Source organism: Schistocerca serialis, chromosome 7 (assembly GCF_023864345.2).
Source record: "Schistocerca serialis cubense isolate TAMUIC-IGC-003099 chromosome 7, iqSchSeri2.2, whole genome shotgun sequence".
NCBI lineage: Eukaryota > Metazoa > Arthropoda > Insecta > Orthoptera > Acrididae > Schistocerca > Schistocerca serialis.
The window spans coordinates 8,372,421-8,660,778 of record NC_064644.1 but is presented as its reverse complement, the minus strand read 5'-3'; the positions used below and the strand labels follow the sequence as shown (position 1 = coordinate 8,660,778).

The following is a 288,358-nucleotide window of genomic DNA, read 5'->3' as shown; positions in this document are numbered from 1 at the left end:
CCTATACCAAATAGTCAGCTTATTCTTACATAAAATGTATAGGTACTGATAGATCAGCACTGTTAGAATATTTGTTTTTGCACACACACACACACACAGACGCTTAAACGTGTGATTTGAGAGCCAGATACAGCAGTCACTTGCCTCTGCGACAATGGTACCTATTATCTCCATTTTTTGTGGAATGCGTTTATGTTCTGCAGCGATGGTGGTTACAACGTCAGCATCAACAAGTAACTCTTCTTTCGGAAGTTTATATGCTATTATTTGCACAGTTCCACGACTTCAGTCTAGTACTGATCACCTCATCAGATTCAGGCTTACCCTCAGAGCTGCTGCGTAAATCCGAGGTAAATTCAAAACAAAAGTTTTCACATTAATGATAAAGATAATATTATCCACAAGTGATAACCAGTTTTTAAAAGAATTACATGCAATTTATCTTTAGGCTAGCTGTTAGCAGTGCACAATAATGGCTGACCACAAATAACAAACACAGTCATAGCTTTGATCTCAACGACCGATCCTACCACTAGCACTCTTCACTGAGCCCGAGAAAATTCTGAAAAAAATCGGTAAATTGACTCTTACTAAAAGTTCTACACCTAATTATTACTACTACTTGCGAATGCTACTGAAGCACAATAAAAACAGATGAGGCTGCCAATGAATTTTATCCATAGTGGATGCTGTTGAACCTCGTGACTATTCCTTTACAGAGTGTAGAAAAATTTCCACTACCACTCACAATAAAAAATTATTTATTTGTCACATCAACGGTTTCAGGCTTGTGCCCATCCCCAGGTGTTTATACATTCATGTACATGTTTATATTGCTCGAGGTCAGTGTATCAATACAAAAAAAAAATTGCTGGTCACTAAACAGATACAAATGGGACAGTTGTAAGTGGCAAGGCAGCAGTTGTCGAAAATACATCTGTACTTACATAAAGATGAAGCATCACTATTATAATTACGCTGTGGAGACAGTTTTCCCACTTAGTTGCATCGGTCGTGTGACAGATAAATAATATTTCATTGTGACTGGTAGCGGAAATTTTTCTACACCTTGTAAGTCTCCCAATTGCACAATTTTTTATTATTGTCTTACGTATAGGTCCACTGAAGATTTATATTGGTTTGAATTTTGTATCCTTCTGCATTTATCCTTTGGTGTCTTTTTCTGTCTTTCTCTTCCCCAGTCCGAGTTATGCACTGTACAACAAAATTACAATATAAATTTTAGACAACTGACAAAAAGTGCATCTGTAAATACATTTCCATTAAAACTAATTATCTTACATACTAAATGATGTATTTCGTAGCTATGTAATTTTTTAATAAGATCCAGCCCTACGGTTTGTGAAATTTAATATATGATTCGTAAGCTGCAGGAAAAGCAAATGTAATAAAAAAGTTATTTGGACTGTGGAGTTGAGACGGCATCTGGAAACTCTGTTTTCAATGGGATTAGTGTCATTTGCGAAAGAAATGCTTCATATATCTTTTTTAGTTGTTTTCCAAAACTCGCACAAGATTTGAGTATGCGACGTCTAATCTTTTCTCACTTCAGAATTCTTAATTTAATCCGTCTTAATTAATATCATCTCTGTCAGCTTATCCCGGGGATTAAGAAGCCGCTTCATTTGTATTTAAGTTTTCCTTATCAGACCCGATAATACAAAGATTAAATACTGCTGAATCGGTGTCTTAATCCCCAAGATGATTAGTCAAAGCTGTGGTTGCCCTGTCCAAAAGGTTTTTGTCAGCTTAATTCTTTAGTCAGTATCATGATGGCTACAGACCAACTGCATGAGTTTGTGTCTGATGACGGAATTGAACTTTCTCTCAGAGAATGGGTACAGATGAGAAAACAAGAAGGCAGGCATCCATATGAATAACTTTCCATAATCTTAGGTCGACGTTACTCAATTACTACTTCGATATTTTATAAAAAAAACTATGACGTAATTCCTACATAGTATGGAAGTGGGAAACATACGATATGTAACATCAGCCGCCGAATATCTTTTTATGATGAAGTTATCGTCTGTTCTAGTTGGCTGTGTGTCAACAAATAACAGCTGTGATATTTCGTTGTCAGGCGTTTGGTTGACAGCTGAAAGGGATGGGCTAACACACTGTTTCCTTAGCTTACTCCATAACATGCTGTTAGCTGGGGTTCCCTGGAAACTGTTGTTTACAGATTTTGTTAATTCATGTCCCTAATTCATTTCGGACGTTGGGACTGACAGCAATAGGCGCTTACTGTGTTTATTTAGTTAAAAGCTTTGCAACAGTATGAGTGTCATTTGAAAGCAGTAAAATAAGAATAAAATTTTGCTCAGAACAAAGAGAAAACACTTTCTCAATCCACGTACGTATATTTGGCTCAGCGAGTGTACATCGTTTTAATTCCGTTGGAAAAATATCTTTTGCCAAACCTCCGGAAACATTTTCTGACAGTAATGATCACTTCCTTATCTGTTGCAAATTCTTTTCCGACCGAGGCCAGTTTCCAAGTCGGAGAACAGGAATAGGTCATTAAGGTAAATCTGGCGAATAATATCTACATCTACATACACAGTCTGCATACTTTCATAAGGCGCGTGGCGGAGGGTTCCTCATACCACGACTAGTCTTTCCCTTACCTGTTCCTCTCTCAAATAGACTGAGGGAAAAACGAATATCTATATACCTCCGCGAGAGCCCTAATTTCTCTTATCCTGTCTTCATGGTCCCTACCAGAAATGTTCGTTAACGGCAATAGAATCTTACTGAACTTCAAATTCCGAATCTCTAAATGTTCTGAATAGCGTTTCACGAAAAGAACGTCATCTTCTGTCGAGGGCTCCCATTTGAGTTCTCGAAGCATCTTCGCAACACCAGCGTGTTGATCGAACTTATCGGCAACATATCAAGTATCACGCCTCCGACTTGCTTCGACGTCTGCCTTTAAACCGACTGGATGTAGCTCCCAAACGCTCGAGTAGTACTCAAGAAAGGGTCGTCTCTTTCACAGATGACCCACTCTTTCCCAAAATTCTCCCAGTGAACGGAAGTCGACAGCTCACCTTCCCTGCCACGGTCCCCACGTGCTCGTTCCGTGTCACATCGCTCTGCAGCGCTACGCCCAGACATTTAAACGACTTTACTTGTCAAGCAGGTCACTAGTAATACTTTATCTTCTTACTCATCCTTATAAACTTACATTTTTCCACATTTATAGCATTCACACCAACTAGAAATTTTGTCGGTCTTGTATCTTGCTACGGTCACTCAATTTCGATACCTTACCGTACACCATAGCATCATCAGCAAACAACAGCAGACTGCCGCCCAACCTGTCCGCCAAATCCTTTATGTACATAGAGAACAACAGAGGTCCCAGCACATTTCCCTAGAGCACTTCTGACGCTATCTTAGCCACTGAAGAATACTCGCCGTCCAGGACAACGTACTGAATTCCATTACATTAGAAGTCTTCGAGTCACTCATATAAATTATGACCTATTCCGTGTGCTCGGACCTTCATCAACAGTCACTGTGTCAAACGCCATCCGAAAATCTAGGAGTATGGAATCTGCCGGTTGCCCTTCACCCGTGGTTAGCATAATATAGTACGAGAAAAGGGCAAGCTGAGTTTCGCACGAGCGAAGCTTTATAAATTCGTGTTGACTTTTGGAAAGACGTTTCTCTGCGTTGAGAAGATTTAAGGTATTCGAACTTAGGATATGGTCAATAATTCCGCGGCAAACCGATGTTAGAGATTCCTTAAAGCGTTTATTAACGATTCAGTATTTATGTTCTTGACATAATCGTTAATAAATGCTTTAAGGAATTTAATAAAGTTGCTGGTTTCCTGTCAACAAAATGTTGAAAAAGATTTTAGTGATATTGGTCTGCGATTTTGGGGTCCGTTCTTATATATAAAAATCAAATGCACTTTCATCCAGTCGCTTTGGACGTTGTGCTGGGCGAGATTTGCAATAAATGCAAGCTAAGTGAGGAGCCAATGCCGAAGAGTACTCTGTAAATTCGAATTGACATTCCATTCGAACCTGACGACTTCTTGTTTTCAACGATTTTAGAAGATTCTCAACGGCAGGGATTCCCATGTTTATGTCCTCCGTACAAGAATGTGTGCGATGGTCGAACAACGATGTACCAGAACGAACTTCTTGGGTGAACTATTTTTTAATATGAATTATGTCCCAGTTCCTAGTGTATTACATGCCACTGCCCCAGCTGCATTGTAAAACAACATATTGTCTTGGCGAAAGCGTATCTTTCACGTGCTAATGTAAGTCTCTCTACAATGAGTGCATCTATGAACGATCCAAAAGACTATTTGGCCCTTGTTGTGGCTCAGCCCCTCTTCCTATGAGGACTGTACCATTGGAATCCCAACACAAAGAGATTATCATCTTAACAGCACGGTTACTGGATTTTGTGCACTGACTTTTGCTTCAGTTCTGCACTGTAATGATGGATCCAGATTTCATCTACAGTCAGTAAGTGACCAAAAACGTCTTAGGGATTGCGATTAAATTACGGCAAACACTGTGTTCCAGCATTTTCCCGACACATATTTGGTCGGCAGTCAATTACCGCGGCAACCATCGTGCAACAGCGTTTCCGAAACCCGTTTCCCGTGCAGTTTATTGTGTACCTGTTCAACTGAGATCCCTGCCATCCTAGCTATCTCGCACAATACAATTACATCGGATGTCATTCCAACCTCGTCGTTACATTTTCATCCATCTATAAGAATCCACTCTAATTTTTCTAATGAAAGAGGAAGCGAGCAACAAGGGGACTGATGACCTCAGATGTTAAGTCCCAAAGTGCTTAGAGCCATTTGAACCGAGCGACAAGTTTTAAAATTGTTATTTTTTAATAATTTTCAGAATAATTATAAATAACATCTTCTTAACTTAGTGAACTGAAAACATATCCTAATGCCAGTACAGTTAAATATAGCGTGCTGCAGTGTCACCCACTCCTTTAATGAAATTAACTCTTTTGCAGATATGAAACTGAAATGTTTGCTCATCTGGCAACGGACCCTGCTACTGCAGCACATTTTTAATATTGTCAGAGAGGTCGACATTAAATAATGTTCATGAGAAACGTATTACTACTTTAAACTCATCTGTACATTAGCTCAAAAGTCGAGGAACCCTGCCTTCATTTATTAGGAATGAATTAGAGGTTTTGAGCCTTCTAATTCAAAGTAAAGAAACAGTTTCACAGAGACAACGTATGATAATTTATTTAACATTTGACATTGTAATTAGAACACTGTAACTTTACAATGAAATACTTTTATACTAAAGAGATCTTTTCTACCATTTCGGCTTTTTCATGATAAGCTCAATTCAAACACCACAAATATAAATATAAGATGCATGCATATTGCCAACTATTGACTTAGGCAAAGAACATGCACTTGATGCACAAGCGCAATCACTGTAAACCAACTGTGTGCTTTAGCATGGAATTTGTGCTATATATTAGAACATGACTTCCTGTAATGTTCTAGAGATGGTAATGGTTCAAATTACTATTTTATTTACATCCTGTTTTTCAGTAGTGAGTAATATAAACAAAACTATATCTTTTGGAGTTTACAAAAATGAAAGGATAAAATATGTAGCATGTATTGTTTTAAATGATTATGAAGTACAATATTTAAAATTTCTGTACATACCACATCTGTAAGACAATAAATATTTAACTTGTTCAACCATGTGAATGTACAAATATGTTTGTGGTACGCAACAACATGTTTCTATTAACTGAATAAATAAGTTTTGTAATCATTGATGTAGATGAGATTTTGGCAATATCTGAAATACAAGGCCTTCTTCTAACTCAATGAACATATTTTACACACCCATATTGAAACATGTAGAAAATAATCCTATTTTCATAATAAAGTACATTTAAGCATTCTCATAATATTTTTTCAGACATTATCTTACGAGTGTATTATAGAACAGCCAGGATCACTCAAAAGTTTGTTCACCTCAATTATATTACAAACACAATTTCTTAACATTTTTCCAACACCAACCAATCCCATTTTTTCACCACTTTCTTCATGTTAAATAATCTACTATTTTTATTTATGTGAATATATGTGTTGAATATATCACACATTTTCAAAATTTATAATCAGGTAATACCTATTTGCAGCCAACTACATCATTACATACAATATTTCACAAAGATCATCACACTACTTTTCTCTTCCTGATATTGTGTCATTACTATAAATTTATCAACTTAAATTTAAATACTTCAAACAAGTCAGATTCATAGCAACCATGCCATAAGAATTAGCATCATAACCACAGACCAAAATTTAACTTCAACAGATACCTTAAAGTCATGTTACTTATTTTCCAAAACCTTATACTGTGTACTGTCATAAATGAGAGTAAAACAAATCATAAAATGGAACAACAATAAGTCCCTAACACATCATCATACTCATGTGACCATAGTTTCCTTGTAAACATCATGAATGTCAAGGAATGTATCCCCAAAGTCAGCAAACCTTCATACACCTCATCATAACATCATAAATCTCACAAAATACATTTCTATAGCCTTCACTTAACTCATAAAGCATCATCATATCTCAAATATAAAAGTGTACTGAATTTAATTCTCATACTCCCACATCACAGAATATTCTTAAAAACAAGAACTTCTCATATGGCGACCTATTTTTCAAGCATTTCACAATACTGATCTAGCTTTTAGTTTTCATAATCCACTCACTCTTAAGTTCTGATGTACCTCCTTCTCTACCTAACGTTTCTCTCACAATGGCACAGTCACAAGTTGACATATTGTCCAAGAAAGCTAACTTCAGTATTTCCATTTTCATCAAATTCTTGCACTAATCCTTCAGATGTTTTTACACTACCAATAACAGCTGACTATAGTTGTAATAAAGCAGTAAAATTTCAAATCCTACTTTTCACCTTATAAAACCACATTTATTTTGAAAATTTCACTGAAGTTCCCAAAAAAACATTAAAATTTCATAACCTTCTGCTTCTCAGTATTACAACATACTCCAGCTTTGTTTAAATAAATTGGACTAATGTAAGTTTTGTTTGATCAGAGCATGTATGTTTTCCATATAAACTCAAATTTTGTTCATATAACTGCACAAAATGCAGACAGAGACAAAATTCAAATTGCAAAAAATTTCATTTCATATCCCAAGGGTTTTCCAACATAGATAGCAAAAATATAATTACTCTTAAAACCTCAGAAAATCCTTTTACACTTCAGTCACAAGAACTCACTTTCCCAAATACTGTGAGATTATTAACATATTATATCTATGCCTTTACTGAATACTTTGGTATCTACTGAAGCGAGGACAGAGTGATAGTGGAAGATAATTTGGAAAGTTAAACAGATGAGTTGGATACAGCATGTAGCACAGAAAAGGAAATTGTAAATATAATACTGCATGACACCATGGTCCTAGGTTCACTATACACAAAAAACAAACAGAACTTGTGATGCTCTGGGAATATTTTCATTGATGTTAGTTGTTATTACCATTTGGCTTGATGCCATCTGGTTCAAACACTATCATGGCTCTATACTGAAACCCAAGTTTCAACACTTCACTGTTCAGTACCTTCAGCACAGAGTTTCAAGAAAAATACCCTCATTTTCTTTCACTGAACCCAAATTTAATCTGCACCTTTCCACACTTCAGTTTTCAATGTTCTTTCTAAACATTTGCTCTGATATTTCAGTATTTTGAGCAACAGGTAGGTCTATAGTTGTTGAAGTCGGCTCAACACATACACTGTTTAATTCTGTAGTTTGAGACGCTTTTAACCTGAATTATATCTTCAATTACTTTGAGTTGATCACATAATTTGGATGCTGATTGTTCACTATTGTTTCATTTCTAATTCAGTTCTGATATTAAGTGGTCATTTATAACCTTCTTTTCAGATTTCAGTTCTGATATTAACTAGTCAGTATTGGCTTTCAATTGTTCACATATCAGGAAAAGAAGTGTTTTAATAATTACCCAGTGTGAATATTTTACTTTTCCTGTCTTTCTCTATTCTGATTCACATTTGACACTCCCCTCCCAACTTCTTCACTTTGAACTTTTTTCGTTTTGAATAATTGCGACAAAAAAATAAATAAACATCGTATGCCTACCTTTATTTTCTTCCAAAGATCAGCTTGACGATCTTCTGCTGCATTTTAACCTTCATTAGGTGACAGTATTTACTCTTGATATATATCCTCCACGTTCTTTACATGTTACTGTTAGTCCATTTTTCCCCTTGTTGCTGATTTTCACATAAATTTTTAAACATTGGTATTTTTCTCCCTTCATTCACCTGAAACATAGAGTTCTATTTGCCTCTTTACGAATTTGTAACTGATTCTGATCTCTGCATCCACATATAATGTTACTCACTCATTCTTCTGTTTTGAAATCAACACTTTTGGAGATATGAAATTGAAATACATACTTTTGTAGCCATGCTACTAAAGTAAGTTTCTAATATTGTCAGGATGGTCAACACTGAATAGAGCTCACAAGAAAATTTTTCCTGAGTAAAATTTTGAACTCATCTGTATATTAATTGCAGGCTCTTCGTTTTTTTTTTTTTATCTATCGACGACCTATAGTTTCATAGTAAAGATATTTTTCCATGATGACAATGTAGGATGATTTATTTTACATTTCTGTTTCTTACTACAACACTGAAATTTCACAAAGATATCTCTTTTCCTACTAAACACAGTTTTTCTGTAATTTCGACCTTTTTATGAGAACCCCAATTCTCAGAGCACAAATATACACAGAAGATCCAATATTCTCATATACATGTTGCCAGGTACTGATTGAGGCAACTAACATGCACTTGGCACACAGGCTGCATACTAAATGTAGCCTGAACAATGACTGTAAACCATCTGTGTGCTCTGGCCTGGAATATGTTTTACAGAACACAATGTTTCAGAGACAGTAATGGTTCAAATTACTTGTTATATTTACTTCCTGTTTTTCAGAGGTAAATAATTTAAACAAAGCTACATCTTTTGAAATTTAAAAAATGTAAGAAAAATTAGTAAAATATTGATTTAAATAATTAACAAATTTAATTTTTAAAGTTTCTATTTATGCCAAATGTATAAGATAATAAATATTCATCTTTCTCTGCCTTGAGAATGTATTCAAAAAAAGTTAAGTATGTTGATAATACACAACAATGATTTTCTGTTTATTGAATAAATAAGTTTTATAATCAGTGACATTAATGATATTTTGGCTATCATAGGAAATATGTAGTCTTTTTGGTAACTCATGTAAAATGGAATCTACAGGGTACCTAACTGTCTTATCAAATATTAAATCACAGAACAATGCAAAATTATTATTATTATTATTATTATGCTGTGCACTCATTTGGAAAGACAGAAGGTTTAGCAAATGCACCAAAATATAGTGCAAATATGTGGAAAACACGAGTCTTATTATTTGTAGCTGAAAATTCAGGATAACCATTACTGGAGAAGAGGGTGGTACTGCAAATTTCGGTTATCTCAAGGAGTTTTGATAAATCTGGATTCATTATAATGTGTGCAACGGAATGGTCACCTTTTTAGGAATTAAAACTGAAAAAGCTATTTTGATTCACATACCAACTATGTTAAGATGACACTGAAATTAATCATTTGAAATATTTTAAGAAATCGGAATAGATACTGCTGATACCAGTAAAAACAATCGATTCAAAAATATCATTGACTAAGAGTCCTCGAAAGGGTGGAAGCAGAAAATGAGGTTATTAATACGTTTTAGTATCATCTGTAGAGAGTTTTGCTTACAAACAGTCATGTCTGACGTTCTTAATGGGCATATTGCATCGTTTGCAAGCTGCCAATATGGGGAACAGTGACTCAGACGAGTCCAAACAGTATACAGTAGAGATGCTATGCAGGATATTTTGTCACTACCATCCCTCTGCCTGCAGGAAGCAAGTTCTAGGTACTTATGGGTCTCCTCCTCTCCCTTGTTCGCTCTGTCCTTGTACATCAAGCTACAGTTCGCCAATAAGGCGCTCAGCATCAAAGATACTTTGAGTAACCTTATATCATGCTTTCTTCAGTAACTTGCAGAGTTAAAGCAACGAACGAGCCTCAGCTAATAACTTGTTATTTTGTGACTCTGGCTGGGAAGTAATTACACATGGTGTTCCATCTTAGAAACCTTGCTTTTTCTTGTGTACACTAATCATCTTCCATCAGGAACATTGCCAGATGTCAAGCTTGTTTTGTTCACACATGATAAAAACATTCCAGTAACTAAGAAGTAAAGTGTAGGAAGATCCATAAATAAAATTTTTATGGACCTAAGTAAATAGGTACTGGCTATTTCTTTGTCATTAAACTTTGGAAAGCGACACCATATGCTATTCAAAAAGTGGAAGAAAGTTTCCCTAAGTATGTGTGTAGAATATGACTGCAATCTGACAATGGAGGTTGACAGTGTTAAATTCTTGGGATTACAACTTGGTAATAAAGTCACTTGCGAGGAGATTACCACAGGACTGCTGAAGTGGTTAAAACAAATCTTTATTTGGAGTGTGGAGATTGACAAACATAGGTGATATACAAATAAATTCCATAAATGCCACAAACCCCATTTTTTGGGGTAGCACACGAAGCAACCTAATATTTTCCGATTCCAGAAGCATGTAATGTGAATTATTTGTAGTATGTACGAAAAACATCCTGATGAAGGCAGTTCAAGAAACTAGGAATACTAGCTACTGCTTCCCGGTGTATTTATTCTTTAATGAAGTCTGTCATAAATGGTATTGATATTTTTCTCAAACCAATAGGTCAGTTAACAGAAACCGTGTTAGACAAAATAATAATCTTCACGAAGATTTAATGTCAGTTACTTTGGTCCACTAAGGTGTCCATTATTCAGGGGTATACATTCTCAATAACTTGCCAAGAGCCACAAAAAGTTGAATAATTAATTAAGTTCAGTTCAAGAGGAGCCAAAAGGATTTATTGATGGCCAACTAATCCACTGACAAGTATCACAGTATGAAACGTCCCCTTTGAACAATTTATACAAGACTGTGCTTATACTGACACACAATATTTTTAGCGCAACGCAATCTGACTTTCAAAATTCCCTACTAAAGAATGGCCCTGACTAACATTAAACTATACCTTTCACAAATCACTTACCTCACAAAAATCTTCGCTGCTCAAGCTACTGCAATACAGCGAGCGCCACTACTGCCAGCTTAATAAAAGATTCAAACTATGGAAGGCACTAACTACTGATAGGGATAGTTAGCAAATGAAAGATATTAATAGAGAACAAACAATGTATTTACCTTAATATCATCACAAGCCATAATATATATATCAGTTCATGACAAATTACAAAACTCCGCCATCTCTCTCCCCACATCCACCACTGCTGGCGGCTCACCTCCAACTGCGCAACGCTACGCGCTGTTCACAGCCAGCTGCCTAACACTACAATGGCGAGTATTACAACAATGCAAAGCAGACACAGACTGCCCACAGCACAGCCAGTGATTGTCATACAGAGGTGGCGTTACCAATAAAAAACCTAAACAGCCTACTTACATAGAGAAAACATAAACAGCCTACTTACATAGCCCCCATGCTCCCCAAAAAAATTTTTACAAATGGTGTTGGGCACTGGCCAATACAGATTTGACAAAAATTTTTCACAGTTACAGTAACAAAGATATAAAATGCACACACTTATTGATACAATGTTGGTCAAAAGCTAAAATTTTCTCACAGTCCATAAAGACAGTCCTAATCGTACATAACAGGAGAATAGCATTGTTTTTCTCAAAGTCTGAGCAGTAAAAGATAATGCACACGGAAGTAGTGGATTTCCATGCAGTCTTGAAGAAGTAGTGTTGTCCTTCCAATGGAAAGACAGTGCTGACTCTCGACATGCAGACAGGTAATGGGTGCAAACCTACAGCAGAGTCAATCGAAGTTTTGAAGAGTATTGGTAGGTAGGTCATCACAGAGCAGACCCACTGGAGTCCTGGTAGAGATTACGGTATTGGTGGGCCACCAGAGGTGCAGACCCACTGCAGTCCTTGTAGAAATAATGGTATTGGTGGGTCATCAAAGATGCAGACCCACTGTATTCCTTGTAGAAATAATGGTGTTGGTGGGTCATCATAGATGCAGACCCACTGTATTCCTTGTAGAAATAATGGTATTGATGGATCATCAAAGATGTAGACCCACTGTAGTCCTTGAAGAAATGGCCAGCAGCCATCTGTTGTGACTGTGCAGGTGCACAATCACCACTGAAGAGTCTTGCGGGTAATGTAGCAAGTCCATAACCACCACTTGTGCGCTCACAAAGTTTTTGGAATTGTCCTTAGAACCAGCAATGCTGTTATCCAGTCCCTTGCTGAGTTATTAACACACGTGCAAACACTAACATTCCCAACTTCTCACATATTGTCCATATACTATGACCAACAGAAACGTGTGCAGTGAAATGTAACTTAATTTGAAGAACTGGTAACAATTACAATTTTATAACATGAGAATACAATAACAAAGGTACACAATACATCATTAAAAACATAACAATATAGATAACATTTGTAGTAATAGGGGCTTTACAAAAGAATAGAAATAGACATATACGTCAGTGTTACAGGAATTATGACATGAGTACATACATAGATCAGAATAACTTGCGAAACATCAACTTCACACATGAGCATTTAAACAGAATGAATAATGTCTAACATCTTTACAAAGTAAATAACATATTATTAATGCCAATTATATTTGAGGATAACAGTATTCCTCATCATAGTGAATGTAGCTTAATATTAAAAGAAGAAAAAAATTCTATGAAACTACACAGAGACAGGAAGAAAACAAATACACAAGGGTACACAAACACGTACTGGGATAACACAAAAGGAAAGGACAGGGTTCGTTTTCAGTGTAACATTTGGTACTGCAGTCCATCCCAAAACTTCATTCTATAGATCTTTCGTCTTATTTCAACCTTTGCTTCCACCAAAGAAATCTTATCCAAGCATGCTTTCTGTATTCTGTTCATATTTCTTTCAAAATAATTATTTCTCATTGTAGAATACTCATTTGGGCCCAAATCCTTTTTATATAACTTCGCAATGCATTCTTTACCTATTCTCCATAGTCAGTTTCTCATATAGTCTACCCCCTCTTAAGCTAACTTAAATCTACTGAGCTCAGATGCTAAACTAAGGGACGAGGCAATGCAGCAGCACGTAAAACAATTATTATAAACAGCAATGAAAAAAATGGAAAATTGCAAAGCAAGCTACAGTATAAATTAGCAAAAGTCAAATTCAATAACACTATGCCTGGCAAACAGCAGCAACTTATACCTAAACATGACATAGCGCAAGCAGAAAAAATATTACACTAAAATGGCCATGTCTAATACCTATGTCACATCTTAACATTAGAGTGATGCATCACAATTTATTCTACAAAAGAAATTACCAAGTACTTGAAAAGAAAATTATAGATGCAGTTACTAGTTCCTTCTTATTGTTCTTTCCTTTCCAAGTGCTCCTTTTTTAAAGAATGTGGATCATAAAATAATTATTTAATAGATCTGTTGACAGAAAGTGTTCACATTAGCAAATGCATTTCATTTTATAAAAGCAATGCTGCAACACAGCTGGAAACCAGATATCAAATGAAATAAGCAACTATGAAAAGCAAAGTATAAGAACATCGTTCAATAGTCATGTGGCATTTCATAAGTCAGTAGCTCTCAACTCTCATAGAAAGACACTTGTCATTATCAGGTTTGCAGATGTACGAATATTTCCCATCAATTCATAAGCATTTCAGCAATTAGCACAAAGTGCGAGTAATCATATGTTTTCAAGTAACGAGGGTGTCGCATTAGCGATGAAAGGCACACCCTAATGGCTTGTTCTCCAGGTGTTTTCCTGTGCTCTGAAAGGCACGCGCTAATGGCTTTTTCTCCAGGCGTCTGACACAGCTGGGTGCCCACGACGCATTATGTGTAGGTGGTCCGTTAACTTTCTTACGGAAATATTTACGACAGCAGTTTCCGCTACAGAGACAGTCGCATATAAAAATATTTCACAGGTCAAGAATTTGCGTTACAAATCTGTAGAAACAAAATGCTATTGATATAACAGCGTCCAAAAAAAATTTTCGTCTGCATTGTAATACATTCACGAATATACACACATTTCATAACTCTTAAAGTACGTTTCTTGGTTTCCAACATCTTTTTCATAAATCAGAGTCCCTAAACACTACTCATTATTCCTTACCTCATTATACATATACGTATTCATATTCATCAACACGTCTTCAATATTTCATCATTATAAATATGAAGCATAATCAAATAACTCATATAGCCTCAGCCTATTAATCATAAACATACCTCAGCAGCATAATACACATCGTCGTCTAAAAAATAACATCATAACACCTCAGTCAAATCTCAAAATCGTCGTAGCTTTCTGCAATAATTCCAAACCTAAAGAAAATTCTCTGCTCATGTCAAAAGTGTCATCTGCCTCAAACGTACTTTAAAAATCATGCTCCCATACCAAATACATCATTCAAAGCTCTCATAGTATCACAATGGTTCCGAAAAAATATGAACAGTTTCACAAAGTACAGACAAAATACAGTTTCATAAGTGTGAAGTTATCCAGCTGTGTAATTGCGTAAACATCTGTCACTGACGTAGTAAAAAAAATGTTTATCTCTCAGTGAAATGATCAGATAGCTGTGTAATTTGTGTGTTAGAGAAATATGGTACCGATGTGTAAAGTTGTATAAGCAAATACCATATTAGCTAGGGTTCCTTGTGGTTGCCACACACATGGTACACAGAGTAAGCGTGTACCCCCCTGAGGATTAATGTAATTATACCCTCAGGTGTTACAGATTACACCAATGGAATGAAATATATCACGGAAAACTTTCTTTGTAATTCAAAAATCTTTAAAAATAAATGTTTTAAGTATAAAATTGATCACTGAAATGCGTGTACTGTAGCGCTAAATGTGCGTCTTGTTGCAACATAATCTGTGTGGAAGTGTCGTAGTTATCGTCCTCCGAAAGCTAAGTTCTGCAGAAGCCAATGTACTTACCTCATGATAAACAAAAGTGAAATGCTTTGCGTATAGATATCATACTTATTACGCTTATTGCCGTGATGAAGAAAGTACTGTACAGTAACGTATTGTTGTGCCACAAAAAAAGGCTGTCTCATTGTTGCTATACCACAAAAGTTACTACTAAAACCTGTTTTACTTTCCAGAATAAAACAGAAAACTGTGCAGATATAAAACAGATACACCGCAAAATCAACATTGTAAATTGTCACTCATTAGTAGCGTCGTGATAAAATCGTGTAGCTGTCACATAAACTAACCACTGTGTCATCTGGTATCTCACAGAAAGTACTTTAAATCCAGAATATATTTTCAAGTAAACCAAAATGTTGCATTAGAATCTCATTAGCAGTACTGGTAAATGTTCTAAGTATGTAAGCCTTATAGTCGTTCCATAATCGTGCAACTAACAAGCAAGAATGTACACACAATAACACTGTGACGTCTGTTCACTATAACAATGCATTCGTCATTTCTGTTTAAGTAAGTTCTCTTGGTTCTTGATTGGATATTTAACTTCAAACATTGTTGTATGTTAACAGATTCTAAGTCTGACAAGCATACTAGTAATGTAAAGTGAAAAGTTATATGGCAAAGACAAAGTTAAAAAGCAGATTATCTTTCAATAAACGGTTTTACATTTGAAATGTGGTGTAAACCTTTACTCTTCATAGTACTCCGCGTTTGAACTTGAACGCAATTGTCAGGCGGTATACGTCGGTAAAGAATGCTAAATCTTTTCTCAAGGCTAGCGTCTTTGTTATTTTTCCCTGAGCCAGCGGCCGCACGCAGCTGCCTGCTGTGCGAGTCATTGTCTGTCTCTTTGTTGGCGCGCGTCGTTACTGGGATTAGGAGGCCTAACTTCCACAAATTCGCCTTGCCGAGAGGGCCCAGCTCTGTTTAAAGCTCGCCAGTTCTGATGGAATTCAGGTCTGTCGTTTTGTCGGTAGTTTACATAGTTTCTTGTTTGTCGGTCATGTGGTGGAGAATTTCTCCCTGAGTCGTAACTGCGCGCTGAACTGTTGCGTCTGAAGTTATTCTGCCTCCCTTGATAATAATGGTTCTGGTTGTCATATTGTCTATTTCTCTGATTGTCTCTGTGATAGTCATTACCACGGAGAGGTGATCTTTCCCTGTAATTATTACTACTCTGCCAACGGTTGTCATACGGGTGGTGTCTGTTTTGGTCACGATATGTGTTGTGAGAATAGCCTCGTCGTGTCCAGTTATTATTTCTTTCATCGTGGAATTGTGACAGATGTGACCTGTAATTGTTGTGCTTCTGTTTCCGAGTTCCCCGATTGTCAGTGTCAATTTCCAATTCTTGTAACAGACCCTGAAATGCTTCAATGTCATCTTTGCAACGTCCTGCTAAAATAATATGTCGTAAATGTTCAGGCAATTTGAGTAAGCAAATGCGGATGAGTTCTGAGGGGCTGTATGGGTTTGACAGGTACTGATTCTTGTGCAACATGTCTTCAAAATATTTGACAAGACTGGAAAATTCAGATTGTTCAAAGTGTTTCATCATCATGATGCTATGTTTTACACGGTCTTGTGTCGCTTGAGACCAATACGCTGAGAGGAAGGCATGATAAAAATCTCCTTCACTGTGGCAATCGTGAATTACCGATCGCATTCTTACAGCTGGTTCATTCTCTAAGTAGCCACACATAAATTCTAATCTGTGTCCCAACGACCAGTTGGGAGGAAAACAATGAGAGAATTGATGGAGCCATGCTTGTGGATGAATGTCGTTGCCAGAATTCTTAAATGTTTTGAATTTACGTGTAGTAATGAACAGCTTATAGTCAAAATCATCATGTCGGCGAGTAGCATATCGGTCATTGTTACGTCGTGTCGGCGGTTCCATATCGAAATTCGGTGCACATTGCCAGTTTCTTTCATAACTTACGAAATGCCCTGTGTTATTATTTTGCGTCTTTTCCGTATTTCTAAGTCCCTCTTCCCGTGTTGGAGCGCGAGTATCCTCTGAAATACGTAATTCTTGTATTACCTGTGTCAGCTGATCTTGTACTTCCCGGATTTCTCTTTGGTGTTGTGTATTAATTTGATTCTGATTTTGTTTGAATTTTCTTATTTGTTCATACTCTTCTGTGTCAGTGAAGGCTAGGGGTCTTGTGTCATTCAGATCATCATCTACCTTTGTAGATAAGTTAGTGACCTGATCCGAAAGTTCGGCTACTTTCTCCGATAGTGTACTTATTTCTTCAGTGTGTTTTTTTGAACCAAGTTTCAGAGTATCTACTGTGTCCTTTAAGTTATCCTGAGTTTTTGCAAGTTGCGTAACCGAATCGGTAGATGCAACTGAGTCAAATTTAGCTTGCAAGGTGTCGTGATTTTCATGAACAATGGTTTGCAGTTCTTTTATGGCTGCTTCGTGATTCTGTAATACATTTTCATGCCGCGAAAAAATAGGTTGAAAATGCTCACAAATTTGTGTTTTTACGTCATTACAGACTTTTTGACATTTCGATTCAATGTTATGTAACTCAGTAGTTAAATCTTCACGTGTTTGTTCAAGCGTGGTGTGAAGATTTTGTTCCATTGCGTCTAACTGTTGCTGTGTTTGTCTCTGATGTTGTTCCATTGTGTCTAACTTTTTAAGATTTTGTTCCACTATGTCTGACTTTTTAAGATTTTGTTCCACTGTGTCTAACTTTCGAAGATTTTGTTCCATTGTGTCTAACTTTTGAAGCTTTTGCTGTGTTTGTCCCATTTGCTGTATTAATTGTAATAACAATGCACTGGTGTCTGGAACATGTTCCTCAGTGCTTTTCGGCAGTGAATTTGCACCGGCAACATTCACATTTTGACAAGCAGAAAATGTGTCTTGACTTATTTGAGAAAACGGTGAGGAACCAAAACCTGAATCTACAGTATTTGCGAAATTGTGTCCTGTCATTTCGGATTCCTGAGGCGAGCTGTTGCCGACCGATCGATCGATAATGCGTCCCTCTTCACTAATTGTTTCACTGTCCACGCCATTGTTTGCCGCCTGCTCCATTTCCCTATGAACAGTTACCAAATTACTACTTTGAACATCAGTTAATTCATTACTCGGTGGCGCTAACACACTGCTTTCATTTTCACTGTCATTTCTCAGTTTACTTTGGAGCCTAGTATTACGTTTTTCACACGCCATTATTGTCACAGTATTTCACACGACAACACAGAAAAACACAATTTGAAGATCAAAAATAAGAGAACACATTAACATAGCACTGAAAATAATATCTAGTTAATTGCAAGCGCAGCTGCGAAATACTTGGTGCAAATCTACATGCATGCCACAACTGTTTTACTGTACAACAATGAAAAACTACAACTACAAAGGAAATTCTCTCTATGATTACGCGCTACCAATAAACAAAATCTACACTAATTACACAAACTACAACAAAAATCAGAAGATTCCAGTGAGGTATCCTAGGCTAAGGGTCGCCATATGAAACGTCCCCTTTGAACAATTTATACAAGACTGTGCTTATACTGACACACAATATTTTTAGCGCAACGCAATCTGACTTTCAAAATTCCCTACTAAAGAATGGCCCTGACTAACATTAAACTATACCTTTCACAAATCACTTACCTCACAAAAATCTTCGCTGCTCAAGCTACTGCAATACAGCGAGCGCCACTACTGCCAGCTTAATAAAAGATTCAAACTATGGAAGGCACTAACTACTGATAGGGATAGTTAGCAAATGAAAGATATTAATAGAGAACAAACAATGTATTTACCTTAATATCATCACAAGCCATAATATATATATCAGTTCATGACAAATTACAAAACTCCGCCATCTCTCTCCCCACATCCACCACTGCTGGCGGCTCACCTCCAACTGCGCAACGCTACGCGCTGTTCACAGCCAGCTGCCTAACACTACAATGGCGAGTATTACAACAATGCAAAGCAGACACAGACTGCCCACAGCACAGCCAGTGATTGTCATACAGAGGTGGCGTTACCAATAAAAAACCTAAACAGCCTACTTACATAGAGAAAACATAAACAGCCTACTTACAAGTAAACCCAACAGATGTGAGTATATCATTGTTAATATCGAATAATGTGTTACTAAGGTCTAAGATCTGTACACCCTCAGTTCAGTAAAGTGACTGATTTAAGTATTGATTCTGATCTTCTCTATGATGATTTATATCTAGAACAGACTAAGAATTGTCATGTGCATGCATTTACATGTTTTGTGACCAGTTTGCTGTTACTGATAAAATCAAATAATCTATTACTAAGACCTGAGTTCTGTACACCATGATGATTCATATCTACAAGAGGCTAAGAACTGAGATGTGTGCATCAGTACATTGCACATTTACATGTTTTGTGACTAGTTTGCTATTACTGATAATATCAAATAATGTATTACTAAGATTAGAGTACTGTATGCCTCCAGTTCAGTAATGTGATCAGTGTAAGTACGTACTAGATTCTGATCTTCTCCACGACGATTCAGATCCACAATAGGCTAAGAATTGTCATGTGCACGTCATCGTGTGGAAACAGTGCAGTGAATAGCAGTCGATCGAGACACCAGAGACACGTAACAGGACGAAAAATGTAAGTACAGAAACGTAAATAACGTCTACCGACAAAACAGTTCTTAACAAATATGCGGTAATTTTCTACATGGCTAGTTTCCAGATGAAAAAAATCAAATGGCTCTGACCACTATGGGACTTAACATCTGGGGCCATCAGTCCCCTAGAACTTAGAACTACTTAAACCTAACTAACCTAAGGACATCACACAAATTCATGTCCGATGCAGGATTCGAACCTGCGACCGTAGCGGTCGACGGTTCCAGACTGAAGCGCCTAGAACCGTGCGGCCACACCGGCCGGCGTTTGCAGATGACATGTTATCAAAAATACTGGTGCATAATTATGCAGTTCCTTTAACGATGTAATTTTGAGATGAGCTTCTAAACAAAACAAAACAATTTGCACATACTTTAGTTCTTAGGCCTGCAACAGATAAATTATTATAAATTTGATATTGTGCTGTACAAAAATAAAAATTTTACCCACAGACGATAACACATAGGTGTCAAAACAATATCTGGGTAAATATAAAAATAAAATAAAATAATTTGTTTGCACAAGGGTGATTTTCAAGACACCCTAATTTTTAGTATATTGTACATTTACCTGTTTTGTGACCAGTTTGCTGTTACCTCTTAAATGGAAGTACGTTGAAAGGTCTCTGTTGGATTCCTTTCATGTTAATTTCTTAAATCTGTTGTCATTTACGGCACAAATTCCTCTTCTAAATTTACTGTGGTGTTTCTGACTATCTGGGAGGAGACTGAGCAGTGGAAGGTGTTACTTTTACACATAAACAAGAACGATCTGTCACACTACTACACTTTAAAACACAGTTTATATGCAATTCATGTCACACAGTCTCATACGGAACCTACATCTGTTTTTTTTATATACTGTATATGATAAGATACTGTCATCCCCCTTCCCTTCTGTGTGAGAGGATGAATGAGCAAATGTATTTCTAGTTGCTTGCTTGATGGAAGCAGACAAGCCTGTCTGCTAGGGAACAGTAGGACCAACTTCGCAACAGGTAACTACGGTTTCTAAAAGCAGAGAGGTTTCTACTCTTAGTATGGTCCTGTCCGTCGCTTGTCATGTTGGTATAGGAAGCTGCCTCTCTGGCCACTTCCGTTTCCTATCTGGAAGCACCCTTGGTGGGGGCCCAGGTCAGTCTGTCCGCGGCGAACATCTGAAGTGGTCAGATCTCCGGCTAAGCGCGTGTCTGCTAAGTCCGTAGGACAATGGATTTCTTAACTTCAGCCTAACTGAAAATTTAATCACCTTTATTTCAGGTTTAGCTCTAAAATATCTAATGTTATCTTAAATTTCAACGTAGTGTAATTCGAGTGTGAAGTTCAGAATATCTTCCGGTAGTTGCTTTGTCACTACTTTGTGAGTAAAGTGGAACCACGTGTTGATCAGTAACTCTAACTAAGATCATCAATCTTAAATGTGAATGTGCGTGAGATTATAACGTCTCGTCTTGACAATATTTTTCAATATACCAACTTTTCTTTATGTTCAACCCATGTGGGGTGTACTTTGTGAGACCAGTACCACGTGAAGCATGTGGTGTAAGCATCAAAGTAGCCCTCAGCTATTCTTTTCGGGAAGATTTCACAGAGAGTTAGTATGAATTTAGTATACCAGTGTGTGGTAATTTCATGACGGACCGGATTGCGCTAAGAACGTAACTTCTTTGGGTGAAAATTGAATCGGTTGGTTGTGGTTAATTTCCTATTGGATATGTTTCAACGTTCTTCGTGTGTTATTTTATGGATGCAGTGTTGTATGTAGCCCACAATCTTGGCTCCCTATTTGATGTATTCGGTAAGATTACAAACTCACATTTTCACAATCCTAAATAAGGCACCAGTTTAGTTATGAATGAAGTTTGATATGCTGAAATTTTAACGGAACAATGATCAATGTTAAAATAAATGTCCAAATATAAACTGATTTATTTCTTTTTATTTAAATTGTCTTTATATATATATATATATATATATATATATATATATATATATACATATATATATATATATATATATATATATATATATATATATCACCGGTTATCGTAAGATGAGTACTAAAAGATTATAATTAATGTTAGTCTGGTTGGGAATTTGGTAAGCTAGACTGGATACCTGGTGAAACAGTTGCGCAGTAATACAAGGTTAACTTCCTCAGATAACTCACAGCTTTTAACCCACTTTTATGGTCTTGAATATCAGCACCGCTTTCAGAACAAATTAATGCAACAACATTACAAAGTTTAGATGTATTTTACTTTCTCCGCATTCATGAGGACCAATTCACTTGGGATTTGTGAAAGGGACATTATCGTATGTCTTCATTTTGTAAATATGACGTATGTGTTATTGTTTTATGACACGTCGAATAACTGCTACCTATGGGTTTATGGAATAAGAAGTACGTCTAATTTAATCATTGATGTTGCCGATCCCACTCAAAGGCAGGTCTGTTGAAAAGCAGTTTCTTAAAATGCCTCTGATTCCCACTTCTATCAAATCGGTCTTTCCACTCCCGCTTGCGCTCCTAGGTATTTCCATTTACTGGTCGTCTGTTCAGATCTGCCCTGACTCGACAGCTCATCCGAACCGATGAAATGTCCCTCGCACCAATCCCGCGATAGCTGCAGCGGTCCCTTGATCTACCCCTTCCTGGAACGAGGCCATTTGCCGTCCCACGCGGCTGTCGTGACGCTGTAAAACTTTATTCCGGCCTCTTTGCACGTCGTGCGCTAATGTCCCGGGTTATACTGCAAAGCTGCCCGCAGTATATTCCGCAGCAAGGGCATAAAGCGCGAGTTACACGACGAGCGAACGGCTGCACTACGAGAGTGCCGCCGGCGGCCACTGCAGGCTGGCCGCGGCTCGTCAGCGGTGATGGCGGCGTTAAGCCGGCCGCCCTTCTTTGTGATTGTCTGGGAGACTGCCGGCTGTCCGAGCTTTCCTTCCCTCTCTCTCTCTCTCTCTCTCTCTCTCCCCCCCCCCTCTCTCTCTCTCTCTGATCCTCACAGTCGCCCACAGCACGTGCTCTCCATTCTCTTTTCCTGCTGAACCACAGTTGTTCCACAGCTGCGACAGTTTCTACTCGTATACCGAATAAAATTACGTGTTTCCGTCGTTACACACCATCGTCAGATGTTGTGTTGAATGAATTATTCGTTTCCGGGGACGGCTTTGATACAGCCCTCCATGCAAATTCATCCTGTGCTTGTCATCTCTTCATAACTCCTCCACACAGGGTGACAATTACTGAACTACACTACTCGACCTTAAAATTGCTACACCAAGAAGAAATGCAGATGATAAACGGGTATTCATCGGACAAATATATTATACTAGGACTTACATGTGATTACATTTTCACGCAATTTGTGTGCATATATCCTGAGAAATCAGTGCCCAGAACAACCACCTCTGGCCATAATAACGGCCTTGATACGCCTGGGCATCGAGTCAAACAGAACTTGGATGGCGTGTACAGGCACAGCTGCCCATGAAGCTTCAACACGATACCACAGTTCATCAAGAGTAGTGACTGCCGTATTGTGACGAGCCAGTTGCTCGGCCGCCGTTCACCAGACGTTTTCATTTGGTGAGAGATCTGGAGAATGTGCTGGCCAGGGCAGCAGTCGAACATTTTCTGTATCCAGAAAAGCCCGTACAGGACCTGCACCATGCGGTCGTGCATTATCCTGCTGAAATGTAGGGTTTCGCAGGGATCGAATGAAGGGTAGAGCCACGGGTCGTGACATATCTGAAATGTAACGTCCACTGTTCAAACTACCGTCAATGCGAACAAGAGGTGACCGAGACGTGTAACCATCACGCCGGGTGATACGCCAGTATGGCGATGACGAATATACGCTTCCAATGTCCCAAACACGGATGCGACCATCATGATGCTGTAAACAGAACCTGAAACCATCCGAAAAAATTACATTTTGCCATTCGTGCACCCAGGTTCGTCGTTGAGTAGACCATCGCAGGCGCTCCTGTCTGTGATGCAGCGTCAAGGGTAACCGCAGCCATGGTTTCCGAGTTGATAGTCCATGCTGCTGCAAACGTCGTCGAACTGTTCGTGCAGATGGTTGTTGTCTTGCAAACGTCCCCATCTGTTGACTCAGGGATCGAGACGTGGCAGTACGATCCGTTACAGCCATGCGGATAAGATGCCTGTCATCTCGACTGTTAGTCATACGAGGGCGTTGGGATCCAGCACGGCGTTCCGTATTACCCTTCTAAACCCAGCGATTCCATATTCTGCTAACAGGCATTGGATCTCGACCAACCCGAGCAGTAATGCGCGATACGATAAACCGCAATCGCGATAGGTTACAATCCGATTTTTATCAAAGTCGGAAACGTGATTGTACGCATTTATCCTCCTTGCACGAGGCATCACAACAACGTTTCACCAGGCAACGCCGGTCAACAGCTGTTTGTGTATAAGAAATCGGTTGGGAACGTCCCTCATGTCAGCTCGTTGTAGGTGTCGCCACCGGCGCCAACCTTGTGTGAATGCTGTGAAAAGCTAATAATTTCAGTATCACAGCATCTACTTCCTGTCGGTTAAATTTCGCGTCTGTAGCACGTCATCTTCGTGGTGTAGCAATTTTAATGGCCAGTAGTGTAGTACTTCATTATAGATAACTGCATCAACTGCAAAAAGTCTGAGGTTACTGCGTGGAGATAAACCATTGTGTCTGAACTTAGGATACTGGATTTCCAGAAAAGCCGGACGTCGTTGATATTGAACGGTGGTTTCTGAATCGTTTCTGTTACCCTTCTTGTAGGCAGATATGAAACCGTGCTTTCTTCTAACCACAGCGCCCAGTTTTTTATTCGGATGATCTATGGTATCTTGTGGTTCAAGTGGGACGTAACTCACCTCAAAATGGGCTCTGTACCTTTTTTAATTTTAGCTATTTCCGCTGTTTCTTAATGTTACCAATATCTGTATCGCCCATCTTTGCAGTTGTGCCAAGATGAAGCTGGGCCAGTATTTCTGTATGTTGCTTTTTAAAGAACGATTTGAAAATGGAATTCAGTATTTCTGCTTTTGCTTTATTATTCTCAGTTTCTGTTAGCCTGTAATCCACCAATGTCTGGACACTAACGTGTCACTGAAGCCTTTAGATATGAATAAAATATCCTCGCGTGGATTGACTGTTCCGTAGTTCTTGGTAGGATAGTTTATACATTATGACCGTGTATTTTCTTTCGTACAATCTTCTCGGCTTTCAAGCGGCCTCAGTTCGAATAAAATACTCAAGCTTTCGATGAGTAGCCATCGACATGAAAACCAATACGATTTCATTCAGACATGACGCCGCGAAAGTTTCCGAGGACACAGGCTTTAGATATGATCAGAATTTCTTTAGAACTTTCTACCCTGGCAGGTTTGAAAAGCGAATTACCTACTAAAGAAAATCCGAATATACCCTGATTATGAAAGAATGCTCTCTCACATATAAGAATTCGACCCATGAATCAAATTAGTAATGCGATCTGTCTGCAAAGATATTGTAGACAGTTACCTAGACAGTGAACACATACTTCTTTAGCTCAACGATTTATAGTGGGTATAGCAAAAGGAAAATTGAATTTAACTGAACAGGAACAATCGTACCAAATATGTCACCAAGGATAAAAGTGTGTAAGCAACGTCACTTATAGCCATTTGCACTGCAAATGGGCATGATTGAGAAGGGACTGAATCGGTGTGGTTGCGTCTCTCCAATGTTATTTAATCTGTACATTCAGCAAGAAATAAATGAGCGCAAAGAGAAATTTGGGAAGGGAATTAAAGATGAGAGGCACCCACATGCCTTGCTTATACTGTGGCATCAAGCAGTCAGGCCTGCAAGATGAGTGGTCTGCCAAGCGAGAGGATTTGTTTTTATTTCTCGTGTAACATCAACGACATTATGAGCTCTAGTACCCACAATTAAGCTACAAATTATTCTCCTGTTTGAATATTACCCAACGGAAACGGATAACGCAATCTGACTATTAGTAATTTACACAGCTCTGATTGTTCACTACGCACTGGCAATACCACATTTTCTTTCTTTTGTCTTCTTTTTTACGGCTTTTGTCAACACGTGGCCATCTCACTGAATATGAATTGCGCACACATTATAAATTCTGGGTATCATGACTACACACTATTTGAAGAACAAGGCCACCAATTTTTTTCTTTTCACTATCTTTTTTATTCCTATAAATTCTATTATGGTTCAAAGTTAACCTAAACACACCATTACATTTTATTCAAAAATTACACGTGCGAAACGGCACCCAGTGGGCATGGCTTTACATTGGTGATTCTCTATCTTATGGTCTCGTAATTATCTAACGCTACAGTGCACTTTCTGGATAGGATGGTGTGAAACGTCCCCTTTGAACAATTATACATGACTGTGCTTAAACTGACACACAATATTTTGTTAGCGCAACGCAATCTGACTTTCAAAATTCCCTACAAAAGAATGGCCCTGACTAACATTAAACTATACCTTTCACAAATCGCTTACCTCACAAAAATCTTCGCTGCTCAAGCAACTGCAATACAGCGAGCGCCACTACTGCCAGCTAAATAAAAGATTCAAACTATGGAAGGCACTAACTACTGATAGGGATAGTTAGCAAATGAAAGATATTAATAGAGAACAAACAATGTATTTACCTTGATATCATCATATACACTCCTGGAAATGGAAAAAAGAACACATTGACACCGGTGTGTCAGACCCACCATACTTGCTCCGGACACTGCGAGAGGGCTGTACAAGCAATGATCACACGCACGGCACAGCGGACACACCAGGAACCGCGGTGTTGGCCGTCGAATGGCGCTAGCTGCGCAGCATTTGTGCACCGCCGCCGTCAGTGTCAGCCAGTTTGCCGTGGCATACGGAGCTCCATCGCAGTCTTTAACACTGGTAGCGTGCCGCGACAGCGTGGACGTGAACCGTATGTGCAGTTGACGGACTTTGAGCGAGGGCGTATAGTGGGCATGCGGGAGGCCGGGTGGACGTACCGCCGAATTGCTCAACACGCGGGGCGTGAGGTCTCCACAGTACATCGATGTTGTCGCCAGTGGTCGGCGGAAGGTGCACGTGCCCGTCGACCTGGGACCGGACCGCAGCGACGCACGGATGCACGCCAAGACCGTAGGATCCTACGCAGTGCAGTAGGGGACCGCACCGCCACTTCCCAGCAAATTAGGGACACTGTTGCTCCTGGGGTATCGGCGAGGACCATTCGCAACCGTCTCCATGAAGCTGGGCTACGGTCCCGCACACCGTTAGGCCGTCTTCCGCTCACGCCCCAACATCGTGCAGCCCACCTCCAGTGGTGCCGCGACAGGCGTGAATGGAGGGACGAATGGAGACGTGTCGTCTTCAGCGATGAGAGTCGCTTCTGCCTTGGTGCCAATGATGGTCGTATGCGTGTTTGGCGCCGTGCAGGTGAGCGCCACAATCAGGACTGCATACGACCGAGGCACACAGGGCCAACACCCGGCATCATGGTGTGGGGAGCGATCTCCTACACTGGCCGTACACCACTGGTGATCGACGAGGGGACACTGAATAGTGCACGGTACATCCAAACCGTCATCGAACCCATCGTTCTACCATTCCTAGACCGGCAAGGGAACTTGCAGTTCCAACAGGACAATGCACGTCCGCATGTATCCCGTGCCACCCAACGTGCTCTAGAAGGTGTAAGTCAACTACCCTGGCCAGCAAGATCTCCGGATCTGTCCCCCATTGAGCATGTTTGGGACTGGATGAAGCGTCATCTCACGCGGTCTGCACGTCCAGCACGAACGCTGGTCCAACTGAGGCGCCAGGTGGAAATGGCATGGCAAGCCGTTCCACAGGACTACATCCAGCATCTCTACGATCGTCTCCATGGGAGAAAAGCAGCCTGCATTGCTGCGAAAGGTGGATATACACTGTACTAGTGCCGACATTGTGCATGCTCTGTTGCCTGTGTCTATGTGCCTGTGGTTCTGTCAGTGTGATCATGTGATGTATCTGACCCCAGGAATGTGTCAATAAAGTTTCCCCTTCCTGGGACAATGAATTCACGGTGTTCTTATTTCAATTTCCAGGAGTGTATAAATGTAGCAGTTCATGACAAATTTCAAAACTCCGCCATCTCTCTCCCCACATCCACCACTGCTGGCAGCTCACCTCCAACTGCGCAACGCTATGCGCTGTTCACAGCCAGCTGCCTAACACTACAATGGCGAGTATTACAACAATGCAAAGCAGCCACAGACTGCACACAGCACAGCCAGTGATTTTCATATTGAGCGCTACGTAATGTTGCCAATAAGAAAACATAAACAGCCTACTTACATAGAGAAAACATAAACAGCCTACTTACATAGCCCCCATGCTCCCCACAAAAAAATTTTACAAATTGGGTTGGGCAGTGGCCAATACAGATTTGAAAAAATTTTTCATAATTACAATAACAAAGAAATCAAATGCACACACTTATTGATATTATGTTGGTCAAAAGCTCAAATTTTCTCACAGTCTATAAAGACAGTCCTGATCATTCATCACAGTGAAACTGCTGTTTCTTTTCTCAAAGTCTGAGCAGTAAAAGACAATGCACACAGAAGTAGTGGATTTCCATGCCGTCTTGAAGAAGTAGTGTTGTCCTTCCAACGGAAAGACAGTGCTGACTCTTGACATGCATACAGGTAATGGGCCACAACAGAGCAAACCCACAGCAGAGTCAGTCGAAATTTTGAAGAGTATCGGTAGGTAGGTCATCACAGAGCAGACCCATTGGAGTCCTGGTAGAGATTGTGGTATTGGTGGGCCACCAGAGGTGCAGACCCACTGTAGTCCTTGTAGAGATAATGGTAATGGTGGGCCATCAAAGATGCAGACCCACTGTAGTCCTTGTAGAGATGGCCAGCAGCCATCTGTTGCGATTGTGCAGGTGCACATTCACCATCGAAGAGTCTTGCGGAGAATATAGCAAGGCCATAAACCACCACTTGTGCACTCACAAAGTTTTTGGAATTGTCCTTAGAACCAGCAATGCTGTTATCCAGTCCCTTGCTGAATTATTAACACACGTGCAAACACTAACAGTCCCTACTTCTCACATATTGTCCATATACTATGACCAACAGAAACGTGTGCAGTGAAATGTAACTTACAAGTTAATAATAAGATGAACTGGTGTCAATTACAATTTTATAACATAAGAATACAATTACGAAGGTACAAAATACATCATTAAAGAACATAACAATACAGATAACATTCGTGGTACAGGCTTTACAAAAGAATCGAACTAACATATACATCAGTGTTACAGGAATTATGACATAAGTAAATACATAAAAGATCAGAATAACTTTCGAAACATCAACTTCACACATGAGCATTAACACAAAACAGAATAAATAATGTCTAAACACCTTTACAAAGTAAATAACACATTATTAATGCCAATTGTATTTGAGGATAACAGTATTCCTCATCATAGTGAATGTAACTTAGTATTAGAAGCGAAAAAAGTTCTATGAAACAGTACACAGAGACAGGAAGAAAACAAATACACAAGGGTACACAAACATATAGTGGGATAACACAAAAGGGAAAGGACAGGCTTTGTTTTACTGCAGTATTTTGCATGGAGATCTCCCTTTGTTCATCATTATTCCCAAAAAGTCCTATCTAAGCCTGCCTTCTGTATTTTGTTCACATCCTCCGTCAACAATAGTTTTTCTCCACTGTACAGTATCCTATTTCTTATAAATTTATAATAGTTAGTTTCTTATATAGTCTACCCCCTCTTAAGCTAACTTAAATCTACTGAGCTCAGATATATATACTAAGGGACGAGGCAATGCAGCAGTACAAAACAATTAATACAAACAGCAATGACACAAAAAATGGAAATTGGCAAAGCAAGCAGCAGTAAATGTAATAACTTATATCTAAACATGACAAACCCACAAGCAGAAAAAATAGTACACTAAAGACAACAATGCAGTTAAGGGAAATGTATAATCACATCTTAATGTCTATGTAATTAAAGTGGTGCACCACAACAACTTATTGTAAAAAAAATATTACCATGCACTTGAAAAGAAAATTATGTGTTACTGTTACTAGTTCCTTCTTATTGTTCTTTCCTTTCCAAGTGCACCTTTTTTGAAGAATGTGGATCACAAAATTATTATTTAATAGATCTGTTGACAGAAAGTGTTCACATTAGCAAATGCATTTAAGTTTATTTTATAAAACTAATGCTGTAACACAGCTGGAAAACAGGTATCAAATGAAATAAGCAATTACGCAAACCAAAGCATACAAATATCATTCAATAGTCATGTGACATTTCATAAGTCAGTAGCTCTCAACTCTCGTAGAAAGACACTTGTCATAATCAGGTTTGCAGATGTAAGAATATTTCCCATCAGTTTATAAGCATTTCAGTAAGTAGCAGAAAGTAGGCACTCCACAATATAATCATATGTTTCCAAGTAATGAGCGTGTCTTATTTGCGATGCTTTCCACAAAGGAATGTCAATAGCGAGGTTAATGGTCTCTCCTTTTTTTTTTCTCCACCTGCGCCTCTGAAAGGCTAATGGCTTTTTTTTTTTTTTTTTTTTCGGGCGGCTGTCGCCCAGGTGGGTGCCCGCGACGCATTACGTGCAGGTGGTCACTTAACTTTCTCACGGAAATATTTACGACAGCAGTTTCCGCTACAGTGACAGTCTCACATAAAAATATTTCACAGGTCAAGAATTAGCGTTACAAATCTGTAGAAACAAAATGCTATTGATATAACAGTGTCCAAAAAATTTTCGCCAGCATTGTGATACATTCACTCATATACACACATTTCATAACTCTTAAAGTACGATTCTTGGTTTCCAACAACCTTTTTCACAAATCAGAGTCCCTAAACACTACTCATTATTCCTTACGTCATTATACATATACATATTCGTCGACACTTCTTCAATATTTCATCATGAGAAATACGTAGCATAATAAACATTCCTCAACAACATAATACACATCGTCGTCGTAAAAATAACATCATAACACCTCAGTCAAATCTCAAAATCGTCGTAGCTTCCTCCAATAATTAAAAAAATTCTCTGCTCATGTCAAAAGTGTCATCTGCCTCAAACGTACTTTAAAAATCATGAATCCATACCAAATACATCATTCAAAGCTCTCATAGTATCACAATGGTTCCGAAAAAATATGAAGAGTTCACACAGTACAGGCAAAATACAATTTCGTAAGTGTGAAGTTATCCAACGGTGTAATTACGTAAACATGTGTCACTGACGTAGTAAAAAAAATGTTTATCTCTCAGTTAAATGATCAGATAGCTGTGTAATTTGTGTGTTAGATATATATGGTACCGATGGGTAAAGTTGTATAAGCAAATACCATATTAGCTAGGGTTCCTTGTGGTTGCCACACACATGGTACACAAAGTAAGCGTGTACCCCCCTGAGGATTAATGTAATTATACCCTCAGGTGTTACAGATTACAGCAATGAAATGAAATGTATCACTGAAAACCTTTGTATCATTGAACTTCAAATATCTTTAAAAATAAATGTTTTAAGTACAAAATTAATCACTCAAACACATGTCCTGTAGCGCTAAATGTGCGTCTTGCTGTAAGATAATCTCTGTGAAAGTGTCGTAGTTATTGTCCTCTGAAAGCTAAGTTCTGCAGAAGTCAATGTACTTACCTCATGATAAACAAAAGTGAAATGCTTTATGTATAGATATCGTAGTTATTGCGCTTATTGCCATGATGAAGAAAGTACTGTGCTGTAACGTATTGTTGTGCTACGGAAAAGGCAGTCTCATTGTAGCTATACCACAAAAGTTACTACTAAAACATGTTTTACTTTCCAGAATAAAACAGAAAAACTGTGCAGATATAAAACAGAAACACCGCAAAAGCAACATTGTATATTGTCACTCATTAGTAGCGTCGTGATAAAATCGTGTAGCTGTCACATAAACTAACCACTGTGTCATCTGGTATCTCACAGAAAGTACTTTAAATCCAGAATATATTTTCAAGTAAACCAAAATGTTGCATTAAAATCTCATTAGCAGTACCAGTATGTGTCCTAAGTATGTAAGCCTGATAGTCGTTACGTAATTGTGCAACTAACAAGCAAGAATGTACAAATACAACACTGTGTCGTCTGTTCACTATAACAATGCATTCGTAATTTCTGTTTAAATAAGTTCTCTTGGTTCTTGACTGGATATTTCACTTCAAACATTGTTACATGTTAACAGATTCTAAATCTGACAGAGCATACTAGAAATGTAAAGCGAAAAGTTTTATGGCAAAGACAAAGCTAAAAAGCAGATTATCTTTCAATAAACGGTTTTACATGTGAAATGTGGTGTAAACCTTTACTCTTCCTAGTGCACAGAGTTTCAACTTCAAAGCAATTATCATGTTGTATACATCGGTAAAGAATGCTAAAATTTTTCTCCAGGCTAGCGTCTTATGTAATTTTTCTCGGAGCCAGCGGGCGCACGCGGCTGCCTGCTGTGTGAGTCATTGTCTGTCTCTTTGTTGGCGCGCGCCGTTATTGGGATTAGGAGACCTAACTTCTACAAATTCACTCTGACGAGAAGGCCCTGCCCTGTTTGAATCCCGCCAGTTCTGATGCAATTCAGGTCTGTCGTTACGATCACATCGTCTGTCGTCATGTCGGTAGTTCCTGTAGTTTCTTTCTTGTCGGTTAAGTGGTGGAGAATTTCTCCCTGAATCGTAACTGCGCGCTGAACTGTTGTGTCTGAAGTTATTCTGTCTCCCTTGATAATAATTATTTTGGTTCCCATATTGTCTGTTTCTCTGATTGTCTCTGTGATAGTCACTACCGCGGAGAGGTGATCTCTCCCTGTAATTATTACTACTCTGCCAACGGTTGTCGTACGGGTGGTGTCTATTTTGATCACGATTTGCGTTGTAAGAATAGACCAGTCGTGTCCGGTTATTGTTTCTGTCGTCACGGAATTGTGACGGATGTGACCTGTAATTGTTGTGTCCTTGTTTTCGCGTTCCGCGAATATCAGTGTCAATTTCTAGTTCTTGCAACAGTCCATGAAAAGCTTCAATGTCGTCTTTGCAACGTCCTGCTAAAATAATATGCCGTAAATGTTCGGGTAATTTGATTAAGCAAATGCGGATGAGTTCTGAGGGGCTGTATGGGTTTGACAGGTACTGATTCTTGTGCAACATGTCTTCAAAATATTTCACAAGACTGGAGAATTCAGATTGTTCGAAATGTTTCATCATTATGATACCATGTTTTACTCGGTCTTGTGTGGCTTGAGACCAATATGCTGAGAGGAAGGCATGGTAAAATTCCCCTTCACTGTGGCAATCCTGAATGACCGATCGCATTCTTACAGCTGGTTCATTCTCTAAGTAGCCACACAAAAATTCTAATCTGTGTTCCAACGACCAGTTGGGAGGAAAACAATGAGAGAATTGATGGAGCCATGCTTGTGGATGGATGTTGTTGCCAGAATTCTTAAATGTTTTGAATTTACGTGTAGTAATGAACAGCTTATAGTCAAAATCATCATGTCGGCGAGTCGCATATCGGTCATTGTTAGGTCGTGTCGGCCGTTCCATCTCAAAATTCGGTGCACATTGCCAATTTCTTTCATAACTTCCGAAATGCCCTGTGTTATTGTTTTGCGTCTTTTCCGTGTTTCTAAGTTCCTCTTCCCGTGTTGGAGCGCGAGTGTCCTCTGAAATACGTAATTCTTGTATTACCTGTGTCAGCTGATCTTGTACTTCCCGGATTTCTCTTTGGTGTTGTGTATTAATTTGATTCTGATTTTATTTGAATTTTCTTATTTGTTCATACTCTTCTGTGTCAGTGAAGGCTACGGGTCTTGTGTTATTCAGATCATCATCTACCTTTGTAGATAAGTTAGTGACCTGATCCGAAAGTTCGGCTACTTTCTCCGATAGTGTACTTATTTCTTCAGTGTGTTTTTCTGAACCAAGTTTCAGAGTATCTACTGTGTCCTTAAAGTTTTCCTGAGTTTTTGCAAGTTGCGTAACCGAATCGGTAGATGCAACTGAGTCAAATTTAGCTTGCAAGATCTCATGATTTTCATGAACAATAATTTGCAGTTCTTTTATGGCTGCTTCGTGATTCTGTAATGCATTTTCATGCCGCGAAAAAATAGGTTGAAAATGCTCACAAATTTTTGTTTTTACGTCATTACAGACTTTTTGACATTTCGATTCAATGTTATGTAACTCAGTAGTTAAATCTTCACGTGTTTGTTCAAGTGTTTGTTCCAATGAGTCTAACTTTTTAAGATTTTGTTCCACTGTGTCTAACTTTTGAAGCTTTTGCTGTGTTTGTCTCTGATTTTGTTCCATTGTGTCTAACTGTTGCTGTGTTTGTCTCTGATGTTGTTCCATTGTGTCTAACTTTTCAAGCTTTTGTCCCATTTGTTGCATTAATTGTAATAACAATGCACTGGTGTCTGAAACATGTTCCTCAGTGCTTTTCGGCAGTGAAGTTGCACCGGCAACATTCACATTTTGACAAGCAGAAAATGTTTCTTGACTCATTTGAGAAAACGGTGAGAACCCAAAACCTGAGTCTGCAGTATTTGCAATATTGTGTTCTGTCATTCCCGATTCCTGAGGCGAGCTGTTGCCGACCAATCGATCGAGAACGCTTCCCTGTTCACTACCTGTTTCACTGTCTACACCATTGTTTGCCGCCCGCTCCATTTCCCTATGCGCAATTACCAAATTACTACTTTGAACATTAGTTAATTCATTACTCTGCGGCGCTAACACACTGCTTTCGTCTTCACTGTCATTTCTCAGTTTACTTTGGAGCCTAGTATTACGTTTTTCACACGCAGCTGCGAAATACTTGGTGCAAATCTACATGCATGCCACAACTGTTTTACTGTACAACAATGAAAAACTACAACTACAAAGGAAATTCTCTCTATAATTACGCGCTAGCAATAAACAATAGCTACACTAATTACACAAACTACAAGAAAAAAAATCAGAAGATTCCAGCGAGGTATCCTAGGCTAAGGGTCGACATATGAAACGTCCCCTTTAAACAATTATACGTGACTGTGCTTAAAATGACACACAATTTTTGGTAGCGCAACGCAATCTGACTGTCAAAATTCCCTACAAAAGAATGGCCCTGACTAACATTAAACTATACCTTTCACAAATCACTTACCTCACAAAAATCATCGCTGCTCAAGCTACTGCAATACAGCGAGCGCCACTACTGCCAGCTAAATAAAAGATTCAAACTATGGAAGGCACTAACTACTGATAGGGATAGTTAGCAAATGAAAGATATTAATAGAGAACAAACAATGTATTTACCTTGATATCATCATATATAAATGTAGCAGTTCATGACAAATTTCAAAACTCCGCCCTCCCTCTCCCCACATCCACCACTGCTGGCGGCTCACCTCCAACTGCACAACGCTACGCGCTGTTCACAACCAGCTGCCTAACACTACAATGGCGAGTATTACAACAATGCAAAGCAGCCACAGACTGCACACAGCACAGCCAGTGATTTTCATATTGAGCGCTACGTAATGTTGCCAATAAGAAAACATAAACAGCCTACTTACATAGAGAAAACATAAACAGCCTACTTACAGGTGGATCTTTTGCTGCATCTCACACTTCGACTCTCACACCCATCATCACGAAAATTTACTCCAGACCGAGCGGTACAAAAAGCAACATGCATAACCCACTGCCTCTGAACCTATCTTGCTACTCTCCCATGCAGACCACACATACTTAAACTACGTGAAATACATCACACTGGCAACATACATCACAAAGAATGATCACAACGTTAGAATCACTTCACTTTCAGCTTTCCCGCTTCAATTAGTATTCATACCAGTTTCACACGACACTGCCCCACTTCGTAACTTTTCTTTCCTACTACGAACTCTGGAGGAAATATGCACGTCTTCCTGTGCAATGCAAGCCAAGTGGCGTTGCTGGATAGACGGCTGACTCACCTTGCTTCTCTCTCAGAGTATTAGAGTTTGAATCAAGCGTCGCACGGAAACATAACACGCAAAGTAATATTAAGAACATATTCGTCACACACGCGAGTCCTCAACTGATACCATGGACGAGTACTTCTCTTTATCCTTTGTCTCATACACAGATTGAGACTCACACAGTACTCACCACGTGGAAGTACTCGTCACTAATTTCAAGTCCTGCACACGCCATTTCTTAAACATTTCCGACTTATAGTACACACGCCAGTAATTCAGCTTAACTTTAGCGCTCGGAAGTATTTCAACTTATTGCTACACTGACCGTTGGTCACTTCCGAAGATTACTATGATCCCCTTAATATTACCTGCCTGACATTTAATTCTCCCCACAAAAGTTCCTGAAATAGAGAAACTATTATTCCAAACTACTCTTAAGTATTTCACATGCATACCATTCTCTCCACTCTTTTGTCTTTACAGAGCACAACTAAGACAGGTCTTACCAACACAAGATCCAGCGCCAGAGTGCTGAAACATGGCCGTTCTTCAGGTCCTCTCGCACCTCGGCCGAGGTGGGGGAACACCATGCTACCGTATTGGTCAGCCACATTTCAGGCGCTCAAAGCTCAGGTAAATTTTATCTCTTTGGTTCTACCAAAGGTGACCAAAGGACCGTCTCAAAGATGATCATATATTGCACATTCACTATGCAGTAAGCAGACGACTATACATTCATTCATTTCACAGATCTCACCAAATTGGATGTAGGGATTTATTTTGTGGTAGTGCACATGTGATCAATTAAATAAATAAATTGTCATTCTTTCCTACACAGGTATCCGGCTTTGGTGTATTAGGTGAAATTGAGTTATTATTACTAAAAATATGTTGTTCTGACAAGAATAACGAAGAATTTTGTACCTATTTTCAATGTCGGGCGGGACTGTACCCTTTCAAAGTTTAGGCAGAAGAAATAAAAACTTTAAGTTTGTCGATGATATTGTAATTCTGTCAGAAGTGGCAAATGAGTTGGAAGAGCAGTTGAACTAAATGGATAGTGTCTTGAAAAGAGTTTGTAAGATGAATACGAACAAAAGCAAAACAAAGCCAATGAAATGTAGTCGAATGAAATCAGGCGATGCTGAGGGAGATTAGGAAACGAAAGCCTAAAAATAGTAGATGTGTTTCACTGTTTGAGCAGCAAGAAAACTGACGATGGCAAAAGTAGACAGCCGGCCGTTGTGACCGAGCGGTTCTAGGCGCTTCAGTCCGGAACGGCGCTGCTGCTATATGGTCGCGGGTTCGAATCCTGCCTCGGCCATGGATGCGAGTGATGTCCTTAGTTAGGTTTAAGTAGTAGTAAGTCTAGGGGACTGATGACGTCGATGTTAAGTCGCCTAGTGCTCAGAGCCATTTGCACCATTTTGAAGTAGACAAATATAAAACGAAGACTGACAATAGCAAGAAAAGGCATTCTGAAAAAGATAAATTTATTGATATAACTAATTTGAAAAAATATAATTCTGAAGAAGGAAGAGGGGGAATTGGAGCTTTCAAAATGTGGTACTACACAGGAATGAGTAGATGGGTACTTCGGGTAACTAATGAGGCTGAGTTTGCTGTGGTAATCTTGACTACAAAGACTGGACTGATAAAGCTTTCCACGTTACTCTATACTCCGTAAGCCTCCTCATCTCCGAATAACTACTGCAACCTAGTCTAGTTGTGCCACAAATTTATTGTCTCCCCAGTTCTGTTCACTGCCTCCTCATTTGTTACATGATCTACCCATTTGTATACAGCGTTTTTCTGTAACGCCGCATTTCAAAAGCCGGCATTCAGTTCTTGTCTAAACTATTAGCCGTCCATGTTTGATTTTCGTACAAAGCAATAGTAGAGACAACAACCATCAGAAGAGACTTCCTAATACTTAAATTTATATTCTATGTTAACAAACTTCTTTGCGTCAGACGCTTTTCTTGTCGTTGCCAGTTTATATTTTATAATCTCTCTATTTCGAACTTTAATATTTATGGTACTACCCAACTTGAAAAAAAATTGTGTTAGTTTTAGCGTCTCATTTCTTAATCTAAATGTCTTAGTATCACCTCATTTACTTAGACTACATTCCAATGCCCGGGTTTTGCTTTTGTAAACTCTTGTCTTATCTCCTCCTTTCAAAACACAGGCCATTCCGTTCAACTACCCTTCCAAACCCTTTGCTGTCTCTAACAGATTACAATGTCAGCGGTAAATCTCAAAGTTTTTATTTCTTCTATCTCAACATTAATTCCTTCTCCAAACTTTTCTTGGTTTCCTTTACCGCTTGCCCGATGCACAGAATGAATAACATCAGGGATAGGCTAGAACCCTCTCTCTACCCTCTTCAATCACTGCTTCCCTTTCGTAACCCCCTCATCCTGTTACTGTCGTCTGGTTTCTCTATTTTATGTTCATATAAATTTTTTCTCTCTACATGATTTTTGAGAGTAAATAATTTAGAGTATTCAAGCTGCGATTCATCTAGTAGCACGACGACAGGAATAAATGGGTTTGATTTGCTAGACCGAAGTGAAGTAAAACCACAATATCATACTTTGTTTTATGGAAATACCTATGTGTAGGCTGTCAATGGCAGGGTCATTTTAATCATTTGTAAGCGTGAGAATCCCACTGCGAGGGCAACCACACTCGTACACACGCTGTATGTTACGAACAGCACAGGGGTTTACATCACGTATAAATCTCTTCCAGGTCTCGCACAGTATCTTCTCCAAAACGTCTTTGTGACAAGGAAAGTGGATTTTTTTTTTTATTTTACAGCAATAAGGAGTTTCCGTAATGTCTACACTGTCTGTTGATTTATGTGAAAGTCCTCATCGTTTGTCGAATTAGCGAATTTGTAAAGCTGTCTATGAATATGGGTTTCCTCCCAAATTTCGTAGCACTCTTTCTTAGTGATTGCGGTAAACCATGTGGTTTATTTTCGCCTTCCTCTCTGATGCGTCCTTTTGTGGTATGACTTTTATATAAAGTGTGGCTCTTTTGTTGGGACGAGCAATACATATTAGCCAACACTTCTTCTAATGTCGATCCTTTAATACAAGCTGTAACTACGTTAGTGCCGACTGAACGCTCTTTACAACGCAAAAATGCAAATATCTCTTTTTTCGTAGTGTGCACATTTTCTTGCATTACAATACGCTTATCCATCACTGCTGAATAACTAGGTATATTATTAAACATACAGACTGAACTGACTGACCCCGGTAACTAAAATCAAACGAACAGGCTCGACATAAATCACCACACGCTGCGCTGTATTGCAAGACAGGAAACGGACAACTGATTTTTGATGTGCCTATAGGCCAGTTGCAGAGTTCTCCTGGGAATGACCACTTCACCCACCTAGCAAGCAATTCCGCACAGATGGTCTTTCGTTACTCTTTACGGTTTTCTGTTAGGAATTGAGGAACCCAGAGGACACATGCGTTTGAGCAGCAGCCCAGCTGGTGGACAAGCGTGTCGACGCTACCAACAAAGACGTCGACTTGTACAGGGTGGCCTTTGATTGTGATCAGTCGAACGCCTCGAGTGAGACTGTCAGCACATTTCAACGTTGCAGGAGTCACAGCTGGGTGCGGCCAGCCGCCACGCGGTTTGCGCGACCTTGTCGCAGTGACAACAGACACCTCGCCCAACGACTCAGCGTGCTTTTGTTCACTGCCAGGCCACCGTAGACATTATGGAAGAGCCTACGTATATCCACAATGCTCTGGTCGAAATGGCTCTGAGCACTATGGGACTTAACATCTGAGGTCATCAGTCCCCTAGAACTTAGAACTACTTAAACCTAACTAACCTAACGACATCACACATATCCATGCCCGATGCAGGATTCGAACCTGCGACCGTAGCGGTTCCAGACTGAAGCACCTAGAACCGCTCGGCCACACCGGCCGGCCACAATGCTCTGGTTTTCCACGAAAAAAGACTCTGTGACAGCTCTCTCTCTACTACATATCTCTGCTACATACGCCATTTTGATGCCTATGTATAGCGCCACCACCAGTCGGAACTTAATGAAACTATAGGGGCTGAAGTGGGAATATTCCACGATATTCCACAACAAATTCTGCATTGTTTCAACGGAAATTGGCCGAGAAAAAGAATTGTTCCGTTACTTGTTGAACTCCCTTGTGAATAAACTTTCGCTCCCTGTATTTTACATCTGCTACCTTCAGAATTTCAAGAAGTGCAAAAGCTTTCTCTAAGTCTACAGAAGCTATAAAAGTAGGCCTGCCTTTCCATAACCTATCTTCTAAGAGAAGTCGTGTCGTCAGCATTGGCTCGCCTGTTCCTACATTTCTTTGGAATGCAATCTGATTTTTCCCACAGTCGGCTTCTGCTGGTTTTTCCATTCTTCTGTAAAGAAATTGTGTTAGTATTTTGCAGTCATGACTTATGAAACTAATAATTGGATAATACTCACTCATGTCATACCTTCTTTCTTTGGGATGGACTCTAACGTTCTTCTTTAAATCTGAGGGCAGTTTGTCTGTCTCACACACGCTGGATGGAAGAGTTTTTCATGGCTGACTCTCTCAAGAATGGCTGTAGCTCTAACAGAGTGTCGTCTACTGCAAGAGGTGATAATGAATCAAATTGGGGAGAAAAGAATTTATGGCACAGTTCCACTAAAAGAAGGAATCGGTTTATAATACATCCTGAGCCATTAAGGAAACGACAGTTCGGCAGTGGAATGAAGTGTGAAGGGGGGGGGGGGGGGGGACTTGGTTTGACTGTAGTAAGCAAGTTCATACTGAAATATGCCAAAGCAGTTAAGCATGTACAAGATATACTGTATTTAAGCATGTACAAGATAGACTAGTGTGGGGATATGCATCTAACCAGTCCTTAGACAGACACCACAACAACAAGCTTCGAACACACATACAACTGGATCTCAGCTCTGTGCCCAGAATGAGATTCTCACTCTACAGCGGAGTGGATGGCTTAGCCACAGCCTGGGGGTCTTTCCAGAATGAGATTTTCACTCTGCAGCGGAGTGTGCGCTGGTATGATACTTTCCTGGCAGATTAAAACTGTGTGCCGGACCGAGACTCAAACTCGGCACCTTTGCCTTTCGCGGCCAAGTGCAGTAGGTAGGAGACGAGGTACTGGCAGAAGTAAAGCTGTGAGGACGGGGGGTGAGTCGTGCTTGGGTAGCTCAGTTGGTAGAGCACTTGCCCGCGAAAAGCAAAGGTCCCGAGTTCGGGTCTTGGTCCGACACACAGTTTTAATCTGCGAGGAAAGTCTCAGCTCTGTGGTTCGAACTAGCAGTTGGGTGCGAAATGTGTCCGCCCAAATCGGTAATTCTGTGCGGCGTGAGTAGCGGCAACGCTCTAGCACTTGTCTGGTGGTGGCCTCATTTCCCGTTCAGCACCTGCAGCTGGTTGGTGTTCGGATCCTCGAGAGTTAAACACCGCCAGCATTATTTACACAGCCATACACCGTACTAACACCACATTCATACAATTTGATGAATGAGCGGCCTTTGATAGCGATCAGCAGCTGTGTCAGCGGAGAAGGAAGCCGGTCGCGTCCTTTTGTGTCTCGCAGCGGCCGCAGACAGAGGGCAGGAGGATCGCTTTCACTGCTGCTCCCTCCCCCACCCCCGCCATTCCACATCCGGAAGCGACCGCAGCCTTTGTGCGGCGGGGCAGTCCCTCTTCCACTTCCAGCCGCCTTTCCAGGCGAACAGGTGTGCACTGGCACCCCAGGCCGTTCTCCGCAGCTGCCTAACGACGTCTAATGACTGTGTTCCCTTTACACTCCAGTAGCAGCCGTCACTGTCATAAGCCTATTTTTTAAGTCAGCAACTGATGGAGGTGTTTTTACCCCCAGCCTGTCGAAATCCGGAACGTTTCTTTCCATTCCGATGAATCAGATCCCGTTTCCTGTCACAAATAACGCAGCTGAAGCCTCAAAATAAAATTTAATTCAATTAGAATTGTATTGTATGGAACCGGGGGACCTAGAGACAACGGAGAGCCTTCGTCCCCGCTGTAGCTCTCAGTGAATAGCCACAAGCCCACAACAGGCTACAGCAGTCCACTCACTACACCGCCCCCACACCGAACCCAGCGTTACTGTACGGTTCGGCCCCCAGTGGAAACCCCCCAGGGGAAAGTCTCACACCAGACGAGCGTAACCCAAAATGTTTGCAAAAAATGGTTTAAATGGCTCTAAGCACTATGCAACTTAACATCTGAGGTCATCAGTCCCCAAGAACTTAGAACTACTTAAACCTAATTAACCTAAGGACATCACACACATCCATGCCCGAAGCAGGATTCGAACGTGCGGCCGTAGCAGCAGCGCGCTTCGGGACTGAAGCGCCTAGAACCGCTCGGTCACAGAGGCCGGCCCAAAATGTTTGGCATGATAGAGTAATTATACTGTACGCTTATGTGGAACAGTGTTTGCCCAGCAATAGCCGACATAGTGTAACTGAGGCCGAATAAGGGGAACCAGCCCGCATTCGCCGAGGCAATTGGTAAACCGCCTTAGAAACCTTCCACAGACTGGCCGGCACGCCGGACTTCGACAGTATTCCGCTGGGCGGATTCGTGCCGAGGACCGGCGCGCCGTCCCGCCCGGAAAGCAGTGCGTTAGGCCGCACGGCTAACCGGGAGGGACAATTAGAATTATCTTCATCAAAAAATGTAAGTAGCAATATGAATACAATGTTAAGATTTTTCTGAAGCACCAGCGTGATAGTATCCAGCTTTATTAACACTGGATCTTTTCAAAAGACACCCGAATGCTCTCTGGAAGAATGTAAATTGAGTTACAAATCACTTTACAAAGTCTGGGCATCTCACAGAAGGGGCATACACTGGACAGCATCGACTTTTGATCCCGTTATGATAGAGAACTAATGATAAGAAGCAGCCACAAGCTGCCAAACAGACTCGCAAAGTTTGATTTACGGAGTGCAAAGGCAGCGCGGATGCTAAACGTGACATTTACTCTAAGACAGCTAAAGGAGCGCCACACTGGAGCATGGCACCAAACAGTGACAGTCATCGTCCAATGACGAGACGCAAACCGCCGCTGTATGCTGGCCACAAAATCGACAACGGACTGTGTACTCTTGTAAGATTTGTCATAGTGACAACCGAATATGTTCCTTTCTCTTCCTATATGCAGGGAAAACTTGCAGAATTTTCTTTTCCAGCACTTGTTGTAAACTCTCAACAAAGAAAAAGTTGGTAATGTATTGGTCCTTGCTTTCTGACGGTAAATGCAGCTTTCTTACCATGTTGTTTACGGAAACACAGGGGTGGCTCTGTTCTCACCTTCCACTTTTACGACAACCTGTGGGCTTTTGTCGAAATCTCTCGTGAGCTCCCGTGGCTCGCACTGCCTTAAAAGACAATCCTGAAGTACTCGGGCTTAAGAGATACCTAAAGCAGTTTTGTCACGTGACCACTGACTGTGAGAGTTGCTGGTGGGAACCCTCCTCAACTTCCGCCATTGTCTGTCCACCGCCTATACCTTGCAGGTGGCTCGTCTCGCCACATTCCAACAACTGGCAGAAACACGAGCAAAAATGCCAGAATTTACATGCCTTGCTCCTCCATCCAGTAAATTGACCAGAATACAACACAAAATGATTATATCTATTTTCGTCTGGCGAGTGTCGTCACATCAACACGGTACAAGTAGTGAAAACACAAGATAGTTGGGGCTAAACATGAATGCTTGTGTCCATTATATCTGAAACTCACGTCGGTGTGACCATGTCAGCAGCTCATGTGCCCAGCTGGAGCAGCTACAGCCACACAAGTTAACGAGACTACCGCACGCTATGTCTTCTTCACCGGCTCCTAAATGGACAGGCATCCCAGTGCCGCATTCAGAGATTAAACATCTTTCGTGCAGTTATAATACAAACTGCACGGTAAATGATGACAGCCAAAACAGTTGCAGGATAAAGATTTATCAGTTGCATACCTTCATGAAGGTATATTTAGATATACCGAAAACGTGATCAAGAATATTAATAAATTTTTATCCTGCAACTGTTTTGCCTGTCATCATTTATCGTGAAGAATTTCAACAGTTGCTGTTTCAGCCATGTTTAAAATCTTGATATAATATAAACACAAATTTTCACTTATATAGTGTTTTAGCTGTGCTCACTTATAAAACAAAAACATTTGCAATTTCCTTTGTTTTCACTGTGTCCACCTCTGGGACAAGCTGCCGTGTACGCTTCACACAATTCAACATCCTGCTACTTTTAAGAAAAAGCTGAAGAAATTCTTCGTGTCATCCTCATAGCGCCTCCCCAAAATTAACGAATATGGCCTACCTCCCTTGTGTCAAAAAGCAAAGCCAACATTCCTATCTTCTTCGAGCTACGCTCCTTCCTCTTTCCCCTTCTCTACGAGTAACACCGCCTTCTCGCCTTCTCTTTCCTTATACTCTTTAAGTCTGTGTTATCACATTAATCTCTCCCTCCCTAGTCCATCCCTTTCTCCGAGCCCATTGCTGCTAGCAGCTGTAAACAAAAACCTGCCTTACTGTACCCTCCAATTATTGTTGTATAGGATGGCATTTGAAAATGTGTTAGTTCACTGAATAATTTAGGTAGGGAGGTAAAACTTGACACACCTCCTCGAAATGACGTGAGGTTTCATTGAAACCAAAAACGAATAAAAAAACCGGCCAGCGGATGGCACTGGACAGCAACAAGTCAGTGACGCCGGATGAGAACCGTCAGCGTGACAGGTGCGAGGTACAGAATTTCAGCACTCCTAGCCTGGCCGATAAACAGATGACAAATGCTGGAAGGTACGACTTAAATGCAGGATGGCGCGCAACCCTATATTGCCACAGGTGTGAAAGATCTCTTACGCACATCTCTTGGTGAGGCTAGCGTCCTGAGCCGCCACTTCTATCGTACACTACTGGCCATTAAAATTGCTACACACGAGAAATTCAACCGACAGGAAGAAGATACTGTGATATGCAAATGATTAGCTTTTCAGAACATTAACACAAGGTTGGCGACGGTGGCGACACCTACAACGTGCTGACATGAGGAAAGCTTCCAACCGATTTGTCATACACAAACAGCAGTTGACCGGCGTTGCCTGGTGAAACGTTGTTGTGATGCCTCGTGTAAGGAGGAGAAATGCGTACCATCACGTTTCCGACTTTGACAAAGGTCGGATTGTAGCCTATCGCGATTGCGGTTTATCGTTTCGCGACATTGCTGCTCGCGTTGTCGAGATCCAATGACTGTTAGCAGAATATGGAATCGGTGGGTTCAGGAGGGTAACACGGAACGCCGTGCTGGATCCCAACGGCCTCGTATCACTAGCAGTCGAGATGACAGGAATCTTATACGCATGGCTGTAACGGATCGTGCAGCCACGTCTCGATCCCTTAGTCAAGAGATGGGGACGTTTGCAAGACAACAACCATCTGCACGAACAGTTCGACGACGTTTGCAGCAGCATGGACTATCAGCTCGGAGACCATGGCTGCGGTTCCCCTTGACGCTGCATCACAGACAGGAGCGCCGGCGATACTATACTTAACGACGAACCTGGGTGCACGAATGGCAAAAAGTCATTTTTTCGGATGAATCCAGGTTCTTTTTACAGGATCATGATGGTCGCGGTGAACGCACATTCGAAGCGTGTATTCGTCATCGCCATACTGGCGTATCACCCGGTTTCATGGTATGGGTTGCCATTGGTTACACGTCTCGGTCACCTCTTGTTCGCACTGACGGCGCTTAGAACAGTGGACGTTGCATTTCAGATGTGTTACGACCCGTGGCTCTACCCTTCATTCGATCCCTGTGAAACCCTACGTTTCAGCAGGATGATGCACGACCGAATGTTGCAGGTCCTGTACGGGCCTTTCTGGATACAGAAGATATTCCACTGCTGCCCTGACCAGCACATACTCCAGATCTCTCACCAATTGAAAACGTCTGGCGAACGGCGGCCGAGCAACTGGCTCGTCACAATACGCCAGTCACTACTCTTGATGAACTGTGGTATCGTGTTGAAGCTGCATGGGCAGCTGTACCTGCACACGCCATCCAAGCTGTGTTTGACTCAATGCCCAGGCGTATCAAGGCCGTTATTACGGCCAGAGGTGGTTGTTCTGGGAACTGATTTCTCAGGATCTATGCACCCAAATTGCGTGAAAATGTAATGACATGTCAGTTCTAGTATAATATATTGTCCAATGAACACCCGTTTATCATGTGCATTTCTTCTTGGTGTAGCAATTTTAATGGCCGGTAGTGTACGTAGCCTGCCAGGTTCCCACACACCAGTTCGTGTGATTATTGGTTATGGGGTCGTGAAACGTCCCCTTTGAAGAATTATACACGACTGTCCTTAACCTGACACACAATATTTTTAGCGCAACGCAATCTGACTTTCAAAATCCCTACAAAAGAATGGCCCTGACTAACATTAAACTATACCTTTCAGAAATCACTTACCTCACAAAAATCTTCATTACTCGAACTACTGCAATACAGCGAGCGCCACTACTGCCAGCTAAATAAAAGAAGGAAGGCACTAACTACTGATAGGGATAGTTAGCAAATGAAAGATATTAATAGAGAACAAACAATGTATTTACCTTACTAGTCATAATATATATAGCGGTTCATGCAAATAACAAAACTCCGCCATCTCTCTCCCCACATCCACCACTGCTGGCGTCTCACCTCCAACTGCGCAACGCTACGCGCTGTTCACATCCAGCTGCCGCTGCCCAACACTACAATGGCAGACAACAATGCAAACTAGCCACAGACTGCACACAGGTGGCGTTACCAATAAAAAAACCTAAACAGCCTACTTACATAGCCCCCATGCTCCCCACAAAAAATTTTACAAATTTTTTTGGGCACTGGCCAATACATATTTGTTAAAAATTTTTTCACAATTACAATAACAAAGAAATCAAAGGCACACACTTATTGATACAATGTAGGTCAAAAGCTAAAATTTTCTCACAGTCCATAAAGACAGTCCTCATCATTCGTCACAGTAAAATTGCAGTGTTTTTCTCAAAGTCTGAGCAGTAAAAGAAAATGCACACCGAAGTAGTGGATTTCCATGCAGTCTTGAAGAAGTACTGTTGTTCTTCCAACGGAAAGAGGGTGCTGACTCTCGACGTGCAGACAGGTAATGGGCCACAACAGAGGAAACCCACAGCAGAGTCATTCGACGTTTTGAAGAATACTGGTAGGTAGGTCATCACAGAGTAGACCCACTGTAGTCCTGGTAGAGATTACAGTATAGGGGTGCAGACCCACTGCAGCCCTTGTAGAAATAATGGTATTGGTGAGTCATCAAAGGTGTAGACCCACTGTAGTCCTTGTAGAGACGGCCAGCAGCCATCTGTTGCGACTGTGCAGGTGCACAATCACCATCGAAGAGTCTTGCAGAGAATATAGCAAGTCCATAAACCACCACTAGTGCACTCAGAAAGTTTTTTTTTCTAATTGTCCTTAGAACCAGCAATGCTGTTATCCAGTCCCTTGCTGAATCATTAACACACGTGCAAACACTATCAGTCCCTACTTCTCACATATTGTCCATATACTATGACCAACAGAAATGTGTGCAGTGAAATGTAACTTAATTTGATGAACTGGTGTCTATACAATTATAAATTTACAACATGAAAATACAATTACAAAGGTAAAAAATACATCATTAAAGAACATAACAATACAGATAACATTTGCAGTAACACAGGCTTTACAAAAGAATGGAAATAAACATACATCAGTGTTACAGGAATTATGACATAAGTACATACATAAAAGATCAGAATAAGTTTTGAAACATCACCTTCACATGTGAGCAACAAAACAGAATAAATAATGTCTAAACATCTTTGCAAAGTAAATAACATAGTATTAGAAAAATTCTACAACATAGCTCTCATCAGCTAAACACATAAAGACAAGAAAAACACAAATTCACATAGTGTAATAACACAAGGGGAAAGGAGAGGGATTGTTTTACTGCAGTATTTTGCAAAAAAAAAAGAAACATTCTTTACTTCTTGGAGATCTCCCTTCGTTCTTCATTATTCCCAAAAAGTCCTACCTATACCGAGCGGGGTGGCGCAGTGGTTAGACACTGGACTCGCATTCGGGAGGACGACGGTTCAATCCCGCGTCCGGCCATCCTGATTTGGGTTTTCCGTGCTTTCCCTAAATCACTCCAGGCAAATGCCAGGATGGTTCCTCTGAAAGGGCACGGCTGACTTCCTTCCAAATCCTTCCCTAATCCGATGAGACCGATGACCACGCTGTCTGGTCTCCTTCCCCAAACCAACCAACCAATCCTACCTATACCTCCTTTCTGTATTCTATTTATATTTCTTTCAAAATAATTATTTCTCAGTGCACAATACTCATTTTTGCCAAATCTGTTTCATATAACTTTTCAATGCATTCTTCCAATTCATCATAGTTAGTTTCTTATACAGTCTACCCCCTCTTAAGCTAACTTAAATCTACTGAGCTCAGATATATATACCAAGGGACGAGGCAATGCAGCAGCACATAAAACAATTAATACAAACAGCAATGAAAAAAAATGGAAATTGTCAAAACAAGTTGCAGTAAATCTAAATTACCACGCAATGCAACATTACAACTAATATGAGCCAATGTGCAGCAACAAGATAAATAATTCAGTAGTAAAGCTAGATTAACAGAGTAATACAAAGTCAAATTCAGTAACACTATGCCTGGCAAGCACCAGCAGCAAATGCTTTAACTAATACCTAAGCATGGCAAAGATCAAGCAGAAAAAATTACAGTAAAAATGGCCATGTCTAATACCTATGTCACATCTTAACACTAGAGTGATGCATCACCTTAACTTACACTACTAAAAATTTACCAGTCATTGACAAAAATTATGCATGCAATTCCTGTGAAGGGAAATGTCTTTTTGTGCTCCCTCGTTTTATTTGAAGTAGATCATAAAATTATTTACTGGATCTGTAGGCATAAAATATTTGTATTAGTACATCCATAAAATTTTATTTTAACCAATGCTGCAGTGCAGCTAGAAACTAGATATCAAATGAAATAAGCAACTTTGTACAAAGTGAAGCATAAAAATATCATTCAATAGTCATGTGGCATTTCATAAGTTAGTAGAAATTCTCTCAACTCTCATAGAAAGACGCTTGTCATAATCAGGTGTGCAGATGTAAGTATCTTTCCAAGTAATGAGCGTGTCGTATTTGCGATGCTTTCTAGAAAGGAATGTCAATAGCGAGCATAATGGCCTCTTTTTTTTTTTTTTTTTTTTTTTTTGCACCTAAGGGCTTTCTTTTGTCAGACGACAACCTCTCAGCTGGGCGCCCAAAACGCATTACGTCAAGGTCACTTACCTTTCTTACTGAAATATTTACGACAACAGTTTCCGCTACAGTGGCAGTCTCATATAAAAAATTTCACAGGTCAAGAATTTGCGTTACAAATGTGTAGATACAAAATCTTATGAATATAACAGTGTCCAAAAAATTTTCGCCGGCATTGTGATACATTCACGCATTTACACACATTTCATAACTCTTAAAGTACGATTCTTGGTTTCCAACAACCTTTTCCACAAATCAGAGTCCCTAATCACTACTCATTATTCCTTACCTTATTCGTCGACACTTCTTCAGTATTTCATCATAAGAAATACGTAGCATAATCAAACTCCTCATATATGGTATCATCATCTTATTGATCATAAACATACCTCAACAGCATAATACACATCGTCGTCGTAATAATATCATAACATCTCAGTCAACTCTCAAAATCGTCGTAGCTTCCTCCAATAATTTCAAAACCTAAAAAAATTCTCTGCTCATGTCAAAAGTGTCATCTGCCTCAAACGCACTTTAAAAATCATGATCCCATCACCATGGTTCTGAAAAAATATGAACAGTTCACAAAGTACAAACAACATACAATTTTGTAAGTGTGAAGTTATCCAACGGTGTAAATACATAAACGTCTGTCACTGATGTAGTAAAATAAATGTTTGTCTCTCTCAGGTAAATAATCAGATAGCTGTGTAATTCTGTGTTAGAGAAATATGGTACCGATGTGTAAAGTTGTATAAGCAAATACCATACCAGCTAGGGCTCCTTGTGCTTGCCAAACACATGGTACACAAAGTAAGCGTGTACCCCCCTGAGGATCAATGTAATTATACCCTCAGGTGCTACAGATTACAGCAAAGGAATGAAATGTATCACGGAAAATCTTCATATCATTGTACTTCAAATATCTTTAAAAATAAATGTTTTAAGTACAAAATTAATCACTCAAATGCGTGTCCTGTAGCGCTAAATTTGCGTCTTGCTGTAAGATAATTCTGTGGAAGTGTCATAATTATTGTCCTCCAAAAGCTAAGTTCTGCAGAAGTCAATGTACTTACCCCATCATAAACGGAAGTGAAATGCTTTGTGTATAGATATCGTAGATATTACGTACATTACTGTGATCAAAAAAGTACTATACTGTAAAGTATTGTTGTGCTACGAAAAAGGCTCTCACATTGTAGCTTACTACTAAAACATGTTTTGCTTTCCAGAAGAATTCAGAAAAACTGTGCGGATATAAAACAGATACACCGCAAAAACAACATTGTAAATTATCATTCATTAGTAGCGTCGTGATATAATCGTGTAGCTGTCAAAGAAACCAAATGCTAAGTCATCATTAATTCCACAGAAAGTACTTTAAATCCAGAATGTATTTTCAAGTAAACCAAAATGTTGCATTAAAATCTCATTAGCTGTACTGGTAAATGTTCTAAGTATGTGAGCCTTATAGTCATTACGTAAACGTGCAACTAACAAGCAAGAATGTACACACACAATAACACTGTGTCGTCTGTTCACAATAACAATGCATTCGTAATTTCTGTTTAAATAAGTTCTCTTGGTTCTTGACTGGATATTTAACTTCAAACATTGTTGCATATTAACAGATTCTAAGTCTGACAAAGCATACTAGTAATGTAAAGTGAAAAGTTATATGACAAAGACAAAGTTAAAAAGCAGATTATCTTTCAATAAACGGTTTTACATGTGAAATGTGGTGTAAACCTTTACTCTTCCTAGTACGCAGAGTTTCAACTTCAACACAATTATCATGTGGTATACGTCGGATTCTGTAAGGTCCATTCTAAACTAGAAAGAATTTGTGACTCAAGTGTTTCTTCTTATGTGACAATGAATGAGCTTTAATGAGAACTTTCTGACCAATGTACAGTTTCTTTGCATTTGCTTTACCGTGTAGTTCTCTCCTTTTGTCTGCTGCAGATTTTATATTTTTTAAGAGCCAAATCAATTATGTCTTTGTGTCGAAGTTTACGTGTATTCGGAAAAGGTACAAGCTCTCTGATTCTGTTCGGTGGTTCTTCATTCTTTAGTACAAGAGTAGGTGGTAAAGCAGTGGAATCATGAGGCATTTCATTCAGCACGTTTTGAAATAAGTGTAAATATCTGTCCCAATGCTGATGCTTTCTGTGACAATAAAGTCTGCAAAGCTTATTGATTTCTTTCATAATCCGTTCGGAGGGGTTGCAATGTGGTGAGTACAATGAAATAAAAACAGGTTTGATTTTACGATTCCGAAGCGTGCGTGACCAAACAGCAGATCTAAATTGCGGTCCGTTATCTGAAATGAATTTAGCAACGTGGCCAACTTCACGTAAGAAATTTTTAACAAAGGCGTTGGATACAGATCGTCCAGTGGCTTTACGTAACGGTGTGAAAGAAACAAATTTTGAAGTTCAACAGCGACTAGAACGTACGAAAATCCATTAGATGTTCTCACAAGCGGTCCCAAGAGATCAACAGCAGCAAATTCTTTTAATTTGGAAGGAATAATAGGAAACAACGGAGCACGATGTGAGACAGTAGATGGTTTCGCTTTTGACAAAGTTTACAAATAGACAAGACTCTTCGAATTCTCTTTTCCATATTGTTAAAATAACAAGTCGTTCGAGGAATATGATAACATTTTCGTGGACCAAAATGTGCGTAGCTGAAATGAATGTACCAAATGAGCTTATTAACAAAATCGTCTGGAATGCAAAGTACCCATAGCTTGTCATCAACAGTGCAGCGTTTGAAGAGTATGTTGTTTCTAACCAGGTAATAATGCCGAATCTGTGTGTGTGTCTTTTCATGCCATTTGCTCTTGATGTCTTTCCAAATCGGATCTTTATCTTGTTCATGAGCAATGTCCTTTAAGGATGTGGTGATGAAGTTTTCAAAGGCGACTTTCTGAATGTAAAGAATACTGAAATTTTTCTCGAAGTTGCCTTCTGTGTTACTTTTCTCAAGCCCAGCCGGTGCGCGTGACAGTGCGTCCGCTACAATGTTCTCCTTGACGGGAATGTAGACTATTGTGAAGCGGAATTCTTGCAGAAACAATGCCCAACGTTTTAACCTGTCATGATTTAATTTTGAAGACATAAGAAATTGTAATGCACGATGATCACTGTATACTTTTACATGCTTACCTGAAAGAAAGAAACGGAATTTGTTAAATGCCCAAACGATAGCTAAAGCTTCTAATTCAGTAACGGAATAATTTTTTCCAGATTTTGTTAGCACTCGGCTAGCAAAAGCAATGGTTTTCTGAACAATAGTGTCATTTTCTGTGGCTTCTTGAAATAAATGGGCACCAAGACCGACTTTAGAAGAATCCGTGCTAAGGCATAAATCTTGTGACAGATCTGGATGAGCTAGTATTGGCGCGTTAAGTAGCGATTCTTTCAAAGAATTGAATTCCAACTGTGCTTGTTCGTCCCAGTTCCAAATAGTATATTTTCCAGTGAGAGAACAAAGTTTTGGTGTAACAAGAATTTGCATATTCAGAAAACGACGGTAAAAATTTACGAGACCTAGAAAACTGCGGACTTGTCTTTTTGTGGATGGAACTGGAATGGCTCTGATTGCTTCTAACTTTTCACGATCCGGCTGAATGCCTTCAGAAGAAATAATATGTCCCAAAAACCTCACCTTTGACCTACCGAATTCAGACTTTTCCAAGTTAACTGTAATTCCAGATTCTGCAAAAATACGTAACAAACTGTTGAGGATGCGATTATGTTGTTCCCATGAAGCTTCTGCTATTAGAATGTCGTCCACATATAAGGTGATGTGACGTTTTAAGAACTCAGGTAATATGGAATTTAACCCGCGAATGAATGCTGCTTAAGAAATGTTCAAACCAAAAGGAAGTTTCCGAAACTGATAACAAACGCCGAAACAAAGGAAAGCTGTGTATTTTCTACATTCTGGATGAAGTTCGATCTGATAAAAGCTGGATCTGAGATCAATGGAAGACAACACTTTTACACCATTAAAATTTTGAAGAAGTTCTTCCAACGTTTGCGGCCTGTCTGTTTCAGGAATAATGATAGTATTGATTAGTCTCGAATCTAAGACAAGCCTGATCGATCCATTTTTTTTCTCAACATCATGTAATGGATTGTTGTATGAGCTTACTGCAGGCTCAATAATGCCCTCGTCAAGCATAGATTGTATTTCTGTTCTAACACGGTCCCTATAATGTGCTGGAATTACATATGGTCTAACACAAAATTTAGTATGCTCACGAACACGAAATTTGTATTGAAATCCCTTGATTGTTCCTGTTTTATGAATAAAAACTGTGGAATGTGCTTGTAAAATCTCAAAAAGGTCCTGCCTATCAGTGTCATTACAATTCTCAATTGTTTGAATTTTATTCTGAATTAACTCATTAATTTCAAATATGCTGTCGATATCATCCCTGTCAGTACTTGCAGAGTGATTGTTAGTGTCTAGTTCTGTAGAAAATTCCGAACTGTTGTCCAACAGAAGGTAAAGCCGATTAATTTCTTCGTCATGGTTTGAGAGCCAATCTTCAAATTTCAAAGCTATTGACTTACCTTCCTTCTCTAAACTTATTTCAGCATCGTGAAAGTTTAAGATTGCTTTGTATTCATTCAAAAAGTCTACTCCCAATATAATTTCCGTCGACAATAATGGAACAATGAGAAAGTTGATAGAGAAGCTGTGGCTTTGACAAAAGAATTCTAAGTTGGTTTGTTGGCGTACATCTACACTTTTTCCAAAGATTGCACCTTGTAATTTAATCTTACTGCCGTAAATTTTACGTCATTTACTGTAATGTAAATCACAGGATATGCAATGTTGTTATGTTTTATGTCGTGTTCCTGGAGTAAGATGTCCCTAATGTCTTCCATTTTTACGTAATTACTAGCTACGGCAGCTGCGTCATCAGTTTCATAAGTACGTTTTGTGGCTGCCAGCGGTATGAGTCATTGCCTATTGTCTCTTTGTTGGCGCGCGTCGCTATTGGGGTTTGGAGACCTAACTTCTACAAATTCACTTTGTCGAGAGGGCTCTGCTCTGTTTGAATCCCGCCAGTTCTGATGCAATTCAGGTCTGTCGTTACGATCATATCGTCTGTCGTCATGTCGGTAGATTCCATAGTTCCTTTCCTGTCGGTCACGTGGTGGAGAATTTCTCCCTGAATCGTAACTGCGTGCTGGACCGTTGCATCTGAAGTTATTCTGTCTCCCTTGATAATAATTATTTTGGTTCCCATATTGCCTGTTTCTCTGATTGTCTCTGTGATAGTCATTGCCATGGAGAGGTGATCTTTCCCTGTAATTATTACTACTCTGCCAACGGTTGTCATACGGGTGGTGTCTGTTTTGGTCACGATTTGCGTTGTAAGAATAGACTTGTCGTGTCCAGTTATTATTTCTTTCATCGCGGAATTGCGACGGATGTGACCTGTAATTGTTGTGTTCCTGTTTTCGGATTCCGCGGGTGTCAGTGTCAATTTCTAATTCTTGTAAGAGTCCCTGAAAAGCTTCAATGTCGTCTTTGCAACGTCCTGCTAAAATAATATGTCGCAAATGTTCAGGCAGTTTGATTAAGCAAATGCGGATGAGTTCTGAGGGGCTGTATGGGTTTGACAGGTACTGATTCTTGTGCAACATGTCTTCAAAATATTTCACAAGACTGGAAAATTCAGATTGTTCGAAATGTTTCATCATTATGATGCTATGTTTTACTCGGTCTTGTGTAGCTTGAGACCAATATGCTGAGAGGAAGGCATGATAAAAATCTCCTTCACTGTGACAATCGTGAATGACCGATCGCATTCTTTCAGCTGGTTCATTCTCTAAGTAGCCACACATAAATTCTAATCTGTGCTCTAACGACCAGTTGGGAGGAAAACAATGAGAGAATTGGTGGAGCCAAGCTTGTAGATGAATGTCATTGCCAGAATTCTTAAATGTTTTGAATTTACGTGTAGTAATGAACAGCTTTTAGTCAAAATCACCGTGTCGGCGAGTCGCATATCGGTCATTGTTACGTTGTTTCGGTGGTTCCATCTCAAAATTCGGTGTGCCTTGCCAATTTCTTTCATAATTTCCGAAGTACCCCGTGTTATTATTTTGTGGCTGTTCCGTATTTCTATGTCCCTCTTCCCGTATTGGAACGCGAGTGTCCTCTGGAATATGTAATTTTTGTATTACTTGTGCCAACTCATCTCTTACTTCCCGGATTTCTCTTTTGTGTTGCGTATCAATTTGATTCTGATTTTGTTTGAATTTCTTAATTTGTTCATACTCTTCTGTGTCAGTGATGGCTACAGGTCTTGTGTCATTCAGATCATCATCTACCTTTGTAGATAAGTTAGTGACCTGATCCGAAAGTTCGGCTACTTTCTCCGATAGTGAACACATTTCCTCAGTGTGTTTTTCTGAACCAAGTTTCAGAGTGTCCATTTGTGTTGAAATCGCATCTACTGTGTCCTTCAAGTTTTCCTGAGTTTTTGCAAGTTGCGTAACCGAATCGGTAGATGCAACTGAGTCAAATTTAGCTTGCAAGATCTCATGATTTTCATGAACAATAGTTTGCAGTTCTTTTATGGCTGCTTCGTGATTCTGTAATGCATTTTCATGCCGCGAAAAAATAGGGTGAAAATGCTCACAAATTTGTGTTTTTACGTCATTACAGACTTTTTGACATTTCGATTCGATTTTATGTAACTCAGTAGTTAAATCTTCACGTGTTTGTTCAAGTGTGGTGTCTAACTTTTGAAGATTTTGTTCCATTGTGTCTAACTTTTGAAGCTTTTGCTGTGTTTGTCTCTAATTTTGTTCCATTGTGTCTAACGTTTGAAGCTTTTGCTGTGTTTGTCTCTGATTTTGTTCCATTGTGTCTAACTTTTGAAGCTTCTGCTGTGTTTGTCTCTGATTTTGTTCCATTGTGTCTAACTTTTGAAGCTTCTGCTGTGTTTGTCTCTGATTTTGTTCCATTGTGTCTAACTTTTGAAGCTTTTGCTGTGTTTGTCTCTGATTTTGTTCCATTGTGTCTAACTGTTGCTGTGTTTGTCTCTGGTGTTGTTCCATTGTGTCTAACTTTTCAAGCTTTTGGCCCATTTGTTGCATTAATTGTAATAACAATGCACTGGTGTCTGAAACATGTTCCTCAGTGCTTTTCGGCAGTGAATTTGCACCGGCAACATTCACATTTTGACAAGCGGAAAATGTGTCCTGACTCATTTGAGAAAACGGTGAGGACGCAAAACCTGAATCTACAGTATTTGCAAAATTGTGTCCTGTCATTTCGGATTCCTGAGGCGAGCTGTTGCCGAGCGATCGATCGATAATGCTTCCCTGTTCACTACCTGTTTCACTGTCTACGCCATTGTTTGCAGCCCGCTCCATTTCCCTATGCACAGTTACCAAATTACTAATTTTAACATTAGTTAATTCATTACTCGGTGGCGCTAACACACTGCTTTCGTCTTCACTGTCATTTCTCAGTTTACTTTGGAGCCTAGTATTACTTTTTTCACACGCCATTATTGTCACAATATTTCACACGATAACACAGAAAAACACAATTTGAAGAACAACAATAAGAAAACACAAAAACATAGCACTGAAAATAATATCTCGTTAATTGCAAGCGCAGCAGCGAAATACTTGATGCACTTTAACATGCATGCCACAACAACAATGAAAGACTGCAACTACAAAGGAGATCCTCTCTACAATTACGCGCTAGCAATAAACAAAAGCTACACTAATTACACAAACTACAAGAAAAAATCAGAAGATTCCAGTGAGGTATCCTCGGCTAAGGGTCGACATATGAAACGTCCCCTTTGAAGAATTATACACGACTGTCCTTAACCTGACACACAATATTTTTAGCGCAACGCAATCTGACTTTCAAAATCCCTACAAATGAATGGCCCTGACTAACATTAAACTATACCTTTCAGAAATCACTTACCTCACAAAAATCTTCAGTACTCGAACTACTGCAATACAGCGAGCACCACTACTGCCAGCTAAATAAAAGATTCAAACTACGGAAGGCACTAACTACTGATAGGGATAGTTAGCAAATGAAAGATATTAATAGAGAACAAACAATGTATTTACCTTAGTAGTCATAATATATATAGCGGTTCATGACAAATTACAAAACTCCGCCATCTCTCTCCCCACAGCCACCACTGCTGGCGGCTCACCACCAACTGCGCAACGCTACGCGCTGTTCACATCCAGCTGCCGCTGCCCAACACTACAATGGCAGACAACAATGCAAACTAGCCACAGACTGCACACAGGTGGCGTTACCAATAAAAAAACCTATACAGCCTACTTACAGGGTTAGCTGTCAGGTCCATCCGAATTCGTTTAGGGATGCTAAAAGCCAACGTCCGACGGCAATTTCTCACCGTACCTGCTAATGTACTGTGCAGTACAGTTCACAGCATTGTCCCTTGACTACACTTACTGTTGATGAGTAATGGCCGACATGTTGAGCATTTGTTATAAAGTTCATTGTTTTTGGTAAAAATCAATTGTTGGGCTAATTATTGTTTTTGTATCATATGAAGCGCCGTCTGTTGGTTACATTGTGCACTTTCTTTGGTTACAATAAAACCACACCTCATTTCTAACATGTGTGTCATGCCCTCTACCTACAATATTCTATGAAATATTTGATTTTCTAATGTTAAAAGCTTTTGTATTACCCAGTATTTACTATTTACGAATATAAACTGTGGCTATGTTTTTCCTAACCTGTACCCTTGTAACTCTTACACTGAGGCGTCAAAAGTCATGGGACAGCTCCTAATATCGTGTTAGATCTCCTGTTGCCCTGCATACAGCAGCAATTCGACGTGCTAAGGACTCAACAAGTCGTCGCAAGTCCCTTGCAGGAGTATTGAGTCACGCTACGGCACGTCACATTCGGGACTCACCTGAGCAGGCCACGGTTTGCCAGTCGCCTGGGGTCCAACCGTTTTGGTCACGAGCGCAAGCGACGCGTACAGGTGGTATCGTGCTCTTAGCAAACGCACACGAGTCTGTCGTCTGCTGCCATAGCCCATTAAAGCTAAATTTCGCCACACTGTTCTAACATGCGTTCGTCGTAGGTCCCGAATTCATTTCTTCCTGTGTTTCACACAGTGCCGCTGTGTTGTCCGTGGTGAGAGGCGATGCCTGGGATTTGGTATTCTTGGCTCACTCCTGACACTGTAGATCTCGGAATATTGAATTCCCTCATGATTTCCGAAATGGAATGTCCCATGCGTCTAGCTCCAACTGTCATTCCGCGTTCAAAGTCCATTAACTCTCGTCGTGCGGCCATAATCACGTCGGAAACATTTTCATACGAATCACGTGCGCACAAATGACAACGTCTCCAATGTACTGCCCTTTTATACATTGTGTAAGCGATATCACGGTCATCTGCATATTTTCCTATTGCTATCCCATGACTTTGCCACCTCAGCGTATTTTTCTAAATTTGGTACAACTCTAACATTCTGCGTGGTGTCTGTTTGTTCTGTGTCTCCCTACCACTTTCGCGCAACGACGCTCTGAGCTTGTTTTTTAGGGAATTGATTAGTTTGAACCTGGGACCTGTTGCTGGTAAGGAGACGCCAGACCACACATGACGTGTAGAGTTCAGAAGAGTTCAGTGAGACTAGCGATGATATAATCAAATACTTAATGATTTCGGCGTCGGCTCCACTGCACTCCCTGTAAAAGAATCTTAATACTAACTAAATTTAGTGGAAGGGGTTCAAGGCTTTCCTATTTTTAGTTAGCTGGTAAAATAACGTCGAAGAAGCAGTTAAGTTTACCATTGGAATTTTTATTCTACTCACAAAACATTGTTTATAAAGTGTACTATTGATAAAAGGAAATATTTTAATACAGGATGATAAAAACCAACTGCGTCCAACAAAAATGTGAAAGAATATTCCCTGAATGGGTTTCCAAGTTTTACAATGGATTGAAGGATGACCTACGCCATATCACATCTATAATCTAGGTTTAAATTAAGTTTCATAAAAGAGAAAACTATCAATAATGGTCTACAGTGACCCTCAATTATCTTTAATTACTTATGTAACTTGTCATAAATTACAGTGGTTGATGTGGCTTCTCAATAATTATATAACAGAAAAATCATTGTGTTTCAGATTTTAACTTCAAGTAGCAAATGTGAGTACCACGAAGAATTGACGATCGACACTAGTATTACGTAAAAAGGGGATGTAACAGATGAGACTTCTGCAGTTCTGAGTGAAGCCTTATGCGCTCTTATGTGGCATCGCATGTGTTCATTACCTTGTCGGTGGTTAGGCAGTGTCAGGGGCAGCTGGCGGCGCAGCTCCACACACCCCGCCGTCTCGGTAGCAACTCTCTCGAACTTATCCTTACTTCTGTTTACCGAAGTTGGTTTAAGAAAAAGGTATCTGGCTGTGATTTCAACTGACCAATCAGCGTCTCAATGTTAACCTTAAGCTCCACCTACAAAAATTTTGTCTATCCATTGAGAAACGTTATACTTTTCGTGGTGGGGCAATGTTTTTAATGTTTGCTACGTAACAGAGACGCGTATAGTCTCACGCTAAAACTTGTAGCTGGTGTGGCCCTTTTAGTGTTATCATAAGATCTACACTGTTCTTCTGGAGGGCTCTATCTTTTAACATGGGGCTGGGGGATGGACCTCTTGGCAGTCGGCCGAGAATGCGGGTGTCCCATTGTCCCGCTCTTATCGTAGGGCCTTCTAGCCTACACAGCTCTGTTCTCGGCTTCTGTTCTCGTTTCTTCCCTGCTTCACGGTGGGAAGGTATGACATGCATTTAGACGTTCTTGTGTTAGTTTGTAGTATTCTGTTTGCTCACTCGTTGATCGTGTTACTTTCGTTAATTTAATGTCAGGATTTATTCGGAGCTATGTGACATATTGCAGGATTTGCTATCATGTCAGGGTTTTCATGGAAGGTGTTGGATTTGCCTGACACACAACATTGTTACTGTAATATATGCAAAGTAATACGTAGAACGGCTGTTTAGGTATAAGAGGAGGCCTGATGGCCCTAATCTTGTGACGTTAAATAAATAAATAAATAAAAGACATTGAGGCCAATGTGAGGCGCGAGTTGAACAACTTCCGAAGAATGAGTTCCCTGACAGTTTAACACGGTTTCATGAACACTCTGTGCACTGTACACAAGTGGGAGGAGACTATGTGGACATCGTGAAGCATTAAAACTATCTTCTCAACTTTCCTCTACTTTTTATTGATCCAGTCTCGAAATTTTTGGGAGTGACGGGGTTTGTATTAACTTGTGCGTATTACTTGACAAATGTGTGGTATAAAACACATATGTACATTTTTGTGATTACCTCAGTGTTTTTTTTGTTCATATTATTATGAACTCTGTGTAACGTTTCCTGCAGATTCTCCGTCTCTCTTAATTGAACTAAAGAAAGCAGCCTACGTCAGTTTATGAGACTGGCTAACGGATGAGAGTCATCGGCTCGGAAAGGGAGAGGTTACAAGGTTATTACAGGGCCGCATGCTAATACTAGCGTAAATTTACAAGGTGTACAAGTTTGCTTCCGCCGTTTGCCGATAGGTGGCGACAAAGGTAAGTAGCGGTCGAAAGAAACAGATAGCAGACGTCAGGCAGTTAGCTTGGACCTCGGTCGAGATAACCTCACTCAAACATTAGTCGATTTGTGTCTGCATCATAAAGTTGATTGAAAATGTCAGTTTACAAGCCTAAATCTCGTCATTTGCGGGAGGTGTTACTGTTTTGTTTCAATATGAAGAAAAAAGCGACTGAGTTTCGTCGAATGCTCTCAAGTACGTATAGTAAGGACGCTGTTAGTGAAAGAACGTGCCGTGAGTGGTCTCAACGCGTAGACCGGCATAGTGGTGGAAGAGAGAACGTTTTCGAAGATGCAGAATTGGAGATTGCTGAGTGAAGACTCGCGTCAAACTCAAGAAGAATAGGCACGATTAGTGGGGATGACACAGGAAGCCATTTCAAAACGTCTATGGCTATGAGCATGACTCAGAAAGAAGGAACTTGGGTCCCGTGTGAGCTGAAACCAAGAGACGATGAACGGCGTTTGTGTGTTTGTGAGCAGTTGCTTCAGAGGCACAAACGGAAGGGATTTCTGCATCACATTGTGACCAGGGACAAAAATGGGCTCACTACGATAACCCTAAAAGCAAAAAGTCATGGGGATATCCCGGCCATGCTTCCACGTCGACGGCCAAACCGAATATTCACGGCCCTAAGATCATGCTGTGCATTTGGTGGGACCAGCTCGGTGTCGTGTACTGTGAGGTGTTAAAACCAAGTGAAACAATCACAGGTGTTCGTTATCGAACGCAGTTAATGCGTTTGAGCAGAGCATTAAAAGACAAACGGCCGCAATACAGCGATAGGTACGATAAAGTGATTTTGCAACACGACAACGCTCGAGCCCACGTTGCAAAAGAGGTAAAAACGTACTCGGAAACTTTAAAATGGGAAGTCCTACCGTCATCCGCCACATTCTCCCTCTGACTATCACCTGTTTAGATCAATGGGTATGGCCTCGCTGACCAACACTTACGATCTCGTGAAGAAGTCACAAATTGGATCGATTCGTGGCTCGCTTCAAAAGATGAACAATTTTTTCGACGCGGGTTTCGTACACTGCCCGAAAGATGAGAGAAAGTAAAGGCCAGAGATGGAAAATACTTTGAATGATACATGTGTAACCACTTTGTTTCATTAAAGCCTCAAATGTTGGGGAAAACACGGCGGAAGCAGAGTTGTACACCTTGTAGTTCCCATGGAAGTCAAAGTCACTGTTGGGTTTGAACAAACACAAATGTGAGTCACATTTTCGTCTCTTAAAAGAAACAATGGTTAGTTTCGAGGCTGGCTAAAAACTGAAATAATAATCGTAAAATGTCGCTATGAAGTTGTACTTAGGGTGTCCCAGAAAGTAGTGAAATTCGGGGACGTGACAGGAATGACCATTCACAGCAAAGAAGCCTAACATCACTGGCTCTAGAATGCATAACTTAAGAGCCGAAGCACTCCATCTTCGCTGCTGTGAAATGCACCTCGTCTCCTGTAAGCTCTTTGATTTGTTTGTTTTGAGAAGTGAGAGTAAGGACCAAAACAAGAAAGGAAAGCCCAGTAAACATGGGCTCCGAAGTGCCTAAGTTACCTTAAGATCATTGAGCACTTGTTCATCTTTGCGTATGTGAAACACATCTATTCTACTAAACGAGTGCTCATACCTCTTAAGAAATGCTTATTAGATCCCATGTTTACTAAACATTTTTTTCTTGTTTGGTGCATACTATCTCCTCTCGAAGCATGGGAAGCAAACAGTTGCCTGTAGAAGAGGATCGTTTCACAGTAGTGAAGATGAAAAACAGCTCATAACTTGTAAGTCATGCATTTTAGAGCCTGTGTTTACCGGACATTTTTGCTTCGAATGATCATTCCTGTTGTGTCCTTTAATATTGGTCACTGCTCCTGGGACACCTGGTGTATACACAGGGTGTTACAAACGATACCAAAAAACTTCACGTGGTTGTAGAGGGTGTCTTGAGGATCAAATTGAGGATAAGAACGAGCATCCTGAAACGTCATCCAACGACGCTACAGAGCGTCGACGTTATAGGCGCCAGTGCCTGCAGATAGGCCACCCACTTGGCAGCAAACATGACTGAACGCTGACGGACTGTAGGCGGAGGGCCTCGCAATGTCAGTAATAGCTACTGCGTAGACAGGCCTTGCCTCCTGTGAATGCAGTGCTCTATTGCCAAAGTGGATGAGGGTTTCAGACGATCGTGGCAATCCACTGAATAACAAACAACATAGCAAGAGGTTCTATCTACAGTCCTAGAGCGTAATAAGTGGCACATTTGTTGCGAAAGAGATGTCCTAGCGGCAGGCACCTGCACCTTCGCTTCGACGCTCTGTATCGACGTTGGATGACGATTCCGGACGCAGGTTCCTATCCTCAATTTGTTCCTGAAGACCCCTTCTAAAGCTCCCAGGCGTTTATCAGTATCGTAACATCCTATGTATCCAGTTCTACAATCCAAGATACAGCACAGTCCGAAATTATTGACACAGTAGACGCGAAAACTGCTGTTACATCAACCCATCTAATATTCACTCAGTTCTCATTTGTATCCACTTTTAATAAAAATATACCTTGCCGCTGATCGCTGTAATTACAGCCATTGTTGAGGATGTGCCATTGGCGAGAGCGACGTGTTGAACGCTGTATATCGAACGGCTCCACCGCGCTGTCCGCCAGGACTGCTCGTAAACAAACATCAGTGTTACAGCGCATCGATTTCGACAGTCGATAACTGCACGTAGTTGTGACCTATGTGAATAAACTAGTAGTTGATACTTCACGACTGATAAAAAATGTTTTCGTAAAAGCTCGACCATCAGAAAAATCATTTATCAGATGCCTCCCTGTCACCCAGTTGTTTCGGATAATCGATTCTCTGCTGTTTTAGTATTGTGTGCGATACTTGTCAACTCTGCGGATCCAGTGGCTATGCATGGATGAGGCCGTTGCAAAACAGAATGCTTGTTTCATGAGCACATCGGAATATTGGGCAGCAGGTACTCTTGCAATTTGACTGCTGATATTTTGAAAAATATCAGGAATCCGATATATCGATTTTTAAAATGTATCGTAACGGCGCTCGATATATTTGTAACGCCGGAAATGCATATCCTTCTATTTCCATCTATTGTACTATAGATTTTTTCTTATTTTGTTACCTGAAGATATGGCATTTCTATGTCTTTATATATTGTAATTGTTTTACTATTTGTATATATATATATATATATATATATATATATATATATATATATATATATATATATGTGTGTGTGTGCATTTATGTCGATGTATAATTGGTTTCTTTTGTAAATACTATTTGCATTTCTACGCTGGGTCTTGCCTAGGGAAGACTATGCTATCGAACGAATACATCGATAGGTCTTGTGGAGAACCAAAGTGTTTAGGATCTTTGGTAGTGTTAACTCTGCCGCGTGGAGCGCAGGGAGAGCAGACAGAGTCCGGCTGGAGTAGGACAGTGGAGCAGGTGTGTTGTGTGACGCTCCCGCGAGTTGCCGCGCTTTCGGGGTTTGGCAGCATGTAACTGCGCTCGATTTGCCATGATAGTTTCTGACATGGTGTCGCGGACGGGAAGCATTAGCTGGCGCATATCAACAGCCCGTTTCGTGTGGTGACCGTGTCGAGAAGAAGGCGCGCCAACATCCAGCTTCTGCAACAGCGGCGGCCAACAATGAGTGACTGTCGCCGCCTCCTCGATCGACGACTGCAAACTTTCAATCAACCAACAAGGAAGACTAAAAACACGTAAAGTTTTAGAACTGTATGGCAGACCTCAGCTTTTCAAACTGTTTCAAAATTACAGCAACGTAGCGTGAACCTTTGTTGCTCATTGTCCCAATTGCATTACCAAGCAGGGTCCCTTCCTTTTCCGGAATGAACCCGAGTGTCGTTGAAATTCAAACGCCAGCATTAAAGTAATATCATTCGATTTCACTGCTTTAATTTCAAAGTTCAGTTAAAGCATTCATGGCTGGCTACAATATTTAGATTACACAAGCAGAAATTAAGAATGCGAGTTTTGTTACCATATTTTAGCTTACCTGTGACTGCAGCTCAGCTTAGTATGTACTAAATTTTACTATTGTTAATTGTTCAGAATCATTTAATTCAAGTTCAAAGTTAAGTCTCTTATAGCTAAATTGCGTAGATTCAAGTAGCTTTTGAAATGATTGTTGAGGTAGCCCAAGACTAACCTTATTTTATGGAATTTCGTAGTGCTTCAGAAACAAAGTTCACTATTCATTTCAGTCACTAAATTAATCTTCAATTTTCCTGTTTTATTAATTCTTTTGCTAAATTAAGTCAGAGGGTAGCGAAATTTAGTACTTCTGAGAAACATTCGGTTATCGCACAACACGTGTCAACCTTCAGTTGCCACGCTTTTAGTGCTAATTATATGTGCATTAATCTTTCATTTTCAGTTATTATAGTTGTTGTGACTTGGCAAGACAGCCAAGCCACTAGGAGGAAGCCGAAAGGCACGCGTTTAAGCTCACGCAGGCTGGCGTGAGGTCTGGAACAGCTAAAGTAATTGAGACTAACAAATAAAGTACGTAGCTGCGGGAATACTTAACTTTAATCCATAATTGGTGAACATCGGTCTGACGGTACATGCATCACAAGATAAATAGCAAATGATAATGGCGCCTTGCTGGGTCGTAGCAATTGACGTAGCTGAAGGCTATGCTAACTATCGTCTCGGCAAATGAGAGCGTAATTTGTCAGTGAACCATCGCTAGCAAAGTCGGCTGTACAACTGGGGCGAGTGCTAGGACGTCTGTCTAGACCTGCCGTGTGGCGGCGCTCGGTCTGCAATCACTGACGGTGGCGACACGCGGGTCCGACGTATACTAACGGACCGCGGCCGATTTAAAGGCTACCACCTAGCAAGTGTGGTGTCTGGCGGTGACACCACAATAGTAGTTGTCCATAGGACCGTAATTTTCCCCAAACCTCAAATATGTAATTAACGCCAATTAATTGTTAACGTAATGACCGCACATTTACTTTCTTTATTAATTTTACCCTTTTCTCAAAATTCATTTGCATTTTTCCTTTCATTTAGATGTAACCCTTTCCTCCCTCTTTACCGACAAATTAACTTGAGTGACGATTGCTTTTCCCAAATTTCCATTAGGTGCACGCGGTTTAAGTTTTCACTGTCATTAAGGTCGATAAGTGAGGGGGAGGTTACATATTGAGAAAACGTATCGACGTATCGATGGAAAAAATATTGACGTACCGGACTACAAAAATATCGGCTAGACATTTAAATATACTGCCGGTTCTAGAGCTATATATTTAAGTAGTGATTTATTATTAGGTATTGGGTATATCAAAAAGCTAGCAGCCTGCTTATTCCCGTTATAGTAGGAACTGAAAGGAAAATGATGCACGTTCAAGCTTGGCGATAACTACTTGGCTAATGAAGTGAGTGAGACAATAAAAGGATCCGTCGTTGGGTTACGTCACATATAAGACATGTTCGGAAAACTTCGTCTCGACTTCAGCGTGTTTCATTCCTGTAATCGCCAGCGACCTAACAGTTGCAGTGTCAAAATTGCGTGGTGAAGTTAAACGTTGCATTATCTGTTGGTACCGTAAAGCGCCGATGACGTCAGCATTTTCACTCGCACGTCTCCGTCCACCGCAAAGACCAATCTTATTACTTAGATTTTTGTCCATCATTTTGCAGCAGTTGTTTTTGACACAACTGGTCTGCTATTTCTTCACATCGGAAATCTTGTTATTCTATTGACACACCCTCCCCAACCCCCAGCGCAATCTGAGTACTTCTTTGTGCCACCTGTCCTTCCTCCACACAGTCAAAGACAAAGGTGGAAGGCGGAGAAAGCTCAAAAACTGTTAAGACTCTTTACACAGCGAAAGAAAAATTATATTCTACTACAGTTTGGAAAGAACAATTTCATTTATTATAGAAAACTGCGAAAAAAGGTAATATTGAAGAAAAATACTGGCACTCGATACTACCATTTCGATATTGGTTTATCGATATAGCGGTGAGAGGAATGTTACCGATATAGATCGATACTTTTTGGAGGAAATGTCGGTATACAGAAATATCGATATCAACAGCCCTACATTGCAACACTGTAGTCCTGTCGCCTCAGTGGGAGTAGTACGCCGTTGTGCAGTAAGTCCACACTGAGAGAGAAGACGTATGTCGAAAGGACTTAAGGGATTGTGAGAGGAGATCAATTCGACTCGCTTTGCCTTGAGAGGAATCGAGCACGACGCAAAGGACTCGGCCGCTTCCGCCCGCTTGTCGTGCAGCCACGTGCTGCCGCGGGCGCAGCGCCCGCTCTGACACTTCCCACCGCGGCTTTTGTCGGCCAGATGACGCACGTGCGATACGCAGTCGCCGGCCTTTACGTCCGTGTAGCGGAAGTCACTGAAAGGACACGGAAGCGTATTCAAGTTGGGTCCCGCCGGGCAAACCACAATTTCTGTGTCTGGGGCGTGCGGACGCACGCAAATTAGGCAGAAAATTGCTCTGCGGGCGTAGGCACCGCCTTATTAAACGGGCGGCAGCAGGTGGCCGGCCGCCGACGTCACCAGATCCACCTTGCAGAGCTCCGCCCGCTGCGCTACTTCCGCCTCCACGCCTTCCTGTCCGGGCAGGACAATTAAAGAACACACTCACTGCGTGACTCCCTGCGATATTCTTCACCTGGATCCTCGTCGGCCGTCGGCCGTATCTTGTTCGTTTGGCTAGGTATTTATTTTTCTGTTACGGATGACATCTGTTTCACTTACGTGAACGCAGTGCTGCGGTGAACAGTCAGCTTCGCTCAAACCCAGTTAAATCTCAGCTGGGTGCTTCGTAGCTTAGACACAGACAGGCAGATCATAAACTCAGCGTCTCATGGCAAGGAGTACGATTGGATGTTACACCACGTCCAAAATACGTAGCTGTTGTACTTGATCGCACCTTGACTTACACACAACAGCGCCATAAAGAGAGCTGAAAGTGAAATCCAGAAATAACAAACACAATTTAAAGAAATAGACGCTCACGAAGGAATTATCCAAATGGGACGGAAGTCGGTAGATGTACATGTGCAAACAAATGATTATAGTTTCAGAAAAAAATCGATGACTTATGCAAGAGAAAGAGCTTCGCAAATTGAGCAAGTCAGTAACGCGTTCGTCCACCTCTGGCCCTTATGCAAGCACTTATTCGGCTTGAAATTGATTGAGAGAGTTGTTGGCTGTCCTGCTGGGGGATATTGTGCCACATTCTGTCCAACTGGCTAGTTAGATGGTCAAAATCCCGAACTGGCTGGAGGGCTCTGCTCGTGACGCTCCAAAAGCCCACAATTGGGGAGAGATCCGGTAAGCTTGCTGGCCAGGGCAGGATTTGGCAAGAAGAAATACAAGAGGTAGAAGCCCTCCCCATGTGCGGGCGGGTACTATGGTATCTCGCTGGAATGTAAGTCTAGGAGGGACTGAAGGGCAACAAAACGGGACGTACCACCGCACTGCAAGTGTGCTGCGGATGATAACCAAAGCCCACCCGCTTTCCACCCCACTATATCACACAGCTGCCTTTCCTACATCACCTCCCGTGGCAGCAACTCCTCTTTGGAACGACCATCCTCACAATACTGACTTTAACTGCAGACGACTTGTAAGGCGAATTCCGTAACTCGAAGACCTCTCCTAAATATTCCTAATTTGTATTCCCTCTGCAGCATTCGCAGACTGCTGGAACATTTGGCTTAAAAGAACCAAGTTCTGCAGTTGCCCGCCCTGCTCTCACGAGTTGGGAATGAAGGATGTGATACAGAAAAAAATACTCGTAAACTTCCTAGCCACCAGAAGCGTGAATGATCTATGATAAAATTCGGTACAAAAGGGGTTCTCACACATTTTCCCATCATATTTCAACACTGAAAGTTATTGTCCTTAATTTTCATGATATATTTGCTTTTTTAATGGTTAACATGCAAGTTCCATTTGATTCTTAACTGGTCGGTGTGCACCTTAGTGCACAAACAAACACCACAATATCAACATTCATTAGGATAGATGCGGTCAATTATTAGTATCGGTACTTATATTCCTAAGGTGGTTCTAAGTTCCGCCAGCAATCCCTTTTTCTCGTCTTTTGGGAGAATCCCATACACAGATCCAAAGTACCAAGAAGAGTAACACTTGGGTGGCCATGTAATGACATTTACTTACTTCTTTTACTTTAAGGACTGCTGTTACCAGATCATCAAATGTTTGTATGGTAGGAAGTCAACAAGAAATTGGATTTTCGAAGAAATATATATATATATATATATATATATATAAGCTGAGGAAACAACTGAAAGAGTAACTAGGTGACAGTTTCTATCGTGCTACTATCATCTTCAGGTTATTAAAGCTCTGAGAAAAGACTGATGTAAAGGTCCAGAGGACAAGACTTAGGTATAAACCAATTTAAGTGATGCAACTAATTTAAGATACTCTTTCATATCTACCCATGACAGCTGCAGAGGCAGTGCGAAGCGACGATAAACACTGGTGGCTAACTGACACATGGAGGCTTGGAGTTAAGTAGGGGAGGCTCTTCCCACTGACTCGCGCATAACGTCATTTATAGCCAATGATTACAGAGTATGACATACTTTCATTATAATATTGCAATGAAGTGTAATAATTATAGGTGTAATAGCAAAAAAAAAAAAACAACGTATATATATGATGATATTTATTTTAAAACAAGGGGAGTTTCTGTGAAGTTTGGAAGGTAGGAAACGAGGTAATGGCAGAAGTAAATCTGTGAGGACGAGGCCTGAGTCGTGTTTGGGTAGCTCAGATGGCAGAGCACTTACCTGCGAAAAGAAAAAGTCCCGTGTTCGAATCTCGGTCCGGCACACAGTTTAAATCTGCCAGGAAGTTTCATACCTGCACACACTCCACTGCAGGGTAGAAATCACATTCTGGATATTTATTTTATTTACGATAGAGAATCGAAAAGAAGAAATAATCCGCAACATGCAATATTTCAACGAGGTCTGCCCTCTGTAGGATTTTCCAAAACATGGCCTACAGGACGGAAGTGGTTACCCAGGGGACGACACCTGAACTGACACATACTGTTACCGATCGGCGCTGTTATGGAATATGTAATAGCCTGACGCAAGCTAAAATAAACAGTAAACATTATCTATTGAAGTTTCTTTTTTTAATTTTGATAGCTGTTTCCCAGTAATAATCTGCGAAAAGAGATTAATACTTTTCCTTGTCAGGCTCATGGAAATTAATCAGGACAAAAATTATGAAATTGAACACAAAAACAAACTCCAGTAGGTTATGTTTACTGAAGAAACTTATTCCGAAATAAATTAAAAATAAATTTTAACCTCGATTCGAATGTTGGTGACTTTGTGAAATGAAAGACGGAATATGGTGGGTTAAAGTCGAAATTAGGAATTCTCACAAAGAAAATGCGAATCTCAGTAATTAAATGTATGATTTACAGCTGTTACAAGGGAAACAACATTCTCCCCTGATGCTTGACAATTTATTGTTCTTGACAAAAGAAAGAATTAACTCTATAAGGAGACTATTACCGACAAACATCAGAAAAAGATAGACGCATAAATGAAACTTCCTGGCAGATTAAAACTGTGCGCCCGACCGAGACTCGAACTCGGGACCATTGACGATATACATCCATTCTATGCTAGAGTATCCTACCTGACTAGCAACAAGCAAACATTGCTAGGGAAAGGCCTTAAATACAGTTTGGTTCCTCCAGTTGACCATTCAAATATTAAACGTTTAAAAGCAGACATTAGAGCTGCAACTAAGTTTTCCAGATGCAATAAGCCTGAGACCTGTCAAGTAGTTCTCAAAACTGAGGGCGTGACTTTAAGAGAGAAAAATAGGAACAAACATAAAATGTATTATGATGCAAAAGCGGCCAAAAGATTACTGATAAATTAAAAAATAGAGGCGATATAGTCATAAAATCAGGTAAGGGAAACACTCCTATTGTATGAGAAGAACAGGGCTATGTTCCCAAAACTTTAAAATTTTTCAGGGAAAACTTCATCACAGAAGTCAAGAAAGTCCCAACTCCCAAATTTTATGCAGCCACTTATTCATGGCAATTCTCTTTTGGTACCTAAAGAAAAAGTTGCTCTTAAAATGATGAACCGTCGGTTACGAAAGTTAGGATCCCAAATTAAGCTTAATAAGCCTAATTTATCTATTTGTCCAATTGTAAATAATAGAAACAGTCTATCTTACAGTTTAAACAAAAGATTGAATACTATTCTGAACTTCAGTATTAGAAATGCATTCCAGTTGGCCAAGCAAACTTTTGAAGATTCCTATTAATGCAAGATTTGCGTCATTAGATATCACCATATTCCTATTATGGAATCTGTTATTATTATATAGGATAGTTTTATTAAACCTAAAATCATGAGCGCTGGCGAAATTTCAGGATTCCTCCTTAAGTGTGTTTTATCCTTTAATTACTTTTTCTTCAAAGAATGATGTCCTTGTAATGTACAATTCTTTACAGACACAACTGTAGATTTTTTTTAAATCTTTTAGAAGTATAACTTTTTATAAATAATCCTGATACAGCTATAAAAGTCGTCTACTATAAGAGATACGTAGATGATCCACTCATGTTGTATGAAGGTTCTCAAGAGGAAATCATTCCCTTACTACTAAGCTGAACAACACGCATCCCAAGTTGAAGTTCGTGGTTGAACTTCAGTCCAATAAAAACGTAAAATTCCTCGATAGCACTATAATGAATTACGATCGTAAACAACAATTCCTCAATTACAGAATACCAATAACTACAGACATTTACTTAATGCCTCTTCTTGTCACCAGTATCGATGCAAAAAAGCATTCTTCCACACTATGATCTCTAGAATTTTGAAACAGTCCTTATGAACTGGTGCAATCCAAAAAGAAATAAACATTATCAAAAAAATTGCTGTAGATAATAATTATGAGTCCAACTACTTTGACGTATTTTGAGCACAGATTACAAATACTAATAAAAATAACTACAAGTTCACAAAAATGATATATTTGGGCCATAATTACGATATAATTAACAATCTGTTTAAAAACACATAGCTTATAACTGCATTCTCTACGAATAATCTTTTGCAAAATAAATTAATTGTAGGCATCCACAATCAGGATAGCGAACTCTCAAACTCTCATGTTTATAAAAGACACCTGTGATAATCGTTGTGTTTCCGAACTGGCAAAAAAATCAGATTTCATGAGCATATCTCTGGGACAACAAGCACTAAATATGTTTTTGGGCAACAGATTAGCTGAAATAAGCATTCTTAAGGATAAGTTACTGACAATCTCAAAATTCTTCACACACATCCCAAAGGTATGTTGCTTAGCACATTAGAAGAACTCGAAATCTATATATGTTAGAAAAAGGAACCAGCACTTCTCCTCAGCGAACAACTAGACTTCAAAGAAAGGGTTTTCTTTGACCTTTTCTGAAAATATTCATTAACGACATTGCAGTTCTTCCGTTTCATTTGCTTTTAGTATGACATAATCAAATCACTATTTTTATAGAATTCCATCAACTTCAGCAACTTTAATTTCATTCAATTTATGTGCTTTTAGCGTTATACGCTACTTCATATTTTATTTGAATGAAAGAATATAACTTCAAAATAAACAACATTTCCACTAAATTTCTTGTAAGTTTATGTTATTAGCGTCAAATTTAATGTACATTATTCCGTTTGTAGAGTTTTTCTGTAGTTGTTGTTTATTTCGCTGATCCAAGCTGAAACAGTTCTATCATGCTTTAATGCACTGACATGCGTTGGCGTTTTGTGATGTGAGGCGTTGTACGTTGGCACAAATACCTGTGATGATTTGTGAATGTTAATGACTTTTTTATGGTGCTTCACCTTTCAGGCGGAGCAATGAAAATGAAACAGTTCCACTATGCCTTGTTGCCTACATAACCTGTTGATGTTTGTGCGATACCATGCTCTATACACTCGTACAAATGCTTCTGTATGTTACACTGTATACGCTCTGTCAGTCGACAAGAAGCAATACATCGCTTCCTTTTTTTATATAACCGTTGACGTCTTTTTTATTTCTCTTATTGCCACCTCTCATTATTTCAAAAAGTCAAATACGCATGTACACATCATACACATTTTGTTAAAGTGCTAGAGGAATATGTAACCTGCACTTCTGCTTATAACGTTACAGATTACATTTTCACTTACGTAATTTCACCTTCGTTTTTTTTTATATATATATCACGTATTTTGACGTATATTTTTAGCTTATCGTATGTTATTAGTAATGGCATACAATCATATATTATGGCAACTTGCGTCAGGCTATTACTGATTCCACAATATCGCCGAACAATAGCAGTACGTATCGATTCATTTTTCATATCCTAGGTAATTACTTGGCGTTCTGTCAGCCATTTTCGAACTGTGTGTAGCTATCGTAACCACCTACACATGGAAGGTCACGTAGAGACCCGATGTTCAGGGAGAGAGCGGCCTTTGTGAAAACGAACGTGATTGGGTGATCAGCTGCGACGCCATTTTCTTGCTACAGGTCTCTCTCGATCCGCACGATCGCAGTGCTTTCTAGAGTTCGGTTATTGTTCTGAATATATTTGGAAAACTGTTTCAGAGTATAGCATACCACGTATACAGATTTCTTGTCTTTGGAAGAGCAAAATTGATTTCGAAAGTTTCTGGGCACCATTATCAACAAACCATTTCTGCGGCTGCCTGTCGTAATATCTCGTGTAGCTCAGTAACTAACATTCAGTGCTGTCGGCAGCTCGGTTTGCACTGTTACCAAATACGTTTTTCTTACTTTTATTTGAAGTGCATTTATCGAGCCGGCCGAAGTGGCCGTGCGGTTCTAGGCGCTGCAGTCTGGAACCGCGAGACCGCTGCGGTCGCAGGTTCGAATCCTGCCTCGGGCGTGGATGTGTGTGATGTCCTTAGGTTAGCTAGGTTTAACTAGTTCTAAGATCTAGGGGACTAATGACCTCAGAAGTTGAGTCCCATCGTGCTCAGAGCCATTTGAACCATTTTTTTAAACCATTTATCGAATTGCATTTTCCATTAATAAATCCTGGATCATAATCATTTTATGTGTAGTTACTGATCTCGTGATGCGAGTATCCATAATGATGGAAGACCCGTCACCGAAAGTCAGCTACTGTGGAATTGTTTGCCATGCTTTCAGTGTTTAGCGTTCCTAAACGGCGTTACAGAAGTATGCCTTCTGGGTTTTTCCGCGATAGGATACAGTTTCTACACGCACAATGATCTCATCTAAAATATGTTAATTGAGACAGAAAAAACTATATAACGTTTAGTGATTATTGAGTTCAACAAAAGCCGGCCGAAGTGGCCGTGCGGTTAAAGGCGCTGCAGTCTGGAACCGCAAGACCGCTACGGTCGCAGGTTCGAATCCTGCCTCGGGCATGGATGTTTGTGATGTCCTTAGGTTAGTTAGGTTTAAGTAGATCTAAGTTCTAGGGGACTAATGACCTCAGCAGTTGAGTCCCATAGTGCTCAGAGCCATTTGAACCCTTTGAGTTCAACAATGAATATCCAAGCAGAAGAGTTTGAAATCGCTTCAGAGTGTCTCTAGTAATACAATTGAAACTCTTTTTTTTTCTTGGTCGATTCCCATTTTTTCTTTGGAGTGTGTGATAAATGGCTAATACACTGGGGGATCCTGGTGTATTTTCATTTATTCCACATTAAATGTATAGTATTTGTGTATTAAACCGGGGAGCTAGAAACGACGATGAGGCTTCGCCCCACCGAAACCCTCAGTGGTTCACAAGCCCACAACAGGCCACAGCAGTCCACCCACCCCACTGCCGGCCCACACCGAACCCAGAGCCCCCAGTGAGCATCACCTCCCCCCCTCCCCCTCAGGAACATCTCACACCAGACGAGTGTAACCCCAGATGTTTGCGTGGTAAAATAGTGACGGTGTACACGTACATGGAAACGGTGTTTGCGCAGCAATCTCCGACACAGTGTAACTGAGGCGGAATAAGGGGAACCAGCTCGCATTTGCCGAGGTGGATGGAAATCCCCCTTAAAAATCATCCACAGGCAAGCGCAGCTAGCCGGGAGGGCTAAATGTATAGTAGTCGTATACTAAATAACAAGACATAATTCCTGCTGTAATGTGAGGGTCAAATCCATGTCTTGTGATAGTCAACAGGCGAAAGTATTTCCCGCGCGAATTCTGGCAAAAAATGGGCGCCGCTTGTGGATATTATCTACGGTCTAAGGAGCACTGACCACTCTCTCTCTGCACATAGGCTCTCTAAAATATCGTACGTTGCGGAACATTTCTTCCTTTCTATTCTCTCTCCTAAGTAAAATAAATATCACCTCTTATTTATGTATTTTTGCTGTTACATCTATAATAATTACGCTTCATTGAAATCTTATTGCGAACTTATGGCATACTCTATAACCATTGACTGCGAATGACGTCGTGTGGTAGACAGTGGACGGGGCCTCTGCCAGAGTCCCCACAGGATACGGTGGCCGACTGCACAGTGACCTGTCTGCGTCCAAAGCGCTGAACGATTTCGTTCTTTTGTTCGGGAGGGGAGGCCAACAAGCGTTTTCCACCTTTCGAACGGTCGGCGATGACAAAATCGAGGCTCACGCCCTGCAATTTTCCTCAAATGATTTTACAGAAACTATTCGGTAAAAAAAAAAAAAAAAAAAAAAAAAAAAAAAAAAAAAAAAATTTGCATTACTTATAGCATTGTATGTTAGGTTCATTATGAAGTGCCTATCATTTTGTGAATGGTCATAGTTATTGTGATTTTTACGTGGCAGTAATACACCGCTCGAAATTCGAGTTTGGAATGGAAAATAGGTTTTTTTTTGCGTTTGGTGCATGTCACTTAATAAGTTGCTACATATGAAATTTAGCTAGCTTACTGAATTTTTCTTTAACTTGAATGGAGGTCTCTATCTGTCACCAGTCTCGAGAAAACTGATCTGACATAGTGCACTCATTTGCGATCGTCCGCTCCAGCGATGAAGCCAGAGTGACACATCCACAACATTCCTCATACTTCATAAATGGTTTGAGATATCGAAATGAGATTTTGGCAAATGATAGCGTACGGTTATTACACAAAACTTCATTGTCTACAGTCTTGTTCCACTAACAACAGAATGCTATATTTAAGGGCTACAGATAGCACGTGAAATGAGAAATGGTTTGGGTTTTGGAGCAACATAATCGGGAAATCCAGGTTCGATTCCGGGTCGAGCACAAATTTTCATTCTCGTCATTCCATTCTACAGCTGACGGCAGTCATTACCCGCAATTGCAAATTCATTTGAAATGCTCTGAAAGGTGCCCAGGAGTGAAAGACACTGGTCTGAAGTGGTAAGAAAGCAGGAAGAAAAAACAGTGAACAGATGGAGGTGTACTGGAAGGAAAGATCCAAACAACGAATAAGAAATTGAAATTGGCATGTGATCCATACATAGTTGACCCATCCGAGAATAAAAAAAAGTTTAAAACAAAAATTCTCAGAGGGGAACTTTTTAGTCTCTTAAAAAGTTCCTCGCATATGAGCGTAAAGTGTGCCCAGTAATTGTAATTGTGTTAGACATGGAAGAGAAGCAAAAATTGTGGAACATTCATTGTGCATTTCGAACTTGAATTTTTTTTTTTTTAGGGTAGTGGACTGGATTCTCAGAAGTTACCTTACCGCCCACTGAGATCCACATCCCACACCTCAGCCAGCTATCCCCTCCAGTTATCAGTTACTGCACCACCACCTCTAACAGGTTTACTATGTGATGCGAAAGAAAATAAAAATAAACAGGACATTATAAAATAGCAGTGCGAATATGAAAAGGTGACTGCAGTAAAAATATACAGAACAACACATACGGAGACGCCAAATTTTAGGACTACGCAACTTCCACAGCACATGGATAATACAAATAATATTGTCAACTGCAGTGAGCTGCACATGGAAAAATGTAACAGGTGCAGCGTTTCTGTTATTTAAATGAGATATACATCTGACACAATGTCAAATGACATTCGCTGGGGACTTGCCCGAGACCAGCGAGCTGTCAATTTCTTCTATGATTGGAACCATCGATTAACTGGACGTCAGACGCCACAAATACGCCGTTTTGATAATAATAAACACCCTCACGGGCAGCGACAATAGGGACAGCAGAACGGTAGCAATCTGGACGGGCACTCAAAAACGCAGAAGAAGAGTATGAAAAACTATGCCTTACAAGGTGCTGTCGTGATATGGCCTTATCCTTGCTGAGAAACAATTAAAACCTTAATGATAACAACTCTTATAGTTGGAGCATTTTGAGAGTTGAAGAAAGGGTGGTACGTATGTGAGGGATGAAGCTTTCAAAGTAATGCGAAGACAGACCGACTAGCAGAATAAGCGGAGAGTGTGAAGGGCAAGAGCATGACAAAGAAATTCAGACATCGAATCCATGTCAGACGTAACACAAAAACTCAAAGAAATGTTCTGATAAATATGGCAAAGACACGACCTAGATAGCGGACAGCACTCAAGATACGTACAATCAGAGGCCCCACGACAGCACTGGAGTCGATAACTGTATGTTACAGAACATTTTATAAGTATTTAGAGGCTGTAATTTAATTACAGGTATTACAAGAAATTTTTATTCCGAGTAGATGTGATGGGTTCCTCCCATAGCAGAGAGTAGAGATATAAATGACGTCTTGCGTTTGTGAAAAAAATGTCAGCGAACATCAGTAGATTAATAAACACCTTGTGACCCTAAATTGTGAATCAGCAGCTTGCCTGATTTCCAGGGTCATGATATGTTACAGAGTAATATGTATTCATTGGACTTAACGCCTGATGGAGCAGATTCTACGTTATGTGTATTAAAGTTAATGGAATTACGTGATGATACAGAAACCACTTTTCATTGTGATGTAATAAACAATTTAATATAATCAAGCGTGCATGTGTGTGTGTTTGAAGCTTTTCGAAGTACTAATAGTAACAGATACAAACAAATTGCATGGCTGTAAGCACTTGTTTTCAAATGCCAAATAAAAAAGAAGTACCAAGCAAACATTACATCGAATGTAGATTGTTCATTAAACATGATTATTTCAGAGCCTACAGGCTCTGTTACATCACGCCAGGTTTTAAAATATTCGAAAGTTTTATGATGGGCGTCCAGTTCTGATCGGTTGCAAAATGGAAACCATAGTGAAAATCAGATGAAACTTTGCACAGATGTATTGGGCGGTGTCTGAGTCTCTAGTATGCCCGTCGATTGTGTCATATTACACATTCTGAGGGCATATTGCACTTGTAAAGAAGCCTAGAGACTAGTGTCCACTGGCAGGTATGGGTGCCTGCCGAGACATTTCGCCTGATTTCATGTAACCTCTTATAAGGCGCCCGCATTTTTCGGACCTTACATAAGCCTCATACAAACGATACAGAAAGTGAACGCAGTGTTCAGGCAGACCAGAACACGTGGCTAATGTAATTGGGAAACCCCAATTAACATTAACAAAAAAAGGCCTAGCTGCAGTGCAAAAAAAAATAAGGCGAGTACAATATAATACCTTTTAGAATAAACACAGCCGAGACCGTGAGTAAATGACGTTACTAGCAGCGACCCGGGCAAGAAAAATAAGAATTCACCTACAACGAGGAAGCAGTTGGTCGAAGCCATACTGTGTGACTTGCTAGAATCGCGGTGGGGAGAGTAACGTCATATAAAAGCATTTGGAGAATTGAATTAACACGCAGAGAGCTCTCGTCTCGCGGCGGGCCACACACATGCGTGTGGTAAAATTAGCGAAGGCGTTGAGACTCAAACTTTATGTTTGTGAATCCCGTATCGTGGTGACAACCGTAAAGCGGTAGTTCATATTCCTGCGGGAATTTTTGCGGACTGAGATTTGTGCACGTCGCTCCATCCCATAGCAAGTGTGCAGTTGCCAGCAATTTCGACTAGGGAAAATTTAACGTTCGACGGAACGCAGGAAAGTTCAGACAGATTGGATTCAGTCTAGGCCAGAGTAGGGAATTAGCGTTTCAGATCCAGCATGGAGACAACGCTGCCACAGTTCCTGATTGGTAATGTACCAACGCGCTTTTGGGCAAGGTTAAATGTTGAGTCGAGAGTTTGTTCACTCCAACCTGCGTACGCTTTAAATATAGAAATTCAAGAGATAATTACTAATATACCCTCCATTGAGTACATGAGAGTTTTGATTAGTTCAAAAGATAAAGTTAATTCCCCACCAACTTAGCCCATTGCTCAGCTACGACAACATAGATGTAAACATCATTTATAAAGGTTTAACTGTTTCATTTGTCAAAATTGTTTCATACACTCCTGGAAATGGAAAAAAGAACACATTGACACCGGTGTGTCAGACCCAGCATACTTGCTCCGAACACTGCGAGAGGGCTGTACAAGCAATGATCACACGCACGGCACAGCGGACACACCAGGAACCGCGGTGTTGGCCGTCGAATGGCGCTAGCTGCGCAGCATTTGTGCACCGCCGCCTTCAGTATCAGCCAGTTTGCCGTGGCATACGGAGCTCCATCGCAGTCTTTAACACTGGTAGCATGCCGCGACAGCGTGGACGTGAACCGTATGTGCCGTTGACGGACTTTGAGCGAGGGCGTATAGTGGGCATGCGGGAGGCCGGGTGGACGTACCGCCGAATTGCTCAACACGTGGGGCGTGAGGTCTCCACAGTACATCGATGTTGTCGGCAGTGGTCGGCGGAAGGTGCACGTGCCCGTCGACCTGGGACCGGACCGCAGCGACGCACGGATGCACGCCAAGACCGTAGGATCCTACGCAGTGCCGTAGGGGACCGCACCGCCACTTCCCAGCAAATTAGGGACACTGTTGCTCCTGGGGTATCGGCGAGGACCATTCGCAACCGTCTCCATGAAGCTGGGCTACGGTCCCGCACACCGTTAGGCCGTCTTCCGCTCACGCCCCAACATCGTGCAGCCCGCCTCCAGTGGTGTCGCGACAGGCGTGAATGGAGGGACGAATGGAGACGTGTCGTCTTCCGCGATGAGAGTCGCTTCTGCCTTGGTGCCAATGATGGTCGTATGCGTGTTTGGCGCCGTGCAGGTGAGCGCCACAATCAGGACTGCATACGACCGAGGCACACAGGGCCAACACCCGGCATCATGGTGTGGGGAGCGATCTCCTACACTGGCCGTACACCACTGGTGATCGTCGAGGGGACACTAAATAGTGCACGGTACATCCAAACCGTCATCGAACCCATCGTTCTACCATTCCTAGACCGGCAAGGGAACTTGCTGTTCCAACATGACAATGCACGTCCGCATGTATCCCGTGCCACCCAACGTGCTCTAGAAGGTGTAAGTCAACTACCCTGGCCAGCAAGATCTCCGGATCTGTCCCCCATTGAGCATGTTTGGGACTGGATGAAGCGTCGTCTCACGCGGTCTGCACGTCCAGCGTGAACGCTGGTCCAACTGAGGCGCCAGGTGGAAATGGCATGGCAAGCCATTCCACAGGACTACATCCAGCATCTCTACGATCGTCTCCATGGGAGAATAGCAGCCTGCATTGCTGCGAAAGGTGGATATACACTGTACTAGTGCCACATTGTGCATGCTCTGTTGCCTGTGTCTATGTGCCTGTGGTTCTGTCAGTGTGATCATGTGATGTATCTGACCCCAGGAATGTGTCAATAAAGTTTCCCCTTTCTGGGACAATGAATTCACGGTGTTCTTATTTCAATTTCCAGGAGTGTATGTAGAGATAAAGTTTTAATAATCACATATTCAATGTCTAAATCTTTGTTGGGAGTTGAAAGTAATTAAACCTTCTTGTTGTTTATGACTTGAAGCTTGAAGACTTTGATAAAATAAAAAAGTAGATTGAGAAAGGGAGAGGTTGTGTTATCATTTTAGGATAAATCCCAAACTTTTCATATTAATTTGTGTATTCTTGTAATGTCACGGTGGCATTTCAGATAGGGCCAAAAATTATAGCCATGTGGAATGCCTGTTTACCACCCCGGGCTTGAGACGACAGGTAAGATACACTATCCACTGGCGCGTAAGGTACGTTATCCACTTGCATAGAGACCGTAAGAAACGACAGCCCGCTTACAACCTCACACAACATAGCTGTCATGCATTTCCTTTTACGTGACAATTCTAGTCCGCGCAGTGCAGGGGCAATAAAGACGCTCCTGCAGCGTTTTCGATGCGAAGTGTTTGATCGTCCGCCATACAGCCCGGACGCGGCTCCCTCCGATTTTCATCTCTGCTCACGTGGACCGCTGGCCATGAAGATAGCATTTTGGCACAGGAAACGGGCTCTGTAGCGTAGAGAGTTGGCGGAAATCGCAACCGGCTGCCGTCTGTGACAGATGTTAGTTCGAGCTGCGACTATGTGGAGAACTAGCTGGAAGGTATAACTAACTCTTGCGACTACAAATAAAACATTTCTGATCTTCACTGTGGTTTCCATTTCGCGCGCCGCGCGGAGTGGCCGCGAGGTTTGATGCGCCATATCACGGATTGTGCGGCCCTCCCGCCGGAGGTTCGAGTCCTCGGGCATGGGTATGTATGTGTTGTTCTTAGCACAAGTTAATTTAAGTAGTGCCTAAGTCTAGGGACCGATGATCTCAGCAGTTTGGTCCCTTAGGTGTTCACACACATTTAAACATTTTCCATTTCGGGCCTTGCTGGAACTTACTTTCTGGACAACCCTCGTACTTTACAATTTAATTAAGCAATGATAGCACTATAAATACGTAATAGGGAATAATAATGGCGAAAACGTATTTTGGACAGGTTTTATACAAAACTACCACTGATACAAGCAGGGGAATCATTGATGATCTTTCCACAGAGGCTGAGAAGAAATAATATAGCGAAACGCCAAAGAAATTAGTAAAGGCATGCGTATTCAAATACAGAGATATGTAGACAGACACAATACGGCGCTGCGGTCGGCAACGCCTATATAAGACAAAAAGTGTCTGGCGTAGCTGTTAGATCGGTTACTGCTGCTACAAAAGCAAGTAATCAAGATTTGAGTGAGATTGAATGTGGTCTTATAATCGGCGCACGAGCGAGCGGACACAGCATCTCCGAGGTAGCGATGAAGTGGGGTTTTTCCGGTGCGACCATTTCACAAGTGTACCGTGAATACCAGGAATCGGGTAAAACATCAAATCTGCGACCTGGCTGTGGTCGGAAGAAGATCGTCCAAGCACGGGACCAACGGCGACTGAAGAGAATAGTTCAGTGTGACAGAATTGCAACCCTTTCGCACACTGCTGCGAATCTCATTTCTGGGCCATCAAAAAGTGTCAGCGTGCGAATCATTCAACGAAACATCATCGATATGGTCTTTCTGAGCCGAAGGCCCACTCGTGTACCCTTGATGTCTGCACGACACAAAGCCTTACGCCTCTAGTGGGCCAGTCAACACAGACATTGGTCTGTTGATGACTGAAAACACTTTGCCTGGTCAGACGAGTCTCGTTTCAAATTGTATCGATCGGATGGACGTGTACGGGTGTGGAAACAACCTCATGAATCCATGGACCTTGCAAGTCGCAGGGGACTGTTCAAGCTGGTGGAGGTTCTGTAATGGTGCGGGGCGTGTGCAGCTGGAGTGATATGGGACCCCTGATACGTGTAGATACGACTCTGACAGGTCACACGCACTGCATCCACTCATGTCCATTGTGCATTCCGACGGACTTGGGCAGTTCCAGCAGGACAGTGCGACACCCCACACGTTAGAGTTGGTACATAGTGGCTCCAGGATCACTTCTCTGAGTTTAAACACTTCCACTGACCACCAAACTCCCTCGACATGAACATTATTGAGCGTATCTAGGATGATTTGCAACGAGCTGTTGAGAAGAGATCTACATCTACATCATACTCCGCAAGCCACCTAATGGTGTGTGGCGGAGGGTACTTTCTGTACCACTCTCTGATCCCTCCAACCCCGTTCCACTCGCGAATAGTGCGTCGGAAGAGTGTTTGTCGGTAAGCCTCTGTATTGGCTCTAATTACTCGAATTTTCTCCTCGTGGTCACTATGAGAGACGTATGGGGGGAGGGGGGAGGAAGTAATATGTTGTTATATGTTGCGTGACTCCTCTTGAAAAGTACTGTTCCGAAATTTCGTTAGTAAATCTCTCCGTGATGCACAACGCCTCTCTTGTAACGTCTGCCACTGGAGTTTGTTTAGCATCTCCGTAACGCTCTCTCGCCAGCTAAACGATACCGTGACGAAACGCGCCGCTCTTCGTTGGATCGTCTCTACCTGTATCTGTCCTACCTGATAGGGATCCCAGATAGATGAACAAGACTCAAGAATGGGACGAACAAGCGCCTTTTAAGCCTCTTCTTTCGTGGATGAGTTACATGTCCTTAGGATTCTTCTGATGAATCTGAGTCTTGTGTCTGCATTTCCCTCTATCTGTTTTATATGATCATTCCACTTAAGGTTGCTGTGGATAGTTAAGCCTAGATATTTCACTGCAGACGCTGTCTCCAGCTGTTTGTCATCAGTAGTGTAGCTGTACAGTAGTGGATCTCTTTTCCTATGTATGCGCAATATGTTACATTTATTTACATTCAGAGCCTGCACCAGTCATCAGTTCTCTGCAGGTCGTCCTGTAAATTCTTATTATCTTCCGCCTTGCTACTTTAGTATAGACAACTGCATCATGTGCAAATAGCCTTAAAGAGCATCCGACCCATTCTACTATATCATTTATGTGTATTGTGAACAGCAACGGTCCTATCACACTTCCCTGTGGTACTCCGGGTATTACCATTACATCTGTCGATTTAGTTCCGTTAAGAGCGACGTGTTGAGTTCTGTCTGCAAGAAAGTCTTGAATCCAGTCGCATGTCTGCTCCGATTTTCATTAAACGGTAATTCGGGACGGTGTCGAATGCCTTTTACTGAAATCAAGGAAGACGGCATCAACCTGAGCGCCGTTGTCCGCTGCTATGTGGATCTCATAGAGGAACAGAGAAAGAGCTGAGTTTCGCGGGATCTCTGTTTGCGGAATCCATGTTGATTTTTATAGGGGAGCTGTTCATTTTCCAAGAACGTCGTAATTCTTGAGCATAAAACATGTTCCATTACTCTACAACACATTGATGTCAACGATTTAAGTCTATAATTGTGTGGATCTGTCTTACGGCCTTTCTTAAAAAGGGAATGACCTGTGCTTTTTTCCAATCGTTAGGTAACTTTCGATGATCAAGCGATCTATGATAAATTACTGCTAGAAGGGGAGCGAGTTCTTTCGCATAATCTTGATAAAATCTTATAGGTTTCTGAAGCCTTTCCACTAATAAGCGACTGTAGCTTTTCAATTCCGCGATCGATTTTCTTAATATCCACCATTTCGACGTTCGCGCGACGATTGAAAGGAGGCTCTCCACCCCCTCGCCCTCGAAATCTTACGGATTTGTGGACAGCCCTGCGGCATCCACGGTGTCAGTTCCCTCCAGCAGAGCTTCAGACTTTAGCCGAGTCCATGGTGTCAGTTCCCTCCAGCAGAGCTTCAGACTTTAGTTGAGTCCATGGCACCACGTGTCGCTGCACTTCTGCGTGCTCGCGGGGACCTACATAATACTGTATTAGGCAGGTGTAGCAGTTTTTTTGACTTTTTATTGTAGAAGAACAACAGAACCGTAGAGAAGTTGATTTAATGGTCAGGAAAGTTAGTCAACACGTTACGGTATTAATGAGATATACGAAAGATAAACGTAGTTAAACTATCTCACATTTAAGCTTCAAGATATGGGGAAGGTTTCGTGGTGAAGAAGCTTGATCTGTGGTAAAAGTAAAAATGGTGCGTTAGAAATAAAATTGGAAACATCAAGTCGTCTTGTAGCTAACAATTAGAGCCAGGTTTGGGTGGATGAACATTCCAAAGTCGGGTTCTGGATATAGAAGATAATTTAGGAAAGGCGACAATGTGATGTAAGGGGGTAAATGGGACTTTGCTCTGATTGGAATGAGTATTCCTGGCGTATCTTGTGGATAAAAGTGTCTCGGTCGAGGGGAGATACGAGAGGCTGTGTACAGACGAGTGTACGGGACATCGAAGGGAATCGAAAGAGACTTATGATCATCGACCACTCCTCTGCATTTTGTGCTATCCTCTTAATTTCTCGATAATTTCGACAATCGGTTACCTCCAATAGATGTGCAACTTTCTTTCTTGACCTTCCATTTGTTTTATTTCCCGAAATTATTCCTTCCAATTATGGCAAGGAGAAAACGTCAAATTCGTTAGGTAGACTGCATAATTGAATATGCAAACGATTACAATTTTGTAACATTTATGGCAGATTGCATCAAGCCAAGTGCAATATATAGCAAGCGGTACTGTTGGAGAGTCTTTTACTAGGTGGAGGTATCATTGTGGGGAGTTACGGCGCAACGAGGTAGCTGGAACGAATATAGTCTCCTTCCACTGGCTGAGAGAAGCAGATCCTTATTTGATAACCAGAAATCTACTGGCCCCTGATTGGCTGAAAGGTTTGAGGCAGGAACTCCTGTGTCTTTGCTGATGGGAGTCAAATGTCGGCAGCCGTAGTGTGCGGTCTCGTATGTAACCCCACCGACATGAAATATCGGTTTGTTAAGAGTCGGGTGGCGACCAAGTGAACAGTCGCCGCCACGTATTTGACGGCTGTGTTATCAGCGTGGGCGCGGAACGCTGGGAAGGGACGCGTCGACAGAGGCAAGTTTCACTTAAGCATAATCAAGGACGATCGTATTAACAAGTGTTACATTATTTGCAAGCATTGTTAGTCCTCACTGGATTCGTGTGTTGATGTAATCATTTTGCATAGAATCAGTGCTGTGGCAGCCCATAATAAAACAATTCTCTCCTTAGATAGCTTTTCTGTAAAGCATTCTCTCATTTTCCTACAACCTAGCAGCGCCACTTCATAAGTGAAGCAATGGCAGGGCACGATCTTCTGCAGCGTAGGCAGCACCGACGTCTGCCATCTTCAGAAGACACCAGGTGAGGAAAGAAACAGAATTATCGTGAAGTGTGCCTGGTGTTCTAAACTTGTAATTACAGCTCTCACTTGTATGATCAATCTGTTACAACCAGCTACCAAGGTCACATCCCACGGAGGTGGTGTATTTTCAAAGCAATCCTGAGTAGGAGAAATGCCAACAACGTACTGCATAGAATGGAAGAGTATGCAGCGAGTTTCCCATTCAGAAATCACATTTCAGTGATGTTCGTTTTTAAGAAGATCGTGTTATGCCTTGTGTAATAAGAGAGACATTTACCAGCATGTGTCGGAATTTGACAGTGGCGGGATCGGGGCCTATAGATAGAGACTGCAGTTTATTGTTACACAATAATGCTGTTCACGTTGGTCAGGATCCAACCAGTGTCACGTGGATAAAGAATGGATGGGCTTGGCACGGCCGTACTCAACGTGATTCTGGATCTCAAAGGCCACACGTGAACAGCACTCACCTTGGCCTTGCACGACCGTACAGCCACTGAAATGCATCAGGTTGAAGCCAGCCTCGTGTTTCATCCTTTTTCACCCAGCAAATTTTATTCCTCGATGTGATGGGAGAATATCCTCTGTAATGTCTAATGTATATGCAATAGTGCATGATGATCGTAGAGGATTCACATTTTTTTTTTCAATTAATTCTAAAATGCATGATGAGTCCATTTCTCTGGCAGTTATCAGGGTGTGGAATCGTGGCCCACCAGTTTCCCGGGTGGGGGAGCACCGTCCCGCCTCAAACCCCTCACAGGACGCCGTCGGCCCATTTTCTGCGGATGAGGGCGGCGTCAGGAGCCATGGCCGGATTAGCAATGCTCGCACAAGACGGCACTTGTATGCAGTGGGTTCAGCGAGGCTCTCGCTGCAGCAGCGAACACGAGCTGTCTCTGAAAGGAACTCGGCCACCCTTGCAAGTCTGTGTGCCTCATAAAGATAACATCTCTCCGTTGTGTAGGAGCCACAGGACGCCTCCAGTGGCTAGTCTTCTGTCTCGTGACATTTGGCCGCTGGCGCCAAGATCGCAACATTGAGAAAGGAAATTTACAGAAAGTTTTGGCGAGATGGCTTTTGGTTGGTTGATGCTTGCAATTTAGGAGCGGCAAAAATGGAAATGATCATATGGCATTGTCGCCCGGGAGGCGGCCGAGTGCAAGTCTTATTTCAGTCGACGCCACATTGGGCGACTTGTGTGCCGCTGATGACGATGAAATGATGATGAGGACAACACAATACACACTCCACGAGCGGAGAAAATCTCCAACCCGCCCGGGAATCGAACCCGAGCCCGCTGCACGGGAGGCGAGCACCCAGCTAAGCAGGCGGACTTAGGAGCGGTGATTTGCCGTCGGTCAGCATTGGCAACTTCTTGGAACGGAGAGTTGTCACAGGCTCGCGCTCGCTGCCTTCCAGAAAGTGCCGCTGAACCTTCGAGAATAAAACTGATAGAAGTTGTCTGATTGGGAGTATAAGGTACGTGGCATCAGACTGGCTTAAACTGCAGTTCTGGCGGGCTCACACGGCGAAGCAGCAGGGAGCACAAGGCTACAAGGACTCGATGTTCGGAGTTCGGCAGAGGCGGTCGTCTGGAACTTGAGAGGAGCAGTCGATTCGGCTTCAGCAGTTCAGAGGACAGCCTGCCGTTTTCTGGACAGCACAGGGCTGCTCGACGCCCTTGCTCTTCACCGCTTGCGACCTCGCCATGGCTCCTCTCACCCAGTTGATGTAAGTTTCGCAGTGAAGCGGCACACGAAAATCCTGCAGGATGACAGGTGCACTGCTTCATATTAATTGATCAGTCACTTTTAAGGTGAGCGCTCCGCTATGATTTTGCTCCTTGGGGTTCTCATTCTCTTAACACTAACTTTCCAATGAAATGATCATCACCAGTTTCATTTCAGAATCAATCCACTTGCTATCCATTTGGTTTATTCTGTTAGAACATTTCTTGTCCCTTCTTTCGCGGTGATCCATAATTATCAGGCGCAGATATGGATACCTGCACTCACTCTCTCATAACGTGTTGTCCGACCCAGTATTTGTTCTGAGAAGTATCATTTGAATTTGCAGTCAATAAATCTACTGACAGGCATAGTTAGCAAATGAAGTATTTTGATGGAGTACAAACAATGTATTTACCTTAATAGTGTTCAAAAGTCATTATAACAGTTCATGACATCCAGTCTTATAAATTTCCTTTTTCTGGCGGATACACGTCCAGACCGTCCGCTCTCAAAACTCCGCCATCTCTCTCTCCACATCCACCACTGCTGGCGACTCACCTTCAACTGCGCAACGCTACGCGCTGTTCACATCCAGCTGCCCAACACTACAATAGCAAATACTCCAACACTGCAAACCAGCCACAGACTGCACACAGCGCTGTCAGTGATTCTCATACAGAGCGCTAGGTGTCGTTACCAACATAAAAATCTAAACAGTCTACTTACACTGTGGTTGATGAACTCTGGCATAGATGTTAAACAGTATGGAGAGACGTACCCGCTTCTGTCATTCAAGCTCAGTTCGACTCGACGCCAAGCTGAGTTAGAGACGTTGCTACTGCCAGAGGAAGCTGACTTTTGCACTCTCTACAGCCACAAATCATCCACGTGTTAGGACCAACCCTTCCTTCCGGGGCCGAGGGAGGTGGCGCACTGGTTAGCACACTGGACTGGCATTCGGGAGGACGACGGTTCAAACCCGCGTCCGGCCATCCTGATTTAGGCCTTCAGTGATTTCCCTAAGTCACTTCAGGCAAATTCGGGGATGGTTCCTTTGGAAGGGCACGGCCGACATTCTTCCCTAATTCAATGTGGCCGATGACCTCCCTTTTTGGTCGCCTTCCCCGAATCAACCTACCTACCAACCAACCTTTCTTCCGTTTCCTTGGGCATAATTCATTTACACACACCTGGACTTTAGTGGAGGGCTTGCGCCTTCAGTGGGGACGCTCACTGCGTGTCAGTGGCACGTTAGATTGAGTAGTGCCGTAACCGCAGTGGCGTGTTGCACCACACCACATACCTTGAGTCAGGAAATGGCCTTGTCTGGTTACAATATCTCCGGATGTAATTAACATTTTACAATGCAACAAACGGCACTGATTACGTATTTGTTTATATGTTCAGATGTGCTAACAAAACTAACGTGGTTCCATTTTAAAAACCGTAGGTTTGTGTTAAAAAACATACTTCCGTGCATTTTTGTATGGTTTGTATTAAACAATTACACTAGCCCCTCTCCTCACGTTCGGTCTGTGGAATCGGTTCGTCAGTATTTGATGTGGTTTACGAAATATATCCAGCGGTAACGTTAGGTGACTCACCCTGTATATATATATATATATATATATATATATATATATATATATATATTCCGCGTAGTCAGCGCGTAGACAAATTTCCCACTAGAGCGCGCCCCACTAAGCACAACAGCGCAAGCGCAGCGCTCGTCCGTCTCCGCACTACGAGATGGCGCTGCCATAGAGACGGACCAAATTCTGCTTCCGCCAATCCACGTATTAATATGTAACGCAGCTAATGAGATTGCTGCTAACGTAGAACCTTTTCTCCTCGCGGATCACACTCGCGCAGTGATACCTGAACGTGCGAGGTATTATAACGAGTGTACAGACCTCCGATCAGTCAGTCTGCATTTGTTTGCGCCAGTCTGTATCAGTCTGGAGTAGTCTGCATTTGTCTGCACCAGTCTGTACCAGTATGCATTAGTCTGTACAGGTCTATACTCAAGTTTCAGTCTGCACCTAATAAGATTACCATATTCCTGTACATAGCCATGAAGATAAACGAATAGACACTTTGTCAAGTATCAGAGCTGTGTGAGAATAAGTTTAACGTACCAAGACCAAAGGAACTTCAGATTGTCAATTGTAAACAGCATCCAGAATCAAGTTACGTAATGTCTATGCTTTTTATTATTATAATAAATGTGTGTGAAAATTAATCAAGTTCTGTTTAAAGTTGGTCACCGTTAATCTGCTACCTTAACCGTGCAAGTGGTATTTCTACCGTCTGACCTAACGGCAGAAGATAAACACGCCGCGATAAGACCACGAGACATATTGCTGACACTCGCCTTCTTCGTTAGAGCTACAAGTCAAATAATCTGATGGCGTGTGAACCGAAGGTCTTACAGTACGCATATATATATATGTGGTAAGCACCTATGGGACCAAACTGCTGAGGTCATCAGTGCCTAGATTTGCACGCAACTTAAACTAACCTAGGCTAAGGACAACACGCACATCCCTACCCGAGGGAGGACTCGAACCTAGGACGCAGGGAGCCGCGCGAACCGTGACACGGCGCCCTGGACATGGTGGCTACCAGCGCGGTAGAAAAGAAAAAAGGAAAATAAGATCCGAGGAAGTACCGGGAATTGAACTCAGGTCCATTCACAATGAATGCAGCGACGCTAACCAGTCTTTTTTTTAATGTCATTTTGTTCTATATTGTTCGTTGAATTAGGTTCAGGGCGAACGTCCGATAACACTCGTTTAGGTTCTTTGTTGATTCATTCACTCACTTTTCTGTTACAGAGGGCAGCTAACCCTCTGACCGAACACGCTCAGCTACCGTGCCGGCATCAGATCGCTGCACCGTGTTTACTAACAACTAAGTCCTTGAGTGCGAAGCAGCAAACTCAATCTTTAGTAAGACTCATTTGCAAGTATTGTGTTAAGAACTATGACATTAAAAATATCAACTGCTAATGACTCACTATATGCATAAGGAGGGCCACAGAAAATGAATGTCCGGGATGTCCAGAGATCAACCTTCTAAGGGATTTATGCATTACACATCGCAAAATGGACATCGTCGAAATTCAAGAAATGTTCAAAGCAAACTGTTACCTTGCGCCATGAACACCGGATGAAAAACGGTGCGCAACAGTGATTACGAAGGTTCCTTCCATCAAGATCAAAGGCGAACTCCTTAGGAGTTAGAAACCGTGGAGAACGTTCACATAGGTATCGACTTTTAAAGAATTCACGTAGGATCATGTTAGTGTAATAGGGCGATGAGAACTGATGGAATGTGATGGCACGCAGCCTAATGCGAAACAGACTGCCTCGGAGCTTATCGAGAAGCGTAATCCTTTAAAGCGTAGCTGCAGATGTGCGATAACATGTTTTATAGGCACAGAAGAAACAGCCACCCAGAGGCTGAATTTCTCCAGTGCCTCCAGGTGGTACGAAATGCAATGTCACACACTTTTCAAGGCGGATTGTTCTAATAGAGTATGATTTTTATCCACAGACCACGAATCAAGGAAAAGCAAGTTATTTTGACCAGTTGTTGGCCACAACTAGTGCTCATACCATAGTTCTCTTACGCTTATTTTTCCACTCTTGGTTGCTGTGACATAAATATCTCATACTGCTCTTGCAAGATGACTCACACGAGAAAGAATCGGAGGAGGCAGAGCACATCCAGCTTCACGCAACACAAGAAATAACTTTCCAGCCAATGTACCATCCAGACTAACAGTCGGCATAATTGTACACGAGTGCCCTAAGGCACTGATGTTAGTAGATCTTGATAGAACTCTCTTGGTATCTCTAATTTTCGGAGTTCCTTTCATATTTATTTCCTCTCGTAATCCCGACTGACTGGAGTTGAAAGTAAATTCCTTACTGAACGATGCGATAAGTTTGTTTATCTCATCTGCAAAGTTTCGGGCTGATTCCGCAGTTTGTTGTGCATCGCCAAATTGACGCTTTGTTTGAAATTTCGTTATCTTACGTCTTCAATTTCTGTAGCCCTGTTTCAAGCTATGCAGCCATCCGCCGCTTCCTTTGAATTTAATGCCATCTCTGTCGCGCACAGCTTAACGTGCATAACATAGTATGCCACTATGACGCACATCCTGTAAGTCGATCACCCCTGAAGCGCGGAGACACCAGTTTTTGTAGCGTGCGCGCCTTGCCCTTCCTTGAATATTCATAGTTTTTCTGTGTATTTATTCTAAATATGTTCACAATTGTTTTTTCTACGCTGCGGATGATCTTCAACGTACGTAATTACGTTTAATACCTACTCCTTGGACAGCTATTGTTCTTTATTATATTCCACTGGCTACGGGATTTGTGGCTCCCTGCCCCACAAGGGTGATGAACTACATGGCTCGACACCTGTTTCAGTATCTCTTTCAGTTGTTACGCCCTTATCGACATCGTTGTACTCCTCATGTACATCGTCCTCACTGTCGGCCGTAATCGACACCACAGAGCCGGCCGCGGTAGCCGAGCCGTTCTGGGCGCTTCAGTCCGAAACTACGCGACTGCTGCGGTCGCAGGTCCGAACCCTGCCTCGGGCGTGGATGTGTGTGATGCCCTTAGGTTAGTTAGGTTTACGTAGTTCTAAATCTAGAGGACTAATGACCTCAGATGTTAAGTCCCATAGTGCTCAGAGCCATTTTTTTTTTTTTTTTTTTTTTTTTTTTTTTTTTTTTTTTTTTTTTTTTTTTTTTTTGACACCACAGATTCCACTGACTTATCTTGCAGAAACGATAATATTTCATCTGCAGCTTCTGTGGGATTTCTTAGGTTCCTTTCTGACGAAATGTCAATTTAGGCAACTGTTATTGTAGATAAAATGTAATGCTTGCTTTTTTTTCGTTGTCATTGCCCTGCTTTGTGTCAACACCTGTAGCACTGTAGCACAGTTCTGAGTTACTCGAGCATGGTGGCACACTGGACTCGCATTCGGGAGGACGACGGTTCAAAAATGGCTCTGAGCACTATAGGACTTAACATCTGAGGTCATCAGTCTCCTAGACTTAGAACTACTTAAACCTAACTAACCTAAGGACATCACACACATCCATGCTCGAGGCAAGATTCGAACCTGCGACTGTAGCGGTCGCGCGGTTCCAGACTGACGCGCCTCGAACCAAATGGTTCAAATGGCTCTGAGCACTATGGGACTCAACTGCTGAGGTCATTAGTCCCCTAGAACTTAGAACTAGTTAAGCCGAACTAACCTAAGGACATCACAAACATCCATGCCCGAGGCAGAATTCGAACCTGCGACCGTAGCGGTCTTGCGGTTCCAGTCTGCAGCGCCTTTAACCGCACGGCCACTTCGGATGGCGCGCCTCGAACCGCTTGGTCACATCGCTCAAGGACGACGGTTCAAACCCGCGTCCGGCCATCCTGATTTAGGTTTTCCGTGATTTCCCTCCATCACTTCAGCCAAATACCGGAAGAGTTCCTTTTACAGGGCACAGCCGACTTCCTTCCCCATCGTTCGCTAATCCGATGGAACCGATGACCTCGCTGTTTGGTCCCCTCCCCCAAATCAACCAAACAACCAAGTTATTCGTCGTCTTAGCATTACAAATGCGGCCCATAGCCTCATGCTGTGCTCACTGTTGGATACCTCCTGTCCGCCCCCTGTTGCTATTAGGAGCCGATGTTGTGGTTGCATGGAAGACAGTATATAGGGCGTCGAATGCCGTAAACATCGTTGGCCTTTTGCGACGTCGCACTGAAGCTGTTCCCTGTAAGCGTCGCAGCCCCAAATAAACAAAAAGAGGAACAAGTAATGCCAACGTTTTTCGCCGCTGCTCATGTGTAGTGATAGGACTGTTTGACCCAAGGGAGAGCTTCACAGAGATGCTGAAGGACTCTGGCATACGTCTGAAGATAGATACCAGCTATTAGTCCCCGAAAGTCTAGTTAAATAATTCCAAGAAGCTGCATTGTTCGAGGAAACTGTGTGCCGGAGCGAGACTCGAACTCGAGACCTTTGCCTTTCGCGCGCAAGTGCTCTACCATCTGAGCTACCCAAGCACGATTCACGCCCCGTCCTCACAGCTTTACTTCTGCCAGTACCTCGTCTCCAACTTCACAGAAGCTCTCCCGCGAACCTTGCAGAACTAGCACTCCTGGAAGAAAGGATTTTGCGGAGACATGGCTTAGCCACAGCCTTGGGGATGATTCCAGAATGAGATATCAGCGCACACTCCGCTGCAGAGTGAAAATCTCATTCTGGAAACATCGCGCAGGCTGTGCCTAAGCCATGTATCCGCAATATCCTTTCTTCCAGGAGTGCTAGTTTTGCAAGGTTCGCGGGAGAGCTTCTGTGAAGTTTGGAAAGCAGGAGACGAGGTACTGGCGGAAGTAAAGCTGTGAGGAGGGGGTGTGAATCGTGCTTGGGTAGCTCAGTTGGTAGAGCACTTGCCCGCAAAAGACAAAGGTCCCGAGTTCGAGTCTCGGTCCGGCACACAGTTTTAATCTGCCAGGAAGTTTCATATCAGTGCACACTCCGCTGCAGAGTGAAAATCTCATTCCGGATTGTTGGAGGAATTAGAGACTACACTACAAAGAAAAAAATGGTTCAAATGGCTCTGAGCACTATGGGACTTAACATCTATGGTCATCAGTCCCCTAGAACTTAGAACGACTTAAACCTAACTAACCTAAGGACAGCACACAACACCCAGCCATCACGAGGCAGAGAAAATCCCTGACCGCGCCGGGAATCGAACCCGGGAACCCGGGCGTGGGAAGCGAGAACGCTACCGCACGACCACGAGATGCGGGCATACACTACAAAGACTAATGACGTAGCGCACAGAAGAGATTAAGAAGTCACTATTCCCACGGTGCACGTGCGGAAAGAACCGCTAGTAACTAGTACAATGGGAACTATCCCCTTCCCTGTACGTCACAGCCATGTTGGTATAGGTGCCAATTTTCCTCGGTGATGATAGTGTCGGCTGTAGTATCGGGCTTGATGGAGTGGTTTACGCCGCGCCCCTATAGTCCGGCGCGCCCGCGGGCTACGCGCCCGACACTGCCTATACGGTTTTGCTCTTTGTTTCGTTCCCACGGCAATTTCTCGTCGCGTTTTGTCCCGAACGTTAAGCGACGGGCGTGAGGGCGAGTTGAAAGCTGCGGGTCACGTCGTAGCTGCAGCCAGGCGGCCCTGCCCGCTCTAAACGAAAACGGAGAAAAGGAACGGCGGAGGCTTGTACTGCGCTGCACGGAAGCCGCATTCCTGCCGCTATCCGCGCCGCCATCTGCCCGGCGCCTGAGTGGCTGCACCGTTACCGCCGCCTCCGCCTCCCCGGCTGCCGGCGGCTTTCTACGAGTAATTACCCCTATTATTCCACGTTGTTACCGGCGACCTGCGCGCACAGTGGTTTGCCTGCGAGGGTAGCACCTGCTCCTGCGGCTGCGGCTGCCAGCCCAGCTGGAGAACAGGTGGCGGCCCTAAGCGCCGTAGCGCGGTGTGAGAGCCCTCGTGGAGCTGACTGGTGCCGCACGGGCGCTCCGGGCCACGTCCGCGGCCTGGTAACGACCTTCGTGACGCGGAGCTACGTCACGACGTCGGCTGGGCAAAAACCACACTGTTCTATTCCAGATAACGGTGGCTGAGGTCTGCAGCTGTGGATAAAATTATTCTACTAGAGAAATATATAACAGGGAGCCTTTTTTGTTTATTGTCTTTTCAGGTAGCGTCAGTTAGGGATAGGACATCAAAAGATAAATGTCGATATTCCCTATATTCGAATAGTGACCACTGATCGAAAGAAAAATAATGACGGTTCAGTATATCGGTACCGAATACATAGATTTAGAACTCAAAAATTCGCCTTATGATTGAAAGTGTTATTTAAAACAGTGAACAGTGGGTTTTATGAAAATAGAAAAATAAGGAAAACCATATTTAATTATATAGTATTTCATATATAAATGGAGAAATCTTACGAAAAAGTAGAAGTCGTCATACTACAGCAAATGAAAGAAAGACAGAAGAAGTCACTCAAAATACGAGTACAGATAGTATAGATGAAACATTATCAGTTCCAAAACTTATTTTCTAACGTACTTTTAAAAAATTAATTTCTTGGCATATTCGGCTTTTAATCTACTTGTCTGAGCAGAAATCACTTCACTAGATTTTGAGAACAACAGATAAATAATTCCTCACTGACAGTATTTCCGCCAACCTTACTTCCGAGTGAGAAGAGGTTACGAAAATGCACAACTGACAACAGTCAAATTTTCTCTACGAACTTAAAAGCAAAAACCGGTAGGTAACTTACTTATTGTGTAAATGTTTAAATATTTAAACGAAAACAAGAGCCGCATTAACTTCCTTACTGTGTAAATGTTTCAATATTTAAACTAAAAGTGCAGTCGTTTTCTGTTATCAGTTAGATACTAATAATGATAAAATTTTCCGACTTTATCGCCACAAAATATCGACGTTACCGATGCACCTGCTGAACAAATATCGATTAAAGATAACGCGTTATTGATTCCACTATATCGGTATTTCTATATACAGCTGTCCGATACACCAACACAGGTGGGAGTATCCAGGAAACCAAGTCCCACAGCTGTAGACGATTTGCCTCAGGAGGACGGTTCTGTAATATCGTTCCCAAACAAGTCAGAGCATGTAGCCACACCAGAAACGATGCAACGTCCTATTCATAACTTGGCTCAACTGCCAAGTTCTTCAAAAATTTGACTCGATTTTGTAATCACTAAAATTGCATCACATGCACTATGCGATAAAAAGTATCCGGACACCCCCAAAAACATAGTTTTCCATGTTACGTGCATTTTGCTGCTACCTACTGCCAGGTACTCCATATCAGTAGTCATTATACACCGTGAGAGAGCAGAATGGGGCGCTCCGAAGAACTCACGGACTTCGAATGTGGTCAGGTGATTGGGTATCACTTGTGTCATACGTCTGTACGCGTGATTTCCACACTCCCAAACATCCCTAGGTCCACTGTGATAGTTAACTGGAAACGTGAAGGGACACGTACAGCACGAAAGCACCTCGTCTGTTCAGTGACAGAGACTGCCGACAGTTGAAGAGGGTTGACGCCAGAGATCGCCATCTATCCTACTTTACAGAGCCGACAAGCTCCGAGACGCACGGTCTGCGAGAAGTGGTGGACGCCCAACTATTTTTGCGCCTAGTGATAGTTTCACTGCCCTTTGACCTCTTTCCATAGATGCTCACGACAGTAGCACGTGAACATTCGATCAGTTTCGCCGTGTTCGAGATACTCGTTCACAGGATCTGCATAATAATAATCTGCACAATTCAAAGACACTTATCTTAGTGGATTTCCCTATCTGCAGCCCATATCTTCGCTAGTGTGATCCCCGGTCCATGTCTGCTCCACTTACATACCGCGTCACGTGCCCGCAACGACACCAGGCAGCAGCCAACGTCACGGTGGACAGGGGTCATAATGTTTTGGCTCAACAGTGAATACGACATAATGTTTTTAAGCTGCACACATTTATTGGCAAATAACGACTACGAATTGATCTCGCATACTCTCTGGGAGACTTCAAATGTTACACATAGCAGCCGCACTCTTTTTTCCGTGCGTCTAGGTATTCAGTTCCATATCGATATCAGATATGCCATAAGAAGTGAAACAAAAAAAGGGGAAGTCATCGTCTTACATTAGCAGAGGGGAAAACTGAAAATCTGAGCTGGAGCGAGACTCGTACCCGGATTTTTCCGTTTCTCGTGAACAGTCACCCGGCCATTTGGACATTGACCTGCTCAAATTCCAACTTATCCACGAACTGCTGACGTAGTGCCCGTGGCCATTATTCTCAATAGTCTCAGCGATTCGCTGATTCCCGTAAGAGTTCGAGCGCGTGTAACCTTCCCCTCACTTATCGACCTTAATGACAGTGAAAAATTAAACCGCGTGCACATGAAAATTTGGGAAAAGCAATCGTCACCGAAGTTAATTTGTCGGTAAAGAGGGAGGAAAGGGTTACATCTAAATGAAAGGAAAATTGCAAATGAAATTGGTGGAAATTAATTTTGAGAAAAGGGTAAAATCAATAAAGAAAGTAAATGCGCGGTCCTTACGTTAACAATTAATTGGTGTTAATTAGATATTTGAGATTTGGGGAAAATTACGGTCGCCAGTCCTATGGACAACTACTATAATAACTGAAAATGAAAGATTAATGCACATACAAATAGCACTAAAAGCGTGGCAACTGAAGGTTGACACGTGTTGTGTGAAAAATGAATGTTTGTCAGAAATAATAAATTTCGCTACATTCTGACTTAATTTAGCAAAAGAATTAATAAAACCAGAAAATTGAAAGTTAATTTAGTGACTGAAATTAATAGTGAACTTTGTTTCTGAAGCACTACGAAATTCAGTAAAAAAGGTTAGTCTTGGGCTACTTCAACAATCATTTCAAAAGCTACTTGTATCTACGCAATTTAGAAATAAGAGATTTAACTTTGAACTTGAATTAAATGATTCTGAACAATTAACAATAGTAAAATTTAGTACGTACCAAGCTGAGCTACAGTCACAGGTAAGCTAAAATACGATAACAAAACTCGCACTCTTAATTTGTGCTTGTGTAATCTAAATATTGTAGCCAGCTATGAATACCTTAACTGAACTTTGAAATTAAAGCAGTGAAATGGAATGATATTACTTTAATGCTGGCGTTTGAATTTCAACGACACTCGGGTTCATTCCGTAAAAGGAAGGGACCCTGCTTGGTAATGCAATTGGGACAATGAGCAACAAAGGTTCATGCTAAGCTAATGTTATTTTGTGATGCAACAATTTTAAAAGTTTGAAAAGCTGAGGTTGTAAGTAGGCTGTTTATGTTTTCTCTATGTAAGTAGGCTGTTTATGTTTTCTTATTGGCAACGTTACGTAGCGCTCAATATGAAAATCACTGGCTGTGCTGTGTGCAGTCTGTGGCTGCTTTGCATTGTTGTAATTCTCGCCATTGTAGTGTTAGGCAGCTGGATGTGAACAGCGCGTAGCGTTGCGCAGTTGGAGGTGAGCCGCCAGCAGTGGTGGATGTGGGGAGAGAGATGGCGGAGTTTTGAAATTTGTCATGAACTGCTATATTTATATATGATGATATCAAGGTAAATATATTGTTTGTTCTCTATTAATATCTTTCATTTGCTAACTATCCCTATCAGTAGTTAGTGTCTTCCATAGTTTGAATCTTTTATTTAGCTGGCAGTAGTGGCGCTCGCTGTATTGCAGTAGCTTGAGCAGCGAAGATTTTTGTGAGGTAAGTGATTTGTGAAAGGTATAATTTAATGTTAGACAGGGCCATTCTTTTGTAGGGAATTTTGAAAGTCAGATTGCGTTGCGCTAACAAAATATTGTGTGTCAGTTTAAGCACAGTCCTGTAGAATTGTTAAAAGGGGACGTTTCAAGGTCTGCCAAACAGTTCTAAAACTTTACGTGCTTCCAGTCTTCCTTGTTGCTTGATTGAAGGTTTGAAGCCGTCGATCGAGGAGGTGGCGACAGTCACTCATTGTCGGCCGTCGCTGTTGCAGAAGCTGGATGTTGGCGCGCCTTCTTCTCGACACGGTCACCAGGCGAAACGGGCTCTTGATGTGCGCCAGCTAATGCTTCCCGTCCGCGACACCGTGTCAGAAACTACCATAGCAAGTCGAGCGCAATTACATGCTGCCAAACCCCGAAAGCGCGGCAATTCGCGGGAGCCTCACACAACACACCTGCTCCACTGCCCTCCTCCAGCCAGACCCCCTCTGCTCGCGCTCCACGCGACAGAGTTAACACTACCAAAGATCCTAAACACTTTGGTTCTCCACACGACCTATCGATGTATTCGTTCGATAGCACAGTTTTCCCTAGGCAAGACCCAGCGTAAAAATACAAAAAATATTTGCAAAACAAACCAATTATAGATCGACATAAATGTATAAATATATATATATATATATATATATATATATATATATATATATATATATATATATATATACAAATAGTAAAACAATTACAATATACAAAGACACAGAAACGTCATATCTTCAGGTAACAAAATAAGGAAAAAAATTTATAGTACAATAGATGGAAATAGGAGGATAGGCATTTCCGGCGTTACACACGTTGTCCACCTGCAGAGAAAAAAGCATGGGCCGAGCCGCTCTGGTGCCTATATGTATTGTGTGTTCTGCTGGACATGCTAGAATTCTTACAGCGAATTGCTGTGAGTGTTGGTCGTAGCGGACATTCCTTTAATCTCCAACGAGTGGCTTAAGCTAGGATGTGGCGTATCTGGAGGAAATTGTTGATTTTCTTTCTCGCCGAATTGACTCTATTATCAAGCCTAGGTACCGACAGGTGTGAACATTATTGAACTACGAGTTCGAGAAGCATGGTTGTAAAATACCAACATGAATTCTTTACAGACGAATGGAAAAACTGTTAGAAGTCGACCTCGGGGAAGACGAGTTTGGATTCCGTGAAAATGTAGGAACACGCTAAGCAATACTGTCTCTACGACTTATTTTAGAAGAGAGGTTAAGGAAAGGCATATCTACGTTTATAGCATTTGTAGTCTTAGAGAAAGCTTCTGACAATGTTGTATGGAATATTCCCTTTCAAATTCTGAAGGTGCCAGAGATCAAATACCGGCAGCGAAAGGCTATTTACAATTTGTACAGAAAAAAAACCAGACGGCAGATACAAGAGTCGAGGGCCACGAAATGCAAGCAGTAGTTGAGAAGGGAGTGAGACAGGGTAGTAGCCTATCTCCAATGTTAATCAGTCTGTATATTGAGCAAGCAGTAAAGGAAACAAAAGACAAATTTGGAGTAGTAATTAAAATGCAGGGAGAAGAAATGAAAACCTTGAGGTTTGCTGAAGACGTTCTAATTCTGTCACAGACAGCATAGGACTTGGAAGAACAGTAGAATGGAATGGACAGTGTCTTGAAAGGAGGATATAAGATGAACATCAACAAAAGCAAAACGAGGATAATGGAATGTAGTATAATTAAGTCAGAAGATACTTAGGGAATTAGATTACGAAATGAGACGCTTAAAATAGCAGATGCGTTTTGCTATTTGGGCGTCAAAGTTCTAACATGAGTGAGACTGGTTCTGTTCTATCTTCCTACCACAGTTGCGCAAGGATGCTCGGTGAGTGTTTTAGGAATTTCGTGTTGAACCTACGGCTTGCGAGGTAGAAGATACGATCTCATGCATGCAGAGTTCAGAAGAGTGCAGCAGCACGGACAGTGATGTAATCAGACAATGATCTCAATGTCAGTTTCACTACACTCCCTGTAAAAGTAATGTTACGGCTAACAGAAATTAGTGCACGGGTTCAGGCGTAACTACATGTTAGCAAAAATGAAAATCTCAGATTATCGTTATAAAGGTTTATTTTCACTGTAAATAAGACTTAATGACATAGAAATGTTAGCAAAATTTCGTACAAAATTGCAAAATTTTGATATTGGGTATTCGCAACTATGAAGCGAAATGGACAATGAAAATACCCAAAACTGAATGGGAGTCAGTAAAGAGCAATCAAAAAGAAGTACACAGTTAAAACAATTCCATAATCATCCTACAGTGGCTGATCAGTCCCTTTTATTAGAGCGGATTTCTCGTGTTCTGCTTCAGTTAAGCCTGACAATCATGAATATGTTTAACTACAGGTCAGGGTTGTATGTACGAAAAAATATGAGACAGAGACAACCGCAGTTCTGAGTGTCAACTGAATATCACTTGCCGGTGTAGCACGAGCGTGCGTGTTTACCGTGCATAGGCGGTGGCAGTGCCGGCTGTGGGCATGAGCTGTGAACCTGAGAATCTATTCTAAATCTCTCTCGACTGTTAAACGCCAGTCGGATACATTTCCTACGTCTTTGGTGAAGCCAAGACTCCTAGTTATTTCCTAGCTAAGTTAATTGGCATGGTACATGTTATTTGGCTGGAATAGTGCACAAATTCACTGCCCTCAAGTCGCTCGCATGCATTAACTGCCAGTGCTCGCTGCGATTCCTCATACTAGCAGTTCAACTCCTTACGAGTTAATACAAGCCTGCGAATAAGTGTTCACGTAAACACTCTGGCAATCGTCTCACCGCTGCACGAGTCGCCTTACTCAAACACTCGATTTGTTGCAAGAGAAGAAGCGAATTACTCTGTCCGCTATTTCACTATTTCAAAGCTGGTGGCCACACATTTTCTTTCTGGGCAATCAGAGTGTTGTGACTCCACCCACCAGAGTTTTTGTAGCCTATCACAGGTGTCTTTTCTTTCGCAGGGCAGAGTTCGTCTGCCATGTAATACTGAGATAAAGAGCTTTTTCTTTCATGCAACTGTTATCACACGTGGCTACAGTGAGTAACCAATGTTTTGAGTTGAGTTTCTTCGGACGTTTATCTGGCATCTCCCGCCATGTTCCTGTAGGAAGCCTCTCCGAAAGGTCATCGCTAAAACCAGGGACAACGGCTGCTTGGCTGCTTTTGTCGGCCGCCTACACAGTGTGTCCGGCGTCTCATCGTGTCCAGTAGGTGTTTCGCTGTGAATGCGGGATGGGCATTCCATCATAAAAATTCTCCTCCCCTCAGAACTCGTCTCATAGCTTGGGTCTGGGAAACTACTTGCCTGCAGTTACTGGTGTGTTTATTAGTGGTTTATATTCATGAAATGTTGGTTTGTTTTGCCGGCCGAAGTGGCCGAGCGGTTGTAGGCGCTACAGTCTGGAACCGCGCGACCGCGACGGTCGCAGGTTCGAATCCTGCCTCGGGCATGGATGTGTGTGTTGTCCTTAGGTTACTTAGGTTCAAGTACTTCTAAGTTCTAGGGGACTGATGCCCTCCGATGTTAAGTCCCATAGTGCTCAGAGCCATTTTGTTGGTTTGTTTATTCGCTTTGCCTATCAATAAAAGTCGTGCATTTTCACGTAAGTATGTCATGTGACACATAGAGGTAACTGGAATTGTTTCAGGAATTCAACGTAAGGTGTGTTATTTGTTTGACACCTTATATATTTCCAGCCTTCCGCGATAATTTTTGTACTGATGTTGGCACTGTCTGAGTCACCAAAAATTATACTTTTTTTCAAGCATTAAATATTGGTCAGCCACTTAGTCTAGCTCTTTTTCTGTTTAATTATATTGCTTTGTATACTTTAATTTTTAACGTGGCTAACTTTGTTAATAATTTAATTGTATCTCTTAAGTAGAGACTATATTTTTTTGTTAATATTGATATCAACTTGTATGAATATCAAGAGCTCAGATGGCAACCCAGTTCTAAGCAAAGAAGGGAAGGCAGAAAGGTGGAAGGAGTATATAGAGGGTTTATACAAGGGCGAAGTACTTGAGGACAATATTATGGAAATGGAAGAGGACGTAGATGAAGACGAAATGGGAGATAAGATACTGCGTGAAGAGTGTGACAGAGCACTGAAAGACCTGAGTCGAAACAAGTCCCCGGGAGTAGACAACATTCCATTAGAACTACTGATGGCCTTGGGAGAGCCAGTCATGACAAAACTCTACCATCTGGTGAGCAAGATGTATGAGAGAGGCGAAATACCCTCAGACTTCAAGAAGAATATAATAATTCCAATCCCAAAGAAAGTAGGTGTTGACAGATGTGAAAATTACCGAACTATCAGTTTAATAAGTCACAGCTGCAAAATACTAACGCGAATTCTTTACAGACGAATTGAAAAACTGGTAGAAGCGGACCTCGGGGAAGATCAGTTTGGATTCCGTAGAAATGTTGGAACACGTGAGGCAATACTAACCTTACGACTTATCTTAGAAGAAAGATTAAGAAAAGGCAAACCTACGTTTCTAGCATTTGTAGACTTAGAGAAAGCTTTTGACAATGTTAACTGGAATACTCTCTTTCAAATTCTGAAGGTGGAAGGGGTAAAATACAGCGAGCGAAAGGCTATTTACAATTTGTACAGAAACCAGATGGCAGTTGTAAGAGTCGAGGGTCATGAGGTTGCCGCGTGTTATCACCCCCTGTAGCAGTTACTCTGCCACTCCTGGGTGGATAACCGCTGCCATTTCTTCTTCCATATCCGTACCCATTTCTCTGTTGGAACCGACTGTCATTTGTCGACGAGAGGCTATCACGCGTTTCGTAATAGCTGACATTCCTCCGTGCGGACTCCGGGGCATTTCGCGGTCTTTCATTCACTTTTTCACGCTGGTTTCGCTTTTTTCTTGCCTCATCTTACGAGAATGTAAAATCTAGTTCACTAAAAGTTCCTTTGAAGGCTTCCACGTCATTGCCTCCACGCCCTACCAGTGACTTGGTATTTTAGTGGCACCTTCATGGAACACAATTTAATCAATTCTCCATCGCTGTATAACACATCCAAACATTGATTGTTCTTTGCTATTGCTTCGAAAAAATTTATAGGGCGCTTCTCTCCGGAATTCTTGAAGTATGTGTTTTGTAGTAGTTCATACTTCACTCTATTTCGCTCTTCACTTGACCAGTAGCGTGAGACAAACTTATCTCTGAAATCTTCATATGATCGACACGTAGCTGCTACGTTTTGCATCGTTTCTCGTACTGTTCCAGACATTTGGGCACGTATTACGTCTAATTTTTGTGTTAATCTCCAATGTTCTGGTAGTCCTACTCTGAATCGATCATCGAAGTTTCGTGGATGCAGTGAGTTTCCTTCACGGAAATGGTGAAACTTCCTTACAGTGAGGAAATGATGGTTATCGTAGCTCATCATGGTACCATACGAAATTCGAGAAACCTCGCCCCTTCTGTTTCCGGTCATTTCACGGGTCAGTCTTTCAGGTTGTGGTAAATCCATTGGATATTTCCCACTGTAACTTTCGCCTACTCTTGCATGATATCGTTGTAACGGAACGCAGTGACTTTATCCATCGGCTCAGCGCGAGTGGTGGTACGCATTACGCTACAGTGTTCTCGCGGCCTTACATTTCCCTGTCACGTAAGGGCTCGGTGTCTCTTGCCACTTCGTCACGTGGTCCGAATTGTTCCGGAAAGTATGCGTGGGCTGCCCGATGTCTTCGTGGTGCCGTCTGCTCTTCGTAATTTCCGAAGCGTGCCTGAGGCATCGCAGGCGGTCGGCTATCGCGTAATTTCTTCTCCGCCTGTGACTAGTGTTGTATTTGCGTGAAATCTTTTTTTCGTTCCTTGTGAAACTTCTTGCCTTTCTGGTAGCATTATTGACTCCGAAGTTGTTACGGATTCAGAGCTTGTATGATCTTGATCACTGTGCGCTTGTATAGTTGGCAACAGTCCTTCTCTGAGTTTTTCGAACTTATTCTTCATTTTCGCTTCTATTCTCACGATGCGAGTATCTTATCCCTTGAGAACCGCTTTCGTGATGCCTTTTTGTAACACACTATCTTCAACTATTTGTCATGCTGTGCCCGCTGCTTGGCGTGTAATTGCATGAACCTGTTGGGTTATCTTTGCAATTTCACCGTGGGTATCGTCACGTAATCCTTTGTTATCATCACGCAGTATTTTGACGTCGTCACATAATGTTTTAATTTCGTCCTGAGTATTGTCACGCAACGTTTTTACTTCGGTCAGGGTGTCATCCCGCAATGTATGCATGTCTACTTGGACCATGTCAATATCTCTTCTTAACTGCCTGTGACCTATTATTAAATTTTCGATATCTAGGGATTCTTTTATCTCTTCTTCAATGTTACTTAACTGCTGTTTGATCTCATGCAGTTGTTTCGCTGTTCCCGCATTTTGCTCACATAGATGTTGCTGCAGTTGTTTCGCTGTTCCCGCAATCTGTTCACATATATGTTGTTTTATCACTCTGTTTTGTATCGTTATGGAGCGCGTTAATTGCTGGACAATTTCCGACAAATTAACGGCTCCTACAACTTCCTCTTCCAAAGCGCTTCGTTCTGCGTTTACATTCTCGTGTCTGTCCGCAACTGACTTGTATTGCCTGTAATTGGTTGCGAGGGAGATCTTATTACATGTACTATGGTTTCTACGTATTCAAGAGGTCCCCCATCTTCTTTCACCTCTGCAATAAATTGGTCGCCGCTTACGGCGCCTTATTGCTTAGTATTTACTTCCTGTTGCACCCCCTGTTCTGTTTCTCGCGGCGTTGTGTCGTCCGTTGTTCTGTACTGAAGTTCCCGTAAGTTATCTTGGTGGGTGTCAATCTCAATTCGGTCAGGGTCTCGATCTGCCATTGCTAATCTCTCTGATTCCAATCTTTGGAATTTTAACTGACGCGTCCTACTTCGTGTAATCATGCGATCATACGGCCTTACTCGCTTCATAAAATTATTACCTTCACCCTTTCTCGACTATTCCTAATTCCATCACTTACTGGTTGGGACAGAACCAACTTCTCAATGCTGTGCACGCACTGTGCGCTTACAAGAAGAACTTGAAGCTAATGATGGCATTACAACTATACTATGGTGGTACTGCGTATATCTTTCAGTGAATTGCACGTCTCTGTCTCCCTACTTGTGAGTAGCCACTAATATTTACCATTGGTTGATACAACGTAAAAATTTATTATAAAAATTTTTAAGAGGATATTCTTTTTATCCTAGTAAGTACATATGGTTGACCACCTTACTATGGTATTTTACCATCCTGGCAGCGTCGCCATTATCTATGTGAGACTGCTTCTGATCTATCTTCCTGCCAAAGTGGCGCAAGGATGCCTGGTGAGTGTTTTAGGAACTTGGTGTTGAACCTACGGCCTCCAAGGTAGAAATATACCATCTCATGCATGCAGAGTTCAGAAGAGTGCAGCAGTATCGGCAGTGATGTAAGCAGACAATGATCTCAATGTCGGTTCCACCACACTCCCTGTAAAGGAAATGCTATCGCTAACAGAAATTAGTGCACGGGTTCAGGCGTAACTATACGTTAGCAAAAATGAAAACCTTAGATTTTCGTTTTAAAGGCTAATTTTTCTCTACGTATGACTTCATGACATAGCAATGTTAGCAAAATTATATACATCATGGTAAAATATTGATATGGGTGTTCACAAGCGAAATTCCTAACTATTATCAGGTACTTTAAAGGTAAGATGGTTGATGACCATGTATGGGGGGTCGATAAAAAGATAAACAAATTAAATGCAATTGGGGCCAGGGATATCAATCACACTAAACTACACAATTAAAATGTCCAAAACTGAATAGGGGTCAGTAAAGAGCAACCAAAAAGAAGTACACAGTTAAAACAATTCATAACTCTACAGTTGCTGATCACGCCTTTTCATTAGATGAGATATCTCGCATTTCTGCTTCAATTAAGCCCAACAATCGTGAATATGTTTAACTACAGGTGATGGTTGTATGTACCAAAAATAGGAGAGATGGAGATAAACGCAGTTCTGAGTGTCAATTGAATATCACTTGCTGGCGTAGCGCGAGCATGGTGTTTACCTTGCGACAGTGGTGGCTGTCTACACGAGCTGTGAACCCGAGAATTTATTCTAAATCCCTCTCGACTCTTAAATACCAGTTCTTCAGTGAAGCCGAGACTCCTAGTTATTCCCTAGCCAAGTTAAATGGCATGGTTAACTCCACTTAGCTGGAGTAGCTGGTACACTGTTGCCCTCAAATCGCTCCCAGTCATTAACTGCCAGTTCTCGGTGCGATTCTATGCACTACAAGACTTTGCACTTAAATTCCTTACAAGTTCAGACGAGCCTGTGAACAAGTGTTCACATAATGACTCTCGCAATCGTCGCAGCTTGGCGCGAGTCGCCTCGCTCAAACACTCGACGATTTGCTGCAAGAGAAGAAGTGAATTACTCTGACTGCAATTTGCCTATATCAAAGCTGGTGGCCACGCATTTTATTTCTGACCAATCAGAGCACTGTAACTCCACCCACTAGAGTTTTGTAGCCTATCACAGGCGTCATTTCTTTCGTAGGGTAGAGTTTAATTTCTGCTACATAACACAGCTTTTTCTTACATGCAACTTTTAACACAGGTGACTACACTGAGTCACCAGTTTTTTGGGCTGGGTTTCTCCGGATGTTTATCTGGAACCTCCCACCGTGTCCCTGTAGAAAGGCTTTCCGGAAGGTCATCCTTAAAGCTGCTTTTGCCAGCGGCCTACACAGTGGCTCCGGCATCTCATTGTGTCCGCTAGGTGTCCCACTGTGAAAGTTTCAGCCAAATGCGGGACAGGCATTCCGTCGTAAAAATTCTCCTTCCCTCAGAACTGCATTTCATATCTTGTGTCTGGGAAATAACTTGCCTGCAATTACTAGTGTGTGTGTTAGTGGTTTATATTCACAAAATATCGCTTTGTTTATTCACTTTGCCTATCAATAAAATTCGTATATGTTCACATCACTGTGTCATATGACATACCGAATTAAACAGAATTCTTTCAGGAATTCAGTGTAAGGTGTGTTAACAAAATGACTGATGATGGTTGAAGTAGAGAGGATATATAATGTAGACTGCCGACGGTAAGGAAAGCGCTTCTGAAGAGGACAAATTTGTTAATATGTAGTAGAAATTTAAGTGCCAGGAAGTCTCTTCTGAAAGTATTTGTATGGAGTGTAGCCATGTATGGAAGATAAACAGTGTAGACAAGAAGAGAATAGAAGCTTTCGAATTGTGGTGCTACAGAAGAATGCTGAAGATTAGGTGTGTAGATCACGTAACTAATGGTGGGGTACTGAATAGAATTGGGGAGAAGAGGAATTTGTTACACAACTTGATAGAAGAAGGGATCGATTGGTAGGAAACATTCTGAGGCCTCAGTGGATCGCCAGTTTAGGATTGGAGGGAAGGTTGGGGCTAAAAATCGTAGAGGGAGATCAAGAGATCAAGAGATGAATACAGTAAGCAGAAGGACGTAGGTTTCAGTAGTTACTTGGAGATGAAGAGGCTTGTAGCATGGTGAGCTGCATCAAATAAGTCTTTGGACTGAAGAGCACAACAACATCAAGCCTACTTGGGGTGTTGCACGGTATAAACGTGACGTCTGCTCGGTGTGATCTGCACTTGTGTGAAGCTTTTTAACGCGCTCTACCGTACACACTGGTTGCAGTGACCCAGCAGACGTGAGTCAACGTCGTCCCTCCCCGCAGGCTAACAGTTCTCAGCACCGGCCACCGGCCCGCAGCTTCTCTCCTGTTCCGAGAACGCGCCGTCATCTCGGAACCGTCAGCCGTCTGAAAGCGCTCGACCGCCGCACTCCACACACGCTTTTCACATTCTCGCGCATGCCTCTCACTTTCCCGCATCGCTGCCGAGTAAAGTTCCGCGTTCTTCACAACTGTCGGCGCGTTTGCTTACTGTTTCTCATGTTCGCTTTCCAACTCCTACTTCTACGAAAACCGCACACAAGACGCCGGTGCTGTTTATTCTAGAGTACTAATTCAGTGTTCGTAGTCTCTGGCGATTAGGCACGACAGCAGCCAGTGAAGGAGTTCGGCGATGCGTTAGTAACGTGGAACGTAAATGCCCAGGAACGTGAATGTAAACGTCTCGAGGTAACCTAGTAGGTATATCAGGAAGGCTGCCTATACACCTTGTGCAGAACATGGGAGAGCATGAGACCGTACCAAGGAATGTAATCACATATTTGACCTCGCGGAGGTCCTATGTATTGGGCCTGGCAGGAGTTACATGTGAGTTGGTATATTTCAGCATTGCTGAATTTTTGTGAGACTCTTTTGTCTGGTGTTAGCCTTTGTTGAACTGTGTTTTTTGTTCCGAATGTTATTGGGATTCCTTGCTTTTTCAATATGTTGCCAATCGTATGTGCCTTTTTATTACTGTATGTTGATGTGTACCATCTGTTTCTATTTCTTGATGTGATGTTGTCTGCTGTGTTGTCTGGGTGTCCTGCCTCTGGATTTTCAGATTCTTTGTTTGCACTCTCGAATGGGTGGCTCTATTGTTATGTTCCATTTTTAACTTGTAGTTGAATTTGTGTATGGTGTCTGTTTTGCAATGTTTTCTAACAGAAATCTGATTATATTTAAGTCCTATGAGTAGTTTTCTAGTTTAAGAGGTGTTCTGTTTATCCTGTGGTGCATGTGTGTGAAACTGGCATATTTATGCCCTGTTAGGTGGTTGTATGAGCTATGGATAACAGTGCTTGTGGATGTGGGTTTTGTGTAGATGGAAAATTCATGTTTTTTGTTGTTTCTTGTAACTGTAAGAACCAGGAAATTTAGTTTCTTGTCTATTTCTATTTCCGTAGTGAAGTGGATTTGTGGGTGTACAGTGTTGATGTTACTGTGCAGCTCTTCTATCCTGTTTTGTATTTCATCTGTATGACAGACTGTGTCATCCACATATGGGTACCTGTAAATTATTTTGTACACTTCTTGTTTTACAATATTGTCGAATATTGTGTTCTCTGTAGTATCCAAGGAAATGTTGGCTAAATTTCCACTTTATGGGGAACCACTTGGGTAGTCCATTTGTTGCAAACAGAAGTAGTTGTTGAAATTGAAGTAACTTTGTTCTGTGATTAGCCTCAGAATCGATGAGATTTCATTTATTTGTACGTCTGGGAATTTCTTCCTTTTTAGCTGTAGTTCAATAATGTTTGTAGCTTCTTCTGTGGGTAAGTTGTTTACATGGATGTAATGTCAAAATAAATCAGTTTTGATTTTGGGGGATGCCGATGTTCTTAATTTTCTGTGTTTTTAAGACTTCTGATCTTTGTGTATGTGTATGTTTTCTGTAGAAATGTGTGCATGTGTCTCTCCAGTAAGTCTACCACTGGCCTGATGTTTGTGGACCTCTGGAAGGCTTGTTAAAACTGGAGATGTAGGATTCTTTTGTTTCGTTCTTTTTGTCTGGTTTTGTGTGAGGATGTGTGTGATGCTTTTTAAGAGAATCTTTAGGTTTTTTGGCACCTTTGTGTTGGGTCACTAGTCAGCTTGGTTATTTTAATCTCTTTCAGGATTTTTTCTGTTTCTCAACGTATTCTGCCTCCGTTATTACGTCTAGCAAGTTCCCTCTGTCAGTCTTGGTGAAGAGTGCATACCTTGTTTTAGATTTTGTGTATACTGTTTATGGTTTTCTCATCAGAAGCTCTTGTATTTTCATTTATAGGTGGTTGTTCTTGCTAATTATGTGCTTCATTTCCTCTGTCACTAGTTCTCCTGTTAGGCCCGGGCTGAACTCTGGTGTGTTAGATTTTTCATGTTGCCCTATGATGTAATGAGATTGTCTCTGGTCTTACGTGTTATGTCGGTGCTGAAATTGTATTTTGGGACTTCCTCAAGTGGCTCGTGTTCTTATTTTGTGAATATTATGTCACTAAAATTAATCAAGCGTTCATGGAATGTGTGCTGTGTGTGTGCGCCTTAGTTTCAGAGCTGGCTTTGTTCACGAGTTTATTTCATTTCTGTTCCTGTTCCTGCCGTTTCTTTCGCATTATCGACTGTGTGTGGTTAATTATTCTTTCCATTATGTCATACGGTATTGAGGAGCTGGTGATCTTGTTTGCTAGTTCGAAGAATAATCTGATAAGGTGACATCCAATTCTTGTGCGTTTTTTTTTTTTTTTTTAAGTGACATGTTGTCATATTGTTATTTCTGCATGTTTTAGAATCAAAGAACCCACTGAAGATTGCGATATTTGTCACTGAAACTAGTTTGGGAATAAATAAATAAGTAATCTGCGTGTTTAGCATCAAGGCGGACTCGTAACTACACAGTGTTGTTTCTGTATGCAAACAGGTACCAATGGGAGAGTTTCGAGATAAAATTACAGAAGCTACGCAGATGCCACCTGGCTGTGGCTTGGACTGTATCGTTGTTGCTGTTGTAATAGATGGACTCTGTTTCTTACTGCATTATTTGTAATGTCGTCGTTCACTTGGAGAAACGGAAGTTGAGTAAATCTTCTGTTTGCTGCGTTATTTGCTCACTAATCATTACAGCTCCTGTCCAGCACCACTCCGTAGTCCAGCTCTCCTTGCATAACATTAATAGTAGCCTATATAACGGTATAGTTGGTTCTCCATGAAACAGGAGATGTACCGTACCTGTCGCGCCGCGGCCGTGACTGGATAAAGGGCACCGTGTGGGGAAGGAAGGAGGTTTATACCTCCTGTCGTTGTGAGGGCTGCGTGACCGCCGCGTGCGCAGGGCCGGTATAAGCGGGTAATCCGGGCCAGACAGCGCGGTGGCCGGCGCCGGGTCGCGTGCCGCCCACCATTAGGGAGCGACGTGTCTGCACGTGGGCGGCGGGGGCGGCGGCGGCGGCGGCGGCGGAGGCGGAGGAGCCGCGGCCGCCCTCCCTCCCTCCCTCCCTTTTATTGCCACTCCCTTTTCTCCGCCTCACTTGGCCGAGGCCCCTTAAGCCTCTCCACCGCCCCTAATTCTTCTCTCTTCAGCTTTATTGCGCCCTTATCTGCGCTGCTCTTCCGGGGCCATAACCAATACTTCAGCCGCTCTCTGTCTCTCTCGGCGCCGCACTGCGCTGCTGAATTTCATATCTTGCGCGCCGCTGCCGCTGCCGGTGGGTCCTCCTCGGCTGCCCCTACCCCAACCCCTCCTCCGCCCCCGCGTTCTTTCTCCCCGGCAATCGCGCGCTCCGACTGCGCCCCCGCGCGCTCTGCTGGCTGCGAATTGTTCCGGAGATAGGCGCCTGGCCGCCCCCGCGCCGCTGCCGACACCGAGGCGGCGACCCACCCCCGCCCCGGCCCCTGCTGATCCTGGTGTGACGTTTCCGCTGCCGCGTCATTACCGTTCCTCGCAGCCTCGAGACGCTGCGCACTCAGCCCACTGCCACAGAGTCACAAACACCTCGCAATTTCCAAATTCTCTGCCCGTGCTTCCATAAAACGTGTTTACCTGGTTACTCCTTCCAACAAAACACATTTTGTGTGTTGCTGCTTGCCTGAAAATAACGATGTTTTCCAAAGAGCAAATGGAGGTGAACGGGTAGATTCCGTATCTGAGTGGTCAGCGCATCCGTCTCTTGTGCAGAGTGTCTCGGTTCAATTCCTGCTACTGCCAGGGATTGTTCCCCAGTGGGACTACTGGAATGGAAGGCGCTGCCAGCATCGTATATCTCGCGTATGAACAATGAGGATACAAAAAAAAAAAGAGATGCATGGAGAGTGAAATTACGCAGATCAAGCAGTATATTATGACCACCTATCTAATAACCGGTATGTCCACATTTGACACGGATAACAGCGGCGACGCGTCGTAGCATGCAAGCAGTGAGGTCTCGGTAGGGCAGTAGGCCCATTTAGCACCACACTCAATTCCCGTAAATTCCGAGCAGAGGGTGGCGAGCTCTGGCGTCACATTCAATCACATGTCAGAAGTGCTCGATTGGGTTCAGATCTGCCGAGTTGGGAGGGCCAGCACATCAACTGGAGCTCGCCACTGTGTTCCTCGAACCACTCCATCATACTCCTGACCCTTTGATATGGCGCATTATCTTGTTGAAAAATGCCACTGCAGTCGGGAAACGTGATCGTCGTGAAGGGGTGTACGTGGTCTGCAACCAGTGTACGACACTCTGTGGCCGTCATAGTGCCTTGCACGAGATCCACTGCACCCATGGATGCCCACACGAATGTTCCCCAGAGCGCAATGGAGACGCCGCGACATTGTCTCCGTCCCACAGTGCAGGTGTGAAGGAGGTGTTGCCCTGGGTGACGACGGAGTCACGCCCTCCCATCGGCGTCATGATGAAGGTATCTGTATTCATCAGACCGTGCAAAACTGTGCCACTGTGGCGCCAATGTCCAGCGCTGATGGTCACGAGCCCATTTCAGTCATAGTTGGCGATCTCGTGATGTCAACATCCAAACATGCGTGGGTCGTCGACTGCAGAGGCCCTCTTAGGAGTGTTCGGTGCACTGTGTGTTCAACGCAATTGTACTCTGCCTTTCATTAAAGTCTGATGTTAGTTCTGTCACAGTTCGCCGCCTGTCCTGTTTTACCAATCTGCTAAGCCTACGAAGTCTGACACCTGTAATGAGAGGTGGCCATCCGATCCCACGACGTATGGATGTGGTTTCACCTTAGTTACGCCGTTTGTTGAAGACTCTCACCACAGCACTCCTCGGACGCCCGTCGAGTCGTGCAGTTTCCGAATTGCTCGTCCCGAGCCTCCGGGCCATCGCAGTCTGTCTGCCCTTGGTCCAACTCAGACAGATCACGCGTCCTCCCCATTTAACATCCGAACAGCACCCTCGCCGATACTACACGCTCCGGACGCGTGTCTGTCAGTCATTCCTCTCCAGGTGACGCTGCTATCGCCTGGATGGGTTTTATATCGGTGCTCATAATGTTCGGGCTGATGAGAGTGTAACAGGAGAAGAAGAGGGTGGCTTTAACGCAAGCCGGTCCGTGCAGAAGCTATATTTCCTATATAACAGAGAGTTCATGATTTTCATAGATTTACAAAAAGCACATAACATCGCACCAGTAAAGAATCCAAATCGATATCTTGACGAGAGCACAATAAATAACATACACGGAGCGAAATAAAATTGCAACATCAAAAAGTAAGTAATGGAGAGTAATGAAATTTCGGGAACACATTTGTCTAGGTAACATATTCAAGTGATTAAAATTGCAAGGCCACAGTTTAACACAAACGCGAGATAAGCGGTTTTAAATGTGAAATTCTGGTACATTAATAACCAGTATAATCGCGAGAATGATGAATGAAAGCATCCAAACGTGCACGAATTGTGTTGTACGAGTTCCGGACGTCTGTTTCTGGGGTGGAGTTCCATTCGTGTTGCGCTTGGTTGGTCCGTACAGGGACTGTTAATGCTGTTTGTGGATGGTACTGGAATGGTCGTACGATGATGTGCCATGCGTGCTCGAGAGGAGACAGGTCTGGTGGTCGAGCAGGCCAAGGCAACACGTCGACACCCTGTACAACATGTCAGGCTACAACAGCGTTATGTGGGCGACCGTTACCCTGTTGGAAAACACGCCTCGAATGCTGATCACGGATGGCAGCACAACAGGTCGAACGACCAGACTGACTCACAAATTTGCGGTCAGGGTGCTTGCGATAACCATGAGAGTACTCTCGCTGTTGCACGAAATCGCAGCCCCAGACCGTAACTCCAGCAGCAGGTCCAGAGTGCCCAGCATGCAGCCAAGTATGGAAGTGAAACGTCGACGATAAACAGTTTAGACAAGAAAGAATAGAAGCTTTCGAAATGTGGTGCTACAGAAGAATGCTGAAGATTAGATGGGTAGATCACATAACTAATGAGGAGGTATTGAACAGAATTCGAGAAAAGATAAATTTGTGGCACAACTTGACTAGAAGAAGGGATCGGTTGGTAGGACATGTTCTGAGGCATCAAGGGATCACCAATTTAGTATTGGAGGGCAGCGTGGAGGGTAAAAATCGTAGAGGGAGACCAAGAGATGAATACACTAAGCAGGTTCAGAAGGATGTATGTTGCAGTAGGTACTGGGAGATGAAGAAGCTTGCACAGGATAGAGTAGCATGGACAGCTGCATCAAACCAGTCTCTGGACTGAAGACCACAACAGCAACAACTTTGAATATGCTAGCTGCTCAGACTAGGAAATCTTTTCGCTTTTTCTCCATGCAGCCTTCCGTACCCCACTGTGTTACCGTCAATTTCTTCAGTGTCAACTGACTTTTTAGAGAAGTTTTCTCTCTGTCAACATTTACTTCAGTAGAGCAACTAAAATTTTGTTAGACTCAGCCTTGACTTAAATTTAGAAATCTCGTAGTAGTCTTACGATTATCATAATAAATTAAGGAATGGGAGACATTTTCGATATCATGTAGATCTGAATCTTTGTTTTGGGCTTTTCCTGATACTTCTGGTTAACGACCTTGCACGGTTCACCTATAGCAGAGCGCAACGTTTTTGTAGCAAGATTTAATCATAACGCACATGAAGGACATACTCCATCCTTCACTCAGGAAGCTACAGGAAGTAAAACGTTTCGATAATAATAATAGATGTTGTTGTTGTTGTGGTCTTCAGTCCTGAGACTGGTTTGATGCAGCTCTCCATGCTACTCTATCCTGTGCAAGCTTCTTCATCTCCCAGTACCTACTGCAACCTACATCCTTCTGAATCTGCTTAGTGTATTCATCTCTTGGTCTCCCTCTACGATTTTTACCCTCAACGCTGCCCTCCAATGCTAAATTTGTGATCCCTTGATGCCTCAAAACATGTCCTACCAAGCGATCCCTTCTTCTAATCAAGTTGTGCCACAAACTTCTCTTCTCCCCAATCCTATTCAATACCTCCTCATTAGTTACGTGATCTACCCACCTTATCTTCAGCATTCTTCTGTGGCACCACATTTCGAAAGCTTCTATTCTCTTCTTGTCCACACTAGTTATCGTCCATGTTTCACTTCCATACATGGCTACACTCCATACAAATACTTTCAGAAACGACTTCCTGAGAGTTAAATCTATACTCGATGTTAACAAATTTCTCTTCTTCAGAAACGCTTTCCTTGCCATTGCCAGTCTACATTTTATATCCTCTCTACTTCGACCATCATGAGTTATTTTGCACCCCAAATAGCAAAACTCATTTACTACTTTAAGTGTCTCATTTCCTAATCTAATTCCCGCAGCATCACCCGACTTAATTCGACTACATTCCATAATCCTCGTTTTGCTTTTGTTGATGTTCATTTTATATCCATTCAACTGCTCTTCCAAGTCCTTTGCTGTCTCTGACAGAATTACAGTGTCATCGGCGAACCTCATATTTCTTCTCCATGAATTTTAATTCCTACTCCGAATTTTTCTTTTGCTTCCTTTACTGTTTGCTCAATATACAGATTGAATAACGTCGGGGATAGGATACAACCCTGTTTCACTCCCTTCCCAACCACTGCTCCCCTTTCGTGCTCCTCGACTCTTATAACTGTCATCTGGTTTCTGTACAAATTGTAAATAGTTAATAGTTAACGAGACAAAAAGAAAACAAAAATTTAAATTACAGGACATAAGCTGTGTGGCAGAGCGGGTAAGTTGCGAGCAGCACAAAATATGAGTCACGCTACCACAATTCTGACGTTTACATTTCCCCGAAATCAACTGCCGTGTGTCTATTGGGACCTGTCGGCCGCCGGAAGACGAGTGCCCCGAAATTTTACTTCACAGAACTCAACCGCACAAGTTCAAAAAATTCCACGTGCCGCGGATGTTCGGAGTGGCCGTGCTGTTCTAGGCGCTAAAGTCTGGAGCCGAGTGACCGCTACGGTCGCAGGTTGGAATCCTCCCTCGGGCATGGATGTGTATGATGTCCTTAGGTTAGTTAGGTTTAATTAGTTCTAAGTTCTAGGCGACTGATGACCTCAGAAGTTGTCGCATAGTGCTCAGAGCCTTTTTTTTTTTTTTTTTTTTTTTTTGCACCGGATGTCTCAATGCTGTTGCAACGTGACGAACGATAATGTCACCTAGTTCATGTAAAATCATCTGTCTACATCTACAGACATATTTGGCGAGCCCTCTTACGATGAGTGGTGGAGGGTACTCTGTGCCACTTCTAGTCTTCTCCTTTCCTGTTCCACTCGCAGAGCGAGGGAAAAACGAATGTCTATATGCCTCCGTATGAGCCCTAATTTCTCGTATCTTATCTTCGTGGTCCCTATGCGCAATGTCTGTTGGCGGCAATAGAATCGTTCGGTGATCAGCTTCAAATGCCGGTTATCTAATTTTTCTCAATAACGTTCCTCGAAAAGAACGTCGCCATCCCTCCAAGATTCCCATTTGAGTTCACGTAGCATCTCCGTAATACTTGCGTGTCATTCGAACCTACCGGTAACAAATCTAGCAGCCCACGTCTGGACTGCTTCGGTGTCTCCCTTTGATCTGACCTGGTACGGATCCGAAACACTCGAACGGTATTCAGCAATAGGGCGGCACTACTGTGCTAATGCGTTCAGCTTTGCAGATGAACAACACTTTCCCACAATTCTCCCAATGAACCGAAGTCGACCATTCGCCTTCCCTACTACAGTCTCTACACGCTCGTTCCATGTCATATTGCTCGCACTGCTTCGCAACGCTACATTTTATCGACGTGACCATCTCAAGCGGAACACTACTAATGCTATTCTCGAACGTTATGAGTTTGGTTTTCCTACTGACAAACGCCCACAGGGACTTACCTTGCAAATGAGATACTCTTCTAATCGGGATGGAACTTCGGCTATGCTTATTATGTAGGATACGAAATGATATTATTCGTGAGCAGCTACAGTCAAATTCACCCCTCCCCCCCCCCCCCCACACACACAACATACACATACACACAGACACACACACACACACACACACACACACACACACACAAAGAGAGAGAGGCAGGGAAGGAGAGAGAGAGAGAGAGAGAGGGAGGGAGGGAGGGAGCGGGAGAGAGAAACGAGAGAACGAACTTTCGTGGAAATAGGAAAAGAGATTAAAAAGTTCATCTACATTTGTAACAAGAGTTGTCGAATAGAACCAAGTTCAATTTGTGTTGCGGGGGAGTTTTTGTGGCGCCCGTGTCGCGCCCCTTACAGATCTGCGAGGTGTTTTTGCGGTGTTTCCGTCTCTCCGGAGACGCACGGGCGTGCTGCGCTTTTTGGACTCGGCTCGTATTTTGCGGCCCGCGGCCTGCTGGGAGCATCCGCAGGGGTGGAAGACGGCAGAGGGCGGGGGTGGGGCAGGGGGAGGGGGGAGGTAATTCGTGTCGAGTGCTGACAGCGGCCGGCCGCCGGCAGATTGGCGCCAAATCCCCGGCGTATCGCCGCCTTCCCTTCTGCCCCCGACCCGGTCCTTCTTCCCCCTTTTTCTCCGCGGAGCCTGCGGCCTCCCGCCAGCCCGGGAAATTATTTACCGGGCCACCCCTGCCGCTGCTGCACCCCTGGGGCGGCCGCGGGGAACCGCACGGCCACCAGAGCTGTGGACTGGGGCCGTTCCCTGCCCGCGGCGACACGTGAGCTAATTCTTGCCAGCACTTCCGGGCTGCCCTCGACACGCGGGAGGAAGTGTGACTGCTCCCAGTACTGCGAGCTGGGATACACGTAACAGTTTTCTCGTTTTCCCCTCATACAGCCGGTACTCTCTGCTAGTACTTGCAGAATTGTTTGCGGTAGGGGCGAATTTTCATCAGTGGTTATTTTCTGATAGTTACTCGCAAAATACTTTCTGTAAGTCGGAGAGAGCCGGAGCAGATGTTGGAGCGCCTACACAGAACAGGGTGAGAGAATTTGTGAGAGCTGAAACATCACTCTCAAAGAGAGTTCTCAGTCTAGGGGCCCCGATCTTCTGCAATAGACACAATATGTTGGTGTATACTTGGAGCCACATATCCCCCAAGTGCCACAAACGCTCCCCATTCCGCCATCCGTGGCATGTCAGATGCTAGTGGCCTTGGGCTCCTATGTTCGCCACGGCTTGATGTTCAAAATATGGTACTAGGCCCTCACCCTACCGCGCTGCAGCGGCGGCTTAGGCCTGTATCATGTGCCTGACAGAGAGATAGCCCTTTTCGTCAGCTCTCAAACGGTGCCGTGGCGCCGCTGCCCCACGTGCCTTGCTATCCCGTTGCTGGAGGCCCTTCCACCACACTCTCTCTCTCTCAGCCCCCATACATCCTTCAGACGTCCCGCCGCCCGTCTTTTACTTCCTCCATTTTTTCCTCGAACGAGGCTATGTCCGCACTGTGATACTAACAATGCGCTTGATGTCCACGAAGGCGATCTCTGCCTTTCTTCAGCAGAATTTCCGGAAGGCTTTTGACATTGTACCACACAAGCGGCTCGTAGTGAAATGTGCGTGCTTATGGAATATCGTCTCAGTTATTTGACTGGATTTGTGATTTCCTGTCAGACAGGTCACAGCTCGTAGTAATTGACGGAAAGTCATCGAGGAAAACAGAAGTGATTTCTGGCGTTCGCCAAGGTAGTGTTATAGGTCCTTTGCATTTCCTTATCTATATAAACGATTTGGGAGACAATCTGAGCAGCCGTCTTCGGATGTTTGCAGATGACGGTATCGTCTATCGACTAATAAAGTCATCGGAAGATCAAAACAAAACTGCAAAACAATTTAGAAAAGATATCTGAATGGTGCGAAAAGTGGCACCTGACGCTAAATAACGAAAAGTGTGAGGTCATCCACATGAGTGCTAAAAGGAACTCGTTAAAACTTCGGTTACAAGACAAATCAGTTTAATCTAAAAGCTGTAAATTCAACTAAATGCCTAGGTATTACTATTACGAACAACTTAAATTGGAAGGAACACCGAAAATGTTGCGGGAAAGGCTGTGTTTTATTGGCAGGACCCTTAGAAGATGTAACAGACCTACTAAGGAGACTGCCTACACTACGGTTGTCCGTCCCCTTTTAGAATAGTGCTGTGCTGTGTGGGGTGCTTACCAGATAGGACTGACGGAGTACAGCGAAAAAGTTCACAGAAAGACAGCACGTTTTGTATTATCGCGAAATATGGGAGAAAGCGTCACAGAAATGATACAGGATTTGGACTGGAAATCATTAAAAGAAAAGCGTTTTTCGTTGCGACGGAATCTTCTCATGAAATTTCAATCACCAACTTTCTCCTCCGAATGCGAAAATATTTTGTTGACACTGACTTACATAGGGAGGAACGATCACTACGATAAAATAAGGGAAATCAGAGCTCGTGCGGAAAGATATAGGTGTTCATCCTTTCAGCGCGCTATACGAGATTGGAATGATAGAGAATTGTGAAAGTAGTTCAACGAATCCTCTGCCAGGCACTTAAATGTGATTTGGAGAATATCCATGTAGATGTAGATGCAGATGTAGAACAGGTCACCGAACGTGCTTCAGGTGAAGCATCCCCATAACGACTGGCGATCGGTGTGCACTCTTTGTCTTGCTATAAGTTCCACTCTGCAAGATACCTTACAGCCAATGGGAAGGAAGTATGCCGCTCACGCCTTCACGGGATTCACTTTGGAGACACCCCATCGTGTGTCGCCTGTGATGTTCTGGATACGGACTTGACCGCTTGGTGTGTGGATCGCTGACAGGCTCTTGGTGCGAGGCATGCTGGCCTTTATGTCCTGTACGACACCTCATCAGATACCTCCTCACATGCTCTTCTTTCCGGACTCGCTAGGCTTCCCACAAACGAAGACGAATTCCGTAAAGTGTATTTGTAGACACGCAATTCACTACTTGTTTGTAGACGCCGAGAAAAATATACTTGATTTTTGGGGCTTCCTTATTGAGCGACATTGTGCAGTTGTCCGGAATCCAATTTCCTTTGTAATGTCCTGTTAACCCACCCCGGTGTTGGGGTGCTACTGCAATCGGGAGTGAACTACTCCTTTTCCACTCTTGCTACCGGTTATTCTTTGGTCATTGGAATGTTCTTCTGCGAAAAACTATGCTTCGATAGTTCCATCGAGTGGGGCAAGTTGCCTCTCCCTCCTCCTGGCGACGTCTGTTTCCAGCTACACTCGATGATATATAAAAATAAATAAATAATACAAAAACGCTTGTCTCATTGACGAGTTTCGTACCTCTACTTCACGTTCGCTGCACTTTCTTTGGTTCCTGGGCGGACGGAACGGGACATGGTGGCCAGTCCTCGGGTTGCGACCCCTGCCCACTTTGCCCCCACCCTTCCCTTTGGGCAGCAGGAAGGTTCCTTTGAAAAAAAAAAGTAGCGCCTTTAACTAATGATCAAAACGTCCTCGGCCGCGGGTTCGAACCTCATCAGTGTCTAAATTTTGAATAAAACTCATCAGTAGTGGCGGCCAGCGACCCTGTCAAAGAGAGCGGAGGAACGCACACAGATTTAGGGCACTCTTTAGCCTTTGGGGTGGGAAACTGTGCCTAAAAGGCTGAGGAATCAGCAATGATCAACAGCATCAGGGTGCGAAAGGCAAAAAGGAAACCACTGCAGTTGTGTATCCACAGAACATGCGGTCTGTTGAAAGGATCCTGTAGCCGCCATTCATTAGTTCGGTAGCCCATTTTCACTAGTATTTCTCTTTCCTTCCTTGTTTCTCTATTCTCTTTACTCTCATACTGGTGTGATTGAATGAAAGTGGTTGTGTGTCACGCTGCTAGACGGTGGCGTAGTCTGCTGCAGAAAGTCTGCGGCAAAGAGGTTTCCGCTACTTGTGAGAAATCCACCTGCGTTAGGTTGGTGGCGGAAATGGCATCTTTGGGTTTTCCGGGCCACGCGGAGCGTGGAAGAGGCTGGAGAAGAAGCGGGAGGCAGTCGGCCGCCGGCACGGGAAGCGTCCACAGCTGTGCTCCAGTCGAAGAAGGGTGACATTAAATGAAACAACAAGTTCACTGTTACCAGTCACCGTTTTATTTATTTCCACGACGCGTTTCGAAGGTTTAAACCTCCATCATCGGGTGGATTTACATTAGTAAGTGTGTGTGTGTTGTGTTACGATTTTTGGAGGAACTTGTGGCACTGCCTTCAGTGGTCACAGGTTCCTTCTGCTGTCGTAACACATCACACTTATACTGCCACATTTGTAAACAAATACCATGTAACAACTGAGCATTACATCAATATTATAACTATTACGTTAAAAAAGCACTTCAGAGAGGACAACCACGGAAGGGGCAGTGCGACAGTCAGATCTGAATAAGATGGAAAGATAACTGGCACTTCTGGGAAAATTAGCGCCCGACTGCTACTAGATAGAAACTCAGCTTGTGAGGGATGCTGTAGCTAACCAGAAGGCCGCAGCGTGTCAGAGGCTACGGTGAGGAGGGAAGCGCGTTCACCTACACAGCCGAGGCGGACTGGCTGCGCCCGGTGGACCGGCCGGTAACAAGTGGGACCCCGCAGCAGCGCCTGCAAACGCCACGAACAGATCGGGAGGCCGACAGAAAACAAGTAAACATACAAATCGTGCATAATAATCGCGGAACATACGAAAATGCTCAGACCGAGACGAAAGCTCAATCTGAGCGTGGCCCAAGCCCCGACCACACCTTACGTGTGACAAACAGAATTTTACAAAAGAATTATTAATGATTAACCGGTTAGTCTTACAATAAAATACAACAATTTAATGTAATAATCACACAGCCCTCAGTAGTTTTAACTTACGGGCTTAGAAGGTAACGGCCAAATCCTGAGGGCAACTACAATCGTAATCATCTTTGAAACAATGTAACTAACCACGTTACTGCGGGATATTCCTTATTATTGGGAATGGAAATACTTATTGCTTATGAAATCAATGTGAGAAGAATAGGGTCGCCACCGACTCAAACCATACAACTAATCAAAGATTTGGTCGAGTCGGAAAATAAATTAATTTGATCACAGACCAAAAACTCACAAAAATGCATATGTTGTGAGGTCGCTCACAGCGGATACGATGTAATTAATAGTATTGCCCGTGTGCTGTTCACGACAATCAAACATTTAAAATAAAATAGAAAATGCATGAACACTGCATAAGATCAGCTCCCAGCAACACACCTGAAAATATGACTTAATCTAAAGCATTTGTTATAAAATACAAGAGGAGACTAATCACTGGACCTGTGCATAAGGAAACGCATTGGATGTGCTAATGGGAAAGCTATGAGGTGAGTGGCTTAGGCGCAAAAACGTAATCTCGGAACACAAGAGAAAATTGTACATAAAATCATTTATTCCTAAACTAAGGATGTGAGGCATGTACACGATTCCTGATAACACGTGGTTTGTTGAGGCACAATTTCTAGGTATAGTGCCAAATCCCAACAATATCACATCAAACAATCATGTTAACATTTTCTAAAACAAACATGCGATCGGACAGTTAGTGATGCCGGTAGCCCAACAACTATAATGTTCTACCACGTGGTTGGCTCCCCACGGACGAAAGACACGGAAAGTAAGGAAAATTTACGAGAAGGCAAGGCTCTAAATATTTAGAAACGTGAAAGCTTATACAGGCACAGCTGAAGGCAAACAGACATTCATACAGAAGCGAGTGCTCACTTCTTATCGACACCTTTGTGTGGCGCTCTTCCGGCGGATCCAAGTCTGCTACAGAAATTTGCTAAAAGAAAAATCCGCCAAAGTTTTGCATTCCTTGCTGCGACAAGGCAAAGCAATCTTCCAGATTTGAAAAGTGAGACCAAAGGCTAACAGCTCTCCCCTCGCCAAGTAACAACGCGCCACGCGGTCAGTCTAACTCACCCTTCTTCGACTGGAGCACAGCTGTGGACGCTTCCCGTACCGGCGGCAGACTGCCTCCCGCTTCTCCAGCCTCTTCCACGCTCCGCGTGGACCGGAAAACCCCAAGAGGCCATTTCCGCCACCAACCTAACGCAGGTGGATTTCTCACAAGTAGCGAAAACCTCTTTGCCTGCTTGACCACTACGAGAGTTGGCTATTCTGTGCAACTGCTGCTGAATCTGTACGACTATCGCAGACTTTCTGCAGAAGACTACGCCACCGTCTAGCAACGTGACACACAACCACATTCATTCAATCACACCACTATGAGAGTAAAGAGAATAGAGAAACAAGGAAAAGAAAGAGAAATGGTAATGAAAATGGGCTACCGGACTAATGAAACAGTAATATTCCTGAAAAGGTAAATCTCATTAGAGTAGTGGAACCGAATTGCGCCAACGAGCCAAGATTGACTGGCCCGCTAGCGTTTGCTTACCGCACCTGCAGCCAGTTTTATAGTCGCTAAGCCGCGTGGACTGGCCGCGCTGTTTGAGACGCCATGTCGCGGATTGCGCGGCCCTTCCTGCCGGAGGGTCGAGCCCTCCCTCAGGCATGTGTGTGTGTGTGTGTGTGTGTGTGTGTGTGTGTGTGTGTGTGTTTTGTTCTTAGCATAAGTTAGTTTAAGTTGTGTGTAAATATACATAAATGACCTGGGTGACAATCTGAGCAGTTCTCTTAGGTTATTCGCAGATGATGCTGTAATTTACCGTCTAGTAAGGTCATCCGAAGACCAGTATCAGTTGCAAAGCGATTTAGAAAAGATTGCTGTATGGTGTGGCAGTTGACGATAAATAACGAAAAGTGTGAGTTGAGCCTCATGAGTTCCAAAAGAAATCCGTTGGAATTCGATTACTCGATAAATAGTACAATTCTCAAGGCTGTCAATTCAACTAAGTACCTGGGTGTAAAAATTACGAACAACTTCAGTTGGAAAGACCACATAGATAATAATGTGGGGAAGGCGAGCAAAAGGTTGCGTTTCATTGGCAGGACACTTAGAAGATGCAACAACTCCACTAAAGAGACAGCTTACACTACACTCGTTCGTCCTCTGTTAGAATATTGCTGCGCGGTGTGGGATCCTTACCAGGTGGGATTGACGGAGGACATCGAAAGGGTGCAAAAAAGGGCAGCTCGTTTTGTATTATCACGGAATAGGTGAGAGAGTGTGGCAGATATGATACGCGAGTTGGGATGTAAGTCATTAAAGCAAAGACATTTTTCGTCGCGGCGAGATCTATTTACGAAATTTCAGACACCAACTTTCTCTTCCGAATGCGAAAATTCTTGTTGAGCCCAACCTACATAGGTAGGAATGATCATTAAAATAAAATAAGAGAAATCAGAGCTCCAACAGAAAGGTTTAGGTGTTCGTTTTTCCCGCGCGCTGTTCGGGAGTGGAATGGTAGAGAGATAGTACGATTGTGGGTCGATGAACCCTCTGCCAAACACTTAAATGTGAATTGCAGAGTAGTCATGTAGATGTAGATGTAAGTCTAGGGACCAATGGCCTCAGCAGTTCGGTCCCTAGGAATTCACACACATTTGAACTTTTATAGTCGCTGCACCAGTCAGGAAACCAACAACTTCCAATACAAATCAGTGGTCACTAGCGCACGTGGCGACCTAGAACATATGACAATCTCAGACGCAGCTGACAAATAAGCAGACTTAAACAAATCTTAATTAAAGGAAATTTTAAAACACACAAAAGTGGCACTCAATAAGCAGACTTAAACAAATCTTAATTAAAGGAAATTTTAAAACACACAAAAGTGGCACTCAAATGATGTCAAACACAGGCACCAAAAGGTAAAGTCAGTTGTTGAAACAGAGTGACGCACGAACACAGACAATCCAGCGTAGCGGGAGCAACTTCAACACGGCAGCCACAGGACAGCACTGTTAAAATCATTTATCCACACAGAATAATTTTCTCCTACATTATCCCTCATTTCATTTTCTTAATGAGTATTCGTAAACGTAAACTCTGGCCACAGGTTCCGGCGGGGGGTGGGGTCCGGCCACAGCCATACGTTGCCATACATTAATAGATTGGCAATACCACACACAGTATCAAAGGCGTCACTGAAGCCACAACTTTAGTACAGCAATATGGCGGCAAGCGCAAAGCACGCGTGAAAATCTGTTTGTTTACTGACAAAACAGTCGCAAGAAATTGGGATAAACTGATAGCCGGCCGTGGTGGCCGAGCGGTTCTAGGCGCTCAGTGCTGAACCGCGCGACCGCTACGGTCGCAGGTTCGAATCCTGCCTCGGGCATGGATGTGTGTGATGTCCTTAGGTTAGTTAGGTTTAAGTAGTTCTAAGTTGTAGGGGAGTGATGACCACAGATGTTAAGCCCCGTGGTGCTCAGAGCCATTTGAACCATTTGATAAACTGACATAACTACGCTACCTTCAGAGTTGACAAAATGATTCTTACATGCGCCGTGTTTGGTTGTTGTAATTTCTCGTACAGCAGACGGAAGATACAAGGAAGGGAACATGTCACAATACAAGAACTACTAGATACATCTAACGTATTTTTGCTTTTGTGCTGTATTTAATCATAATAATTACATTACATTTTGTGTTATTTGAAATACTGGCGATGATTAAATAGTCTATGTACATTTTAGGGGGTTTCATTAATTTAGTATTAACAGACGCAGCTTAATGATATGATTTTAACCAGTTTTGATCAACTTTGACTTTTCTTCGAATAGTATGTTCCTTATGAAAGTGCTCCTATAACCAGAACGTGCTACTTGTCATTGAGAACAAATGTCTTTATCCATTTAGGTGTCCTTGTGAAAACTACCATCTGCTTTCACCGCATGTATATGCAACTTGATTTTCCTCTCATAACACGACTCTACATTGTATGATTCAACCAGTTCACAGATATCTGCTCAACTGCAGAACTTTATTAGACCACCCCGTAAAGGCTACAACGTAATTTGGTTTCAGAAAATCTTGGTACTACAATGCTCAAACTTGCTCACACCGCCATCTTACCTCACCAATCGTCAGATTTCAGCGGAAGATGCATCCTTGCCAGTCTTGTAATGTATGTCTGTGGGTTCCACCGACCGCCGTGTCATCCTGGAAGATCGTGGGGTCAACACACTGCTCTCCCGGCCGTTGTCAGCTTTCGCAACCTGGAGCCGCCACTACTGTGTCACGTACCTACTCAGCTCACGTCACGAAAGTAGCTGCACCCTGCTCCACTGCTCCCCACAACGAAAAATCTCTGACAGTGCCTGATACCCTCTCTATAAAGGTTTTACACCAAGTGATGGCTAGGAAACAGGGTTCCTTCAGAGGAAATTTGCTGAATATTCAGTCAAGATATTAGACTTATTAAAGGAAACTTTATTATAGTAAAACCTTTCATTCCTTGGTACTCAAACGATATAAATTGGTAAAACGTCAACTCGTTTAATTAGTAAATATATTGAAACTTCCTGGCAGATTAAAACTGCGTGCCCGACCGAGACTCGAACTCGGGACCTTTGCCTTTCGCGGGCAAGTGCTCTACCATCTGAGCTACCGAAGCACGACTCACGCCCCGTACTCACAGCTTTACTTCTGCCAGTACCTCGTCTCCTACCTTCCAAACTTTACAGAAGCTCTCCCACAGAGTGAAAATCTCATTCTGGAAACATCCCCCAGGCTGTGGCTAAGCCATGTCTCCGCAATATCCTTTCTTTCAGGAGTGCTAGTTCTGCAAGGTTCGCAGGAGAGCTTCTGTAAAGTTTGGAAGGTAGGAGACGAGGTACTGGCAGAAGTAAAGCTGTGAGTACGGGGCGTGAGTCGTGCTTCGGTAGCTCAGTTGGTAGAGCACTTGCCCGCGAAAGGCAAAGGTCCCGAGTTCGAGTCTCGGTCGGGCACAAAGTTTTAATCTGCCAGGAAGTTTCATATCAGCGCACACTCCGCTGCAGAGTGAAAATCTCATTCAGTAAATATATTATTCTTTAAAAATGCAGGACGCACAGAACGAGCAAAAATAGCAGTAGGCGCCGGCTGGGTGGCCGAGCGGTTCTAGGCGCTACAGTCTGGAACCGCGCGACTGCTACGGTCGCAGGTTCGAATCCTGCCTTGAGCATGGATGTGTGTGATGTCCTTAGGTTAGTTAGGTTTGAGTACTGGAACTTACGGGGGGTTTATTGTAAAATTATCTACACTCCTGGAAATGGAAAAAAGAACACATTGACACCGGTGTGTCAGACCCACCATACTTGCTCCGGACACTGCGAGAGGGCTGTACAAGCAATGATCACACGCACGGCACAGCGGACACACCAGGAACCGCGGTGTTGGCCGTCGAATGGCGCTAGCTGCGCAGCATTTGTGCACCGCCGCCGTCAGTGTCAGCCAGTTTGCCGTGGCATACGGAGCTCCATCGCAGTCTTTAACACTGGTAGCATGCCGCGACAGCGTGGACGTGAACCGTATGTGCAGTTGACGGACTTTGAGCGAGGGCGTATAGTGGGCCTGCGGGAGGCTGGGTGGACGTACCGCCGAATTGCTCAACACGTGGGGCGTGAGGTCTCCACAGTGCATCGATGTTGTCGCCAGTGGTCGGCGGAAGGTGCACGTGCCCGTCGACCTGGGACCGGACCGCAGCGACGCACGGATGCACGCCAAGACCGTAGGATCCTACGCGGTGCCGTAGGGGACCGCACCGCCACTTCCCAGCAAATTAGGGACACTGTTGCTCCTGGGGTATCGGCGAGGACCATTCGCAACCGTCTCCATGAAGCTGGGCTACGGTCCCGCGCACCGTTAGGCCGTCTTCCGCTCACGCCCCAACATCGTGCATCCCGCTTCCAGTGGTGTCGCGACAGGCGTGAATGGAGGGACGAATGGAGACGTGTCGTCTTCAGCGATGAGAGTCGCTTCTGCCTTGGTGCCAGTGATGGTCGTATGCGTGTTTGGCGCCGTGCAGGTGAGCGCCACAATCAGGACTGCATACGACCGAGGCACACAGGGCCAACACCCGGCATCATGGTGTGGGGAGCGATCTCCTACACTGGCCGTACACCACTGGTGATCGTCGAGGGGACACTGAATAGTGCACGGTACATCCAAACCGTCATCGAACCCATCGTTCTACCATTCCTAGACCGGCAAGGGAACTTGCTGTTCCAACAGGACAATGCACGTCCGCATGTATCCCGTGCCACCCAACGTGCTCTAGAAGGTGTAAGTCAACTACCCTGGCCAGCAAGATCTCCGGATCTGTCCCCCATTGAGCACATTTGGGACTGGATGAAGCGTCGTCTCACGCGGTCTGCACGTCCAGCACGAACGCTGGTCCAACTGAGGCGCCAGGTGGAAATGGCATGGCAAGACGTTCCACAGGACTATATCCAGCATCTCTACGATCGTCGCCATGGGAGTATAGCAGCCTGCATTGCTGCGAAAGGTGGATATACACTGTATTAGTGCCGACATTGTGCATGCTCTGTTGCCTGTGTCTATGTGCCTGTGGTTCTGTCAGTGTGATCATGTGATGTATCTGACCCCAGGAATGTGTCAATAAAGTTTCCCCTTCCTGGGACAATGAATTCACGGTGTTCTTATTTCAATTTCCAGGAGTGTATATACTGAAAAATATCTATTGGTAGTCTTAGTCGACCATGAGTTGCTATCTGACTTAAGTTGACTCTGTTTAAACGCGCGGTTATGCCCTCAGTATCATTTGCACCGAAATTATCATTACACTCTAATTATTAAACAGAAATATGGTGATTGCTAGCAACGAAATCAATAATGCAATGATTCTGCCTGAACGGACACAGACTCAGAGAGCGCCAGTCAAACAGCTAGCGGAATATGAACTCATTTAGAATTACAGTGCCCTACTTTGGCTGATGATTGCTAATACCACCGTAATTCTCCGTGATGATGACGACGGTCGGCCCTGCCAACGTCGTGATGTCGTCTTTTCCGTGAGCGAGCTCGGCTTTAATCTCTAGCGTGGACGTGGTTTGCGTCCGTAAACTCATGTACGCAAGTGTTCAATTGCAGAGTCCGTCACGAGTCAATACTCAAGCTACTGGCACTAATGTCAAGAGTAGTTGGTCGACTCAAGTGCGCGGCAGCAAAGGTACACTTCAGATTGCATATGAATACCACAAGTTAGCATAAATCCGTTTCTCTCCTCAGAGGAACAGATAATGCTACGTGTGTGCAGTCGTATGCTCTACACTATTCAGACTTGGAGAGTAACCACTGGACTCCGTGCCGGTAACTTCTCCGACCTACTTCTCTCCACGCTCTCCAAGCAGGGCAGCCAGACACCGCGATTGCTCTAGTACACTGCCGACCCCAGAGTCCCCCTTCAGAGTTTTTGCAAACCTGGCCGTTCTTCGCCGCATAGATCCGTGCGCGTTGGTAGCCAATCACGACACGGACTTCCATGTATCCGTCCGCGTTTGTACCCAACCACGACACAGAATTCTCCCGCGGTTACTGTTGCCGCCTAACTTTTAATATGTATCCTACGCGCTCTGCGCCAATCGCGTCAGTCTTCTGCAAATTTTACACTTCTTGTTGTGATGGCCCAGCCTCTCCCAACGTCTTTGGTGGTCTGAAGTGCCAGCCGACAAAGGGGTCCGGCCACGGCCATGACATAAACACCTTCCTTAGGGGTTCCGGCCGTGTTGCAGCCCCTGCGGCCATCTCGTTAGTTTGACATGACACACACAACTTCCTTTGCTGTGTCCATTCTCTTCTACCTCTCCTACCGGTGGGCCAATTATCAATTATTATTCGGTGTATTAGTACTGATTTAGCATCATGTAAGGTGCAAAATCTGCTACCTTACAGTAGTTCTTAGTTCTAGACGACTGATGACCTCAGATGTTAAGTGCCGTAGTGCTCAGAGCTATCTGTCATACAGTAGATGTCATGAATCAAGTCTTCGAACAAGGCACCTGGAATACGTTTTCGAATTCATGACATCCACGGTATGACAATGTCGTTTGTTTCTGGGAGACGCATATGGAACCTGAAGATGGCGTAGTGGAATGCCGAATCTGGTAGTCAAAATAAAGTAACATCTCAATTACACGGCTGTTGGCGATTTCATTGACAATAACCTCCAGCTCTGCTCAGCCTCCCACTTTTCTCCAGCACGCTGCTTAAGAGCCTTTCTCTCGCCACGGAGCGTGCTCCCTCCAGTAACCCACCAGCGAAAGCGCTGGAGTCTATTGCCCTCTCGGGAAAATCGATCGGGACGCATCAGAACGGGGAATCGAAGCCGCGTCCTCCGCACGGCAATCAGTCGCGGCCACCACTCAACTACGGAGGTGGACAAGTAGCATTCGTAATCAGATTGATTACCGCCTCCGTATGCGAGGTCGCTAACGTGCGTTTGTAGTGTGGTGCTCGACTAGCAGGTACGCCGGTTCGAATCCTGGCGGTGAAAATTTTCACCTCCATTATGTGGCCAGCATAGAGACGAGAGTTGCTGGTGAAAAGCTCCTGGTCACCAGTCTATGTACCAATATCCTTGATCGAATTCCAAACCTCTCCAGAGCGTCTCATGAAGTGACCTGTCCGTCGGATGGGGACGTTATGCTCGCATGTCCTCTTGGTGCTGTTCAAGAGGAATGGGCCGAGTGTAGGCACCGGGTTTCAACCTCTCGCTTTCCTTCATCCATTACAGTGGTGTGTGAGTGCAAAGTATGTTACCTCTCGTGTTTATTAATTAACCATCAGTTGCTGTCTATGTGTCTTGAATTTTGCCTATTATGTTGCTTATACAGGGTGGTCCTTTGATAGTGACCGCGCCAAATATCTCACCAAAATAGCATCAAAAGAAAAAATAAGACGCACAAATCTGTTGGAGCGTGACGGGGGAAAAAGAGATGGTGCTATGTATGGCCCACTGGACGGCGCTGCCGTAGGTTAAATTGACAAAAACTGCATTTTTTAAATAGGTCCCCCTATTTTCATTACGTATTCGCACAGTACATAAATAAACTGGAATGTTTGATTTGGAACATTTGTTTCACTTTGTAGTGGCTGGCGCTGTAATACTCTCATAAATGTAGCAATGTACGCGGCAGCACTGTGTGCCATTCATTACTTAAGTTACGTATGATAATGCGCTTGTCCAGTCATAATAATTACGCGGAATATTAATCTTGTTGAAATGGAATGTTTAACAGTAGCAGAAAAGGTAGATATGGTGTTTATTTATGGCTACTGTGATCAAAATGCCCAACAAGCATGTACTATGTATGTTGATCATTATCGTGACAGACAGGATCCGAGTGTCCGGACCTTCCGTCGGATAGTTAACGTATTTAAAGAAACCGGAAGTGGTCGGCCAAAGAAGAAGACGCCACCAAGAACTGCAACAAATGAAGATGCCAAAACAGGTGTTTTAGCTGCAGTCGAGGCTAATCCACACGTCAGCAGCAGATAAATTGAGCGGGAAAAGGGAATTTCAAAAACGTCGGTTTTGATGATTCTACGTCGTCATACATTTCACCCTTACCACATTTATATGCAGCAGGAATTGCATGGCGATGATTTTGAACGTCGTGTAAGTTTTTGCCACTGGGCACAAACTAAATTACGAGCCGATAACAGTGTTTTTTCCAAAAGTGCTATTTACTGAAGAAGCATCGTTCACGAACAGAGGTAACGTAAGCTGGCATAATATGCACTGTCGGGAAACGGAAAATGCAGTGGAACATCAGCGACCCTGGCGGCCTAATGTATGATGTGGAATTATGGGAGAACATGTAATTGGCACTTATTTTATCGATGGCAATCTAAATGGTGCAATGTATGCCGATTTCTTAATGTTTTACCGATTCTACTACAAGATGTTTAACTTCATGACAGAATGGTGAGTACTTGCAACATGATGGATGTCCGGCACATAGTCCGTGTGCAGTTGAAGTGGTATTAAACAGAATATTTAATGACAGGTGGATTGGTCGTAGAAGCACCGTACCATGGCCTGCACGTTCACCGGACCTTACATCTCCGGACTTCCTTCTTTGGGAAAAATTTAAAGATATTTGCTATCGTGAGTCACCGACAACGCCTGAAAACGTGCGTCAGCCCATTGTCAATGCATATGCGACAATTACTGAAGGCGATCTACTAGCTGTTGAGAGGAATTTCGTTACGCGTATTGGCAACTGCGTTGAAATTGAAGGGCATCGTTTTGAGCATTTATTACGGTTGCTCACGCAGTAGCAGCATGCTTTCCCATAATTTATGATAGGGTCACAAAAGTAAATGTATCACACTGCAACAACAGAAATAAAGTCCAAAAGTAACTACTTTTGGTGTTTTAATTTAAAAAACGACGTTGTTACCATCTGTTCATCTAAATGGGTGACGCATATTGTAAGTGTTGGAATATTACAGCGCCATCCATCACAAAGCGAAACAAATTCCTATTTATCTACGTACTATACGAATATATAATAAAAATGGGGGTACCTATAATTTAAAAAACGCAGTTTCTATCAGTTTGACCTATGGCAGCGCCACCTAGTGGGCCATCCATAGTGCCATCTGTTTTCCCCCATCACGCTCGAACAGATTTCTTCTTCTTATTTTTTCGTTTGATGCTAATTTCGTGAGGTATTTGGCCCGGTCACTATCAATGGACCACCCTGTATACTAAGTGTTCAGTTACAAGTGTTCCAGCTCAACAGCGGTGTAGTGACCGCGGGATGTACGTAGTAGTTACAGTGTTTAGGAATACTGCCAACGGCCTTGCCGCAGAGGTAACACCTGTTCCCGTCAGATCACCGAAGTTAAGCGCTGTCGGGGTTGGCTAACACTTGGATAGGTAACCGTCCGGGCCGGCCGCGGTGGCCGTGCGGTTCTAGGCGGTTCAGTCAGGAACCGCGTGACTGCTACGGTCGCAGGTTCGAATCCTGCCTCGGGCATGGATGTGTGTGATGTCCTTAGGTTAGTTAGGTTGAAGTACTTCTAAGTTCTAGGGGACTGATGACCTCAGATGTTAAGTCCCATAGTACTCAGAGCCATTTGAACAATTTTTTTTTTTTCAACGCATTGGCACACTACAAGATGGCCAGCCTTCATGTGTTTCACAACGACGGTACTTTTCTATAGACGGCAAAACCAAGTACGTGTTTGAACACATTACCCCACCAGCGGAAAAATTTGCTTGTCAGAGCGCAAAAAAGGCGAATTTGTTTCTCTTCAACAGCCTCTGGTAGAAGAGTGGAGAACTACTACAATCCTCGGTGCACCTTACTCAGCTTTGGTACGCTAACATATTCCCGCTCTTTTAACACGGAACGTACCAAATCTTTTCACCCAGTCTCTCTGGTTAACACTTCATGCTCAGCATCTCCCCCTCACTGCCACTATGTATATGCACTGAAGTGTCAAAAGCCGTGGGATACCTCCTAGCCGGCCGATGTGGCCGAGCGGTTCTAGGCGCTTCAGTACGGAACTGCGCTGCTGCTACGGTCGCAGGTTCGAATCCTGCCTCAGCCATGGATATGTGTGATGTCCTTAGGTTAGTTAGGTTTAAGTAGTTGTAAGTTCTAGCGGACTGATGACCTCCGATGTTAAGTACCATAGTGCTCAGAGCCATTTGAACCATTTTTGATACCTCCTAATATCGTCTCGGACCTCCTTTTGCCCGTCATTAGTGCAGCAACTCGACGAGGCTGGGACTCAACAAGTCGTTGCAAGTTCCTTGCAGAAATATTGAGCCACGCTGCCTCCACAGCCGTCCACAACTGCGAAAGCGTTGCCGGTGCAGGATTTTGGACACGAACTGACCTCTCGGTTATGTCCCATAAGTGTTGGGTGGGACTCATGTCGGGCCACCGCGTGGGCAGATCATTCGCTCGAATTGTCCAGAATATTATTCAAGCCAATAGTGAATAGATGTAGCCCGGTGACATGTTTAGGAACGTGAACTCCACGAATGGCTGCAAATGGTCTCCAGGCAGCGGAACAAAAACACTTCCTCTGAGTGATTAGCTCACTCGGACCAGAGGACACAGTCCATTTCATGCAGACATGGAGCCAGCATCAGTTTGTACAGCGCCTTGTTCACAACTCGGCTCCATGACTTCGTGAGGTCTGCTTCGCACTCGAACCCTACCGTCAGCTCTTACCAACTGAAATTGGGCCTCATCTGACCAACCCACGGTTGTCCAGTCGCCTAGGGCCCAACCAATATGGTCACGAGTTCAGGGGAGGTGTTAGCGAAGGCGTTCGCGTTGGTCGTCTACTACCGCAGCCCATTAACGCCAAGTTTCGCCACTAACGGATGCGTTCGTCGTACGTCCCACAATGATTTAAGCGGTTATTTCACGCAGTGTTGCATGTCTCTTAGCACTGACAACTGTATGCAAACGCCGCTGCCCTCGGTCGTCAAGCCACTGTGCTGAGAAGTGATGCCTGAAATCTGGTATTCTCGGCGCACTCTTGACGCTGTGGGTTTCGGAATACTGAATTCCCCAACGATTTCCGAAATGAAATGCCCCACGCATCTAGCACCAGCTACCATTCCGCGTTCAAAGTCTATTAACTGCCGTTGTGCGGCCACAAGCACGTCAGAAACCTCTCCGCTGCCCCCTCACACCTCGTGTGCGCCCGCGGCACTGCAGCCACCTGTACACTATCCCATGACTTTTGTCACCTCAGTGTGTGCCTCTCTTCCACTGCCTCATTTCTCTACCATTGATTTTCAGTATATCCCACTGCCAATGTCTCCTCTCTCACTTACTCTGTCCGCTTTTGTATTTCTTTCCGACTGCCATTGTCTCCACCATACCTCGGCAGCTCAATAATTCTGGTCGATCCAACTTATTTTTACCCTTACACTCACGTGTTTAAAAATTCGGTCAATAATGCACCCTCCCCTATACCTACGTGATAAAGTTCACCGGTCTGGGAAGGTCTCCTATCATCTGGATTTTTTATTTCCACTATCATCCATCTCTCTCCTTTGCTCCCACTGATTCCATCCATCTCTCTTCCTCTTTTACTGCCACTGTCTCTCACCGACCACTACTATCTCCTCTCTCTTTGGCTCCCACTGTCATTGTCTTCATCCATCTCTTGCTCTCTTTCACTGCCATTTTCTGTTTCCCACCATCACTGTCTTCTCTCTCTCTCTCTCTCTGCCATACTCGGGCTATCTCATCTCTCATCCACCGTACTCTGCATCCGCAGTTTGTCAGTCTTTTAAAGGGCAACATATTGGCCTCTTTTATGCACCGACAGGATCATTTTTCCGCTGGTTCCCTTCTTTTCTCTGCTAGAGCACGGTCTGCTGTTTGTATAAATCGAATTCCGTAGGCTAGATAAATTCTGATAATGTATTTGTGTACTTGGATACATTTATATAATTTGACAGATATAAAGAACAAATAGGTAGCATAATTATTTATCTATTCGAATAACCCTTTTGGAGGGTACGATAAACCAACTTTGGTTTTGCTTCTTTGTATTTAGTTTCTCTTGCTCCCAGACTTGTTTCATCCTTCGAGAGCGCCGTTCCTTTTTTCCTTGACCACTTTCTTCCTTTTTGCAGGCCTCTTCCTCTCCTGTAATTCTGCTTTTTTTGTTTTTTCTCTGTAAACTATTCTGGTATCTATTATGCTCTCTCTAATTCCTACGTTTTTCACATCTTTGTCAATTTTGGTGATCCATGTGGGTTCGGATTTGTAGCTGTTTACTAAGTCGAAGATCTACTAATCAAAGTCTGTTATTAAACATTCCGTATATGTGCGTTTGAGGCGCCACGTCACGGACTGCGCGGCCCCTCCCGCCTGAGGTTCGAGTCCTCCCTTGAGCATGGGTGTGTGTGTTGTTCTTAGCATAAGGTAATTTAATAAGTCTAGAGACCGATGACATAAGCAGTTTGGTCCCTTAGGAATTCACACACATTTGAACATTTTGAAACCTGTAGTCTTCTTCTCATTATATCATTTAGCTTTTCCAGATAGAGCTTCCTGCCTAATCTTAATTTGTATTGAACATAACTATTACTTTTAGGTCCCAGTATTTTCCTTGGAACTCTACTTTCAACTTTTTCCTGTTTTTCAACCTCTCCAAATCTTATTAGTTTAAGTGTTTCCGTTGCACACAGAGCTTCAGGCCTTACTACAGTTCGATAGTGCCTTAGTTTTGTGTTCCGGGACAAAGATTTTTATTATATATGTTTTTGGTCATTTGGGATGTTCTTTCCACTTTATGTGCCGTACTTTCAATGGCTGTATTTTCTTTTCTGATGCTTGTTGTCCATTCTCCCAGGCATTCGATACAGTTTATTTTAGATACTGTGTTGTTATGAATTTTAAGATTTGAAGGGCCATCATTGACTTTTGTCATGAAATGTATTTTTTCAAGTGATATTTTTAGTCCGGTTTTCCCTACTTGTTTCTGTAGTTCTGCACTTTGTTCTTAGGCACTATCCAGTCAGCCGTTAACTAATGCCATCTCATCTGCAAAAGCTAGACAATCCGTGGCGATTTAATTGGGTTTCTTCCTAGTTGATCATCCTTAGTGTTGATGGATTTTCTCCGTTCTCTCATTACCTTCTCTAAAGCGCATTTAAAAAGCATGGGTTTTCGGAGTTTCCCCACTAATTTTACTTTTGATGTTGTGTTTGTGAAAGTTCCATTAATTATTTCTGTTGTTTAATTGTCGTAACCAAATTCCTTTGAAATTTTTATTGGTGCTTTTCTATCAAGAGAGTCACGCGCCTTTTTAAAACTTGTTGTGACTTGGCAAGACAGCCAAGTCACTGTGAGGTAGCCGAAAGGCACGCGTTTAAGCTCACGCAGGCTGGCGTGAGGTCTGGAGCAGGTAAAGTAATTGAGACTAGCAGGCCGCCCGGAGTGGCCGAGCGGTTAAAGGCGCTACAGTCTGGAACCGCACGACCGCTACGGTCGCAGGTTCGAATCCTGCCTCGGGCATGGATGTGTGTGATGTCCTTAGGTCAGTTAGGTTTAAGTAGTTCTAAGTTCTAGGGCACTTATGACCACCGCAGTTGAGTCCCATAGTACTCAGAGCCATTGTTTTTTTAGACTAGCAAATAAAGTACGAAGCTGCTGGAATACTTAACTTTAATCCATAAGTGGTGAACATAGCTCTTGACGGTACATGCATCACAAGATAAATAGCAATTGATAATGGCGCCTTGCTAGGTCGTAGCTAATGACGTAGCTGAAGGCTATGCTAACTATCGTCTCGGCAAATGAGAGCGTAATTTGTCAGGAACCATCGCTAGCTAAGTCGGCTGTACAACTGGGGCGAGTGCTAGGAAGTCTTTCTAGACCTGCCGTGTGGCGGCGCTCGGTCTGCAATCACTGACAGTGGCGACACGCGGGTCCGACGTATACTAACGAACCACGGCCGATTTAAAGGCTACCACCTAGCATGTGTGGTGTCTGGCGGGGACACCACAAAACCCTTCAGCTCTCTTGTGGCATGGGCGATATTTGATATGTCACTGGAAAGAGGGAGATCCTTCCATAATTGTGTTTCATTTCCTTTTTTATGTAGTGGATGTGAAACGTCCCCTTGGAACAATTTATACAGGACTGTGCTTAAACTGACATACAATATTTTAAGCGCAACGCAATCTGACTTTCAAAAATCCCTGCAAAAGAATGGCCCTGAGTAACATTAAACTATACCTTTCAGAAATCACTTACCTCACAAAAATCTTCATTACTCGAACTACTGCAGTACAGCGAGCGCCACTACTGCCAGCTAAATACAAGATTCAAACTACGGAAGGCACTAACTACTGATAGGGATAGTTAGCAAATGAAAGATATTAATAGAGAACAAACAATGTATTTACCTTGATAGTCATTATATATATAGCAGTTCATGACAAATTACAAAACTCCGCCATCTCTCTCCCCACATCCACCACTGCTGGCGGCTCACCTCCAACTGCGCAACGCTACGCGCTGTTCACATCCAGCTACCGCTTGTGGCATGGGCGATATTTGATATGTCACTGGAAAGAGGGAGATCCTTCCATAATTGTGTTTCATTTCCTTTTTTATGTAGTGGATGTGAAACGTCCCCCTGGAACAATTTATACAGGACTGTGCTTAAACTGACATACAATATTTTAAGCGCAACGCAATCTGACTTTCAAAAATCCCTGCAAAAGAATGGCCCTGAGTAACATTAAACTATACCTTTCAGAAATCACTTACCTCACAAAAATCTTCATTACTCGAACTACTGCAGTACAGCGAGCGCCACTACTGCCAGCTAAATACAAGATTCAAACTACGGAAGGCACTAACTACTGATAGGGATAGTTAGCAAATGAAAGATATTAATAGAGAACAAACAATGTATTTACCTTGATAGTCATTATATATATAGCAGTTCATGACAAATTACAAAACTCCGCCATCTCTCTCCCCACATCCACCACTGCTGGCGGCTCACCTCCAACTGCGCAACGCTACGCGCTGTTCACATCCAGCTACCGCTGCCCAACACTACAATGGCGAGTGTTACAACAATGCAAAGCAGCCACAGACTGCTACGTAACGTTGCCAATAAGGAAACATAAACAGCCTACTTACATAGCCCCCATGCTCCCCACAAAAAATTTTACAAATTGTTTTGGGCAGTGGCCAATAATGATTTGATAAAATTTTTCATAATTACAATAACAAAGATATCAAATGCACACACTTATTGATACAATGTTGGTCAAAAGCTAAAATTTTCTCACAGTCCATAAAGACAGTCCTGATCGTTTATTACAGTAAAATAGCAGTGTTTTTCTCAAAGTCTGAGCAGTAAAAGAAAATGCACACAGAAGTAGTGGATTTCCATGCTGTCTTGAAGAAGTAGTGTTGTCCTTCCAATGGAAAGACAGTACTGACTCTTGACATGCAGACAGGTAATGGGCCACAACAGAGCAAACCCACAGCAGAGTCATTCGACGTTTTGGAGAATATTGGTAGGTAGGTCATCACAGAGCAGACCCACTGTAGTCCTGGTAGAGAGTATGGTATTGGTGGGCCACCAGAGGTGCAGACCCACTGCAGTCCTTGTAGAAATAATGGTACTGGTGAGTCAGCAAAGGTGTAGACCCACTGTAGTCCTTGTAGAAATGGCCAGCAGCCATCTGCTGCGACTGTGCCGGTGCACAATCACCATCGAAGAGTCTTGCGGGCAATATAGCAAGTCCATAAACCACCACTTGTCCATTCACAAAAAAATTGTTTGAAATGTCCTTAGAACCAGCAATGCTGTTATCCAGTCCCTTGCTGAATTATTAACACACGTGCAAACACTAACAGTCCCTACTTCTCACATATTGTCCATATACTATGACCAATGGAAATGTGTGCAGTGAAATGAATGCTTACAAGTTACTTAGTTTGATAAACTGGTGTCAATTACAATTTTATAACATGAGAATACAATTACAAAGGTACAAAATACATCATTAAAGAACATAACGATACAGATAACATTTGTAGTAACACAGGCTTTACAAAAGAATCGAAATAACATATACATCAGTGTTACAGGAATTATGACATGAGTACATACATAAAAGGTCTGAATAACTTTCGAAACATCACCTTCACATATGAGCAACAAAACAGAATAAATAATGTCTCAACATCTTTACAAAGTAAATAACATAGTATTAGGAAAATTCTACAACATTGGTCTCATCAGCTAAACACATAAAGACAGGAAAAACACAAATACACAAGGGTACACAAACATATAGAGGGATGACACAAAAGGAAAGGACAGGGTTTGTTTTACTGCAGTATTTTGCATGGAGATCTCCCTTTGTTCATCATTATTCCCAAAAGTACTATCTAAGCCGGCTTTCTGTATTCTGTTCACATCCTCTTTCAAAATAGTTTTTCTCCACTGTACACTACCTTTTTTTTTTGGTCAACCCATTTTCTTATATCTTCTCAATGCGTTTCTTCCAATTCGTCATACTTAGTTTCTTATATAGTCTACCCCCGCTTAAGCTAACTTAAATCTACTGAGCTCAAATGCTAAACTAAGGGACGAGGCAATGCAGCAGCACAAAACAAGTAACACAAACATCAATGACAAAAATTTCTAACTGGCAAAGCAATTGCAATATTACAACTAATATAAGGCAACATGCAGCAAACAAGAAAAATAAATCTGGCTTAGCAGAGTAACACAAATTAAAATTCAGTAGCACTATGCCTGGCAAACAGCAGCTTATATCTAAACATGACAAAGCCCAAGCAGAAAAAATATTACACTGAAAATGACCAGTCTAATACCTATGTCACATCTTAACACTAGAGTGATGCATCACAATTTATTCTAGAAAGGAAATTACCAAGTCATTAAAAATAGTATTTATGCAATTCCTGTGAAGGGAAATGTCTATTTGTGCTCTCTTTTCCAAGAAAGTTTATCAGAAACGTATTCTTTACTGGGTCTGTAGACAGAAAATAGTGATATTAGTACATCTATTAAATTTTATAATAAGCAATGCTGCAGTGCAGCTAGAAACTAGATATGAAAGAAAATGAGCAAATATGTACAAAGGAAGGCATGAAACATCATTCATTAGCCATATGGCATTTCATAAGGTAGTAAAAAATTCTCTCAATTCTCGAGAAACACGCTTGTCATAATCAGGTGTGCAGATGTAAGTATCTTTCCAAGTAATGAGCGTGTCGTATTTCCGGTGCTTTCTACAAAGGTATGTCAATAGCGAGGATAATGGCCTCCCTTTTTTTTCCGACCTGTGCCTCTGGAAGGCACATGCTGATGGCTTTTTTCAAGGCGACTGTCGCCCAGCTGGGTGCCCACAATGCATTAGGTGCAGGTGGTCACTTAACTTTCTTACCGAAATATTTACGACACCAGTTTCCACTACAGTGACAGTCTCATACAAAAAATTTCACAGTCCAAGAATTTGCGTTACAAATCTGTAGAAACAAAATCCTATTGATATAAGAGTGTCCAAAAAATTTTTGTCGGCATTGTAATACATTCACGCATTTACATACATTTCATAACTCTTAAAGTACGATTCTTGGTTTCCAACAATCTTTTTCACAAACCAGAGTCCCTAACCACTACTCATTATTCCTTACCTAATTTGTCGACACTTCTTCAATATTTCATCATAATAAATACACAGCATAATCAAATTCCTCATATAGCATCAGCTTATTGATCACAAACATACCTCAACAGCATAATACACATCATCGTCGTAAAAATAACATCATAACACCTCAGTCAAATCTCAAAATCGTCGTAGCTTTCTAATTTCAAAACCTAAAAAATATTCTCTGCTCATTTCAGTAGTGTCATCTACCTCAAACGCACTTTAAAATCATGATCCCATACCAAATACATCATTCAAAGCTCTCATAGTATCACAAGGATTCCGAAAAAATACGAACAGTTTACAAAGTACAGACAAAATACAGTTTCATTAGTGTGAAGTTACCCAACTGTGTAATTGCGTAAACATGTGTCACTGATGTAGTAAAAAAAATGTTTAGCTCTCAGTTAAATGATCAGATAGCTGTGTAATTTGTGTTTTAGAGAAATATGGTACTGATGTGTAAAGTTGTATAAGCAAATACCATATTAGCTAGGGCTCCTTGTGCTTGCCAAACACATGGTACACAAAGTAGGCATGTGCCCCCCTGAGGATTAATGTAATTATACCCTCAGGTGTTACAGATTATTGCAATGGAATAAAATGTATCACGGAAAACTTTCTTTGTAATTCAAAAACCTTTAAAAATAAATGTTTTAAGTATAAAATTAATCACTCAAATACATGTACTGTAGCGCTAAACTGTGCGTCTTGTTGTAAGATAATCGCTGTGGAAGTGTCATAGTTATTGTCCTCCGAAAGCTAAGTTCTGCAGAAGTCAATGTACTTACCGCATGATAAACAAAAGTGAAATGCCTTGCGTATAGATATCTTAGTTATTACGCTTATTGCCGTGATGAAGAAAGTACTGTGCTGTAATGCATTGTTGTGCTATGGAAAAGGCAGTCTCATTGTAGCTATACCACAAAGTTACTACTAAAACATGTTTTACTTTCCAGAAGAATTCAGAAAAATTGTGCAGATATAAAACAGATACACCGCAAAAGCAACAATGTAAATTGTGTCACACATTAGTAGCGTCGTGATGTAGTCGTGTAGCTGTCAAATAAACTAACCACTGTGTCATCTGGTATCTCTCAGAAAGCACTTTGAATCCATAATTTATTTTCAAGTAAACCAAAATGTTGCATTAAAATCTCATTAGCAGTACCAGTACATGTTCTATGTATGTAAGCCTGATAGTCGTTACGTAATCGTGTAACTAACAAGCAAGAATGTACAAATAACAACACTGTGTCATCTGTTCACTATAACAATGGATTCGTAATTTCTGTTTAAATAAGTTCTCTTGGTTCTTGACTGGATATTTAACTTCAAACATTGTTGCATGTTAACAGATTCTAAGTCTGACAAAGCATACTAGTAATGTAAAGTGAAAAGTTTTATGGCAAAGACTAAGTTAAACAGCAGATTATCATTCAATAAACGGTTTTACATGTGAAATGTGGTGTAAACCTTTACTCTTCCTAGTACGCAGACTTTCAACTGCAAAGCAATTGTCATGTTTTATACGTCGGTAAGGAATGCTAAAATTTTTCTCAAGATTAGCGTCTATGTTATTTTTCTCTGAGCCAGCCGGCGCACACGGCTGCCTGTGGTGCGAGTCATTGTCTGTTCCTTTGTTGGCGCGCGTCGTTATTGGGATTAGGAGACCTAACTTCTACAAATTCACGTTGTCGAAAGTGCCCTGCTCTGTTTGAATCCCACCAGTTCTGATAAAATTCAGGTCTGTCGTTATGTCGGTAGTTTACATAGTTTCTTGTTTGTCGGTCATGTGGTGGAGAATTTCTCCCTGAATCGTGACTGCGCGCTGGACCGTTGCGTCTAAAGTTATTCTGTCTCCCGTAATAATAATTATTTTGGTTCCCATATTGTCTGTTTCTCTGATTGTCTCTGTGATAGTCACTACCACGGAGAGGTGATGTTTCCCTGTAATTATTACTACTCTGCCAACGGTTGTCATACGGGTGGTGTCTGTTTTCGTCACGGTATGTGTTGTGATAATAGCCTTGTCGTGTCCAGTTATTATTTCTTTCATCGCGGAATTGTGACAGATGTGACCTGTAATTGTTGTGCTCCTGTTTCCGAGTTCCCCGATTGTCAGTGTCAATTTCCAGTTCTTGTAACAGTCCCTGAAAAGCCTCAATGTCTTCTTTGCAACGTCCTGCTAAAATAATATGTCGTAAATGTTCAGGTAATTTGATTAAGGAAATGCGGATGAGTTCTGAGGGGCTGTATGGGTTTGACAGGTACTGATTCTTGTGCAACATGTCGTCAAAATATTTCACAAGACTGGAGAATTCAGATTGTTCGAAATGTTTCATCATTATGATGCCATGTTTTACTCGGTCTTGTGTGGCTTGAGACCAATATGCTGTGGCAATCGTGAATGACCGATCGCATTCTTACAGCTGGTTCATTCTCTAAGTAGCCACACATAAATTCTAATCTGTGCTCTAATGACCAGTTGGGAGGAAAACAATGAGAGAATTGATGAAGCCACGCTTGTGGATGAATGTCGCTGCCAGAATTCTTAAATGTTTTGAATTTACGTGTAGTAATGAACAGCTTATAGTCGAAGTCATCATGTCGGCGAGTCGCATATCGGTCATTGTTACGTCGTTTCGGCGGTTCCATTTCAAAATTCGGTGCACCTTGCCAATTTCCTTCATAATTTCCGAAATGCGCTGTGTTATTACTTTGTGGCTGTTCCGTATTTCTATGTCCCTCTTCCTGTATTGGGGCGCGAGTATCCTCTGAAATATGTAATTCCTGTATTAACTGGGTCAGCTGATCTTGTACTTCCCGGATTTCTCTTTGGTGTTGCGTATTAATCTGATTCTGATTTTGTTTGAATTTCCTAATTTCTCCGATAGTGAACACATTTCCTCAGTGTGTTTTTCTGAACCAAGTTTCAGAGTGTCCATTTGTGTTGAAATCGAATCTACTGTGTCCTTTAAGTTTTCTTGAGTTTTTGCAAGTTGCGTAACAGAATCGGTAGATGCAACTGAGGTAAATTTAGCTTGCAAGGTCTCATGATTTTCATGAACAATAGTTTGCAGTTCTTTTATGGCTGCTTCGTGATTCTGTAATGCATTTTCATGACGCGAAAAAATAGGTTGGAAATGGTCATAAATTTGTGTTTTTACGTCATTACAGACTTTTTGACATTTCGATTCGATGTTATGTAACTCAGTAGTTAAATCTTCACGTGTGTGTTCAAGCGTGGTGTCTAACTTTTGAAGATTTTGTTCCACTGTGTCTAACTTTTGAAGCTTTTGCTGTGTTTGTCTCTGATTTTGTTCCATTGTGTCTAACTGTTGCTGTGTTTGTCTCTGATTTTGTTCCATTGTGTCTAACTTTTGAAGCCTTTGTGCCATTTGTCTCTGATTTTGTTCCATTTGTTGCATTAATTGCAATAATAATGTATTAGTGTCTGGAATCTATTTCTCTATGCTTTTTGGCAGTGCATTTTCACCGGCAACATTCACACTTTGACAAGCAGAAAATGTGTCTTGACTCATTTGAGAAAACGGTGAGGACCCAAAACCTAAGTCTACAGTATTTGCAATATTGTGTTCTGTCATTTCGGATTCCTGAGGCGAGCTGTTGCCGACCGATCGATCGATAATGCTTCCTTGTTCACTACCTGTTCCACTGTCTACGCCATTATTTGCCGCCCGCTCCATTTCCCTAAGCACAATTACCAAATTACTACTTTCAATGTCTGTTAATTCATTACACAGTGGTGCTGATAAGCTACGCTCGTCGTCACTATTATTTCTCAGTTTACTTTGGAGCCTAGTGTTACGTTTTTCACACGCCATTATTGTCACATTATTTCACACGACAACACAGAAAAACACAATTTGAAGAGCAAAAATAGGGGAACACATTAACATAGCACTGAAAATAATATCTAGATAATTGCAGCTGCGAAATACTTGGTGCAAATCTACATGCATGGCAGAACTGTTTTACTGTACAACAATGAAAGACTGCAACTACAAAGGAGATTCTCTCTACAATTACACGCTAGCAATAAACAATAGCTACACTAATTACACAAACTACAAGAAAAAAATCAGAAGATTCCAGTGAGGTATCCTAGGCTAAGGGTCGACATATGAAACGTCCCCTTGGAACAATTTATACAGGACTGTGCTTAAACTGACATACAATATTTTAAGCGCAACGCAATCTGACTTTCAAAAATCCCTGCAAAAGAATGGCCCTGAGTAACATTAAACTATACCTTTCAGAAATCACTTACCTCACAAAAATCTTCATTACTCGAACTACTGCAGTACAGCGAGCGCCACTACTGCCAGCTAAATACAAGATTCAAACTATGGAAGGCACTAACTACTGATAGGGATAGTTAGCAAATGAAAGATATTAATAGAGAACAAACAATGTATTTACCTTGATAGTCATTATATATATAGCAGTTCATGACAAATTACAAAACTCCGCCATCTCTCTCCCCACATCCACCACTGCTGGCGGCTCACCTCCAACTGCACAACGCTACGCGCTGTTCACAGCCAGCTGCCTAACACTACAATGGCGAGTATTACAACAATGCAAAGCAGCCACAGACTGCTATGTAACGTTGCCAATAAGGAAACATAACTAGCCTACTTACAGATGTATTAACGCCGATGCCCATTCCGATGATAAGCTGTTTGTTGTCCAGATTTCAGCAGTTTCCACAATTCAGCAACAAGTTTGTCATTTGCTTGTACTTTGTTAATTTTAAGCTGTTTTATGATTTATCTTATTTCCTCTAAGTCTGGTTGTATTTGGATTACATTACCAAAATGAAATTCTTCTTTAGGTGTATCGCCGTTGTGCATTTCTTTGAAGTATTCCGCAAGTATTCCGAAATTCTCCGAGTTATTATACGCAGTCGTTTATGTTTTTGGATCTGTAAACTTTAATCGTGATGGTGTACACTTCTTCGAATTATTTTTGAATATTTTATAAAAGTTCCTTCTGTTGTTCTGCTTAAAATGTGTTGACGTTAGTTGATCTTTTATATGTTGTCCTCTGATCTTTTTGAGACCTTTTGATACGTGTTTACTTGCTTCCATAAAATTGTTCCTGTCCTTATTTTTGTTTGCGTTCCATATATTCCAAGCTCGTTGTCTCTTTGTAATTAACTCATCACGGTCACTATTCCACCAAGAATTTTACCATCTCTTTTTAAGAGAGATAGTTTCTTCTGCAGTCTCAATAACGTCTTCTTGAAGTTGTTCGCAACATTTAGGGATTCTTTTTTGCAACTGCATTTTGTAACCATTTTCTCTGGATATCTTCTATAGGTCATACTTTCTGGGTTGCTATTGATTCTTTTTTCTAAATACTCGTCTAGCTTTGAATTTAATGACAGATAGGTAGTGACCTCAATCTCAATTGGCACTCATGGCAAATTTTACATTGAGTACCTCCATTGCAGAGTGTCTACTTACAGCAATATGATCGAGCTATTATTCACCACAAATCGGATTTGGCAGTACCCATGTAGCTTTTTTTCTAGAAAGTTTTTGGAAGAATGTAGATTTTAGTAGTATGTTATGCTGCCTGCATAGCCTTAAGACTCTTTTCCCGTTTGTGTTGGTTCTTTTACGTGCATGGAATTTTCCTGCTACTGATCTTTGCTGATGTTCTTTGCCAATCTGTGCATTAAAGTCCCCAATTAGTAATCTGCGTTTTTCTATGGAATGTGACCCAGGGTATTTGACACATTTTGCCAAAAATTTTTTGTTTGTCTTTCTGTGCTTTGTGTTTCCCATTTGTTGGTGCCTGTATGTTTAAAATAGTGTAAACTTTGTTTGACGATTTAAATGTTTGATCATTTCAATATTAGTGTGGAAAGTCTTTCATTAATTGATTTAAATACTGTTATTGACTTTAATAGGTTTTTATTTACAGTGAAACCTTTTCCAAATTGGTATTCGTTTTTCATAACTCTTTTTCTTGGTTTTCCTTTAAATATTCTGAATCCTTCTCAATCGAAAGGAAATCTTGTTTCTTGCAGTGCTGTTATCATCATTTTTTTCTTTTTACGCGTAAGACCGGATATGACGTGGATATTTTACATGCATATGTACAGTAACTTTGAACCTCTGTCTCCCGGTAACGGACAATGATAACGAAAAAAGTCAAAGTTCTCGAGGAGCATAATCTTAAAAACACAGGGCAAAATTTTCGACGATCTGCTTTGAAGCTATAAAAGTGGCCATTCCTACGACTGATAATTTTCACACCCAAAAATCACAGTTTTTCGGGATTTTCTCACGAAGTGCCCACGAACAAATGGTGTTTTAGACGGTCCAATCACATTAACGTGACCACCGCCTATGTTCTACATCAATGTGCGACAACCACTAAAGACAACAGCTAACAGGTAGCAGTGGAGGGTACATAAGTGTGTCAGGGGGGCACGGAAACCAGTGCAGGCGTTGCGTTAGTATAGAAACAGTGCGATTTGTCTGACGTCAAAAGGGTAAAGGCCGGTTCCCACTAGGGCTGCCGCGCGTCAAAACCGCGCGGTAGCGGCGTGGCTGCCATGGAAACGGCGTCAGCGGCACGGCGCGGCCGGCTCTGCCTCGCGGTTTGACCATGTCGAGCCGCTTCCGCTGCCGCGTGCCGCGCTCCAGGTGCGCGCCGCCAAACACAGAACGCGCTGCGCGCGACGTCAGGTACGGAAGCCCGCGCCACACGAACTTTCGCCGAACCGCTGGCGCGGGCGCGGCGGCAGCTATGAAATACTTATCATCCGATTCCAGGGAAACTATTCGATAGAAAAATTTGATTCTAGGGCATGTTACAGCCTGATATCTTCTCTCGATAAAGGACCGAATTTCTTTTCGTTATTCGTCGTGGTTACTTGCTGTATTGCATTTACGTAAACCTTTACACGAAATTTTAATGAGTGTGCAGAGGTAAAAACGCATTGCGTGGACTTCGCGTACAGTTCATTTTAGGTAATACATTACTGTGTATGAAATTTAGGCAACATATCGAAATTGTTTTAAAGCTGAGAGCAGATCGATAGCTATCACCGTTCTCGAGATATTGAATGATATGTCGGCGGACGGGCTGTGCCGTGACCGCGCGCAAGTTGCTCGAGACGCGCCCGGTGCTTCGTCCTGCTCGTCGTAAACCATGTGGTTGTATCAACCGCAAATTTCGTAAACGGTTCAAGAAATCGAAACGTGTTTTTTTGCAAACGATAACTTGTGAAAAGTCATGTATTTCATCGCACGATAAATATCCTAAATCTGTTTATCTACCGAGATATGAAAGCAACTACAGTTTTTCAGAAGGCATAGATGAATTTTTTTAAACAGCATTTAATAGCATGTGGAATGAGAAGTTAAACCGAAACTAATTTGCTGGTATGTCATAAGATGTAATTTACTAAATATCTACAGCTGTTGATTATTTCCTTTGGTAAGTAACAAACATTTTTTTCTTTATCCAGTGTACTTTACTGATTCAAGACGCGTTCCGCCTTTTACTTTAAGGCATCTTCGGTGGAATCGAGAATGATTCAGTTTTGTTTTGATTTGTGATACTTGCAGATTATAAAACAGTTCACATCTTTTTTTACGTAAATGACTGATTACTTACAGCGAATCGAGTTTTTTTGGCAGACATATACGTTTCCCCTCACCTGGTCACATGCTGGAGGTTGAACTAAAACTTAGATTATGGAACATAAGCACATTTTCATGTTCGCTCTTTTTTCGTCTGTCACTAGCATTAGACGTTTTACCGAAAACTCTGACTTGAAGTCGTAACTACAGTGTGTTCACCTCATGTCTTTTCCTGTCTGGTTTGTTTATGCACATGTTGCCAACCTGCAGAATTATATGCTGAAAACTAATGTTTGTTTATTTTTGCTCTCCTTATATCTGTATGTGTGTGTGGCTAGCCAGTTATAGTTATAGAAAGTTGAAAGTGAATCCAGTAGTTGTCAGACAGTGGTTGAAAGATTTGGTGTTCAGCTGATTTCAGTTTTGGTTTAAATGTTTTGCGGAGGAGTGCATGCAAGAGTAAATTCACTGCCTACATTAATAGATAAAATAGTAGAATAGTATTTCAACAGGTGATTATTCTCAGAATACTATCACCCAACCCTTTTGTCCTCACTCTTTGACGCCCCATAATACGTCCTGTCAAGTAACCACTATTGTTGTCAAAGTTGTGACGTAATTTCCTCTTCCTCCTATATTTAATTCCGTGCCTCTTCTTTAGTCACATGATCCTCGTATCTAATTTTCAGCATTCTTATTGATCACCATGTTTTGAAAGCGTCCATTGTCTTCTTGACAGAACTGTTCATCGTCCACGTTTCACTTACATACAAGGCTGCACTCCACACAAATACCTTTGTAAAATAGTATCTAACCATTAGAATTTATATTCGATGTGAACAAATTTTCTTTTTCAGAACGCTTTTCTTGATATTGGCAGTCTTCAGTCAGGTTTGCGTCTGCACCAGGAAATGCCTTAGAATTTAAAATCTGGTTTCGAAAACTCTGTTCCAAATATATATTACTCTTTCGTGATTCTTAAGCAAGGTGCTGGCGATGATTACATTATGCTCTGTGGGAAATTCTATCAGGTGGCTTCCACTTTCATCCCTTCCACCTAGCCTTTGTGTTCCTACTGTTTTCGTGTACCTGCTACCGTATCGCATTTTAAATTTTTGTCTCGCTTAACTATCTGAATAATCTGTTTTATCGTACAATGTTTCAATGTGTTAGGGGATAGTGAACAATCATGACCGGTAGTCAGGAAATCTGTTTATATTGAAATGAGAAAACATGAATAATAAAATATGTGAAAGAGTACATTGTACAGAAAATGAAAAATTGGTATGTCTTCACCCAACTTCGTCTTTCCTTCATGTAGGTGTAAGATATATTCAAACACACCGGTCATTTCGGTGGGTCCCACCCCGTACCTCAGTGACTGTCCGTCCGTCATTGGCTACCGCTAGCGTCTGCCGCTTCCAGATGGGAACGCCAACTCTGCGAGCCGCCGCGTCAAAGCGGAAAAGGCTTGCCGCTGCCGCTGCCGCTGCCGCACGACGCGCTGCCGCGCTCTAGTGGGAACCGGCCTTAAAGGCCGGTTCCCACTAGGGCTGCCGCGCGTCAAAACCGCGCGTCAGCGGCGTGGTTGCCATGGAAATGGCGTCAGCGGCAAGGCGCGGCGGGCTCTGCGTCGCGGTTTGACGATGTCGAACCGCTTCCGCTGCCGCGTGCCGCGCTCCAGGTGCGCGCCGCCAAACACAGAACGCGCTGAGCGTGACGTCAGGTACGGACCCCCGGGCCACACGAACTTTCGCCGAACCGCTGGCGCGGGCGCGGCGGCAGCTATGAAATACTTATCATCCGATTCCAAGGAAACTATTAGGTAGAAAAATTTGATTCTTGGGCATGTTACAGCCTGATATCTTCTCTCGATAAAGGACCGAATTTCTTTTCGTTATTCGTCGTGGTTACTTGCTGTATCGCATTTACGTAAACCTTTACACGAAATTTGAATGAGTGTGCAGAGGTAAAAACGCATTGCGTGGAATTTGCGTACAGTTCATTTTAGGTAACACATTATTGCGTATGAAATTTAGTCAACATATCGAAATTGTTTTTAAAGCTGAGAGCAGAACGATAGCTATCACCGTTCTCGAGATATTGGATGATATGTCGGCGGACGGGCTATGCCGTGACCGCGCGCGGGTCGCTCGCTACGCGACCGATACTTTCGTCCTGCTCGTCGTAAACCATGTGGTTGTATCAACTGCAAATTTCGTAAACGGTTCAAGAAATCGAAACGTGTTTTTTTGCAAACGATAACTTGTAAAAACTCATGTATTTCGTCGCATGATAAATATCCAAAATCTGTTTAACTACCAAGATATGAAAGAAACTACAGTTTTTTCGGAAGGGATAGATGATTTTTTTAAACAGCATTTAATAGCATGTGTAATGAGAACTTAAACCGAGACTAATTTGCTGGTATGTCATAAGATGTAATTTGCTAATTATCTACAGCTATTGATTATTTCCTTTGGAAGTAACAAACGTTTTTTTCTTTATCCAGTCTACTTTATTGGTTCAAGACGCGTTTCGCCTTTTATTTTAAGGCATCTTCGGTGGAATCTAGAATGATTCAGTTTTGTTTTGATATGTGATACTTGCAGATCATAAAACAGTTCACATCTTTTTTTACGTGAATAACTGATTACTTACAGTGAATCGAGTTTTTGGCGGACATCTGCGTTTCCCCTCACCTGGTCACATGCTGGAGGTTGAACTAAAACTTAGATTATGGAACATAAGCACATTTTCATGTTCTTTTTTTTTCTTCTGTGACTAGCTGTAGACATTTTACCGAAAACACTGATTTGAAGTCGTAACTACAGTGTGTTCACCTCATGTCCCTTCCTGTTTGGTTTGTTTATGTACATGTTGCCAACCTAAAGAATTATATGCTGAAAACTAATGTTTGTTTATTTCTGTTCTCCTTATATCTGTATGTGTGTGTGGCTAGCCAGTGATAGTTATAGAAAGTTGAAAGTGAATGCGGTAGTTGTCAGACAGTGGTTGAAGGATTTGGTGTTCAGCTGATTTCAGTTTTGGTTTAAATGTTTTGTGGAGTAGTGCATGGAAGAGTAAATTCACTGCTTACATTAATAGATAAAATAGTAGAATAGCATTTCAACAGATGATTATTATCATAATACTATCACCCAACCCCTTTTGTCCTCAATCTTTGATGCCTCATAATATGTCCTGTCAACTTACCCCTCTTCCTCCTCTATTTAATTCCGTACCTCTTCTTTAGTTACATGATCCTCTTATCTAATCTTCAGCATTCTTATTGATCACCACGTTTTGAAAGCATCCATTGTCTTCTTGACAGAACTGTTCATCGCCCACGTTTCACTTACATTCAAGGCTGCACTCCACACAAATACCGCACTCCACACAAATACCTTTGTAAAATAGTACCCAGTCATTAGAATTTATATTCGATGTGAACAAATTTTCTTTTTCAGAACGCTTTTGTTGCTATTCACAGTCTTCATTTTATATCCTCTCTACTTCTGCCTTCTCAATTACTGCTTCCCTTTCAAGTCACTCAAGTTTTAGGAATGCAATTTGGTTTCTGTACAAGTTGTAGATAATCTTGTGGCCCTGTGTTTTATCGATGACATCTCCAGAGGTTCAAGGAATGTTTTAATTAAGATTGCATTACGGTAACTTTAAGATTATCGAATAACTGTGGGTCTTGACTTATTCAAGTTCCATTTCCTTAATTTGCCACTGTTTACTGTTTCTTTAGTTGTAAACCGCAGCTCGTAACCAATAAATTATTGTAGGTTTGCGTCTGCACCAGGAAATGTCTTATAATTAAAAATCTGGTTTCGAAAACTTTGTTCCAAATATGTATTATTCTTTCATGATTCTTAAGCAAGGTGCTGGCGATGATTACATTATGCTCTGTGCGAAATTCTATCAGGTGGCTTCCACTTTCATCCCTTCCCCCCAAGCCTTTGTGTTCTTACTGTTTTCCTGTACCTGCTACCGTATCACATTTTAAATTTTTGTCTCGCTTAACTATCTGAATAATCTCTTTTGCCGTACATTGTTTCAACGTGTTAGGAGATAGTGAACAATCATGAACGGTAGTCATGAAATATGTTTATGTTGAAATGAGAAAACACGAATAATGAAATATGTGAAAGAGTACATTGTACAGAAAATGAAAAATTGGTATGTCATCACCCAACTTCGTCTTTCCTTGATTTAGGTGTAAGATATAGTTATTCAAACACACCGGTCGTTTCGGTGGGTCCCAGCCCGTACTTCAGTGGCTGTCCGTCATTGGCTACCGCTAGCGGCTGCCGCTTCCAGGTGGGAACGCCAACTCCGCGAGCCGCCGCGTCAAAGCGGAAAACGCTTGCCGCTGCCGCTGCCGTTGCCGCACGCCGCGCTGCCGCGCTCTAGTGGGAACCGGCCTTAAGAGCATTGGCTTTCGAGCCTGCGGTGGAATGTCCTATCCAAAACTGAGGTCGAGGCAACTGTAGTGCGCCGCGGGCCACAGAGTGCAGAAGGAAACGACGGCTGCAGAGATGTGTAGGGGCGAATAGACAGGCAACAGTTGAGCAACTGTTCGCCCAGTTGAGCTCAGGGGCTACCACTAGTGTCTACCCAACGACCATTCCTCGAACATCAGCCCGTACAGGCCTCCGAGAAAGGCTCCTGTTTCATCCACGCTTCCTGACTGTTCTTCATCGGCGACTAAAGCTGCAAGTTGCATTCTAGTACCAAATGGTTCAAATGGCCCTGAGTACTATGGGACTTAACATCTGAAGTCATCAGTCCCCTAGAACTCAGAACTACTTTAACCTAAGTAACCTAAGGACATGACACACATCGATGCCCGAGGCAGGATTCGAACCTGCGACCGTAGCGGTCACGCGGTTCCAGACTGAAGCGCCTAGGACCGCTCGGCCACAGCGGCCGGCATGGCAGTACCGCAAGTGGACGTGGACCGAGTGGCTTCTTCAGATGAATGACGTTTCGTGGTCTGTCGGACAGATTTACGTTGGCGTGTAAGGCGTGAAATATCTGAAACCAGACACCCTGTGTGGGTTATGGGCTGAGGAGTGTTTTCGTCGCATTCCCAGTCTGACCTCGCGATTCTGGATCAACATAAGTATGCATCTATCGTCGACGATATCGACCCCTACGTGCAGTTTGTTTGTCCTCGGCACTATGTCATGTACCAGCAGTACAATGCAACGTATCACGCAGTTCAAAGTGTACGTGCGTGGTTCAGAGAGAACCAGGATAAGTTTACCGTACTCCCCTGGCCAGCAAACTCTCCGGATTTAAAGACATTCGGGAGTCTATATGAAGATAGTAAATGTTCTTGTAAGAACAGATACCATTGATGATCGTGCAGCATTTCTAGCTGAGGGTTTCAATTAATTATCATTTCTTCTAGAGAAGCTGCACGGTCATCAATGGTATCTGTTCTTACGAGATATAGTTAAATGGCTACCCGGCCATTGACCTTCGTCTGTGCAAATGCGCACAGGTTGCCCGAACTCTTACTGGAATCATCAACATGAGTGGGCGCGAGTAAATGAGCGGATGGGCAAAGTATCTATTAGGCAGTCGCACTATTCATCTGTGTCCTCGGTGGCTCAGATGGACAGAGCGTCTGCCATGTAAGCAGGAGATCCCGGGTTTCAGCTGCCCCCATCAAGGTATGTCAACAACACCTGTCGGCAGCTGAGGGTTTCAATTAATTATCATTTATTGGGGAGTCTGTTGGACCACCTCGATTGGGCTTACGAGCCATGGATTCTCAACAGGGAAACAAACCTAGCACAGCTTGCCATGGCATTGGAGTCGACATGTCGCAGCGGTTTGGGTTGCAAAAGGGAATCATTCAGGCGTTTGACAGGTTGAAAGGGTCCTGTAGCCACCTTTCATTAGTCTGGTAGCCCATTTTCACTAGTATTTCTCTTTCCTTCCTTGTTTCTCTATTCTCTTTACTCTCATAGTGGTGTGATTGAATGAAAGTGGTTGTGTGTCACGTTGCTAGACGGTGGCGTAGTCTGCTGCAGAAAGTCTGCGATAGTCGTACAGATTCAGCAGCAGTTGTACAGAATAGCCAACTCTCGTAGTGGTCAAGTCAGCAAAGAGGTTTTCGCTACTTGTGAGAAATCCACCTGCGTTAGGTTGGTGGCGGAAATGGCATCTTTGAGTTTTCCGGGCCACGCGGAGCGTGGAAGAGGCTGAAGAAGAAGCGGGAGGCAGTCTGCCGCCGGTACGGGAAGCGTCCACAGCTGTGCTCCAGTCGAAGAAGGGTGAGTTAGACTGACCGCGTGGCGCCTTGTTACTTGGCGAGGGGAGAGCTGTTATCTTTTGGTCTCGCTTTTAAACTCTGAATGATTGCTTTGCCTTGTCGCAGCAAGGAGTGCAAAACTTTGGCAGATGTTTCACTTAGTAAATTTCTACAGCAGACTTGGATCCACCGGAAGAGCGCCACACAAAGGTGTCGATAAGAAGTGAGCACTCGCTTCTGTATGAATGTCTGTTTGCCTTCAGCTGTGCCTGTATAAGCTTTAATTTTTCTAAATATTAATAGCTTTGCCTTTTCGTAAATTTTCCTTGCTTAATGTATCTTTCGTCCGTGGGGACCCGACCACATGGTTGAACATTGAAGTTTTGTTGGGCTACCGTCATCACTAACTGTCCGGTCTCATGCTTGTTTTAAAGAACTTTAACCGCTCATGATTGTATGATGTGATATTGTTGCAACTTGGACATGATACCTACGAAGTGCGTCTCCACAAACCACGTGGGCACGCGGGTGTACTGCGAAACGTGTACCGCTTTACGAGTTATTGCCACCAGGCAACAGCACTGGTATGAATGATTCACACCAATGATTTTAAGAGTAGATTATAACGGCGAATGTATCGATGCTTTTCCTTAATGTGTTAGGAATAAATGATTTTATCTACAATTTTCTCTTGTGTTCCGAGGTTACGTTTTTGCACCTAAGCCACTCACCTCATAGCTTTCCGGTTAGCACATCCAATGCGTTTCCTTATGCACAGGTCCAGTGATTAGTTTCCTTTTTTATTTTAAAACAAGTGCTTTAGATTAAATCTTATTTTCAAGTGTGTTCTGGGAGCTGATCTTATGCAGTGTTCATGCATTTTCTATTTTATTTTAAATGTTTGATTGTCGTGAACAGTGCGCGGGCAATACTATTAATTACATTGTATCCGCTATGAGCGACATCACAAAGTATGCATTTTTGTGACTTTTTGGTCTGTGATCAAATTAATTTATTTTCCGACTCGACCAAACCTTCGATTAGTTGTATGGTTAGAGTCGGGGGCGACCCTAATCTTCTCACGTTAACTTCCCAAGCAGTAAGTATTTACATTCCCAATAATAACGTAATAACCCGTAGAAAAAGGTTAGTTACAAGGTGGCCGCATAAATGTGACTGAATAGTGGGTAAAATGCCTCAAGTCCACACTAGACCGTAGCTAATGGAAGAGAACGAACCGATCCGCTCGATATCCCTGGCAATGCTTAATGTAGACCCTGTGCTGCAGGATACCAACAGTCCGATAGGCATATAAATGGCGATTAGGCCAAGGGCAATCCAAAAAAAGCTTGGCCTTTCATCTCTGTGATCAATAGAACCCGAGACGTCCCCCTGAAAAATCGCATTTTCGCGTGGCTTTTTGGGACATACCGGTAGTGCGCACTGTCGTAACAGTGTTGATTACTTCACGCAAAACGGATGTCTGCTGTAGCCACCAGAAAACATTTCCGTTCTGCAAAACCTAGCGCGGCGCAGACCTGCTGACGATTTTTTTTTTTTTTTTTCTGTCGGCGCAGCCCACGGGGACGCGGGCTGAGGCGGCGAGACGTGGAAGTGGTCGGCGGACGGCCGTCCAGCTCCGCCGCAGCCGCGACGAGGCGGCGCGAGGCCGGCGCTCCACTGCGCCCAGCCTGCCACTGTTTGCTCGCGGAGGGTAAACAGCGGCTGTCTGGCGTGAGTCGCTCGCTGTTTGCCGTGTCCCCCGCGGCGGCGGCAGATAAAATTTGCCGCGCCTCGCTCCGCCGCGTTGACTTGCCAGATTGCACAGTCCGCGTCAATAGTGCCAACCGCGTCTCCGATAACGACCCGCCGCCCCGGCCTGCGCTGCGCCTGTCGCTGCCCGAACGGGTCCGCTGTGTTGGCAGCACTGTCACCCGCCGCTTGCTGCAACTCCGGCTCGGTTCAGATGCGAAATCTGTGTTTCAATCGTATTCGAGCTTTACTGGACCTCGACAGGACCCATACCTCAACGGAAATGCGCCCTTTACGAATTAGGAACCTCTCCGATTTTAGGGAAGCACGCCGGAAAATAAATTAGTTGCTCCTAGAACACAGCCCCATCTCTAGACTTGGTAAAAACCTTAAAATGGCGACGATTAGCGCCCACGAGGTCCTTTAGTTACGCCAGTCACATCCTACTGTATCCACTCGTTGATGGTTAAACCGCGTACCTACTTCGAAATATTTTAATATAAGTCACTTATAAATAGGAAATGTAGATGAGCTAAAGCGAAATTGTTGCAGCGCAAATGAAATGACATGACCGTATTGCATCGTTGGCCGGGAGGCCCCAAATCGGGGAAGTTCGGTCGCCAAGTGCAAGTGTTATTACATTGGACGCCACATTGAGTGACTTGTGTGCCGGTGATGAGGACGAAATGATGATGGGGACAACACAACACCCACTCCCCGAGCGGAGAAAATCTTCCATACAGCCGGGAATCGAACCCGGGCCCGCTTGCACGGGAGACGAGCACGTTACCGCCCAGCTAAGCAGGCGAACAGGTTGCAGAGCAAATGCGAAGGAACCGTAAAAGAAATGGCCGACGGAAGAACAGATTCAGCATACACGAGGACGTGCTAAAAAATAATTCTTCCAAAAATTTTATATGGAAACTCTCAAAGCTTTTTAAATAAGAGAAATGTTATTAACATTCTACATCTTTTTTCACCATATCTATATATTTGCAGCCGTCTGCCACTAAGGGGCTCCGAATTGCAGCGTATAACGTGAAGGCGTGTAACGTAACTATGTCGGTGTGAGAGAAACGCTCAGAAACTGGAAGCACAAATTGGAAGAGTACGTGCACAATGGCGCACCCTGCCCTTCAGCATGACAACGCCGGATCACACGCGACCGCTGCGACATCTGCAACATCCGACGCCCTGGGTTCACTGCCATCGATCGACCTCCGCACAGTCCCGACTTGCCCACGTCCAATTTTCATTTCATTTGTTTCCAAAACTTGAAGAGCACAATCAAGAACTTCACTTCGATAGTGATGATGCGGTGCAAACAGCAAACAGAAGTGAGGTCGTGTTTCCGTCACCAAATTCAAACATTCTACAGTGACACTATCAACAAACTAGCCCCCCTTCGGGAGAAGTAGGTTCGTCAGCAGGGTGACTGTGTTGAGAAATAAATATGTAGACATGAGAAATAAACATACAGAATGTCAATAATCTGTATTTAAATTAAAAAGCTTGAAGTGTTTTCACATTAAAAATTCGGAGCCACTGCTTCTCCTCGTAGAAAAGTGAAAACAACATTCGGTGAAATAAAAAGTAAAGGCATCAACATTAATTGCACGTGAAAAATTACGTTTTTAAAACCAGAGGAAAGAGCGGAGAGCTGCAAAGAATACATTGAACGCTTCTACAGGGCCAAAAAATACAGATAACATTAATTCCGAACTCGTAAGATCAATGGATAAATTGTAACAAAACAACTATTTACGTTGGGTTACAGAATTTATGACACTCCATATGTGGGCCCTACTATAAGAATCCCGAAGGTAGATACGGCAGGTAAGTACGGAAACCACTGCACAATCAGCCAGCAGCTCATACATCACAATTCCTGACAAGAATAATATACACAAGAATCGATAAGAAACTGACAGATCTGTTACATGTTTGGCTTTAGCGCGGGTAAAGGCACCAGAGCGGCAATTCTGATGTTACGCTTGATAGCGGAAGCAAGACACGGTCATAGGATTTATGGACCCAGATAAAGCGTGCGACGGTGTACGAAGGTACAAAGTGTTCGAAAGTCTCAGAAAAATAGTTGTAAGCTATACACAAAGGCGGGTATCGTATGCACAAAAGCCAACACGAAACAATAAGAAAGGGAGATCAAGAACTAAGTGTTCAAATTTACCCCTTCTGTTCTATTTGTGCATCGAAGAAGCAATTATGGAAATGAAAGAAAGGAGCAGGAGTAGGAGTAAAATTCAGGGTGAAAGGATACCAATCATCAGATCCACTGATGACACTGCTTTCCTCTCTGAAAGTAAAGAAAGATGACATGACCTGTTGAATGCTCCATCGAGTACAGAACATGGATTGAGGGCAGACAGAAGAATTACAAAAGTAATAAGTAGCAGAAATTAAAGTAACGAAAAGGTTAACATCAAAACTGGTGACCAGGAAATAGATGAAGTGGGGTAAGCGAAATAAGACATGATGGACTAAGCAAAGAAAACATAAGCAGACTAGCACAGAGGAAGAAGGCATTCCTAGCCAAAAGAGGTCTACTAATTTCTATAATAGGTCTTAATTTTAGGGAGCTATGACTGAGGAGAGTGAAGCATTAGACATGTCATTCTATAGAAGGAAGTCGAAAAATAGATGGAGAAGATAAGAAATGAGGTCCTCCGCAGAATCAGCGAGGAAAGGAACTTAAGGAGAACACTAAGAAGGGACAAGATGATAGGACATGCCTTAAGACATCAGGGAATAACTTCCATGGTATTACAGGAAGCTGTAGAAGATAGGAAAAGACAAAGAGTGGGATATATCCACAAAATAATCGATGATGAAGGGTACAAGGCTACTGTAGGATGAAGAGGTTGGCATAGGATAGGAAGTAGTGGTGGACCACGTCAAAGCAATCAGAAGACTGATAATTGCTACATTCCACCCACCGTGATTCCGTGTGCCAGTCGAGATCTGATATGCCGCCAGAGTGATAATGAAAACATAAACTTATTATGGCGTTTATGCCACTCTGCGAGTGATGATTTGACGTCAGCACACAAACGTATTAGCTGCTGTAGCTGTGCAAGCTGCTCGAGTGACGGTTATCCACTCCATTAATGACAGATGGTGAAGACCCCTGGATCTGGAGAGTGGGAAGCTCTGACAGCTGGAGATATTGCCCTGCAGAGGCGGCATAGCGAAGAAACTCCAAAACTCGTCGACAAATGAGTGTACCTTGTTCAGAGATTTGGAGGTCAGTACTCCCACGCAATATTATACCTCCCGACACCATAACACCTGGTCCACCAAAACGATCACATTCGACAGTCCTGGAACACATAAATGCAACCAGGAGAATTGTTGAACATTATCGTTTTCGTGGTCCAGATGTTATGGTGCAGGGAGCCATAATGTTGCATGGGCCTGCTGACCCTCAAATCTATGACTACGGCGCCCTCATCGGTCAACGCTATTGCGACACTGTATTCGTTCCCATGAGCTTTCGGGGCTGAATCCGGCCTTGACTTCATTCTTATGGATGACAGTGCTCGACAGCATCGAACTGCGCAGGTCGATGGACTCTTGCGACGAAAGGACGTTCAGTGAGTGGACTGCCCTGCCCGTTACCCACACTCAAATCCCATTGGACACGTGTGGGATGCGTTGGGAGGACGTATTGCAGGAATTCCACTTGCACCATGACCATACTGCAGCTCTGACATCCACGCTGCTGGAAAAATGGATGGCCCCACCATAACAAATTTAACTTCTTATCAACCGGCATGCATAACATCCACTGTCGTCTGTGGTGATTACACACCCTATTAAGAACCATGTCCCTCCTTTTCTTATGTCCAGGGCACCATAATAAATCGCGTGACTTCGGTGTAATTATTATCTTTGAATAAAAGCGTTATTTCTGTTGGTCTCGTTTCGTATTTCTTTCAGCTACCTTCTTACTGCTTCTACGTAAGACCCTAGTTTCGTCGTGCTATGTTGCTACCAGGGACGCATCATGCGAAAGTTATTTATGTCCTTAAGTTTTGCACATCGTTGCATTACTACATACACTACTGGCCATTAAAATTGCTACACCATGAAGATGACGTGCTACAGACGCGAAATTTAACATACAGGAAGAAGATGCTGTGATATGCAAATGATTAGCTTTTCAGAGCATTCACACAAGGTTAGCGTCGGTGGCCACACCTACAACGTGCTGAAATGAGGAAAGTTTCCAACCGATTTCTCATACACAAACACCAGTTGACCGGCGTTGCCTGGTGAAACGTTGTTGTGAGGCCTCGTGTAAGGAGGAGAAATCCGTACAATCACTTTTCCGACATTGACAAAAAGGGCGGACTGTAGCCTATCGCGATTGCGTTACCGTATCGCGACATTGCTGCTCACGTTGGTCGAGATCCAATGACTGTTAGCAGAATATGGAATCGGTGGGTTCAGGAGGGTAATACGGAACGCCGTGCTGGATCCCAACAGCCTCGTATCACTAGCAGTCGAGATGACAGGCATCTTATCCGCATGGCTGTAACGGATCGTGCACCCACGTCTCGATCCCTGAGTCAACAGATGGGGACGTTTGCAAGACGACAAACATCTGCACTACAGTTCGACGACGTTTGCAGCAGCATGTACTATCAGCTCGGAGACCATGGCTGCGGTCACCCTTGACGCTGCATCACAGACAGGAGAGCCTGCGATGGTGTACTCGACGACGAACCTGGGTGCACGAATGGCAAAACGTCATTTTTTCGGATGAATCCAGGTTCTGTTTACAGCATCGTGATGGTCGCATCCTGTTTGGCGACATCGCGGTGATTGCACATTGGAAGCGTGTATTCGTCATCGCCATACTGGCGTATCACCCGGCGTGATGGTATGGGGTGCTATTGGTCGCACGTCTCGGTCACCTCTTGTGCGCATTGATGGCACTTTGAACAGTGGACGTTACGTTTCAGATGTGTTACGACCCGTGGCTCTACCCTTCATTCGATCCCTGCGTAACCCTACATTTCAGCAGGATAATGCACGACCGAATGTTGCGGGTCCTGTACGGGCCTTTCTGGATACAGAAAATGTTTGACTGCTCCCCTGCCCTGGCCAGCACATTCTCCAGATCTCTCTCCAATTGAAAACGTCTGGTCAATGTTGGCCGACAAACTGCCTCATTACAATACGGCAGTCACTACTCTTGATGAGCTGTGGTATCGTGTTGAAGCTGCATGGGTAGCTGTACCTGTACACACCGTCCAATTCTGTTTGACTCAATGGCCAGGCGTATCAAGGCCGTTATTACGGCCAGAGGTGGTTGTTCTGGGTACTGATGTATCAGGATCTATGCACCCAAACTGCTTGAAAATGTTATCACATGTCAGTTCTAGTATAATATATTTGTCCAATGAAGACCCGTTTATCATCTGCATTTATTCTTGGAGTAGCAATTTTAATGGCCAGCAGTGTATTTTATGAATAATTGTGTGACAGGGGATACCGGTTGTGACTTCCTGTACTATAGTCACAGAATACTAAATTTTTCGTTTTGTGAAGTGGAAAATTTTGCATTTCTGAACATTTAACGAAAGTTTCCAATCTTTGGAACTCTTCGGAATCTTATTATAACGTATCTACACACTTGCGCAGCCTTTCTCATCGAATACAAATCGTCTGCAAAAATCATACAGTTTCCATAGACAGCCAGAAAATGACGCTGTTGTCCAAATAGGCCTCTCGCAAACCACTAAAGCACTAAATACTTAAAACGTAGCAGCGCTTTTGATTTCTCTACTTATAATGTCTCTGCAAGTCATATAAAGCGCTGCAAGCCCTTAAAAATAAAAATTGCCGACGCTTACGTCAAACCACATCCTGGGGAACATCGAGTGTTACATAAGCCTGAAAGTGAAGATGGTTTAAATAACAGAAAGTATAACATTCAACAAATTGTGTGTACTACACAAAATCATCTCGAGCTACGTAGACATCAAGATCAAAGCGACTTCAGAACTGATGAGCACAACCTTAGATTATTCGCAGGAAGCTAGAAAAAGGCCCTGTGGCAGAAATAGCCCTATAGGAAACGAATATAGTACTAAATACTTCAAACGTAGCAACGATTTTGATTTGTCTATCTACAACGCATCTGCAGAATGTCTGAAATTACTGTTAGTATTGTTTGCCAGGGCATTGATGTACGATATGAGCAACAAGGGTTTTAATGAACTTCCCAGTGACACGTCCGAAGCTATTTCTATACTTGTAGACCAGCCTACGCTCAACATAACACGCTCCGTTCTCCGCACCAAGAAATGCTAAATCCAGTCACACATTTCGTTTGCTGCCCCACCTGATCATGCTCTCCTTAACTGCATCGCATCGGTGCGGTAGTGATGTGAATGATTTTCGTAAGTCAAGTTTTTCGTGGATCTTTGGTGCGACGTCACGTGTGCTGGACTGCTGTTGAAATTGATCGCCAATATTTTATAAAGTTTTAGTCTTCAGTTACTTATTTTATAGCTTATTTGTATTAATATTTGCTGTAAAAGTAGCTTATTAGTGGATTCTCATTAATCTCAGTCTTTCTTCCTGTGTTATTGACTCGAGTAGTCCGTTATTTGTGAGTGTGCTTGCGTCGTTCGTCCGAGCCTCACGCCTCAGTAGTGTGTTTACACTTTAGGGCGTGCAGCTGCAGCTGTAGCAGTTATAAATCTAAGTACTGACGAAGTTATTTGTGCAGTAAATTTCGTGCTTTACTTCTCAGCTGACATTTCTTATTTTTTCTAGCGAATATTTGAGTAAAATTTTCATTCAGTGATTTAACCTCGTTGAGTGTTCCAGTGGCCGCTTGAATTTTTGGTTTTAGCTGATAATTTTGTGAAGTTTTGTTGGTATTGGTATTAGCTATGGTGTAGTAGTATTAATACAGGTAGTTGCTTTCTTATTAGACAGAGAATTTCGAGACCGCTATAAATAGTTCTACTGGTGTAACTGAACTTAAGTAACGTAGATGCATAGTTTTTTTTCAGTAATTGTAAAATTTTGTTATGAGTGAGAAGTGTGGGCTCTGTCGTAGGTTTGTGAGTGGTTGGGTTGCGGTGTGTCATTTGTTCAAAGTATTTTCATTGGAGGGAATGCAGTGGGGAAGCAAGTGGGCATTCTAGTGAGATCCCCTCCTGGGAATGCAGAATCTGTGGTAGAAATAAGTTGATAGAGGAGCAGAAGCGTAAGATATGTGCCCTTCAGTTGCAGTTACAACGCGCAAAGGAGAACAGTTGGCAAGAAGGCAGCTAGGATGAGAAGGTATTCAGACAGTTATACTTTCCGTATATGCAATAGATTTGACCAACTTTCAGAGTTAAGTGGAGAGGAGCCTCTCGTAGTTGGAGATGTAGGGAACATGCAGCAGTCCTCAGTAGTTAGGAGGCCTAGGTCAGTTGCAAAGTCTAACAGAAAGAAGGTGCTGCAGCTAGGTAGTTCGCACGGTAGAGGTGTGGGCCAGCAGTTGCAGGAGGTGTTGGGGAGTGAGTACCAGGTCACCAGCATTGTGAAGCCTAGTGCAGGGTTGGCTCAGGTGGCTGACAGCTTAGGGGAGTTATGTAGGAATTTTACGGAGCAGGATTAGGTAGTGATAGTGCGTGGAGCAGGGAACAATCTTGATAGGGACGGGGAATATGATGTAGGTGATGACCTGGTAAAGATAGCTACTCAAAATGGTGGCACTTACGTGCATTTCGTGCAACTGTTTCAGCGTTATGGTCGGACTCAACTTCATGCGGCTGTTAGGCGCGTTAATATGGGGCTGAAGAGGGTGCTGATGGCAGAGGGCGTGGGTCACATTTCAGTGGCACCAGTTGGGTCTGTCAGTAGATCGGGTTTCACTAGGCATGGCCTGCACCTCAGTAGGTATAGGAAGGGGATGCTGCCTAAGCTTATAGGTAACAGTGTAGTGGGTGGTGGTGGAATCACTCATGGAAAAATTCCTGTAGTAGTTGGTGTTAGAGCTGCACCCTTTGTAGACTGAAGTCAGCTGATAGATATTCCTGCTTAAAGGAAGTCCCTCTAACTAAGGGCTCACTTTCAGAGAATGTCATGTTTGCAAGTAGAGAAGGAATTAGCATATTTCTGAAAAGATAAGAGGTATTAGAGATAAAGCTATTGAACTGCTTATAGAAGTTGACTCTGAAATTATTGGTATGTCAGAGCACCACTTAAATAATTTGACAATTCAGAGGCTTCCTTTACCAGCATACAGATTAGCTGGCTCTTTTTCAAGGAGTTTCTTGCGGTGTGGGGGAGTGGCTATGCATATAAAAAACAGTATTCCATTTGAGTCCATAGACGTATCACGGCACTGCACTGAGCAGATATTTGAATGTTGTGCAGGGGCAGTTGAATGTAGTTAAACTAACCTTCTAATTGTTGTTGTTTATAGGTCCCCTAACTTTTTCTTCAGAGCATTTCTGCTCAGGATAGAGAGGGTTCTTGAGTCGCTTTGTAGGAAGCACCAGAAATTAGTTATATGTGGTGACTTCAATATAAATTTTGTATATGATGGTGCAAGAAAAAGGATGTTGGTAGATCTTCTAAATTCATATGATCTGATGCAGACTGGTTTTTTTTCCAGCTAGGGTGCAGGGGAACAGTAGCACAGCTTTAGACAATATTTTTATTCGTTTGTGAGGTACCGGGGCTAACAGTGTATTTAGCACTAAATTCTTCTACAATCTTCATATGGAAATGCTGTTCCAAGCCCAACCCCCCTTTTCTAACTCCGACTTTTGCTGTTGCACATGGATTAAGGAGAAACGCGAACTGGATGTAATCGACCCTGCAAGTGGAGTAGAAAAGAATTTGGCACCTAAAGTAATTTAATTTGACAGAAATTAATTTTATAAAGGAAAGTTTCATTAACGTAGCGGGAAATGAAAGGGTTGGTCTACCGATCTACAGAATGAAAGTTCTGTCCAAAATAACATTTCGATTTATTATGACTAAACTCAAAATTATAAACAAAACACATGGAACATTTACAATACGTCCAGTTGGATACTCAAATAAATGCTGTAACGGTGAATTTGTCCATAAACTAGCTTGTGACATTTATGACCAAGTGATATGGGGAGCCAATTCCTTGCAATTCAGATTTTAAGAGAAACACCCAGCCAAACCAACATTAATTGCTGCTACAGTAGTGAGAACTCAGACAATGAACACCCAAGACAGAACCACATAAGAAAAGACGGGAACAGGCGCGCTCTGCTGAGCTCTGATTATCACAGAGCAAGATCTGCCGGTGCTGCAGACTACATTACCAGGCTGTCTTCTTAACTGCAAGGACACGATCTGGCGTACTGGAGACGATGGCTGGTTGCTTCAACGTCTCGTCGTGGTGATGATAATGTCGCGAGTGCAGCTCGAAACAAATTATCCTGATCTGGTTGTTCCAGACCAGAGACTTCCTAGCATTACACATGCGCCGCTGAGGGAGACAAGCCACACAATCACTGACGGTACAGTGATTGATTTTAACAAGCGAAGTCACGCAGTAACTCCGATACAGTCAACTTTAGCCAAAACTGCTCAAGACGGACAACATAGGCTGCTTGTATGCAGAATACTCAATTGCCAACTGTACTCGGAAAGTTACGTTGAAGTCGAAACTTCAGCAACTTCGTCAAACAGTTACAACTAAATGAAAGTATATCAGACAGCCAACGGAAAGCAGGCTGTCGAGAGCAGCGAGAGCTCAGTCTTGTAACCTACTCCGACCGAAAGGCGAGAGCCGACTCCACCAAGAGCACCCGTACAAGCAGAAAACCGAACATTCCCGCCCCCACGACAGTGGTCGTGGTTAAACGTTCCAATCAGCAACTCGAAAACCGGCGGAAAATTCCCCTCTATTGTTGACGCAGTACTATTCCACCAATGGTTATACTTGGCGCCAATTTCTGCGCCGATTTTGCTACGTCACGGGGCTATCCCCTGAGCAAGCCAATCACAGTTATGATTTTGCAGAAAACGCGGGAATTCGCCCGCCAAGACTGCCTGGGAACACAAGCCATTCCCACGCCTCGCTGGTAGCCTGTCAGAAAGTGTTTTCACTAAGCTCCTGCGAAGTAACGGAGTCTCTAACCCCAGCAGCTCCTTCAGGCCCCTGTGGGCGTGTCGCCGCCGCTCTTATGACACTGTCGGCGTCTGGACAGCATCCACTCGACTCCCTTACATCCGTCAGCATAACCCTTTCAAGATCAGCAGTTCCCGCCTGTCACCGGAACACCTGGGTGACGACAGACACTGCGTGGGAAGTCCGCGTTTGAAGGAATAGCAACTTTTTACTGCATGCAACTAGAGAGGAAAATACTCATATCTTCTGAGTTCTCAATACTAGATTTGTAATGACCATACTTGACTATACTTCCCCAAATCGAATTACTCAGAGTAAGATATAAATATGAGAGGGGGCAAGTCACTGTATGCATTGTAAAGGCATGCCACCTCTCACGTTATTCATTACCAGATGGGCATTCTGTTAGTAAAAGGGTGAATAGCCTTTCAGACCATGATGCACAAATTTTAACAGTAGAAGGCCTTTGTACTCAAACAAATGTCACATGTAATTACAAATTATGTAGGAAAGTTAATCCAACAGCAACAGAAAGTTTTTTAAACCTTGTCAACGAACAAGAGTGGTAGGATTTTGCAGGACTGATAACATAGATGACAAATATAATGCTTTCCTAAACACAGTTCTCATGCTCTTTGAGAGTTGCTCTCCATTAGAACGTTCTAAACGGGGTACTAGCAGTAATAGGCAGCCCAGGTGACTGACTAGTGGGATAAGGATATCATGTAGAACAAAGCGGGAAATATATCAAAATATTAGAAGTAGTCACAATCAAGCTACAATAGCCCATTACAAAGAGTATTGTAAGGTGCTTAAAAATGTTATCAGGAAGGCAGAGTATGTGGTATACAAACAGAATAGGTAATTCATTGGGTAAAATTAAAGCCATACGGTCAGTTGTGAAGGAAGTGTCTCGTCAGCAGCACAAGGTCGACGATATAAAGTCAGTTCATAGGAAAAATATTTCTGTTACTGATAAATCAGTTAGTATACAGTATTTAACAATCATTTTCTGAGCATTTCTGGTGAATTAAATAAAACTTTAGTTTCTACAGGGAATCGTAACTTTCTTGGCAAATGCCTTTCCTTGATTGATGTCTGAAATACTCTTCTGTGATACTGACAAGGGGGAGATTGAGTCAATAATTAAATCACTGAAGACTAGGGACTCTCATGTTTATGATGGAGTGCCTAGCAGAATATTAAAGTACTGTGCTGCACATGTTAGCCTTTTATTAAGCCAAATTTGTAATTTTTCCTTAAGGAATGGTTAGTTTCCTGAATGATTAAAGCACTCAGTAGTAAAGCCGCTGTATAAAAAGAGAGAAAGTGATAATGTAGACAATTTTAGACCTATTTCTATGGCATCAGTGTTTGCTAAAGTTATTGAGAAGGCTGTGTATGTAAGGATAATTTATCATTTTATATCACACGATTTGCTTTCAAATGTACAGTTCGGCTTTAGAAGTATTCTAACAACTGATAATGCTATATTCTCTTTTCTATGTGAGGTACTGGATGGTTTAAACAAAAGGTTTAGAATGCTAGCAAATTTTTTTTCTAAACTAAGGCGTCTGATTGTGTTGATCACAAAATATTGCTCCAGAAGTTGGACCATTACGGAATACGGGGAGTAGCTCACAACTGGTTCACCTCATACTTTAGCAACAGACGGCATAAGGTCATTATTCACAATTCTGAGACTGGCTGTGATGTGGGGTCTGAGTGGGGTACAGTCAAGTGGTGGGGGGGGAAGGAAGAGGTTGCCCCAGGGATCAGTGTTGGGGCCACTCCTGTTCCTGATTTATATAAATGATATGCCCTCTAGTATTACGGGTAACTCTAAAATATTTCTGTTCGCTGACGATACTAGCTTGGTAGTAAAGGATGTTGTGTGCAACATGGGCTTGGTTTCAAATAGTGCAGTACATGACCTAAGTTCATGGTCTGTAGAAAATAAACTAACGCTAAATCACAGTAAGACTCAGTTTATACAGTTTCTAACATACAATTCAACAAAACCTGACGTTTTAATTTCTCAGAATGGGTGTATGATCAGTGAAACTGAACAGTTCAAATTTCTAGCAGTTCAGATAGATAGTAAAATGTCGTGTAAAGCCCACATTCAGGATCTTGTTCAAAGACTTAATACTGCCATTTTTACTATTCGAAATGTATCTGAAGTAAGTGATCGTTCGACACGAAAATTAGTCTGCTTATTTTCATTCGCTACTGTCGTATGGTATTATATTTTAGGGTAATTCTTTCCATTCTAAAAGGATATTTTTGGCTCAGTGGTGTAAGCTCACGAACCTCTTGTCGACCCCTGTTCACGAGTCTGGGTATTTTGTCATTGGCCCCTCAATATATATATTCCTTACTGTCATTTCTTATTAACAGTATTAGCTTATTCCCAAGAAGCTAATACTCGGCAGAAATCAAACCTGCATTTGGATCGGACTTCCTTAACTCTTGTGCAGAAAAGTGTGCAGTATACTGCTGCATTCATTTTCAATAAGCTACCACAGGAATTCAAAAATCTTAGCGCTTTCAAATCTAAACTGAAGAGTTTCCTCATGGGCCACTCCTCCTATTCTATCGAGGAGTTCCTTGAAAAATTAAGCTGATTCGTGTTGTATTGTTGATTGCCTTTTCTTAAACTTATGGACTGACGGTTTTCGTATTCATAAATATTTTATTTTTGTCTATTATTACTTTTATGTTGCAATTTCATGCACTGACACGTTCCATGACCTTGGAGATTTGTTCCTCAGTTTGGTCCTACGGAACTTGACGTGTAAATAAAATAGAATAAAAATGCACTGAATCCACCAATTTTCCTTGGTTCATGCTTAAGGTCAGGCGACAGGAGCGCGAGGTGAATTTCGAATGACAGTGAGAACGCAGTTTCCCGCGACGACATTCCTGTACAAAGCATTCTCGCTTTTCCTGCTTCCGACGATCACCGCCATTATCTTCGTCCGTAACAACTAGCTGTCGCGGATGCTGAGATAGTGGTCCTTTTTAACACACTTTATTGGTCGGCAAACCTCATCAATACGTCATACTACTTCAGATCGTGTGAAAGTCTGCTCTGGAATGTGAGAACTTAATCTGTTCGGCGGGTTTTTTTGGAGCTGAGAATATGTCGAGACCAAGGGGTCTGTGCGAAGCTTTCGTACTTAAATACACTCCTGGAAATGGAAAAAAGAACACATTGACACCGGTGTGTCAGACCCACCATACTTGCTCCAGACACTGCGAGAGGGCTGTACAAGCAATGATCACACGCACGGCACAGCGGACACACCAGGAACCGCGGTGTTGGCCGTCGAATGGCGCTAGCTGCGCAGCATTTGTGTACCGCCGCCGTCAGTGTCAGCCAGTTTGCCGTGGCATACGGAGCTCCATCGCAGTCTTTAACACTGGTAGCATGCCGCGACAGCGTGGACGTGAACCGTATGTGCAGTTGACGGACTTTGAGCGAGGGCGTATAGTGGGCATGCGGGAGGCCGGGTGGACGTACCGCCGAATTGCTCAACACGTGGGGCGTGAGGTCTCCACAGTACATTGATGTTGTCGCCAGTGGTCGGCGGAAGGTGCACGTGCCCGTCGACCTGGGACCGGACCGCAGCGACGCACGGATGCACGCCAAGACCGTAGGATCCTACGCAGTGCCGTAGGGGACCGCACCGCCACTTCCCAGCAAATTAGGGACACTGTTGCTCCTGGGGTATCGGCGAGGACCATTCGCAACCGTCTCCATGAAGCTGGGCTACGGTCCCGCACACCGTTAGGCCGTCTTCCGCTCACGCCCCAACATCGTGCAGCCCGCCTCCAGTGGTGTCGCGACAGGCGTGAATGGAGGGACGAATGGAGACGTGTCGTCTTCAGCGATGAGAGTCGCTTCTGCCTTGGTGCCAATGATGGTCGTATGCGTGTTTGGCGCCGTGCGGGTGAGCGCCACAATCAGGACTGCATACGACCGAGGCACACAGGGCCAACACCCGGCATCATGGTGTGGGGAGCGATCTCCTACACTGGCCGCACACCACTGGTGATCGTCGAGGGGACACTGAATAGTGCACGGTACATCCAAACCGTCATCGAACCCATCGTTCTACCATTCCTAGACCGGCAAGGGAACTTGCTGTTCCAACAGGACAATGCACGTCCGCATGTATCCCGTGCCACCCAACGTGCTCTAGAAGGTGTAAGTCAACTACCCTGGCCAGCAAGATCTCCGGATCTGTCCCCCATTGAGCACATTTGGGACTGGATGAAGCGTCGTCTCACGCGGTCTGCACGTCCAGCACGAACGCTGGTCCAACTGAGGCGCCAGGTGGAAGTGGCATGGCAAGCCGTTCCACAGGACTACATCCAGCATCTCTACGATCGTCTCATGGGAGAATAGCAGCCTGCATTGCTGCGAAAGGTGGATATACACTGTACTAGTGCCGACATTGTGCATGCTCTGTTGCCTGTGTCTATGTGCCTGTGGTTCTGTCAGTGTGATCATGTGATGTATCTGACCCCAGGAATGTGTCAATAAAGTTTCCCCTTCCTGGGACAATGAATTCACGGTGTTCTTATTTCAATTTCCAGGAGTGTAGTTTAGTCGTTGGGAGAAGGATAGATGTGGGAATGAAGAGAAAACATCTTTAAAAATGAACCGAACGACTTGAAGTAATAATCATGAATTTATGATGTGACCTTGTATAAACATTTGCGTGTGTCCAAAAATGTGTACTGCATTCGAAATGTTTCTCAGCTTATACGACGGGCAGAGAACAGGGGCTGTCAGCAGGGCCACATAACTTATAACTTTAACTCGACAATATTTTCAGTTACAGTAAGCATGTTAGGCTGCAGAAGGAATGGGTAAATTACAATTCAAGGCAACAACGACAAATACGTTTGTCTTTTCGGAAGGTACGTTGGTTTACAAAAGTCAACTTGTACGACAGGCACAGATAATGAACTACGTCAATACTGTGTACAAATTATCCAGTTAATAAGTACTTTAAAACAAATAAAATGGTATTTATAATACAATATGAAAAGGGAGTGTCTCATTCGTTTTTAATAAGATAACTTAGTAAAATATAGGTATGAAGCTGGACATCCATGATTCCCTTTTGCCTATGGCAACTGAAAGTCTTTTTTATGTTAAAATTTTCCACAAATATTAAGTTTTAGCGCAAATTCGGTATGCAATGTCAGAAGCCGGTTAAAAAACGTGTCTGACACCTCATTCATCCCTATACAATTAGTGCGAGCTCAGAAAAAGGGATGCTGACTTGAAAAATTATATGCAATGATATAGCCGCGTGGTCTAGGGCACCTTGTCACGGTTCGCGCGACTCCCCCGTCGGAAGTTGGTCATGGGTGTGTGTGTGTTGTCCTTAGAGGAAGTTGGTTTAAATTAGATTAAGTAGTGTGTAAGCCTATGGACCGATGACCTCAGCAGTTTGGTCCCATAGGAACTTCCCAAAAATTTCCTGTAAGGATATACACGGAATTGTTTATGATCCTGCGGCAGGATCTTGAAACAATGACGCTATGATGTACACTGGCCAATTGCGAGCAGTGTGTGGGATAAAAAAGCCACCACTGCAGCAACAGAAGCAACAGTCAGTCGATTCCGGCACAGACGACGGAGATAATCGTCTAAAATTTGAGGTTCCAACCAGAATTTGACGCGATGCAAAAACTTAACAATGTTCGAATGACAATGTTTTTGAAAGCCTTGCAGGTTGGTATGCGGGAAAAATTCTGCTCTGTGTCGTGTAGGCACCAGGAGAATAAACTAAGAGAAATTTAGGGATCAGTGACTTTTCATTCGTCTCGAACGCGAATGAGATATCATAGTAAAGCCGCCGTTACAAGGACCGTGCATTCGAACGTCGACGTTGAGTGTGCCTAGTTTCCGATGTCATAACGTGAAAAAAGCACGCTGGGGAATCTTCCTGAACGTGCAGAGCAATATCAAGTATGATAGACGTTCTGAACGGGCGTTTGAACGTAGATCAATGGAAGAACGCCACCTTCGTCACACGCATGCCATATCTTTTCAGTACAGATGAAGGAGACGCCATATCGGCTTGCGGTTGAATCTCATAACTGGTGGGTTTTGTATCATAACCTGCGCCCTACGAATACCTGCCGTTTCAGAGCACCAGCCAATTGAGGATCTTACAATAACCTGGACGACTGGACCGATTTTGTACGATTTATTGCAATAAAATGACGGGAAACGTTGTATTGGTGGTTAAAGAATTTTCTAACTGTAACTTACGTGTTATGAAAGTATGCCGTTTCAAGACAAAGGCACATTGATCTTTCATCAAAAACACATTGGCCTTGGTATGATTTGTTCTAATTAAATAGCATTTGATAACAGATCTGCGACTGAAACATTCAGAATATAATAACATACAAAATAATGTAGTGTATTATAGAAGCTTAGCGTAGCGCAGTGTACGAGTTACGGAGTGGTATGTGATGTGTAGGTAGTTTGCGTCCCATTATATCCAAGTTTTTCAGTCATATTGACGTTCTGTAATATATTCTGAGACTCTCTTAGTAATTTAATAGAAGTATATTCAATGTTATGTAAATATAAATGTGAGCTTTCTGACCAGAGTGTTTGCTCGATTGGTTTTATCTACATGAGAGTTTGCACTACTTGCAATAAAAAAATTTGTACGTTGTTGTTTCTGGCCTTGTACTTCACATGTTCGAAAAAGTCTCATACTGAACAGAAGCAACGATCAAGTAAGGATCGCGTTACTAAAAGATGAAACAATTTTTGTCTTATGGAGAAGGCTATTGTAAATTTGTGGCACTGAGAACTTAAAGTACACAGTCATCAGTTTTGAGATTTTAGCGTGTATATATGCTCCTGACATTTTTTGATCTTATAGTGAACCAGCTTTAACTATACCTCTACTCCCACATTGTCTTCGGAACTTTTATGGAAAGCTGTCTCACCGATTTCTCGGATATTCATTTCCATATGGGCCCTACGTCCAAAGCATAATTTTGTTACTTGGCGCTGGTTCTTTGTACTCTAGGGTTGCCAACATAGTGTGTACGTGTTGTACATCGTAGCAGCATTTCTTAATCAGAAGCCAATCGGCAGTTTTATCTGAATCTCAAGTCACAGAATGGGCTTCATAACAGTAATGATAATGAGGATCGTGAAGTGTTGGATTAGGTCATAATTGTGTGTGTGGTGCATTTGGCTTCTATTCTGTATGTTCTGATTCTAGTTTGACTTTAATCACAAACTTTACGACCGTCAAAAGACACTATTGTCACTAGGCTATTTATGGAAATTTTGTGGATTAAGTTTAATAATAAATATAATCTTAAATATTGATTAATATTTCATAACATAAAGTGGGTACATTAATTTTTCATAGGAAGTATACGATATCCAGACCTGGTTAAAACACAGTTTAGGCTTATGACACTGATGATTTGTCTAGAAATTTGATTTTGACAAACATATACTCTTCTCATGAATTTGTATCTGTGCTTTGGGCCCTTATGGTTTTGAGTGCTTCATTTGTACCACAAGATCTGTAATCTGATGTCCTTACTGACTTGACACTGAAGTCTCCTTTCTGCCTTATAACATGTTCACGGCTGCTGAAGTCTTTATTTATGTACAGCATGTTACAGACTGAACAACATGCCTAGCGTATGGACAAGTATGGATATGTCTTGGGGAACTTTGTCAAATGTCGTCAAATATTTGATGAAATGTAGGACCTCGATGTAGATTTGATCAAAGAAGTCGCTTGTCTTCTGTTCACTGCAATGCGACATGTTACCACGTGAAGCGCTAGCACAGAGCAGCGTTCTGTCATTTGTAGTGTTTTTATAAACATTGCCGGTAAATACTATTGGTGTGTACCGACAACTACAAAATTAATAGAAATGTTTGAAGCTGATGAGGCGCTTTACAACCTGAGGCACCCTGAATATTAAAAATAGATTAAAGAGATTGGAGACCTGACTTCACCTAACCTAACTCTCTCCTGTAGCAGGAAATCGGAGTGTTACAGTGAGCCTGTCTTCTGTAGATGTAGCAGTTCTTGAGTGAGTATTGTGATTCGTGATATGAGGATACACTTCACTGAGCACATACAGAAATGTATGCTCATCCATTCTTAAGTAATTGATGTACGTCTTTTCGTCCTCCACTATAAGCTCACGTAACAAGTTTCGTTGAATGACTTTATCGTGTCGTTGTAAAACCCAGATACGTTTCCTTCCCCCCCCCCCCCCGCCCCGCCGCTTCTCTTCCGCATGTGCACACAGTGGAACTGCGGTACCTGCAACTGCTGCTGTTAAATAACAAGTTGTTGTTGTCAGCCATCTTGAACTTTGACGAAAAATATGATGACAGTGTAATACTCCCTTTTAGCGCCACGTCAAAGATCTTTGTCAAATATATTTGACGAATATTTGATCACATCTTTGATCAAATCTTTGACAAAGAAATTTGATAGTGTAATAACGGCCTTACTATAGTTAACGTAGTAATTTCAAGCCTGTCCATTTCAGAAACAGACATTGCGATTTCCGAACCAGATACAGCTAGCAACTGCCGCTAAGGGTGTACAACGTTGAGGCACAAGTCCTGCCTGAGCTTTCAGTAGCAAGGTGAAGACGGAGTCAGCGCGTTGCATGTTGAATGCCACGCCCCATGTGGCTATGGCTTCACCGACAGCGCTTACGGGAAATACTTTCCGCACGCACTGAGCAGCTGCTGCGGCGAGTATACTGGTGCAGTGGCCAGGGAGCGGCGGTATGCAGGGGCAGGTAGACGGGCCGGCCGCTACCTGCGCCGGACAATGGCGCGGCCGCAGAGAGGCGTGCCGGCTGTCTGGGGAATCCCCGAGTCCCCAGTCACCAGGGAGCGCCGCCACGGTGTCGCGACTCCAGATCGTCCACGCCTCCTCCGGCTGCGCGTCCTCTGCTGAAGGCAGGAAGACAACAAAAGGACGAAGGCCAGTGGGCCATTGAGAGGACTCGACGAGGGAGCGGAACGGCGGGTCACGTGTGGTAACCCGACGCCAGCAGCCAGCGACAATGCGGGCCGGCAGCGGGGTGACGCGCCGGGGTAAGGCAGCAGGCGAGCAGGGGGAACAAACGTAAACAAAGGACTGCTTCTGTCACTTATCTTCATCTGTACCTGTACTCCACCGTGTGTGTGGGGCAAAGGCTCTTCTGGTTCCTCCATAGGCCCTTCCCACCCCACCCCCTCCACACACACACACACACACACACATGCCGTTTTCTCCTGTCCTTTCCGCAAGTAGAGCTTGGGAAGGACGACTGTCATTGAGACGCCTTATGAGCTGCTTATGGTGGTTACTTGAGACTGTCCGCTGTATTGGAGGCGGTCTCTTCTTATTGGCTCTGAGCACTATGGGACTCAACTGCTGAGGTCATAATTCCCCTAGAACTTAGAACTACTTAAACCTAACTAACCTAAGGACAACACACACCTCCATGCGCGAGGCAGGATTCTAACCTGCGACCGTAGCGGTCGCGCGGTTCCAGACTGTAGCGCCAGAACCGCTCGGCCACCAGCGGCCGGCGGTATCTTCTTATTACAGCAGTTTATTCGCCCATATCGTACACGGAAGTACACTGTGGTTACTAGTTTCAGCGAAATTATGTCGCCTTCTTCAGATCATTTGTAAAGAAAAAATTGTTACAGGGCCAATTCATTTCGTCGCCTGTTCACATTAATTGGACACAACTTATAAGAGACCACATCCCATAGTACCGTCTCTCGTCATTCAGTAACAGAATAACTGTGAGAACAGTGCATAGTAGTTCCAAATAAAAAACGTAAGTCTTGTATAAAATGTTTTCGTGTAGTGTCCTTGTTGAGTTTCCTACGAGGCGTCACCAATATTTTCAACATGAAAATATTTTATACACGTCTTACGTTTTTTATTTGTAACTACTGTTCGCACAGCTATTCTCTTATTGTATGACGCGAGACGGCACTACGGGATGTCGACCCTATAAGGTGTGTCCAGTTAATGTGAACAGTTGACCAAATGGACTGACTGACCCTGTAAAAGGATTTTCTGTATATATGATCGGAAGACGGCGACGCAATTTCGCTGAAATTAGTAATCATGGTGTATTTTTCTGCGATCTGGGGAAATAAACTTCTGTAATAAAAATAAGTCATGCTTATGAGCTCTTGTTTGTCCTCGTCGTCATATCGCGAGACATGTGAACCGTGACGAAGTCAGATATGGTGAGTCTCAAATTTCGCATTTGACATTTTCGGCTCTAAACAGTGGCACGGGACTGTCGATGAGAGACACAGATACGGTATCTAAAACACGGTACGTGCTCTCCTTTTAGCCGCCGGCACACGGACCGTGCTCGCGAGTGTTATAACGCTGAGCGCGCAGAGGTCAGCCTGCTGCTGTGTGTGATAGCCGTGCCTCGACGTGGTAGCGTCCAGCGGCAGTTGTCCGTCGTGTCTGGCTCACGAACCACACAATTTCTTTGCGGAAAGGACGGGCGTAAAATTACTGCGTTAGCTCTATTAAAACGCGCATTTCCGCCCTTTTCCATATGCTAGTCACGTTGTTCTGTCTGTACTATACAAAAATAAAATCTTCTGTGTCCATGAACGTACTATAAGGGAGAAACGATGGTACCATCCTCACTCAGTAAAGCCATCGGCTTACAAAAGTTCCATTACAAATAGTGCGATACAAATTTACAATAGATCTCCACGTAAGATAAAATTATTTCATCATTCTCACTGTTTACTAATACCCTTTGCTCTCTCTTATTTGACCACAACTGCTACTCAGTTGCAGCTTCTTTGCAACGTGTGAAATACAGTACTTGGAACAAGAAGTGGAAAAAAGGATTACTGCAAGTAGTGCGAGCTGTCTTTTTGGATAAAGCCAGTCAAACAAACATACTCCTAAGAAAGATCGCGCTTACATTTACATAACACTGAAAAAAATGGTTCAAATGGCTCTGAGCACTATGGGACTTAACATCTGAGGTCATCAGTCCCCTAGAACTTACGATTACTTAAACCTAACTAACCTAAGGACATCACACACACCCACGCCCGAGGTAGGATTCGAACCTGCGACCGTAGCGATCGCGCGGTTCCAGACTGTAGCGCCTAGAACCGCTTGGCCACATAACACTGAATATTAGAAAGTATGTTTCTATTTAGAAAGTAGCAGAACCTATTAGAAACGCAAAGGTTAGTAAAAAACTATTCTGAGATACAGTGACACGCAAACCAGCAACACATCAATTGACACCTTACAATTCTATAGCGCTGTTCATTATGCTATACCGACCATGAATAATTTACATTACTTCGCATTTTACCATCTCCTGAAAGCTTTCATCGTATACAGGGTTTTACAAAAAGGTACGGCCAAACTTTCAGGAAACATCCGTCACACACAAATACAGAAAAGATGTTATGTGGACATCTGTCCAGAAACGCTTAATTTCCATGTTAGAGCTCACTTTAGTTTCATCGATATGTACTTCCTCGAGTCACCGCCTGTTGGCCCAATTGAAGGAAGGTAATGTTGACTTTGGTGCTTCTGTTGACATGCGACTCATTGCTCTACATTACTAACATCAAGCGTAGCATCAACAGGTTAGTCTTCATCACGAACGTGGTTTTGCAGTCAGTGCAATGTTTACAAATGCGGAGTTGGCAGATGCCCATTTGATGTATGGATTAGCACGGGGCAATAGCCGTGGCGCGGTACGTTTGTATCGAGACAGATTTCCAGAACGAAGGTGTCCCGACAGGAAGACGTTCGAAGCAATTGATCGGCGTCTTAGGGAGCACGGAAAATTCCAGCCTATCACTCGCGACTGGGGAAGACCTAGAACGACGAGGTCACCTGCAATGGACGAGGCAATTCTTCGTGCAGTTGACGATAACCCTAATGTCAGTGTCAGAGAAGTTGCTGCTGTACAAGGTAACGTTGACCACGTCACTGTATGGAGAGTGCTACGGGAGAACCAATTGTTTCCGTACCATGTACAGCGTGTGCAGGCACTACCAGCAGCTGATTGGCCTCCACGGGTACACTTCGGCGAATGGTTCGTCCAACAATGTGTCAATCCTCATTTTAGTGCAAATGTTCTCTTTACGGATGAGGCTTCATTCCAACATCATCAAATTGTAAATTTTCACAATCAACATGTGTGGGCTGACGAGAATCCGCACACAATTGTGCAATCACGTCATCAATACAGATTTTCTGTGAACGTTTGGACAGGCATTGTTGGTGATGTCTTGGTTGGGCCCCATGTTCTTCCACCTACGCTCAATGGAGCACGTTATCGTGATTTCATACGGCATACTCTATCTGTGCTGCTAGAACATGTGCCTTTACAAGTACGACACAACATGTGGTTCATGCACGATGGAGCTCCTGCACATTTCAGTCGAAGTGTTCGTACGCTCCTCAACAACAGATTCGGTAACCGATGGATTGGTAAAGGCGGACCAATTCCATGGCCTGCACGCTCTCCTGACCTCAACCCTCTTGATTTTCATTTATGGGTGCATTTGAAAGCTCTTGTCTACGCAACCCCGGTACCAAATGTAGAGACTCTTCGTGCTCGTATTGTGGACGGCTGTGATACAATACGCCATTCTCCAGGGCTGCATCAGCGCATCAGGGATTCCATGCGACGGAGGATGGATGCATGTATCCTCGCTAACGGAGGACATTTTGAAAATTTCCTGTAACAAAGTCACGCTGGTACGTTCTGTTGCTTTGTGTTTCCATTCCATGATTAATGTGATTTGAAGAGAACTAATAAAATGAGCTCTAACATGGAAAGTAAGCGTTTCCAGACACATGTCCACATAACATATTTTCTTTCCTTGTGTGTGAGGAATGTTTCCTGAAAGTTTGGCCGTACCTTTCTGTAACACCCTGTATGTGTTATTAACTGACATTGACTTATAACAAATTGTACGAAAAACAATGCGTTTCTGATGGGCCCTTAATGCGAAATGCCTTGTAAAGCATAATACGCAAGTTCTTTAGCCACCAATACACTGAGGCGACTAAAGTCGTGGAATACTTTCTAATATCGTGTCGAACGGCCCTTTGGCTGGCGTAGTGCAGCAGGTCGACGTGGCATGGACTCAAAAAAGTCGTTGGACGTCCCCTTCAGAAATATCGAGCCGTGCTGCCTCTGCAAGCGTCCGTAACTGCGAAAGTGTTGGAGGTGCAGGATTTTGTGCACCAACTGACCCCTCGGCTATGTCCCATAGATGTTCAATGGAATTCGTGTAGAGCGATCTGGGTGGCCAGACCATTCACTGCATTCTTCAGAATGTTCTTCAAACTGACCGAGAAAATTGTGGGCCGATGGCATGGCACACTGTCATAAAAATAATTCCGTCGTTATTTGTGAACATGACGGTAGTGGACCAAAGCCACCACGAGCACATTATGTTAGTGCGGGATGCCCACATTGGGGCCGGGTATGCACTCAGGGACAAACCTATTGTTCTCCTTTGATTGACAGGTACCTAACTTACTGTTCTCCTCTGATTAACAGGTCATTAACCTATTGTTCTTCTTTGATTGACAGATCCTTAATCTATAGTTCTACTGAAAAGATCCTTCCTTTTGACTGACAGGCCCCCACTCCCCCTCTCCCCCGACCCTCAGGAAACCTCATCCTCGATGCTACAGGTGCACTTTCAGGTCTGAATTTTTGGAACAGCCCTCTCCCTCTTATCAATTTGATTCACTACTTAATTAAATTGATCAAATAATTAACCTCTCGCTCTCTGGTAAACCCCCTCCCCTCTCACCCTTCCTCCTAGAAATTGGTGGGAAAAAGACTCAGTTGATCGGTCATTTGGAAGGAATATTGTTTAAACAATTTGGACAACGTATAGAATATTGTTATTTATGGCAGTGTATAGAATATAGTTTCTTTATTTAGTTAAGGAATTTGTCCGGAAATCGATTTCTATGTATGGAATATCGTTTAAACCATCTAGTTAATGTGTGGAATACTTTTTATTTAAACAATTTAGGGGATTCAAGGCAGTGTATGGAATATAGTCTATTTACTTATTTAAAGAGTTTTTCAGGACATCGATCACCGCCACCACCACACAATCCACGCCCCCCCCCCTCCCCTCTCCCTGGCCCCTGGCAGCTCCACAGTGGAGGGGAAGCAACTCACGAAGGGAAATTCGAAGGTATATTATTCATTTATATATTAAAAAAAACAGTTTGTGGGACCTGGATTTCACTTTCTCATCATTCTCTGCTGTTTGGAAAGATGTAGGTCTTGTGAGAAGTAATGACATCGTTCGCATTTCTTTTTTGTTCTGATTGCTGAAGGAATACCGTCATGAGCCACACATCACACATAATTACACGCAGTTAAAGTTTTTCAGTCACGAAGCATTCACTACCCGATGTACCCTGTCCACGGGGCCACACGTGACTCTACTGCACCTCCCAGGAATCAGGAGGCGTCAGCGGCCACTGAGAAGTGATGATGCGGCGCGGCCGTCAGCTGCAGAACCACGTGGAAGTGTCAGTTCGGATCCTACAAGGATGAGGTGGTGGTATCCCCTTGATACATCAAACCTGAGAAATACTGTCGAAATATGTGTTCAACTCTGCACAGTTGCTGGTGAGATGATGCCAAGCTATCTGGCTACTGTGGCCGAGCGATTCTAGGTGCTTCAGTCTGGAACTGCGCTGCTGCTACGGTCGCAGGTTCGAATCCTGATCGGGTGTGGATGCCTGTGATATCCTTTTGTTAGTTAGGTTTAAGCAGTTCTAAGTCTAGGGGACTGATGACCTCAGAGGTTAAGTCCCATAGTGCTTAGAGCCCTTTGAACCATTTTTTTTACGTGAGCTGTGGGTCCAGTGCTGTAGAAATCTGTTCCAATTCTTCCCAGAATAGCTCATGATGCGATCCTAATGGGACATGTGAGCCGCGTCCAGCCATTCATGCGAGTTTACCTGCCCAGCGCGGCCTGATATATCGCCACAAAATGTTAGCACAGTGAATCACCATCATAGGTGCATCTAAAAGGTCCTCAATCTTGTACTGACGCCACAAGTCATGCTATCGAAATCTCTTCCAATGCTTCCCAGAATACAACAGGGTGCATTGCTCCTATCAGTCCTAACAGAACATCAGAGACGCCTCCCGCCACACATGTATTTGTTGTGACTGACATCTCCCTGCAAGTCCATTGTCAAGCACAAACTATATGCATAGTGGCTCAACCGCACAGCCACATCTAAAAGGTTCTCAATGTTATACTGTCATCACATGGCTATGTAAATAAGAGCCAAGTCGACCTCTCGAAAACTGTAAAATGTCACGGACATAGTTAACAGTCGCTTTTGTAGGACCATTCGTGATGTCTCAGGTTTTCCGCACGGAAATTCTTGTCCTAACAGAACCTGTTTACGAAAATAGCCCAGAATAAGGCCTAATGTATTCCTCCTAATTCATTCGTCCTGACGGTCCTAACATGGCACCCAGTCCATCATGTGTCACCCTTACTGGACGTCGTTAAGTCCTGCTTTCAACAAACATCTCCAAAATTCTAATGTTCTCGCCGATAGATAAAGGCTCCTATGCCCCGGCACAAAGGATGTCTTGAGAATGAATGGAGCATTATGATCGGCTCTATGAATTTACCCACCAAATTAATGATGTTGCTGGTGTGGGAGCACTGAATACATTTTCTTTCTGCAGACAAGATGTAAGTAGGCTGCTTAGGTTTTTTTATTGGTAACGCCACGTAGCGCTCTGTATGAAAATCACTGGCTGTGCTGTGTGCAGTCTGTGGCTAGTTTGCATTGTTGTCTGCCGTTGTAGTGTTGGGCAGCGGCAGCTGGATGTGAACAGCGCGTAGCGTTGAGCAGTTGGAGGTGAGCCGCCAGCAGTGGTGGATGTGGGGAGAGAAATGGCGGAGTTTTGAAATTTGTAAGACTGGATCTCATGAACTGCTATGTATACTATGACTATTAAGGTAAATACATTGTTTGTTCTCTATTAAAATCTTTCATTTGCTAACTATGCCTATCAGTAGTTAGTGCCTTCAGCAGTTAGAATCTTTTATTTAGCTGGCAGTAGTGGCGCTCACTGTATTGCAGTAGTTCGAGTAACCAAGATTTTTGTGAGGTAAGTGATTTGTGAAAGGTATAGGTTAATGTTAGTCACGGCCATTCTTTTGTAGGGATTATTGAAAGTCAGATTGCGTTGCGCTAAAAATATTGTGTCAGTTTAGCGATGATCAGAATAAGTAAAGAGAGAAATGTCTGAGTACGTTCAGTTTTGCTCAGCTGTTTGAAAATCAAATAACGTAAGGGGTTTACCAGCACAGTAATTCACTAATTTTTCTAAGGGGACGATTCATATGTCGACCCTTAGACGAGGATACCTCACTGGAATCTTCTGATTTTTTCTTGTAGTTTGTGTAATTAGTGTAGCTATTGTTTATTGCTAGTGCGTAATTATAGACAGAATTTCCTTTGTAGTTGTAGTTTTTCATTGTTGTACAGTAAAACAGTTGTGGCATGCATGTAGATTTGCACCAAGTATTTCGCAGCTGCACTAGCAATTAACGAGATATTACTTTCAGTGCAATGTAAATGTGTTTTTTTTTTTTATTTTCCTCTTCAAATTGTGCTTTTCTGTGTTATCGTGTGAAATATTGCAACAATAATGGCGTGTGAAAAACGTAATACTAGGCTCCAAAGTAAACTGAGAAATGACAGTGAAGACGAAATCAGTGTCTTAGCGCCACCGAGTAATGAATTAACTAATGTTCAAAGTAGTAATTTGGTAATTGTGCATAGGGAAATGGAGCGGGCGGCAAATAATGGTGTAGACAGTGAACAAGTAGTGAACAGGGAAGCATTATCGATCGATCGGTCGGCAACAGCTCGCCTCAGGAATCCGAAATGACAGAATACAATGTTGCAAATACTGTAGACTCAGGTTTTGGGTCCTCACCGTTTTCTCAAATGAGTCAAGACACATTTTCTACTTGTCAAAATGTGAATGTTGCTGGTGAAAATGCACTGCCAAAAAGCATAGATAAACAGATTCCAGACACTAATACATTATTATTGCAATTAATGCAACAAATGGAACAAAATCAGAGACAAACACAGCAAAAGCTTCAAAAGTTAGACACAATGGAACCAAATCAGAGACAAACACAGCAAAAGCTTCAAAAGTTAGACACAATGGAACAAAATCTTCGGAAGTTAGACACCACGCTTGAACAAACACGTGAAGCTTTAACTACTGAGTTACATAACATTGAATCGAAATGTCAAAAAGTCTGTAATGACGTAAAAACACAAATTTTTTAGCATTTTCAACCTATTTTTTCGCGGCATGAAAATGCACTACAGTATCACGAAGCAGCCATAAAAGAACTGCAAACTATTGTTCATGAAAATCACGACACCTTGCAAGCTAAAATTGACTCAGTTGCATCTACCGATTCGGTTATGCAACTTGCAAAAACTCAGGAAAACTTAAAGGACACAGTAGATAGTCTAAAACTTGGTTCAGAAAAATACACTGACGAAATAAGTACACTATCGGAGAAAGTAGCTGAACTTTCGGATCAGTTCACTAACTTATCTACAAAGGTAGATGATGATCTGAATGACACAAGACCTGTAGCCATCACTGACAGAGAAGAGTATGAGCAAATTAAGAAATTCAAACATAATCAGAATCAAATTGATACGCAACACAAAAGAGAAATCCGGGAAGTAAAAGATAAGTTGGCACAAGTAATACAAAAATTACATATTTCAGAGGACACTCGCGTTCCAATACGGGAAGAGGGACCTAGAAATACGGAACAGCCACAAAATAATAACACGGGGTACTTCGGCAAGGTACACCGAATTTTGAGATGGAACCGCCGAAACGAAGTAACAATGACCGATATGCGACTCGCCGACATGACGATTTTGACTTAAGCTGTTTATTACTACACGTAAATTCAAAACATTTAAGAATTCCGGCAACGACATTCATCTACAAGCGTGGCTTCATCAATTCTCTCATTGTTTTCCTCCCAACTGGTCATTAGAGCACAGATTAGAATTTATGTGTGGCTATTTAGAGAATGAACCAGCTGTAAGAATGCGATCTGTCATTCACGATTATCACAGTGAAGGAGAATTTTATCATGCCTTCCTCTCAGCATATTGGTCTCAAGCTACACAAGACCGAGTAAAACATAGCATCATAATGATGAAACATTTCGAACAATCAGAATTCTCCAGTCTTGTGAAATATTTTGAAGACATGTTGCACAAGAATCAGTACCTGTCAAACCCATACAGCCCCTCAGAACTCATGCGCATTTGCTTAATCAAATTACCCAAACATTTACGACATATTATTTTGGCAGGACGTTGCAAAGACGACACTGAAGCTTTTCAGGAACTCTTACAAGAATTAGAAATTGACACTGACAACCGCGGAATCCGAAAACAGGAACACAACAATTACAGGTCACATCCGTCGCAATTCCGCGATGAAAGAAATAATAACTGGACACGACAAGGCTATTCTCACAACACAAATCGTGACTAAAACAGACACCACCCGTAAGACAACTGCTGGCATAGTAGTAATAATTACAGGGAAAGATCACCTCTCCGCGGTAGTGACTATCACAGAGACAATCAGACAAACAGACAATATGGGAACAAAAATAATTATTATCAAGGGAGACAGAATAACTTTAGACGCAACAGTCCAGCGCGCAGTTACGATTCAGGGAGAAATTCTCCACCACGTGACCGACAAGAAAGAAACTATGGAATCTACCGACATGACGACAGACGATATGATCGTAAAGACAGACCTGAATTGCATCAGAACTGGCGAGATTGAAACAGGGCAGGACCCTCTCGACAAGGTGAACTTGTAGAAGTTAGGTCTGCAAATCCCAATAACGACGCACGCCAACAAAGACACAATAGGCAATGACTCATACTGCTGGCAGCCACAAAACGTATTTATGAAACTGACGACGCAGCTGCCGTAGCTAGTAATTACGTAAAAATGGAAGACATTAGGGACATCTTACTCCATGAACACGACGTAAAACATAACAACATTGCATATCCTGTGATTCACATTACAGTAAATGACGTAAAATTTACGGCAGTACTTGACTCTGGCAGTCCCATTTCAGTAATTAGTGAAATAGCCTTTAGCAAATGCAACAAATCGAACGATTGCTCCACACTTCCGTCAGGTAAGATTAAAGTACAAGCTGCAATCTTTGGTAGAAGTGTAGATGTACGCCAACAAACCAACTTAGAACTCTTTTGTCAAAGCCACAATTTCTCTATGAACTTTCTTATTGTTCCATTATTGTCGACGTAAATTATATTGCGAGTAGACTTTTTGAATGAATACAAAGCAATCTTAAACTTTCACGATGCTGAAATAAGTTTAGAGAAAGAAATAGCTTTGAAATTTGAAGATTGGCTCTCAAACCATGACGAGGAAATTAATCGGCTTTACCTTCTGTTAGACAACAGTTCGGAATTTTCTACGGAACTAGACACTAACAATCACTCTGCAAGTACTGACAGGGATGATATCGACGGCATATTTGATACTAATGAGTTAATTCAGAATAAAATTCAAACAATTGAGAATTGTAATGACACTGATAGGCAGGACCTTTTTGAGATTTTACAAGCACATTCCACAGTTTTTACTCACAAAACAGAAACAATTAAGGGATTTCAATACCAATTTCGTGTTCGTGAGCATACTAAATTTTGCGTTAGACCATACGTAATTCCAGCACATTATAGGGACCGTGTTAGAACAGAAATACAATCTATGCTTTACGAGGGCATTATTGAGCCTGCAGTAAGCTCATACAACAATCCATTACATGTTGTTGAGAAGAAAAATGGATCGATCAGACTTGTCTTAGATTCGAGACAAGTCAATACTATCATCATTCCTGAAACAGAAAGGCCGCAAACGTTAGAAGAACTTCTTCAAAATTTTAATGGTGTAAAAGTGTTGTCTTCTATCGATCTCAGACCCAGCTTTTATCAGATCGAATTTCATCCAGAATGTAGAAAATACACAGCTTTCCTTTGTTTCGGCGTTTGTTATCAGTTTCGGAAACTTCCTTTTGGTTTGAACATTTCTTCGGTAGCATTCATTCGCGGGCTAAATTCCATATTACCTGTGTTCTTAAAACGTCACATCACCTTATATGTGGAGGAATTTCTGATAGCAGAAGCCTCATGGGAACAACATAATCGCATCCTCAACAGCGTGTTACATACTTTTGCAGAATGTGGAATTACAGTTAACTTGGAAAAGTCTGAATTCGGTAGGACAAAGGTGACGTTTTTGGGACATATTATTTCTTCTGAAGGCATTCAGCCCGATCCTGAAAAGTTGGAAGCAGAGCCATTCCAGTTCCATCCACAAAAAAACAAGTCCGCAGTTTTCTAGGTCTCGTAAATTTTTACCATCGTTTTCTGAATATGCAAATTCTAGTTCCACCAAAACTTTGTCCTCTCACTGGAAAAAATACTATTTGGAACTGGGACGAACAAGCACAGTTGGAATTCAATTCTTTGAAAGAATCGCTACTTAACGCGCCAATACTAGCTCATCCAGATCTGTCACAAGATTTCTGCCTTAGCACGGATTCTTCTAAAGTCGGTTTTGGTGCCCATTTTTTTCAAGAAGCCACAGAAAATGACACCACTGTTCAGAAAACCATTGCTTTTGCTAGCCGAGTGCTAACAAAATCTGAATTAGAAGCTTTAGCTATCGTTTGGGCATTTAACAAATTCCGTTTCTTTCTTTCTGGTAAGCACGTAAAAGTATACAGTGATCATTGTGCATTATAATTTCTTATGTCTTCAAAATTAAATCATGACTGGTTAAAACGTTGGGCATTGTTTCTGCAAGAATTCCGCTTCACAATAGTCTACATTCCTGGCAAGGAGAACATTGTTGCGGACGCCCTGTCACGCGCACCGGCTGGGCTTGAGAAAAGTAACACAGAAGGCAACTTCGAGAAAAATTTCAGTATTCTTTACATTCAGAAAGTCGCTTTTGATAACTTCATCTCCACATCTTTAAAGGACATTGCTCATGAACAAGATAAAGATCCGATTTGGAAAGACATCAAAAGTAAATGGCATGAAAAGACACACACTCAGATTCGGCATTATTATCTGGTTAGAAACAACATACTCTTCAAACGCTGCACTGTTGATGACAAGCTATGGGTACTTTGCGTTCCAGATGATTTTGTTAATAAGCTCATTTGGTACATTCATTTCAGCTACGCACATTTTGGCCCACGAATATGTTATCATATTCTTTGTACGACTTGTTATTTTAACAATATGGAAAAGAGAATTCGAAGAGTCTTGTCTATTTGTAAACTTTGTCAAAAGGCGAAACCATTTACTATCTCACATCGTGCTCTGTTGTTTCCTATCATTCCTTCTAAATTAAAAGAATTTGCTGCTGTTGATCTCTTGGGACCCCTTGGCAGAACATCGAATGGATTTTCGTACGTTCTAGTCGCTGATGAACTTACTTCAAAATTTGTTTCTTTAACACCGTTACGTAAAGCCACTGGACGGTCTGTATCCAACGCCTTTGTTAAAAATTTCTTACGTGAAGTTGGACACGTTAGTAAAGTCATTTCAGATAACGGACCGCTATTCAGACCTGCTGTTTGGTCACGCATGCTTCGGAATCATAAAATCAAACCTGTTTTTATTTCATTGTACTCACCATATTGTAACCCGTCTGAACGGATTATGAAAGAAATCAATAAGCTTTGCAGACTTTGTCACAGAAGCATCAGCATTGGGACAGATATTTACACTTATTTCAAAATGTGCTGAATGTAATGCCTCATGACTCCACTGCTTTACCACCTACTCTTGTACTGAAGAATGAAGAACCATCGAACAGAATCAGAGAGCTTGTACCTTTCCCGAATGCACGTAAACTTCGACACAAAGACATAATTGATTTGCCTATTAAAAATATAAAATCTGCAGCAGACAAAAGGAGAAAACTACACGGTAAAGCAAAGGCAAAGAAATTATATATTGGTCAGAAAGTTCTCATTAAAGCTCATTCATTGTCACATAAGAAGATACACTTGAGTCACAAATTATTTCTAGTTTACAATGGACTTTACAGAATCCGACGTATACCACATGATAATTGCGTTGAATTTGAAGCTCTGCGTACTAGGAAGAGTAAAGGTTTACACAACATTTCACATGCAAAACCGTTTATTGAAAGATAATCTGCTTTTTAACTTTTGTCTTTGCCATAAAATTTTTCACTTCACATTTCTAGTATGCATTGTCAGACTTAGAAACTGTTACCATGCAACCATGTTTGAAGTTAAATATCCAATCAAGAACCAAGAGAACTTATTTCAACAGAAATTACGAATGAATTGTTGTAGTGAACAGACGACACAGTGTTGTTATTTGTACATTCTTGCTTGTTAGTTGCACGATTACGTAACGACTATAAGGCTCACATACTTAGAACATTTACCAGTACTGCTAATGAGATTTTAATGCAACATTTTGGTTTACTTGAAAGTAAATTTTGGATTTAAAGTACGTTCTGTGACATAGCAGATGGCACAGTGGTTAGTTTATGTGACAGCTACACAATTTTATCACGACGCTACTAATGAGTGACAATTTACATTGTTGCTTTTGCGTTGTATCTGTTTTATATCTGCACAGTTTTTCTGTATTATTCTGGACAATAAAACATGTTTTAGTAGTAACTTTTGTGGGGAATTGTACGTAATAACTACGATATCTATACGCAGAGCATTTCGCTTTTGTTTATTACGGGTTAAATACATTGACTTCCACAGAACTTTGCTTACGGACGACGATAATTACGACACTTGGCACATTTTTTACCCTCAAGTAATGACAATAAGCACAATTTAGCGCGGCAGTACACGTATTTGAGTGATTAATTTTGTACTTAAAACATTTACTTTTAAAGATTATCAATTACAATGATACGAAGGTTTTCCGTGATACATTTCATTCCATTGCTGTAATCTGTAACACCTGAGGCTATAATTACATTAATCCTCAGGGGGTACACGCATACTCTGTGTACCATGGGTATTTGCTTATACAACTTTACACATCGGTACCATATTCCTCTAAAACAGAATTACTCAGCTATCTGATTATTTGACAGAGAAACAAACATCTTTTTACTACATCAGTGACACACGTTTACACAAATACACAGTTGGATAACTTCACACTTATGAAACTGTATTTTGTCTGTACTTTGTGAACTGTTCATATATTTTTCGGAACCATTGTGATACTATGAGAGCTTTGAATGATGTATTTGGTAAGGGAGCATGACTTTTAAATTACGTTGGAGGTAGATGACACTATTGAAATGAGCAGAGAATTTTTTTCGGTTTTGACATTATTGCAGAAAGCTACGACGTTTTTGAGATTTGACTGAGGTGTTATGATGTTATTTTTACGACAACAATGTGTATTATGCTGTTGAGGTATGTTTATGATCAATAAGCTGAAGCTATATGAGGAATTTGATTATGCTACATATTTATTATGATGAAATATTGAAGAATTGTCGACGAATATGTATATGTGTAATAAGGTAAGGAATAATGAGTAGTGGTTAGGGACTCTGACTTGTGAAAAAGTATGTTAGAAACTAAGAGTCGTACTTTAAGAGTTATGAAATGTGTGTAAATGCGTGACTGTATCACAATGCCGCCGAAAATTTTTTGGACACTGTTATATTTATAGAAATTTGTTTCTATAGATTTGAAACGCAAGTATTTCGACCTGTGAAATTTTATTTGTATCAAACTGTCACTGTAGCGGAAACTGATGTCGTAAAATTTCGATAAGGAAGGTAGGTCACTGTAAGCACCCAGCTGTGCGACAATCACCTGGAAAAAAGCCATTAGTGTGTGCCTTTCAGAAGCACAGGTGGAGAAAAAAAGAGAGGCCATTAACCTCGCTATTGACATTCCTTTATAGAAAGCATCGCAAATACGACACGCTCATTACTTGGAAAGATACTTACATCTGCACACCTGATTATGACAAGCATCTTTCTACGAGAGTTGAGAGGATTTCTACTAACTTATGAAATGCCACATGACTATTGAATGATATTTTTAGGCTTTACTTTGTACATAGTTGCTTATTTCATTTCATATCTGGTTTCTAGCTGTGTTGCAACATTGGTTTCATAAAATAAAGTTGCTAATGTGAACACTTTCTGTCAACAAATCTATTGAATAATAATTTTATGATCCACATTCTTCGAAAAAGGAGCACTTGGAAAGGAAAGAACAATAAGAAGGGATTAATAACAGTTACTGCATACATAATTTTCTTTTCAACTACTTGGTAATTTTTTTGGTAGAATAACTTCTTGTGGTGCACCACTTTAATGACACAGACATTAAAATGTGAATAGACATTTTCCTTATCTGCATTGTTGTCTTTAGTGTACTATTTTTTCTGCATGTGGGTTTGTCATGACCAGATATAAGTTACTGCATTTGCTGCTGCTGTTAGCCAGGTTTGTGCTACTGAATTTCACTTTGTATTACTTTGTTAAGCCAGTTTTACTATTTTGCTGCACATTGCCTTATATTAGTTGTAATACTGCATTTGCTTTGCTAATTTATATATTGCTGCTTGCTTTGCCAATTTGCATTTTTTGTCATTGCTGTTTGTGTTAATTGTTTTGTACTGCTGCATTTCCTAGTCCCTTAGTTTAGTATCTTAGCTCAGTAGATTTAAGTTAGCTTAAGAGGGGGGATACTAAATAATAAAACTAACTATGAAGAATAGGGAAAGAATGCATTGAGAAGTTATATGAAAAAGATTTGGGCAAAAATGAGTATTGTGCACTGAGAAATAATTATTTTTAAAGAAATACGAATAGAATGCAGAAAGCAGGTTTAGATAGGACTTTTTGGGAATAATGATGAATGAAGGGAGATCTCCAAGAAGTAAAGAAAGTTTTGTTTGTAAAATACTGCAGTAAAACAAACCCTGTCCTTTCCTTTTGTATTATTCCGCTATGTGTCTGTGTACCTTGTGTATTTATGTTCTTCCTGTCTTTATATGTTTATCTGATAAGACTTATGTTGTAGAATTTTTCTAATACTCAGCTCATTAACTATGATGAGGAATACTGTTATCCTCAAATATAAGTTGCATTAATAATATGTTATTTACTTTGTAAAGATGTTAGACATTATTAATTCTGTTCTGTTTTAAAGCTCATATGTGAAATTAATGTTTCAAAAACTATTCTCATTATTTTATATATTTACTTATGTCATAACTCCTTTAACACTGATGTATATGTCTATTTCTATTCTTTTGTAAAGCCTGTATTACTACAAATGTTATCTGTATTATTATGTTTTTAATGGTGTTTTATGTATCTTTGTAATTGTATTCTCATGTTATAAAATTGTAATGCAAACCAGTTCAGCAAATTAAGTAACTTGTAAGCATTCATTTCACTGTGCACATTTCTGTTGGTCATAGTATATTCACAATATGTGAGAAGTTGGGACTGTTAGTGTTTGCACGTGTGTTAATAATTCAGCAAGGGACTGGTTAACAGCTTTGCTGGTTCTAAGGGCAATTCCAAAAACTTTGTGAGTGCACAAGTGGTGGTTTATGGACTTGCTATATTGTCCACAAGACTCTTTGATGGTGATTGTGCACCTGCACAGTCGCCGCAGATGGCTGCTGGCCATATCGACAAGGACTACAGCGGGTCTCCATCTTTGATGTCCCACCAATGCCATTATTTCTACAACGACTGCAGTGGGTCTGCACCTTTGATGACCCACCAATACCAATATTTCTACAACGACTGCAGTGGGTCTGCACCTTTGATGGTCCACCAATACCGAAATCTATGGACTGTGAGAAAATCTTTGCTTTTGACCAACAGTGTATCAATAAGTGTGTGCATTTGATTTCTTTGTCATTGTAATTATGAAAAATTTTTTCAAATCTGTATTGGCCACTGCCCAAAACAATTTGTAAAATTTTTTGTGGGGAGCATGGGGGCTATGTAAGTAGGCTGTTTAGGTTTTTTAATTGGTAGTGCTACGTAGTGCTCTGTATGAAAATCACTGGCTGTGTTGGGTGCAGTCTGTGGCTGGTTTGCATTGTTGTTGCCTATTGTAGTGTTGGACTGTTGGATGTGAACGGCGCATAGCATTGCGCAGTTGGAGATGAGCCAACAGCAGTGGTGGATGTGGGGAGAGAGATGGCGGAATTTTGAGAGCGGATAATCTGGACGTGTGTCCATCAGAGACAGTACATTTGTAAGACTGGATGTCATGAACTGCTATATATATTATGACTTTTGAACACTATTAAGGTAAATACATTGTTTGTTCTCTATTAAAATCTTTCATTTGCTAACTATGCCTATCAGTAGTTAGTGCCTTCCGTAGTTTGAATCTTTTATTTAGCGGGCAGTAGCGGCGCTCGCTGTATTGCAGTAGTTCGAGTAACGAAGATTTTTGTGAGGTAAGTGATTTGTGAAAGGTATAGGTTAATGTTAGTCAGGGCCATTCTTTTGTAGGGATTATTGAAAGTCAGATTGCGTTGCGCTAAAAATATTGTGTGTCAATTTAAGCACAGTTATGTATAATTTTTCTAATGGGACATTTCAAAGACTTTCTGCAGCAAAACTATTTTGTACAGATCGCCATATTGCACTGACAGTTAAACCATGCAAAAGTGACCTACAGATCATCAAATATGGAAAGACTCAAACTCAATTACACTCCTCTGCCACTGAGGATGGAAGCTTAAATATTAGAGCATGAAACTGATCTCCAACAGAACAGTATACCACTGCCTACTGTGTCGCTGTAGTAAACATACAATTCGTATCCTGCACCTACAAAATCGCTTCTTTTGCATCATACATATACCTATCGACCACTAGACACTCGTACATATACCGCAAAGACAGACAGCACCATATATACTCCTCACAGCACTAGATATTTCCTGCGAGGTTGACCAGTTGCAAGTCACCTGCTCCCAGTGCATGACCAGAGTGCCCTCAGCGGACCAAAGTCACTCTCAGAACTGTTGTACAAGGACGTGCTCGTAGCTCCTGAGCCCAAAGATGTTACAGTTTCTGGCCCTGACCTGACAGCTTTCTTGCTTTCTACACCTTTCTACACCTTTCTCTGGACTCTGGGATTTCTAGAACATATGTAATTACACATTATTTGCCAGAATATCATACCACCTACGTGATACTTCTCGATATCAAGCACACAGCAATTTCACTTTCATAGAAGTACTATCGGCTGCAAAGTATAATTCTGAAGATATGGACTGGAAATTATTTCTCTATAAATCCCAATTTTTGCGAGGTGTAGCATGCTATAAACCACTGAGTAACTAGAAACTTATCCCGCCTGTGAAGACATTTACGTGAGAACTCGAAAAAATATGGAGAAAACTGATATTTCCACTCGCGAATACTGATGTCGGTGATGTAACAGATTCCGAATCATTTTTATAATTTACAATGTCAACTAAGGTATTTCTCATGTCTAGAGAACCAGGAAACGTGACTTCCACCTGTCTTTCACCTTCTAGATGCTCACACCAAAATCGATATTCTCCCAACTAAATAAAGGCGCGGACTGTACAGAAGCAGTCAATCAGACCATTTACATGGGAGGGAATAATAGTCTAGTGCAAACACACGTGCATATTGAATCTTCTCAAATTTCCATGCGATCGTGAAAGTTGTCCAACACATACTAGGTATTAGTTCCTGATCTGCCGTCTAGAGGACGAGATGGTTAAATCAGCTAGACTCCTGCATCCCAACAGGCCTGTCCATTTGGAAAGCTCCTACCGTTAGTTGGAAACGTGAATTATTCCCACCACATGCCAGAGGCACCACACACCAAGCACGCATAGACATAATCATCCTAGAAAACCAGCCACATATATGTTTTATCACTGTACTTACTATTAAATATTACGATCCTGGTCTCGATTGGATGACATTCGACAATGAGCGAAGTATCGGATATTCACCCTGCTGATGGCTGTGGCTCTGGAAATAGGAATATCTCTACCTTTCTTATGACCTGACATACTGTTCCCTTTGCTGTCAAAGTATTCCATGTCAAATCCATACCCTCCTTACGGCTGCACACAACCATTTCTTTTGCACGTGTTGGAACACACACACATATAAAATGGTTCAAATGGCTCTGAGCACTATGGAACTCAACTTCTGAGGCCATCAGTCTCCTAGAACTTAGAACTACTTAAACCTAACTAACCTAAGGACATCACACACATCCATGCCCGACGCAGGATTTGAACCTGCGACCGTAACAGTCACATGGTTCCAGACTGAAGCACCTAGAACCGCTCGGCCACACCGGCCGGCTACACACATATACTTTATAAGCCTGATGCTCAAGGTGAACCTGTCACGCATCCCTTACTATTAAGTATAATACTTGGTCAATAACTGATTGCTGGTGATACGAAATAATACTGACCAAAAATCCGTGATGGGTGGACATGTCTCATAATATTTTCTTGCAAGTGGTACCACTGTATTTTAGAAAGAATAGCGTAATTGTCTTACAAACCGCCAGATAAAAACCACGTTCACAACAACCATACTACTATCACAATTGGTGTTGCTTCTACAGGTGCACACAAGTATCCATGTTAAAAGCTACACCGGCTTTATAAATCGAAGTATGGCATTACCTACGAATGATGTGGTTTTTGCAGACAAACACCGCAACACTGAATATAGACAGTGATCTCCGGGGTGTATTTTATCAGACCAACAGTGCAGTTACATGTAGCCGACAGTGCAAACTCATGATAAAATCTTCGAATTTAGGAAGTGACTGGGCTAAGGAATGTGGTATGAAACTGGTATTTGCACCACCCCTATGCCGGCCCTAGATGTTTCTCCAGTACTTGTAACACATTCTGTCTCGTTGCCACCTCAGAGGTTCGGTGATGTATCGACTGGGTTATAGGTGATGGTTGATTGAGAAGGATCACAAATAGTAGACGGTGTGCTGATTGAGGTCGTAAGAGATGTACACTAGCTTTTCACATCTTAGTGCTCTGCTTTCCGGTAGAAATGATGCCCATGATTTGCAATCAGTCACATACCTGCATCGTATCTATGGAGACATCCTCTAATGATTACAGCCACTAGTTTATCTTATTTCTGGTACTCTCCTATTCCGAAATGGGTCACTTTTTTCTGTCCTATCTGCTACAGTAAAATTCAGATAGCTCCTATACCTGTTGCAACTGCTACTATTTCTGCAACTTTGCTCGTGTAATCATTCCAATTTAAGTCAGAACTGAGCAGAAGTCAGAGAGAGCTATATCCACCACCTTCTGCAAACTGTGTAGAAACAGAGTGCCATGAGCGAGTGCGACAGGATCATGTTTTGACCATTTGGTGGAAATTGGAACAAGCTGTCATAGATCCGCCAACAGTGTACGTTGTGTAAGGTCAGTGCCAAACAAAATCTGATCCTGCAACACAAAAAATGAAATGATCGTATGGCATTTTTTGTTGGGATATCCCCTTCAGGGTTCGGCTACCATATTGCAAGTGTTTTTAGTTGATGCCACTTCAGCAACTTGCGTGTCAATGATGATGAAAATGATGATGGACACACAACCACCAGTTCCCTGCCACATATCGAACCTGGGTCCCCTTGCGTGATAGGCAGTACTAGTACTCCTGCACTACAGACTCAGTCTCTGGCAACATGCGGTAGTTTAAAAGAATGTACGGGAACTGGGAGAAGGATGAGGATTTTGCTACAGCATTGTCGTGTGTCCCCAAACCAAATATAGATACTGCAGTCCAAAGCATATCTGCGTCACTCAGAGCCCATTCATGTCTATCACCCCAACATGTTACCATCATTCCTCTGTACCATCCAACAGAGAAAAATTGTGAACTATAAAACCTGAACTAACTTCATGTGATAGAGAAATCCATAAGACTTTGACTGCATCTCTCTCCTCCCACACATCGAAAACAAATACTGTCTGTGTGCAGGCATCGAACATATGTGATGATCCTATTAAACATGCAGGTATTGATCCATTGCAGAGACCAGTGTAAAGTTCCATCGCCTGTACTGTAGGAGGATGACCATATCCAACTATGCTGTAAGTCGCAAGAGACGCTCCCTGTGACCCTGTGTCGTTGTTTGAAACATTCTTTTTTCTGCTGACTTCGAGATCTGTGTCAGATTCTAAACTGACATTAACACGTTCTGACCCATTGCTTCTCACAGAAAACTAGACATTACATGGTGTAAATCATGTTGTTGCTGCTGCTACCATAACACACTACACACATGGTAAGATTTAAAATAAAAGATAGTTAAGACATAAGGAAACTATAACAGTTTGGCAGCATTGTGAAGCGTTTTGACGACCTCTACATTTAAACTCATCTCCCACAGTGATGGAGTAGCTGATAGCTCTTCGACTGATTCCTCATATTGTAGGCATGTGTGCCATCATTCTTTCAGCGCTAGCCTTTCCCAGGAGATGTTGCCCTCCACCAAAACTCTTTCTCCAACTAAACAAGCGATGTCAGTCAATGATTATTGGGTAACCAACAGCGTGCCAGTTGATAGATGGGATGGAAAGAGAAACCGTCGGTGTACTGTAATAATAAGCATCACAATTGATAGTGCAAACAATTTTAGCAATTTTACAGTAATTTCAACACTGACAAATGATGTGAGTGCATGTTTCCCAATTTCAGTACCATCACTAAGCCGCTCCTTCTCTACTTTGCGAGTATTATTGTGAATGTAGATAGATGACTCTGTAGTACATCCATTCACTGTTAATTCTCGAACATACACATCATGGAAATATACCCAACAGCACTCTACATATTTCTAGCACCTTGAGCACAGTGCTTAATTAACGATCCACCTCTATGCAGAAGGAAGTCACAGAACTTTCTCGAGTCTTAGGATAAAATAAGAGACTGAAAGACCCCCTCGCACTGTCCTTGACCAACCCGGCCTGGGTCACCATTACCGATTTAATCTGCGGCCCACCAGAAGTAGACTGCTACAGTCCACATCTCATGTATGAATGGAGGTTGATGAGTCCCCACCCATCCAATTGCACCAGATTTCTCCAGATGCACCCATGTCGAGGAGGTTAGCACTCCTTATCTGTGTATGGTAAAGATTTGAAAACATTGTGATATAATAGCAAACGGTTAAGAAGAACAAGAAGCAGGTGATTTTTATGCATGATTGAGCTCCAGACAGATGGATTTCGAAGTATTTTATGTAAATCAAGTACGCTATCGATTTTAAAGCATTGTTGTAGTTTCTGTATTCAGTATCAGGAGGAAATTAGTAAGAAAGAACATAAACACACACTCTCCTAAGGCTACACAGTTCTGCAAATAAAACAGGGTATAATGTTCAGCCGCTTGTGTTTCTGACCTATCGGTTCTGTGAAATGCAGCGCTGTTAATATTACAGTGTAAGAGATATATCTCCAGCGAATTACATACATTCTTCTTGTAGGTTTCTCTATGATGAACCATTGCAAGAAACTGTAAAACGACAAACCTACTTCATTAAAACATCAGTTCTGTGTGATACGTGCACAATATAGCTTTCCAGAGATATATAGCGTCCACTGTTCACATCTGATCATGGTTCAGAAATTATACTACGCCCACATCAGTCCTACATAAAACGATCGTTAGTAATGGAGAATACCTCTTGCAAGGAAACAGATAAGTGTTTAGCACCAGTGTCTGACATGTGAAATTACAAGTCATGTCGCCACTAATTCTGTAAACAGCACATCTGTCAAGCAGATTTATAGATGGTGATTACAGTGCCTCACAAACACCGACCACTAACTTAGTATCATCTTAGTTATGAAGCTGGAGTCTCGATTTTACACAGTAGATGCGACAGGGGGTGGAGTACATCACATGAATCTTCGTTCAGTTAGAGGAGTGTGTCTAAACAAGATGTTGGCATTTCATCACACATGAGATTGAAGTCCTTTGATGATTGAGAGGTTTGTCATTAACGACCGCAAGTAGATAGTGCTCTAAATCACATACAGAACACATGGTTGTATATGTGTCGAACACAGGCTACGTCACGCGCCTGATGCGTCTTGACAGAACAGCGGAAAAAATGGTCAAGTGACCCACAGCAACATCTCTCCCTCTGGGACGCATTATCAGTCTGCCATTAAATTGTATGTCTCAATTGACCACCCCGTCCTCTCTGTTATCCTTTATCATGGATGCATGTAAGTGTAGAGGCAGATGGTTCTCTGTTTTCCTGAAACGCGTCAAATACAGTTGTCAACGTGCATGTATCAGTGGTACAATAGACATGCAATAGAATACTGCCTTGACAGGAAAAAGTGACTGTTTCCCATGTTCCCTTGGCTTCCATAGTGACAATTTCTTGGATTCCTCTTGCTGTCCCCTACTTGTTCCCATGTCGAAATTATTCTGTGCCAACCAGAAGACATGGAAATATTTCCTCAACTTCTCCACATTTTAGTACACATTCTCTTAATTTATACATATTCTCCCATCATTTTTCGCAATTCCATCGATTTTATGTTCAGTTCTACCCATTGAATTATGACATGACCTCTTCTTCCGTGTTCTAAAATTGCTTGTAAATTTAGTACAGCTGCCAACACCTAGCGCATATGTGCAATTTTTCTGTTCGGGAGGCATAGTATAGCGCTGTAGTCGATTGCATCCAATCGCCTCCACCGCACACATTCCACATTTGCAGAGCATTTGCTTTGTTTTGTGTATGTCTGTATATGTGCATGTGTCACGGACGGCTCCCAGGACCCAGTCATCACACTGGTGGACCCAAATTCGAATATAGAATAAATGTTCAGACATAATACATTGTTGGTCCACCTGAAAACCCTATCCCAGATGCAACGAGTTGTGGATCAGCCTCTGAACATCTGTCTGAATATATATTGTGCGGCAGATCAACACTCGAAAGCTAAGTTGGGTGTGGTATATTGTGGATCTGCATCCCAGCATTGCTCCGTACATTGTGCATGGCGTATCCACCTTCAAACTCTATCCCGGACAAGGCATACTGTGCATCCACATCCAAACATCGCTCCGAATATAACGCACAGTGGATCCACACTCAAACGCTAACTCGGGTCTACTTTGTGATCTGGGAGCCAACCACGACACACCAAGTTAGGTGCCCCAGTGGCTAGCACCCTGGACTCACCTTCGGGAGGATGACTGTTCAACCCTTTGTCCAGCCATCCAGACTTAGGTTTTCCGTGATTTCCCTAAATCACTCCAGGCAAATGCTGGGATGGTTCCTTTGAAAGGGCATGGCCAACTTACTCCCCCTTCCTACCCTAATCTGCTGAGACCAATGACCTCACTGTCAGGTCTCCTCCCCCAAAAACAACCCAACCCAACCACAACACATGAACATACACACTCATACAGAAAATTTAGCAAACGCTCTGCATATGTGGTATATGTGGGGTGGAGGCGACTCTATGAAATCGAGTACAGTGTTGTACTATGCCTCCTGACTAGAAAAGCAGCACATTTGGGCTAGGTGTTGGCAGCTGTACTACATTTACAAGCAATTTTAGAACACAGAACGAGATGTTATGTCATGATCACATGGTTAGAACTGACATAAAATCGATAGAATTGCGAAAAATGATGGCAGAAACATATAAATTGAGGAAATATACACCAAAATGTGGGGAAATTGGGGATGTGCTTGCATGTCTTCTGGTTTGTGTGGAACAATTAGTACATGGGAACAAGTATGCAACAGCAAGAGATCCGAGAAATTGTATACACGGAAGTGAAGGGAACCAGGGAAACAGTCACATTTTTTCCCATCGAGGCAGTAACAGTAGCAGTGATACACACAAGTTGACTACCATACTTGACACTTTTCAGGAAAACAGAGAACCACGAGCCTCTCAATTTACATGCATCTATGTTACAGGATAACAGAGAGAGGATGGGGTGATTAATTGAGATGGAGCTGTAATGAGGAACGATTTAATGACAAACTGACGATGCATTCTAGAGAGAGAGATGTTGTTGCAGGTCATTTGACCATTTTTTCCGCTGTTTTGTCAGGACACTTCAGCTGCATGACATAGCCTGTGTTCGACTCTTATACAACCATGTGTTCTGTATGTGATTTAGAGCACTATCTACTTGTGGTCGTTAATGGCAAACCTCTCAATCATCAAAGGACTTCCATCTCATGCGTGATGAAACGTCACCATCTTGTTTACACACACTCCTCTAAACGAACGAAGATTTATGTGATGTACTCCACCCCCTGTCGCATCTATTGTGTAAAATCGAGATTTCAGCTTCATAACTAAGTTGATACTAAGTTAGCAGCAGGTGTTTGTGAGGCACTACTGCAATCACCATCTATAAATTTGCTTGACAGATGTGCTGTTTACAGAATTAGTGGTGGCATGACTTGTAATTTCACATGTCGGACACTTATCTGTTTCCTTGTAAGAGGTATTCTCTGTTACTAATGATCATTTTATATAGGACTGATGTGGGCATAGTTTAATTTCTGAACCATAATCTGATGTGAACAGTGAATGCTATATATCTCTGGAAAGCTATATTGTGCATGTATCACACCGAACCAATGTTTTAATGAAGGACTTTTTTCGTTCTACGGTTTGTTACCATAGTTTATTGCAGAGAAACCTGCAAGAAGAATGTATGTCATGCACTGGAAATACATTTCTTACATTGTAATATTAACAGCACTGCATTTCACACGACTGCTAGATTGGAAACTCAAGCAATCCAACATTATAGGCTGTTTTAAGTGTAGAACTGTGTAGCCTTAGGAGAGTGTGTGTTTGTGGTCTCTCTTACCAATAACCTCCTGGTATTGATCCCAAACACTAGAACAATACTTTAAAATCGATAGCGTACTTGATTTACATACTAAGATGCTTCGAACTCCATCCATCGAGAGCTCCATAATGCATAAAAATCATCTGTTTCTTGTTCTTCTTAACTGTTTGCTATTATATCACAACACTTTCAAATCTTTTACTATACACCAATAAGGAATGCTAACCTCCTCGACATGAGGGCATCTGGTGGAATCTTGTGCACTTGGACGGGCGAGGACCTGGCAAGCTCCATTTATTCACGAGATGCAGAATATAGCGGTCTACTTCTGGTCGGCTGCAGATTAAATCGGTAACGGTGCTGCAGGGCAGGTTGGTCAGACAGTGTGAGGGGGTCTTTCAGTCTCTAATTTTACCCTACGACTGCAAGAGTGCTCTGTGACTCCCATCCACATAGAGGTTGATTGTAAATTAAGCACTATGCTCAGGATTCTAGAAATATGTAGAGCACTGTTGGGTACAATTTCATTATGTATATTTTCGACAATTAACAATGAATTAATGTACTGCACAGTCATCTATCTAATTCATAATGATACTCGGAAAGTAGAGAAGGGGCGGTTTATCGAAGTTACTGAAATTGGAAAACATCCACTCACATCATTGGTCGGTGTTGAAATTACTGCAAAATTGCTAAAATAGTCCCACTATCAACTGTGATTCTTATTATTAAAGTACATCGACGGTGTCTTTCTATCCAGTCTGTCAACTGGTATGCTGTTGGTTACCACATAATGATTGGCTCACATCGTTTGTTTGAGTTGGAGAAAGATTTCTGGTGGTGGGGCAACACCTCCCGGGAATGGCTAGCACCGAAACAGTGACCTCATACATGCCGCAATATGAGGAATCATTCGAAACACAATGCAGAGCCAGCAGCTGTTACGTCACAGTGAGAGATGACTTTAAATGTAGAGGTCGTCAATCTCCTTTGGACTGTAGTTTGGAAACACTCCACAATGCCGCCATACTCTTCCAGTTTCCTTATGTTGTAACTATCTTTTATTTAAATTCTTCCAGTGTGTGCGGTCTGATATGGTAGCAGCAGTAACATCATGTTTTACACAATGCAACGTCTAGTTTCCTGTGAGAAGCAATGGATCGCAACATGTTAGTGTCAGTTTAGAACCTCACACAGATCTCGAAGTCGTGACAGGAAAAAAAAATGTTACAGGAGAGAAAACAATGTTTCAAACAATGACACAGGGTCACAGGAAGCGTCTCTTGCGACTTCCAGTATAGTTTGTGGGATACAATCATCCTTCTACAGTACAGACGATGCTACTTAACACTGGTCTGTGCAGTGGATCAATACCTGTATATTTAATAGGGTCGTCACATCTGCTTGATTCCTGAATGCAGACAGTATTTGTTTTCGATATATGGGAGGAGAGAGATGCAAGAAAAATCTTATGGAGTTCTCTATCAGATGAAGTTAGTGGAGCTTTTATAGTTCGTAATTTTTCTCTGTTGGATTATGCAGAATAATGATGATAGCATGTAGGGGTGATAGACGTGAATGGGCCCAGAGCAATCCGGATCTACATCAGATTGCCGTGTGTAGTTTGGGGATGCAATACAATGCAGCAGTAAAATCTTCGTCCTTCTCCTAGTCCCAGTAGCCATCCAGTGATCAAAACACAGTCCTGTCACACTAACTCATTACACTCTGTTTCTACACAGGTTGCAGAAGGTGGTGGATATAGCTCTCTCCGAATTCTGCTCAGTTCTGACTTAAATTGGAATGATCACATGCGCAAAGCTGCAGAAATGGTAGCAGTTGCAAGAGGTATAGGGGCTATCTGAAATTTTACTGTAGCAGGTAAGTTCAGAAAAGAGGAGTGCCAGAAATATGATTCACTAGTTGCTGTAATCATTACAGGATACAACACAGGTATGTGGTTGAATGGAAAGACTTGATTCCGAACCATAGACCAGAAAGTGGAGCACTAGAGATCTGAAAAGATACGAGGTGTGGCTAGAAAAAAACCGGACTAGTACTGGTGAAACAATATAACGAATGCAATAAGGCTGAAAGTCGCGTGGCCTGTCACGTGACTCTCGCTCCGCCTACTGCTCGAGTTTCATCTGCCTCCTGCACTCAGTCTGCCCGTGGCGTCTGTTTCAAGTAGTTGACGTTTTGTCTGTGCGTCGGAAAATGTTGAGTGTACAGAAAGAACAGCGTGTTAACATCAAATTTTGTTTCAAACTAGGAAAATCTGCAAGTGAAACGTTTGTAATGTTACAACAAGTGTACGGCGATGATTGTTTATCGCGAACACAAGTGTTTGAGTGGTTTAAACGATTTAAAGATGGCCACGAAGACACCAGTGATGACACTCGCACTGGCAGACCATTGTCAGCAAAAACTGATGCAAAAATTGAAAAAATCGGTAAACTTGTTCGACAAGATCGCCGTTTAACAATCAGAGCAGTGTCTGAGTTAACAGGAGTTGACAAGATAAGTGTTAGGCAGATTCTTCATGAAAGTTTCAACATGAACAAAGTGTGTTCGAAAATGGTTCCAAAGTGTCTCACAATTGAACAGAAGGAACGCCGAAGAATGATTTGTTCTGACATCCTGGAGAACATTGAAAGTGATCCCACCTTCTTACAAAATGTTATTACTTGCGATGAATCGTGGTTTTTTACTTACGATCCCGAAACTAAACGCCAGTCGATGCATTGGAAAACTCTTAGTTCTACACGACAAAAAAAAAGCACAAATGTCAAAATCGAAATTCAAGGCAATGATGATTGTTTTTTTTTGACATCAAAGGGATTGTGCACATTGATTGGGTACCAGAGGGACAAACAGTGAATCAGCATTACTACATTAGCGTCCTGGCTACCCTACGTGAGCGAGTACGGAGAAAACGGAACGATTTGTGGAGAAAAAAGTCATGGATCCTTCACGAAGACAATGCCCCAGCTCACAGTGCGTTGTCAGTGAAGACGTTTTTGGCAAAACACAACATTCCCATCTTAGATCATCCACCCTACTCACCTGATTTGACCCCCTGTGACTTTTTTCTTTTCCCTAAAGTCAAGTCAGCTTTGAAAGGAACTAGATTTGAGACTGTTGAAGCAGTAAAAGAAAAAGCGACGGAAGTAATGTATGGACTTACCGAAAATGATCTCCAGCATTGCTATGAACAGTGGAAAATTCGTATGGAGCGGTGTAGAGACCGAGGAGGAGAGTACATTGAAGGAGATAACATGAAATTGTAAATAATTGTAAATAAATGTTTTTTCCAGCATCAGTCCGGTTTTTTTCTAGCCGCACCTCGTAATGTACATTTCTTACAACCTCAATCAGAACAACATCTACTGTTTGTGATCCTTCTCAATCAACCATGGCCTATAACCCAGTCGATACTTCATCGATCCTCTGAAGTGGCATCAAGACGTTACAAAAACTGGAGAAAAATCCAGCGCTGGCTCGAGGTGGTTCCAAATACCAGTTTCGTACCATGTTCCTTAGCCAAATCACTTTCTAAAATCAGTGATTTTATCACGAGGTTGCACCATCAGCTACGTGCAACCGTTTTGTGGTCTGATAAGATACACTCTGGCAGTCACCATACATAGTCAATGTCGTGATATTTGTCTGGGAAAACCACTTCATTTTGAGGTAATGCCACACCTCGATTTATAAAGTTGGTATAGCTTTTGACGTGGATACTTGTGTGCACCTATACAAGCAAGACCAATGGTGGTAGTAACATGGTCGTTGCGATCGCGGTCTTTTAACATCTGGCGGCTTGTAAGACGATTACGCCTTTCTTTCTAAGACACAGTGGTACCACATGCAAGAAAAACTTATGAGTCATGTCCTCCCATCGCTGATTTTCGGTCAGTATTATTTCGTCTCGCCAGCAGTCTGTTATTGGCCCAGTATTAGACTTAGTAGTAGGGGTGCGTGATAGGTTCCCCTTGAGCATCAGGCTTATAAAGTATATGTGTGTATGTTCCGACATGTGCAAAGGAAATGATTGCGTAGAGTCGTAAGGAACGTATCGATTTGATGTGGAATAATGTGATAGCAAAGGGGAGAGTATGTCAAGTCATAAGAATAGTACAGGTATTTCTATTTCCAGAGCCATATTCATCAACAGGGTGAATTTCCGATACTTCGCTCAGTGTCGAATGTCGTCCAATCGAGACCGCGATCGTAATATTTAATAGTAAGTATAGTGATAAAATTCATATGTGACCTGTTTCCTAGAACGATTCTGACTGGGGGTGCGAGCCACACAGCGCCTGTGGCATGTGGTGGGAACAATTCATGTTTACAGCTAACGGTAGGAGCTGTCCAAATGGACAGACCTGTTGGGATGCAGGAATCTAGCTGATTTAACCGTTTCGCCCTCTAGACGGCCGAACAGCGAACTAATACCTAGTATGTGTTGGACAACTTTCGTGATCTCATGGAAATTCGAGAAGATTCAATGTGGATGTGTATTTGCACTGGACCATTATTCCCTCATACGTAAATTGTCCGATTGACTGCTTCTGCACATTTCGCGCTTTTACTTAGTTGAGAATATACCGATGTGGTGTGCACATAAAGCAGGTGAAAGACAGGTGGAAGACACATTCGCTGGTTCTCTAGACATATGAAACACCTTAGTTGACTTTGTAAGTTCTAGGCATGATTTGGAACCTGTTACATCACCGACATCGGTATTTGCGAGTGGAAATATCACTTTCCTCTATTTTTTCTGAGTTTTCACATAAATGTCTTTGCAGACAGTATAAGTTTCTAGTTACTCAGTGGTTTACTGCATGCTCCACCTCGCTAAAGTTTTAGATTTATAGAGAAATACTTTCCAGTCTATATCTTTGGAATTATGTTGCATGAGCGATACTGCTATGCAAGCAATATTGCAATGTGCTTGATATCGAGAAGTATCGCGTAAATGGTGTAATTTTCTGGCAAACTATGTAAAAATACCAATCTCCAGAGTCTGGAGATTGGTATAGAATAAAAGCAAGCAGGCTCGTATGGGACCAGAGGTGGTGGCGCCTTTGTGCCAAGGGAATCTGACCCAGCCTTTTTACAACAGTCTTTATGGTACATGTACGAGTGTCTGGCAGTTGATAGCTATCCACATGTTACAAAAGGTATGATTTTGTATCACACAGGATACGAATTATATATTTATTACATCGACACGGTAGGTGGTGATATATTGTTGCGTTGAAGATCGGTTGCATGCTCTAATATTCAAGCTTCCGTCCTCAGTGGCAGAGCAGTGTAACTGAGTCAGAGTCTTTCCGTATTTGACGATCTGTATGTCACTTTTGCATGGTTTAATTGTCAGTGCAATATGGCGATCTGTAGCTGCAGAAAGTCTCGTCTGCAGAAAGAAAAAGGTGGACAGTGCTTCCACATTGGCAGCATCAGTAATTCAGCGGGTAAATTTATAGAGCTGATGATAATGCTCCATTCATTCACAAGACATCCTTTGTGCCAGGACGCAGGAACCTCTACATAGCGGTGAGAACATTTGCATTTTGGAGATGTTTGTTGAAAGAAGGAGACCACAATTTCCAGGAATGGTAGGTAACTCATGATGGATGGGGTGCCACATTAGGACTATCAAGAGGATTGCATTTGGCATTATTCTGGGCTATCTTCATAAACAGTTTCTGTTAGGACAAGAATTTCCATGTGGGCAAGATGAGACATGATCATGAAAGCTCCTACAAAAGCGGCTGTTAACTACTTCTGTGACACTTTAGAATTTCCAAGAGGTCGACTTAGTCATGTGATGTCAGTACACTGAGAACCTTTTAGATGCACCTGCACAGGTGAGCCACTATGCAGACATCTCTCACTTGACACTGGAGTTGCATGTAAATGTCAGTTACAGTAAACACATGTGTGTCGAAGGCATCTCACTTGTCCTGTTAGGATCGCTAGGAACAATGCACCCTGTGCTGTTCTGGGAAGCATTGGAACAGATTTCTATACCACGACCTGTGACATCAGTACAGCATCGAGAACCCTTTAGATGCACCTACAATAGTGAGTCACTACACTAACATTTTATGGCGATGCATCAGTCACACTGGGCAGGTAAGCACGCATGCACGGCTAGACACAGCTCACATGTCCCTTTAGGACTTCTAGGCATAATGCAACCTGAGCTCTTCTGGGAAGAATGGGAACAGATTTCCGTAGCGCTGGACCCGCAGCCTAGCATCATCGCACCAGTAACGGTGCCTAGGTGAACATGTATTTTGACAAGTATTTCTCAGATGTCATGTACCAAAGGGATGGCGCCACTTCATCGTTGTGGGGCCTGAACTGACACCTTCATACGGTTCGGCAGCTGACGGCTGCATCGTCACTTCGCGGGGGCCGCTGATGCATACTGACTCCTGGGGGCGTGTGCGGTAGCATCCTGCGCGGTCCAGTGGATAGGGCAAGGTGGGTGGTGCGTGCTTTGCGTTTGAAAGATTTTTAACTGTGTGTAATTACGTGTGATGTGTGTTTCTGGACGGTATTCCTTCTGAAATGAGAATAAAAAGAGAAATACGATCAATGTAATTACTTCTCATAGGACTCGCATCTTTCCAAACAGCAGAGAATGAAGAGCAAGTGAAATCCAAGCCCTGAAAACCGATTGTTTTTTTACATAAAAGCAATATACCCCTGAATTTCCCTTCGTGAGGTCCTTCCTCTCCACTGCAGAGTCGCCAGTTTCCAGGTAGAGAAGGGGAAGGGGAGAAGGGAAGTGGTGAGGGTGGTGAGGATGGGATGACAGTGGTGGTGATCTATTTCCTGAAAAACACTTTTAATAAATAAATAAACTATATTCTATACACTGCCTTGACTCCCCTACATTGTTTAAATAAACAATATTCCTCACATTGCCTAGATTTTTAAACAATATTCCATATACAGCAGTCGATTTCCAGAGAAATTCCTTAACTAAATAAATAAAATATTTCCATACACTGCCATAAATAACTTAACAATATTCTATACATTGTCTAAATTGTTTGAACAATATTCCATGAACTACAATCGAATTCCATCCAATTTCTGGTAGGAAGGGTGGGAGAGGAGGGGGGTTACCAGAGGGGGAGAGGTTAATTAATTGATCAATTTAATTAAGCAGTGAATCAAACTGATAAGAGTGAGAAGGGCTATTCCAATAACTCAGACCTGAAAGTGTGCCTGTAGCATCGAGGGTTGAGGTTTCCTGAGGGGCGGAGGGAAGGTGGAGTTGGTGGGAGAACAATAAGTTAAGGACCTGTCAATCCAAAGGAGTGATCCTTTTAGCAGTTCTATAGGTTAAGGACCTGTCAATCAAAGAAGAACAATAGGTTAATGACCTGTCAATCAAAGGAAAACAATAGGTTAAGCACCTGTCAATCTGAGGGGAAGAATAGGTTTGCCACTGAGTGCATACCTGGCGCTGATGTAGGCAACCCTCAGTAACAAATTGGGCTCGTTTCAGCTTTGGTCCACTACTCAAGACGTCCATGAATGGCACTAAATGGTCTCCAAATAGCCGAACATAACCATTTCCAGGCAGTAGTCGGTTCAGTTGGACAAGAGGGTCCAGTCCATTCCAACTAACACAGGCCACACCAGTATGGAGCCACCACCAGCTTGCACGGTGCCTCGTTGACAATTTGGGTCCACGGCTTCGTGAGGTCTGCGCCACAGTCGAACCCTACTACCAGCCCTCCTCGGAGTCCTCTATCGGGCACAGGTGTGTGTGTGTTGTCCTTAGTGTGAGTTAGTTTATGGTAGATTAAGTAGTGTGTAAGCCTAGGGACCGATGACGTCAGCAGTTTGGTCCCATAGGAACTTACCACAGACTTCCAGATTTTCCTACCATCAGCTCTTACTAACTGAAATTGGGACTTATCTGACTAGGCCCCGATTTTCCAGTCGTCTAGGGTCCAACCTATACGGTCACGATCCCAGGAGAGGCGCTGATGGCGATGTCGTGCTGATGGCAAAGGCACTCACGTCGGTCGTCTGCTGCCATAGAGCATTAACGCCTAAGTTTGCCTACCTGTCCTAACAGATACGTTCGTCGCACGTCCCACATTGATTTCTTCGATTATTTCACACAGGGTTGCTTGTCTGTTAACACTGGCAACTCTACGAAAACGCCGCCGCTTTCCGTCGTGAAATGATGACCGTCGGCCACCGTGTTGTCCTCAGTGAGAGGTGGTGCCTGAAATGTGATATTTTCGGCACTCTCTTGACACTGTGGATCTCCGAATACTGAACTGCCCAACGATTTCCGTTGTGGAATGCTCCACGCATCTAACTCCAAATGTTGTTCCCTGGTCAGAGCCTGTTAACTCCCGTCGCGCAGCCATGATCGCGTCGGAAACCATTTCACATGAATCTCCTGACTGCAGATGACAGCTCCGCCAATGCACTGCTGTTTTATGCCCTTTGTACGTGATGCTACTGTCGTCTGTGTATGTGAATCCTGCTGTCCCATGACTTTCGTCCCCTCAGTGTACTTCGCCGCACCAGTACCGGCGCCTAACTGCACGTCCCGACGCTAACACTGCTGACAACGAAAACCTTGCAGCGCAAAGCCTAAACAGTATTGCTCATACGGTAAATAGCCTTCCGTCTACACTCGCTCAAGTAGCGTAACTTTAATTATAACCACCGTGTATATAGAAATCCTACAGACTAGTACCGGGAAAAAAATTATTTCTGCGAGACGATAATTACAATTTCGTTACGAATACCATTGTCCACGACCGCACAAATCATAGCAATAAACGCCTTTCGTCGCACAGCTCCGGCGCGACGACCAGCTGCTGTGACGTAAAAGCGGAGTCCTCTGGTTGGTCAGACTGAGGAGCCAGGTAAGGTACTGAAGTTGAGCGCCCTGTCGAGGTCGCTGCAGGCCCTTTGTGGCGCTGGCCGCCACTCCCGCGACGTCACCTGACGTATAACGTATGCGTTCGCCCGCTCACGCCCCACGTCGCGCGTCGCCTCAATAGCAACGCGGCGCGATGCATTGTTCCCAGGCGGACGTGCCGTGAAGTCATACAGGGACGCGCGCATTCCGTCTGCCGACTGACGGCAGCCATTAAAATTCTCCGCTGGAGAGGCGTCTCTGCTGCCTCCTCGGTCTCACACTTCTCAGCGTGGAACGGGACAAGGCGAGGTGTCACGCGGTGGTTTCACGCGACCAAGCGTCCACTAGCACTCAGCTTCAATCGCTCACTAGACTCCGTGAAACCTGGCAACAGGATCGTGAGCACTCCATCAGTTGTTCACGGTTTAAGCAGTCTTTGCACAAACGCAACTCGCGTAACGTTATTGTCTTACGGGCCAAATACTTACCGATTTAATAAACAACCTGCACAGACCACTATGTGCACAGTTAGCGCTTGCCGCTCAACTAGAAGATTACGTCAATACCACCAGTTGGTAGCAAACTGCGGCAGACTTTTATTCCCGTTCACTCGGCATAAATCAAGCTACACTGTTGGCCATTAAAATTGCTACACCATGAAGATGACGTGTTACAGACGCGAAATTTAACCGACATGAAGATGATGCAGTGACATGCAAATGATTAGCATTTCAGAATATTCACACAAGGTAGGCGCCGGTGGTGACACCTACAGCGTGCTGACAAGAGCAAAGTTTCCAACTGATTTCTCAAATAGCAGTTGATCGGCGTTGCCTGGTGAACCGTTGTTGTGATGCCTCGTGTAAGGAGGAGAAATGCGTATCATCACGTTTCCGACTTCGATAAAGGTCGGATTGTAGCCTACCGTGATTGCGGTTTATCGTATCGCGACATTGCTGCTCGCGTTGGTCGAGATCCAATGACTGTTAGCAGAATATGGAATCGGTGGGTTCAGGAGGGTAATACGGAACGCCATGCTGGATCCCAACGGCCTCGTATCACTAGCAGTCGAGATGACAGGCATCTTATCCGCATGGCTGTAACGGATCGTGCTGCTACGTCTCGATCCCTGAGTCAACAGATGGGGACGTTTAGAAGACAACAACCATCTGCACGAGCAGTTCGACGACGTTTGCAGCAGCATGGACTATCAGCTCGGAGGCCATGGCTGCGGTTACCCTTGACGCTGCATCACAGACAGGAGCGCCTGCGTGGTATACTCATCGACGAACCTGGGTGAACGAATGGCAAAACGTCATTTTCTCGGATGAATCCAGGTTCTGTTTACAGAATCATGATGGTCGCATCCGTGTTTCACGACATCGCGGTGAACGCACTATGGAAGCGTGTATTCGTCGTCGCTATACAGGCGTACCACCCGGCGTGATGGTATAGGGTGCTATTGGTCACACGTCTCGGTCACCTCTTGTTCGCATTGACAGCACTTTGAACAGTGGACGTTACATTTCCGATGTGTTACGTCCCGTGGCTCTACCCTTCATTCGATCCCTGCGAAACTCTACATTTCAGCAGGATAATGCACGACCGCATGTTGCAGGTCCTGTACGGGCCTTTCTGGATACAGAAAATGTTCCACTGCTGCCCTGGCCAGCACATTCTCCAGATCTGTCACCAATTGAAAACGTCTGGTCAATGGTGGCCGAGCAACTGGCTCGTCACAATACGCCAGTCACTACTCTTGATGAACTGTGGCATCGTTTTGAAGCTGCATGGGCAACTGTACCTGCCATCCAAGCTCTGAACCAATGTCTAGGCGTATCAAGGCCGTTATTACGTCCAGAGGTGGTTGTTCTGGGTACTGATTTCTCAGGTTCTATGCACCCACATTGCGTGAAAATGTTATCACATGGCAGTCCTAGTATGATATATTGGTCCAATGAATACCCGTTTATCATCTGCATTTATTCTTGGTGTAGCAATTTTAATGGCCAGTAGTGTAGACGATAGCACACTCCTCAGATTTACTAATTACCTCACTATATACTGAAGTGAAATTAGATCAGACGTCAGTATATGTTAAAGTTGTGCTGAAGGTAAATTTATTTCGTAGGTTTCTGAATGAGTTATAGTATATTAAGTTACTAATTTTATCGTACAGTAATATATCTAATCTGAGAATCATAAAGACCTAAAACACATCACCGTCGGGTGTGAGATTGTAGCATTTATTCATGCTTCTGAAATATGTTGAGCTTATCATGAGTCAGGTTTATCTGTGCTATAGACCCACATTGCATATATAAAAATTCACGAAAAGCTGTATCACTGGTTTCTCTGAGATTCTCTTAAATGTGGCATCGACGGTGGTGTGCTTTAGTACTCTAGTCATCTGGGCATGTTGGTAGACATTACTACATGAGTTTAATTATTTCCACAAACGGCACGTTGTGTATGGAACTGGTGGTTTACTCTGCAGGAATCGGCTTCCTGTGCATGAACTATTCTGGATCTATTATAAAATGCTAACAGAAAAGTAGAGCTATGAGAACTGGTCGTGAGGTGCTTGGGTAGTTCAGTCGGTAGAGCATTTTCCCGTGAAAACTTGGCACACAGCTTTAATCTGTCAGGAAGCTACGTATCGGCGCACACTCCACTGCAGAATGGAAACCTCATTCTGGGAACAGAAAAGTAAACTACCAGGAAAATTTAGCCGTGAAGGAACTAGGCCTCTGAGAACAGATCCTTTGATTGAGAGAGTGACGGAATGAAATAAGCGTGACTACAGAAAGTCTTCAGTTCGCACAAGTTTTTTTGTGGGTGCAGAGTAAGAATATCTTATTTTCAGCCTGGAACTAAATTCGTGAACTAATACATCTGTTACGGATCTTGTACATTTGTCCGAAAAAATGGAAAAGCACGAAAACCCACTCACACAATAATGCGAAATGGAGAGTTGCGAAAGCTTACACATTACTTCGTTATTGTCCTAAATTGTATTTAATTATGTGCAAAACAACAAAATTGCACAAAACAGTTCTTCTTTGGTTAGATAAGTTATGCATCTTATTATTGTTATTATTATTATTATTGCTGTTATTATTATTGGCAATAGCTATAGTTGTATAAACTTTATGGTAGGCGTAACTGTCATACAGCAGACGATAATAATTTCACACTCAGATTTATCTGAATCTAAAAATTTGTGAATACCCGGAATGTATACTCACGAGCCGCCGCTGGACATGTAAGCCCTTGATCTCACCCCTAAACTGCTGATGAAGTTCATGGGAGTGGGAATGGAACACTGAGCAGTTTCATGTGTTGCCGTGTACAGGTACGATCTACCGCGAAAATCTTATATTAAAATGTAGTTGGAACAGTACTGCACAAATGCTGAATAGGTCACTTAGTAAAATGTCGTCGGCTGATGAATGAATGACTTTAATACTATGCATTTCGGGATAACTCATCTTCAGATACCTCTGAAACACAGGGTACATCATCATGTAATCAAAGCAACGACATGGCGCTTCACAAAAATATCAATAATTCACAAGTAAAAGTCACGTACCAGATGCATCAGGTTGTACAGATAAACTGAAGTTATATATTACATACATAACTGTCAGAGGCAGGCTGATGGTTCCACAGTTGATAACTGTGTCGCGAAACAAAATTCTACCAGGCGGCGATGGAGATATGTACCGTAAGTGGCGTTATACAGAATCAGGTGACGAAGTGTTAGTTTGTCATATGCACAGAACCAAGATGAAATAAGGAAAAGAAGAATTACCTTGTGGGTATCTGGAGGGAATTGGGGAGGGGGGAGGGAGATAGCAAATGCGTGGAAAGCACAATAACAAGTACGTCATCCTTTTTGTACGACGATGAGACCAAACATCTATGGTCAGCAGTCTCTTATTCACCCCCAAGCCCAGGACTGAATCTGTGAACCGTGTCTGTCTGCGTCTTGAGTAAATCCCACTTTTCCGAAATGTTTCATGCGTATGTGGTCTGAGGCAAGCCTTGGGCACCAGCCCGGCATTGACCTGGTAGGATGTTGCCTAAAAACAACATCCAGGCTGGCTGGCTGGCTCACCAGCTCTCGTCCCGCAAGCTACACTATGTGATCAAAAGTATCCGGACACCTACAAAACATACGTTTTCATATTAGGTGCATTGTGCTGCCTTCTACTGCCAGGTACTCCATATCAGCGACCTCAGTAGTCGCTAGACATCGTGAGAGAGCAGAATGGGGCGCTCTGCGGAACTCACGGACTTCACGCGTGCTCAAGTGATTGCGTGTCGCTTGTGTCACACGACTGTTCGCGAGATTTCCGCACTCTTAAACATCCTTAGGGCCACTGTTTCCGAAGTGATAGTGAAGAAAAGCGTACAGACCGACCTCGTCTGTTGACTGACAGAAAAAATGGCTCTGAGCACTATGGGACTTAACTTCTGAAGTCATCAGTCCCCTAGAACTTAGAACTACTTAAACCTAACTAACCTAAGGACATCACACACATCCATGCCCGAGGCAGGATTCGAACCTGCGACTGTAGCGGTCGCGCGGTTCCAGACTGAAGTGCCTAGAACCGCTCGGCCACACTGGCCGGCTGACTGACAGAGACCGCCGACAGTTGAAGAGGGTCGTAATGTGTAATAGGCAGATATCTAGCCAGACCATCACACAGGAATTCCAAACTGCAACAGGAACCACAGAAAGTATTACGACAGTTATGCGGGAGGTGAGAAAACTAGGATTTCGTGGTCGAGCTTCTGCTACCAAGCCACACATCACACCGGTTAATGCCAAACGACGCCTCCCTTGGTGTAAGGAGCGTAAACATTGGACGATTGAACAGTGGAAAAACGTTGTGTGTAGCGACGAATCACGGTAGAGAACGTGGCGATCCTATGGCAGGGTGTGGCCATGGTGAATTCCCGGTAAACGTCATCTGCCAGCGTGTGTAGCGCCAACAGTAAAATTCGGAGGCGACAGTGTTATGGTGTGGTCGTGTTTTTCATGGAGGGGGCTTGCACCCCTTGTTTTGCGTGGCACCATCACAGCACAGCCCTACATTGATGTTTTAAGCACATTCTTGCTTCCCACTGATGAAGAGCAATTCGGGGATGGCGATTGCATGGCGGAGTGGTAAGACGACAATAACATCCCTGTAACGGACTGGCCTGCACAGATTCCTGACCTGAATCCTATATAACTCCTTTGGGATGTTTTGGAACGCCGACTTCGTGCCAGGCCTCACCGACCGACATCGATACCTCTCCTCAGTGCAGCACTCCTTGAAGAATGGGCTGCATCCCCCAAGAAACCTTCCAGCACCTGTTGATCGTATGCCTGTGAGAGTGGAAGCTGTCACCAAGGCTAAGGGTGGACCAACAGCATATTGAATTCCAGCATTACCGATGGAGGACGCCACGAACTTCTAAGTCATTTTCAGCCAGGTGTACGGATATTTTTGATCACATAGCGTACATCTGTAAGCTTTATTACGGAAAGTATATCTACTACGTAATGGATGTAATAGTGTAGTTATTTGTGAACGTTTATAGTTGATTGTAATTGTAACGTGAATATTGTAAATTGCTGGTAATCGCCCAGCGACCTTTGTTTAAACGTATCGATAGCAATGACGAAATGGCAGTAGCTGTGCCATTGTTTACCTTTGCATATGGAGAGACTGTGTCGCGCTGCGAGCAGAGGGAAGGCAGCAGCTGGAGTCTTGAAAGAATGCGGGAGTGTTTGTGGGGCGCTCACGCAGGCGAGGTCGTCCCGATGTAGGCGCGCCCATTTTATTACCCGGCGAGTATCGAGAGCACGGTCGGAGTGGACAGTCGGACGAAGCTGCACTTCCAGCTATCGCCTGACCCACAATTCTCCGTGGCTCTGCAGAGGACTCGTGGTTCTCAACCAGCAGCAGTAGCAACAGCGGCTGCCCAGCACTGTCGTCGGCTACATTCTTCGCCGCCCGCACAGCTTCAACATCGTAAGACTGTTAACTGACAGAGTATAACTAATACTGTACAGGCTTTACCCAGTGGCATCTCTTTAAAAAAAATTTAATAACTAACTTTCTTGAATAATAACCTGCAATAGTTAAATACTTCTAGGGCACCTGTGTCGTCATTGTCCTCAGACATTACTGCCACGCAGGTTCCCTTTCTCCATGCAATCACCGAGTGTCGTAAAAATACTAAAATTAGTTAACTACTTACTGCCGTTTTTGTTAGTTTGCTAATTACCAGTTTCAGTCTAAATTTTGCTGCCCCAGTAGCTGTTCATCTTGTATTGCATAAAATAGTCTTAACTAATTTGCAATTTTGAGTATTAACTTCACTCACCTAAAGTAACGTAAAATTTCAGTGGCTGAAGTAATAACTAAAGATACAGAACAAATTAAGAGCGCACAATTTCATTTATTCTGTATTTAGCTTAGCGAGTGATTTCTGCTGGCTTGGTATGTGTTTTATTGTTCTTATGTTAAAAGCAAATCAGCTGCTCATTTGCTTACAGTAAATTCAGTTCAATCTTTCAATAATTAAATTGCTTGCCTTCTTCCAAATTCTGCATTATCTTACGCTGAGGTTACTCAAAGTCTTTTGTTTTACGTAAGGAAGTTCCACTAACAGTCATTCATTTAATCATAAACTTCATTTAACTTTGCTTTCAAAATTTAGTATTTAAAAATAAGTTGCTGCAATCTCAGCGCTTTTTGATTCATTGATTTTCTCGTGAACTATTGTGTTGTGAAAAAGTGTGACAACCTTCTGTTGCCACGCCAATGATTATATGCTTAATTATCTTTGCCATGACCTTTCTTAGGATTTTGGATATTCATTTTCCTAGTGTGCTGGCGACCGTTTAATACCGTTTAATATTTCTTTTTTTTGTACTCAGTATTTGTTGTTTTAAATATTGCGTGGTATCCTTTATCCCCCCCTGTGTGGTTCGTCAGCGATTGCACTGAATTCCACCCATTTCCAAATTGTTATCAGTATTTAGATGAGGTTCAGAATACATTCTAGCCAACGGCCTTGCCGCAGTGGTGACACCGGTTCGAGTCAGATCACCGAAGTTAAGCGCTGTCGGGCTGGGCTAGCACATGGATGGGTTACCATCCGGCCTGCCGAGCGCTGTTGGCAAGCGGGGTGCACTCAGCCCTTGTGTTGCAAACTGAGGAGTTACTTGACTGAGAAGTAGCGGCTCCGGTCCCGTAAAACTAACATACGGCTGGGAGAGCGATGTGCTGACCACATGCCCCTCCATATCCGCATCCAGTAATGCCTATGGGCTGAGGATGACACGGCGGCCGGTCGGTACCGTTCGGCTTTCATGGCCTGTTCGGGAGGAGTTTAGTTTAGTTTTTTAGAATACATTAACCCTTTATAAGGGTCTCTTCTACACTTTCCACCCACTAACGGGTATTATTTTCCTTCCTAAACGATAGCCTTTCTCATTGTAACATTTCGTTAGGCATAAGCGACCACGGCCATTTACATTGCAATCCCATAGGCCAATTAGCAAGGGGAGGTTACGGGCTCTTTGCCTAGAAGTGATAGTGAGCAACTATGGGAAGCGCTTGAAGGGCGGTGAAACCACGGGCGGACAACAAGGTGCCACAGAACGAGCAGTTCCGAGGCTTCCCTGCTCTGTAAAGCAGCGTAGGCGACGGTCTGTGGAAAATTTGATCACTGATTTAACTGCTGGTGCAGTACATGTACTTCGGAGCACACTGTTGAGCGCACATTGTTGAACGTGGGGCTTTGCAGCAGACGACCCTTACGTGTTCCCAAGCTGACCGGACGATACTGCGAATTACGACTGCAGTGGGCCCAGCATCACCGAGGCTGGACCGCGGGTCAGCGGAAACGTGTCCCCTGCTAGGATGAGTCACCATTCTTGTTACATCAGGTCGATGGTCGGACACGGATACCTAGCGAGCGGCTGCTGGAAACACCGCGTCACACACGCAGGCAGGTCGACACAGCATTCTACTGTAGGAGTATAGGGGATACGCATGGAACGCATCATGAACGTGTGCATCATGTAGTAATATCTGCAGACCTCCTGTACTCCTTCATGTCTGTCTTCTGACAGCGATGGCATTTTCCATTAAGACAATTGTCCATGTCACAAGGCCAGAACCTTCCTGCAGTGATTTGAAGAAGCTTGAACTCATGTAATATACTGAGGACATTCTCAGACACCAGCTCCGCGCCCACAAGCCATCGGCACATTATTTACGGAAATTGCGTGACTCGTCCGTAGGTATGCGGTGCAACATATATCTGCAACCAAAACACGGACTTGTCGAATCAATGTAACGCAGAATAGCTGCTGTCTTGCCTTCCAAAGATAAACCAACACTCCACTAAGCAAGTGGTAGTAATGTTTTGGATCACCAGTGTATTTCCATTATTATTGGCCATTTCGGAAATTCTGTAGCTGGGGTGCAGAATTCATGTACGACAAGTAAGAAGTGTAGCTAGCGCCAATCTCTCTCCTCTGTTTCTACTTTACCCAAGTTTGACTGTAATATATTGCAATGTCATATACATAGCTGGTAGGATACACGTGGTTTATATTGAGTAATTCAGCTGTAATGCACTTGCATTCACTGTTCATTGGACGTAAAATTTCAACTTCAGGCCACACACACACTCGTCACACCATCTGTAATACCATTGCCGCTCTGGTTAGTGCCGTTCTGGAAACTTTCCTTCCAAAATTAATAAAGTTTAGACAAAATCTTGAATAGGACAATTCCTGTCTCTTATCACCCACACGCAATTATCATCGTTAAACACTGGAGTCACTCTAACCTGAATGCAATGTTCTTAGTAGCTTGTTATTTGGGTCTTTTCCTCCGACTTCACTAATTAATATTTTTCCTCTCATTGCTTTCCCACTTCTTATCTATCATCGGCATTTATTCAGTCTTAATATTCGTTATAATTCCGTTCCACTCCCTATTCTGACTACCCACCCACAGTCGACTCCTTGAGAACGCACCCGCTCTCTAATCACAAAACGTTATCTTGTTAACATGACAATGAACAACGAATGTCCACCACCGAAAGAATTCGTATACGTGGTGCTCTCACAATGTGCATAGTCAAGGAATGCTACAGTAAAGTGCGCAATCAAAGAATACTAAAAAATACGTAGAAAATATACTTCAGAAGAAGAGGTCACTGACTGCAGTCTTTACTCAACTGACTGGTCGCCTGGTGTCTGTGTCGTAACAACTTGTATTTTTCATTAGTGAATATGAGACCTTTTTTAATATGTTCAATATCTCGGGGCCGTGTCAGCAACTCTATAAATATTAGTTTTTAAAATACAAATGAGGCTGTTGTTAATTTAAAATTAATATGAGACGTGATTTGCGGTCTTCAGTAACGTCGGTGATCACTGTGCGTTTACACACACGGATCAGCCGAAACATGATGACCACTGTGCGTCCGCCGTGGCGCTGGATGTCTCCTGGTGGGATTTCGGGCACGTGACGTAGTAACAGAGGTATGTAACCAGAGCAGGCGGGGAGCACCCTAGTGAAGATGTGGGTGCAAATGGGAAAATCCACTGAGATAAGCGACGTAGACAAAAGGCAGATTATTGTTACGCCGAGTCTGTGAACGGGTATTTCGAAAGCGGCGAAGCTGGTCGAATGTTCACGTGCTACTGTCGTGAGAAGGAAAGTGAAACTATCACTAGGCCCTAAATGGTTGGACATCTACGACTCTTCACAGAACGTGGGATTTGGAGGCTTGTCTGCTCTAAAAACCAGGATGGATGCTGAGCTGCGGCATCTCTGCCAAAAGGGCACAGTGCTGGTGTACGCACAAGCGTTTCGGAGCACACCGTTTATCGCAAATTGTTGAACATGGAGCCCCGCAGCAGACCACCCCTTCATGTTCACATGTTGACACAATGACAATGCTAGTTACGATTGCAGTGGGCAGCGGACCGTCCGCATTCGACCGTCGACCAATGAAAACGTGTCTGCTCTTCGGGTGAAGCACATTTTTGCTACACTACGTTGATGATCGTCTCCACAGACGCCATCAGTGAGGTGAAAGGTGGCTGTAAACGTGCAGCGCGGTAGGACTCTAAGGCACGCTGACAACTGCGAACCACCTGCGTCCCTTCATGCTTGATGTCTTCATCGATGGCGATGTCATCTTTCAGCAGTAGAATTGTCCGTTTCTTGGAGCTAGGACCGTGCTACCGTGATTTGAGGAGCAATATAGTGAACTCACGTTGATGTTTCGGTGACCAAATCCGCCTTACGTAAATCCTATGGAACCCGTCTGAGTCGCCATCGGGTGCAATCACCGCGTACACAAATCACCGGCCCTCTTTTTTACACGAATTGTGTGACCTGTGCGTAGACATCTAATGCCACATTCCTCCACAAAAAAAAAAAAAAAAAAAAAAAAAAAAAATGGCTCTGAGCACTATGGGACTTAACTTCTGAGGTCATCAGTCCCCAAGAACTTTGAACTACTTAAACCTAACTAACCTAAGGACATCACGCACATCCATACCCGAGGCAGGATTCGAACCTGCGACCGTAGCGGTCGCGCGGTTCCAGACTGTAGCGCCTAGAACCGCTCGGCCACCCTCGCCGGCTTCCTCCACAAACCTACCAACAAGCTGGCGGATCCCTGATACGCAGAATCGGTGATTATTTCGTTCCAAAGACGGACAAACAAGCTATTAGTTATAATGTTTTGGCTCATCAGTGTAAGTGACTATACTTCAAATGTCGCCTAGACACACGGGATTCCTTTTATTTAAATCTGAACACAGCCAAAGACGTAATCGGAATCGAAGCCTTCAAGGTCACTGTGTAAATTCAGTGTCTGACACGTACAGAAATTGTTATTTATGATTACAAAATTTTGTTTCAGTTGCAAGAAATTATTGAAATGACATAACCTGTTGGCATTTATACATTCATACGTTTGTCAAGAATTTGGTATGATAATGGAGAGGAAAATATTCAGCTGTCAGCTTTGGCTGTGTAACAACGATAAAATTATATACAGGTTTACTCTTACAAGGGAACCTCCCCATCGCACCCCCCTCAGATTTAGTTATAAGTTGGCACAGTGGGTAGGCCTTGAAAAACCGAACACAGATCAATCGAGAAAACAGGAAGAAGTTGTGTGGAACTATGAAAAAAATAAGCAAAATATACAAACTGAGTAGTCCATGCGCAACATAGGCAACATCAAGGAGTGTGTGAGCTATAGGAGCGTCGTGGTCCCATGGTTAGTGTGAGCAGCTAGGGAACGAGAAGTCAATGGTTCAAGTCTGCCCTCGAATAAAAGGTTTGATTTTTTATTTTCAGACAATTATTAACCGTCCGTCCGATGGGAGGTAAATGCGCCGTAGTATGGGGACGCTACACCTAAACAAACATCGAAACACACAACATCTTACGTATTTAACGCACTCCCGTCCAAAGTAGCGAACAGTCAACTGCCAGCCAGGGAGCCTCGTTAGCAGGAATATTCTCTCTTCCGTGCGCTGTACTCGACTGACGTCGTGTGTTTCGATGTTTGTTTAGGTGTAGCGTCCCCATACTACGGCACGGTTACCTCGCATCTGACGGACGGACGGACGGACAGATAATAATTATCTGAAAATAATAAATTAAACTTTTCACTCGAGGGAAGACTTGAACCAGGGACCTCTCGTTCTGCAGCTGCTCACACTAACTACGGGACTACGGGGTTCCTGGGCTCACACAGTCCTTGATGCTACGGTCGCAGGTTCGAATCCTACCTCGGGCACGGATGTGTGTGATGTCCTTAGGTTAGTTAGGTTTAAGTAGTTCTAAGTTCTAGGGGACTGATGACCACAGATGTTAAGTCCCATAGTGCTCAGAGCCATTTTTTTTTAAGTCTGGCCGTGCGGTTAAAGGCGCTGCAGTCTGGAACCGCAAGACCGCTACGGTCGCAGGTTCGAATCCTGCCTCGGGCATGGATGTTTGTGATGTCCTTAGGTTAGTTAGGTTTAACTAGTTCTAAGTTCTAGGGGACTAATGACCTCAGCAGTTGAGTCCCATAGTGCTCAGAGCCATTTGAACCATTTTTTGAAGTCCTTAATGTTGCCTATGTTGCGCATGGACTACTCAGTTTGTATATTTTGCTTATTTTTTTCATAGTTCCACACAACTTCTTCCCGTTTTCTCGATTGATCTGTGTTCACTTTTTCAAGGCCTATCCACTGTGCCAACTTACAACTAAATCTGAGGGGGGTGCAATGGGGAGGTTCCCTTGTTAGTATTGTGTAAGTCAAAGTGTTGAGTGCTGCCAGCAAATTTATGTTACCGAAGTGTCGCCAAGTCGATAGCTGGAAGGAACTGCGCTCTCTGTAGCCATCAATTGTATCATAACTTACTTCAGAGTTCCGCCATTTTCATTCAGAACGAACATTAGATTCATTTTCATCCGATTTAAACATCTGTTTTGCAACCTTACGTTCTCAGTCGCTGCTGCAATGTGTAATATCTTCGGAAGGGTGTCTTCAGCAAGTAAATCTGTGTGATTTAAATACATGTGGTTGAGTCTCGTGATCAAACTTTGAGGCCAGAGGCGGAGAGAAACTTCGTTTAGCGGTCTAGGAAGGTACAAAATTAAAAAGTAACAGAATCACAGAATTATTACGGTGACTGATGTGAAGGGTTTGAAATAAAAACTCTCATGTTCGCATTAACAGAACTTAAAACTATAAACAGCTAATGACTTCCACTAGCCAATATGCGGAAATTCCGGGTATCCTAACTTTACGGAAAACTGAATTTTAAAACGAATTTGTTTTCGTTTTGATGTAACTTATCTTTAATTTTGGTGGTAGAGTAAAATGTACCGGCAGTATTTCAGAAATTTCACTATTCCTGTTGTATTTCATGGTTGCGTGATATCAGATGATGATAATATCTTACGTATATATCTCGTTTGCATTGCTTTAGTATCAGAAATTGGTTGTCTAGCAGATGGTTATAGAAGTGTAGCCTAAGAAACGATGTCATAAATGTATGACTAAATGTGTGTGATGTTCTGGTGACACGTTACCCACATTATGGTATATTCATGTCCCTACTGAGTTCGGCTATATAGCTTTTAATGCACTGGACTCATAATGTGGACGAATGTAAATCCATTGCCATTCTGGTCATCGTGCTTTAGGTTTTCTGCAGTTATTGAACTCACTTTACATAAATGTTGGAATGGTTCACACAACAGCATCTAGGCTGCTCCTGTTGCCACACATCATGATCTGACCTCCTGCTGTACTTTATGACGGCAGGAAGTTTAACACGTCTTCCCAATAGTACAACTAGAAATATTCTGAAGAAGATAAGTATAATAACTAGCATACCCTAAAAACTCTTTCACGACACCAAAACAGTTAACAGGATATATGGCTACGTTATGCAACCACTTTTCCCAAAACTGCCCCATACCTGGATATAAAACCAGTATGAAAGAGACCAGTCAAATCGGAACAATTAATCCCCATTGACAAATGAAATGTGTATGACTACTAGTGATTGCCAGTGCCTGAATAGCAGAGATTACATTTTCGTACTGAACTGCGTGATTCACGTGAAGAAGAGGCCCCTGTGTGAAAGCATATTAGACTGCGCTGTGAGCGGTCAGGCGTGGGCAGTGCACAAAGCTGGCAAGGGAAGCAGTCCTCAGCTGCAGATCGCAGGAAGCTAATGGCCAACGGTCCTGCCCAGGTGGCCAGACTCACCGGCGCTTTGAAGAACCGCTCTGGGGGCTGGACGCCACGAGTCACAACGCAGATACACTACCATTTCCTGTAGTGACGGCCACCAGCATGTGTTTCTAGTCACGTGCGTGTAGAAGGAGGGAACTTGACATTTTTTGCAAAGGCCCGGAAGAATTTTCTGTGGACAGAACAGTAGAAAGTAGGGCTTTTCTGAAACACGCAGGCCATTGCAGGTGACATATGAAAGTGGAGTGGGGAGCAGGGAACACAGGACGCCTTTGAAATCGTGGAGCTCAGCCATTGCAAAAAGGAATTTTTAACACAGTGTCAAAACTGCCCTGATTGAGTAACATAAATAATTTAAAGGGCAGAGAGAGAGAGAGAGACGACCTCATTGGTCGTAGAGAGACTGCAGGACCTGTTTTTAATGCCAAGTGTTAGATATCTTGTTACTGATTAACCGCCTAGAATCAGTCAGGGTAAGAGGACAATGTCTTTTAATACATCATTTCACTGGTCATCACTCAGAATATCCATAGTTGAACCAATCAAAGTGTGTGAAGAATGAAAACAGCAAAGATAGGAGTCTTCCTTTTAGGGAGCAGATGGCACATCCCCCCCCACCGGGCCTCTTCTCCGCCAGATATCTTGAGCCGCACCTTATCAGCCGAGCGCCTCTGCAGCCAGACACCTCTTCGAGCAGATGAACTACGGACGTAGAAATTTTTTCAAGTGATTTGAACTTAGTGGAAGATGTAAGTTGTTGGTACAAAAACAATGACTGAGTTTGCAGACTCTCCATTCTCCACCTGCAGATTGATATGGTGATATCTTGTCGTGACAGCAAGTGAAAAGTAGGGACAGTCGAGTAGTTTTTACTGGGTTTCAGTAATTTCAAGCTTCATTCTGAAGACTTGCTTGCAGTTTTACGATCAATAAGCTTTCAACTCTGGCCATAGAAGCAAATACATACATCGCTATAGCGCTATCTGCCTTTTAATACTAATATGTAAATTGTAAGTGGAGGGGGGAGAAAGGAAAGGAAAGGAAAGGGACTGATGATCGGAACGTTGTGCAGAATCGGCGGTGATGGGTGAAAATGTTGTGCCGGACCAGGATTCGACCCCGGGATCTCCCACCTAGAAAGCTGCGTTAACCACTGCACCATGCGGAAACAGTGTTAATCGCAAATGCACGAACTATCTCGGCACGCTCTCTGGTCGACGCTCATACCCACCTAGCGCCACCTATATGCAGTCCCCGTCCATGTCTTTCATTATCCCCAATTTTATTCCCGCTTCGAGATCGCACTGAAGGTGGTGAATTCATTGCCCATCGAGGCAAATCAATTATATGAGTGCGTAGTGTCTGACATCCGAAAGAACAGGCACCACACCTTCATATAAATGACTCAGCTCAATGGGCAACGAATCCACCACAGACTGAGCAGAAGTGCAATATCGTTCGAACTCCAAGTGGCAATCTAAAATTAGAGATAATGGCTCAAATGGCTCTGAGCACTATGGGACTTAACATCTGAGGTCATCAGTCCGCTTGAACTTAGAACTACTTAAACCTAACTAGCCTAAGGACATCACACAACACCCAGTCATCACGAGGAAGAGAAAATCCCTGACCGCGCCGGGAATCGAATCCGGGAACCCGGGCGCGGGAAGCCAGAACGCTACCGCACGACCACGAGCTGCGGACTAGAGATAATGGAAGACATTGACGGGGACTGCATACAGGTGACAGCAGGTGGGTATGCGCGTCGGCCAGAGAGCGTGCCGAAACAGTCCGTGCATTTGCGATTAACTCTCTGTCCGCATGGTGCAGTGGTTATCGCAGCTGTCTAGGTAGCAGCAGATCCCGGGGTTCGAATCCTGGTCCGGCACAACATTTTCACTCATCACTGCCGATTCTGCACAACGTCCCGATGCAGCAGATACACTATGCGATCAAAAATATCCGAACACTCCCAAAATCATACGTTTTTCATATTAGGTGCATTGTGCTGCCACCTACTGCCAGGTACTCCATATCAGCGACCTCAGTAGTCATTAGACATCGTGAGTGAGCAGAATGGGGCGCTCCGCGGAACTCAGGCTTCGAACGTGGTCAGGTGATTGGGTATCACTTGTGTCATTCGTCTGTAAGCGAGATTTCCGCACTCCTAAACAGCACTGTTTCCGATGTGATAGTGAAGTGGAAACGTGAAGGGACACGTACAGCACAAATGTGTACAGGCCGACCTCGTCTGTTGACTGACAGAGACCGCCGACAGTTGAAGAGGGTCGTAACGTGTAATAGGCAGACATCTATCCAGACCATCACACAGGAATTCCAAACTGCATCAGGTTCCACTGCAAGTACTATGACAGCTAGGCGGAAGGTGAGAAAACTTGGATTTCATGGTCGAGAGGCTGCTCATAAGCCACAAATTACGCTGGTAAATGCGAAACGTCCGCCTCTGGTAGCTGAGTAGTTAACTCGACAGAAAGTCAATCCTAAGGGCCCGGATTCGATTCCCGGCTGGGTCGGAGATTTTCTCCGCTGAGGGACTGGGTGTTGTGTTCTCCTAATCATCATCATTTCATCCCCATCGACGGTCAAGTCGGCGAAGGGGCGTCAAATCGAAAGTCTTGCGCCCGCCGAACCGTCTGCCCGACGGCAGGCCCTAGTCACACAACATTTACATTTTTAATGACTGATTAACAGCATGCTAAGTGATCGGAAGTTCCAGGTAATCACTGGAAGCAACATAAGTAAGGAGAGGAAGCTGAACAACGGATTGCCTCACGGATCAGTTCTCTCACCCTTACTGTTCAACCTATATCTATCTGATCTACCTGACACTTCGTCCAGAAAATACTGCTATGCCGATGACCTGGCTCTAGCCGTCAAACACCAGGAAATGAAGGCAACAGAAGAGATTTTAGCCAATGACCTGTCTGCATTAGACAATTACTTCAAAATCTGGAGACTCCAACCCAGTGTGAGTAAAACAGAAGTGTGTTGCTTCCATCTAAATAACCAGTTGGCGAACGTAAAACTGGAGGTAAGTTTCAGAGGCAGAATGCTTCATCACAACTGGAACCCAAAATATCTTGGTGTCATCCTGGATCGTACACTATGCTTCAAACAACACCTTCTTAACTTAGCTCAAAAGCTGAGGACTCGAAACAACATCCTCCATAAGCTGTGCGGAACTACATGGGGATCTTCAGCAACCACCCTGCGAACTTCAGCTCTGGGCTTGGTATACTCAAGTGCTGAGTATTGTGCACCTGTTTGGATGAATAGTCATCATACAAGGCTTGTTGATACCCAGCTGAATACGACAATGCGCATAATATCTGGCACAATCAGATCTACTCCAGTTTATTGGCTTCCACTGTTAACTGGTATAATGCCTCCTGATCTACGCAGATGTACTGCCCTTATGAGAGAATTCCACAAGATCCCCAGGAATTCTAACCTACCCGTGCATAGCGACTTGCCACTTTTAAATCGCAAGAGACTGAAATCACGTCATCCAACTCTGTGCGATGCTGCTGACATGGTTGCTAAGAATTTGAAACCTGTTGAAGAATGGAAAGGCCGGTGGGAAGCAGTGACAGATGTGCACCTGCATAACATCTTCTCAGGTGCTAAACTTCCAAGTGGATTCGACTTACCACGCAAGACATGGTCTACTCTCAACAGAATCCGTACCAGCCATGGGCGATGCAGGGATGCTCTCTTTAAGTGGAAGAAGCTGCCTGATCCAGCTTGTGACTGCGGGGCTCCATACCAGACTGTTCACCACATTGTCAGTGAATGCAGGATTCGAGCCTATCACGGCGCCAAAGAGGACTTCCTGCTAGCAACTCCAGATGCAGTGCGCTGGATTGAAGGACTGGATATTCAGTTGTAAAGACAAACTTCAGTTTCTTGTGTGTCAATATGTACATATGTATATGTAATTTCATGATATGTCTGTATTAGCCATACGCTAAATAACACATTTTTAATGCGAAACGACGCCTCGCTTGGTGTAAGGAGCGTTAACATAGGACGACTGAACCGTGGAAAAACGTATGGAGTGACGAATCACGGTACACAATGTGGCGATCCCATGGCAGAGTGTGGGTATGACGAATGCCCGGTGAAAGTCATCTGCCAGCGTGTGTAGTGCCGACAGTAAAATTCGGAGGCGGTAGTGCTATAGCGCGGTCGTGTTTCTCATGGAGGGGGGCTTGCACCCCTTGTTGTTTTGGGTGGCACTATCACAGCACCTTCTTCCTTCCCACTGTTGAAGAGCAATCCGGGGACGGCGATTGCATATTTCAACATGATCGAGCATCTGTTCAATAATGCACGGCTTGTGGCGGAATGGTTACACGACAATAACACCCCTGTAATGGACTGGCCTGCTCAGAGTCCTGATCTGAATCCTACAGCACACTTTTGGGATGTTTTGGAACGCCGACTTCCTGCCAGGTCTCACCGACCGACATAGATACCTTTCCTCCGTGCAGCACTCCTTGAAGAATGAGTTGCCATTCCCAAAGAAACCTTCCAGCACCTGACTGAACGTATGCCTGTGAGAGTGGAAACAGTCATTAAGGCTAAGGGTGGGCCAACACCATATTGAATTACAGCATTACCGATGGAGGGCTCCACGCACTTGTAAGTCATTTTAAGCCAGGTGTCCGGATACTTTTGATCACATAGTGTATCATCAGTTCCTTCCCTTTCCTTCCTCCCCCTTCCACCTTCAATTTACATAATATGTACCACAACTGCGGATTCTGCATGGTGTCTGTTCTTTCGCACATGTCCAAGAGAACAGGCACCACGCATTCACACAAATGTAAAACTAACCTTTTAGCAATCGCAGTACGACTACTCGAATTTAATTATTTTGTCCTGATATACGTTTATAGAATCAGACGCCAGATCCCTAGATCAGGTTTGTCAAAGTATTAGTATAGCATTGTCAAACAATTTATCGTGCACTTCAATGTAATAAACTCAGTTAACTTTGACTCTTGCTTGATTTCATAGGTAACGGATCAAGTAAATTAGAAATAAAGGTAAATACCTTGGAAAAAGCTCTGTCTCTGCAGTAATACTAAACAGCTGCTGTTTAACTCCTAGTGATAGCTTCGTATTTACTCGATTACCTAGGTAATTTTGAAAGGAAATGTTTACCTACAGCTGTAAATACTGTGTTCTATTTACAGTATATCACTAATTGAAGTGCGACTCGACAACGAACACTGCTACTTATCATGTAGTTAACAGAACCTTTCACCCTCGAATCTTCCTATTTGGGTAATTCGTGGGCAGCATGGATAATGAGGCACGATATTCATTTTCTTTAGAAATGTTTGAGATTCCCAGTTTGTTATTTTATGTTATATGGGAGTTCACTTAATACCTTTACACCAAAATGCATTACTCCAGTCTGGAACTGCGTGACCGCTACGGTCGCAGGTTCGAATCCTGCCTCGGGCATGGATGAGTGTGATGTCCTTAGGTTAGTTAGGTTTAAGTAGTTCTAAGTTATAGGGGACTAATCACCTCAGAAGTTGAGTCCCATAGTGCTCAGAGCCATTTGAACCACAAGAAGTGAAAATACGGAAACAAGCCAACATTTTTGTCTTAGGTCAACACATTGATAAATGTTCCTATGGGCAAAAAATACTGAAATGAGCTTGTTATTAGTTTATCATCGTGTTGACTCCAGTCCAGTTTATTTCCCAACTATACGCAGAGAAATTTTGCACAGAGTGTTTCATTTAGGGTATGACCACATTGTCTAATTATGGTCCTAGTATGTCATATTTAGTTCACTGAAATTCTGTGACATGAGTCTGTCTGAGATTCAGATTTGAACTGTTCGCTGTGTATCTGTTGTTGACCTGATGTGCTATCATCTAAACTATGTCCGATAAGGTTAAATTCGGACTCTTGATTAGAAAACTTGTGTCACTAGCAAACATTATAGTGCTTCAGACACCATTTAAAGTGTGATCATTTCTGTATGTTAAGAACGGAAGTGGACCCAGTAGCATTCATTTTAGGCCCTCGTGCGTTAAGTTCCTCTATTCCGACGTTAGTCTTATGCCTATGCCTGGAACGATACGCTTGCAAGATGGATGTCATTACTGTCATAACATTTGAGTTTGCCAAGCAAATTTTGTGATCTACACAATGAGAAGCTTTGACAAGGAGAATATGTTGTTGCTGTTATGGTCTTCAGTCTAAAATCTGTTTTTATACAGCTCTGCATGCGACTGTATCGTGCAGACATCTTCATCGCTGAGCAACGACAACAACCTACGTCCGTTTGAACGAGCTTACTGTTTTCTTTCCTCGTTTGCCCTCTACAATTTACTCCCCCCACTCTTCCTTCCATTACGAAATTGACCATTCCTTGGTGCCTTTGGATGTATCTCATCAACCGATCCCTTCTTTCAGTCAAGTTTTATCACAAATTAGCTTTTCCCTCAATTCGATTCAGCACCTGCTCCTTAGTTACGTGATCTATCCATCTAGTCTTCAACGTTCTTCTGTAGCACCACATTTAAAAGGCGTCTGTTCTCTTCTTGTCTGAATAGGTTATTATCCACGTTTCACTTTCGTATAAGGTTAGACTCCAGACGAATACCTTCATAAAAGCTTTTGCAATATTGGAACTTACGTTAGATGTTTGCAAATTCCTCTTTTTCAGACATTCACCTCTTGCCATTGCCACTCCCCGTTTTTCATACTTTCTGCTTCGGCCAAGATCGGTTCTTTTGCTGCCCGACTAGCAAAACTGATCTACTATCCTTAGTGTCTTATTTCCTAATCTATTTCCTTCAGAAACACCTGATTTAATTTCGTTACATCCCGTTACACTTGTTTTACTTTTGTTGATGTACACATTACAACCTGTTTTCAATCCATTGCGTTGAAGTGCTCTTATAATCCTTCTACCGTCATCGACAGTATTACAGTGTCATCAACAAACTTCAAAGTTTTCACATATTTTCCCTGAATGTCTCCTCGGGTTCCCTCATGTCTTGCTCAATGTACAGACTAGGTACCATCGGGAATGGGCTAAAACCCTGTGGCAATCCGTTCTCAGCCACTCTCCCCGTTTCGTCTCCTTCGACTCTTGGGCCTGCAGTCTAGTGTCTGTACAGTCCCTGTATTGTACCGTTGTTACCTTGCAAAGAATATACACCATTGAACACTGTCAAAAGCTTTCTCTAAATCTCCAAATACTACAAACGTGAGATTGTCTTTCTTTAACATATGTCCTTAGGTAAATCGGAGAGCCAGTACCCGCTCGCGTTTTCCTAGATTTATCTGGAACCCAAGATCGGCTTGGACCACTTAATTCTACACCTCCATAAATAATTCGTGTCACTATTTTGCAAACAAGACTTGTTAAACAGATGATTCGATAATACTCGTATTCAGACATGTGAGTTGTTATCTTCTCTGGAATTGTATGTATTACTGTCTGCTCGAGGTTTTACCAACAAGATAATTTTCTAGTTTAGCTGTGCCAGGACTTCATTTCCGAGTTCCCGCATTTCTCATAAGCGTATGGTTTTGATTGGGCACAGAAGAATCACAAACGCTCTATAAAACAATTCAAAAATCCGGAAGCAATTTGTTGAGAGTTGAAGCACAAGAGATGTAAGCCTACGTCGAAAACACAACTGAAAGGTCTGGGGTTCGAAGTAAGACGTTAATAATACGAGCACGTATGATTTGTGTTCGAGGAACGAGGAAGGCGATTTCATAGGTCGGGTACATTTGGCGAAGTTCACGCTCTACACGTATGCACTGGCGCCCTCTGATCACATCGCTATAATAATATACGCTCCAGTGTCGAGACGCGAACATGTGTGTGAGGTGAGCTCGCCTCGTTTGTTTTCTGACAGATGCAGCTCTGGTTAGTGAACGCGTGGCTAGTCGTGCTTCTTTTCGAATCGCACTGCAGCCTCGCAGATATCGTAAGCAGGGAGCGGAGTCGCCGCAGACGTCCTCCGAGCCGCGTAAAAGATGGCGCTGCGGCCGGACGGAGCCCCTTATTCGTGCAGCCGTCATAAATCCCGGCCCGGCCGCCTCGAGCAGCGGCGCGCCGCTCAGGCCGTAAGTAATTCCGTCCGTTACTGCGCGCTCGCCGGCACACACTCAACACATCCACGTCCCGGTAATTGAGGCCCGACCACAGCCGAAGCGCTACAGCAGTGCTTGCTTCCCTGGGAGGTGCGGCCCCCGCCACCTGGTTGTAACAGCTTGGCTGCCGTACTCAGAAACTCGTCGGCATTGCTCTTACTGGATCCACGTTCCGCGTCTGTTCATAAACATGTAAATACTTCGTTACTGAAAATTAATCTTACTGCTTATTAATTACATCGTATTTTGTGTTTTACTGGAGGAAAATACACTGGTAAATTAAAACACTATGACCGCTGCCCACCTCGACTTAGGATGCCGCCTGGTGGATCTGCGGGCACCAGACGCGACAACAAGAGTGTGTAAGCGGAACAGGTGCGGACAGGGGATCACACTAGCGGAGATACGGGCTGAAAATGGGGTACTTCAGTGAGATAAGTGACTTGGACAGATTATTACCACGCAGAGCCTGTGAACGCGTATCTCGAAAACGGCGGAGCTAGTTCATGTGCACTGTCAAGCACATCTACGGAAAGAGGTCGGAGGCCGGTGAAACTATAGCTAGGCGCTAAACGATTGGACATCCACGGTTCTTCACACAATTTGGGATTCGGAGGCTTTGTCTGCTTTGTGAAGTAAGATAGATGGTGGAAGGTGTGGCATCTCAGCCGAAAGAGCACAATGCTGGTGCACGCACAAGTGTTTCGGAGCACACCGTTCATCGCACATTGTTGAACATGAGTCTCCACAGCACGCCACCCCTTCTCGACCCAACGATATTGTCAATTAAGATTGTAGTGGTCCCGGGACCGTCGGATCCGACCGTCGATCAATGGAAACGTGTCGGCTCTTCGGGTGAATTACATTTTTGCTACACTACATCGATGGTTGTCTCCGCAAACGGCGCCTCGGAGATGAACTGTAGCTCGAAATGTGCGGCGCGCCACGGCCGCGGGCTGCTGGGAGAAGTGTTATGCTACGGGCGATTCTCCTGCGTATGCATGGGACCTGTGCTAGTTAATGTCGTGTGACCCTCCCATCGCGTAGACCATTCGCCGGGTGCAAGTCTTTCTAGCTGACACCACTTCGGCGACTTGCGCGTCGATGGGGATGAAATGATGATGATTAGGACAACACAACGCCCAGTCCCTGAGCAGAGAAAATCTCCGACCCAGCCGGGAATCGAACCCAAGCAATTAGTATTGACATTCTCTCGCGCTGACCACTCGGCTACCGGGGTCGGACTCCTGTGCTAGTAACTGAAGACACGCTGACAGCTGCGAACCGCCCGCATCCCTTCATGCTTGATGTCTCCCCCACGGCGATGTCATCTTCCGGCAGTATTATTGTCCGTGTCTCGCAGCCTGAAGCGCGCTACAGTGGTTTAGCAGGATTATAGAGAACTCGCTTTGATGTATCGGCGACCAAATTCGTCCGATGTAAACCCTATAGAACCCATGTCGGTCGCTTTTGGGCCCCCCCGTGCGTACGCAAATCATCGACCCGTTGTTTTCGTGAATTACATGACCTGTGCGTAGACAACTAATGCCACAAACCTCCAAAGATCTGCCACAAACTGTTGGATCCCTGATTCGCAGAATCAGTGATCCATATCGTCCCAAAGACGGACAAACAAGCTGTTAAGGAGGTGGTGATAATGTTTTGACTCGTCATTGTACACTCGTCGGTACACTGGTGGGTTCTTCACATTGCTCCGGGAGAAGACCGAGTGGATACTGTAACACATAAAATATTAGTTCACTTTATTACAACACAGTTAAGAAAAGTGACTTAACTCTGTGCAATTCATTTCCACGCGAATGTCATAGGTATTGTCAACTATTAACATATCACCTGTTACAGACAAAATACAAGTCTCTCAGACGCAGTATATTTAACAATAACTTTCGCACATTGTTCTGTCTAGTACGTTGACCTCGCAGATGGCCTACTGGAAGACTACGACGTCGTCTTAGTCGATGACAGCGGACAGGGCTGAGCCATCCTGTGCTCGCCCTTATATGTACAAGCGCGGTAGCGGCGGCGCAGCGAAACCTTGGTGAGCATGGCTGCGCCCGCGTTGCTCATTCGCCGTGATTGGGTACCGCGTGATTTCCCTAAATGGCTGCAGGCAAATTCTGGGATGGTTCCTTCGAAACGGCGCGGCCGATTTCCTCCCAATCCTTGACCCAATCAGAGCTTGTGCTCCGTCTCTAACGACTTCGTTGTCGACGGAACGTTAAACCCAATCTTCCTTCCTTCCTTCCTTCCTTCCCGTCATTCGTCGATGTGGCTTGCGATATCTTCTCTTGTGGTCGCTTTGAGAGGTATGAACCTTGCTTTGGCACCTCTCTCTTCGCGCGACACTCCGCCAGATGAACAATTGAGTCGTTACTAGTACTGCTCTCCGAAAACTAATGTAATCGAAAATATTGCAGTTTTTTCCTCAACAGTCCCGTACCAGATGTCGGTAGTCTGTGGGTTTCCATGTCTCGTGGAACTTAACTGAATTGTGCACAGCAGATTAACTTATTTGATAAGAATGACCCTAGCGTGACATGAGACTTGGTTTGGCTGTCTAGTAATATACTTAATTAGCCTCAAGGAGGTCATATAATTATCAATTGAAACAAGATTCCAAATAAATTAATTTCTTGCAAATGATGATTAGAACACACAGACAGCCGGCCAGTGTGGCGGAGCGGTTCTAGGCGCTTCAGTCTGGAACCGTGCGACCGCTACGTCGCAGGTTCGAATCCTGCCTCGGGCATGGTTGTGTTTGATGTCCTTAGATTGTAGTTGTAAGTTCTAGGGGACTGATGACCTCAGATGTTAAGTCTCATAGTGCTCAGAGCCATTTTTTTAACACACGGACATAAGATTAATCATGCGATGTGATTGAAAATCCAAAAAGGCAAGTTCAGAGGCTAAATGATTATTTATTGAACTTGAGTAATACTAGAGTCTTGCTAAAGACCAGAGTAAAGCGAAGTGCGCTAGCGTATCGCCCCGTGAGCCTCCTCCGTAATTACGAACTCGCAGTTTAGATCCGGGGATTACGTGATTAGCCAACGGCCTTGCCGCAGTAGGAACACCGGTTCCCGTCAGATCAGTGGTCAGCCAGACAGAATGTCTATCCTAAGGGCCCCGGCTCGTTTCCTGGCTGGGTCGGAGATTTTCTCCGCTCAAGGACTGGGTGTTATGTTGTCCTAGTCATGAGCATTTCATCCTCATCGACGCGCAAGTCGCCGAAGTAGCGTCAAGTCGAAAGACTTGCACCCGGCGAACGGTCTACCCGACGGGAGGCCTTAGTCAAACACGACCGAAGTTAAGCGCTGTCGGGATGGACTGGCAGTTGGACGGGTGATCATCTGGTCAGTCGAGCGCTGTTCGCAAGCGGGGTGCACTCAGCCCTTGTGAGACAAACCGAGGAGCTACTTGATTGAGAAGTAGCGGCTCCGGTCTCGTAAACTGACATACAGTCAGGAGAGTGATGTGCTGACCGCGTGCCCCTCCATATCCGCATCCAGTGACTCTTGTGAGCTGACAATGACATGGCGGCCAATCGGTACCATTGGTCCTTCATGGCCTGTTCGGGCGGAGTTTAGTTTTATATTACGTGATCACGCTGAAATGTTGGTTATCTAACGCACGTGTACTTCATCAGGAAATAAGCTGAATGTTGCCTCAAACTTTCTATGAAGCTGGTTGAATTTTCTCGTTTTGAGAAGACAGAAGGAGCTTTACCAGCTAAAAACACTCGAAAGCCAAGGTTGCATAAATATTTCTTTACCTAAAACAAGCCGTTTTCACAGATTTTGCTGTCATCTTGAGGTCTTAAAAAATCTTTTTGCTATGTTACGTGTGCAGTTTAAGTTCCACCTAAGGCCAAGTTGTCATGTGTATAAAAATCTTCTGTAATGTGCCGCCTTTTATTTGGCCATGAAGCATCAAGGGCCGAAACTACTGCTCAGTCTTAACATCGCAACTACCAGTAACTCATTTGCCAAAGCTCGTTTCATCTTACCGGACTCTGCACATCGTGGAGCAGAGGTCATGATCTGCTGTTTAAATGTTGCTAACGGAGAGGAAACCAGACCTCGTCGGTTCTCGGTGAAGAAGTGTTCCATTCGGCTCTAGACAGTGAATTCTGTTTGTAAGGGTAGAATACCCTTTTACATACGATCTTTGAATCGGTTATGCGGAGTCAATGGAGAGTATGGTTGTAATTGTTGTGGAGCGACCGAGTTTGGAGGCAGTAGCGTTCAGGCAGACCTGGTAGCCGCTTATTTTAAGCTTTACCGGACAGGCAGACCTGACAGTCGGTCATGCATACTGTTATTGTGTAATGGCACACTGCTTGTCCGAAGTGTTCTTTAATTGTATCTGTTAATACAGGGTGTATGAAAAAAACGAAAACTAGTTACAAGCTATGGCGTGCACACACTTTATTCAACAAGTAAACATCACTACAGGTATTCGTATGTAGGTTATGAGGTGTTCGATATGTCTGCCATCATTGGCGATGATGTGGTGCAGACGAAAAGCGAAATTCTGCATGACCCGCTGAAGTGTCCGAATATCGATGTTGTCGACGGCCTCCTGAATGGCTGTTTTCAGTTCAGCAATGGTTTTGGGGTTATTACTGTTTAATATAGCACCACAAAAAGGAGTCGCATGTGTTCAGATCCGGAGAATATGGCGACCAATCGAGGCCCATGCCAGTGGCCTCTGGGTACCCCAGAGACAGAATGCTGTCCCGAGAGTGTTCCTCCAAGACATCAAACACTCTCCTGCTTCGAAGGGGTCGACCTCCGTGTTGCATGAACCATATCTTGTCGAAATTAGGGTCTCTTTGGATAATGGGGATGAAATCATAATCGAAAACCTTCACGCGCCATTCGGTAGTCAGCGTGCCATCCAGGAATGTCGCACCGACTATTCCGTGACTGGACACTGCGCAGCACGCGGTTACCCGTTGAGGGTGAAGAGACTTACCAATTGCGAAATGCGCATTCTCAGTCCTTATTGACGAACCCACCAAAATCAAAGTGGGTTTCGAAGTTAAACCAAACCGTACATGCGCATTCTAATTCCGATCACGTCCCACGGCCAACCGCCCAGTTGGAACCTCCTTAACGCAAACCGTTCAGAAGTTATGACGATTTAATTTCATATTGTTCAATAATTGTCACTCTATGTCAGTGCTCGTGTGTTTAACGAAATAAATGTTGTATAGAAAAATGCGCGAATTGTTAGTTTCAATAGTATATCGTCCAGCATTACTTACTATAATGAAGAAATTTGACTGTAGGAAAGCAGCATTTCCAATCTAAATCAGGGAAGCGTGATAGGACCTTTATTGTTTACAATACACATAAATGACTTAGTTGACAACATCGGTAGCTCCGTGAGGCTATTTGCAGATGACACGGTTGTCTACAAGAAAGTAGCAACATCAGAAGACTCGTACGTACTCCAGGAGGACCTGCAGAGGATTAATGCATGGTGCGACAGCTGGCAGCTTTCCCTAAACGTAGATAAATGTAATATAATGCGCATACATAGGGGCAGAAATCCATTCCAGTACGATTATGCCATAGGTGGTAAATCATTGGAAGCGGTAACGACCGTAAAATACTTAGGAGTTACTATCCGGAGCGATCTGAAGTGGAATGATCACATAAAACAAATAGTGGGAAAAGCAGGCGCCAGGTTGAGATTCATAGGAAGAATTCTAAGAAAATGTGACTCATCGACGAAAGAAGTAGCTTACAAAACGCTTGTTCGTCCGATTCTTGAGTATTGCTCATCAGTATGGGACCCTTACCAGGTTGGATTAATAGAAGAGATAGACATGATCCAGCGAAAAGCAGCGCGATTCGTCATGGGGACATTTAGTCAGCGCGAGAGCGTTACGGAGATGCTGAACAAGCTCCGGTGGCGGACACTTCAAGAAAGGCGTTACGCAATACGGAGAGGTTTATTATCGAAATTACGAGAGAGCACATTCCGGGAAGAGATGGGCAACATATTACTACCGCCCACATATATCTCGCGTAATGATCACAACGAAAAGATCCGAGAAATTAGAGCAAATACGGAGACTTACAAGCAGTCGTTCTTCCCACGCACAATTCGTGAATGGAACAGGGAAGGGGGGATCAGATAGTGGTACAATAAGTACCCTCCGCCACACACCGTAAGGTGGCTCGCGGAGTATAGATGTAGATGTAGATGTAGATGTAGACAGAACGAGTGTAATAAGTACGCGGGGAGTAGCCTTGCATATGGCGACGCGTGTTTGTTCTTAGCTTCCAAAGCAGCTTTGGATACGACGGAGAGGTCTTTCCGCAGCGATTCAGCACAGCAGCGCTTCGAGTGGAATTCGATTCAACGTTGTTTCGGAGTGCCTAGGAAGTGAACAGTAAAACAGCAACGGTGTTAACAATAATTACGTGGAAGAACTTTTGTAACTGCGCATAAGCCACAACTTATAAGAAACAGTGACACCTAGAACACCAAAACAACACTCGCTGGCCCTGGCCCAGGAGATCCTGGGCCTTATCTCAATGAGGAACAGCCTCAGGAGATACTGGCAGCGTACCAGGCGTCCATTCTATAAACTGCACGACAGCAGACTCCAGGGTAAAATACAAACGTTAAGAAACGAACAATGGGGACAGAAACTCGTACGCTAGATACCACACGTCCTGGCGTGTGGAAGCTAGCCAGACACTTCACCAGGGAGAAACATTACATTCCCACGCTACAAGGACCGGACGGCCCAGCTTACTCCGCGACGGAGAAATGGCTCTGAGCACTATGGGACTTAACATCTGAGGTCATCAGTCCCCTAGAACTTAGAACTACTTAAACCTAACTAGCCTAAGGACATCACACACATCCATGCCCGAGGCAGGATTCGAACCTGCGACCGTAGCAGTCGCGCGGTTCCAGACTGAAGCGCCTAGAACCGCTCGGCCACACAGGCCGGCGCGGCGGAGAAGGCAGAGCTTATGGCCACAACACTTGCAGCGCCTTTCATGCCGAACCTGGCTCCTTCAGATCCAGTATTCACACTTGAAACCGACCAGGAGTTTACACGACTTGTAGTCCAGCATAAATGAAATTACATGGGCTATCAAGCATACCAACGCTAGGAAAGTCCCTGGGCCTGATGGCATTCAAAACCGTGTCCTCCATCAGTTCACGGATAGAGCTGTAGAATACCTTACACACATAACGAATGCCATCCTAAAACACCAACACTTCGGTGACTTATGGAAGGCGGCCAACGTCTTTATGTTCAGGAAAGTACCGACCCTGTGCTCGCTCAGCAAGATTGTTGAAAAGGTAATATTACAACGCATCACTAGCGACTGCATCGCCAATGAAACCCTAAGACCGGAGCAATTCGGCTTTAGGAATCACCACTCGACAACACAACTACTCCTCCGCGTAGTCGAACATATAACACACGGCTACAACATGAACAAAGTGTTCCTGGACATCGAAAAAGCTTTCGACCGTCTCTGGCATAACGGCCTTATACGCAAACTAAGCGAAGCTGGTTTCCCGGACGGACCCGTACGTCTCACACACTCATATCTCACGATCAGCTGTTTCAACACTGACGTGCAGGTCAAACAATCGTCACAACGCAGTATCAGAGCTGGAGTCCCCCAGGGAAGCATCCTGGGGCCCATCTTGTTCAACCTGTGCATAAACGACTTCCCAGCAACACAAAACACGACGTTAGCCATATACGTGGATGACACACCCATCCCTGCGCAATATTGGAAACCTTCGAACATTAATTCACGAATACAGACGGCACTCAGAACTGTCAAACCGTGGTTGGAACGATGGCGTATTAAAGTAAACGTCGACAAGTGCGAAGCAGTTCGATTCACACGCAGACCGAAACTACTGCGCAAACATCAACACAGTAGACATACACGCCCAATACGTTTCCGAGACAAAATCAGATATCTCGGTGTCTGACTGACCGGAAAATTATATGGGGGGGGGGGGGGGGGGGAGACCACATCAAATACGTAGCCAACAGAGCGCACGCGAGGCTCAAACAGTTCTACCCAACGCTCAACAGGGAAAGCACACTGAATAGGAGGGTGACACTGATTAGACCTCTGATGACGTATGTAGCTCCCGTCTGGGGATGTGTAGCTCCTATACGACTGCGCCGCCTGCAGATCATACAGAAGAAAAGTGCTACGCATCATTAGCAACGCTCCACGCTACACACGCACTGTCTACCTTCACAATGAATACCGCCTTGAAACCGTCAAGGAAGTATTCAAAAAACACGCCACACGACTATACAGGAACTCGAGACACTCGAACAATTCTTTCATCCTTACTCTGGGAAACTATGATCACAACCGTAAGTGGAAGCATAAGCAGCCGAAGACACTACTAGCTAGGGCATAACCACCTATGGCAAGCTAACATACACCCACAAGCGACAACGTCGGCAAGCCCCTGCATATCAGCAACATTGACTGGATATGCCAGCTGCTATTAAAGCCGACCAACATGCCACAGCAGGGACGCCGACGAGCTCGCCCACTGACGCACAAACAATTCACCAACATCACCCTGCACTGTGCATCCGATATATGACCTGTCGAACACAAAACAATGATGAACCAAACTGTTACAGGTATGCTGACGCTGACCTAAAGATCAACATCGGCACCCAGCGGCAGCCGCCGAGTAACAGCACCGCACAACGTGAAAGGTACCGACATGCATGTTACCCACTACTAACAAAGTCTACCCTAGCGTGACCTGTCGCAGGAGGTGAGACATCCGCTACTGTTCTTACTACCCGACCTAACTACCGCAGAGGTTTTTTTTCCCCCTTGGCTCTTGCCTTTGCATTTTTTTCCCCTCTGCCCTTCAAACTACTACCCTTCGTTCGACTTTCGACCCATTCTATCTCCAGATGAGCGCGTATTAATAGTTAACCTTAACCAGACGTACGCAAACATCGCAGTACCCACATCCTGCGACACCTCACTTTGGTGAAAACTAACCCTTATGGCAGTAGACATGCCGGTGTGGGCGTGGAGGGGCTCCACCTCTTTGAGAAAGATCCATGGTTTAGTAGCCGTGTTAGAAAAAATAAAGAGCACTTCATCTCAAATTCAAGAGAAGTAATAACCGAGATGACAAACAGAAGCTGAAAATGGGCGTAAGGAGAGCAATGAGAGAAGTGTTCAATGATTTTGAAAGTAAGACACTGTCAACCGGACTGACTAAAGAGATTTTGGTCGTAGGTAAAACAGTAAGTGAGTCAAAGTCATCTATTCATTTTCTCAGCGACCGCACTGGCACGGAAACGGAAGATAACAGGGAGGAGGCCGAAATACCGAATTCGGTCTTCCGAAGCTGTTTCACCGCTGAATATCGTAACACTGTCCCTCTTTTCAATCGTCGTGCGAATGTCGAAATGGCAGCTATTGAGATAACCGATCGCGGAACTGAAAAGCAGCTACAATCGCTTAGTAGTGGAAAGACTTCAGGTTTAAATGGCTCTAAGCCCTATGGGACTTAACATCTGAGGTCATCAGTCCCCTAGACTTAGAAACTACTTAAACCTAACTAACCTAAGGATATCACACACATCCATGACCGAGGCAGGATTCGAACCTGCGACCGTAGTAGCAGCGCGGTTCCCGACTGAAGCGCCTAGAACCGCTCGGCCACAACGGTCGGCGAAAGACTTTAGGACCAGATGAGATACCTATAATATTTTATAAAGATTATGCGAAAGAACTTGCTCCCCTTCTAGCAGTAATTTATTGTAGATCGCTTGAGCAACGAAAGGCACCTAACGACTGGCAGAAGCGCAGGCCATTCCCGTTTTTAAGAAAGACCGTAAGACAGATACACACAATTGTAGACCTATATCGTTGACGTCAGTCTGTTGTAGAATTGTGGAACATGTTTTATGCTCAAGAATTACGACATTTTTGTAAAATGAACATCACCTCCATAAAATCAACATGGATTCCGCAAACAGAGATCCTGCGAAACTCAGCTCTTTCTCTGTTCCCCCGTGAGGATCCAAAGCGCAGTGGACAACGGCGCTCAGGCTGGTGCCGGGTTCCTTGATAATTTATTCAATTCCGAAGACTACAACTATTTTTAAATTTTTTTTGAAATGTGTTCTACATGGGCGTGACCCACTGTGGCGCTGTTAAACTGCTGTCAAATGGTGTTATTATTAACGTCCGTGTTCATCAGGTACATTTTAGAGATGTGAGATAAAGTATGTGTTGTGGCTAACCTGTGATGGTTCAATATATATCGCTGGTGTGATTGTCGATTGTTTCATGTTCATTTACTCTGTCGTTATCTCGAAAATATTCGTAATTAATTCTGTTTATTGAGTCTCTGTTTTGTTGAAGTATAATAATGAGTAAAAGTAAAGTTATTAGAAATCCTCTGAAGGCTTTAAGAAAAGGAGAAATGTTGGAAAGCCGAAGGTATGTGTTATTACTGTAAACAATAAAGACGATAACCAAGTGACTGAACCTAACCTCTCAAGTACACCTGCCCATAGCAGTCAAAGTGGGAAAGAAAATACTTCACAGAAGAAGCTTGGTTCAATGAGTGAAAACTATGAATGTTTTATGGGCGAATCGGATGTGAATGAAATATTTGATATGTCGATTCTCAAAGGAATTTTTTCAAACTGTGTAAGATGTATTCATTGTAGTGAAGTTGGTCTGGAACTCTCCATAATAAAGCACGTAGGACTTGCTAGTGAAGTACAACTGAAATGTGATAAGTGTTCATACATGACCACCTTTTGGAACAGTGTTGCAGTAACTGCAACTGAAGAAAATGGGTGCAAAATCTACGAACACAACAACGAGCGATGTTTGCTTTAGACAAGGAACGCCTTCGGGCTGCAGACAGGGCTGTAAAGAGTCTAGAAATACAAGCAAGAGTAAACAGGAGGAGGAACAAGAGGAAGCTGGAGGAGGAGTTTGCAGAGGATGAAGATAATCCATCCTATGGACCTGGAATGCACTAAAAAGTTAATCCAATCTTTGTCGCTCGATTCCCAAAACTTTTATTTGCTCATACTAATTACATGTTTTCTAAGGATCTTCCAAACATATTTGTTTCAAACTTTCAGTAAATGTTACACAGTACCTTCTGCATAATTTAACACAGCCTTTTTCCAAAAAACTGTATATTTTTGAATATATAAATAAAAAATTGCAAAAAAATGTTGTGAATTTTCATTACAATTGAAAAAAATCATCTTTAATAACTGAACTAAAATTTTGTAAAATCCCTGTGTTAAGTTGTAGCCCATATTCCAATAAATAATCTGTAAAAAGTTCAACTTCCTACCTCAAATACTTTGTGAGGAAAGATGTAATTTATAAGCGTTATTTTAACATTGCAAGTATAGGGCGTTCCGGAGCCTCTTAACGGAACTAAATCGACAGATGTAATGGTAATATCCGGAATACCACAGGGATGTGTGATAGGACCGTTGCTGTTCACAATATATATAAATGACCTAGTAGAATGCGTCGGATGCTCTTGAAGGCTATTTGCACATGATGCAGTTGTATATACTAAAGTTGCAACGCCAGAAGGTAGTAAGAATTTTCAGAACGACCTGCAGAGAGCTGATGAATGGTGCAGACTCTGAACGTAAATAAATGTAACATACTGCGCATACATAGGAAAAGAAATCCGCTACTGTACAGCTACACTATTGATGACAAACAACTGCAGACAGCGTCTGCCGTGAAATATCTAGGCGTAACTATCCAGAGCGACTTTAAGTGGAATGACCATATAAAACAGATAGAGGGAAAAGCAGACACCAGACTCAGATTCATCGGAAGAATCTTAAATAAATTAACTCACGGACGAAAGAAGTGGCTTATAAGGCACTTGTTCGCCCGATTCTTGAGTATTGGTCATCTGCCTCGGATCCCTATCAGGTAGGTCTGGTAGACGAGATAGATCCAACGAAGAGCAGCGCGTTTCGTCTTGCCGCTGCAACTGCTTGACCAGCAACACGCTAAAATATTTCAAAAGCAATACTGCCATCCATGCAGAGTGTCAACCAGCCTTAAACGAAGTAAAGAAAAATGAAAGAAGCTAATAAAGAATATAGTGTACTATATTTGCAATATATTATTTAAACACTGACAAACTTTACACAGGCTTTAATTATTCCACAACGACTATGCTCAATAAACACGTTTAAGGCCACAACAAAGATACGAATATTACTCTCAATAAAAAGTTTGTTTGCGTGGCCATTCGCCGCAGAAATCACAGAAATACTTGTTTTGCAAATAAAACCGCATTTTCCTGTTGCAAATTAATTTACTTTTCACAGACGCGTTTCGCCTTTTTCTTGCTCTAAGGCATTTTCAGTGAGATCTAAAACGATAATTGTTTTATTTTTAGATTATCACACAGTTCACGTCGCGTTTTTGTATGTAAATAAGTAATTACTTACAGTTTGCTGGGGTCTGCGTCTGGAGGCTTTCCCTTGGATAGGTAATTTCGATTGTGTAATCATCTATTAAGTGTTGCTTCATTCACTTGCACCGTACATTTGAGAAGGAGTCGCAAAATGAGGACAGGCGGCGTTGTTGAACCGAATGAGTGCCAGTTGAAATCGACTCTGACCCCAGGGGAGCAACCGGCTACTCACGTGGTACGTCCTCGACGCTTTCGGAGAGCGGCGACAGTCATTTATGCGTCAGCGTGTGTGTTTGTGGCCTTCCCGGGCACAGAGGTCAGCGGCGGCCACACAGGGGCGCTATTATTCGGGCGACGCGGTCCGCGGAAGTGCGTCGTGATGGTCGGGCACCTCCTTGTACGGAGGGGGCGAGTAATGTTTCCTGTTTTACGTCCCGCGTTTATCGCCGCTGGCGTATCTGGCCGACCATCTCGACCGCGGCCCGACCGACCAGCGCTGCGAGACCACCGCCGAAGGCCGCCCCTTTTATTGTTTCCGAGGCGGACGAGTCTTTTAAGGCCGGCCGGGCACTTTCTGGCCGTATCATTCCGCCCCTTATCTGCGCTTCGCGCTCGTATCCGGCCGACCGTGACCGCACGCGTGAAGCAGCGCTGATTAATTCCTGCAGAGGGGAGCCCCCACAGCACAGTGGGCACCTGCTGGCAGGCGCTACCGCACCGCCTGCTGGCAGCCCGCTCAACACACTCTCACACTGACAGGCGGGGTGTACATAGGTAAAAAAAAGTTCCACTCCGATACTTGTGAATATTATTGGCAGGAACACAAAACAATTTAACATAACAGCTATGTGGATGGACAGTAGTTCTTCAATAAAAAAACTTGAATAAGGCGTTCGCCTTACTGAGAAGACAAGTAAAATACAGAGCCAGACGAGCGGTTTACGTAAATCTCTTGAGTTTGTTTGTTTGTGTGTGTGTGTGTGAGAGCGTGCGCTTGTGTGTGCCTGCGTGTGTGCTTTTGAAAACAATCCATTCCATTTTTACGTACACTATGTGATCAAAAGTATCTGACAGCTAGCTGAAAATGACTTACAAGTTCGTGGCGCCCTCCATTGGTAATGCTGGAATTCTACATGCTGTTGGCCCACCCTTAGCCTTGATGACAGCTTCCACTCTCGCATGCATACGTTCAATCAGGTGCTGGAAGGTTTCTTGGGGAATGGCAGCCCATTTTTCACGGAGTGCTGCATTGAGGTGTAGACGCCGGTCGGTGAAGGTTAGCACGAAGTCGGCGTTCCAAAACATCCAAAGGTGTTCTATAGGATTCACGTCAGGACTCTGTGCAGGCCAGTTCATTACAGGGCTCTTATTGTCGCGTAACCACTCCGCCACAGACCGTGCGTTATGAACAGGCGCTCGATCGTATTGAAAAATGCAATCGCCATCCCCGAATTGCTCTCAAACAAGGCGAGGCAAGAAAGTGCTTAAAGCATCAATGCAGGCCTGTGGTGTCATAGTGTCACGCAAAACAGCAAGAGGTGCAAGCCTCCTCCAAGAAAAACACCACCACACCGTAACATCACTGCCTCCGAAATTAACTGTTGGCACTACACACGCTGGCAGACGACATTCACCGGGCATTCCCCATACTCACTCCCTGCCATCAGATCGCCACATTGTGTAACGTGATTCGTCACTCCACACAACGTTTTTCCACTGTCAGCCCTCCAATGTTTATACTCCTTACACCAAGCATGGCGTCGTTTGGCATTTACAGGCGTGATGTGTGGCTTATGAAAGTATTGGGGCAAGGGGGGGGCACCACGGCAAAGTACCATTATCCAAGATGGTGGCGATGACGTCAGCCAAGATGGCGGATTTTGGCGGGAAGTTTTAATTTTGGTGGGAAGATAGGTCACTTGGGCTACCTCCACTAACCTAAGTCATCCGACTACAACCTCTTCCTAGGAACTGGTGCCAACTTTAAATTTTGGCAGTAAAGATAGGTCAATTCGCATATCTCTACTAACCTAAGAAAATTGTGGGAAGATAGGTCACTTGGGCTACCCCCACTAACCTAAGTCACCTGACCGCAACCTCCTCCTAGTAGGATTCGGGGTAAAGGACTCGACCAGTGCTGTCTTTATTTAAGCACTTTGATGCAATACAACCATCCAGTGTGTTCACTACGAGGTCCGGACTCCAACTAACCTAGTACACCCCTGCAGCCAGTGCTCTTACCCATGAAGTAATCCAAGTGTCTCCACAAAGACACATTAAGTCCATCTGATCTTGTACACAGTACCGCCACCAGAGGGCACTGTCGTCTGTTCTATGATGTAACCCAAGATGGCGGCTATGGTGGGGGAAAATGGTGGGATAAGGACTCTGCCTGTGCTGGACGTGAGTCTTTATTTTGCAGGCAGTGTCTCCACCACGAGATCTAGAGTCCAACTGACCTAGTACACAGTACCACCACTAGAGGGTGCTGTAATCCCTCCAGTGACATAATCCAAGATGGTGGTCTGGAGGGGGAAATGGCACGAAAATGATGCAGCCTGCACTGGGCTGCTAGGGGAGTAAGGAAGGAGTGTATTCTATTTATTTTGGAACATTTTATTTAGGGATGAACTATATTTATCACACTGCCACAAAACACTCGCCCTGATGTGCTTGGGGTGACAATACATAGTCTGCAGACACACAAACAACTCCTAATTTACCGAAATAATTTCAGCACAGACATGCAAACTCCTCCTGAATAATGCAGTAACCTGATGTGCAGACACGAAATCGTAAACTCTCCAAATAAATCATAGCACTGCCTACAGACCTACTCACAAAATAATGCAACAAACCCACAATCAACGTGCGCAAGTACCCTCTGCCACCCCCGGTCCACTGGACCTCACAGGAGGCTAGCAGCAGCCCCAGCGAAGTGACGCAGCTATCAGCTGTCAAACCACACGCAGGTGCCCTCAAGCATGAGGCGGCGACATCCCTTTCATACTTGGTACCAGAGAAATTCCTCTTAGAATACGTGATCACGTACGCGCCGTTGATGACAGGACCAGATGGCAGCGAAGACCTACTTACAGAGTGCAGACACTCCAAGGTGCGCCATGTACGTGAAGTTCGCTGCTACCCTCCCTCTACCTGCAGTCCGGCGAAGAGCTTATTGCTGAGAGACGCTGCAGAAATCCGTTCCAGAATAGCACAAGCTGCTTTCTCCCTAGCGATTCTAATGGACCATGCGTGATGTGAGGTTGACGCATCACCGCGCATAGCTACATACCGTCGCAAGCGCATCTAGCAATGTTCTCAATGTTATACTGAAGGCAAAAAAATGGTTCAAATGGCTCTGAGCACTATGGGACTTAACTTCTGAGGTCATCAGTCCCCTAGAACCTAGAACTACTTAAACCTAACTAACCTAAGGACATCACACACATCCATGTCCGAGGCAGGATTCAAATCTGCGACCGTAGCGGTCGCGCGGTTCCAGACTGTAGCGCCTAGAACCGCTTGGCCACCCCGGCCGGCTATAACGAAGGCATATGGCTATCTAAGATAATTACCGGGTCGAACTCTAGTAAATTGCATAGTGTCCCAGAAATACTTAACGTGTGCTTCTGTAGGACTTTTTGTGATGTCTCAGCTTGTATGCACGGAAAATCTTGCCCTAACAGAACCTGTTTACGAAAATAGTGCGGAATAACATCGAATACACTCTTACCAGCAGTCCTAACGTGATACCCCGTCCATCACGTGTTACCATTCCTGCTTTCAACACACCCAGACGTTCCCACCGCTATGTAGAGACTCCTATATCCCAGCACAAAGGATGTCTTGCGTATGAATCGAACATTATGATTGGTTCTTATCGAAATTAGCCGCCGAATTACTGATGCCGCCGGTATCGAAGCACCATCCATCTTTTCTTTCTTTCTGCAGATGATTCATTCAGCAGTAAAATTATTTTGCACAGACTGCTAATTTCATTGATAGTTAAACCCGCAAAGTTGTCTACAGGTCATCAAATAGATACAAGACTCACAAGAATATTGGAAGCCAGGAACATATTTACCAGTGTAACTGCAATCAAATATTACGATTGCTGCTACAGTCTGACACCGATCGACGTACAGGTAATGTCTCCTCGTGACAGCTGTGCTTCTGGAACGAATCTGAGTATCTACAGCGCACATAATTTTCCACATAAAAAATCTCTCTTTCATACCCTCACGGTGATCGATGTGCTGAATCTATACATCCCTCACGATAGGACATACAGTCATCTTCTCTTGTCATGCCACAACATAAACCACAGTAACTTTACAATGCAATTTATACACATTTTACACAAGCCACAGTAATACTCATCTGCATGACAATTTATTTACAGGACTTCCACAGAAACTAGTTTTGAGTGTTCAGAGCTAGGAGATAGTGCAAGCTATGGGTGGCTGCTGGAAGCAGCCGGCAGCAGCGAGTGTGAGGGGGGAGGGGGGGGGGGGAAATTGTGGTCAGCATCAGCGCATTTAATAGCCACCATCTATAGCGACCTCAACAGCTGCTGGTCATAGCGCCTGTTCCTCTGGCGAGTGCAACCCCAAGAACAGCCTCTTCCTACCATAAGATGTAGCTGAGGGCCTTAACATCATGTTGGCTGTTCTTCTTCTGGAAAGTTGTCAGTGATAAAATATTTCACTACTGTTCCAAGGGTCGTCATTTAATAGAAATATGTTTGGTGTTTTGCAGATCTGAAACAGTATATCATTATCAGCCAACACACAACACCCTGGTGAGATCTTTTGGGGTCTGTGTTCTTTCTGAATTTCCAGTGTGTGTGTTGTTTTATAATCTTTTGGGGTCTGTTTTTGTGGTAGTTGTGTTATTACAGTGTTCTTTCTGAATTTCCAGTGTGTGAGTTGTATTATAATCTGTTGATTACGAGTGGTGGTTTTATCATGACAATTTCGATGTGTAATTAGAGCAGGGAAGCATTTTCTGTCAGTTGTGGTAGTCTGTATTTCCCTTCCTACACTTCAGTGATAGTTTGCTGCCTTTCTCCTTCTTACCGTGTATGTAAGAGTGTGTGTGTACAAGTTCTTCAGCAGCTATATACTTGTAGATTAGTGGGAGGCAATTCTTCCAGCAGTGGCTGTAGGACAGTTCTCCCCCAACTTCGGGTGGTGTTGTGGACTAGGAGCACAGCAAAGTGAACGTACACACACAAGCAATCGGAAAAGCGAACAAAACCCGTTTCAACCGTCCTCAGTCGAGCCCCATACATGAGGGTGACCATCTCTGGTTCATTCAGTCTGGGGTAATGAAATAGGACTGTGGATTGACCGACCACTTAAAACAAACACAGGTAGTAGTCTAAGAGTTGTGAAATGCATCCTCAGACCGTCATACTGCATCACCATCACTAATGACAAGTATTCCCCGTATGCTCATCCATTGTCATCTCCTTCCGTTCCTGCTGTAAGAGGGTATGGATGCAGCCCTTACAGGTAATGCACTTATTAAACTCCTCTCTGCCTAACACCAGACCCTCATCAGTTGAACATATTTCCCACCAAAATAAATAAATAAATATATACCTTATATCCTTCCTCTCCAGCCTCTCAGCATAGACTGAGTCTTTTTCCTGCCAATTTTAAGCAGTTGTGTATATCTGAATTTCAGACAGTTCAGTTTCTCTGCCAAACTTTGTAAAACTCTTCCAGCAGAGTTATATGCAAACACATAAATGAACACAATTCCCAAGACAGTATCCATCCTCTCCAGCAGCTCAAGTGGTGATGGGGAGGGGGAAGTGGGGGAGATACAGGAATGGAGGTGGTAACATCAACAATGTGATGCTGGCACATCCACCCCAATGGAGAGGTGGTTGGGAGAGGCGCCATCTTGAATAGATTTGGCAATAATACAGACTACCCCAGTTTTGGCTTTATTGCACTACATCTGTTGCTTGGTTCTTCCCGTTCCTCCTCGAAACCCTGCCTTCATGTGACTTTCCTGGCTGCATCTCGATACTGTGAAACCGGCGATTCTAAGTCCTTAAGCTCTCTCTCTCTGTTTCTTTCTCCCAGCTTAGCCCAGCAATTTTTTTTATGAATTTGTGAATCTGCTGAGTTAATCTTTAGGGGTCAACTCTATGTTCCCAGGAACTGGATTCTTTGCACATGCACTGTAACTTCAGTTTTGTAAAGTGGCCCGAATATTTTCGCATTAGTGTTTCGGTGACATATTGCATCTTTTATTCGTGTTGCAAAGATTTTACTCATAATTCAACGTTCTTTTACTTCTTCTCGCTGTTGCAATGTTTTATGCTGGAGAGAGTCTGTTGCGTTGAGCGTTTCTAGTTTAATCACTGCAATGTAATACTGTATTTTAGGGTTCCAGAAAATAATTTTCTCTTATAAATATTTTTTTAACTGAAATGTGGGGTCTATCTTTTGATGATTGGATTCTATGAGCTTGTTCCATTATACAGACATATACAAATTTTACGGTCTTCACATTTATATGAAATAGATAATGTAGCACGCACTTTATTTTATTCGTCGCGCTGTTCGAATACGTGGTGAAGACTAAAGACGGAATTTAGCTCATCACCCGCTTTGTAAAATTGTGGTCTTATAATGTGCTAGCCTCTCTGGAAGCTTTTAGGTCGTTTCAGTGTTCCATCTCAGGTCATTCATGCATAATTTCTTTAGCTTTACTGATTTTTATTGTGGGAACGGGATCCTGTGATCCATATTTTGGCATAAGTGTATAGCTACAATAATGGTGTATTTGAAGTCAACAGCGTGCTTTCAACCCTTTACTGTGATCCCAATGCCTCCATCTATCCATAACAGTGGGCTTTTTCTCCCATTTCACCCACATTTTGTGCATGAGAGGTAAATTCAGACAGATTACGTCCAGTGAGTAAATTTCTGAGGCCTGATTACGAGAGGAACACAAACACGTGCATGTTTCAACGTGTAATTGAAATAAAAAAAAAGGAAAAAAGAAAACCACGAGCGAAGATCAGCGTTTGTCGTTACGTCAACGACGAGAGCATCAAAGGTAGAACACAAGTTGTGAATGACCAAGGATGTGGATGGATATCGGACATGTCTTTTCCTGAGGAAACAAATTGAAATTGAAACTTCCAGGCAAATTAAAACTGTGTGCCGGACCGAGACTCGAACTCGGCCCCGACACACAGTTTTAATTTGCGAGGAAGTTTCATATTAGCGCACACTCCGCTGCAGAGTGAAAATCTCATTCTGGAAACATCCCCCAGGCTGTGACTAAGCCACGTCTCCGCAATATCCTTTCTTCCAGAAGTGCTAGTTCTGCAAGGTATGCAGGAGAGCTTCTGTAAAGTTTGGAAGGTAGGAGACGAGGTACTGGCAGCTGTGAGGACGGGTCGTAAGTCGTGCTTGAGCAGCTCAGATGGTAGAGCACTTGCCCGCGAAAAGCAAAGGTCCCGAGTTCGAGTTTCGGCCCCGACACACAGTTTTAATTTGCCAGGAAGTTTCATATCAGCCCACACTCGGCTGCAGAGTGAAAATCTCATTCTGGAAACTTAAATCGTCTTAAACGTTTTGGGGAAGCTACGGAGAAACTAGATCTGGATGGGCGGACGGCCATTTGAAACCTGCTCGTTCCCAGTGCTGGTCCAGTTCGCTACCAACTGTACCACATTTCTGGAAGGCAAAGGTCAAGGAAGACAAATGCATGCTACGCACAGTTCGCGATAGAAAAATAAACAAATAAATAGTAATGTTGGAACAAAGAGGAAACTTGCTAGTTTACGCTGGAAAAGAAGTCTGAATAAACACCCTGCTTTTCTTGAAACACAGCCGGCTGTTCTTTCTGGTGCGAAACTGTCGCTTTCTCCACTAAGCGGGATGGGAAAACGGCGCATGCCGTTAGGTGTGTACTGCCGCAATTGCGGAACAGTTTCACTCGTTGGCGTGGATGGAATGCCTGATTATGGTTGATAAGTTACAGGCCTATGGCAAAACTGTCATCAAATACTGCATCAGAAAAAAAATCGTGACCGTTAGCAGTCAAGCCAACCGCTAGCCGATAGTAAGTAGCTGTCTCAGCTTACACTAAAAAAACCAATCATGAGTTCCGCTGCTTCCACCACACTGTCAAGCTGCTTCCCAAAAATTTAATGAACTTAATTCGCGTTGAATTCGAAATTTCCTTCCGAAAACTCTGAAATTTTTCTTTTTGCGACAAAATGCATTGTAATACACCGAGGTGACAAAAGTCATGCAGCAACACCTAATATGGCGCATCAACATCCATAAAAAATCCATCATTGTTTGGTAACATGAAGTCCACGAATGCTCTACAACAAGACGAACAAAGTCATTTCCCGCCAATGATCTATTCCACTGGACGAGAAGACTGTCTCCATTCCTCGTGAATCCTGCCCACACCATTATAGAGCCACAATCATCTTGCTCAGCGCATTCTTGACAACTTGGGTCCATAGCTTCGTGGGATCTCCACCCTACCATCATCTCTTACCAACTAAAACCGGGACTGATCTGATCATGCCGTGGTTTTCCAGTCGTCTGAGGTCGAACCGACATGGTTACTAGCGGTATCGTGCTGTCAGCAAAGACACTCGCGTCGGTCGACTGCTCCCATAGCTGATTAACGCCAAATTTCGCCGCTCTGTCCTAACGGGTATGTTTGTCGTACGTTGTACTTTGATTTATGCGGTAACTTCACGCAGCGTTGCTTGTCTGTTAAGAGCGACAATTTCGTCGTTAAGTGAATGCCTGAAATTTGGTATTCGCGGGACATCTTGACACCGTGAATCTTGGAATACTGAATTCCCTAACGATTTCCGAAATAGAATGTCCCATGTGTCGAGTTCCAACTGCCACTCCGCATTCAGAGTCAGTTAATCCCCACCGTGCGGTCACAATCATTTCGGAAACCGTCCCATGTGACTCACCTGAGCACAGACGGCAGCTCCGCCAGTACACACTGACCTTTCGTACCTCCCGACGTGACTCACCTGAGCACAGACGGCAGCTCCGCCAGTACACACTGCCCTTTTGTACCTCCCCACGTGACTCACCTGAGCACAGACGGCAGCTCCGCCAGTACACACTGACCATCCATACCTCCCCACGTCACTCACCTGAGCACAGACGCCTGCTCCGCCAGTACACACTGACCTTTCATACCTCCCCACGTGACTCACCTGAGCACAGACGGCAGCTCCGCCCATACACACTGACCTTTCACACCTCCCCATGTGACTCACCTGAGCACAGACGGCAGCTCCGCCAGTACTCACTGACCTCTCATGCCTCCCCACGTGACTTACCTGAGCACAGATGGCAGCTCCGCCAGTACACACTGACCTTTCATACCTCCCCATGCGACTCACCTGAGCACAGACGCCAGCTCCGCCAGTACACACTGACCTTTCACACCTCCCCATGTGACTCGGCTGAGCACAGACGGCAGCTCCGCCAGTACACACTGACCTATCATACCTCCCCAAATGACTCACCTGAGCACAGACGGCAGCTCCGCCAGTACACACTGACCTCTCATACCTCCCCACGTGACTCACCTGAGCACAGACGGCAGCTCCGCCAGTACACACTGACCTTTCGTACCTCCCGACGTGACTCACCTGAGCACAGACGGCAGCTCCGCCAGTACACACTGCCCTTTTGTACCTCCCCACGTGACTCACCTGAGCACAGACGGCAGCTCCGCCAGTACACACTGACCATCCATACCTCCCCACGTCACTCACCTGAGCACAGACGCCTGCTCCGCCAGTACACACTGACCTTTCATACCTCCCCACGTGACTCACCTGAGCACAGACGGCAGCTCCGCCCATACACACTGACCTTTCACACCTCCCCATGTGACTCACCTGAGCACAGACGGCAGCTCCGCCAGTACTCACTGACCTCTCATGCCTCCCCACGTGACTTACCTGAGCACAGATGGCAGCTCCGCCAGTACACACTGACCTTTCATACCTCCCCATGCGACTCACCTGAGCACAGACGCCAGCTCCGCCAGTACACACTGACCTTTCACACCTCCCCATGTGACTCGGCTGAGCACAGACGGCAGCTCCGCCAGTACACACTGACCTTTCATACCTCCCCACGTGACTCACCTGAGCACAGATGTCAGCTCCGCCAGTACACACTGACCTTTCATACCTATCCATGCGACTCACCTGAGCACAGAAGCCAGCTCCGCCAGTACACACTGACCTTTCACACCTCCCCATGTGACTCACCTGAGCACAGACGGCAGCTCCGCCAGTACACACTGACCTTTCGTACCTCCCGACGTGACTCACCTGAGCACAGACGGCAGCTCCGCCAGTACACACTGCCCTTTTGTACCTCCCCACGTGACTCACCTGAGCACAGACGGCAGCTCCGCCAGTACACACTGACCATCCATACCTCCCCACGTCACTCACCTGAGCACAGACGCCTGCTCCGCCAGTACACACTGACCTTTCATACCTCCCCACGTGACTCACCTGAGCACAGACGGCAGCTCCGCCCATACACACTGACCTTTCACACCTCCCCATGTGACTCACCTGAGCACAGACGGCAGCTCCGCCAGTACTCACTGACCTCTCATGCCTCCCCACGTGACTTACCTGAGCACAGATGGCAGCTCCGCCAGTACACACTGACCTTTCATACCTCCCCATGCGACTCACCTGAGCACAGACGCCAGCTCCGCCAGTACACACTGACCTTTCACACCTCCCCATGTGACTCGGCTGAGCACAGACGGCAGCTCCGCCAGTACACACTGACCTTTCATACCTCCCCACGTGACTCACCTGAGCACAGACGGCAGCTCCGCCCATACACACTGACCTTTCACACCTCCCCATGTGACTCACCTGAGCACAGACGGCAGCTCCGCCAGTACTCACTGACCTCTCATGCCTCCCCACGTGACTTACCTGAGCACAGATGGCAGCTCCGCCAGTACACACTGACCTTTCATACCTCCCCATGCGACTCACCTGAGCACAGACGCCAGCTCCGCCAGTACACACTGACCTTTCACACCTCCCCATGTGACTCGGCTGAGCACAGACGGCAGCTCCGCCAGTACACACTGACCTATCATACCTCCCCAAATGACTCACCTGAGCACAGACGGCAGCTCCGCCAGTACACACTGACCATCCATACCTCCCCACGTCACTCACCTGAGCACAGACGCCTGCTCCGCCAGTACACACTGACCTTTCATACCTCCCCACGTGACTCACCTGAGCACAGACGGCAGCTCCGCCCATACACACTGACCTTTCATACCTCCCCACGTGACTCACCTGGGCACAGACGGCAACTCCGCCAGTACACACTGACCTCTCATGCCTCCCCACGTGACTTACCTGAGCACAGATGGCAGCTCCGCCAGTACACACTGACCTTTCATACCTCCCCATGCGACTCACCTGAGCACAGACGCCAGCTCCGCCAGTACACACTGACCTTTCACACCTCCCCATGTGACTCGGCTGAGCACAGACGGCAGCTCCGCCAGTACACACTGACCTATCATACCTCCCCAAATGACTCACCTGAGCACAGACGGCATCTCCGCCAGTACACACTGACCTCTCATACCTCCCAACGTGACTCACCTGAGCACAGACGGCAGCTCCGCCAGTACACTCTGACCTTTCGTACCTCCCGACGTGACTCACCTGAGCACAGACGGCAGCTCCGCCAGTACACACTGCCATTTGTACCTCTCCACGTGACTCACCTGAGCACAGACGGCATCTCCGCCAGTACACACTGACCATCCATACCTCCCCACGTCACTCACCTGAGCACAGACTCCAGCTCCGCCAGTACACACTGACCTTTCATACCTCCCCACGTGACTCACCTGAGCACAGACGGCAGCACCGCCCATACACACTGACCATTCACACCTCCCCATGTGACTCACCTGAGCACAGACGGCAGCTCCGCCAGTACACACTAACCTTTCATACCTAACCACGTGACTCACCTGGGCACAGACGGCAGCTCCGCCAGTACACACTGACCTCTCATGCCTCCCCACGTGACTCACCTGAGCGCAGACGGCAGCTCGGCCAGTACACACTGACCTTTCATACCTCCCCACGTGACTCACCTGAGCACAGACGGCAGCCCCGCCAGTACACACTGACCTTTCATACCTCCCCACGTGACTCACCTGAGCACAGACGGCAGCTCCGCCAGTACTCACTGAGCATTCGTACCTCCCCACCTAACTCACCTGAGCACAGACGGCAGCTCCGCCAGTACACACTGACCTTTCATACCTCCCCACGTGACTCACCTGAGCACAGACGGCAGCTCCGCCAGTACACACTGACCTTTCATACCTCCCCACGTAACTCACCTGAGCACAGACGGCAGCTCCGCCAGTACACACTGACCTTTCGTACCTCCCGACGTGACTCCCCAGAGCACAGACGGCAGCTCCGCCAGTACACACTGACCTTTTGTACCTCCCCACGTGACTCACCTGAGCACAGACAGCAGCTCCGCTAGTACACACTGACCATCCATACCTCCCCACGTCTCTCACCTGAGCACAGACGCCAGCTCCGCCAGTACACACTGACCTTTCATACCTCCCCACGTGACTCACCTGAGCACAGACGGCAGCTCCGCCATACACACTGACCTTTCACACCTACCCATGTGACTCACCTGAGCACAGACGGCAGCTCCGCCAGTACACACTGACGTTTCATACATCCCCACGTGACTCACCTGAGCACAGACGGCTGCCCCGCCAGTACACACTGACCTTTCATACCTCCCCAAGTGACTCACCTGAGCACAGACGGCAGCTCTGCCAGTACACACTGGCCTTTCATACCTCCCCACATGACTCACCTGAGCACAGACGGCAGCTCCGCCAGTACACACTGACCTTTCATACCTCCCCACGTGACTCACCTGGGCACAGATGGCAGCTCCGCCAGTACACACTGACATTTCATACCTCCTCACACGACTCACCTGAGCACAGACGGCTGCTCTGCAAGTACACACTGACCTTCCATACCTCCCCACGTGACTCACCTGAGCACAGACGCCAGCTCCGCCAGTACACAGTGACCTTTCATACCTCCCCACGTGACTCCCCTGAGCACAGACGGCAGCTCCGCCAGTACACACTGACCTTTCATACCTCCCCACGTGACTCACCTGAGCACAGACGGCAGCTCCGCCAGTACACACTGACCTTTCATACCTCCCCACGTGACTCACCTGGGCACAGATGGCAGCTCCGCCAGTACACACTGACCTTTCACACCTCCCCACGTGACTCACCTGAGCACAGACGGCAGCTCCGGCAGTACACACTGACCTTTCATACCTCCCCACGTGACTCACCTGAGCACAGACGGCAGCTTCGCCAGTACACACTGACCTTTCGTACCTCCCGACGTGACTCACCTGAGCACAGACGGCAGCTCCGCCAGTACACACTGACCTTTCATACCTCCCCACGTGACTCACCTGACCCCAGACGGCAGCTCCGCCAGTACACACTGACCTTTCGTTCCTCCCCACGTGACTCACCTGAGCACAGACATCAGCTCCGCCAGTACACATTGTCCTTTCATACTTCCCCACGAGACTCACCTGGGCACAGACGGCAGCTGCGCCAGTACACACAGTCCTTTCATACCTCCCCACGTGACTCACCTGATCACGGACGGCAGCTCCGCCAGTACACACTGACCTTTCATACCTCCCCACGTGACTCACCTGAGCACAGTCGGCAGCTCCGCTAGTACACACTGACCTTCCATACCTCCACACGTGAATCACCTGAGCACAGACGGCAGCTCCGCCAGTACACACTGACCTTTCATACCTCCCTACGTGACTCACCTGATCACAGACGGCAGCTCCGCCAGTACACACTGACCTTTCATACCTCCCCACGTGACTTACCTGAGCACAGACGGCAGCTCCGCCAGTACGCACTGATCTTTTATACCTCCCCACGTGACTCACCTGAGCACAGGCGGCAGCTCCGCCAGTACATACTGACCTTCCATACCTCCCCACGTGACTCACCTAATCACAGACGGCAGCTCCGCCAGTACACACTGACCCTTCATACCTCCCCAAGTGACTCACCTGAGCACAGAAGGCAGCACCCCCAGTACACACTGACCTTTCATACCTCCCCACGTGACTCACCTGAGCACAGATGGCAGCTCCGCCAGTACACACTGACCTTTCATACCTCCCCATGTGACTCACCTGAGCACAGTCGGCAGCTCCGCCAGTACACACTGACCCACCATACCTCCGCACGTGACTCACCTGAGCACAGACGGCAGCTCCGCCAGTACACACTGACCCATCATACCTCCCCACGTGACTCACCTGAGCACAGACGGCAGCTGCGTCAGTACACAGTGACCTTTCATACCTCTCCACGTGACTCACCTGGGCACAGATGGCAGCTCCGCCAGTACACACTGACCTTTCATACCTCCCCACGTGACTCACCTGAGCACAGACAGCAGCTCCGCCAGTACACACTGACCTTTCATACCTCCCCACGTGACTCACCTGAGCATAGACAGCAGCTCCGCCAGTACACACTGACCTTTCATACCTCCCCACGTGATTCACCTGAGCACAGACGGCAGCTCCGCCAGTACACACTGACCTTTCATACCTCCCCACGTGACTCACCTGAGCGCAGACGGCAGCTCCGCCAGTACACATTGACCTTTCATACCTCCCCACGTGACTCACCTGAGCACAGATGGCAGCTCCGCCAGTACACACTGACCTTTCATACCTCCCCACGTGACTCACCTGAGCACAGACGGCAGCTCCGCCAGCACACACAGACCTTTCATTTCTCCCCACGTGACTCACCTGAGCACAGACATCAGCTCCGCCAGTACACATTGTCCTTTCATACTTCCCCACGTGACTCACCTGGGCACAGACGGCAGCTCCGCCAGTACACACTGTCCTTTCATACCTCCCCACGTGACTCACCTGATCACAGACGGCAGCTCCGCCAGTACACACTGACCTTTCATACCTCCCCACGTAACTCACCTGAGCAAAGACGGCAGCTCCGCCAGTAAACACTGACCTTTCATACCTCCCCACGTGACTCACCTGAGCACAGACAGCAACTCCACCAGTACACACTCACTTTTCATAATTCCCCACGTGACTCACCTGAGCACAGACGGCAGCTCCGCAATTACACACTGACCTTTCATACCTCCCCACGTGACTTACCTGAGCACAGACGGCAGCTCCGCCAGTACACAGTGACCTATCACACCCCCCCACGTAACTCACCTGAGCACAGACGGCAACTCCGCCAGTACACACTGACTTTTCATACCTCCCAACGTGACTCACCTGTGAATACACGGCAGCTCCGCCATTATACACTGAGCTTTCATTCCTCCCCACGTGACTCACCTGAGCACAGACGGCAGCTCCGCCAGTACACACTGACCTTTCATACCTCCCCACGTGACTACACCTGAACACAGACGGCAGCTCCGCCAGTACACACTGACCATTCACACCTCCCCACGTGACTCACCTGAGCACAGACGGCAGCTCCGCCAGTACACACTTACCTTTCGTACCTCCCCACGTGACCCACCTGAGCACAGTCGGCAGCTCCGCTAGTACACACTGACCTTCCATACCTCCACACGTGAATCACCTGAGCACAGACGGCAGCTCCGCCAGTACACACTGACCTTTCATACCTCCCTACGTGACTCACCTGATCACAGACGGCAGCTCCGCAAGTACACACTGACCTTTCATACCTCCCCACGTGACTTACCTGAGCACAGACGGCAGCTCCGCCAGTACACACTGATCTTTTATACCTCCCCACGTGACTCACCTGAGCACAGGCGGCAGCTCCGCCAGTACATACTGACCTTCCATACCTCCCCACGTGACTCACCTAATCACAGATGGCAGCTCCGCCAGTACACACTGACCCTTCATACCTCCCCAAGAGACTCACCTGAGCACAGACGGCAGCACCCCCAGTACACACTGACCTTTCATACCTCCCCACGTGACTCACCTGAGCACAGACGGCAGCTCCGCCAGTACACACTGACCTTTCATACCTCCCCACGTGACTCACCTGAGCACAGACGGCAGCTCCGCCAGTACACACTGACCTTTCATACCTCCCGACGTGACTCACCTGAGCACAGTCGGCAGCTCCGCCAGTACACACTGACCCTCCATACCTCCGCACGTGACTCACCTGAGCACAGACGGCAGCTCCGCCAGTACACACTGACCTTTCATACCTCCCCACGTGACTCCCCTGATCACAGACGGCATCTCCGCCAGTACACACTGACCTTTCATACCTCCCCACGTGACTCACCTGAGCACAGACGGCAGCTCCGCCAGTACAAACTGACTTTTCATACGTCCCCACGTGACTCACCTGAGCACAGACGGCAGCTCCGCCAGTACACACTGACCTTTCATACCTCCCCACGTGACTCACCTGAGCACAGACGGCAGCTCCGCCAGTACACACTGACCTTTCATACCAACCACGTGACTCACCTGAGCACAGACGGCAACTCCGCCAGTACACACTGAATTTTCATACCTCCCCACGTGACTCACCTGAGCACAGACGGCAGCTCCGCCATTGCAAACTGACCTTTCATACCTCCCCACGTGACTCACCTGAGAAGAGACGGCAGCTCCGCCAGTAAACACTGACCATTCATATGTCCCCACGTGACTCACCTTAGCACAGACGGCATCTCCGCCAGTACACACTGACCCTTCATACCTCCCCACGTGACTCACCTGAGCACAGACGGCAGCTCCGCCAGTACACACTGACCCATCATACCTCCCCACGTGACTCACCTGAGCACAGACGGCAGCTGTGTCAGTACACAGTGACCTTTCATACCTCTCCACGTGACTCACCTGGGCACAGATGGCAGCTCCGCCAGTACACACTGACCTTTCATACCTCCCCACGTGACTCACCTGAGCACAGACAGCAGCTCCGCCAGTACACACTGACCTTTCATACCTCCCCACGTGACTCACCTGAGCACAGACGGCAGCTCCGCCAGTACACACTGACCATTCATACCTCCCCACGTGACTCACCTGAGCACAGACGGCAGCTCCACCGGTACACACTGACCTTTCACACCTCCCCACGTGACTCACCTGAGCACAGACGGCAGCTCCGGCAGTACACACTGACCTTTCATACCTCCCCACGTGACTCACCTGAGCACAGACGGCAGCTTCGCCAGTACACACTGACCTTTCGTACCTCCCGACGTGACTCACCTGAGCACAGACGGCAGCTCCGCCAGTACACACTGACCTTGCATACCTCCCCACGTGACTCACCTGACCACAGACGGCAGCTCCGCCAGTACACACTGACCTTTCATTCCTCCCCACGTGACTCACCTGAGCACAGACATCAGCTCCGCCAGTACACATTGTCCTTTCATACCTCCCCACGTGACTCACCTGGGCACAGACGGCAGCTCCGCCAGTACACACTGTCCTTTCATACCTCCCCACGTGACTCACCTGATCACAGACGGCAGCTCCGCCAGTACACACTGACCTTTCATACCTCCCCACGTGACTCACCTGAGCAAAGACGGCAGCTCCGCCAGTAAACACTGACCTTTCATACCTCCCCACGTGACTCACCTGAGCACAGACAGCAACTCCACCAGTACACACTCACTTTTCATAATTCCCCACGTGACTCACCTGAGCACAGACGGCAGCTCCGCCATTACACACTGACCTTTCATACCTCCCCACGTGACTTACCTGAGCACAGACGGCAGCTCCGCCAGTACACAGTGACCTATCACACCCCCCCACGTAACTCACCTGAGCACAGACGGCAACTCCGCCAGTACACACTGACTTTTCATACCTCCCAACGTGATTCACCTGTGAATACACGGCAGCTCCGCCATTACACACTGACCTTTCATTCCTCCCCACGTGACTCACCTGAGCACAGACGGCAGCTCCGCCAGTACACACTGACCTTTAATACCTCCCCACGTGACTACACCTGAACACAGACGGCAGCTCCGCCAGTACACACTGACCATTCACACCTCCCCACGTGACTCACCTGAGCACAGACGGCAGCGCCGCCAGTACACACTTACCTTTCGTACCTCCCCACGTGACTCACCTGAGCACAGTCGGCAGCTCCGCTAGTACACACTGACCTTCCATACCTCCACACGTGAATCACCTGAGCACAGACGGCAGCTCCGCCAGTACACACTGACCTTTCATACCTCCCTACGTGACTCACCTGATCACAGACGGCAGCTCCGCCAGTACACACTGACCTTTCATACCTCCCCACGTGACTTACCTGAGCACAGACGGCAGCTCCGCCAGTACACACTGATCTTTTATACCTCCCCACGTGACTCACCTGAGCACAGGCGGCAGCTCCGCCAGTACATACTGACCTTCCATACCTCCCCACGTGACTCACCTAATCACAGACGGCAGCTCCGCCGGTATACACTGACCCTTCATACCTCCCCAAGTGACTCACCTGAGCACAGACGGCAGCACCCCCAGTACACACTGACCTTTCATACCTCCCCACGTGACTCACCTGAGCACAGACGGCAGCTCCGCCAGTACACACTGAGCTTTCATACCTCCCCACGTGACTCACCTGAGCACAGACGGCAGCTCCGCCAGTACACACTGACCTTTCATACCTCCCCACGTGACTCACCTGAGCACAGTCGGCAGCTCCGCCAGTACACACTGACCCTCCATACCTCCGCACGTGACTCACCTGAGCACAGACGGCAGCTCCGCCAGTACACACTGACCTTTCATACCTCCCCACGTGACTCACCTGATCACAGACGGCATCTCCGCCAGTACACACTGACCTTTCATACCTCCCCACGTGACTCACCTGAGCACAGACGGCAGCTCCGCCAGTACAAACTGACTTTTCATACGTCCCCACGTGACTCACCTGAGCACAGACGGCAGCTCCGCCAGTACACACTGACCTTTCATACCTCCCCACGTGACTCACCTGAGCACAGACGGCAGCTCCGCCAGTACACACTGACCTTTCATACCAACCACGTGACTCACCTGAGCACAGACGGCAACTCCGCCTGTACACACTGAATTTTCATACCTCCCCACGTGACTCACCTGAGCACAGACGGCAGCTCCGCCATTGCAAACTGACCTTTCATACCTCCCCACGTGACTCACCTGAGCAGAGACGGCAGCTCCGCCAGTAAACACTGACCTTTCATATGTTCCCACGTGACTCACCTTAGCACAGACGGCATCTCCGCCAGTACACACTGACCTTTCATACCTCCCCACGTGACTCACCTGAGCACAGACGGCAGCTCCGCCAGTACACACTGACCCATCATACCTCCCCACGTGACTCACCTGAGCACAGACGGCAGCTGCGTCAGTACACAGTGACCTTTCATACCTCTCCACGTGACTCACCTGGGCACAGATGGCAGCTCCGCCAGTACACACTGACCTTTCATACCTCCCCACGTGACTCACCTGAGCACAGACAGCAGCTCCGCCAGAACACACTGACCTTTCATACCTCCCCACGTGACTCACCTGAGCATAGACAGCAGCTCCGCCAGTACACACTGACCTTTCATACCTCCCCACGTGACTCACCTGAGCACAGACGGCAGCTCCGCCAGTACACACTGACCTTTCATACCTCCCCACGTGACTCACCTGAGCGCAGACGGCAGCTCCGCCAGTACACATTGACCTTTCATACCTCCCCACGTGACTCACCTGAGCACAGATGGCAGCTCCGCCAGTACACACTGACCTTTCATACCGCCCCACGTGACTCACCTGAGCACAGACGGCAGCTCCGCCAGCACACACAGACCTTTCATACTTCCCCACGTGACCCACCTGAGCATAGACGGCAGCTCCGCCAGTACACACTGACCTTTCATACCTCCCCACGTGACTCACCTGAGCACAGACGGCAGCTCCGCCAGTACACACTGACCATTCATACCTCCCCACGTGACTCACCTGAGCACAGACGGCAGCTCCACCGGTACACACTGATCTTTCATTCCTCCCCACGTGACTCACCTGAGCACAGTCGGCAGCTCCGCCAGTACACACTGACCTTTCATACCTCCCCACGTGACTCACCTGATCACAGACGGCATCTCCGCCAGTACACACTGACCTTTCATACCTCCCCACGTGACTCACCTGAGCACAGACGGCAGCTCCGCCAGTACAAACTGACTTTTCATACGTCCCCACGTGACTCACCTGAGCACAGACGGCAGCTCCGCCAGTACACACTGACATTTCATACCTCCCCACATGACTCACCTGAGCACAGACGGCAGCTCCGCCAGTACACACTGACCTTTCATACCAACCACGTGACTCACCTGGGCACAGACGGCACCTCCGCCAGTACACACTGAATTTTCATACCTCCCCACGTGACTCACCTGAGCACAGACGGCAGCTCCGCCATTGCAAACTGACCTTTCATACCTCCCCACGTGACTCACCTGAGCAGAGACGGCAGCTCCGCCAGTAAACACTGACCATTCATATGTCCTCACGTGACTCACCTTAGCACAGACGGCATCTCCGCCAGTACACACTGACCTTTCATACCTCCCCACGTGACTCACCTGAGCACAGACGGCAGCTCCGCCAGTACACACTGACCCATCATACCTCCCCACGTGACTCACCTGAGCACAGACGGCAGCTGCGTCAGTACACAGTGACCTTTCATACCTCTCCACGTGACTCACCTGGGCACAGATGGCAGCTCCGCCAGTACACACTGACCTTTCATACCTCCCCACGTGACTCACCTGAGCACAGACAGCAGCTCCGCCAGAACACACTGACCTTTCATACCTCCCCACGTGACTCACCTGAGCATAGACAGCAGCTGCGCCAGTACACACTGACCTTTCATACCTCCCCACGTGACTCACCTGAGCACAGACGGCAGCTCCGCCAGTACACACTGACCTTTCATACCTCCCCACGTGACTCACCTGAGCACAGACAGCAGCTCCGCCAGTACACACTGACCTTTCATACCTCCCCACGTGACTCACCTGAGCATAGACAGCAGCTCCGCCAGTACACACTGACCTTTCATACCTCAACTCGTGACTCACCTGAGCACAGACGGCAGCTCCGCCAGTACACACTGACCTTTCATACCTCCCCACGTGACTCACCTGAGCGCAGACGGCAGCTCCGCCAGTACACATTGACCTTTCATACCTCCCCACGTGACTCACCTGAGCACAGATGGCAGCTCCGCCAGTACACACTGACCTTTCATACCTCCCCACGTGACTCACCTGAGCACAGACGGCAGCTCCGCCAGCACACGCAGACCTTTCATACTTCCCCACGTGACCCACCTGAGCATAGACGGCAGCTCCGCCAGTACACACTGACCTTTCATACCTCCCCACGTGACTCACCTGAGCACAGACGGCAGCTCCGCCAGTACACACTGACCATTCATACCTCCCCACGTGACTCACCTGAGCACAGACGGCAGCTCCACCGGTACACACTGACCTTTCACACCTCCCCACGTGACTCACCTGAGCACAGACGGCAGCTCCGGCAGTACACACTGACCTTTCATACCTCCCCACGTGACTCACCTGAGCACAGACGGCAGCTTCGCCAGTACACACTGACCTTTCGTACCTCCCGACGTGACTCACCTGAGCACAGACGGCAGCTCCGCCAGTACACACTGACCTTGCATACCTCCCCACGTGACTCACCTGACCACAGACGGCAGCTCCGCCAGTACACACTGACCTTTCATTCCTCCCCACGTGACTCACCTGAGCACAGACATCAGCTCCGCCAGTACACATTGTCCTTTCATACCTCCCCACGTGACTCACCTGGGCACAGACGGCAGCTCCGCCAGTACACACTGTCCTTTCATACCTCCCCACGTGACTCACCTGATCACAGACGGCAGCTCCGCCAGTACACACTGACCTTTCATACCTCCCCACGTGACTCACCTGAGCAAAGACGGCAGCTCCGCCAGTAAACACTGACCTTTCATACCTCCCCACGTGACTCACCTGAGCACAGACAGCAACTCCACCAGTACACACTCACTTTTCATAATTCCCCACGTGACTCACCTGAGCACAGACGGCAGCTCCGCCATTACACACTGACCTTTCATACCTCCCCACGTGACTTACCTGAGCACAGACGGCAGCTCCGCCAGTACACAGTGACCTATCACACCCCCCCACGTAACTCACCTGAGCACAGACGGCAACTCCGCCAGTACACACTGACTTTTCATACCTCCCAACGTGATTCACCTGTGAATACACGGCAGCTCCGCCATTACACACTGACCTTTCATTCCTCCCCACGTGACTCACCTGAGCACAGACGGCAGCTCCGCCAGTACACACTGACCTTTAATACCTCCCCACGTGACTACACCTGAACACAGACGGCAGCTCCGCCAGTACACACTGACCATTCACACCTCCCCACGTGACTCACCTGAGCACAGACGGCAGCTCCGCCAGTACACACTTACCTTTCGTACCTCCCCACGTGACTCACCTGAGCACAGTCGGCAGCTCCGCTAGTACTCACTGACCTTCCATACCTCCACACGTGAATCACCTGAGCACAGACGGCAGCTCCGCCAGTACACACTGACCTTTCATACCTCCCTACGTGACTCACCTGATCACAGACGGCAGCTCCGCCAGTACACACTGACCTTTCATACCTCCCCACGTGACTTACCTGAGCACAGACGGCTGCTCCGCCAGTACACACTGATCTTTTATACCTCCACACGTGACTCACCTGAGCACAGGCGGCAGCTCCGCCAGTACATACTGACCTTCCATACCTCCCCACGTGACTCACCTAATCACAGACGGCAGCTCCGCCGGTACACACTGACCCTTCATACCTCCCCAAGTGACTCACCTGAGCACAGACGGCAGCACCCCCAGTACACACTGACCTTTCATACCTCCCCACGTGACTCACCTGAGCACAGACGGCAGCTCTGCCAGTACACACTGAGCTTTCATACCTCCCCACGTGACTCACCTGAGCACAGACGGCAGCTCCGCCAGTACACACTGACCTTTCATACCTCCCCACGTGACTCACCTGAGCACAGTCGGCAGCTCCGCCAGTACACACTGACCCTCCATACCTCCGCACGTGACTCACCTGAGCACAGACGGCAGCTCCGCCAGTACACACTGACCTTTCATACCTCCCCACGTGACTCACCTGATCACAGACGGCATCTCCGCCAGTACACACTGACCTTTCATACCTCCCCACGTGACTCACCTGAGCACAGACGGCAGCTCCGCCAGTACAAACTGACTTTTCATACGTCCCCACGTGACTCACCTGAGCACAGACGGCAGCTCCGCCAGTACACACTGACCTTTCATACCTCCCCACGTGACTCACCTGAGCACAGACGGCAGCTCCGCCAGTACACACTGACCTTTCATACCAACCACGTGACTCACCTGAGCACAGACGGCAACTCCGCCTGTACACACTGAATTTTCATACCTCCCCACGTGACTCACCTGAGCACAGACGGCAGCTCCGCCATTGCAAACTGACCTTTCATACCTCCCCACGTGACTCACCTGAGCAGAGACGGCAGCTCCGCCAGTAAACACTCACCTTTCATATGTCCCCACGTGACTCACCTTAGCACAGACGGCATCTCCGCCAGTACACACTGACCTTTCATACCTCCCCACGTGACACACCTGAGCACAGACGGCAGCTCCGCCAGTACACACTGACCCATCATACCTCCCCACGTGACTCACCTGAGCACAGACGGCAGCTGCGTCAGTACACAGTGACCTTTCATACCTCTCCACGTGACTCACCTGGGCACAGATGGCAGCTCCGCCAGTACACACTGACCTTTCATACCTCCCCACGTGACTCACCTGAGCACAGACAGCAGCTCCGCCAGAACACACTGACCTTTCATACCTCCCCACGTGACTCACCTGAGCATAGACAGCAGCTCCGCCAGTACACACTGACCTTTCATACCTCCCCACGTGACTCACCTGAGCACAGACGGCAGCTCCGCCAGTACACACTGACCTTTCATACCTCCCCACGTGACTCACCTGAGCGCAGACGGCAGCTCCGCCAGTACACATTGACCTTTCATACCTCCCCACGTGACTCACCTGAGCACAGATGGCAGCTCCTCCAGTACACACTGACCTTTCATACCGCCCCACGTGACTCACCTGAGCACAGACGGCAGCTCCGCCAGCACACACAGACCTTTCATACTTCCCCACGTGACCCACCTGAGCATAGACGGCAGCTCCGCCAGTACACACTGACCTTTCATACCTCCCCACGTGACTCACCTGAGCACAGACGGCAGCTCCGCCAGTACACACTGACCATTCATACCTCCCCACGTGACTCACCTGAGCACAGACGGCAGCTCCACCGGTACACACTGATCTTTCATTCCTCCCCACGTGACTCACCTGAGCACAGTCGGCAGCTCCGCCAGTACACACTGACCTTTCATACCTCCCCACGTGACTCACCTGATCACAGACGGCATCTCCGCCAGTACACACTGACCTTTCATACCTCCCCACGTGACTCACCTGAGCACAGACGGCAGCTCCGGCAGTACAAACTGACTTTTCATACGTCCCCACGTGACTCACCTGAGCACAGACGGCAGCTCCGCCAGTACACACTGACCTTTCATACCTCCCCACATGACTCACCTGAGCACAGACGGCAGCTCCGCCAGTACACACTGACCTTTCATACCAACCACGTGACTCACCTGAGCACAGACGGCACCTCCGCCAGTACACACTGAATTTTCATACCTCCCCACGTGACTCACCTGAGCACAGACGGCAGCTCCGCCATTGCAAACTGACCTTTCATACCTCCCCACGTGACTCACCTGAGCAGAGACGGCAGCTCCGCCAGTAAACACTGACCATTCATATGTCCCCACGTGACTCACCTTAGCACAGACGGCATCTCCGCCAGTACACACTGACCTTTCATACCTCCCCACGTGACTCACCTGAGCACAGACGGCAGCTCCGCCAGTACACACTGACCCATCATACCTCCCCACGTGACTCACCTGAGCACAGACGGCAGCTGCGTCAGTACACAGTGACCTTTCATACCTCTCCACGTGACTCACCTGGGCACAGATGGCAGCTCCGCCAGTACACACTGACCTTTCATACCTCCCCACGTGACTCACCTGAGCACAGACAGCAGCTCCGCCAGAACACACTGACCTTTCATACCTCCCCACGTGACTCACCTGAGCATAGACAGCAGCTCCGCCAGTACACACTGACCTTTCATACCTCCCCACGTGACTCACCTGAGCACAGACGGCAGCTCCGCCAGTACACACTGACCTTTCATACCTCCCCACGTGACTCACCTGAGCGCAGACGGCAGCTCCGCCAGTACACATTGACCTTTCATACCTCCCCACGTGACTCACCTGAGCACAGATGGCAGCTCCGCCAGTACACACTGACCTTTCATACCGCCCCACGTGACTCACCTGAGCACAGACGGCAGCTCCGCCAGCACACACAGACCTTTCATACTTCCCCACGTGACCCACCTGAGCATAGACGGCAGCTCCGCCAGTACACACTGACCTTTCATACCTCCCCACGTGACTCACCTAATCACAGACGGCAGCTCCGCCGGTACACACTGACCCTTCATACCTCCCCAAGTGACTCACCTGAGCACAGACGGCAGCACCCCCAGTACACACTGACCTTTCATACCTCCCCACGTGACTCACCTGAGCACAGACGGCAGCTCTGCCAGTACACACTGAGCTTTCATACCTCCCCACGTGACTCACCTGAGCACAGACGGCAGCTCCGCCAGTACACACTGACCTTTCATACCTCCCCACGTGACTCACCTGAGCACAGTCGGCAGCTCCGCCAGTACACACTGACCCTCCATACCTCCGCACGTGACTCACCTGAGCACAGACGGCAGCTCCGCCAGTACACACTGACCTTTCATACCTCCCCACGTGACTCACCTGATCACAGACGGCATCTCCGCCAGTACACACTGACCTTTCATACCTCCCCACGTGACTCACCTGAGCACAGACGGCAGCTCCGCCAGTACAAACTGACTTTTCATACGTCCCCACGTGACTCACCTGAGCACAGACGGCAGCTCCGCCAGTACACACTGACCTTTCATACCTCCCCACGTGACTCACCTGAGCACAGACGGCAGCTCCGCCAGTACACACTGACCTTTCATACCAACCACGTGACTCACCTGAGCACAGACGGCAACTCCGCCTGTACACACTGAATTTTCATACCTCCCCACGTGACTCACCTGAGCACAGACGGCAGCTCCGCCATTGCAAACTGACCTTTCATACCTCCCCACGTGACTCACCTGAGCAGAGACGGCAGCTCCGCCAGTAAACACTCACCTTTCATATGTCCCCACGTGACTCACCTTAGCACAGACGGCATCTCCGCCAGTACACACTGACCTTTCATACCTCCCCACGTGACACACCTGAGCACAGACGGCAGCTCCGCCAGTACACACTGACCCATCATACCTCCCCACGTGACTCACCTGAGCACAGACGGCAGCTGCGTCAGTACACAGTGACCTTTCATACCTCTCCACGTGACTCACCTGGGCACAGATGGCAGCTCCGCCAGTACACACTGACCTTTCATACCTCCCCACGTGACTCACCTGAGCACAGACAGCAGCTCCGCCAGAACACACTGACCTTTCATACCTCCCCACGTGACTCACCTGAGCATAGACAGCAGCTCCGCCAGTACACACTGACCTTTCATACCTCCCCACGTGACTCACCTGAGCACAGACGGCAGCTCCGCCAGTACACACTGACCTTTCATACCTCCCCACGTGACTCACCTGAGCGCAGACGGCAGCTCCGCCAGTACACATTGACCTTTCATACCTCCCCACGTGACTCACCTGAGCACAGATGGCAGCTCCTCCAGTACACACTGACCTTTCATACCGCCCCACGTGACTCACCTGAGCACAGACGGCAGCTCCGCCAGCACACACAGACCTTTCATACTTCCCCACGTGACCCACCTGAGCATAGACGGCAGCTCCGCCAGTACACACTGACCTTTCATACCTCCCCACGTGACTCACCTGAGCACAGACGGCAGCTCCGCCAGTACACACTGACCATTCATACCTCCCCACGTGACTCACCTGAGCACAGACGGCAGCTCCACCGGTACACACTGATCTTTCATTCCTCCCCACGTGACTCACCTGAGCACAGTCGGCAGCTCCGCCAGTACACACTGACCTTTCATACCTCCCCACGTGACTCACCTGATCACAGACGGCATCTCCGCCAGTACACACTGACCTTTCATACCTCCCCACGTGACTCACCTGAGCACAGACGGCAGCTCCGGCAGTACAAACTGACTTTTCATACGTCCCCACGTGACTCACCTGAGCACAGACGGCAGCTCCGCCAGTACACACTGACCTTTCATACCTCCCCACATGACTCACCTGAGCACAGACGGCAGCTCCGCCAGTACACACTGACCTTTCATACCAACCACGTGACTCACCTGAGCACAGACGGCACCTCCGCCAGTACACACTGAATTTTCATACCTCCCCACGTGACTCACCTGAGCACAGACGGCAGCTCCGCCATTGCAAACTGACCTTTCATACCTCCCCACGTGACTCACCTGAGCAGAGACGGCAGCTCCGCCAGTAAACACTGACCATTCATATGTCCCCACGTGACTCACCTTAGCACAGACGGCATCTCCGCCAGTACACACTGACCTTTCATACCTCCCCACGTGACTCACCTGAGCACAGACGGCAGCTCCGCCAGTACACACTGACCCATCATACCTCCCCACGTGACTCACCTGAGCACAGACGGCAGCTGCGTCAGTACACAGTGACCTTTCATACCTCTCCACGTGACTCACCTGGGCACAGATGGCAGCTCCGCCAGTACACACTGACCTTTCATACCTCCCCACGTGACTCACCTGAGCACAGACAGCAGCTCCGCCAGAACACACTGACCTTTCATACCTCCCCACGTGACTCACCTGAGCATAGACAGCAGCTCCGCCAGTACACACTGACCTTTCATACCTCCCCACGTGACTCACCTGAGCACAGACGGCAGCTCCGCCAGTACACACTGACCTTTCATACCTCCCCACGTGACTCACCTGAGCGCAGACGGCAGCTCCGCCAGTACACATTGACCTTTCATACCTCCCCACGTGACTCACCTGAGCACAGATGGCAGCTCCGCCAGTACACACTGACCTTTCATACCGCCCCACGTGACTCACCTGAGCACAGACGGCAGCTCCGCCAGCACACACAGACCTTTCATACTTCCCCACGTGACCCACCTGAGCATAGACGGCAGCTCCGCCAGTACACACTGACCTTTCATACCTCCCCACGTGACTCACCTGAGCACAGACGGCAGCTCCGCCAGTACACACTGACCATTCTTACCTCCCCACGTGACTCACCTGAGCACAGACGGCAGCTCCACCGGTACACACTGATCTTTCATTCCTCCCCACGTGACTCACCTGAGCACAGTCGGCAGCTCCGCCAGTACACACTGACCTTCCATACCTCCCGACATGACTCACCTGATCACAGACGGCATTTCCGCCAGTTCACACTGACCTTTCATACCTCCCCACGTGACTCACCTGAGCACAGACGGCAGCTCCGCCAGTACACACTGACCTTTCATAACTCCCCACGTGACCCTCCTGAGCACAGACGGCAGCTCCGCCAGTACACACTGACCTTTTTTACCTCCCCACGTGACTCACCTGATCACAGGCGGCAGCTGCGCCAGTACACACTGACCTTTTATACCTCCCCACGTGAATCACCTGAGCACAGACGGCAGCTCCGCCAGTACACACTGACCTTTCTTACCTCCCCATGTGACTCACCTGAGCACAGACGGCAGCTCCGCCAGCACACACTGACCTTTCATACTTCCCCACGTGACCCACCTGAGCACAGACGCCAACTCCGCCAGTACACACTGACTTTTCACACCTCCCCAGGTGTCTCACCTGAGCACAGACGGCAGCTCCGCCATTAAACACTGACCTTTCATACCTCCCCACGTGACTCACCTGAGCACAGACGGCAGCTCCGCAAGTACACACAGACCTTTCTTACCTCCCCACGTGACTCACCTGAGCGCAGACGGCAGCTCCGCCAGTACACACTGACCTTTCATACCTCCCCACGTGACTCACCTGACACAGACGGCAACTCCGCCAGTACACACTGACCTTTCATACCTCCCCACGTGACTCACCTGAGCACAGACGGCAGCTCCGCCAGTACACACTGACCTTTCATACCTCCCCACGTGACTCACCTCAGCACAGACGGCAGCTCCGCAAGTACACACTGACCTTTCATACCTCCCCACGTGACTCACCTGAGCACAGACGGCAGCTCCGCCTGTACACACTGACCACTCATACCTCCCCACGTGACTCACCTGAGCACAGACGGCAGCTCCGCCGGTACACACTGATCTTTCATACCTCCCCACGTGACTCACCTGAGCACAGTCGGCAGCTCCGCCAGTACACACTGACCTTCCATACCTCCCGACATGACTCACCTGATCACAGACGGCATTTCCGCCAGTACACACTGACCTTTCATACCTCCCCACGTGACTGACATGAGCACAGACAGCAGCTCCGCCAGTACACAGTGACCTTTCATACCTCCCCACGTGACTCACCTGAGCACAGACGGCAGCTCCGCCGGTACACACTGATCTTTCATACCACCCCACGTGACTCACCTGAGCACAGTCGGCAGCTCCGCCACTACACACTGACCTTCCATACCTCCCCACGTGACTCACCTGATCACAGACGGTAGCTCCGCCAGTACACACTGACCTTTCATACCTCCCCACGTGACTCACCTGAGCACAGACGGCAGCTCCGCCAGTACACACTGACCTTTCATACCTCCCCACGTGACCCTCCTGAGCACAGACGGCAGCTCCGCCAGTACACACTGACGTTTTTTACCTCCCCACGTGACTCACCTGATCACAGACGGCAGCTTCGCCAGTACACACTGACCTTTTATACCTCCCCACGTGACTCACCTGAGCGCAGACGGCAGCTCCGCCAGTACACACTGACCTTTCATACCTCCCCACGTGACTCACCTGAGCACAGTCGGCAGCTCCGCCAGTACACACTGACCTTTCATACCTCCCCACGTGACTCACCTGAGCACAGACGGGTGCTCCGCCGGTACACAGTGACCTTTCATACCACCTCTTGTGACTCACCTGAGCACAGACGGCAGCTCCGCCAGTACGCACTGTCCTTTCATACCTCCCCACGTGACTCACCTGAGCACAGACGGCAGCTCCGCCAGTACACACTGTCCCTTGATACCTCCCCACGTGACTCACCTGAGCACAGTCGGCAGCTCCGCCAGTACACACTGACCTTCCATACCTCCCGACATGACTCACCTGATCACAGACGGCATTTCCGCCAGTACACACTGACCTTTCATACCTCCCCACGTGACTCACTTGAGCACAGACTGCAGCTCCGCCAGTACACACTGACCTTTCATACCTCCCTACGTGACTCACCTGAGCACAGACGGCAGCTCCGCCAGTACACACTGACCTTTCATACCTCCCCACGTGACCCACCTGAGCATAGACGGCAGCTCCGCCAGTACACACTAACCTTTCATACCTCCCCACGTGACTCACATGAGCACAGACAGCAGCTCCGCCAGTACACACTGACCTTTCATACCTCCCCACGTGACTCACCTGAGCACAGACGGCAGCTCCGCCGGTACACACTGATCTTTCATACCACCCCACGTGACTCACCTGAGCACAGTCGGCAGCTCCGCCAGTACACACTGACCTTCCATACCTCCCCACGTGACTCACCTGACCACAGACGGTAGCTCCGCCAGTACACACTGACCTTTCATACCTCTCCACGTGACTCACCTGAGCACAGACGGCAGCTCCGCCAGTACACACTGACCTTTCACACCTCCCCACGTGACCCTCCTGAGCACAGACGGCAGCTCCGCCAGTACACACTGACGTTTTTTACCTCCCCACGTGACTCACCTGATCACAGGCGGCAGCTCCGCCAGTACACACTGACCTTTCATACCTCCCCACGTCACTCACCTGAGCACAGACGGCAGCTCCGCAAGTATACGCAGACCTTTCTTACCTCCCCACGTGACTCACCTGAGCACAGACGGCAGCTCCGCCAGTACACACTGACCTTTCATACCTCCCCACGTGACTCACCTGACCACAGACGGCAACTCCGCCAGTACACACTGACTTTTCATACCTCCCCACGTGACTCACCTGAGCCCAGACGGCAGCTCCGCCATTACACACTGACCTTTCATACCTCCCCACGTGACTCACCTGAGCACAGACAGCAGCTCCGCAAGTACACACTGAAGCTTCTTACCTCCCCACGTGACTCACCTGAGCACAGACGGCAGCTCCGCCAGTACACACTGACCTTTCATACCTCCCCACGTGACCCTCGTGAGCACAGACGGCAGCTCCGCCAGTACACACTGACGTTTTTTACCTCCCCACGTGACTCACCTGATCACAGGCGGCAGCTCCGCCAGTACACACTGACCTTTCATACCTCCCCACGTCACTCACCTGAGCACAGACGGCAGCTCCGCAAGTACACACAGACCTTTCTTACCTCCCCACGTGACTCACCTGAGCACAGACGGCAGCTCCGCCAGTACACACTGACCTTTCATACCTCCCCACGTGACTCACCTGAGCACAGACGGCAACTCCGCCAGTACACACTGACTTTTCATACCTCCCCACGTGACTCACCTGAGCCCAGACGGCAGCTCCGCCATTACACACTGACCTTTCATACCTCCCCACGTGACTCACCTGAGCACAGACAGCATCTCCGCAAGTACACACTGAAGCTTCTTACCTCCCCACGTGACTCACCTGAGCACAGACGGCAGATCCGCCAGTACACACTAACCTTTCATACCTCCCCACGTGACTCACCTGAGCACAGACGGCAACTCCGCCAGTACACACTGACTTTTCATACCTCCCTACGTGACTCACCTGAGCACAGACGGCAGCTCCGCCATTGCACACTGACCTCTCATACCTCCTTACGTGACTCACCTGAGCAGAGACGGCAGCTCCGCCAGTAAACACTGACCTTTCATACCTCCCCACGTGACTCACCTGAACATAGACGCTAGCTCCGCCAGTAGACACTGACCTTTCATACCTCCACACGTGACTCACCTGAGCACAGACACCCGCTCCGCCAGTACACACTGTCCTTTCATACCTCCCCACGTGACTCACCTGAGCACAGACGGCAGCTCCGCCAGTACACACTGACCTTTCATACCTCCCCAAGTGACTCACCTGAGCACAGACGGCAGCTCCACCAGTACACACTGACCTTTCATACATCCCCACGTGACTCACCTGAGCACAGACGGCAGCTCCGCCAGTACACACTGACCTTCCATACCTCCACACGTTACGCTCCTGAGCACAGACGGCAGCTCCGCCAGTACACACTGTCCTTTGATTCCTCCCCACGTGACTCACCTGAGCACAGACGGCAGCTCCGCCAATACGCACTGGCCTATCATACCTCCCCACGAGACTCACCTGAGCACAGATGGCAGCTCCGCCAGTAGACACTGACCTTTCATACCTCCCCACGTCACTGACCTGAGCACAGAAGGCAGCTCCGCCAAGACGCACTAACCTACCATACCTCCCCACGTGACTCACCTGAGCACAGACGGCAGCTCCGCCAGTAAACACTATCCTTACCTACCCCCCCAAGTGACTCACCTGAACACAGACGGCAGATCCGCCAGAACACACTGAACTTTCATACGTCCCCACGTGACTCACCTGAGCAGATGTGGCAGCTCCGCCAGTACACACTGACCTTTCATACCTCCCCACGTGACTCACCTGAGCACAGGCGGCAGCTCTGCCAATACGCACTGGCCTATCATACCTCCCCTCATGACTCACCTGAGCACAGACGGCAGCTCCGCCAGTACACACTGACCTCTCATAACTCCCCACGTGACGCACCTAAGCGCAGATGGCAGCTCCGCCACTACACACTGACCTTTCGTACCTCCCCACGTAACTCACCTGAGCAGAGATGGCAGCTCCACCAGTACACACTGACCTTTCATACCTACCCACGTAATTCACCTGAGCAGAGACGGCAGCTCCGCCAGTACACACTGACCTTTCATACCTCCCCACGTGACTCACCTGAGCATAGACAGCAGCTCCGCCAGTACACACTGACCTTTCATACCTCCCCACGTGACTCACCTGAGCACAGACGGCAGCTCCGCCAGTACACACTGACCTTTCATACCTCCCCACGTGACTCACCTGAGCGCAGACGGCAGCTCCGCCAGTACACATTGACCTTTCATACCTCCCCACGTGACTCACCTGAGCACAGATGGCAGCTCCGCCAGTACACACTGACCTTTCATACCACCCCACGTGACTCACCTGAGCACAGACGGCAGCTCCGCCAGCACACACAGACCTTTCATACTTCCCCACGTGACCCACCTGAGCATAGACGGCAGCTCCGCCAGTACACACTGACCTTTCATACCTCCCCACGTGACTCACCTGAGCACAGACGGCAGCTCCGCCAGTACACACTGACCATTCTTACCTCCCCACGTGACTCACCTGAGCACAGACGGCAGCTCCACCGGTACACACTGATCTTTCATTCCTCCCCACGTGACTCACCTGAGCACAGTCGGCAGCTCCGCCAGTACACACTGACCTTCCATACCTCCCGACATGACTCACCTGATCACAGACGGCATTTCCGCCAGTTCACACTGACCTTTCATACCTCCCCACGTGACTCACCTGAGCACAGACGGCAGCTCCGCCAGTACACACTGACCTTTCATAACTCCCCACGTGACCCTCCTGAGCACAGACGGCAGCTCCGCCAGTACACACTGACCTTTTTTACCTCCCCACGTGACTCACCTGATCACAGGCGGCAGCTGCGCCAGTACACACTGACCTTTTATACCTCCCCACGTGACTCACCTGAGCACAGACGGCAGCTCCGCCAGTACACACTGACCTTTCTTACCTCCCCATGTGACTCACCTGAGCACAGACGGCAGCTCCGCCAGCACACACTGACCTTTCATACTTCCCCACGTGACCCACCTGAGCACAGACGCCAACTCCGCCAGTACACACTGACTTTTCACACCTCCCCAGGTGTCTCACCTGAGCACAGACGGCAGCTCCGCCATTAAACACTGACCTTTCATACCTCCCCACGTGACTCACCTGAGCACAGACGGCAGCTCCGCAAGTACACACAGACCTTTCTTACCTCCCCACGTGACTCACCTGAGCGCAGACGGCAGCTCCGCCAGTACACACTGACCTTTCATACCTCCCCACGTGACTCACCTGACACAGACGGCAACTCCGCCAGTACACACTGACCTTTCATACCTCCCCACGTGACTCACCTGAGCACAGACGGCAGCTCCGCCAGTACACACTGACCTTTCATACCTCCCCACGTGACTCAAATCAGCACAGACGGCAGCTCCGCAAGTACACACTGACCTTTCATACCTCCCCACGTGACTCACCTGAGCACAGACGGCAGCTCCGCCAGTACACACTGACCATTCATACCTCCCCACGTGACTCACCTGAGCACAGACGGCAGCTCCGCCGGTACACACTGATCTTTCATACCTCCCCACGTGACTCACCTGAGCACAGTCGGCAGCTCCGCCAGTACACACTGACCTTCCATACCTCCCGACATGACTCACCTGATCACAGACGGCATTTCCGCCAGTACACACTGACCTTTCATACCTCCCCACGTGACTCACTTGAGCACAGACTGCAGCTCAGCCAGTACACACTGACCTTTCATACCTCCCCACGTGACTCACCTGAGCACAGACGGCAGCTCCGCCAGTACACACTGACCTTTCATACCTCCCCACGTGACCCACCTGAGCATAGACGGCAGCTCCGCCAGTACACACTGACCTTTCATACCTCCCCACGTGACTGACATGAGCACAGACAGCAGCTCCGCCAGTACACAGTGACCTTTCATACCTCCCCACGTGACTCACCTGAGCACAGACGGCAGCTCCGCCGGTACACACTGATCTTTCATACCACCCCACGTGACTCACCTGAGCACAGTCGGCAGCTCCGCCACTACACACTGACCTTCCATACCTCCCCACGTGACTCACCTGATCACAGACGGTAGCTCCGCCAGTACACACTGACCTTTCATACCTCCCCACGTGACTCACCTGAGCACAGACGGCAGCTCCGCCAGTACACACTGACCTTTCATACCTCCCCACGTGACCCTCCTGAGCACAGACGGCAGCTCCGCCAGTACACACTGACGTTTTTTACCTCCCCACGTGACTCACCTGATCACAGGCTGCAGCTCCGCCAGTACACACTGACCTTTTATACCTCCCCACGTGACTCACCTGAGCGCAGACGGCAGCTCCGCCAGTACACACTGACCTTTCATACCACCCCACGTGACTCACCTGAGCACAGACGCCAACTCCGCCAGTACACACTGACTTTTCATACCTCCCCAGGTGTCTCACCTGAGCACAGACGGCAGCTCCGCCATTAAACACTGACCTTTCATACCTCCCCACGTGACTCACCTGAGCACAGACGGCAGCTCCGCAAGTACCCACAGACGTTTCTTACCTCCCCACGTGACTCACCTGAGCACAGACGGCAGCTCCGCCAGTACACACTGACCTTTCATACCTCCCCACGTGACTCACCTGAGCACAGACGGCAACTCCGCCAGTAAACACTGACTTTTCATACCTCCCCACGTGACTCACCTGAGCACTGACGGCAGCTCCGCCAGTACACACTGACCTTTCATACCTCCCCACGTGACTCACCTGAGCACAGACGGCAGCTCCGCAAGTACACACTGAAGCTTCTTACCCTCCCACGTGACTCACCTGAGCACAGACGGCAGCTCCGCCAGTACACACTGACCTTTCATACCTCCCCACGTGACTCACCTGAGCACAGACGGCAACTCCGCCAGTACACACTGACTTTTCATACCTCCCCACGTGACTCACCTGAGCAGAGACGGCAGCTCCGCCATTGCACACTGACCTCTCATACCTCCTTACGTGACTCACCCGACCAGAGACGGCAGCTCCGCCAGTAAACACTGACCTTTCATACCTCCCCACGTGACTCACCTTAGCACAGACGGCAGCTCTGCCAGTACACACTGACCTTTCATACCTCCCCACGTGACTCACCTGAGCACAGACGGCAGCTCCGCCAGTACACTCTGACCTATCATACCTCCCCACGTGACTCACCTGAGCACAGACGGCAGCTGCGCCAGTACACAGTGACCTTTCATACCTCTCCACGTGACTCACCTGAGCACAGATGGCAGCTCCGCCAGTACACACTGACCTTTCTTACCTCCCCACGTGACTCACCTGAGCACAGATGGCAGCTCCGCCAGTACACACTGACCTTTCATACCTCCCCACGTGACTCACCTGAGCACCGACGGCAGCTCCGCCAGTACACACTGACCTTTCATACCTCCCCACGTGACTCACCTGAGCACAGACGGCAGCTCCGCCAGTACACACTGACCTTTCATACCTCCCCACGTGACTCACCTGAGCACAGTCGGCAGCTCCGCCAGTACACACTGACCTTTCATACCTCCCCACGTGACTCACCTGAGCACAGACGGGTGCTCCGCCGGTACACAGTGACCTTTCATACCACCTCTTGTGACTCACCTGAGCACAGACGGCAGCTCCGCCAGTACGCACTGTCCTTTCATACCTCCCCACGTGACTCACCTGAGCACAGACGGCAGCTCCGCCAGTACACACTGTCCCTTGATACCTCCCCACGTGACTCACCTGAGCACAGTCGGCAGCTCCGCCAGTACACACTGACCTTCCATACCTCCCGACATGACTCACCTGATCACAGACGGCATTTCCGCCAGTACACACTGACCTTTCATACCTCCCCACGTGACTCACTTGAGCACAGACTGCAGCTCCGCCAGTACACACTGACCTTTCATACCTCCCTACGTGACTCACCTGAGCACAGACGGCAGCTCCGCCAGTACACACTGACCTTTCATACCTCCCCACGTGACCCACCTGAGCATAGACGGCAGCTCCGCCAGTACACACTAACCTTTCATACCTCCCCACGTGACTCACATGAGCACAGACAGCAGCTCCGCCAGTACACACTGACCTTTCATACCTCCCCACGTGACTCACCTGAGCACAGACGGCAGCTCCGCCGGTACACACTGATCTTTCATACCACCCCACGTGACTCACCTGAGCACAGTCGGCAGCTCCGCCAGTACACACTGACCTTCCATACCTCCCCACGTGACTCACCTGATCACAGACGGTAGCTCCGCCAGTACACACTGACCTTTCATACCTCTCCACGTGACTCACCTGAGCACAGACGGCAGCTCCGCCAGTACACACTGACCTTTCACACCTCCCCACGTGACCCTCCTGAGCACAGACGGCAGCTCCGCCAGTACACACTGACGTTTTTTACCTCCCCACGTGACTCACCTGATCACAGGCGGCAGCTCCGCCAGTACACACTGACCTTTCATACCTCCCCACGTCACTCACCTGAGCACAGACGGCAGCTCCGCAAGTATACGCAGACCTTTCTTACCTCCCCACGTGACTCACCTGAGCACAGACGGCAGCTCCGCCAGTACACACTGACCTTTCATACCTCCCCACGTGACTCACCTGACCACAGACGGCAACTCCGCCAGTACACACTGACTTTTCATACCTCCCCACGTGACTCACCTGAGCCCAGACGGCAGCTCCACCATTACACACTGACCTTTCATACCTCCCCACGTGACTCACCTGAGCACAGACAGCAGCTCCGCAAGTACACACTGAAGCTTCTTACCTCCCCACGTGACTCACCTGAGCACAGACGGCAGCTCCGCCAGTACACACTGACCTTTCATACCTCCCCACGTGACCCTCCTGAGCACAGACGGCAGCTCCGCCAGTACACACTGACGTTTTTTACCTCCCCACGTGACTCACCTGATCACAGGCGGCAGCTCCGCCAGTACACACTGACCTTTCATACCTCCCCACGTCACTCACCTGAGCACAGACGGCAGCTCCGCAAGTACACACAGACCTTTCTTACCTCCCCACGTGACTCACCTGAGCACAGACGGCAGCTCCGCCAGTACACACTGACCTTTCATACCTCCCCACGTGACTCACCTGAGCACAGACGGCAACTCCGCCAGTACACACTGACTTTTCATACCTCCCCACGTGACTCACCTGAGCCCAGACGGCAGCTCCGCCATTACACACTGACCTTTCATACCTCCCCACGTGACTCACCTGAGCACAGACAGCATCTCCGCAAGTACACACTGAAGCTTCTTACCTCCCCACGTGACTCACCTGAGCACAGACGGCAGATCCGCCAGTACACACTAACCTTTCATACCTCCCCACGTGACTCACCTGAGCACAGACGGCAACTCCGCCAGTACACACTGACTTTTCATACCTCCCTACGTGACTCACCTGAGCACAGACGGCAGCTCCGCCATTGCACACTGACCTCTCATACCTCCTTACGTGACTCACCTGAGCAGAGACGGCAGCTCCGCCAGTAAACACTGACTTTTCATACCTCCCCACGTGACTCACCTTAGCACAGACGGCAGCTCCGCCAGTAAACACTGACCTTTCATACCTCAACACCTGACTCACCTGAGCACAGACGGCAGCTCCGCCAGTACACACTGACCTATCATACCTCCCCACGTGACTCAACTGAGCACAGACGGCAGCTGCGCCAGTACACAGTGACCTTTCATACCTCTCCACGTGACTCACCTGAGCACAGATGGCAGCTCCGCCAGTACACACTGACCTTTCATACCTCCCCACGTGACTCACCTGAGCACAGACGGCAGCTCCGCCAGTGCACACTGACCTTTCATACCTCCCCACGTGACTCACCTGAGCACAGACAGCAGCTCCGCAAGTACACACTGAAGCTTCTTACCACCCCACGTGACTCACCTGAGCACAGACGGCAGCTCCGCCAGTACACACTGACCTTTCATACCTCCCCACGTGACTCACCTGAGCACAGACGGCAACTACGCCAGTACACACTGACTTTTCATACCCCCTACGTGACTCACCTGAGCACAGACGGCAGCTCCGCCATTGCACACTGACCTCTCATACCTCCTTACGTGACTCACCTGAGCAGAGACGGCAGCTCCGCCAGTAAACATTGTCCTTTCATACCTCCCCACGTTTCTCACCTTAGCACAGACGGCAGCTCCGCCAGTAAACACTGACCTTTCATACCTCAACACCTGACTCACCTGAGCACAGACGGCAGCTCCGCCAGTACACACTGACCTATCATACCTCCAAACGTGACTCACCTGAGCACAGACGGCAGCTGCGCCAGTACACAGTGACCTTTCATACCTCTCCACGTGACTCACCTGAGCACAGATGGCAGCTCCGCCAGTACACACTGACCTTTCATACCTCCCCACGTGACTCACCTGAGCACAGACGGCAGCTCCGCCAGTACACACTGACCTTTCATACCTCCCCACGTGACTCACCTGAGCACAGACGGCAGCTCCGCCAGTACACACTGACCTTTCATACCTCCCCACATGACCCACCTGAGCATAGACGGCAGCTCCGCCAGTACACAGTGACCTTTCATACCTTCCCACGTGACTCACCTGAGCACAGACGGCAGCTCCGCCAGTACACACTGTCCTTTCATACCTCCCCACGTGACACACCTGAGCACAGACGGCAGCTCCGCCAGTACACACTGACCTTTCATACCTCCCCACGTGACTCACCTGAACATAGACGCTAGCTCCGCCAGTAGACACTGACCTTTCATACCTCCACACGTGACTCACCTGAGCACAGACACCCGCTCCGCCAGTACACACTGTCCTTTCATACCTCCCCACGTGACTCACCTGAGCACAGACGGCAGCTCCGCCAGTACACACTGACCTTTCATACCTCCCCAAGTGACTCACCTGAGCACAGACGGCAGCTCCACCAGTACACACTGACCTTTCATACATCCCCACGTGACTCACCTGAGCACAGACGGCAGCTCCGCCAGTACACACTGACCTTCCATACCTCCACACGTTACGCTCCTGAGCACAGACGGCAGCTCCGCCAGTACACACTGTCCTTTGATTCCTCCCCACGTGACTCACCTGAGCACATACGGCAGCTCCGCCAATACGCACTGGCCTATCATACCTCCCCACGAGACTCACCTGAGCACAGATGGCAGCTCCGCCAGTAGACACTGACCTTTCATACCTCCCCACGTCACTGACCTGAGCACAGAAGGCAGCTCCGCCAAGACGCACTAACCTACCATACCTCCCCACGTGACTCACCTGAGCACAGACGGCAGCTCCGCCAGTAAACACTATCCTTACCTACCCCCCCAAGTGACTCACCTGAACACAGACGGCAGATCCGCCAGAACACACTGAACTTTCATACGTCCCCACGTGACTCACCTGAGCAGATGTGGCAGCTCCGCCAGTACACACTGACCTTTCATACCTCCCCACGTGACTCACCTGAGCACAGGCGGCAGCTCTGCCAATACGCACTGGCCTATCATACCTCCCCTCATGACTCACCTGAGCACAGACGGCAGCTCCGCCAGTACACACTGACCTCTCATAACTCCCCACGTGACGCACCTAAGCGCAGATGGCAGCTCCGCCACTACACACTGACCTTTCGTACCTCCCCACGTAACTCACCTGAGCAGAGATGGCAGCTCCACCAGTACACACTGACCTTTCATACCTACCCACGTAATTCACCTGAGCAGAGACGGCAGCTCCGCCAGTACACACTGGCCTATCATACCTCCCCACGTGACTCACCTGAGCACAGACGGCAGCTCCGCCAGTACACACTGACCTTTCATACCTCCCCACGTGACTCTCCTGAGAACAGACGGCAGCTCCGCCAGTACACAGGGACCTCTCATACCTCCCCACGTGACT

At 44.6% G+C, this 288,358-nt stretch overlaps 1 protein-coding gene across 1 annotated transcript; it reads right to left on the bottom strand.

Annotated features, from left to right (window-relative positions):
- Positions 1-112,156: 112,156 nt before the first annotated feature.
- On the bottom strand, positions 112,157-287,401 carry LOC126412569 (uncharacterized). The gene is made up of 26 exons (XM_050082213.1): positions 287,354-287,401; positions 285,591-285,653; positions 285,339-285,401; positions 285,024-285,149; positions 284,835-284,897; positions 284,520-284,708; positions 280,678-280,803; positions 275,387-275,512; positions 274,757-274,945; positions 274,254-274,442; positions 274,065-274,190; positions 272,932-272,994; positions 272,743-272,805; positions 272,554-272,616; positions 271,924-272,112; positions 271,421-271,609; positions 271,232-271,357; positions 268,271-268,396; positions 267,452-267,640; positions 266,760-266,885; positions 263,547-263,735; positions 261,846-261,971; positions 261,090-261,215; positions 258,509-258,570; positions 118,928-119,103; positions 112,157-112,398 (listed from the first exon to the last, which is right to left on the bottom strand). The coding sequence occupies exons 1-26, from the start codon at positions 287,399-287,401 to the stop codon at positions 112,157-112,159; spliced, it is 3,363 nt and encodes a 1,120-aa protein (XP_049938170.1).
- Positions 287,402-288,358: the final 957 nt, after the last annotated feature.

Excerpts from the sequence above, each read along its gene's own strand:
- LOC126412569 (XM_050082213.1), bottom strand. The coding sequence starts at position 287,401 with ATGTATGAAAGGTCAGTGTGTACTGGTGGAGCTGCCGTCTGTGCTCAG. Across the intron at positions 271,610-271,923 it reads GAGCTGCCGTCTCTGCTCAG|GTGAGTCACGTGGGGAGGTA; the intron begins GTGAGTCACGTG and ends GTCTGTGCTCAG. Across the intron at positions 261,216-261,845 it reads GAGCTGCCGTCTGTGATCAG|GTGAGTCACGTGGGGAGGTA; the intron begins GTGAGTCACGTG and ends GTCTGTGCTCAG.